This window comes from Dipodomys merriami, unplaced genomic scaffold, assembly GCF_024711535.1.
Source record: "Dipodomys merriami isolate MVZ:Mamm:240054 unplaced genomic scaffold, mDipMer1.0.p SCAF_1, whole genome shotgun sequence".
NCBI lineage: Eukaryota > Metazoa > Chordata > Mammalia > Rodentia > Heteromyidae > Dipodomys > Dipodomys merriami.
Window position 1 is genome coordinate 38,745,846 of NW_027202270.1, and position 211,027 is coordinate 38,956,872.

The 211,027-nt window shown below is 38.1% G+C and overlaps 1 protein-coding gene across 10 annotated transcripts; it reads right to left on the reverse strand.

The window, feature by feature from the left end:
- Nucleotides 1-20,416: 20,416 nt before the first annotated feature.
- Osbpl6 (oxysterol binding protein like 6) lies at nucleotides 20,417-210,559 on the reverse strand. 10 transcript variants are annotated; one of them, XM_070020162.1, is made up of 28 exons: nucleotides 133,407-133,498; nucleotides 129,042-129,238; nucleotides 126,408-126,460; nucleotides 103,586-103,849; nucleotides 88,096-88,188; nucleotides 83,278-83,400; nucleotides 80,258-80,311; nucleotides 79,082-79,195; nucleotides 78,805-78,975; nucleotides 74,509-74,641; nucleotides 70,899-71,002; nucleotides 70,275-70,367; nucleotides 65,600-65,674; nucleotides 59,263-59,428; nucleotides 55,128-55,261; nucleotides 54,369-54,392; nucleotides 43,904-44,011; nucleotides 40,832-40,969; nucleotides 33,688-33,775; nucleotides 33,006-33,259; nucleotides 32,150-32,287; nucleotides 31,749-31,812; nucleotides 29,555-29,633; nucleotides 27,799-27,943; nucleotides 25,940-26,084; nucleotides 24,240-24,366; nucleotides 21,631-21,753; nucleotides 20,417-20,588 (listed from the first exon to the last, which is right to left on the reverse strand). In XM_070020162.1, exons 4-28 carry the CDS (start codon nucleotides 103,685-103,687, stop codon nucleotides 20,480-20,482), a joined length of 2,904 nt encoding a protein of 967 aa, XP_069876263.1. In that variant the 5' UTR covers nucleotides 103,688-103,849; nucleotides 126,408-126,460; nucleotides 129,042-129,238; nucleotides 133,407-133,498; the 3' UTR covers nucleotides 20,417-20,479. The 10 variants fall into 10 exon arrangements, with proteins under 10 accessions (XP_069876263.1, XP_069876262.1, XP_069876260.1 ...); XM_070020161.1 differs by lacking the exons at nucleotides 126,408-126,460; nucleotides 133,407-133,498 and adding an exon at nucleotides 210,543-210,559; XM_070020159.1 differs by lacking the exon at nucleotides 126,408-126,460.
- Between the last annotated feature and the right edge of the window lie 468 nt (nucleotides 210,560-211,027).

Sequence of the window (211,027 nt, forward strand, 5' to 3'; positions counted from 1 at the left end):
TATCACAGCCTCCTGAGTAGCTGGGATTATAGATGTGAGGCACCAGCCCCTGGCTTCTAAGGTCTTTTATGTTTATGGTTTTCCTGTTTTTATTTTCAATCACATTTATATGTAAGTTTTAAATTCTGGTTTTCGTCACTACTACTCATATTTGTTTTCTGTTGAAATTTTCTACTCTCACCTTGGGCAAGTTATTGAATTCTGAACCTATAGTTTCTATAACTTGAGGTTAATATATTATTTCTGTTTGCATATTGATTGGGGAGCGCTTCTTGGAAGATGGAAAGAGAACTCATTACTGTAGTTGGTCCTAAAAAGGCATCAACAGAATTTCATAATTTTAACTTTTAAACACTCAAGAATTATGCTTTTTTATTTATTTTGGTCAGTAAGGGGGCTTGAATTCAGGACCTGGGCGCTGTCCCTGAGCTCCTCAAGGCTAGTGCTCTATTACATTGAGTCATAGCTCCATTTCCAGTTTTTGAGTGTTAATTGAAGATCACAGTCTCATGGGGTCTTTTCTGCCTGGGCCGGCTTTGAAGCTCAATCTTCAGATCTCAGTAGTAGCTTCAGGAGATCTACAGATCTCCTGAGTAGCTAGGATTATAGGCATGAGCACTAGTGCCTGGTGCTTTTTGATTTCTTTTTTTTTTTTTTTTAATGTTTTTTATTGTGAAAATACTGTACAGAAGAGTTACAGTTACATTAGCAAGGTAATGAGTACATTTCTTATCCAGCATTGTTGCCTCCTCCTTTGTTTTTCCTTTATCATCCCATCCTTGATTAGAGTCTAGACATCACAGTTTGCTGATCATGAACTCACTTTGTACTCAAGACTCACCGTCCTCCTGCTTCTGACTCCCAAGTGCTAGGATTACCTGTTTATCACTATGCCAAGGTTTTTAAAATTTCAAATATATACTACGAAACTATGCAAGACAGGAAACCTACTCTATCTTTTATAAGCCTGAATATTGGGTCCTTTATTAGGGGTATTTGTCATGATGAATGTGGAAATATTTCTCTTTGTAGGTTGCATCCCAACCCTTGGTTGAAAGAAGATATATCCCATTAGAAAAGAAGAGACCTTCCTTAGCAGAGCTCTTTATATCTAATCTTAAGTGATAGCCATTTTCAGAAATAAGCAACCAGGAGTTCCAGAAGTACTCACTGCAGTGGAGATTTTTGGATTTGAATCACAGATTATAGAATCACACCAAATCATATCATCACCTCCAACTCCTTCATTTAAGAATTGGGGGCAACTACTGAGGTTTGAACTCAGGGCCTGGTACTTGCTAGGCAGGCATTCTACCACTTAAGCCATATTTCTGCTCTATTTTGCATTAATTATGTTTTTACCCAGGGATGTCCTTGGACTGAAGTCTTCATATCTGTGCTTCTTGTGTAGCCTGGACTAACAAGTATGTATGTCACCTGGCCTTTGCAAAAGACCTATCTGTTAGTCAGTTTTTTGTCAGTATAATACCTTAGACAAATGAAGAGAGTTAGTAATGAGACAGACTGGTATCCAAAACTTTTAGATTTTTGTAGGCTCTAGGTATTAGAAGCAGTTCTAAAGATTAATTTTTTTCTAAGGAATAGAGTAGGCATTGTGTCTGAATTTAAAAGGAAAGTCTGTCACTTTAAAGCTGATATTGAATGATATGCATGGAATGAATGAGGACTGTATTTTAGGAGGCATTTTTCAGATAGGAAAACTATTATTTGGACTGTTCAGTAGTAAGCCACTGGTAAAGCACCATGCCAAAGGGAAATCTCATTAATTCAACCTCCCTTGAAGGGTAATAATTTGCAATAATCATTACATGGATTAGTTGGTCCTGCTGGGTCCCAGCTTGTGAGAGTCTTTCTGATCAAAGTTATCCTCTTGAGTAGGCTGTGGTTAATCACTTTAATCTCTGTGTTCATAAAGTTCTGTTGTCCTGGTCCAAGAAATTGAACTAAATTGACTTGCTGGTCTGTAGTTTCCTTCTTCTCTTCTTGTTCTTATGTTGTTGTTGCTGCTGCTGTTCCCTCCTCCTTCTCCTCCTCCTCTTCCTCCTCCTCCACTTCCTCCTCCTCCTCCTTCTCTTCTTCTTCTTCTTCTCCTTCTCCTTCTTCTTCTTCCTCCTCCTCCTTTTCTTCTTCCTCCTTCTTTCTCCTCCTCCTTTCTCCTCCTCCTCCTCCTCCTCCTCCTCCTCCTCCTCCTCCTCCTCCTCCTCCTCCTCCTCCTCCTCCTCCTCCTTCTTCTTCTTCTTCTTCCTCCTCCTCCTCCTCCTCCTCCTCCTCCTCCTCCTCCTCCTCTTCTTCCTCTTCCTCCTTTTCTTCTCTCTTCTTCCTCTTCCTCCTTCTCCTCCTTTTCCTCTTCTCCTCCTTCATCTTCCTCTTCCTCTTCTTCCGCCTCTTCTTCTTCCTCCTCTTCCCCCTCCTCATCATCCACTTCCTTCTCCTCCTCCTCCTCCTTTTCGTTTTCCTCCTCTTGCTTCTCCTCCTTTCAATACAGGCATAAGATTTATTGCTGCAAAGATTGAGTGGTCCCCTGTATCTTTAACAAGTGGTCCTCAGGGTTACATCTTATATGAATATAGTATAACATTTAAACAAGGAAGTTAACAGTGATATAGTATGTGAATAATATTTGTATAGATCTATATTATTACTTTTTTTTTGTCAGTCATGGGTTTGAACTCAGGCCATGGGTGCTGTCCCTGAGTTCTTTTTGCTCACTTTACCATTTGAGTCAGCTCCACTTCCAGTTTTCTGATGGTTAATTGGTGACTTTTCTATGCCAGCTGGCTCTGAATTGTGATCCTCAAATCTCAGCCTCCTGAGAAGCTAGGATGATAGGCATCTACCACCAGCATTATTTTTTTTAATTAAACATGTTAATCATGGTAAAATGCACATATATCTATATACATAAAATTTTACCCTCTTTGCCATTTTTTCCTAAAGCATTATGGATCAAACACCTTAACCAGTCAGTAGTGGTTGGTATATGACATGCAAGCAAATTCCAGAATTATTTTCTTATGTAACTTCCACCCCACTATCTTCTCCTCCAGTCACTGAAACATTCCTCCTTCTGCTTACTATGTCTGTGAAGTTAGTCTCTGCCTCTGTGTCTTTGTGTCTCTGTCTCTCTCTGTCTCTCTCTCTCTCTTTCTGTCTCTCCCTGTGCTGATACTGAGGCTTGAAATCAGGACCTTGCATTCTTGCTTAGCTTTTTTGCATAGGTCTAGTGCTCTACCACTTGAGCTATGCCTCAACTTCTAACTTTTTTTTTTTGTCGGTTGTGGGGCTTGAACACTGGGCCTGGGCACTTTCCCTCAGCTCTTCAGCTCAAGGCTAGCACTCATATATTTTCTGTTGTAAGTGGGAATTAAAAACAAAGAGTGGCACAGTGATTGGAAAGGTGCTGGGTGGGTGGTAAGGATGGAGGAAAGGTGAATGGATAGGAACCATGTATGAGAATATCACACTGAATCCCATTAACTTGTAAATTTGTATGTGATCTTTTGGGGGCACTACTGGGATTTGAACTCCTGTACTCATATGCTTTGCAGGTATTCTACTACTTGAGTAATGGCTTCAACCCTTACTTTTGCTGATAGGGTCTTGTATTTTTGTCTCAAACTCCCCTTAGTTCATGATCCTTCCTGAGTTTACCCACTCCTTATAAGTGTGAGCTTGTCCTTTCATATGTTATTTTAAAAAACCCAACAGAGTGAGCAGGCCCTATATAACTTTGGTAGAACAGCTTAGTCTCTATCAAGTATCTTTCCACAGTTGTTGTTGACCCTGCTTCATTTACCTTGCAAGTCAAGGCCACAGCACAATGAGCGGTTACATTTAGTAACTAGCAAGAGCAGTAGCATTAGGAGCTGCTTCCAACAACACAAGACAGGAAGGAGGAGCAGGCTGTTCCTTGCCCAAAAGCCAGAACAGTTTGTTTTATTAGTAAAGCTCTGGTCTGTTCTCCATGCAAAGGAGGTAGTTATATTGAACCTTACAAGGATCTAGAAAAAAGAGGTAGGATATAATTAAGGTTTTCACAGGCAGTTTTCTCAAGTGTAACCACGTACTAAGTGAGAATCTTGAACACTGTAAATAATTACTTGTATACTGCTAAGACCATGATGCTAAGCTGGAATTACAAAGTAGAGCTCTAATAAACCTATTTTAATACAACTAACAGTAGTAAGAATTGATTAATAAAAAACTAGGCAAATAAAAAACTAGACAAATGTTATATCTAGAAAAATTCTGGCTGACAGGCATAAACCAAGATGATTCTGGTTACACTAACATCTAAACTGATGGCTACTTTCTCAACAGGAAATTCATACTGTTGTCAGAGTTCAAAGATGTCACCTGCTGCTCCTGTATCAATGTGGTTTCCATGGGCTTAAAATTGATATACCCAAGGACAGCACCCAGGAGAGCACACCTGTTTTCACCTAAAATACAAATAAACAAATCTGCACATGTGTATGTGCATGTGTCCTGATAATGGATTTGAAGAACTATATAGTTCTTCAAAGGACATAACAGACATAAAATAAATGAGATTAGGTAAGGAGCCTCTATGTTTCTGATTTAAACTTGGAATATCGATTTAATAAACTCATAACATATCTTTGTCACTTAAAAATATTATCCAGCTTTCAAATCTCTCAAAGGAACAGTGCCATTTCAATAGCAATAAAATTTTACCTGGCCAGATTTTGTGTCTGCATGCCATTTTTTTGGGGGGGGGGGTGGTCATGGGGCTTGAACTCTGGGCATGGGTGCTGTCCCTTAGCTCTTCAGCTCAAGGTGAGTGCTCTACCACTTGAGCCACAGTGCCACTTCTGGTTTTGTGGTGGTTAATTGGAGATAAGAGTCTCACGGACTTTCCTGCCCAGACTGGCTTTGGACTGCGATCCTCAGAGCTCTGCCTCCTGAGTAGCTAGGATTACAGGTGTGAGCCACCAGTGCCTGGCTTACATGCTATTTTTAATGCCAGGAAATATGGCTTTTTGGAAGAAGTGATAAGTCCAAGTCAGGGAAAGAAATATATATTTGCAAGATGAGTCATGTAAAAAAGCAAAGAAGCTATAAAGACCATGGAGACAGAGTCAAGAGGTTTAGGAATCAAACTCCCACTGGCCAAAGAGAAGAAAATTTGAGCACAAATATAATAAAAATTAATAATAAATTAAAATACATCTAATGAATTAAAACACATTTAAAGTATCATTCCAACATGTTAACTAACGGGTTGATGAGGGGGGTGATTTGCCTGTGACTGAGTATTCCACAAATGACTCAAAAATGAATGGTAATTAAAATATCAACTTTTAGCAACCCTTAACAGATTTAGCCAATGACCATGAATATATCAACAGCTCTTTTATTTACTTCTGTATTTGCTTTGTGCAACCTGATTCTTCGTGCTTTATGAATGCTGCCATGATAGGCTGAATAATGGAACCCAAAGATAGCCTCATCCTGATCCATAGGACGTGTAACTGTTAACTTACAATGCAAAAAAAAAAAAAATCCCTTTGAGCTGGGCACCGGTGGCTCACACCTATAATCCTCGAAGCTCAGGAGACTGAGGTGTGAGGATCATGGTTCAAAGCCAGCCTGGGCAGGAAAGTTCATGAGACTCTTATCTCCAATTAACCACCACAAAACCAGATGTGGTGCTGTGGTAGAGCGCTTGCCTTGAGCTGAAGAGCTCAGGGACAGTGCCCCGGCCCAAAATTCAGGCCCCAGAACTGGCCAAAAAAAAAAAAAATCCCCTTGTAGATGTTATTAAGAATCTTGAGGGGCTGGAAATGTGGCTTAGTGGTAGAGTGCTTGCCTAGCATGCATGAAGCCCTGCATTTGATTTCTCAGTACCACATAAACAGAAAAAGCCAGAAGTTGTGCTCTGGCTCAAGTGGTAGAGTGTTAGCCTTGAGCAAAAGCAGCTCAGGGACAGTACCCAGGCCCTGAGTTCAGGCCCCACGTAGAGCACATGGGCAGCAAAGATGGCGCTGAGAGGGAATTGAGTGGGCAGAGCCTGATTTACTGTAGAGCACATGGGCAGCAAAGATGGCGCTGAGAGGGAATTGAGTGGGCAGAGCCCGATTTACTGTAGAGCACATGGGCAGCAAAGATGGTGCTGAGAGGGAGTTGAGTGGGCAGAGCCTGATTTACTGTAGAGCACATGGGCAGCAAAGATGGCGCTGAGAGGGAGTAGAATGGGCAGAGCCCAATTTGCTTTCCGTTCAGTGCTTAACCAGCCCATGGAAGCTTAGGTGCATGATAGGGTATGATCTTGACAGTGATTGGTTCCTCTTCCTCCCCTGCCATGCCACCCGCTCTTTTTTGCTTTAAAAAGGACTTGCTCTGTGTTTATAAACGAGTTTTTTTCCTGCTTGACTTGATTCCCTGCTGTGTCTGATTGTCTCGGGCTGAGGGAGGCTGGGGAATGGCAAGCAGCCGGACTTACCTTTCCTTGGACCCTGTCGACTTACCTTTCCTCGGACCCTGTCCGTCTGTCCTGGTACGAAGACCCAACAGCCCCAGAACTGGCCAAAATAATCTTAAGATGGAGAGATGATCCTGGATTATGTAGCTGGGCCCTAAATTTCATCACAAGAACTCTTATAATAAAAGGAAGGCAGAAGAGAATTCAGAACAGAAGGAGAGAAGACAATGTAAGCCAGAAACAGAAAGATGCAAAAGACATGTTTTTCTTGAGCTGCCAAAAGAAATGAACTCCTCTTAGTTTTAGTCATGAAAGACTCACTTTGGACTGCTAGCTTTCAGACCTCTAACAAAAGAGGTATGTGCTGTCTTTATCCATTAAATTTGATTACAGCATTAATTGAAAACTAATACAACTATAAACCTGGGTTTATTTACTACAATTATAATTTGTAAAAGTGGACTGCAGAATCTCTAAAATCACATATGTCATTTATCACCTCTGTCCAGTAAAAATATTGAAGGATTCTCTCTTACGGTTTTCCAAAGCTACTGAAAAGACTATATGTGTGATGGCTCTTTGGAGGCAGCCTAGGTTCAAGTTCTGGCACCTGCTGAGTTTGTTAAACGGCATTAGCCAAGATTTGTTTCAGATGTTAACAATGAAAGGTAAAGCACCTAGGGATAGGGATGTAGGTCACGAGTAGGAGTGCTTGTCCAGTATATACAAAAGGTGCTGGGCTCACCCTCCAGGAGTGCAAGTCCCTTTCTCTCCCAAAAGCTGAAGTGAATAACCTAAAAGGTTTTAATATAGTATTAGCTATTTTGGCACATTTTGTGTTACTATAACAAAATATTTAAGACTGGTAATTGTTTTTGTGATCAGGGCCTACCATCTGCCAGTCAAGAGCTCTACTACTGAGCTATACCCCTTCAGTCCTACGTCTGGGTAATTTAAAGAAAATAAATTTATTTCTCACAGTTCTAGAGGCTGAGAAGTCTAGAAGTATGGTCCGTACACTGCCATCTGGCAAGGGCTTTCATGCTGGCTACCATGGCAAACAGCAAATGAGCTCACGAGAGACTCAAGCAAATGAGCTCACAGGAGTCAGTCAGGCCAATAGTTGGCCAACTTCTTAGTAACAATCCATTCCCAAATCACTAATCAATCCCAGGATAACCAGGGCATCTGTTCACAGAGGCAGAGCTATGAATCACTAGCTGCTTCCTAAAGCTCCTATTTCTTTCTATTGTCACAATGGCAAATACACTTCAACTTTAGGCATGTCCATCCATTCAGCTAAATTGTCTGTGGAAAATCATCTTTGCATCAAATAAGATAAAAAGCTTAATATGTTCCATTAAATATCATGACCTATGTTTGATAAAAGTTAGAAAAGTTTGAAGAAGTTAGAAAATGGCATTGAATTTGTAGGACTGATACTGTGATCTTGAACATGATTGACTATTAAAGCCATGCTGGGAGGATTCTCAGTCCTTTCACCTGTGCAATCAAGCTACAAGGAATTCTATACAGATGCCCATTTAGGTCCTATCCAAGTGCCACTGAGAAATAAATGTGCAAAATCTATTCTGAGGCAGACCTATTCTAGGAACATAGGTGTTACTTACAAGCTTTGTATAGAACCAGTTTTAGTTGAACAATACCATTTCTTCAGAATACAGGGATTAAGGAAGAGATCTATTTTTTTTTTCTGTGTACTTAAGAATATTTTGGAAAATTGTTCTAAAAAACACACAAAATGGGACATTTGATAATGGAAATATTAATGACATAAATACAAAGGTACTTTATTCTACAGAACAGAGGAGGAATAATTGAGATTATTTAAAATACAACTTCAAAGTACATGTGAAGCTTAAAAATAACTCAATATGTAATAAAAATGTGAAAAATACTTTTAATTCATAAAAATAAGCACAATGAGAGCATGCAGAAAATTCTGAGATAGTTAAGCAAGCATTTGGGGAAAGAACCTTAGTGAAGAATGATTGAATGTGGAGGACTTTGATTTTCTTGGCGAGAAAATCCAATTTTCTTATTTCTCTTAAAAAAAAATTTTTTTTTTGTCAGTCATGGGGCTTGAACTCTGGGTCTGCATGCTGTCCCTAAGCTCTTCATTCAGGTCAAGGTGAGCACTCTACCACTTGGACCAAAGCACCACTACCATTTTTCTGGTGGTTAATTGGAGGTTAAGAGTCTCCAGGACTTTCCTTCCTGCCTGAGGTGGATACGAGCTGCAATCCTCAGCCTCCTGAGTAGCTAGGCTTGCAGGAGTGAGCCACCGGTGCCTGGCTTCTGATTTAATTCCTTAGATAATAGCCTGAGTTTAAAGAGCAATTTAAACTATTACAGACTTATTGAGATTATCCTTAGTAAACTTTAAAACTAATGAAGGATTTCAGGAAAAAAATGGGGGTGTCATTGTTTTTTGTCCATGATCTGTGGATAACTTACTTGGGCCAGTCACTTCAGAGCTTTTTGGAAAATTATATAATACAAATATATAATTATATATTATACAACTATATAAGTATATATATATATTATAGTTGTATATTTGCATTGTATATTTATGTTATATGTAATATGTATAATACATGTTAACACATTATATAATATACACATATATATATGCGTACACACACACACTCACTGTTCCGCCCAGATCCCGGGTCCCCAGCGGCCGCCGCGGAGCCGATGCCGATGCACGCACGCACGCAAGCGTCATTTATTCGAGCCTGGACTCGAACTGCCAGCGGCGCAGCGGGGCAGAGCGCAGAGCCGCCACCCTTCAGGGAACAGGGTCCTGTCGGGTTTTCGGGGACATTCTAGGCGTCCTGGCGTCACACAGCAAATCCCATCACACGGCGGGAAAGTCAATTCTGAAGGCTGGGTAGTGTCACCGGCGGCGGGGCCGACCCGCTAAGGAGATCGGCTGAGCTTCCCAAGATGGCTGGCTGCAGCCACGGCCGTGTCCGCCCAGCGGTCTCGAGCCGCAACCATCGGGATTTCCTGCAGCTGCCGACTAGCTGTTAGGGGGCTTCCCCCACAGGGGGCTCTTGTGGCCTGGGAGAGGAGACAGCCCCGGGGCAGGCAGTGACAGGTGGACCAGAGAGGGTCATTTACACTACCTACACAGCAAGCGTCCCGGCTAGATCCCAGCACCCAGACAGCCTCCAGACCTCGGACCCCCAGGCCCCCAAGCGGCGGCTTTTCGCTCTGCTCCTCCGCAGGCCTCTCTCGAGGGAGGCCCGCAACGGCCCTGCCCCGCTCCGGCCGGCGTTCCCCTCGCCGTCTCCCCCTCCACTCCCACGGTCCTCCCTCCGCAGTAACTAACTCCTCACTCCCCTCTGCTCAGGACCGCCGGCCTCCTCCAGACTGTTCTCCTCAGGACGGCTCGGGTTTCCTCCGGACTCCCCACTCCTCAGGACCCCGGTTTTTCTCCCTCCCTCCCCCCCCCTCTGGGCCTTAGAGCACGCCGCCTGTGCACACCCCGAGAGGCTGTGTCCCTCCCCCACGAACGGTTTCGAGCCGCCATTCAGGCTCCTCCCCGAAGCCGCCCTCTCTCCAATCCCAACACGAAGCTCACCCTGTGGGGCTCGATGCCCCACCCCCTCCCACAACACACCCGCCCCCTTTCGGCAGCGTGTCCCGCCCCTCTCAGTGGCATGCCCCACCCCTTTCCGAGGGATGGCACGCCCCTCCCGCAGCGCCCCTTGGGGGGCGGTGACGTCAGCCTCTCTATACCCTGCTCTGTCGGGTGGGTGGCCGGGTCTGCGGAGCTACGAGGCTCACCTCTTGATGCCCCGCCCCCTCCAGCAGGCCGGGACACCGAGCCATGCTCACTATTGGGCCCTGCTGATTATCGAGGGCCCCACCTGGAATTCAGTTATAGTGCCTTAACAGGATGGAATCTAAACCTAAATTTTGTTCAGGCTTCACAACACAAAATTGTGCCACTCTTTGGGCTTAAACTCAGCATCTGAGTGCTGTCCTTGAATTCTTTTTTTTTTCTCAAGGCTAGGACTTTACCACTTAAGTCACACCTCTATTTCTGGCTTTTGGTAATTGGAGATAAGTGTCAGGGACTTTCCTGTCTGGGCTGGCTGTGAACAGTGACCCTAGGATCGGGATTAGTGTGAGCTACCAGCACCAGCAGAGATTTATTTAATCATTTTTGAATATTTTATCTTTTAAATAGCTGTACAAAGGAGTTACCATTCAAGACAGCATTTTATGAATATAGTGCATCTTGATCAATGTAGCCCCCTCACAGCATTTTTACACAGCCCTCCCAACGTCTCCTTCCCTCGCTTTTCTTAAATTTTTTTTTACCATTTCACAAAGCAGTTTATGTACATAATGCACCTTGATCTATTTCATCCCTTTAACATCTTCACCCCTCCCCCTTTGAACCCTCATTTCCCTTATTTTTCCCAAGTCTGTGATATACATAATGAATTCTTGACTTCATTCCCCCTGCTTCTTCCCGTCATTCTTCCAACTCTTTCCCACCCTTCCCTCTTGAAAGTACCCATTTACTGGTGCTTACTTTGTTGGGCATTGACTTAGTCTTTCTAAAGAAGTATATTCTATTTGAGCTTTCCATAGTCTATTGCACTACACTTATTTGCCTGCATACCTCCTGGTGTGTTTACTTACAGGCACATTTTAACTACCACAAATGAGGAAAACCATGCAACCTGTTTCTCTGGGTCTGGCTTATTTCACTTAATATAATTTTTCCAAGTCTTTCCATTTCCTTACAAATTACACAAAATCATTCTTTCTAAGGGATACACACACACATACTATATTTTTCTTGATCCTTTTATTCACTGAGGGGCATCTGGACTGATTCTATATCTTGGCTATGGTGAATAATGCTGCACCAAACATGGTTATGCTGGTGGTTTTAATGTAGCCTGTTGTTTTCACTTTTTCCCCATCTAAATTCAAGGAAGCATCAAATCCACTGTTTAAAGGAGAGAAAAAATCTGTTAGGTCCTACAGGAAAATAGTTGTCCACATCATACAACTGCTTGGTGAAGTAGCTGCCAGAGAGATAGCTACAGTCATAAATCAGTTCAACCTATACCTGTTAATATTCAATCTTGGGTTATCTGGTGACTTTCCTTCTGAGCAGATTAACTGTTGTGTTTATCCTGGTGTGTCAATTAACATTTATATCCAGTAAACTAAACTGAAACTAAGAAACCATTTTGAACAATAGTTCAATATCACTGGGTCTTTATGCACACATTACAAATTAGTTCTGGAAAACTTTAAACTTAGACAAGGGAACTGACTTATGTTAATCATGGCTCTAGAATCATAAACTATGCAAATTAAAATTTCATGCATTTTGTCCTTATTTTCAATGTGCTTCCAAGGTACTTTGTTACAACAATGAAGTGGTAAGGTATATATCTTGTCATTTCAAATTCTTTTTCCCTTTGCATCACTCTAAGCTAAAAAATTTCTGGTACTTACCAGGAAAAGGACACAGGAAAAAAAATGTGTGTACTCTAGCTACTCATGTCCCATTTCTTGTTCAGTGTAATCCTAGAAACTTACCCATGGGAAAAGATATTACAAGGTCCTTATATCTCTGTGAATGCACAATATCCAGATGACTGGGTACCATCGCATAAATGCACCATAAAGTGGACCAGGCTGTGAAAAGGCCCCAGAACATCATCTAGTGGACTGACAACCAATATTTGTTTTAGAAGAAACTGACTTGAGAATTCTAGTGACCTAAAGGTTGACATGTTTTCTTTGATACTAATAGTATGTTTTCTTGAAGGACAAATCGTAAATATTTACTTTTCATGAATGTACCAACTAAAATCAATCAATTGCCACTTTCACTGGAAATGGCTTTTTCCAGTGACAAGAAATGACAACTCATTTTTCAAAAGAATGGTGCTGTCTAGGGTAGGGTCCTGTTTATCTGTTGCTTAAACAATTAAAAAACAGAAAAGTATTAAAGCAGACAGAAAAAGTTTATTTGAAAGCAAAAGAAAGGCAGTGAAACAGACTATGTAGAGAGTGCTCCAGAGCTGAGTCATCCCAGAGGATGGTTTAGTATGGGGAGTCATCTCGTACCTTCTCCCATGGGCTTTGTATCTGTACAGCCTTGGGTGTTTTTGTTGTTGTTTTTACTGGTTGAGTGGGAACCCAGAGCATTATGGGAAGTAGTGACATGATAGTCCATGTTATCTGTCCCATGCTGTGTCTGTTATTTTTTATTCCCATGTACCTAACTGAGGAGGCCTAGTTCTCCTTCAAGAGAACTACTGGATAAAAGTAAAATGAATTCCTAAGGTTTTTCCCAGGTCCCAAAGATTGAAAACAACGCATCTGAAATTATTTTGAGTGTCTGTCTTCATAAATTACAGCTTCACTTTCATATTCCAGAAACATAAAAAAACTGAAGACGGCTTTCTTAGTCTTTTAAAGTTCAAAATTAAGGGAAAAGTCTCTATTGTCTAGTATCTGCCTTAAAAGCAGTAACTACATCCTGGAAATACTGTCAGAATAAGTACTCGATGTTGTATCTGAAGTCTCTTACTAGAGATATGAATATTTAGTAAACTTGGTGATTTCAGTAAACAGTAATTTTATGAAAAGTCATTAGAGCATAAATAATATACACAAAACCAAAGTCTCTTTATGTAATTTATTTAAAATTTATTGAATTTCCTGTGCTGTTACAAATGTAGTATTCTTATATGCAACATTCATTGAAGAGGCACAATTTTTATTTTGAGGTGGCACATATTTTGACTTTTTTTGGTGAATAATTACTGTTCATTAGGAAATTTAACTACAAGCTATTTTCTGTGGAATGTGCCACTTGACATTCTATTCACAACACAAAATCTTTTTCCATCTCAAGATGACCATATGTGAAGTAACAGTACAGGAGCTCTGTCTTTATATCTTCAATTATAAGCAGAGTAATTTCACATTGGTATCCTTTCAAACAGAAAAATTTGAAATATATCCTTTTGAGGGAAAAAGTTGACCTGGGTAAAGAAGCTGATGCTAACGCTTGTTATGTGGCTGTTAGTCAAGAGATAAAGAGTGGGCTTGGGGAACCAATTTCATTTTGGGCCTCTCTACCAGCTGCGGCCTGGTCAGCCAACTGAAAACTCCCTTTAGAGACAGATATGGCCCCGACTTGGGAGGGAGTGAAGGGGAGCAGCAGGGATTAATCTATGCAATGAAGGATAAATGTCTGCTATCTGATTGGTTACAGTGACTCCTGGAATACAATTGATCTTCTTTGGCATGAGACGAATCTGGTCTTTTAGGCTACAGTTCTGTCTTCCCTTAGTATAGCACTGGCATTTGGACAGAAGTAAAAAAAAAAAGTAGTGACAAGAGTAGCAAAGTGAGCTCTCTTGCACTTGCTAGACAAGTCCTCTACCATTGAGTGATATCTTCAGACTTCCTTTTCTGGTTCTTGAATTGGACTTTCTTACTGATACCTGAGCGTCACTATCAGAACAAAAAGGCTGAGGTAGAGCAGGGATGATGGAATGGGCAGCCAGCAGGTGTGTTCCCATCTTACTTCCCATCTACCTTAAAATTCTCTGGGGACAAAGGGTGCTGTTAACAGTGTATATGTTGTTCCAGGTTCTAGATCTACTCAGAAACTTTGGAGGGAAATTCAGGAATGAGGAAGGAACGATCTCTGCTCCACTCAGAGAACATGTTTCTTTCCTAGTTTCCATTTCTCTTTCACTTATTCTTGCTTTTTCTCTTCATCCACACCGAACATTAATCATGCAGTATTAGCTTATCCCTGAAAAGGGTTCTAATTTACTGTAATAGGGTTTAGAGTATGCTTTTTCTTTGCACAGGGATAAGTTCACTGGGCTTTAACATTTCCTTTCCATTGATTTTCCAAAATCAAGCTTAGCAATTTTTTGCCTAGATGAGGAATCAAAGTACTAGAAGAAAGAAAAGCCATGGGAGTTTCAAATGTTTGTTACCACAGTAGGGTGACTAGATTATAGTAATGTGTTTTGCATTTCAGAAAACTAGAAGCAAAAGATTTGGAAAGTTTTCACCATAAATGATTAATGTTTGAAGAGACAAATATTTTGGATCTGATTTAAACACTGCACAATGTACACATGTACTTAAAAACCACAAAAGGTACCTTTAATTTGTATGTTTTTTTAATATATCAAGTAAAAGTAAGTTTGAGTTTTAAAATGCTGTGGTATAAAAAGTAGGGTGGAGGAAGCAAATAATAAGAAATCTACCATAAACACCTCTGACATTTTCAAAATACCATCTCAGGAGTCATTCTGGATTCCTGTGGCCATGTTATGATATTTCATTATACACCTGAGGAAACACTTTCCAGGGCTTCCTCAGTATCCCTAGCTATTTAACATTCGCATTAGTTTGAACTCCTGAAACGCAAAAATTACTTCGTTAATTTACATGGCCATGTCAATAAGAAAAGTAGCTAGAACTTAATGGATTCCTCTTCCTCTTGTAACATGTTACTACATGGTCCACATGTGGGAGGTGACTGAATGAGTTTGCAGACATGTGTCTACCCACATGTACATAGCCTCCTAGGAAAATAACCTATCTGATAAATATAAGAAAATACAGAGTAATACATTTTTTTAAAAAAAGCAGAGGCTGGGAAGGTGGCTCAGTGGTAGAGTGCTTGCCTTGCATGCTTGAGGCCCTGGGTTTGATTCCTCAGCACCACATAAGCAGAAAAAGCCAGAAGTGGCGCTGTGGCTCAAGTGGTAGAGCACTAGCCTTGAGCTGAGGAGCTGAGGGACAGCGCCCAGGCCCGGAGTTCAGGCCCCACAACTGAAACAAAACAAACAAAACAAAACAAAACAGATCAACAATTGGCTCTGGTTAATTGGTAACTATTATGTAAGTCTGGGGAGACATACATATGCCAACATGTTTCAAGCAGTGTGGTCAAATATGTGAAATCCATCATATGTCAGTTATATCTTGGGTTGTTTTTTTTTTAAGCGTCACAGCCTCTTTAATTCCTAAGGAACTGATAGATTAAAAATAATCAAGGGCCGGATAAAGAAGCAGTAGTTTTACATTGTTCTCTCACTTTATGAAGAGTTCAGTTGTTTAGCCTAGTAAGTAACAGTGTTAGACAAAACAGGTGATCCCAGATAGGATAACATATTCCTTTACAACAACTTAATATTCTTCTCTCTACAACTACCATATTTAGAAGGTAGGTTTGTGCTAGAAACAAAACTTGCAAACAAAACAACAACATTTTTGCATCACAGTTTTTCCTATCCATACGAAAATACAAAAGTAACACATCATATATTGAGGTAAATTTTAATCTATGAACAATCAATAGTGTCCCAAGAGAGGAAATAAAGTTTCTAATATTGAATGACTTCAAATTATACACAAGTACTATGTATGTCTCTAATGTTAACGCGTTGGTGCAAAGAAACAGACATGTATACTTATACCCTTCACAATGTTAGGACAAGAGGAAAGAAGTCAGATACTGTTTTGGAAATGAAAGGCTTTGTATGACAGGTAAGTGTGCCACCTGTAAGCTGCCTTAATCCTGAAGCATCATTTGTTTAATATGTTGGCCACATGGGTTCTTCACAAAAATGTTTTTAAAGAAGTCATTTAACTAAATCTTTCTAACACAAATTGCCATTTTGTCTAAAAGAATAAGGTCTTATAACTCTACAACATATGTATGTTCTTTGGAATACATTTTAAAGTTAAAATTAAACAATGGCAGGTTCTATTTAAGAGAAAGTTGCATGCAATGTACAGTTTAAAAGTACCAAATTTACAAAATAACTTCAATTAAGAATTAAGAGGATCTAACCCTATCTCCATATAGAGTAGTTTTCAGTAACTGGGAAGCTTTTTGAAAAAGAAAACCATAAATACAAACAACAAAACTACCATTAAAGAAAAACAACAAAAATTCCCACATTTTAATTTTAACTTCATTGACACATTTTTCTATAGTTTCCCCCAAAGAACATTTCTAAAGCACAAAGAAGATTCATAATAATTTAATTAGATCCATTTTATATATCCTGAACATGTCTCTCATAGAAATAAACTAATACTTTGTACACAAACTTTATTTACTGTGCCACATTCATACTGTACTGAGCACTGAGCCAAGTGCAAACATTTACTACACTCCCTGATGTGTGTGGAGCTCTGCTCCTATAAACACTTCATTATCTAGATGACAGAGAACAAGATTAGACAAGATGGTAATTAAAATCCACAAGCTAATACACAAATGGACTTTAGATTATGATTCCAAACTCTTCTCCAGTCTCAGCTATAATCACTATTAAGCAAAACAGTTTAAGCAGATCTGCCTCCTTAGCCCCTACCTGTCCCCATGGATAGGCACTAATGACTGATTAGTGGGAGGTTGAAAGGCATGGAGCCAGAATAACCCAAAGGAACAAAAGGTTTGGAGAGTTGACAGCTTGGCATCCTTTGTATTGAAAAAAATCCTTTCTCTTACAAAATTGTATTTGGTCCCCCACCTTTACATATAATTAACATGGACCATTGAGAGGTATTCTAAGAGGGAGGTGCAATTTTTATAACTGCTTGGAAATTATAAAAAAAAAGGTATTTCAAAGTAATTCATGATAAGGAATGATGTAATAAGAAAAACAATAAAGAAATAGCAAAACTAGAAAGCAAATTTGCACCTTAGGTAGCTGCATTCAAAATCAAAACAATTAGTTTTTGGTGGGTCTGTCCAAGTGCTGGCTTGTGTCATCAAGCTGTTCAGTCTAGCAAAGTCCACACCATCATTTTCACTTAGTACTGCTTTCCTTAATGGCCATTTCTAACAAGAGAAAGGAGATGGCAAACAAACCACAGGAGAGGTAAACAGACATGTCAAGTCTTAATCTATCCTAGATCACTTTAGGGAAAACCAAAAAAAGTGTTCCTGACATAACAATGGTTTATATAAAATTCCAAGGGCTACATAGGTTTTATGAAAAAATTGAGTAATACTTTTTTTTTGTGCCAGTCTTGGGGCTTGAACTCAGGGCCTGGGCACTGTTCCTGAGCTGCTTTTGCTCGAGGCTAGTACTCTACCACTTGAGCCCCAGTGCCACTTCCAGCCTTTTCTGTTTATGTGGTGCTGAGAAATGGAATCCAGGGCTTCATGCATGCTAGGCAAACACTCTACCCTTAAGCCATATTCCCAGCCCAATACTCTACCTTTTTGCTGTTTAGTTTCTAAGGCCCAAATAAGGTATAGATGAAATTCCCATGGGGTAACACTTAGAATTTCTATAACCACTATGTGGTTACAGAAAAGGTATTGCGGCCAGTAACTACAGTAATGTAAATGCCTGATCAGGAGAGACTACTGAATAAGGTATTATAGAGCATTATCTAAAATTTAGTCATTCACTTGAATGGAAATAATTAGGGTATTCAACTCCCAAAAGAGGTTTATAACATGACATTATAAAATGTAGTGATTTAAATTAATTTGACATTTTTCTCATTCTCATCTTGCAATTTGAATCAGTATTTCAGGTTACCCATTTGATTTGGAGTCTGCAACAGCTCTTTAGTTAAGGTCTTATCTACTATTTTTCTTTTTTCTCAAGAAGAATCCAAATGCTATATACAGTAATGCTTCCTGATAGGTCTTGGGTTCTCTTCCACTTTTCTGACTGATACCACATCTTCTGGTCACCAGAGACTTTGCCTTCTTTTTCTAATTGTAGAAACTTTATGCTGCAGGATTCTTTTCTTATATTTAGCCTATCTTAGGACTGTCCTGGGAAATTTTATTAAGTATGGGCCCAAACCACAGCACATAGTACTTAAGCTTTACCAATCATAGAAAACTCTGTAAGGAAGCCAACAGGATTCTGATTAAATTCTAATTAAAACTAAAGACCCGCATCTTGAAGCCTCAAGTATTTTGAAAATAAAGGGAGTTAAAAGAATGAACAGGAAAACAAAATCAATGAAAAGAGGAAGATTTTATAACCATAGGGCAAGTCACCTACAGATTAAAAATGGTATTTCAAGTACTTGAGAAAAGTGTTTAAGAGGAATGTGTAGATCTGGTGATGAATTAAGGAATTTATTTGAGAATAAAATTCCATTCTAACAAATGCAAATTGTAACATAGTGTATGGACTTAGATGAAAGGCGGAATGAGTTTCAGGATAACTCAAATATTGCTCCATCTAGTGGAAATTTTAGAGTTTCTTCTTATATGTGCATCAGTGGGTTTTTAGATTATGATGATAAACTCTTCTCTTTTGTTTGATAGTGAGTTAGCCATTATTAGGAATGCTTTGCTGAGGAGATATAACACTTAAAATCAACATCTCATAGCAAAATACAAAATTTCAGTAACATTGTTATCAGAGTTTAAAATAACACTTAAATTCTGATGGTAAGAATCTAAGAATAAAAATCTAACAATAAAATATATGTAATTTTATAATTTGCTAGGAAAATCTCTAGAGATTTTTTTAAACATACAAGTATTTATGTAGTCATCTATCTACGTGCAGAAACTTAGGAATACTGATGCAAGTTTCCTACAAAAGCTTCTGTATATTATAGTGAAGGAAAAAAAGAAATCCTAAAGTATGCAAAATACATTTCTGCCTGCCCTCTCCCCTTTGGGATGAATGAATTCTTTAGCTTAAGATTTATATTTCTGCCCCTATCAAGGTAAGTGCTTAATATGTAGTCATGTATCATACAGACTTGAAAAAAAATAGGAAATAGGATTTTGCATAGGATTCACTTAATAAAGCAAATAAGCTAGTAGCATCCTTGTTTCTGTTCTCAGCGGTATTTGAATAGTGTCATGGGTTAGAGATGTGCCTTACATTGTGCTTCACTCAAAAACAGTAATTTTTATATACTACAAAGTCCATACATACATTCCATAGGCTTTTTTGTTATTTCCTTCCAAAGTTTTAACACTGATGACAAATGTCCAAATGACACAGATTTTACTAAATAATGGGGCACACTGAAGTTGGAAGGAAGAGGGATGGTTTATTATTGACAGATAGGAACTTAATGAGCATCCTGAACATAGAGTTCTACTAAGGACATCTTTTCTTTCTTACCCTTTAAGATATACCATATAGTAACTGACTTATCAAAGTAAAGCACATGTTATTCACTTATTCAATCCAATTAGGCGAGGTGAATCATTGTTCTGATCAAGGAAGTGAATCATGCCACGATTCAAAAGATCTGTCCTTCACATAAACCTATGAGATCACCTTAAAAATGATTTATTGTACATCTTTGCATTTCTTAAGGCATGAACAATGGCGTACAGATGGAACAGGTGCTGGGAAGCATCAAGTCTGTTTCAACAAGGCTGGCATGAGCATACCACATCCAGAACACACTTGACATTTGAGCCACCCTACGGCAGTGGCCCAGGAGCTCCTATGGGAAGGGGATGGTGCTTCCAGACAAGAGACCAAACATGTAGTTTCTATGTTTTTTTTTTTTTTTTAACACTTTTCATCATCTTTAAGCACCAATTTTTCCTTTTTCATTTTTCCTTACAAATGCTTCAGGCTTTGGATTTTTATCTTCTGTTCCTTTTATTCTGCTTTCTGAGGGCGTGAAATATATATGTATATATATATATATATATACATATATGTGTGTGTATACATATACATATATATATATATATATATATATACATAATGGGTTTTTTAAGTTTTTTTTTTTAAGGAATATGGTTGCAGCAAAACAGAAAGGATCCAAAAGTGGTTAGGAACCTGGTCTAATGCACTTTTGAAAATCCATTATAAAGATGAATAGAAAAGCAAATGGTAGGTTTTCAGTCGACCCAGAAACCACGCGTAGCTATACGAAACATAATTGTGCATAGTTATTTATTCATTCAGAGTGTGATATGTTTGCTAGCTTAATGTCTCCAGTTTACCAAAGAACAGGGCTGTCTACTTTGCTAAACCCAGGGTCCTTTCGAAGCTCCCAGTAGGTGTCGTTAGAAACCCAGGCTTCTCTTTGATTTGCATCAATAACTTTTCTGTGGAAATATAAAACTCAGCATTAGCTACAAACCACATCAAGGTCACTTGATAATTGTACCCTTATTCATACAGAAGCAGTAATTTTCAAGCTGGTTCATGTCATATCTAGCAATAATGGATAATTTCCATATTTTTGGCCAGAAATGAATTAATTTTTATTGTTACAGGCTTGAAATGGAAGCAGGTAAAAGAAAGACTGAGGACAGAAGCAAATTACCTCCAAAGAGACAGAAAGCAAAGGACCCCAAACATAGCTTATAAAAATACTATAATCAAGTGCTCCTACCGCCAGGCTCAAGCATAGTTTTTACTTTCTGTTCAGGGGAGAGCATGCAGCATCAGTTCCTCAGAGAGCTTTTGTGAGGTGCAGGTATACAGGGGTCCTCTTCAGATACTTGAAGGGCAAGGCTGCATTTCTACCCATGGCAGTCACGAATGGCAACTCTAAGGGATGTGAGGCTACTCAGAGTTGGATTGGCCCTGGAATTGTCCACAGATGGATCTAGAAACTACAGGTTCATCTGTGTGAAGTACCAGAGGGCCCAAATCTGAGAAGATGTAAACTCTCTGTGATGAAAGCAAAAGGAAATCCTTATGAACTCAAGAGTGACCCAGGCCCTTAATGAGGTGCTGGGACACGTTTCTACCAATCTAAATGGTGCAGCTGATGGACAAAGCCTTTTGGGGTGAGATCCTCATTCTCTTCTATCATCAACAGAAAGAAAAGATCTACAGAGAAGCATTCCTTTCTATAGTTACTAACTTTTCCCATGTAAAATCTGGTTCAGTATTTTCACTGTCAAAACTAAAGTTAACAAAGTTGAAGTTAATGTTTATCAGAGTTCCCTGGACACTACATTATCCCTCACTTAATTTTCATCTCTGGTTTCTCATGGCTTGTCACATCCATTTATAAAGCATTTGGCGGTCATGGAATGGAAACTCTGAAGGATCTGATGCTACCCAGAGTTGGTTTGTTTAGTCAACAGATGGATCTAGAAACTACAGAAGGACTACTTACTTAAAAATGCTACTTACTTAAAAAATTTTGGTATATGTTCAAGGTTGTTTTCTTCCATGTATCGTCTTCGAGATCTTTGGAGTTCTTCTACTCTTAGCTTCTCTGCTGCTGCAGCTTCTAAATTTCCTTCTTCCAAAAATCTGATCAGAAAGCAGTTGATATTTCAAACGTTATTCTCCCTTTAGAAAAGTAAGTCTCACTGGCATAAGATTACACTCTGGGTGCTGTGAATGAACAGGGGACAGTACACAGTAGCAGTGCATGGTGGTCCTGTGGAACTGACCTTTACCTCTGTCCCTCTCTCAATTATTAGGCTCTTCATTCACATGGAATGAATTGTTGCACTTTGAAAGAAGGGAGAGGTGATGTATTTGGCCTTGAAGACTGCTAGGCTGTCTGGGTTCTATAACTTGAGATTTTTGGGGACTATGGCAGAGTCTAAGGTGAGATCAGCATGAAGTCACAGTTGCACTTCTTTCCCACAATACCAAAAGGCACTTGCTAAAGGCTTGGATGGAGGGTGGTAACTGGCTATTCTCTATCTATTTTGAGAACACACTGAGAGGCAAGGGAGCTTTCCTGTTTGGTTGGAGAGAATACGAGTGATCAAAAAAGAAGGTAACAATTGGGGAAATTTTACAAAAAGCTGGTTAATAAAAATAAATAGGATAGAAATTCAGATAAGGAACTTTGAAACAGAATTGTGAAGGAAACAAACAAACCAGACCCAAAGGTGATTTGCAAATGTTTACATCTCAACATGAGACTGATGATCAAGATAAATTTGAAAGCCGGGCACTGGTGGCTCACGCCTGTAATCCTAGCTACTCAGGAGGCTGAGATCTGAGGATCGCGGTTCAAAGCCAGCCCGGGCAGGAGAGACCGTGAGACTCCTATCTCCAATAAACCACCAGAAAACCGGAAGTGGCGCTGTAGCTCAAGTAGTAGAGCGCTTGCCTTGAGCTGAAGAGCTGAGGGACAGCACCCAGGCCCAGAGTTCAAGCCCCATGACCGACAAAAAAAAAAAAAAAAAAAGATAAATTTGAATGTCAAATAGACTGCAATTCTGGGTGGTGGGTAATAAAGTAGAATAAAATGACATTCAACGGTAGGAGATATTGAAAAATATATCGGACAGCAGAACATTCAATACCAAGAACATTTTAGCAGAAGACAGTTAATGCACAAATACTTAAAAAACGTAAAAGTGGTCATGAATGGAACTTGGATGGCATATAGAATTTTTGAAAAAAGTAGAATGAATTGTGTAAGAGAAGTCATCATGACTATTAGAAACAAATAATAAAAAGAAAGCATCGACCAGGTATGGGTGGCTCATGCATGTAATCCTAGCTACTCTAGAGGTTGAATTCTGAGGATTGTGGTTTGAAACCAGCCCAGGCAGGAAGGTCTGTGAGACTCTTATCTTCAATTGACGATCAAAAAAGTCAGTAGTAGAGCTGTTGCTCAAGTGGAAGAACACTATCCTTGAGTAAAAAAGCTCAGAAACAGTGCCTAGGCCCTGAGTTTAAACCCAAAGGCTGCTCCCCACCCCTCCAAAAAAAATCCCATAAGAATCAGAAAGCATTAAAGACAGTATATTTGGTAAGTCTCATATACTGAGGGACCCAAACATGTTGGGCAAACTCAATATTTAAAAAAAAAATCATAACTGGGTGCCCCTCTAACTTATTCTCTTATTTATAATCAGTTTAAAAGATACTCCATATTAAAGAATAATAGCCTTTAGGGGTTAAAAACACTGGGAAAGGAGTGAATTTCCATTTAGTGCAGAGCTCTTGTATCTGTAGACCTTTCGTAAATGTGAGGATGGAGAAACTTCATGTAGAACACAGCTGTTAAGGCTCATTGGAGGTTTGTGTTGAAAGAAGTCTCTGTTATTATCATCTCTGTTATTATCATCATACTTTACCTAGATTAGAAAACATGTATTTCACTTAACATACTTTTTTCCAGATCCTTCCACTTCTTTGCAAATGATACAATATCATTCTTTCTAAAGGATGAATAAAATTTCATTGTGTAAATACACTGGAGAGACAAAGGTTACATGCTTTCGCTCATATATGGAAGCCAGAAATAGTTTATAAACATATAAGTAAATATCTTGGATTGTATACAAGTGTATATAAATGTATTAGCTGAAATACAGGAGATTCAAGGGAGAACTCAAATAGTATAATTCCTTAGAAAGACAAAGTTTAAAAAATAAACACCAGGAAGTGAGTACTTTAAAGGGGTAGAGTAGGTTCAAGGGGAGAGGGGTAGATGAAGAGAAGTGGGGGAGATTGCACTCAAGAATTCAGTTTATTCTACAAAATTAAGAAAATGAGGGAAGGGGTAAGTTGGGAGGCATGGGGGAGACTGTTGAAAGGGGTGATATTGATCAAGACATATTCTATTCATAACTGCTTTGTTATAAGGCAACTCCTTTGTACACCTACTTAAAGATAAGTTAAAAAAAGACTCAAGTATTAATGAGTGATGTCTATCAGAAGGAATGATGAAATGAATAAGCACATGATGGTGATGAAGTTACATCTTAGTGATCTTTAACACCGTGCTGTGGTCTAAGATGCACCTGAAATACTGCTTCTGTCCTTACCTTTGATCTGGCCTGAATCGGGCATCTGTTGGTGGAAGGAGGTCTTTTAGTACAGGATCTAACTCATTGAGCTCAATGGCAAACCTCGTGAAACCATAGTAGAGCTCATAGTTGGTTGGCATGGAACCTGGAATGAGGCCAATAAATGTGAAAGGTGAACCACTTATAGAAAAGGAAGAAGGCAACTTTTCCTGATGCTTAATTAGTAGTGCCCTTGCTCATAGCAAAATCTGTAATCATGAGCACTAGATTGTTCATGTAATAGATTTTCAAGTAAATTAAATTGCTTGTATTTTGTTAGGTGAGGAAGTTTATGTTGATGGATAAAACTAATAAATTCATGTACTTAATAAAATATAGTATTTTAAAATAAAACTTTGTATTACAGTAGCAGTCTTCACTGGTTAAACTCCACAATTTCATTTCACATACTCAATTGTGGAACCAAATGTTAGGGTGATTAACATTAAAATTTCACCAGAAACACTGTTACTTTACTCCCTTTAAGAAAAGAAAAAGATGTAGATTTAATTAATATTTATTGGTACTTAGTTTATCTTTTTTTCTCTTTTGAGATGGGAGAGGGCTCTCTCATAGCCAGGTTCTTTTCAAACTTCTGGACTCAAACAATCCTCCTACCTCAACCTCCCAGCTGCTGAGACTATAGGCTTGTGCCACCATATCCGGCAGTGAAATCACGTGCATGATACCCAGGTATCACATGTAGTAAGTAGACAAGAGCTCTATATCCCCAGTGCTTACTGGTACTTCTTACTGAACTCAACTTTTACAACAAGCCTGACATATAGTCAGCATTCAGTAGTTACTTATGAATGAATTAGGGCTCGTTCCTCACTGGCAAAAAATTTAATACACATCAGTGTCTTTTAGGAAACAAGTCCATAATTTTAAAGTTAGAAATGAACTGACAAATTCCAATGAAAATAAATGTCATGTGGAGACTTGTTCCACATTTACTTGATAATCATGCTAACACATTACCAGGACTCTCCTGTCTTTTATTAAATGTCAATATATTGCAGTTTATGTGAATGAAAAGATCACTTACTGTGGCAAGTTTCTGAATCTATGGTGGTAGATAGTTGCATTTCCTTTGTTTTATTAGAATAGAAAATAACATGAATAAAGATCGAATTTTACATATGCCAATTCTTTAAACTTAATAAAATGCCTAGTTTTTGAAATGTTTGTATTACATTTACAATGAGCAATGTCAGATTATGTGTGTGTGTGTGTGTGGTGTGCACTGGTACTGGGGCATGAATTCAGGGCCTGGACATTGTTCCTTAGCATTTTTGCCCATGGCTGGCACTATATCACTTGGGCCACACTTAGGCCAGCTTTTTGCTGGTTAATCAATTGGAGATAAGAGTCTCCTGGACTTTCCTGCTTGGGTTGGCTTGGGACCTTAATCCTCAGACATCAGCCTCTAAGGAGTCAGAATAATAGGCCTGAACTACATGTCTGGCTCTAAGTCAGGTTTTAATACATCATGTCACAGATTTGGCTTACATTTTTAATCACATACTAAATATTGGCTCTTACAGATAGCTCTATGTTAATTATAAATACAACTGTAACCGCTATAAGCATCCACATTTTAGATCTTCCTGCTAAAGGAAACATGAAGCAAATTGCATTGCCTTGGTCCTAAGGCAGGACCCTGAGGCTGACCTTACCTGGTCTCCAGATACACTTAGCAGAGGGGGCCACGCCACAGTAGAGCCCTTCATGCCATTTCCCAAACAGCCGGTGTACTACCTTCCCTTCCTGATCCATCACGACCCCCTGGACTTCATTCACATTGGAATTCCAATAGTTCACCTAGAAAAGCCAAACCCCAATCCCTTTAATAACATCAACCTACACGAATGTTTTCTTTACCTGAAGTCCCTCATTCAAGTAATTTCCAGAAATCTGGCTCAAAATATTTTACATATATGCAAGGTTGGCCTTTTGAGTGCAAGTTATATATATATATATATATATATATATATATATATATATATATATATATATATATATATATGGAGAGAGGGGGGAAAGGAGGGAGAGGGAAAAAGGGAAGAGAGGGGAAGAGGGGACAGAGAGACAGAGAGAGAGAGAGAGAGACAGAGACAGAGACAGAGACAGAGACAAAGAGAGAATACTACTATGTGGCCTAGGCTGCTTTACTTATGATCCTGCTTTACTTATGATCCTCCACGCAGTCTTCTGAATGCTACAGTGATAGCATGGTCATACAACGTAGAGAAAGCTAATAAGGTTTCTATCCTAAGAACCTAATATTAATTTACAAATTACTATTTTTTCTCTTAGATCTTTTTGTCTGAATTCTCCCATTACTCATGGATTTTAGTGAACTTCAATTGACCATGCTATAGAAATAGTTGGTGAATTCTATAACACACATAAGTGAACATGGAGGTAATGTTCTATGTTCTAATTCAGATGAGAGTAGCTGAGGGAAAATCATTGTATAGGCATTTCTGTTTATTTTCTTTATTGATTGATTGATTATGATTTATATACTTATTTTTTGTACTGGTCTTGGGGCTTGAACTCAGGGACTGCACACTGTCTCCGAGATTTTTGCTCAAGGTTAGCACTCTTACCACTGGAGCTATAGCTCCATTTCCAGCTTTTTTTTTTTTTTTTAAGCAATTAATTGAAGATAAGTGTGTCACAGTCTTTCCTGCCTGGGCTGCCTTCAAACCACAATTCTCAGGTCTCAGGCTTCTGAGTAGCTATGATTACAGGTGTGGGCCATTGGCACCTGGGTCTATAGACATTTCTTTTCTTTTTTGGGGGGGGAGGGGTCCAGTCGTGGGGCCTGAACTCTGGGCCTGGGCGCTGTCCCTCAGCTCTTCAGCTCAAGGCTAGCGCTCTACCACTTAAGCCACAATGCCACTTCCAGCTTTTTTTTTTTCTGCTTATATAGTGCTGAGGAATTGAACCCAGGGCCTCAAGCATGCAAGGCAAGCGCTCTACCACTGAGCCACCTCCCCAGCCCTCTATAGACATTTCTATCCAAACATATTTTCTGTTCAAAGTAATGCTTTTTGTTGAATTTTTCTGGCTTACCATAGTGGTGGGTTGGGTAAGCTCATACTGATGAGTCAGTAGCTGTCATCCTTATGCCTACTTTATTCAAGTATTCAGAAAGTGACAACTGCATTATCTCCCTAAAATCATTTTCTGGGTAATAGTCTCTCTAAAATATAATCACTTAAATACTATATTATAATCAAAATGCATTAGGGATAGATACAGAAGCCAGAAACTTGATACTGATGAGAAGAGTTATATGGAATCTTACTCAATGAACTACTGACTTGCTACTAAGAAGATTATTTAAGAAAATATTCATTATTTTCTGCTATAAAATAGCTTTTTTTATTTCTACATACCTTCTTATCATAAATGTCCTTAGGACTAAGGATGACACAGGACAGACTTACTTGATACTACTAAAGATAATGTTTTGTTTTTTTCCTTGGGACACATTTTACCTTCTTTATTCTATGATATTATTTACCTTGACAAATGTAAGTTTGCAAATGCAAACACTGCTTTTGGTATTTCTAATGGTTATTTCTCCATAATGTTCTATCCATCTTCTCCCACTGAGGATGTTGTGTATACACGTGGTGACTTTATTCCATACATAGTAATCTCCATACCTAGTAAAGAATAGCACATTGATTAAAAGCAATAAAGGTCACAAATATTATTGAATATGATGTTCCTACCAATGAAAATAATCATTGGGGAAAGTTTCCTTTTTCCTCATTTTTCTGTTCATTTCTTGACAGTTTCTATGTGGCCATAAATATATATGACATGATTTATTCACTTAAGGGACACTGAAGTGCTCTCTATATGTCTAAAGACAGAAAGTTGGCCAGGGCCTGTTTCTTATTCCTTTAAGGCTATCTGTATGGTACAGAAATATTAATACATAAACAAATATTCAAACATTTATATAGAGAGATCTACAAAGGAACACAGGAACACAGAGGGGAGATTTCTTAGGCCTCAGCACTGTCTGGAATGTTAATTGGTTGTCAGGGGAATGGCTTCAAACTCATGTTTGGAGATGGTAGAAAGGGCATGTGTAAGTCATAGGGGCCAGAAGAACACCAATTTCTGGGGGCCGGTGAATTGTGTGCTCTGGGTCAGTGGCTGTGTTGGGAGCTAGAGATGGAAAGGAGATGACTCAGAGCAGAGAGGCTTTGAGTGACCTACAAAAAGTCTACTTTTACTAGCAGACAATAGGTCATTGTGTAAGGATTGAAGAAGGTAAAGGCTTAATAAAGTCTCCTTTGAGAACACTGTTTCCTATACCACATATGAATAATTCTTTGGGAAAATAAATGACAAGCTTAACTAAGAAGACATAATTATAACCCAAATTCTGGAGAGTAAAGTTATAGAAATTTTCAAAGAACAAAATGATATAACTTCAAATCATATAGCTTTCTACATTATATATATATAAATAAATATTATTCAGAATAATGTAGGCATTGTTGGTATAATTAATGTAGGTACTGTTCAACAGTTGAACAAGAATTGAACAACAACAAAAATTGGTCTCAGTAAGAACATCAATTAATTTAAAAAGATTTATGAGAAATATCCCCCAGAACACTACCATAAAGTAATCCATCATTCATCATTGCGAAAATAACTTCAAAATGTAAAACAGATCCTGGACTTAAAGTTAAATTAAAAGTGTGGGTAAAAGAAATGGTTAGAGGAGAACCTTTTTGTTGTTGTTGTTGTTCAGTTATGGGGCTTAAACACAGGGCCTGGGCACTGTTCTTGTGCTTTTTTGCTCAAGGCTAACACTCTAACACTTTGAGCCACAGCACCAATTTTAGTTTTCTGGTGGTTAATTGCCAATAAGAGTCTCATGGACTTTCCTGCCCAGACTGGCTTTGAACCATGATCCTCAGATCTTATCTTCTTGAGGAACTAGGATTATATGTGTGAGCCACCAGCACCTGTCTGAGAATCTTTAATATAAAATGCAAATTAGCATGATAACTGGTACATGGTAGGCACCTGAGTTTTACTGATGAATGAAGGATGAAGGATATGAAGATATAAATGGAAGCTTTAGTAATATGTTGTCATTTAGTTTTGTGGGGTTCATATGCAAAACCTTTGGTGAAGGTAACAAGCTTTAGACATCTTAAAAAATAGAACCCTTACTATCTTCTAGTCAAAAATACCCATTTCTCATTTAGAAAGCCATCAAGAGTCCAAAAGGGAGAAGTTCTACCTACTTTGGAAGCATGACATTCAGTGTTCCCACAGGCAGGATTTCCATTGACTTTCCCCAGAACTTGTTTTTCCATCTGATATCTAAATGATACAGGCAGAAGACAAAAATATATACATCATATCTAATCATTTGTAGGTAAAAACTAACTTTTGTGTGATACTTTACAAAAGCTTTATTTATTTTTTTACGAAAAGCTTTTTTTTTTTTTGTCGGCCATGGGGCCTGAATTCTGGGCCTGGCTGATGTCCTTCAGCTCTTCAGCTCAAGGCTAGCGCGCTACCACTTGAGCCACAGCGCCACTTACGGCTTTTTCTGCTTATGTGGTGCTGAGGAATTGAACCCAGGGCCTCGTGCATGCAAGTCAAGCACTCTACCACTGAGCTACCCTCCCAGCCTCTTTTACAAAAAGCTTTTTATAATTAAAATTTGTTTTATACTTGGATTTACTTTATTTTATGTATTTATTTTTGGCCAGTCCTGGGGCTTGAACTCAGGGCCTGGGCACTGTCCCTGAGCTGCTTTTGCTTAAGGCTAGTACTCTACCACTTGAGCCACAGTGCCACTTCCATTTTTTTCTGTGTATGTGGTACTGAGGAATTGAACCCAGGACTTCATGCATGCTAGGCAAGCACTCTACCACTAAGCCACATTCCCAGTCCTATACTGTGGATTTGGCATGAGAATCTGAAGATGGCCCAAAGTGATGTGATCAGAAATAAACTTTACTGTCTGTCGGTGTCTCTATAATCATACTCCATATTTGTTTTCAACAAACAAAGCTAGGAGAATCCTGGAATAAGACATGAGTGTGTGCACATGTATTGTGCATTTGTAAATACACACAAACACAGACTCTACAATATTTAATGTTCAGAGAGTAATACATGCTAAGTTCTGCCTAAATGGTAAAAATAGCAAACATACGTATCAAGCCTGAGGTGTATGTAAAAATAATTGCAATATGGCAAGACCACTGATTTATGTATACATTTACCCCTGCACAGAATAGTTATATGACTTGAGAGAACAGTAGAGAAATGAAATATCTAAATACAGGTGGGAAGATACAGCCTGAGGCCTAGCAGTTCATCTCACATGATGGCTTACTGCTTTACTCAGATTTACTGGCACATTTATTAACAACCATCTCATCTCATTTTGGTGAATCAAGGGAGTTTAGTCCCATCTCTACAAAATTTCTGACTCTTGGTTATGGCCAATAATTATTTATTGTTCTATTTAACAATACAATGGTAGTTGTGATGCTTTATCATTTTGTGCATTTTTCAGCTAAGGAAATGCTTTTGAGAGGAGTTGTGCTGTGAACAATAAAAATCAGCCTTCTAAATGTAGAGAACTACTTAATGGTCAAGTTTATATACACACTCTTTTCTTTCTAATCATTTCAAATTTTATTTTACTTCGGAAAGGACAATGAACGTTTAGTAAATAGACTTCAATCCAAACCCCAGAACCCTAATGGAATTGGGTATAAATCACTTCCTTTGGTATCCATGGTAATAGTTCCATAATCTCCTTGGACACCAACATCTGCAGATAAAGGAGTCCTTTATATAATATGCAAATCATTTGCATATAATTTATATATACCCTCCTGTATACAAAGTCATCTCTAGAGCTTATATGCTTAGTATGATTTAAATGCTATATAAACAGTTGCTATACTACACTGCTTTGGTAATAAAAAAGCTGAGAAAAAAGTCTGTATGTTCAAAACAGATATAATTGCTTTCCAAATATTTTCCATCTGAAGTTGGTTAAGTTTGCAGATGGGGAGCTCATGGACATGTGGACTGACTGTGTGTCTAAACATACTTCCTCCTTCAAGAGGAAAATCTCTGCACACTTCAAGAGAAAGAAGGTTGGGCTATCACCTCTACATTACAGATGCAGACAAGTCACAGTAAGAGAAGGTAATGGCTGGCAGTCAGCACTGTACTCTGCTGTTCCACAGATCTAGGCTTTGCTTCCTAGATCAAGGATCTCATCCCTAATACAACATGGTTATATATTAAACCAGGACATTTAATTTCCAAAACTAAGCTCTACATGAATTACCAACATTTTTTGAGTTTCAAAGTCAGAAATCTAATTTGAGTAAATGTATTATCAGAAGACAGAAACTTTCCTATAGGGATATAAAACTGACTTTAAATTATTATTGAAATACAGACCTTGCCAAAACACAAAATTCTTTGATTCACAGTGACAGGCAGAAATGGGTGGATGATGGCTAACCTGGTAGATAAAAACAAAAAAAAGGCAATGAGAGCAGGGTTAAAATTTCTACAAATAATACTGTTTAAAAAAATTGAAATGGTTGTCTCTAATGAAAACTACAATTCTTCCATTTAGTATAGTTGTGAATTAATGCTTGTGAATTAGTCTCAAAGTGCAGAAGTAAATCTTAACTTTTAAGACTTAGTGCTTAAACACAGGGAATTTATGAACATTTGGTAGGGCTGAGATATCTTTTAACTGGTGTTATAACTCATCCCAAATGATAGTTATCAAAACTGTTTCATCACCAAACTGCCTTTGAAGACTGTTTTACCTACATAGAAACTTCACTTACTTGTTCTGAGAAAAATCGGAATCCTTTGTCTTCTCTAATGCATTCATAAGTCTCTCCAAGGACTGGGTTGAATGGCTTACTTCCTGCTCTGAAATAGGTGGAGCAATATCCTGAAACTGCAAATGCAGCAACAAGAACCTGTTAAAATATTCAAAAGAGGGACACAATATAGAGGAGTCTATTGCCAGCTGGGTCTGTTTGTCTCTATTCCTCTACATCTTCTTCAGTCCATGTTGATTTCATGCCATTTTCATTTTCAGTTAGTTGCCCCAAATCTTCTTCATCAGTGCACAAGGGGAAAGTAAGCTATCATGAGGTTAAATTATTCCTAAGGGAAGCTGCAGGTCAGAGGTCACATACTCTTCATTCATATGTGTACCCACTATCATGAGAGTTCAGAGGTAATAAAACCAGCTTACAGATTATGCCACATGTACCATCTTAACATTGTGTGTGGGTGTGGCTGCTGGTGCCTGTCCAAGAACAGGGTAAGTTCTCCACAGTCATGTGGAGTAAAGGGTAAAGTACCAACAGTAAGTTACTTTCTGAACAGATGGACTCCTTTGGCATTTAGAAAAGATGGTAAAACAAGGTCCAACAGGCTTTCAGCCTCTAAAAACTAATACATCTTTGCATCTTAACTTTACAGCATACACTTTAGGCTACTAAAAAGTAAAAAGACGTGGATATTCTAGTAAGAGTATCTGGCACCGTTTGGCCCTATTTGATGATGCAAACAGACTATTTTCTCCTTTATCTATGCAGTGAGAATGTTATAGGAAACATAAAATGTGTTATCATAATGGCTTGTAGCTTAGGCGTGGTCCCTGCAGGGCACTGCCCTGTCCTTTATTACCATGCGCTCATATGGATCATCTGTCTCCGATGCCTTGTCCAGTAGCTCACTGTACTCGATCTCCTCACAGAGATGCTGCAGGGTGTTGAGTGGCTCATTGAGTTCCACAGGCATAGAGACTTTTGACAGGTCTTTGCCAATGTTGTTCCTCAAGATATTCCACAAGTTAATGTTACTGGTGTCAGGGCAAGGGGCAGGCAGGCAAGTACGACGGCCATTCCGGAAGGCGCCTCCTGTAAGCTCCCCATTCAGGACTGGGGAGGGAGAATCACAGTGAGAGATACTTTGCTTTTCTAATTTTATAAAACTAGAGAGACAATAACTCAAATAATTCTGATTATAATGCATTTCTTTTTATTACACTCTCTCAAGAACCAAGTTATTTCTGTATGAGGTTGCCAACAAATGCACAAAGCATCAGTTTTTTAAAAAAGTAAACTACTGAATTTACTCAAATATTAAGACAAGTCAAATGGAAAATTAAATGTACATAATAAGTGAGGTAATTTTTTTTACTTCACCACATACCTAGTGGATGTCATGAGTACCTCAATGGACTATACATTATACAATTTATAGAACAATCAGTTGAAAAAAGAACAATTAAAGGTGATAAGGTGGATGACTGTTTATTAATTCACCAGTTTTATAATTAGAATAACCAAGACCAAATGATGCATACTTTGCCGAGAGATGTTGTCCGCAACACTAGTATTGTCTTCAGATATGTTATCACTCACATCACTGATGTAAGACTCATCATCTGATGCCTAAGAAAGGGAAGAACACAGAAGGAATCAGAATTCTTATGATTCTTGCCTGGACAGCTCAACTCATTAAAGGTCTAATAAAACTACAAAATACTAGCCATGCACCAGTGGCTTACATCTATACTCAATAGCTACTCAGGAGGCTGAGATCTTAGAATCACAGTCTGGAGCCAGTCCAAGCAGACAAATCCACAAGATTCTTATTTTCAACTAACCAGCAAAAAGCCAGAACTAAAGGTGTGGCTCAAGCAGTAAAGTGCCAGCAATGAGTGAAAAAGTCCAGCAAGAATGAGAAGCCCTGAATCAAAGCTCCAGGACTAATAAACAAAAACCAAGAAAAACCAAAATACTGCTGAAATGAGAAACAGATATAATAGTGGAAAATATATCTGGCTTATGTGTAAAGAACACTTAAGTCTTCTATGAACTGGTCACTGGTTATTTGAAAGGAGCCTGGTCTTTAGCACCTTGAACTAGTTATGGCAGAAGACTAGGGAATGCCAGTATACAGCTAGAGATATTTAAGGATAAAGCAGCAAGAATATACAGAAAGAAGTCCCCATGACTCTACCTAGATCTAGAAAAGGCTGCCCAGAGCAAGTGACATGTAAACTCTGGGTTGGAAAATGAAAATGGGGAGATGCACAGGAAGAAGGGAAAGTATGCAAAAGCAAGGACCATGAGAGAAGCATCTACCCTAAGAATGGCAGGAAGTTGAGAGTGGCAAGAAAGAGGGTGGGGGGAACAGAAAAAAAAAAAAAAAGGAACTGACAGTGATGGGCTTTTCAAGCCAATGTTTACATATAATCCCATGGGTTATTAAAAACCAACAAAAAGCGTCAGATTTAGTTTTCAGGAAGACTCTTGAAAGCTTTACTTTGAATACACACAGATCCAGGTAAAATAAATACATCCTAGAATCAGATCACTTCAGTGGGGATAGATAAGAAGAGATCAAGAATTAAGCTACTCTCCACGTGTCTGAAGGGATGTAAGTCTGTTTTCTGCAGTTTATATATGCACACCCATGCTTATAGTAGGTCTATTCACAAAAGATAATCTATGGAATCAGCCTATGTGCCCATTCATGGACTGATGAACTGAAATAGAAAATATGGAACAGGGCTGGGGCACGGCTCAGTGGTAAGAGCTCCTGCCTAGAATATGTGGAATATATCCACAATTGAGTATTATTTACCCATAAAAAACAATATAATTTAGTTTGCAGACAAATATATGGAACTTGACATTATCATGCTGATCAAAATGAGTTAGTCTCAGGCAAATAAATGACATAAATGTAAAAGGGGGACTTGACTGTGTGTGGAGAAAATTAACAGCAACGAGTAGGGTGGAAAGATAAGGTGAAAATGAGGGAACTGAATATGATTAAAGTACTTCATTTGAATTTACAAAAAAATAAAATCTAGGATAAACTTTATCCTGGAGGATAAAGGAGGGTAGGAGAGATAAGAAAGTGATAGATGATTAAAGTACATTCATTACCTGCACATACAGAACTATCACAATAACATCCCTATGTATAATTAATATAAACTAGTATGTAATATATAATTAACATATAGTATATGTAATAACGATAATATATTTTAATATAGCATAATAATTGTTATAATTACATAATATATACAATGATATAATTATAATAATAAATTACAATTACTATAAGCTAGTAAAAAGAGAATTGAGACACTAACATTATGAGGAAAACATGGATTAGTTCCACCTTAAAATAAAACAAAAAATAACATAAAAATAAAATTAAGGAAAAATATATCCCCTAAGAACAGATGAGAGAGGAGAGTTGGGGGTCTCCATTTATAACCAACCCATCCTGAACCAGCATCTTTCTACTCAATGGCTGACAGGTATGAACTACTGGGCTCAGTCACTGAGTGAGAAGTCTTGTGAACTTCAATGCCTGGTTGGCATCGAACCATTGATGCCCTAATCTCTGCCTCTTAAATCACTAGAATTACAGGCTTGAGTCACCAAACACAGCTACATCATCTTTTGTAAACTATCTAATATGTATAAGATATCTCTATAACATCTGAATTTCATCTTTTGTGAATTTATTTTCTAATCTTTCACATATTTTTCTGCCATCATACAAACTGTGTATTTTTTTCTGGCTTGCAATTTAGTTTGTAACTGTTTATTCCAAAGATTTTTGCCCTTAAAAGTTCTAAATTTGTGTGTAATGAAAACAATTAGTCTTTATTTGGAAGGTTTCTGGGATTATTGCTAATGTTTTTAAAATTAGGGTTGAAAAGAACTCATATATTGAGAGTGAAGCTCCAGGACAATGAGTGCATGCATGGATGATTAATAGGTGTTTTGCTTTTGCACACAGAGGAAATCTACAAAGATAGAAAAATAATAGTATTTTTTTTCTGATTCATATCTGCACTACACCTCACTCCCATTCTTTCCATTGACTGCAACACTGCTGAAGGGTAAACTACCAGGCCAACTAGAAAAACTAACTTTGTTAGCTTGACAGAGAAAACAGGTACATCAAACTTTCCCACACAATGTCTCTGAAAATAGCTAATTATATATTATATTCAATTATATCTGAGGGAACAAAAACTTGAATTCCTACTACATGAATATATATTTTTTGAACCTTTGTGAAGGAAACTCTTGTATTTCTGCTACAGAAAGCTAAAAACAAGAATACCTCTTCAATTTCTGTCTGTCCCATTAATCTATGTCATCAAAATGATTCAATATTATTGGCATAGAAGAATTCTGCAATGATGGCAGGATGTGTGCATGTCATATATGTTTGTGCAGTAGCTGAGTCTGGGCTGTTCTGACAAGTCCTCCTGTAGGGAGGCCAAGGATTTGTGAGATTATACTAAAAGTCAAGAAATCCTAGAGGCAAATACTCTTTTTATGAACTTCAGGACTGAATGAGTTCAAGAACTATTATTTCCTAAATTTCAGGCATGTAGCATTACACAAACAAGTTTTTTAAGAGCAGAGACAAGTCAAGTAGATCATTCGAGAAATTAAGAGACCATTTGAAAAGTGTCAACCGGATTTATTTCATGCACTTATGTTTTGAAATTAATTTATTATTATTATTATTTTTGTTGTTGTTGTTGGTTGTGGGGCTTGAACTCTGGGCTTGTGCCCTGTCCCTGCACTCTTCAGCTCAAGGCAAGTATGCTCTGCCACTTAAGCCACAGCGCCACTTCCAAAATTTATTTATTTTTAAACAATATCTTTAAGCAGTTGTACAATGGATTTTTAATTTAAAAAGTCTAGTTTTGTACACAAATGCATCTTGATCAGTGTCACACCTTAAGGAGATTCCTACCTGCCCCCCTTTTTTCTTCTTCTTTTTTTTATTGTGAAAATACTGTACAGAGGGGTTACAATTACATGGGCAAGATAATGAGTACATTTCTTATCAAGCATTGTAGCTTCCTCCTTTGTTTCCCCTTCCCATCCTCCTCCCACCCCCCCCTACCAAATCCTCCCCCTCCCCCCTTTTTTGTGTATTCCAGTCCTGGGACTTGGGCCTGAGCACTGTCCCTGAGTTTTTAGGTTCAAGGCTAGTATCCTACTACTTGAGCCACATCCTACTTTCTACTTCGATGATTAATTGGAAATAGGAGTCTCACAGACTTTTCTGCCCAGGCTGGCTTTGAACCATGATCCTCCAATCTCAGCCTCCTAAGAAGCTAGGATTACATGTATGAGCTCCTGGTGCTTGGCAAGGAGACCATTTGTTTTTAAAGGAGAAGGAAACTCATCAGGTAAAGTGCATTAATAAATGGTCCCAAAATAGAGTGTTTCCCTAGTGATGGAAAATGTCAATGTGAATCAAGTAATACCCAGATGCTCTTTAGAATAATGATAGGTCATGGTACTAAAAGCTTTCCTTCCATTATTCCATTCATAAATATTTATTGAATACTAGCTCTGGGCTCAGCAGACTGTCACTGTGCTGGAGATAAGAGTGGTGAGGTCTTTGCCCTCGTGAAACTTATACTCTAATGGGAGAGGCACAGGAGACAAGTGAAATACAAGAAATATTTGTGTGTTAAGCAGTATATCTTGTGAAATAAAAGGCTCAAGCCATAGGAATGGCATTCATTCCTTTATGGTGTGGGTTGTAGGATTCTCTCTTTTCTACAGCAAGGGATACCAGTGTCTTCAGCAGATCAATAATTGCAGGAACCATTCTGTTGGCTGTTGGAAGGTTCAGAATAACAGAAGTAGCACAAGGTTACACCTGAGAACTAGGATCATATTTGAAAGGGTCTCTGAGTGATAGCTATGCATGTAGATTGTCACCCTAAGAAACTTGGGGGGTAGGGGATAGAGTGGCCTTTTAGAAGTGTCAATCAGATGGTGGCTCACACCTGTAATCCTGGCTACTCAGGAGGCTAATCTGAGGATCATGGTTTAAAGCTAGCTGAGGCAAGAAAGTCCATGAAACTCTTATCACCACTAAACTACTCAGAAAAAGCCAGAAGTGGTGCTGTGGCTCAAGTGGTAGAGTGTTAGCCTCGAGCACAATGAGGCTCAGGGACAGCTCCCAGCCTTGAGTTCAAATCCGAGGAATGGCAAAAAAAAAAAAAAAAAATGTGAATCAGGTTTCAATTTAAAAAGTACAGGTTTGTATACAAATGCATCTTGATCAGTTTTCACCCCTTCAGGAGACATTTTTTCCTTTTTCTTTTGTGTGTATGTGTGTGATTGTGTGTGTGCCATTCCTGGGGCTTGAACTCAGGGTCTGAGTTTTTGTGCTCAAATAGAACCAGTTATGGGACTAACTGGGTACCAGGGAAGAAAATGATCAGTTATTGGGTTGGAGCAGTGGCAGTGAAGCTTCAAGGAAACAATGGATCTGAGAAGTTGCAGGATTTGATGAAAGGATTGGTATGCATGGTAGGAAGAGATAAAAGGGGTGAACAAAAGTAGCCAAGTATTTGATGTTAACACCTGAGTAGAGCCTTAAGATAGTAAACCAGTTGTAGGGGTGGGTTATTTTTAGTCTTTGGAGGTAGACAGTGACTATGAAAAGGGTTTGTTGAGTACATTTTTTTGGAATGCTGAATTAAAGATTCTGTGAACACCAAAGTAGTAAAGTCTAACAGGTAGCTGGCTATGTGGATTTTGAAGTGACTCTCTCCAAATCTACTCTGTCCTTGAGTTTTAGACTTGGCTATCCAAATACCTGAGAGATCACCCCAAGAGGTCCAACAAACTCATGATGCCTAAAAGTAAATGTATTATTTTCACGTTGAATACTACTTCCTCATTTCTCTGTCATTAGACTCACTCTTCCCCTTTGGACTGATGCAATAATTTGTTCCAAATCTTCATTTCTATATCCATAGTGACTAATGAAACTGATACCTGGACACCCAGCTAGATATACACCAAGAACTTGGGCCCAGGAGATAGCTTATTGGATGATGGGTCTGAGCTCATATACTATGCAATCACACTTGACTGCAACCTGACTGAAGAAGGGTAGGGGGTTGATTAGTAATGGAGGCTCAGAAGAAGTCAGCCCCCAAAATTCTACTACCCAGGAGGCTTAGAAAGGAGGGTTGCAAATTTAGGGCTAGCTTGTGCAACAAAATGAGACCTTGTCTCAAGACAAAAAAAGAAAATTCTGGTAGCATGTCTCTGGCATGATATACTAAACACCTGTCCACATGACAAGGTAGAGATTCTGATCTCCTCAACAAAGGGAAGGGAGTTAAAATTCCTGATCCTCTTATCCTGTGGTTCACTCAACTCACTTTTCCTTTTCATTGCTCCCCAAGTAACCTTCCTGACAGCAAGATTAAGCTTGTCATGCAGATTTGTCTATAGGGAATATAGAAAGCAGGATTATCCTTTCCCTCTATAATACTAATTATCATTACAATAATTAAATTACTCCTCTGGCTTCTAATGGAAGTATCCGTGAATATGTTTAATGCATGCCTGGAGATCTGAGAGACAGGTGTATGTCTTGGATACTAAAAGATTCAGCATCTGATACAAGATTCTATTTTACGAAGTGATACTTGTTCATTATTTCCTTTTCTTTTCCACTTCTTTCACTTAAAACATCCTCAAAATTTCCAACACCCCAAATTAACTACTAGTATTTGTTAGTATGTTTCCTCTGATTTTCTATATATATAGAAATAACGTTTAGCAACTATCATTTTTTTTTGTAAAAATGCAATGCAGATTTTCAAATTGCAAAATATCTAATAGTTCATGTGGGAGTTTTGTTTTCTGTGCAAGAAACCAAATGACAAGAAAATAAGCAAAAAAATTAAAATATATCTGAATATGTTTTAGTAACAGAACTAATTTCTGCAACCTGGTCAAGACAGTGATTCTTCATTTCCAAAACATTTTCAAAACTCATGAAAATGAACAACAATCTAATGAAGCTTTTGTGGTGGCCAATGGCTAACCTTCACAAACTGTAATTCTCCAAATAGATATGCGCAAACCATCATCTTTCTAAACTCAAATTTGTGTCAATGCCTAGATACATGATATGTATGCTTCTGCATGCACTAATGTTGATTTTCTAATTCTCCCATTTTTTTTAAGGAATGTTTATTCTCTTGTTTTTTTTTCTCTTTATTTTGCTTATGTGGTGCTGAGGAATCGAACCCAGGGCCTCATGCGTGCAAGGCAAGCACTCTACCACTGAGCCACCTTCCCAGCCCCTCTAATTCTCCCATTTTTATCCTACATTTAATTAGCTAGTTTACCTCTACTCAGCCATCAACTATTTGGTTAATTTGAAATATGATTCGTGGAAAAAAATGAGAATGAATGTTTTATTCTCTCCCTTTATGCATCAAATCTAAGAAAAATAATTTGAAGCTCAGAAGTGTTGTCAAGAACTCAGTAAACAGCAACTGATGCACTTTGCATGTTTTTGGCTGTCCTGCAATTGGAGCACCTATGATGGAAACAAATATAACCATAGCTTTTGTTTAACACAAACTCACATTCACAAGCAGTAGAGGTTGACATATCCAGGAATCTTACCTCATTCTCTGATGAGCTTGCGGACAGAAGCACCTCTTGAGCATCAAAAAACTCAGATACGGACTCTGACATGGATAGGCGGCTCTCATTGGCTACTTGTTGTGACAGGGGGAGACTGACATGGATTTGCTCACCAGGCTATTACAGAAAGGAAAGACATATGGTTTAATGTGTGTGTGTGTGTGTGTGTGTGTGTGTGTGTGTGTGTGTGTGTGTGTGTGTGTCTGTGTGTGTGTGTGTGTGTGTGTGTGTGTGTGTTTCTGCCTTCTGGCAGAGAAGATACTTTTTTTGTGACCATGGAGTTGGACCTTGTACTTGCTCTGTGTGCTTGCTTTGCAAGTGCTCTACTTTGAGCCATGCCTCCAGCCTTGCTTTGTGTTGGTTATTTTAGAAATGGAGTCTCATGGACTTTTCTGCAGGAGTTGGCTTTAAGCTTGGATCCTCTAAATCTCAGCCTCCTGAGTAGCTAGGATTCCATGCCTGAGCCAAACTGGTATGTAGCAAGAATAGCTATTTCTTCACTTTAGTTGGATCTCTATAGTAAGAATAGTGACACTTTCTACTACATACAATTCATTCTATGTCTAATGACTCCAAAAGGTGTAGTTGAGAGATGTTGGATGTTGACTTGATTTAAAATCCCTGCTCAATTGACAGTAAATGAAACTTAACAGGGTAAGCCTCTATTAACAGAACTGGTGCTTAAAAGCTGCTTTTCCTGGGCTTACAAATTAAATTAAAAGCAGGAGAAATGCTTTGCACCTCTGCCTTCATTTCGTATGTGCTTCTGCTCTAAGCCATTTCTCTGTAGTCACTTTGCAATCACTTTCCAATCATCTTAGCTGCCAGGAAATAGAGTATTGACTGATAATATCTACGACAAGGGAACAAACTACTGCTGTGAAGCCTCAGAACCTCCTCAGAACAGACCACTGACTATGGGAGGAGGATGTTTATTTTGACTGCCATAACAACTTCCCCAGAACCCTCCCCAAACAAGGACTGAAATAATAGTCAGCCAGGCCACACTTTGACCACTGTTTAATAATTATGCATACATATCTCATTCTCCCCCTAGTTTTTGTCTATGAAGCCTAAAATTCATGTCTGTACCCTAAACACAGCTAAAGATACATTGAATTGCTATTTGTTCATTCTCTGTCTTTTACCATAAACATTTGGCATAAAGAGGTGAGCGACCAAACCTGACACATAGAACTTCTGGAGTTTGGGTCTGAGATCTATAAATTCTGATTTCTATTAACAATCTGAATTGATTATACAAATTCACTCTTTTATTCTTAAGCTTGTCATTACTAGTCATGTTCTAGTTAGGTATATCAAACCTCAAGAAGTACCTATAAAAACTGATAGAGACATTCTAAGAAAATGACAGCTAAGACAATTTTTGAGATAGAATATAAAAAATCATTTTCCAATTAGGTGATAAATTTTGGCCAATAAAACATGACCATATTTCAAATAAAATATTAGATTTTGTTCAATAAGTGATAAATGATTGTTATCAAGGAAGCTATTTGTTTTAATCACAAAATATGCAAGAATATATACTATACATATATTCTACTGCACACTTTAGGTTGAAAGAAGATTCCCATTGAGGATTATTAAATAAGTTTTTTTTACTGTATTTTTTATTGAAAAGGTGATGAGCAGGGTGGTTTTACAGTTAAATAAGCACATTTGTGTACATAAGTACATTTGTTTTATTAAATAAGTTTTTACCGATAAATTTTAGAAAGACTTCCAGATTGTGCATAGTGGTGAATACAAAAGTCAGCAGAGATGAAGGCTATCGGGGCACATGGAAGCAGCTGCAGGCAACTTAATCAAAGATAGGCTACTTTGGGATAGTATATCCTAAGCAGTTAGGTAGTAGAACCAACTCTCAAACTTGTAGATTTCTAACAAACTATAGGTCTTTTTGTTTGTTTGTTTGTTTTGGGTCGGTGGTAGGGCTTGAACTCTGGGCCTGGGCGCTGTCCCTCAGCTCTTCAGCTAAAGGCTAGTGCTCTACTACTTAAGCCACAGCACCTCTTCTGGTTTTCTGGTGGTTTATTGGAGATAAGAGTCTCACAGACTTTCCTGCCAGGGCTGGTTTGAACTGCGATTCTCAGATCTCAGCCTCCTGAGTAGCTAGGATTACAGGCATGAGCCACTGACGCCTGGCTACTACAGGTCTTTAATGCAAAGAAGATGCTAGTATTAGTTAAAACTCTCATCATCACTGTGTTGAAAAGTATGAGTTCTAAGGGCCATAACAGCAGTTTTATAAAAGGTTCAGACAGAATTACATGTTGTTCAGCCAAAATTTGAATTATTCTTTTTTCCCCCTTTTTTATTGTCAAGATGATACACACAGGAGTTTCAGTTATATAAGTAAGGTGATAAGTACATTTTTTAAAATCAAATTTGTTACCTCTTTCCTCATTTTTCTCCTACTTTCCCTCCCTCCCCACCCCCCCATCTACTATTATTTCTTGAAATGGAATAATAATTGGAACATTTACCTTAGAGTGTTGCTGTCAGTACCAAATTGGACAATACATGAAAGATTAGTACAATTCCTAGTACACAGTGAATATTCACTTGACAACTGTTAACTATTAATTATAATAATAGAAGCTGCAGTAGCATAATTAGTGTTGTTGTAGCAATTTTACATGACTTCTGTCTTTAGATAGTTCTTTCTAACCAAACTTTAAGAAAATTTTTATGTAACAACATTTTTACAACAGTTAGAATATGCCTGTTCCTAACACTGGCCATTTGATCCTATTGAATGAGAGAGATATAAGAAAATTAGGCTGGAGTAGATAAATAAATATCTGGTGACATCATATGAACAGAGGAATAAAAATAGACACTGACACCAGGAACCAATTATGTCATGTGTGTACATCCATTACTCAAAAGAACAGTGAACCGTCAGTGATACTAATATTTATGGGGAGAATCCCATTACAGTGAATTAACTGTATTGAAATAAAACATGCACTAATTCTATATCTATGAAATAGGTATTTTATGTCCATTGAAAACAAATCTTACCTCATCTGGGCTAGGAATAATATTTACACTGACAACCTGATCACAAATAATAGACTCTGAATGTATTCTGTTCAGCCGACTCCTTAGTTCAGCATTCTGGTTTAGTGCCTTAAAAGAACAAAAACTGAAATTGTAATTGCCCATTAACAAACATAAAACAGAACAAGAATACAGGTACAGCTTTAACAGCAAAGTCTCTCATGTTCTTAGCCAACTTTTGGAGTCATCACGAGCCAGATCCTATCAGTAAGTAAAAAATAAATAGCTCAGAAGTCAGTTAATAATTTTTTGACAATTATTATTACTACCTAGTAGATTATTGAACTGAAAGAATTTATGCTCATAATCAAAATGACACAGAGGAATTTTCTCTCCCTTAGAGGCAGGCCTATTACATATCAACCCAGTCTACCACCACATATATATTACCTTTTATAGTTGTGGATGAAAACTAATGACATTTTGGGTCTTTTGGTCTCTCTTTTACTTGATCTAAAGTTTAGGAATCATTTCAAAGTTAAGCAATTAGCTTAAAAATTATTTGGAAATGGAATGAATAAAAATGTGCTGAATATAAAGAATTGTATTTTATCTGGTTAAAGAAAATAGCTGCATTTTTATATTCTAGGACTGCTTAGTAAATACATGAGAACACTGCAGCAGAACAAATGCTTACAGACCAAATGCTGCCTCCACTGAACAGAGAAGACACTGATGATTATGATAAAAGAACAAAACACCAATAGGAAGCCAACTCTAAGATGGCTACATCACACTATGTTTCCCACACCATAAACAAGCAGTAAAACACCACTTGCTCTAACACAGTGTGTGCAGTAACTACATTGATTGCAAGAACAGAATAGCTTTATATAAGCACGACTCCCATGGAAAAAAGTACAATGAACTATCTGGGGATGCACATGATATTGATCTGATGCATAAGAATACACTGAATTTCTTTTTTCTTTTTTCAAGATATGGTCTCTCTCTCTCTCTCTCTCTCTCTCTCTCTCTCTCTCTCTCTCTATATATATATATATATGTATATATATTTTTATATGTACCTCAGATGGTCCTTGAACTCACTACACACACACACACATACACACACAAATACACACACACACACACACACACACACACACATATCCAGGCTGTCTTTCTTTTTTTCTCCCCTTTGCAGTACTAGGGTTTGAACCAAGGGCTGTGTGTATGCTAGGCAAGCACTCTAACCACTGAGTTATATCCCCAACCTAGTATGTTCCATTTTTGACACAGATGTGGTTCAGCATATTTCTATCAGGCCTCAAGTACAAGACTGTGGGAGAGCACGCCCCAGTAAAAAGATTTGCAATTCTTTTCCTTTCTATTAAAACTGCAAGTAGAAGATAGAAGTGATGATTTAGGGTGGAGGATAAATGTAAGGACCCACTGAAGAGGTTATTAGCTATAGTGAATGGGCATTTGCTTTATTTAGACTAATATGATAAACTAGTATGTGTACAATATAATACCTTAATTATAGCTGCACCTATCAAACTCACTCAGGATAAACACAAAAGAGCAAAACTCTACACTTGTGCTGAGTAGGACAAACTCCTGCACGTGGGTAAGAACTTCTGCGTCCCTTCTCTCTCCAGGCTGGTTCCTACTGTTTTCTCTCTTTTTTGTTTTTTTTTTTTTGAGGACAGATTTGTTTCCTTGCAGCTTTTGGCTTTTGTTTAAAGCTCTTGGAGCCAGTTTGGAAAATATGTCAAGTAACACAGGATCTGATGTGTCAAATATTGAGAGATTAACTGTGGGTACAGATTCAACATGTTTGAATCTAAGAAGAAACATGTGCCTGGTTACCTGAGAAATCAGGGATATATTCGAAAAGGTGATTATGTTCTGAAAGCAAGAAAGCAAGAAAGCAAGAAAGCAAGAAAGCAAGAAAGCAAGAAAGCAAGAAAGCAAGAAAGAAAGAAAGAAAGAAAGAAAGAAAGAAAGAAAGAAAGAAAGAAAGAAAGAGAAAGAAAGAAAGAAAGAGAAAGAAAGAAAGAAAGAAAGAAAGAAAGAGAAAGAAAGAAAGAAAGAAAGAAGGAAGGAAGGGGGGAGGAAGGAAGGAAGGAAGGAAGGAAAGAAAGAAGGAAAGAAAGAAAGAAAACCAAACAACAGAAAATATGCACAAAAAAAATTATGTGCCTCAAAAGAAGAACCTTAATATCTTTTCATACTACAAATGTGCTGTGTTGCTTTTCTTAGAATAAAATCTCAAACACTTAGAATATGGGGGAAATACCCAAATATATTCACCTTATTAATTGTGGCTACTATAGACACACTTATTTGTTCTTTTATTGTCTCTGTTTTCAAGTATATGCAATCTTTTTAATTATTGGAATATGAGGAACTAGAATACTTTTCCTGCTAAGTGGGAAGGCTCATGGTAAGTTGTCTGAAGGATTTAATTACTGGCTCACAATATTGACCTGAAGGCTGTGTACAAACCTCAACAATAGCTCCTTCAAAGTGAGTACAACTTATGTTGTCACTGAAAAATGTTAATCAAATAACCCACATAAATCTGAAGTGCAAAGGTAAGTAATGCTTTGCTTGAAGGTAGAAATGTTTTTTGTTTTTGTTTTGTTTTTGTTTTTGTCAGTCGTGGGGCTTGAACTCTGGATTTGGGCGCTATCTCTGCGCTCTAAGGCAAGTGCTCTACCGCTTGAGCCACAGCACCACTTCTGGTTTTCTAGTGGTTTTACTGGAGATAGAGTGTCAAGGACTTTCCTGCCTGGGCTGGCTTTGAACCAGGATCCTCAGATCTCAGCCTCCTGAGTAGCTAGGATTACAGGCGTGAGCCACCGGTGCCCAGCTTTAAGGTACAAATGTTAAATACAGGTTTTCTCGTAGTAATTATGTAGACTTGTTTTCTCTGGATATTTAAAAATATTAAATTCTAGCTGGGAATTGGTGGCTCTTGCCTGTAAACCTAACTACTCTGGAAGTTGAGATCTGAGGATCAAGTGTGAAGCCATCCCAAGCAGAAAGTCTGTGAGACTCTTACCTCCAATTAACCACCAAAAAGATGCACATGGAGCTTTGGCTTAAGTTGCAGAGCTCTAGCCCTGAGCAAAAAAGCTCAGGGACAGTGCCCAGGCTCTGAGTTTAAGACCTAGGACTGTGATACACACTCTCTCTCTCTCTCTCTCTCTCTCTCTCTCTCTCTCTCTCTCTCTCTCTCTCTCTCTCTCTCTCTCTCTCTCTCACTCTCTCTCTCTCTCTCTCTCTCTCTCTCTCCCTCTCTCTCTCTCTCATTTAAGCTCCACCTTACCCAATCTTCATTAAATATGAGCTTGCATAACAGCTGTGTTTGAAGAGCAAACACGATAGCCAGCAAACAGTAATATTAATAAGAAATAAGACAGTGTTTGTTTTAAATCTGAAAATAATGGTTTCTTTTTCTTAGATGTCATGTCAAAAAATTTAAAAATCTCTGCTTCCCCCTTCTCAATTTATTTATTTTTGTTTCTCTCAGTTTCTCTGTGACTCTCTCTTGCTCTTATTTTGAGACAGAGTTTGCTATGTTGCTAAACTGACCTACAACTTGTGATACTGCTGACTCTGCCCTCTAAGAAGCTGAGATTATAGCCATGGGCCTCATATCTTCAAGTTAAAAAACAAGACAGTCATATTGAATAACCATTAAAGTCTTTCAAATTTAACAAAAATACTGTCAGCCTTTTGCACAATACTTTTTGGTTATCATGATGATGGGCCAGTACATTCCAGATAGTGTAAAAACAATTCTGGCTCTTGAGGTTTTTCTGATACTTACATTATGGTTAGGAGTTTTTTGATCCTAAGTATTTGGCTTTCAACTAGAAAAATAATAAAGATGTACTCACATTATACACCAAGTGTATTTGACATTCACTAGGATAGTCTGGAGAAATACTTCTATAAACCATATCCTTAACTGTTTCTCCTACTGTTGATAGGGCTATTCTCTTCTCACTTTGGTAGTAAGTGGGTAGCAAAGAAAAATTAAATCTTGGTAAAAGTGTTCTCATTGATAGGAAGAATGAAAATTTTCCATTCTTTAACTTTTTTACATTTTAACTTTTTCAGACTTCAAAAGTTTATCTTATTTTACTTTTTGATGGTACCAGGACTTGAACTCAGGACCTTGCCCTGTCCTAGTTGGTGATCTACTACTTGAATCATACCTCGATCATAGTGTTTTACTGGGAGATGATGTCTTATGGATTTTTTTTTATGCCCAGGCTGACTCTAAATCTTGATTCTCCAGGTCTCAGCCTTTTGAGTAGTTAGGATTACAGGCCACTGATACTTGGCAAGTAAGTAACAAAAATATTGTTAATACTTAAAACCAAGGTTATATTATAGTTTACCATTACTAGTAAAGAAAAAAATAATAATTTGTTGTCAAAATATTAGTACTGTGTCAAAAAGGTGTGTGTGTGTGTGTGTGTGTGTGTGTGTGTGTGTGTGTGTGTGTGTGTGTGTGTGTGTGTGTGTGTGTGTGTGTGTGTGTGTGTTTTGCCGGTCCTGGGGCTTGAACTCTAGGCTTGAGCACTGTCCTTGAGCTTCTTTTGCTCAAAGTGAGTGCTTGCTCTACCACCTGAGCCACAGCACCACTTCTGGATTTTTTAAGTAGTTTATTTAAGATAAGAGTCTCATGGACTTTCCTGCCCAGGCTATCTTCAAACTGCAATCCTTGGATCTCAGCCTTCTGAGTAGCTAGGATTATAGCTGTGAGCCACCAGTTACTGGCTAGTTCTGGTTGTTGTTTTTTTTTAAGTATATGGAATTGCATGTTATTAATTCTTATTTTACTCATTTTCACATTTACAATTTAAACAGATGTTATACATGGAACTCAAGAATTTTAAAATAAGCTTATAGTATATAATAATCTTATTAATGATAATACTTGTATTAATAATATATATGCAGTGGTAGAAAGAGTGTTATTATATAGCAGAAAAAAGCATGGCAATAAATAACACCAAGTCTGGCAACTTTAGTAGTGTGACATGTAAGCCGAAAACCCAGCATGCAGCAGCCACTTCTGAGCATCTCACAGGGGTAGCTCCTCCTTTTGCCTTGATTATACACACTGGTTTTCAAGTCTGGCATAGTCAAGTGCCCTGACCTTCACAGTGGCACATTCTCTGGTAGTGTTCAGGACCACATTTACTATTTCCCTCCCTGAAACTCAACCATTTTCCCTTCAAAGATATCACTGGAATCTTGAGGGATCCAGGCATTAAGGAAAAGGACATTATGAGTGATAACTGTTATGTGGATCCAGAAGACGACAGAAATCATATAGAGAATGAACCCAATGAGGCAAAGCAAGGAAAAAGGAGGCAGTTCACCAGCCAGTCTCCAGCCAATGAGCAAGAAAAGTTACCAAGACCCGTCCGTAACAGCATTGCTCTGTTAGTGCTGCACAGGACTACAATCTAACAGGGAGAAAGCACTCTGAAGCTAAGAACTCTGCTTAGTCCTCCTTATGGGGTTTTACACATCATCACATTACTTAGTGAGATTAAACACTCCACCCAGTATGTTCCTTTCCCCGAGTCACATTTCCCCATACACATCCAAGTCTAATATATCCAAGAAACATACACTTCCTACTTAATCTATAAAACTAAATAATCTGAACCCCTACTTCTTTAGCTATTAGCGTTGGGAGACAATGGGTGAGAATTTACCTTAGACTAGATGACATATTGGTCTAAACATTTTGCTAAATAAAATTTAAATTCTGGAGGAAAAAAAATCCAAGGCTACTTCACAGCTAGAGAAGGATTTGAAACACATGGCAAAACTGGATCATCATTAAAGCAAACTCACTGAAATGAAAGTAAAACTGGTTCAAAAGGCAAGAATATTAATACAGAAACTATCCAAACTAGATGTATCAAAAACCAAATCCTGGCAACCTTAATAAACACCTTGCTTTTTTTTTCATTTGAAAAATGCAAAAAGTATAAAACATTAAAAAATAAATACCTTACTAATCAACTCTTGGTAATTTGGCTTATTTATCTATAACGTTTTTCCTATGTACTTATATCTGCCCCTTATTCTTTGCACACAAGCATTTGTTTTATATGATAAACTCTTCACAAACATGATTTTTGACCGTAACATAATAAGCAATGACTTCCTATGATTAGACACGTACATGGTTACTGATTTTTGCCAGAATAAATAATGCTATAGTGAACACTGCTGTGCATAATTATTTTCTAAATTCAGTATTACTTCCTTAGATTATTTCTCTGTGCATAGACTTTCAAGGAAGATGGATTGAACACTTCATAAGGTTTTTTAGATGTTGCTAAATTATGTATAAAATCATAGCAATTTAAACTTGGTACCTAAGAAGATGACAAAAATTATATGGAAAAATTTCATATACAACAAAATTTGCCAAATCCTAGGGAACTATGGAATTCAGGCACAAATAAATATACCTGAAACTTTTATCCCATCACACAATATTTATTTTGGGTATGTGAAATGTTGTGGCTAGGAAGGATGACAGATACTTCAGTTAGGACTTTAAATTATGCTACTGTGTGCTTTAAGCCAATTTTGGCTTATGTTTGAGTAGATATCATATTTTGCTGGTTCTAAGATGGGTATTTCCCCCCAACTAGGAGCACCTCTGAAGCACTGTGTCAACTCAATTGACAGAAATATTTTTCCCTACTCAGAAATTCATGAATAATGATGCATCTAACAATTGCTGAGGTGTTGATTTTTGAAATAGAGCAATTCTAGCTGGAGTACATTCTGCTGCTCACATTTATACAGTCTCAATCCACAGTATATTCAATACAAGCTGTGCACAAGTTCTAAGGCCAGAAATCAAACTAATACCAGCGATATACTGAAGGCAGACTCTACTAGTCTTGAATCTCTCATTATTATGGTAATTGGGATTATTGACATTGCCTTAGCCCTATTATACATCATTTGATTTTTCTGGTGTTCATAGTAATACACAAAACAAGATAAGAAATTATATCTGATGTGAAGTAAAGTCATCTATAATGGACAGATGCCACAAAAATTGTATATTGTATAAGCATACGGTTAACATGTATGCTCTTGGATGTGAACACTAATTTAAGTTTCATAGAGTAAAACAACAGAATTATGTTTTATTTGTGTACATATAGATCAGGGAAATAACATTACTTTAGAAGAAAAATTCATTTGACTGTCCAGCCTTGCAAGATGTTACTTGCTCAGGAAGGCTAACAATGCTGCTCATGTAGTGAAGAATGCTAACTTTATGTATTTTATATACTACATGTCTTCAAAAAAGAATGATACGGTTTGCTGAGCTGATACAGAACATAAAAGCCTCATTGAAAAGTAGCATTTTTAATCAGTGTGTGTGTGTGTGTGTGTGTGTGTGTGTGTGCGTGTGTGTGTGTGTGTGTGTGTGTGTGTAACAGAACATAAGCCTTAAAACTGTTAGGTTATTTAAGTACCACATGAATCCTTTCTTCTCTCCATGGAGAGATGTGGTCATGAGAAAGATACCTGGGAGGGGGGTTAACTGATAACACTTGATTACAGATCGAAGGTGCCTTCAGGCTACCTAAAATCACACTCAATCATGCAGTTATTGTAATAGAAAATATCCTTAGAGCAAGGAGAACAAGTCCTCAATGTACTCCATCTACTTAGCACCTGTTCAATCTTAAGTGATGTATTACATGAGGTTCTGCAAATAGAGTTGGCCAACCAGAAAAAGCTGTATCACTCAATTGTCTCCCTCCTTCAACAACTCATCTGCTGGCTCATTTCCTAAGGTGAAATGCCTGCCAAATTCCAAGGTCAACATTCAGGTCATACAACATTTGCTACTAAATTGGATGCTTTTTAAAATTTCAACTTTATACTTAATCTCAATGGTCACCACTGACAAATTCTTTGTCTGCTTCCTCTAGCTCTCCATCAAAGGATTCTCTTTGTTAGCTTGTCTTTAACATATTATTATTCTTTACAGTAGCGTCAGTACCATTGTAACCCTTTTATTCTGTGTGAAAACACAATTCATCAGCATTTATACTTCATTAAGCTATTGAGATTTCCACATCTTTCTCTCTGTCTCCTGAACTCTAAATCTGGTATCCAACTGTCTGCTGGATATCCCACAGACATTCAGTTGCTATACAAATCAATCATCATAAACCTCTGACAAACCAGTTCCTCTTTTGTTTTCTCTCTTGATGGGGAAAGAACTATTACATATATCCAGTTCTCTAAATTAGATCCTGGGTGGATAATTTTTCTTTCGTTGTCTCTTTCACTTCCCTTTTCTGTCTTATTTCCTTTTTCTCTTTCTCTTTCTTGCATCTTCCTTTTCTTTGGGGTACTGGGGGTTGAACTCAGGGCCTTATGTTTGGTAGTTACCACTTGAGCCACATCCCCAGTCCTTGACTCTATCTTCCTGGTGTTCTCTAACATTCAGCAGATCTCCAACTTTCTCTGCTTCATTTTTCTCTTGCCCCAGGTCTACTGCCTCCAAAACCTACTCCCTCCTATTCATGCTGACATTTCCTTAGTCCAGAAATCTTGAGTATCATAATGCACTCTCAAATGTTTGCCCACCTGCTTTTACTTTAATTTTATCTGCCATGTATAACGTATCAGACTAATCCTTCTAAAATACTGAAATGTGGAATAACATATTTAATTCATCAGTACCAAAATCTTTAATCCTTCCCAACCTGATAGGGATAAATCGGTAGGGTAAATCTAAATTCTTCTGTGTGATTCCTCAATATGCTTAATCCCAGATACTTGACTAGCTACTTGTAGAGTGAATTTTCTCTCCCCTCTCTTCTTCAGGCCTCTTTGGAAAGGGTCTAAGCATTGACAGTGATTCATTTGAAAGATGTAAACTGCCAGTAAATTTAAATGCCTGAGCAAAGGCTATGATGATTTCTAAAACAGAGTCTAGCCTCAGAAGTGATAAGAAAAGACAACTGCAAGCACTAGGTTATTTATTAGGTACGTTACAACTCTTTTTTGGTGTTGGGATTTGAACTCAGGGCTAGGCAGAAGCTCTGCTACTTGAGCTATGACCTCATAGTTCTGTGTGTGTGTGTGTGTGTGTGTGTGTGTGTGTGTGTGTGTGTGTGTGTGAGTACTAGGGGTAAGCCTCAGGGCCTCATGCTCTTATTTGATGGGAACTCTGTCACTTAAGCCACACCTTCCACACCTTCCCTTTTGGCTTCTATTGGTTAAAGAGTCTCACAGATTAATCTGCCTCAGTTGACTTTCAACACAATCATCTACTCAGCCTTCTGAGTAGCTAGGATTATAGTCATGCACTACAAGTGCCTGGATTTAACCCTTTTTGTTTTGGTTTTACATCATGTAATAGTCTTTATAGTCCCAAATTGTTTTCACATATTTTCGTTCTTTGGTTAGAAAAATATCTTAATGCAACAAACAGAAATCAACGGAGGCTGTGACTTTAGGTACAAATATTCTTTAACAAGAAAGGGAAATAATTGAACCCAAAGGATGTTTCATTTTTACTTCATCATGTTAGTTAGCATCCTTTCCTTCTTTGTCTACAAAGGACATTTGTGCTTAATTCAGGGAACTCTCATTTTTTTGTTACCTAGGAAACAACTGTTTTTCTGGGTAAATACTGCTCATCTCTAATCAGATCATGAGCTTCCCGGAAACCAAGCACATGGTGTTACATGCACAATACATAGTCTACAGCCATCTGAGTGGCCTAATGAACACATAAAAGAATAGCTACTTTTAAAATTCTTTTCCTAGTCATTTCTAGTTTGACCTTACGCTCATATCCAGATTTCTAGACCATTCCTAACAAGAAGTGAATTAAAGAAATGAGGTGGAAAGCAAGAGAAAAAATGTCCCTATTTTTCTTAGTCAAGCTTGATTTGTACCACAAAGCTTCCATCATTAAATATCTCCTGAGAAGACACTGCAACATTTAAGGGGCTAAGAGTGTGTATTTTTGTGTGCTTGTAAGGGGATACTGACATGCCAATTTGACTATTATTTTGATCTTTCTGACTGATACTTTCAGAATGATTTGAAAGTTTAATTAGTATCAACTGCCCATTCAATGGATACATGTCGTGAGAAGTCTAGGCAGATGATTTCTTACACAGCGCCCTCTGCAGGCCAGCAGACAGGATGCTGCAGTGATGCTCATGCTACTGAGGCCTGAAGCAGTATATGCACCTCATCTAACCTCAGGTGTTTCACAGTAAGTGCAGGAAGTATGGCCCTGACAGTGGCACGCCATAACATGGAATTTAACACTGTACGCTGACATTGGGAACATAAAACACAGTGATACAGTTTACATCCCATTGTTAAGCACTAAAGGAAACCATTCAGGCAAGATCGGATCCACATGAAAACCACTTACCCAGGCTTTGCTGGCTCCTTCACTCTGATCCAAGGCATCAGGAAGTGAACAACATTTTATGTAAACACTGAGTTCTCACACAATATCAAAGAAATTAAAGTAAGTGCATTTAAGGACTAACTGAAGAGAATATTTACTTCAGGGGAGATAGTGCAACAAGGATAAAGTAATTTTAAAGGATTTATATTAGAAACCCTGACTTTGATATAGATTGAGATTGGACTAATAAGGGCCAATCTATAATACATATTGACACAGAGAAATGCATATTGAAATATGCTTTAGAAAGCATAACTTAGAAAGGAAGGAAATCCCCAGAGTGCAAGCCAGAAAGTAACTGAATTTCTAGTAACTAGTAATTTTCAATAGACTAAAATCTCAGTGGAAAAAAATTACATATGGAAGATCTAACAGATCTTGTTTTATTTACCATCAAATTTAATATGTCATGACTATATTTCAGATGTGTAAATCATGTATACCTGTTTAGTTCTAGAGCTACATTATCAGTATCTCTAGGCTTTAAGTATTCCGTTAGTCAAAACAGCAAATTATATGTGTGCAGGAAGTTTGGCTTATTTTTACCCTTGCTTTGACATTTTTGGGGAAGAAAAGTAAAATTCAATACTGACACTGCAAGGTCTTGGGAGAATTTCAGAGGGAGGGGCCCTCCCACAGACTGACTGTCAGCTCCCATTCCATTCTTTTGCCTGCCATCTTCTGCCTGTCATGCATCTGAAAACAGATCTTCTCATTTACCTGAGACAGTGACTGCCGGAGCCGGGCCATCTGCGTGCTATGGCCTTTGTTATGATCCTGTTCAGAAACCATCTGCTTCAGCTTCTCTTTCTCTATAGCTATGCTGTTAAATGCAGACTTCAAGAGAGAATGCACTGTATGGGGAGTAAAGTGAGGAATGATATTAAATATAACCAGAAAGAATACACAAAATGATAACTTCTTAAGACTTGAACTCATATCTAGACATTTTCAGGAAAGGCTATGTTATAGTCTAATTAAAATCAGTATTAAATGGAGTCTACCAAAATACCCACACTCAAAACAAATATGGCAATTGTAATTAATTAGGATGAAAAATTTAGCACATCATATCAGATGAGGCAGCTAAAAGTTGAAAGCAGCATATTAAGTATCAGTATCAATTTTAAGTATCAATATTGAACAATTAACTTATAATTCCTACAAGAAAATATTTCACTTGTTATATTTGGTGGTTTGAGCAACTCTGACTAGCCTAAGTGTCATGCAAATAACTTGAGAGTTATTAAAAATATATTTCCCAAAGTACATTGCAAAACCAAACAGCATTTTATGATTCCTGTCAGCATAAAACAGACAGCTGATCTAGAAGTTCTGAGTAGTTCTTTGGAGGCAAGAAATGACTTGGCTTTCCGAATAGTACTTGCACTGTTTTCTCAGAGAGGATTTTTTTTTGTGATAGTTCTGAGGCTTGAACTCAGGTCTGGGTGCTGTCCTTAAGTTCAAGGCTAGTACTATACCACTTCATCCACTTCCAGCTTTTTAATTGGAGAGAAGAGTCTCATGGACCTTCCTGCTCAGGCTTTGAGCCACTGTCCTCAGATCTCAGCCTCCTGAGTAGCTAGGGTTTACAGGTGTCAGCCACCTACCTGAGAAGAACGTTTTAATGTAAAAAACACTGTGGCTTTCAATCAACAACACCACCTCTCTGATAATTTCCTATGTATCTAACATCTTATGCAGCATTTTGAACTTCAAAAAGTTATATTTCCACTTGTTATTTTTACAGTAGTGGTTTCTGTAATATGTCAAGTCTTCTAAACCAGGTATTTCTTTGTGAGGAAGTCTATTTATTTATTTATTTTTGGTCATGGGGCTTGAACTCTGGGCCTGGGCATTGTCTCTCAGCTCTTCAGCTCAAGACTAGGGCTCTACCACTTGAGCCACAGAGCCACTTCCAGTTTTCTGGTGGTTTATTGGAGATAAGAGTCTCATGGACTTTCCTGCATGGGCTGGCTTTGAACCGTGATCCTCAAATCTCAGCCTCCTGAGTAGCTAGGATTACGGGTGTGAGCTACCCGCACCAAGCTTTTTTTTTAAAGTGGAAAATGTTAGCACAAAATATGGTAAAGTGGGGAAAATGATCACATGCATGGGATACACATTTCACTGATTTTTATGCTACATTCCATGTTCAATTTAAAGGTAATAACTTGATGGTTTTAAAAGCAGACTCTCCACTCATTTCAAAACTCGTAATGCTTTCCAAAGAGTTCACTTCAACAGTCCTGAAAAGTCCTCTCTCTTCCCATCCCCCCCCCCCCAGCTTAGAGGATTGATATGTCTGTTGAAAAGAAAACACAGATTTTTTTTGAACAGAGGCTTTAAAAGATTGTTGAAACTTGGATTTCCTGAAAGGTTCAGGATTTTAACCTAATACACAAAGCTTTCCTGGGCTGCCTTCAAACTAAGCCATCTCTCTTTAGCAGCTCTGCTAAAGGGATTCTCAACTATGTTATTGTGCTATTCTGCTTTGACTTTACCTGCTTTGACTCTAGCCAAGAAGCAACAGACACTGGCTATTAATCTATGGTGTCTTATGAACAAGACATTATCATGCTAATTTAATAGCATAATTAGTATCCAGTTAAAAATTCAGTGAAGATGCATTTACTAGGAGCAAAAAGAAAGAGTTGCCCTTATAGAATCTCAATTGCCAAATCTGTAGAATAAGATGGGTAAAATAGTTAACCGTTGTACGGTCACAGAACTAAGGCAGCATCTGATACCTGAAGTTTCGAGTGCTAGAGTAGAAGTTAATTTGAATGCCAAGGCTCTTGTTAAACACTATAGCACATCTTTGTGATGTTTTGAGATTATAGGAGTATATCTCCTATTCCTGAGCCACCAAGCTCTTGAGAATTGGCAGATAATGAATGTGTTAGTACCTATTTTCAAGAATATATTGTAACTTATTACTAGCAGTCCCAGAGAAACAAATGATTAGTTTGTAAAAAGGTTTTGATAACTGAAAACATTACATTTACCTCTAAGAAGATTTAAAAAGACTACATTGAAGGAAGTATTATCTTAAGTCAAAAGATTAGCAGTTAAATACCACAGCAAGTAAGAGAGGAGCTAATCTGAGATCCAAGACTCCTTTTGTCAATGACAGACAGGACTGCTCAATCACCTACATCTTGCTATCCTGCTTCTTATTTATTAAATGTTATTCTCTGTAGCTCATGACAGGAATTTAACTCCCACAAAAAGCTTTACTGCAAATTTGATGTAAAAAACAGACTCAAGGGTTCAGCTGATTTTCCATCCCCTCATATCTGAACTGGCCTGTGATGCTTGGGCCTTACAGAGTTCAATGGAAATGAAGCTACACCAGTTCTAGAGCTGGCCTAGAGAGAACCAGCAACTTCCGAGTCTGTTGGAGGTCTAAACAGTCATGGACAGGAACAGGATCACAGCCTTAGGAAGACTTCCAGCTGTCTTGGCAATATGTCAGGAACACCAGGGAAGCCATTTGGGATTTTTCATTCCCAACCTAAACTCTGGCTAAATTCCATTGAATGAACCTAGTCAGTAAGACAATGCTGAGGCTTGGCTTATAGCTGAACCTAGCCTCATAGTTGAACCTAGTCTCAATTCCTGACCCATCAGCTCTAAATATAATCAACAGAACGTTGTTTTAAAAACATAGCAAGGGGGCTGGGGCACCTGAGTCTCATACCTGCAATCCTAGCTACTCTGGAGGCTGAGATCTGATGATTGAAGCTTGTAGCCAGCTCAAGCAGGAAAGTCCTTGAGACTCTTACCTTCAATTAACCACCAGAAAACAAGAAGTGGAGCTATGGCTCAAAGTGGTAGATTGCTAGCCTTAAGCAAAATAGCTCAAGGACAGTGACCAGACACTGAGTTCAAGTCATGACCAACAAAATAAATAACATTACTCATCATATAACACCTACTTAGGAAGTAGAAATCTTGAGATGTGGTTCGATATCAGTCTAGCAAAAAGTTATTGAACCAGATGTGATCATATAAACCTCTGTGCCCAGCTTGTGGGAGACTATAAGGAAGAGGATTATGGACTGTGGCTGACCTCAGGCAAAATTATGAGATAGAATCTAAAATATAACCTAAAAAAGCAGTTGGAGGTTTGGCTCAAGTGGCAGAGTATTTGCCTAGCAAGCCAAGGACCTGAGTCCAAATCCCAGGACAGAGAGGGGTGGGGGGAGACAGAGAGAGAGAGACAGAGACCGAGACAGACAGATGGACAGAGAGAGACCGAGACAGACAGACAGATACATACACACAGAAGAAAGAAGAGAAGTGGGGAGAGGAATGAGGGGACAGGGAAGGAGGAGAAAGAAGAAGAGGAGAAGGAGAGGAGGAGGAGAGAGAAGATAGACTCTAATTTTCCTTGTTAAAAATAACTAAATATTACAAGATAACTAAAAGCCATTTAAAAAAAAGATGGAACATAGCATTACCTTGTTGGACTGCCTCTTTCTGTCTTTCTTCCTTTCTCAATCCCAGTAACACCTTAATCAAAACTGACACTGGGGATATGTGTCCTGCATGCAGGCAGACAGGAACCACATCTGCTGTATTTTGTATATAAAACCATTTAATCTTTTTGCCATTACTACCTAGACAAAGACTTAAAAAAATCTTTTTATCAAACAAGTCTCTCGTTGAAGAAGAGACCTTTAAAGGACATGTTATTTTTTTTAAATATTTTTTTTATTGTAAAAATACTGCACAGAGGGGTTACAGTTACATGAGCAAGGGAATGCGTACATTTCTATCAAGCATTGTTACCTCCTCCTTTGTTTTCCCCCTTTCCCCCCCTTCCCTCCCATGTTATTTTTATTGATACCTTTCTGTGCAATTAGACAAAATTCTTCTTGTAGCTTTGTATAATCTGTTGAACTTTCCAGAGGGTCAGGGAGATGACTAGGGGGAGTCTGAAATTCAATATCTGCACAGAGGTTGGGGTTGGAGGAGTGCAGGCGAACCGGTGACATGGTAGCACTGAATGGAACCTGAAAAAGGAAGACATAAATTATTCAAGAGCAATTGTGCCCTGTTCCACCTTTCCCTACACAGAAAAGATCCCTCCTATTCTTTAAAATAATAGCGGCTGCTCTGATGTCTGGCTTAGAGACACTCAGTACTCATTTATTTTGCAGGTAGCTGGGCTGGGAAGGAATCTTGTTTCCCATAGTTGATTTAGAATTGACAGGACTCATTGGGTTTTCATGGTCAGAGAGAGATGGCTACAGAATGACAGGAAGAAGAAGACATAATCTTAGATTTATTTGAACTCTGAACTCCCACTTGTACCTGAAAAGTTACTGGCAGAAAATTGCAGGCTGAACTGGGATTTAGCTGCCCTTCTCTTATCAAAGTCAGGATACAGTTATATTCATTGTTCTCTAAGCCCGAAAAGGATCTTACTAAAAATGTAGCAATTCTGGACATGCATATAGAGAAAGTCTCCCTTTCTTCACGGCCATTAGAGAAAACAAAAATCAAGTTTAACAGCAAATATACAAATTTACTAAAATGTGTATTAGTAAATGGAATATATTATACAAATCACCGTAGTTTACCTTTGTGTGTTACATACAACTGATGTTCATATACATATATATATACGTATATGTATGTGTGTGTGTGTATATATATATATATATATATATATATATATATATATATATGGCTTATGAACTGGCCAATAATGAACAGCATTAGGTAGAAAAAGTCATATTACTATAGATTTTGCCAAATGGCTATTGGTGCCTTCCTTTGAAGGCTGACTCTGCACTAGGTTTGTTAGCTAGACACAAACACCTTTTTATCTCCTTTAAGAAGGTTCAACCTGACATTACAAATGATGTTGGACAACTATTCTCCTTGTGAGTGGAAATACCAATGCCTTTTGCAAGTCATGTCACTAATAACTTCTCCCTAAATCACTACATAGATGTTTATTCAGTTTCCTCAGGAACAATACGTTAGCTCCCACTAAAGCTGAGTTTTGAAATGTTTGAAATGATAATTCCTGCTCTCTATATAGTACACTGTACGGAGAAGAAACCAATACCTCTTCTGATGTGTGTATGTATGAGAGAAACACTTCATTTAATTTTTTGGCACTAAACCTGGTAATGGATTTGGTGAGTGGATTAAGAAGAGTCCCCTTCCTCTCCCTGACTCATTCCCTTTCTATGTCTGAAAGAAGTGGAGAGAAACAAAATATGTGGCCTAACAGGCAATTGAAGGGCAGTTGAGACTTAGTTTGAGAACCTTTTTTTGCTGTGGTTTTGCCTGGTGTAGAGTTATTTCTCTCAAAAGATATCTCTGGAACAAAGTAGGCATGAAGCTTTTCCAAAAGTTCACCTAAGTTAGGCATAAGAACAGGTGCTCTCCAAAGAATTTGGTATCTAGAGAGATCAAAGTCTGTATCGCATTTTCCGTGAGAGCCTCACTACTCTAGGGTGGGAGATGTCAACAGCTTCATTTTATCGGGCTCAAAACGTGTGCCTCTTCTAAATTTGGAATCCAGAACAGCAAGTAAGCCATCTAAGAACATGAAGCATCAGGATTCAGTAATTTGCTGGCATCCTGTTTAGGTTATTCTCATGATAACGATGAACTGAAGTCTTTTGGGGATACCTGGAAAGAAGTGGAACTTATGTGGAAGAACATCTGAAAATAAATGATGCCAATCTGGGAAAAGCAAGCAGTCTATATCCATCCCTATGGGAGGGACCTGGAGAATCCCTGGAAAGGTTAGTGGATATAAGGAAGTTGTGGGTAAAGACTTTGAATTAGAGATCTAGGTAGACCAGGAAGTATCCAGATTTAAGGATATGCTTCCTGATATAAGACACTAGAGGAATAGTAAGACAAAGAAACATGGGTGTTTGTTGAGGGAGACATAACGTGTTACTGGTCAGGGAAAAGGTTTTATGTGTACCCAGGAGACCTCAACACTCCTAGGACACACCTGGCTTGGGAGTCTCTTCTGAGTGTGTGGGAGGGGGGACAAGAGCTGAGAGAGGCTGCATAGGAGACTGTTAGGCACAACACACACACACACACACACACACACACACCTCTGTCCCTGAAACAATGGTACACACACACACACACACACACACCCCTCTGTCCCTGAAACAATGGTACACACACACACACATACACACACACACCTCTGTCCCTGAAACAATGGCACACACACACACACACACATACACACACACACCTCTGTCCCTGAAACAATGGCACACACACACACACACACACACACCTCTGTCCCTGAAACAATGGTACACACACACACATATACACACACACACACACACCTCTGTCCCTGAAACAATGGTACACACACACACACGCACACACACACACACACACCCCTCTGTCCCTGAAACAATGGTACACACACACACACACACACACACACACACCTCTGTCCCTGAAACAATGGTACACACACACACACACACACACACACCTCTGTCCCTGAAACAATGGTACACACACACACATACACATACACACACACCTCTGTCCCTGAAACAATGGTACACACACACACACACACACACACACACCTCTGTCCCTGAAACAATGGTACACACACACACACACACACACACACACACACCTCTGTCCCTGAAACAATGGTACACACACACACACACACCTCTGTCCCTGAAACAATGGTACACACACACACACACACACACACACACAGAACCCAGTAAGGGACCCACACCTGTCCCTGAAACAATGGTTCCTCTGCTCAATAGTGGGATCAGATGCTAAGAAAACTGTAAGCTACAAATGTACATTTTGAATATAATGGAATTTTAAATGAGCTATTAATACATAGATTGATTTTTTTTTATAGTCTACATGGAAAGGGACTTGGAACTTTCCATTCAAATTAAGGTCAGGCAGTTCCAGAATTTCTGACTGAAAATGTTTATATTGATACCTGTTTTGTTAAAAGAAAAAAGTGTGTCAAACAGATTATTTTGAGGAAATAACAAAATAAAATTGTGAATATGCATTGGGATGTATTAATTTGAGTATCTCTTCAGCCTAAGGGACTTATTTATTCATGTTTTATTCCTCAACTTGAGTATTATAGGATTTAAAATTTTAAGTCAGTGCTGGTTATAGTGGGAGCTGCCCACAGCCCTTTGTTGCTTTCTACCTGAGAATCCTAGTTGCTGGATTTGGGATTTTCTACTGTACTCAGGAAGGAAATACTTGAAGTCTGGTACTAATAACTGCAGTTTGGAATGGGGATGTTAGGAGATGCTCTTACCTTTTGTCTAAGAAGAAGTAAAGGGGGAAACCAAACCAAACCTGAATTGTGAATGGTACTGCTGGCTCTGCATTTTGCAGCATAAACATGGAAGGAAATGCACACAATGGGTCTCAGATAAATACTAACCTTACAGGATTTATTGAATCAAAGCAAAAAGTTCCTTGCTGTTAGTGTTTGTGTTATGTGTACAGGGACACTTTGGGAATACAGACTGCTTTGGGAGTCTCATAATTCTCCGCATGGGAGGGGTCAGTATATCCTTGATTCCAAACTCTTGTTCTGGGAGGTCTGTGTGAAGGGGCAGGCTGGCCACTCAGCTAGTGTTGAGGGTGTCAAAAATACATTTTTAAAAACACTTTGGTACACTTTCCTTTGGTGCAATTTCAGTTGCCTTATCACCTGAGGATCTGAAGAAAGCAAGTGACTAGGAATCATTTTTAAAACTCTTAAGTAAAAGACATCTAAGCAGGACAGGGCAGACTGGAACCTGGGTAACTTTAGTGTTAGGAGGGGGAAGGACTGGGAATAAAGAGGAACCACTGCAATAAAGAAACAGGAGCTGAGTTATTAGCACCAGGTCACTGGGGACAGGGGGTAGAACCTAGAAAACCAGCCATAGGTCCTGGTTATTGTTTTGCTTTGGAACAAAATCAAAGCTAGAGAGCTTAGAGGGTATAGAATAGTCATAGTTATTCCTGAAATATTAGCTTTCCTCATTGTATACCTCTAGGTTATTTTTATAACTTATTGTAACAGCTATGTTGGAATGTGACCATTAATGCTTTCATGTTTGAAAGCTTTTCTCTTTTGCCTTTAATTTAAAAATACAAAGCCATTGTATTCAGATAGGTGCTAGTTCTTCTTTATTATATTCAGTTTGTATTTACAATCTAAAATATGAAAATAGAAGAAACACAATTATTTCCCTTAATGTTGTCTTAGAAATTAATTATCTAAAAAGAAGTACTAGTATTTTCATAAGGTTATTCACCTTCCCTTTCCAGACTACTAATAAACATTTGGATGTCATAATTCTATAAATAAGTTTAAGAAGTATTTAACTGATTATGCAGGTCTATATTGTCAAATTTGTTATCACCTCTATGTCATGGACTTCATTCATCTGCCCTTGAATACATGCGTAAGGTATTCTTTCACTCTGAATGTTTACTGATTTGTTTGTTCAAAAGTTTACCAAACTGTAAATTTAAGAGTAGGTTCCCTAATAAACTCCAAGTCACTTATTATTTTAATAATCAAAAGCATTTCTGATCCTCAACCCAGCTTAACATTCATATGAAGCCAGAGTTGATTACTAATCACGAAGTAAGTAACCAATATCTCTGCACAAATAGCTAGTTTTCTACATTGCAACCCAAATCTCTGTTTTTAAGTAATGTCAGTCTTGAAATACACCTCAACTTTAAGAAGAGCTTGTTAATTCAATAAACATATGATAAACAAAAACACCCTGATTGCTATGAACACAAGAATGTGCATATTTTAAAGCTCACAGGATCTCATGATTAACTAAATGTTATGATTTACTTTTATTAAGCAAAAGTTTTTTGTTTTTTGGGTTTTTTTGTTGGTCATGGGGCTTGAACTCTGGGCTTGGGCACTGTCCTCAGCTCTTCAGCTCAAGGCAAGCACTCTACCACTTGACACACAGCACCACTTCTGGTTTTCTGGTGGTTAACTGGAGATAAGAGTCTCATGGACTTGCCTGCCCTGGCTGGCTTTGAATCATGATCCCCAGATCTCAGCCTCCTGAATAAGTAGGATTACAGGTGTGAGCCACCAGTACTTGGCAAAGCAAAACATTTTTATGTTCAAATACTCTGCCTAATCTTCTGTATGGACACTCACTGTTCTTTGTGTTACCTATACCAATATGTTCTCTATGTTCCTTATATTTACTCTATTTCCTTTCAGAGGAAAAACGACAACAAATCTTTCCAAATATGAATTAAACACCATGTGACTCTGGTTTTTTTTTAACATTCCCATTTGCACACTATTATTTTCTGATTTTCATATAAATATTCTTTCCAGAAAACAGTTTTCCTTTGCTAAGTATACCTTGGGCAGCCATTTTAAAATGGCATCAAAATTCATCTTCCCTTACCCTCAGTAGTTTCTTACATCCTACATAAGCAGTCAGACTGCTACAAAAAAAAAAAAACCCACAATTTTTTGTCTGTAGTAACATGACTTTTCTTACAAAGGCAAAAATCAGTAGATTCCAACATCAGTATGGCAAAAAAGAAAGAAAAAAACAGAGAGAGAGGGAAAGAAAGAGAGAGAGGAAGGAAGGAAGGAAGGAAGGAAGGAAGGAAGGAAGGAAGGAAGGAAGGAAGGAAGGAAGGAAGGAAAGAAGGAAGGAAGGAAGGAAGGAAAGAAAGAAGGAAGGAAGAAAGGGAGGAAGGAAAGAAGGAAGGAAGGAAGGGAGGAAGGAAGGAAGGAAGGGAGGGAGGGAAGAAAAGATAGAGAGAAAGAGAGAAAAAGAAAGAAAGAAAGACAGAAAGAGAGAGAGAGAGAGAGAGAGAGAGAGAGAGAGAGAGAGAGAGAGAAACTCCAACCACAGAGCACTATACTCAGTTTAGCAAACCTGTGTTGAGTTTAAACCATTTCTTACACTGACAAAAGTAAAGATCTGCACTGTGTATTTGTTCTCCAATATAAAAATGAATACCCGAGTCCAACTCCTGCCATTCAAAGACAGCCAGGTGGAAGCTGTTCCGACATAAGGGGGCTACAGCTGATGCCATCCCTCACGAGTGGCACTGTCAGAAGAGGGAGGTGACCTGTACACAGTTTCTCACTCTTATTAAACTTCCACTTGAGATTGAAATCCACTCACTGTTGTAGCCACTGCTGCCGCTAGCCTCTGCCGGCGCCGAGTTGTGCTGAACTGGCCCTTCGCAGGTGGCCCTTCCTGACAGTGAATGGGAGAAGAGAAGGGGGTAAAAACACAGGGTCAGGGGAGGGACAGGATGGGATATGGGAGGATGGAAGATAGTCAGACAAGGGAGAGTTTTTAACTGAAGTTGACTTGGTTTTCAAAAAATTCTTAGCATTGAAAAGAGCTCACAGGGGGGTATTCATGCCATGAGAAAGGTTCATTGTTCTCATGGCTGGCCGATCAAACACTGCAAGACTATTTATTGAGTACAATCTCTACCCCAAAAGGCTAAGAGTTGTGAATGTATGAATGGCCTGAGATTCTAAGGTAATGTGCACACTGTTTTTTTCAGTGATAACATGTTATATGAAGTAACAAGGCAAATACTAAAATTAACTAGTCATAATGGGAGGCCCCTGTGGGCCAAGCAGACTCTTCTCATTTCTTAATGCCCTACCCAAGAAAGCATGCTGGCTAGAACTCAGCATTAGACAGAGTGCTGGAATCTTCAAATTGAAGAATTTTCTAAGGAGGAAGCCAGCTCCCAAAAGGTGGCAGAGGACCCTCAAGTTCCTCGATGTGTGGAGAAAATGCCTGTACATTTAGCTACAAGAAATTCAAAGTACAGATTCATTTAGTGACTTGAACATATGCATTAGTTTTAGGGGAGTAATTCCAGAAATTTCTTTTATTCATTCCTTTCTCTCTCTGTCAGATGGAATTAAAGGGCATTTCCTTCTAACTACCCATATCTGATGGGGTTTGAAGCTTCCACATTGTAAGTGGTAGTTTTATTTTCAATTAACAGATGTATACTTTCTCACAATAATTCTAACAGTTTAGATTGAAAATGTTAGATGACTGCTTTTACCTGTCATTATGATAGAAAAATATTTAAATTGTTTTATCTCTAATTTTCCAAATTATATTCATATTTCTACTTCATTTTCACAAATCTTCTGCATGCAGAAGATTTGTTTTCCAGGAAGTTTTCTATAAAACTGTTTTCTAGGAAGTTTTCTATAAAAATCTCTTTATACTAAAACAAAGAACTCATTTTTACCATTCAGTATAATTTGAGGATGATGAAATTTGGGGTAGCTACATATGACTGGCAGATCACTTATCATTAATACATAGCTCTTACTATTTCTCATGCCCCCAACATCTAGTGGTCTAATATTTAATTTAACCTATTAATAACACAGGAAAGCTCTTTCTCTACAGCACACCTATAAAATCATTCCTTCCTTGGCCTCTTCTGCCTTATTGAAAACTCTAACTGTCAATGCATAATGTTATTGAGATTAACAGTACTCAAAAACTTGAAGTCTCTTTTCTGAGAGATAATCCCACGGACCCTTCTATCACTGTGTAAGTTATACTTGGATTCCTGAGGTCAACCACTCATATGTATGGTCACAAGTATGTCCATTTAGGTCTAGCACTTACCTTCGTATTCAGATCAAGAGCACAAGCTAACCAACCTATCCCAAAATAAGCATTTTGCATCCAGCATGACACATTCTTCACTTTCCTGAGGTCATTTTTTAAAAGACAGATTTATAGTGTAATTACTTTTAAACGACAACTTTAGTGACACAAGATCAATGACAATGGCAGTGACCACCACACAGTTTAGCTTTCATCATAGACAGCAGGTAACTAAGAGAGCACATAACCGAAGATGGGAAATGAGCTGTCACAACCGAAAAGCCTCTCAAGCTGGCTGTAGCAGTGATCACCAGGGAAAAGCAGATGAGAACAGATTCAAAACAGACAGCAGCCTCATTAGATGAAATTCCCAGAGTAAAAAGACAATTGCAGATAGGAAGGAAAAAGCAGTTATTAGGGTTTGGAGGGAGTAGTAGTGCTGTGTTCGATCTACTCGATTAAAAATGAATGCTATGATTATCTGCAGGCAAATTGCTACTAAGAAAGATAATGATGAGGGCCTTAGTTATTTCCACATAAGCTTATGGTTCTTTAGTAGGTTTGTGATGTTTGGAGTAATCTTTCTGTCACAGAGAATGAGCATCCCGAAGGCTTGTGAAAGCACAGAAGGTCCATGGATGATTCCAAATTCTATAGCATTTCAGGTCAGGCAGGGAAAAAAACTTAGGAGACTACCTCAACTAATGACTGGGTGTGGTGCCATAATCTGTTATGCCAGCTATGGGAGAAACAATAACTAGTAGCAATTGCCTAGGCCTGTCATCCCTAGAGATATGGGTAAAGTATAATTAGGATAAAAACCTAGCCTGTCCCAGACATAGAATGAGACCCTACCTCAAAAAATAATAAAAGGAAATAGAATGTAAGTGGCTTACACCTGTAATCCTAACTATTCAGGAGGCTGAGATCTGAGGATCAAGGTTTGAAGCCAGCCTGGGAGGGATAGTCCATGAGACTCTTATTTTCTATTAACCAGTAAAAAGCCAGAAGAGGTATGGAAGTGGGAGATCACTAGCCTTGAGGGAAAAAAAAAGCTCAGGGACAGTGCCTAAGCCCTGAGTTCCTGAATTCAAGCCCCAGGAAAAATCATGGCTCAAGTCACTAGCTTAGCAAGTCTAAGTTTCAGGTTAAGTCCTCAATACCACCAAATAAGCAGGAATAAATATATGCATATATATGCATATATGTATATGAATTACACAGGCCATTTTTGCCACCTCTAAGTAATACCAAAATGAAGCAAAATAGCATAAATAAAAATTTAAAAACAAACCACTCAAACATGTGGGAGGAATATAAATGGACAATATTCTCCTGCATTTTCAATGATTTATTATGATGACTCAGAAACATCTTCCTAACTTCTCTGCACATTTAGAAGTGCAGACTGTGTCTAGAAAGCATATTAACAGTTGTGTGGTTTCTTCCAGAAAGAAAATGGAACAATGTGAATTGTGATGGGCTTCCTAGCCACAGGAGTCAGCCGAAAGGCTCTGTGCTCAGACTTGCAGAGAGCCAATCTACCCATGAGAGCAACCAAGAGCAGGAATCTGTTCTGTGCCAAGCCTCACAAAAACAGACTGAGATAATACCTATTTGCAAATATTTATGTTCCTCTGAGGTTGCTTTCCTCTATTATTTAAAGGATCTGGCTTTTTTATTTATAAAAATGGTTCTTTTTTCCTGGCTATAAAAACCATATCATTATCGTTAAAACACATAAACAAACAACAAACAAACCAGGGCAATCATAAGCTCACAACAAATCAAACTTTTGCCAAAGGCTAATTTTAGCTAATTTTCTTGTAAAATTATTTGGCACTTTTGTCCTACAGAACTAATTTTATGAACAGGAGGGAAAGCAAGAAAATATAAACAAAAGAACACACAAAATTGTATTTGTAGGATATAGGTATTCTAAGTAAAAAATGTGGATTGTTAGTACTTAGGAAAATTTATTTTTAAATACATCAAATTAGCAAGCAAAGTAATAGTTTGTTATTTACACATTCAGAATTACAATGCAAAGACTTACTAAAGTAGTCAGAATTTGAGAATTATTTTGTTAACTATTCAGGAAAAAAACTGAAGCATTCTGAAAAGCAGTTCCTTTTACCTTTGTGTTATGATAAAACTTATTTATAGTAAAAAATGTTTAAGACCATTATAAGTATTATTTTGATTATTCAGGGAAAGAATCATTTATAATACACAACTAAGTTTACTAGTAGAGATTTTAGCTTAAGAAGATGATTTATCATATAAGAGGTTTTAGGCATTTACCATATTTTGGATCATTGCAATGTAATCACATTAAGAGGATCTTTAAAAATCCAGAACTACCTATTTCAAATAAAGAATTCATTTCAAGCAAATTTCAAGTAAATTCATCACAAGCCATTAAGACTTCAGATTTAAAATGATTGTTGCAGCTCAAATACTACTTATATTTGTTTGTAGAATCATAGAATTTCAAACTTGAAAGGGAATTAAGGGATCATTAAATTAACTCAATCACTTTACCCTGGAGCAAACAGAACTCCAGAAAATTGAGCAGAAGTACACGAAATTATACAGCCAGACAATCACAGCGAGTATGCTAGAACTTAGGGTTTATGGATTTCTTAATTTTTACCTATCAAGAAACAGAAAAAAAAACTCTGCATGAAATTCATCCATAAAAGTCTACTTTAATGTCTTGTATATGAGTGTTCATCAAAATCCACTAGATTTTTAGTTTAGACATAATATAACTTTATTTTATTTTATTTTAGTTTTTTTCTGGTCGTGGGGCCTGAACTCTGGGCCTGGACACTGTCCCTCAGCTCTTCAGCTCAAGGCTAGCACTCTACCACTTGAGCCTCAGTCCCACTTCCGGCTTTTTCTGCTTATGTGGTGCTGAGGAATGGAACCCAGGGCCTCATGCATGCAAGGCAAGCACTCTACCACTGAGCCACCTTCTCAGTCCCTAGACATAATATAACTTTAACTTTTATTTCAAAGTCTTTTCACTTATGTCCAAGTAAGTAAAATAGGATTTCCCATTATTTTAAATAATACAACTCTGTTTAAAAAAGCACAGGCTACTTACTCAATCTAACATCTCTGAACTGTTATATTAAAACTAATACTTTAAAAGTAATTGAAAACACAAAGGAAGGAAAAGTAAAAGCTGTACCTGCAGTTGTATTTTTGTATCTTTGCTGACACTTTTTGTTCTCCAGCGTCTTGTGACTCGCTTGTCTTTCTTTGAAATATCTACACAGTTAGCCTACGTTACACAAATAGTTAAAAGCAACAAAGGATTATTAAGTTCACACAGGTGATATACATACAAACAGCATAAGCAAGTTAGTAAGGAATCACTGTTAGAACCTTAAAGCAAATCAGCCAGGAGAGAAAGGCATCACATTAAAAGCCAAGACTATTACAACTTAGTTGTAAAAGATTTCTGATAGGCAAAATGCAAACAGGATTAGAGATTGTGAGCATCTTTACTACATGAAAAGGTAGCCAATTCTGAGAATGTCTGAATTTATATCTTCAAAGCAAACAGGGAAGAATAATCCAATATACCTCCAAAGCAGTTTGTACTGTATTTAAATGTTAAACATTTTTAAAAAGCATTGTAATTAATAGTGACACTGATTCAAAAATGCTAAGAATGGCTCCAGATTATAAATTAACCTATAAATTATGTTTCTTTTTAAGCATCATTTTGAATGTTCATAGAACAATCCAATGCAGATTAAAAATTATTTTCTTAAGTCTTTTTTAAAACCAGCAACAGTTATATGATTACCTGCATATCAGTAAAGTTAGGTGCTGACTGAGTTCTCTGAAGAATCTCCAAATTTTGCAGTAGTTTGCTAAGTTCCACAAGGTTTGACTGACAGTGTGCAAGATCTAATAAAAATCAGAAATTAAAACGTGAGAATTGGTCAAGAATGGAGGTGATGGTAATAAAAGTACTCCACATTATGGTAAACATAATTAGGCAGTCTCATGTTTATACTATGGTGATATTAGCAAGAGAAACAAAACAGACCCTTCTCTGGTTTATAACCATAAAAATTGTTCATTAGATGATCTCAAAGGTAATTCTTATAATTTATAACTCTTAGCACAGAACCATTAAAATCCCCAAATTATACATGATGGCCTTCCTTCCCTGAAGGTTTTGTCACCTGGGAAAAACACTCAAAGGGACTTAATAGTCTGTGGTTTTATTCTTAGAGGTTTGTCTACCTTTTCTTCTAGAACAGTTTAGAAGGTAGTTGTACAAAATTTGGATGGAGCCAAATTCAAGTTCAGAAAAACAGAAAGGAATACAGAATCAGTTACAATTTAGCTTACTAATAGTATTGCAATAAATGATTTATTAAAAAAAAGATGAAACATTGTATTATTCAATATTTTATCTCCTTAAAAAATGTGCTCCAAGGGCTGGGAAGGTGGCTCAGTGGTAGAGTGCTTGTCTTGCATGCCTGAGGCCCTGGGTTTGATTCCTCAGCACCACATAAGCAAAAAGAAAAAAGCCAGAAGTGGTGCTGTGGCTCAAGTGGTAGAGCGCTAGCCTTGAGCTGAAGAGGTGAGGGAAAGCGCCCAGGCCGAGTTCAGGCCCCACGACTGGACCAAAAAAAAAAAAAAAAAAAAGTGCTCCAAGAGCTAAGCAATTTTCCTGTAGTGTTGTAAGCTACATATGAACAGCCAAAATCTTAAAGCTTTAGAGTTATAAATCGGATACCTAATGGCTTCAATAAGATGATATGATATATCTTAGGAAATACAACCAATGAAAATAGTCTTACTTTTGAAATTAACAGATCTCAATATTAGGCGCTTTTCATGACAAATGACCAGTATATATTTCTTTTTTAAAGTGCTATAGGAGATTTAAGAGGTTCTTATGTCTTGAGTTCATCAGAACAGACTTAAAAGAGTGGACCTTTTTTTTTTCTTTCTGTGCCTGGAAACTTGAGAGAAAGTTTTCAGCAAAATGGGAAAGTCTGGAAGGGTAGAGAGGGCCCTGCAGGCCAGGAAGCACAGTCTGTCCAAAGGTATACACATTGTTCATGAAAGAGCAGTTCGGGTGAGTCTACAGAAGGCAAGGTTGAAAGGTGTGTAGAGTTAAAATGCCAGATTATGGGTTATTAAAGGCTGGGATATGCAGTTTGAATTAATGCTGCAGAGCCAATGGATAATAACTAAAGGGCTTTTTGTTTGCTTTCTTTTTGCACTGATAGTGGGCTTGAACTTAGGAATGCACTCTCCCTTGCTTTCTTGCTCATGGGTGACACTCTACCAGTTGAAACATGCCTTCCATCTAACTGAATGCTTTTGCATCAAAGCTATTTTTAATAACTAATAGTCTTAAGATAGCACTATGTAGTGGACAAAGAATTGGCTTTGGGGTTAGACAAATATGGGTTGGCTAGAATCCCAACCTCTCTATCAAGACAACTGTATAATTTTGGACAAATTTCTGAACCTTTATACATTTTACCTGGCTCATCCACAAAGTGGAGAAAGTAGTAATATCTACGTCTCATGGCTGAATATAACAGAATAATAAGGCTGCTAAGTATGTGTCCAGGGCTTACATACAATCTCAAGTACGGTAATTTCCCAATGAGCCTCTGAGAAAGATGAAGCAGGAAGAGCAAGAGACTGAAGCTGATAAACCAGTCAGGAGACTGGATGACCATCAGAGACAAGGAGAATGGCTGGCCTAAGACAGGAATCAATTGAGGACAAAGTCAGACAAGTGGAAGGTTCACAGAGGATGTTTTCAAAGAAATAACAGAGGTTGATCTTGACTGGATGACAGGAAGGAGGGTCAAAGACCTGAAAAGCAGCATGACATCTTTAAACACAAACATTCACTGTGCTGTTAAAATACTAAAGTTTGAAACATAGCTCTACTTTAGCAACCATAAAAACTAAGCCAACAGAGCAACATTCTCTGGACCTAAGTTTCCCAGAGGTCTAGACCAGAAGTTGACTTAAAACTGCTGAAGGTTTAAAATTGCTGCAAAAAACTGTAGAATCCTCAGAAAGTGACCTAAGTTTCCCAGAGGTCTAGACCAGAAGTTGACTTAAAACTGCTGAAGGTTTAAAATTGCTGCAAAAAACTGTAGAATCCTCAGAAAGTTAAGGTCTAGCTTCATTATCCAACCTCAAGTTACTATATCATCTGAGTATTTGGTGACTACTCCCAAGGAAAACCTGTTATTGAAATGTAAGCTGGTCATGATTATGAATATAAAATCCCTCCTAAATTATAGTTTCACAGAAACTTTGAGTTTGGGATGTGGCTGTCTCAGAGGTTTGATAAAAAAGCTGTAGCTTCACATATAACTAGAATGAAAGGACATATTGGGGGTAGGTTTGAGAGACTAACACAGATTGACAAGTTTTAATTTCTTTTCTAAGTGAGAATATTAAGAACAGCTATCTATTATAATTTCATATAAGAAAAACTTAAAAATTAATCCTGATATTACTTCAAGATGATTTGAACAAACTAAGTCGGGCTGGGAAGGTGACCCAGTGGTAGAGTTCTTGCCTTGCATGCATGAGGTCCTGGGTTCGATTCCTCAGCATTACATAAGCAGAAAAAGCCGGAAGTGGAATTGTGGCTCAAGCAGCAGGGCATTAGCCTTGAGCTGAAGAGCTGAGGGACAATGCCGAGGCCCAAAGTTCAGGCCCCATGACAGGCAAAAAAATAAAAAGAAAAGAAAAAATTAAGTCAACTGAATCCTATATTCCCTACATTGCCCTTGTTTTTCTCAACTTTGAAGATCAAATGAAAACCATCTGATTGACTAGAAATGGCCTACAGATCAAGTGTGGACCGATGTGCTCTGGCTGATCAAGGAGATGGTAGGAGACTAAGCAACTCAGATTGGGCAGAATAAGGGACTCCTGTGTTAGTTTAGATGATTTAAGATTAGATCAATAGCAAACACCCCATAAACAAGTAACTATAGATAGAGGATGCAGTGAATTGGAATTTTGCTGGATCTGGTTTGGAAACAGATACTTGTTTTACAGGAAAGAAAAGCAATAGAGAATCCTAGAGTGGAAGACAGTGCAGAGTACAGGAGCATGGGCTTCCAGGGTTGGGGTGCTGTGAAGAAGCCACAGGGAACCAGTAAAGAAAGCAGAAGAGAAGGCTGAAGTCAAGGCATGGGCAAAAACTTAAAGATTCTTGACAGTGTGGGAAAAATGGAAGGTAAGAAACCTGGGTCATGACATGGAGAATCATCTAGTACATAAAAATAAGGAAAAGGAAAACCCAGGGACAATCACAGAGGCTAGGATTAAAACTGCAGCACTCTCATCATGAGTTTCTGATTTGGTTTTGTTTTGGTCCGGACTTACGATAGGCTACAGCAACGAGAACGAACCTTCTGCACATCTGTCCATTTCTTCTGAGTCCTGCAGCCAGGCCGCCACTTTGCTCTGGCCAGTTGTGCAGGTTGCAGGGAGACTACTGCTGCTTGGTAAAGGGGACTGCCAGGGAAAGCTGTTTGATTGCACCTAAAACAAACAAGAGCAGAGAAAGCATATGATTACATAAAGCAGAAACAGTACAAATGTCAGGCATTATAGGTGCCCTGAAAATGACATGAAGGAAAGAATGTAAGAAAGATTGCATTCAAGAGGTAGAAGAAAAAAAAGATGTAGAAGAAATTTCTGGCTAAACATGATATGCACTCAGTGAGTGGGAAATTCATAGCAGTAACAGAACTCTCATTAAGTAGGGAGCTCCACCATTCAGGAAAGGGGATAATGTTCAAGTTTGTCATGTGTTATACCCATTAGATCTGGCAGCTCAGGTCCCAAGCATTTAAAAATTACTCAGCAGATTGTATTTTATAGTATTTTCATTGAAATACTCGTGTTTCATTTTTGTTGTTGTTTTGTTCTTTGGTGCCAGTCCTGGGGCTTGAAGTCAAGGCCTGGGAGTTGTCCCTGAAGTTTTCATTGTTGTTGTTTTTGCTCATGTATCTACCTATTGAGTCACACAGTTCCACGTCTATCTTTTTGGTAGTTAATTGAAGATCAGAGCCTCATGAACTTTCCTTTCCAGGCTGGATTTGAACCACAGTCCTCAAATCTCAGCCTTCTGAGAAACTAGGATTACAGGCTTGAGCCATCAGCACCAGGTACCATTGAAACACTCTTAGTTCCTGACGTTAGGCTTTTCCACTTCCAGAGCCTTCTGTGTCCTACGGTCAGCCACACGTGACTCCCAAATCCATTACCCACCAGCAAGAAGCCTTCCATGCTGAAAACTGTATAAAACGGCAATCTTGCCATTTAATGCCTATTGCTATAGACTTTCCATCTACATGAAATATGTAGAAACCAGTGTGAGTGCAATCAATACTCAGTGAAATAAACAGAAACTTATTTTCCAAGAAGCTGAAATAATTTTCAAAGTCCATATATGTCTTTAATATTCAATTACAACTGATTGGGTCTCTTCTAAATCATTATAAAGTGAATGATGCCCATACTTAGCAAATCTAGACATATTTATTAACCACACAGAGCCACAAACCAATTAACATTCAGGAGCCTCCTAACTTGATAGACAGAAGGGATAAAACATACAAAAAATGACTTCTCTTCAGTCTTCATTGCATTTGGAAAAATGTAATGGAAACCTTTCACTGACTTAGTCATAGAGGTATACGATTTGCAATTAGAGAAACAGATCTTTGTGAAACCAAAGTAAAGAGCTTTCTTATTGCCAGACTAATGGTGGAGAGGATTGGGTTTCAGTCACCATTCTCAGATATCACCTAAGTTATTTAATAAATACGATAGGGGACAAAAATAATGCATCTTTTAAACCAACACTTTGTGCCAAAGATGTAGGTAGAAGCTGAAAAAAACAAACAAATTAAAAATTCATGTTTTCCAAGAAATATGTAGTATATATTTTTCATTTAACTTGGACAAATAGTGAGATTTATCCTATCCTGTGTTAAGAGCACAGCAGATCCAGAGAAACTAGAGGAATATAAAGGGAATCTATAGGACCCCAAACTTCCTGGTCCTCTAACATTCTGGCATGTTCTTTTTTAATTTCAGGATTTGTTGGTATTAGAGCTAACGAACGTAACACTCTATTCCTAGAGAAAGATAATTCAGTTCTTCAGAAAGCTGCAACCAATCATGTAAGCAATGTCATTGTTAGAATACAATTAATGGGATTTATCAAACTTTATTTAAGTAATTTCTACTGAAATAAAAAAAAAACTGGCTAGTGAAGATCTTCTCCCAATCCACAGGCTTTCTATTGATCTTGCTAGCTATGTCCTTTGCCATGCAGAAGCTCTGCAGCTTCATGCAATCCCATTTGTCCAACCTTTCATTTGTTGTGTTTTGGGGGCTTTATTAAGAAAAATTTGACTTGTGCCAAGGAGCCCTAGAGTTTCTCCTATTCCTTCCTGTAAAGTTTTCAGGGTGTCTGCTTTGACTTTGAGGTCTTTGATCCACTTGGAGTTGATTCTGGTGCAGGGTATTTTGCCAGCATCATTTACCGAAGAGGCTGTCTTTCTTCCATTCTATTTTTTAGCTCCCTTGTTGAAGATTAGGTTGGCTATAGGTCTGTGGGTTCATTTCTGGGGTTTTCAGTTCTATTCCATTGGTCTTCAGGTCTGTTCTTGTGCCAGTACCAAGCTGTTTTGATTACTATGGCTTTGTAGTAGAGTTTGAAGTTTGGTATTGATATTTCTCCAGCACTGTTATTTCTGCTAAGAATTGTTTTTGCTATTCAACCTATGACCCAGCAATCCCACTTTTGGGCATTTACCCAAACGATCACAAACGAGGCCACACTAAAGCTACCAGCACAAATAAGTTTATCACAGCATTACTCACCATAGCTAAGATATGGAACCAACCCAGATGCCCCTCAGTAGATGGATGCATCAAGAAAATGTGGTATATATACACAATGGGAATTCTATGCCTCCATCAGAAAGAATGACATTGCCCCATTTGTTAGGAAACAGAAAGACTTTGAAAAAAATCATATTAAGTGAAGTAAGCCAGGCCCAAAGAAACATAGGTCCCATGGTTTCCCTTATTTGCAATAACTAGTATATGTCTAGGACAAGCAGAAAAGGTAAAAAGCTATGTACATATGGCCATATAAGATGATGCTAAATGAAATGAGCCCCAGGACAGGGACACAAGAGGTTTTATCTTGCTGTTGTTTTTAATGTACTTATAATGTACTCTGTGATTTTTTTGTTTCTTTTGTATGTTCTTCCCCCATAGTATAACCCCTGTTTTCACTGGATTTGATTCCAGTGCCCTGCATCTTGTATATACATTTTTCTAATTTGAGGAGGAGAAGGGAAATAACAAAATGCTAAAACAAGGATACAGGTTGACCCATTGTAACAATGAGACTTACAAGACACTATGTTGAAAATAAACTTTACAACTGAATAGAGTAATGTTTCATTGAATCTGTTTGAACTCTTGCTGTTTTTTCAATAAGGGGTGTCTAAGTGCTTTACAAAGGAAACTTAGACCAAGAAAAAAGAATCTCTACTGAATTGTTTGTGAATCCAGTCCTTGTGGCAGGTGTCTGTCCTCAACTTCAGGCGTCAAGTGTGAAACTGGAGTAGCCCTGGGCAGTTTAATGCTGCTGTGTTTCAGGAAACGTAATTATTGAAGCAAAGGCAGAACAGCTGCCTTCCCGCCTGTTGTCCTGACCATGACTTTTAATCAGGAAATCACACTAACTTCTATAACACAGAAAATGAACTCTTTACTACAACCCAAACAACAACTTCAGCCTCACTTGCCCAGCACCTGGTATAATAGAAGTGGTGCCAAGTTTAGGAACAGATTTAGAATCCCATGATGGAATGGCTATACTACTTATGAACAGATTATTTAGTGGCTCTGATTTTTGGCTATAGGGAAAATAAAAGATGAGTGAATAACAAATGCTTAGCACAGAATTGGTCACTAAAATAGGCTCTACATTCTCCAGCCAACCATCATTAACTCTGTGACAGACTTACTAGCCTTTCTGAGTCATGTATACATTATAGCTCAGGGCAAGAAATCATGTTTCACTTTCAAAACTTGGGGATCATTTTTTTTTGTCGTTTGTGGGATTTGAACTCTGGGCCTGGGCACTGTCCCTCAGCTCTTTAGCTCAAGGCAAGTGCTCTACCACTTAAGCCACAGCATCACTTCCAGTTTTCTGGTGGTTTATTGGAGAGAAAAGTCTCACAGACTTTGCTGCCCAGGCTGGCTTTGAACTGTGATCCTCAGATCTCAGCCTCCTGAGTAGCTAGGATTTCCGGCGTGAGCCACCAGCACCCGGCGGGACCATCTTATTATTATCCCAGAATGTATCTGATTACTGCATGCTGACTGAACCACTGCTTGTTCTACTTCCCCAGGTTTTTACAAAGTCACATGAAAATAGAAGGTAGTCCATGTATTAGAATGGAAAAATAACTGAAAATGCTTTTGGTAATCCACATTTCTGCCCAGTTTATACTTGTATAGCTTTAATGCCACTGCCACTACCATCTGTCCTCTGAGAGTCAGTTGCAAAGCAAGCTTTCTCTTTTGGGTGTTTTCAAGTAAGACACAGTATTGGGTTTGCATCATTTTTTAAACAATTTGCAAGCTGATTTTTTTATAGCGCAAAGCCCTACCTTTCCATCTACAACAGAAACATTTGCAGCTGGGGAGGACTCAGCTGTAGAGGTTGCGGGAAATATGTGAAAACTAGCATCTCTTGGTGATCTCACAATTTCATTCTGACGATACAATCGGTGATGGCGGAGTTTGGAGACCCAAGCATCAAACCAGTCCTGGGATTTCACCTGAAACAGTGAGAAAGAGGTGAAGGTCACTGGGAAACCAATCTCCTGTGTACCACGGCAGCATTCCTCTGCTCGTATCGGAGAAGCTGTTGAAAAGTGATTTCACCTTCAAATGATAGATGTGCTCCTCCGTGTCGAGGTCTATTCGCCGAGCTTTCTTTTTAATTGACATGACGGACAGTCCAACATCTATGCTCCCATGAACTTTCCCTTTTTGAATCTGAAATTAAAAGACTAATAAGTATGCCAGAAGGATATATAGTTTCCTGTGTTTCTATACTGAACTGTAGTGGGCAAAAGTAATTTTTAACTTATCTATGGAAAGTGGGTAACTATGCCTCTTTAATAAAAAGAAAATGGTTAAGATCCTTACAATGAGGACAGTTAAAGTGCTGTGACTTTACACCCACTTCAGTACACAAGCCTAACCAATTTACCTCTACTTTGGGCAACCCCACTAATGTCAGTTCTCAAAATTCTAGATTACATATCTTATATCTTCCTAAAATACAACTTCAGTGTTTTCTAAATTACAGTGGTCAACTTTTGACCTGTGATTCAGAACAGCCACAAATAGTCATCTGGACGACGGCGGTCAGGGAAGAACTGGGCAGGTGGGAGCAGCTGGCTCTTCTTCCGGCTGCCCACTTCTGATCAAGAAGACAGCTCACTATGGCAGAGATGGGGATAAAACTAAAATCTGAGCTTTTGCTGACTTCTCCCACACCATAACCATAAATTTTCTAGTTTTGCATGTACCCTGCTTTGTGAGTCAAACAAAAATAGATCATTAGTTTGGAATAATATTAGTGAGTTGTTATTCCCAAGACAAAAGGATGTATGAAATAGATATAAAATTCAAAGAGAGTTTTTAAAAGGACACGGACAAGAATAAAGGTTGTTTTAAATCTCAAAAAAACACATTAAGCAGAGTTTGCTGGGAAGTATAGAAAAAAATGGAGGTTATTTGCATTTTGTCTCCAAGAGAGAAAGGATGATTTTGTTAATGTGTCAGTTTTAGGTTTAAGCTTGTTTTTAAAAATATACATCAAGGTAATTATGGCAAATCTTCTTGTACTAGTTTGATTCTATGCTACTCTGATTATAAAAATAAAACCCCACTTTCTTTAGAACATGCAGTTTGGTGGCTCATTAAACATTATAGGCATAGACATGCACAAAGCTGGTAAGTGGGGCACAGGGCTTGTACAATTACTGTGTTTACTCACTTCAAGTAGAATTCTAAATCAATCCTGAAACATGTCCTGTGTGTGCTACTTACATCAAGTGGTGCCTTTGAATACTTTAACATTCCATTATCCAGGACAAAAAATCTCTGCAAGAACCAAACACACTTACTTACTCTCTGTATGCGAATTATATAAAACATTTGCAAATATGAGTCTAACGTTGCTTGACATTTCACAGTTAGTACATTTGATTACTTTAATATATGAACTCAATGCATCTGGCCACTGTCAGTCATGTTAAATGGTAAGGATGTTGGAGCTCTAGCTCTGGGCTATGAGTATTCTACAAGGGTTCTTTTACACATAACTCAATACAGATGGGGTCTTTCCACCATGGTTTTTCTTAGCAAGAGGAAATCTGAGTCTGCAGCTAAGACTTACTGAATGAATCAACCCTGGATATTCCTGAAAGTGAAAAAGAGTAGGAAGAATTCCTCAAAATTTGACAGGAATTTTTTTTCACTCTGTAGATAAATTCCTGAATTTCCTCTGGATACCTGGATATTTCCTAAAAATTCTACTTGCATTACAGAAGCCAATAGACCAAATCTAATCATAATTAATTACCTGGAATGTGTAAGTGCCTTAGTAGTATGTTTGCATTTCCCAGTTCACAAAGTGTTTGCACTCCACACTAAGAGATTAAAAACTAAGAGATTATTTTAAAAGGGATTAAAAATTATTTCCAAATTACATTAAGGATAAAAGAGAGAGAGAGAAAAGGTTTTTTGGGCAACTGATTTCTGCTCCAAGGCCATCCTGGACCAGTCTTGAATGGACTTAGCTATTCTGTTCCACAAACACTCAGGAATTCTCTGCTGGTGGTCTCCCTTCTATGGGCAATTCAAAGAGAACACACAACTCTCAGGACTCAAGCAGACACTGGGTCCTGTGCCCTCCTCTAGGTCTACATATGGAAGAAGAGTCTCTCTGTTGCTGAGAAATTACTCTTGTGGGAAGTTTTTATGTGATTTAGGAGCTCATAGCTGCTGAGGTAGCTCTGGGGTCAACCTACAAGCCTTTTGTTTCAGATTTTGGAGTTCAACCAGAAGAAGGAATCTCCACATGGAAAAATGTTCAATTATTCAATTAACTATAATTTGGGCAGTCAACTAGGCTGATACTTGTATAAATATATGGTGGTATTATCGGTTTCAAAATAAGATCAGAAGAAAGGAAAGGTGAGAGAAACACCCATATCACTTATGCAGTATTATGTTCAAAGGCAGAAAGTTGTAGAACCACAGCCAGTTTGCTAAAACATAAATGGAGGGTCTTAACAGCTAAGAATTTATCAAATGTGTTTCTTTTACTTTTTTTCCTATTAAAAATATTTCTATCCAAGAAGGTTAGTCAGAGTAACATAGTGTGTTTCAGAGAAAAGAACTGAGCAGGGCCACAGACTTGAGGAAGCACAAAGTCAGAATAAAGGCAAAGGAGGTCCTAGGAAGGATCACCAAACAGTCAAGACTCAAGGAAGAAGATGCCTGGCAACAGGGTTATGGATTCAGAGGTAGAGTTTCTGACATGGAAAGGGTCTGTCAGTGACCCTTTGATGGCAAAAATCCACTTTTGGAGACAGAAGGCTGGGGTAACATTTTCCAACTTGTCATTTCCAAGTCTTTCCTTTAAAACGAAAAGAAAAACCCCTTACTTCAAGAAAGGATAAATCCATACCTTCCCTGTTTTGAGGGAGTGGGAAGTCACTACTCAGCTATTTGGAATGACAAATCCATCTGCTTGAGATGAAAGTCATCTGTAGAGGTAGTAAGGAGGTGAACTTGCCCTTGAAATGATGCAGATGACAGTAAAAATGTCCTACAAAGGGTTTATACTTAGAAGAAAACTTCCTCCTCTTTAGCACCCAGAATTTTTTTCCCTTTTTCTCTGTTTTCTGCTTCAAAGAAGTTGTGGCATGAGCTCAAGTGATCTTCCCACTCTAACCATTCAAATAGGTTGGTACTACAGGCATGTGCAACCATGCTAAGCAAGCACCAAGAATTCTTGCTATTTAGATAGCTATAACAATGTATTAAAAATGTTCCCCCTAATTAAAACTGGGAGATGGGAATAGGGATGTTGGGAGGGAATAAAAGAATATGCTACATTTTAAAGTGCAGAAAACAAACTTCCTGGATCAGCAATTTTCCAAATTAAGTTTGTTCTAGTAACAATTGTAGTAATTTATATCAAGGAACTAAATGGTATTCAATTAAAAAGATATCCACCATAATAGCTAGCAGTGAAAAGTTAGGATGTATCTTAAAGATTCAAGCAATAAGAAATTGGTTTAAGGCTGTGTGCCAGTGGCTCATCTCATGCCTATAATCCTAGCTACTCAGGACACTGAGATCTGAGGATCACAGTACAGAGCCAAAAGTAGAGCTGTGGTTCAAGTGGTAAAGAGCTAGCCTTGAGCAAAAAAAGCTCAGGGACAGTGCTCAGGCCCTATGTTCAAGCCTCAGGACCAGCACAAAAGAAGAAGGAGAAGAAGAAGACGAAGAAGAGGAGGAGGAGGAGGAGGAGGAGGGGAAGGAGGGGGAGGAGGAAGAGGAGAAGGAGGAGGGGTAGGAGGGGGAGGAGGAAGAAAGAAAAAGAAAAAGAAAAAGGGTTAAAATGGTGAGATACAAGTGCCTGGAATATATGCATGCATTTAGAAACCTTTATATTTAGAAAAATATTTAGTGAGAACATATCCATAATAATTTAAGTGAAAAAAGCAGATTAGATAATAATATGTATAATCTGGATTATATACATAATTTATTTATATAATTTATATTATATAATTTGGATTATATTTTATATAATTCTATATTATATATGATAAAATATACATTTGTAATATATGTTATATAATATATATAATATGTATATATTGCAATATTGTATTAGAGATCCAAGCAGGTATAACAGATTGCAACTGGTATGGTTAAAATAAAGCCTTAGAAATTAGTTTTACATAAATAACAATAATCTTGATTTCCCATGTAATAAAAACAAAATCTTCTCTAAGAAGATGATGTGAACTTGAATATGATAAAAATGTTACCTTGTGCCAGCCTTTTAAAGGCCATTTTCTTTTCTTCAGCATAAATCCCTCATGTTTGTCTGGTTTCTGGACATTAGTTTGGCCTATTTTCAGTCCTTCTATAATTTCCCAGCTGTCAGCTTCCTGAGAGAAAAGAAAAACAAAATCACATATTTTCTGTGGTTAATGACACACTTAAAGCAGCTTCTTAAGGAGAAAGTCATTTCTGAAGCAACACTCAATCTCCCAGAAATATGAAAGATATTCTGAAGCAAACTATGAGACCAGATGCAGCCATGTACTTTTAAGTGGAGGTAAAAGGAATTTCCCAGGTAGACCTGCAGGCATTTGGAATCCATCAGGCTCACTAGGGCTACCTTGTTGTCTACTTGAGGTGAAAAAAGAATTTCGATTGCTTGTCCTCAAAATGTGTAAGAGAAATTTTCCTTTCCTGGCAGTAACCTGAGCACAGAGTAACTTTTAAGTTTCAAAATAAGGCTGTTTTGATGACAAATGTTTGATTAGTATGGATTAGTATGATTAGTATGGCTTTTTGTATAAAAATGGAAAGGCCATAATGATCTAAAGTGGCTCATAACTTGCTATTAACAGAGAAGAGAAGTGCTGTTTTCCTCTCCTGGTGTAGTTCTGAGCAACTCAGAGTGGACATCAAAGTACTTAGTCAACCAAACACCTACAACCCAGAGAGCTATTTTTGATGGATATAATCAAGAAATTCAAAGGAAAAACTCCATGTATATGCAAATAGATTCGCCAGACCTCTCTGTTCTTAGACTGAAGTCAGCTGTATGTAAGACATTTCTATTTTTAGTGGTCTCATCCATAGATAGTATCTCCCAATGAATAACAATTTTATTTCTGACTACATCCTATTTAAAGGCTAGTGTGTTCAACTGTATATGTGTGTGTGGTGTGCGTGCGTGTGTGCATTTATGTGTGATGAAAAATATTCTTTATAACTCATGAATGAAAACATTTAATAATAAGTCCAAGTACTTTTTTTAGTAATTAATCTCAGAATATAATAAAAATATATTCTCTTGGAGTTTAACTGGAAAGGGGAAGAAGAGGGATAAGACAGAAATAAAAAAGTTAAAATGTATTTTTCTTCACAAATGCTGTAGCTCTGAAAAAATAATTCCATTTTCTTTGATACAGTATTCCTAAGCTGAGCAAAAGAAAGAGAAAATAATCCTAACATAGTTCTTAAAGTAAATAAGCTGTCAGTTGATGAACAAAGGATAAAACCAGAACAAATAAGACAGGTGCCAGTGGCTCACGCCTATAATCCTAGCTACTCAGGAGGCTAAGATCTAAGAATCGAGGTTCAAATCCAGGCCGGGCAGGAAACTCCGTGAGACTCTTATCTCCAATAAACCACCAGAAAACCAGAAGTGGCGCTGTAACTCAAGTGGTAGAGCACTTGCCTTGAGCTGAAGAGCTGAGGGACAGAGCTGATGCCCAGAGTTCAAGCCCCACGACCGACAAAAAAACAAACAAACAAACACACAAACAAAAAGAACAAATAATGTTCAAACTATTTTAATTATAAATGCAGCTGATATTACAAATAAAATATGTAAGAAATAAAACAGCTTGTCAGTACAAAGAATCTGCATTCTGTTTTCCATTATGCTGAAATTCCTCCCTCTATGCTAGTAGACTACATTAGAAAAACTAAGATAACTTTCTAAAAATTAAATACTTTTTTGAAATTTTAATTGATATTCCTTTCTTTCTTTTTCTTTTCTTTTCCTTATTTCTTTTTTTGGCCTGTCATGGGGTTTGAACTCTGGGCCAGGCACTGTCCCTCAGCTCTTCAGCTCCAGGCTGGTACTCTACACTTGGGCCACAGTGCCACTTCCAGTTTTCTGGTGGTTTATTGGAGATAAGAATCTCAAGCCAGGCGCTGGTAGCTCACGCTTGTAATCCTAGCTACTCAGGAGGCTGAGATCTGAGGATTACAGTTCAAAGCCAGCCTGGGTAGGAAAGTCCGTGAGACTCTTATCTCCAAAAAACCACTAGAAAACCGTAAGTGGTGCTGTGGCTCAAGTGGTACAGCACTCAGGATAGCTCCCAGGCCCAGTTCAAGCTCCAGGACCAACTAAAAAAAAAAAAAAAGAATCTCATGGACTTTCCTGCCCAGGCTGGCTTTGAACCACCATCTTCAGATCTCAGCCTCCTGAGTTCAGCTAGGATTACAGGCATGAGCCACTGGTACCTGTCTCCTTTCTGCTTTAAACAGTACAATTTTCTAGTTCTACTTACAATAGAGACAAAAGTCCTGATGTGATCACACCTGTACTTGACTAAATATTCTTGTGAGATTATATAAAGTTTAAATTTTTTTATCTAATTATAAATTAGTAAAGCCAGAAAGTAATGTGGCCTGAGCTTCTTCACTGAAAGAGACATTTCTTTTCTCAAGGATATCTTGTGTATGTGTATACATGTGTGTGTTTAAGTGTATGTATTTATATGTGTGTTTGTGTGTATATGAGAGCGAGAGAGAGAGGGAGAAAAAGAGAGAGAGAAAGAGAGAGGGGGGAAGGAGAGAAAGAGTGAGAGAGAAAGGGTATGTAGCTGGGCTGGTGGAGTTAAAAAACATCAAAGAATCTGAACAAATCCTTAGCCAGAACAATGTGTACTTCAAAACTCTTCTACTACCAAACAATGCCCAGGAAGCCTATCTTCTCTTTAAGGGCCAACAGATGGTGAGATGCACCTTGTACCTGATTGGTTGTTTCCTCTAATTCCATAGGATCCCAAGATACACTAATACACAACCGAAGAAGGGGTTATAGCAAGATCCAAATGGGAAACAATATGGAGAATTAATGGACAGTGGATAGTGTTGGTGCCTCACCAAGATCAATTGGTCAGGTACTGGGAATAGGGATAACTATGGGAAATTAACGTTTGACTAAGTTAAAGCCTTAGGTCTGAGAAATTATTCTGTAATTATAAGTCAAATGTGAATGAATTTGGGGAGCTATTGTGAAAAAAAGCTTTAATCCAATGCTTGGCACAAAACTGGTGTTCGATAAATACTATCAGCCTTTTCCAAAGCCCATATTTATTTATTGTCGGTTTCTCATTTTAACTATAAGAAAAACTGGATGTTTGCAAGAGATATGAGAGTTCTATTTACCAAGTATGCATCCTTTATTTGTTGTTTAAATGGAAGTCAGTCACTTTTTATTCCTCTACAAATTATTTTTACAGTTTAATAATTCTCTCCTTTCCATGGCTTACCCCTCTATTCCTGTCTGACAGAATACACTTTGCAGCTTCTCATGGCTTTAAAGATGTACAAGTGCACACATTCCATACTACTAAAGTAGTTATCTGTTCTTAAAAGATGATGCTTAACACAGGAAAGGCAAATGAAAGCATCAGCACTACATATTTAGAAGCTCATCATCTTTTGAAACAAAGTGCTATTTTTATATGAGAATTCAGAATGCATAGTATTTCCACAGTTTCCCAATTTGAGTCAGCCCACTGAACATCCCAGGGAAGAATGGAGATGAGTGGGGCACTGTCTCCTCAACTGACTTTTGCATTTTAGACATAAATGACTCTAGATGTTTCCCAGCCTGACGAAGAACAGCTAAAGGGGAAGAAAAGGCATCTAGGAAATAGAAAAGGTCTTAATAATCTATAGTATTCTCTCCAGAGCTCACTGGGAAGTAGGCCGAATGTGAACAGACAGGACCTGAATGCATGCTGGCCTCTCTGTATAGCTGCTATTGACCTTGCAGGCCATACGGAAAGCATCCCTTATCAAGTTGGGAAACATCTAAGATTAAATTCATGATCTGTTACTTATTTGCTTTATTTTTTAAAAACTTGGGTTATTTTCAGTTGCTACACTTGTAAAGATCTATATCTATATCTTTATCTATCTATCTATCTATATATATATATATATACATGTAAAGTGTTATAAACATCTACCCTGCATGCAGTATGTGAACAACGGTGGTGGCTGTAGTTATTGCTATACCCAGTGGTATTGTTTTTCATTAGCTCAGAATAGAAATATTTGCTTATCATTCCAACAGGGAAAAGCAATAGTTACCCTTTCTTTCTTCACTTAAAGTAAGGACAATTTTATACCTGTTTGTGAGAACCCGAAAATTCAAGCTGTGAGACCCTGAAAGGATTGGGAGTCTGAAATGCCTTCTTCCAATACACTCTCAGAACACTGAGAGTTTTCCTGGAAAGGTAAATCAGTCCTGGCTTAACGAGAACTCAGATTTTACCCTAAACTGTGTGGGAGCCTAAGGGTAGACTTAGGTTTATGCAAATTGTAAGCTGTTTACTGTTTAGCTCTCCTTCCCAATATAAGAAGGTTACCTACCACTTGTATACAAAATATTGTCACATGTTGAAGTCTGTAGCTTACTTCCTTGCACAAGACCAATAAAAATCTTGGTTTCATGGAACCTTGGGATCTGTTGCCTGCAGAAGGTTACAGGTCCCCTGGGACCCAAACCTCAGTTGCATGGTCCAGTCTCCCTTATTGCATTGCTCCTGATTGCGGCAGATTAAGAAGCACGTGGCCGGTTGTGACACCTTTCTATGAAACCTTACAAATCTAAGAAAAATGTAGTTTCAGCTACTCTCTTCTTACATGAAGTAGAAAACCCTCCCCCAAAACTCTGTACTTATGGGAAGCAAAAAGAAATAGAAGAGATGCCCTAGAGTTAGCATCCCTTAAGAAAGCCAGGATAAAAGTTATTCACAGTTTCACAGTTCATTTGACCCCACAGTAAAGACATCATGCCAAAGCAATCACATTCTATCACTGACCTTGGAGAGGGGGACCGGCTCTGGTTCTAGCAATTGCCGACTTACAGAAGGCTCTGTGCTGGAGGAAGCAGTCCTCTCCAGTATGTGGATACTCTGCAAATGAACAAATCATAGCCAGGATTAGAACACCAACTTCTCATATCAGTGGGCAATGACGGGCACAGACAGAGTTAAAAATGGCAAGTGCTCCAGAGGCAAAGACAACAGCAGCAGGAGAGTTCATCAGCACAGGAACTCAATGCTTCTCTTTCAGGTTCATTACCAAATTCCTGCTAAACCTTAGGACACACAAACTCATTAAGCATGTTTGACATTTCTATACCTTTACAGAAATGGCTCATCTACTTCTCACACTTACCAGCTTTCCATACAAATATCTATACATCTCTCCAACAGAAAATGGCAATGCAGAGAAAGATCCGTGTTATAAAGAGTCTTAACATTCTTTCATTTCTTTTTTTTAATTTCATTTTTAAAAATTTTATTTTATTGTAAAGAGGCTGTACGGAGGGGTTGCAGTTACATGAGTAAGGCACTGAGTACAATACTTGTCAAGCATTGTTACCCCTTCCCTTGTTTTCCCACTATCCCTTCCCGCCCCCACCTCTCACCCTCTCTAACCTCTCACCCCCAAAGTTGTAAAGTTAATTTCCAATATACTGTCTTGTGGGTATCATTATTGAAATCCCTAGAATTTCTTGTAAATGCAAAAGAAAATAGCTCAATGAATGCAAGAAAAAGTTTCTTTTAATATAACTTATGTGATAATTTCCTTGGTCTTAATATGACAGTTAATTTCATGTTCTTTCAGTGACATGGAAACTTATGTCACTTCACTGAAGTTGTTATACCTGTTATATAAGTTATATAACATATATTGTATTCATGATTATTTTTATAAATTTATTTATTTTCTTATATAAGCAATTATATTATATATGATTATATAACATATATTTATATAATATCTAATATAATCTAATATGTTATATAATTAATACTATTATATTATATATTAATATATGTTATGTTAATATATAATATATAAATCTAATATATTATGTGTTGTTTATTATATTTATATATTTATATTTATTATATAAATTATATAACATATATCTTATTCATGATTTTTTTTAAATTTTATTTTATTGTAAAGATGCTGTACAGAAGGGTTACCATTGCATGAGTAAGGTAATGAGTACATTTCTTGTCAAACATTGCCCCTTCCCTTATTTTTCTCCCACTATCCCTTCCTACCCCTACTTACTCACTCCTCCCCCTCCCCGTCAAAGTTGTAAAGTTCATTTCCAATATACTGTCTTGTGCGTATCATTGTTGCAATGGGTCATCCTGTGTCCTTGTTTCAGCATTTTGTTGTTCCTCTTCTCCTCCCCAAATTACACAAATTTATATACATGATGCAGGGTACCAAAATCAAATACAGTGACAACAGGGGAAAGAACATACAAAGGAAACAAAAAATATCACATAGTAAATTAAAAACAACAACAACAAAAAAGATCTCTTGTGTCCATATCTTGAGGTTCATTTCAATTACTATCATCTTATGGGCAGTTACCCAAATGATCACAAACAAAGCCATACTAAAGCTACCAGCACAACTATGTTTATCACAGCATTATTAACCATAGTTAAGATATGGAACCAACCCAGATGCCCTTCAGTAGATGAATGGATCAAGAAAATGTAGTGTGTGTATATATACATATATATATGTATATATATAATGGAATTTTATGCTTCCATCACAATGAATGGCATTGCCCCATTTGTTAGGAAATGGAAAGACTTGGAAAAAATCATATTAAGTGAAGTAAGCCAGACCCAAAGAAATATAGGTCCCATGGTTTCCCTCATTTGCAATAATTAGTATATGTCTAGGATAATTTTATCAGATGAACAGAAAAGCTCATGATTTTTAAAATCAAATTTCCTCTCAAATCCTAAAGTTACTACCTAATTTCCAGGTCAACTTTGTAAGGCATCGTGAGCCCACAGAGATGGCAGATGTACTTACCCAACCAAGGGTCTCCCTAGAGTGAGGGCATTGATGCATACTGAATGCAATTTAGCAGTCTAGAGTACAATTCCATGTGGCTCTCCAGCTTGGCAAAAGTATGCTCTCTGGGTTAGTGATCACTTTCTCAGTACCTCCTGGGTAGCAAGAGGAAATCTGACAACACCCCTGTGATCTAGTTTCTTCAATAGAAAGATAGACAATGAGACCCTTAATAATAGCTGAATGGTTCAGTGTCACTTGCGCAGGGAAGCCGGACTCCAGATGATTGGCCGAGTGGGCTACATGTTATTTACTACTTTAAATTCATTTCAAAGGTAGAAAACAATTGTTGGGAAAGTTTCAGGCTACATCTACAGATTTCTGTAACTGACTCAGTTTTCATGCAAGTTTAGGCAGTAGTGTCAACTTCCTTGAAGTGGTTCATCTATCTTATTATCTAACCTGTTTTCATATTCACAAATTACACAAATATTTTCCAAGAAAAGCATGCAAAATAATTCAGAAATTTCTAAAGTATTTTTTAAGCCTTTGAGTTATTAGCCCTGTCTCTTCATTGTAGACAATTTTAATCTAGGAACACAATTTTAGGGCTAATAATAACTTTCATGCGTTGGTGGTAGTGGCATTGCTGCTGGCAATGAGCATGTATTGACTGCTTTCAGTCTCTGATCTCTATGTTTTCCATGAATTATTTCACCACATCTCCACAAGAAGCTATTAAATTTACTTTATGGCTGATTACACAGTGAGACACAGAGTTGGTAAGTACTAGAGTTGGGATGTCAATCAAAATTTTATTTTAGAGTCCAACCTTTTAAACAATAACTTCAATTGAAGTTAAGGCTAATGTTAAAGGAAAAGAATTACAGCAATTTCAAACAGCACTGTCTCTCAACAACAACAAAATGATTACAGAACTCTTAAATATCATGCAACCTTAAGGTTAATTTCTTTGTCACCCTTTGAGCTACCTCAAGGTTAATTTATAGTTTGTAATGTACAAGAACCAAGAAAAATCAGTAAGTTTTACTTGGGATACAGTGCATGATGTAACTAACAGAACCTAAGCTTGGCAGTCACACAGACTAGCATACCAAACACTGTTCTGGTTACCATGTGACTCAGACAAGTGACTAACCTCTACTCTATCTGTAAAATGGGGACAATAATACATAATTCACAAGTCACTGCAGGTCACAGAGTTTACCCAGTATATGAATTGTGCAGCTCAGAGACTTGCAACAGTATGCACTTACCATCCAGCTGTAAATACTATAAGCAACACAAACAAATGCCTAGGAAGCTTGCAAAATTCCTTTGGCCACAAAAATGTCTACAAAACTCTTCAGGGAGCCATTTGAGAATAATAAATTCTTCCTTATATGGCCACCATCCTACTCCTTCAACTGCTATCAGCACCACCTTGTAATATAGTTTGGAGGCTATGGATGTGAATGGAGGCAATGCCCTAGATACAATGGGAAGCTAACAGGAACTCTGGCAACTTGGACTCTGCCCACCAAACGCCTGCCGAACAAGTGTGGGCTTGCCTTCTGCCATCTTAATAATTTCCTTTAAGGAGTTTTTTTTCTTTTGATAACATGAGATATTTAAATCATGAAAGGCAAAAGGCCACGGCTGAAGACGCAGTAATCCTACTTACTTCATGTCACAATTATCTGTCCTTCACTGAAAGACAGCAGCATGAATTTAATAGTAAGCCGCCATGAAAGCTCAGCTAAAGTCAAAGCAGAAAATTTTAGAAACAGTAGCTGAAAATAGGCTCTGCAGCATACATGGGAGACCCCGGAGGGAGAAACCACCACCACAGCCAGTTCTTCCTGTACTGAAATGGAGTCATTCTGAATGACCAGCTAGTGATCACACGTATCTATTCTGCTTGTGGAAACACTTCTCATAAAAAGCACTATTTCTTAGCTATTAATGGACCCACTGAGTGCTCCATTGATAGATGAGAAATAGTTTAATGATCTTGACTTAAGTGACAAAAGGCATAGGAATAAATAGATTTGTAATTTCCATGGCTGCCTTTAAGTAGAAATGAAAAACCTAGACCTTATTCAATAGTGAAGTCACTCCTTACCCTACTGTTCTGGAACATTCCGCAATGTAGCACAATTATTGGTGGCCAAAGCCACTGTAGTGAGAGTGGGGTTGGGAAAGATGGGGGAGAATGATGGAAGGGATGACATTACTCAAGATGCATTGTACTCAAAATGACATGTTGAATTGAAACATCTTTGTAAAACCACTTAAAGATAATATATAAAAATATTTTCAGAGTGGATACTATCATGCTTTCTATAACAGGTACAAATGAAAAGATAATGCAAAGAAGCACTAGGCCATTTCACAAGCCAAGGTCTAGAACACATAGGTTCACCTAAAAGAAAGGAGAACAGAAAAGAATACTAATCTATCTTCAGTCTCCTACAAGGCTTCCACAACTACCAGAAACAAAAACAGAGTTTTGGTATATAATCTTTCACATAGTTTACTAATAATGTAAGCAACAATAGAAAGGTGATAAAGCACTACCAACAACAAAATATAATAATCCCATATGTTCCTTTTAGAATTTAAGTATGCAAAGTCAGGCAATGTGATTACCCTTGTAAACTCAGCAGGTTTATCCATGATTATGTCTATTTGTACTCATATATACTTGCTGAGTGAAAGAATGAATAAATATTTGTTGTAATATACAGTGCCTACTAAGGTATGAGATTAAATGTAGATAATGAAAAAGATATAAAGTGGCCCAGCCCATACCTCAGAACCTTAAGGAAAATTTAGGAAATTCCTTCAAGTTTCCCATGTAGCAGGTTCACCTTCATTTAACTTACACTCTTATACTCATAGAGTGAGGGCTTGCAATTTTAATAAAGCAGTTGACAATGTTATCATTTTTATTATATTCTAATTACTATTTTAAAACTACACACACACACACACACACACACACACACACACACACACACACACACACACACACACACACACACATACACACACACACACCCTTCATTGCAAACATGCAAACATTTGAGGGTAAATACATAAACTGAAAAATAGCTCAATACCACCCAGAGCAAGAATACATTCTTCCAATATCTTTGTATACTTTCTTTTAGCTTTTTTCACTGCATATACATACTTACTTTAAATTTTTGTGGTTTATTAATTTTATTTAGTTTTGAGATAGGGTCTCACTAATATAGTTCAAGTTGGCCCTGACCTCACAATCCTCCTACCTCCACCTTTCAAGCGCTAGGATGACAGGCATGAGTTACTATGACCACTTTCACACTCAATTATTAAGATTAAAATTGGAATTATACTATTTTTCAATTTAAACAATCTGCTTTTAAGTTACAACACTTATTTTTCCCATCACATTAAACACTCTTCAAAACATTTCAAGCAGCTTATAATATTTCACTGCATGGCTATGACAGAGTTTATTTAAATAGTTTACTCTCATTGAATACCATTTTGAATTTTTTACTACTATAAAATACTTTGATAAATATTTTACACAGAAGTATTTAAACCTATCTTTGGTTATTCTTGAATCCATTTTTCAAAAGCTAGATTATCTATAGTCTGATCTTATCAAAGACTTTAGATACATACTGCTACCTCTTTCTAAAAAAGAGCAATCCCTCAACCTAGTTGACAGGCGTAAAGCTTCTATCTCCTTGAGACTTCACTAATGCTGGCTATTCAACATTTCACAAAATCATTTCTTACTATGGATTCTAGGCAAAGAAATCTGACACCTGAAATATAAAATATATACACATATGCATATGTTTTTCCTTTACTGTTCTGAGGATAGTTAACCTACAGTCTAGGAGAATTACAGTGGATACTGGGCAGATTTTCTATTTTTCCCAGTTTAAAAAAAAACAAATAAAGCAGTTTTATAGACTTACAGTCCTTTGGGATGATGTTTTTATAGTCCTAATGAAACACCTAAAAGTGTATTCTGTAAGGGCAATGATTCCTAAATTCCCATAAATAAGGGATTCCTGGGGATTATTCCTTAATGACAGTCCCATCCTTCTCAATAATCTATACAGTTCGAGACCCTCTGGCTATTACATTGTGGTTCTATCTGTTTAGTGTTATGCCCCCAAAATCTAACAGGCAGTGTTAATCTTTAATCCCTCAAATAAACTTGCTGCTGTAAAAATGATTCCTAAAAACCTATCACCTCAGGATAGAGAAACCTGCAGTGTGAAAATGGATAAAGGCACACCTGAAGAGGCAAAGGGCTCCAGCAAGCACCCTAGGGACAGCAGCAACAGACGCTTATGCTGAGTGCTGAACCATTTGTGGGTAATGAGCGTCTGAGTGCAGGTGGCAGATTTCCTTCCAGTGTCTCAATTTCAGTTCATCTCACTAGCACCGAATCTACAACATAAACACTGAACAACAGTGACAGGGATCTCCGAATGGAAACAGCAAGAAAGCAGTGGGGCTGCTTTTAATGAAAAAGGCTAATATCAGTTTCTAATAAACAAATGATCAAATTTTCTCATTCCAAAAGCAATGCATATAATAAAAGCAGACAATTCAGAAAAAAGTATTGATAACATGAAATTCACACTCATGATACTGGTATTACATGATAACTATGAATATTCTGGCCTAGGTAGCATTTTCTTTATAGTTTCCCAAGCCAATAAAGATATGAACATCGTTTTTATTCCTGAGGAAAGAAATGAGGCAGTAGACAATTGAAGTCAGGTACTGGTGGTTCACACCTGTAATCCTAGCTACTCAGGAGGCTGAGATCTGAGGATTGTGGTTCAAAGCCAGCCTGGGCAGGAAAGTCCATGGGCCTTTTATCCCTCGTTAACCACCAGAAAACCAAAGTGCCACTGCGAAAAAGCTCTCGGACAGCACTTAGGTCCTGAGTTCAAGCTCCATGACCAAAAAAAAAAAAAAAAAGTGATTGTCAGGTTCTGCCTTACGAAGTTTACTTATTAATATACAGTCAGTTTGACCAACTTTCCAGCAGACCAAATAGTAAAGTGGCTAGAATAGAGATTCCAGGAACAGTGCTCTAGGGAGCAAAACCTGTCTTCCTTCACTGTTCCTTAGCTGTGGGAAAGCTATTTCATGGTTAACACCTTAATTCTAGCTATTCAAGCAGCTGAGATCTGAGTATCATGGTTCAAAGACTTGTCCCCTGTGTCAGGAAAGTCTCTGAGACTTACTTCCAATTAACCACCAAAAAAAAAAAAAAAAAAAAAAGACCCAGAAGTGAAGAGTTTTTGCTCAAATGGAAGAGTGCTAGCTTTAAGCAAAAAAGCTCAGGGACAGTGCCCAGGCCCTGAATTAAACCCCTAGACTGGCCCATACATACAAAAACCAAACATAGTTGAGTTCTTTCCTGTAGTAAGAGCTCATGATATATGAGCTGCTGCTGGTAGCATACTAGTAATATGTCCATGAACTGCACCTAATACTTGAAACTTTTCAGAAAACCAAATTTGAAAATGCATCTGAATTACAAAAAAGGCATAAATTTTCAGAAAGCATAGTATAGTATTTTTCCCACTGACACTGGTCCTACACAATGTAGGTGAATTCCATGGGGCAGGTAGAATCCCCAAAAGGCTGAATTACATTGGAAGCAAGCTCTTAATACTACAGATATATTCTCCAGCTCTAATGAAGACACTGTAGATTTTTCAGAGGTTTTCTCTGACTTGGTCCTGGGTCCCACGGTCAACCTGCAAATTGGAATTCTCCAGACAGCTAACAATTCAAGTTGATAAGCCTGAAGGTGACTTAAAAGTGACTTAAGTTGGAGGTTAAATATTAAATCATAGATGCTTGATTTTTTCCAAAAATTAGAACACAATTCAAGCTGCAGGGTACAACTACAAAATCCTAAGTTTATACCTCAATATTGCTTTAAAAATTAATCATTTTATTTGATATAATGTTATATTTAACACAATTCAAAGATAGATTTCATATTTACAAGATGAAAGGACTGTGTTTCAAAGTAGCAATTTGCTTATTTCATTGTGAACAAAGCTATTTGGAGAAGGTGCTGAGTCCGAAGAGACATATTCTAATTAAGTTCACCTATATGCTAGGAAATATTTTTATCAGCTTGTTTGTTGAAGCAGGAACTTGTTATAAAAAAACTTCATATAATATATATAGACACTGATGAGGAACATTTTTACTTCTGTTTTTCTAGGTGCCTTTCCCATATAATAAAAGTTGTGACTATGGCAGATAATACTGTTATCAGATGAGGGGTCATATACCCAGCCTGGTGACAGTACCTCACAATCTACTGAATCACTGCTGAAACTGAACTACACATGTCATCAGGGGTGTTAACTTAGGATATTAACTTAATGGGCCACTGTTGGTATTGAAATGCACTACTTTTTTTTTAATATTATTTTATTTTATTTGAGAACATACTGTACAGAGGGGCTACAATTACATGGGCAGGATAATGCATACTGAAATGCACTACTTTTGATAATACACAAGAAAAAAATTGGGGTACTCATGTAATTGAATTCTACAGTTGTTAAGGACTGATCCTGATACTGAAAATAGATTTTATAAAAAATGGCAAGATGGACTATCAGTTCCTCATGCCTTATTTAAAACTTTTCCTTATTTATAATCTCTAGGCTTCAACAAACTTTGATTCGTAAGAAATTGCTAATATTTTCTTCTTCTTCTTTTTTTTTTTTTTTTGTGTCGGTCATAAGGACTGAACTCTGGGCCTGGGCGCTGTCCCTCAGCTCCTCAGCTCAAGGCTAGCGCTCTACCACTTGAGCCACAGCGCCACTTCCAGCTTTTTTTTCTGCTTATGTGGTGCTGAGGAATTGAACCCAGGGTCTCGTGCATGCAAGGCAAGCACTCTACCACTGAGCCACTCTCCCAGCCCCTCTTCTTGAATTTTTAAAAATCAAATACAAAAGAATGACTCACTTAAAGACCAACACTATATAATCTAGAATCTGGTAGGGTAAACAGACTCAGTACTAGTAGATGTCACTACTTGGATATTATTTATTTTGATTCTTGTGTTTTTGGAATCACCATGTCTTATATTCTGATATGTCTTAGCAACAATACAAATAATAATAAGTATCACTACAAAAAGGGACTTTGCTTTAAGCTGTGCAGACTCTTAGGCTGGGGGTGGGACAGAAGGTCTGCCTAGTAGGGATGAGGCCTTGCATTCAAACCTCCCAAATCGCCTCCCTCAAGAACAGTACATTCCTGGGCCTGATCCCAGAAATGCCTGAACTATGTTTACATGGCAACCTGACCTGCATATTTTAAAATTCTCAAAATTAAGGTAACATAAAGTAAGACAGTTATAAAAAAATCAAAATGCAACCAGTATACCACAAACTTAGTCTACTATATGAAGCTACCATAAAATACATACTATGATTGCCTTGGAAACAGTAACTGTTTTTAAAATAAAGAGAGTTCCCCCACTCTCACTAATATTTTAAATTTCTTACTATCAGAATTCTCCTGACACTTGGCATTGGTGTGGTAGTATTTCCTTCATACGTCTTAACCATCTACTCTCAGATGGGAATTCCTGTGCTCTCTCCTCCTATCTCCATCTTCGAGACTATCGAGACCATCTCTCTTTACTCCCAGATTCTATTCCTGTGAGACTCAGAATTTAGCTATGTCACTTTCTCTCTTTACTGTCATCTCTACCTCATGATTACTTCTCTACAAAATCTCTAGACCAATCTTCTCTCTATCCCAATTCCTCATTCACTTATTCATTCAAATACACCCAGAGTATACCCTATGCATATTACTATACAAGGTGTTAAAAGACACATCTTTGGACAAATAAAGCTCTTGCTTTAAAGGAACTTACATTCCAGTGGCAGGGAAAAGGAAAAGAATATAGACGTAAATTTCTGAGAAAAATGAAATGAGCCAAGAAGATAGTGAATAATGGTGGCATTCAAGAAGGGCAGACCGGTACCATGAGGGCACACTTGGAAATAGAGTCAAATATGTGAGCAAGCCTGAGATGGCGCGAAGAAAACATAGGTAGGCTGAGGGCAACAAAAAGGTAAAGGTCCTGAGGTAGGAACATACTTGACATATCTGAAGAATATGCTAGAGAGAACCAAATGAAGGAGAATATAGTAGGAGAGGTGACCTGAGAGTTAGGAAGAACTAGAGTACGAATGGCCTCACAGAAAATGGCCAGCAAATCAATTTGAGTTGCAAAGAAGGCACTCGATCTGACTTTGGCTTTGAAGGGAATGCTGATAGGCTTGTAAAGAATAACCTATATGCTGGGTGAGGGCAGAAGCAGTGAGACAAGACAGAAATCGATAGAAACAGTTCAGGTGAAGAGCAGCAGTGGCTCTGACCAGGATGGAGGAGAGGAAGGCCATTAGCAGTGGTCAGATTCCAGGAGCATCCTGGAAAGTAAGACCAACAAAGATCCTTGATCATTTAGAAACAGGGTGTAAGAGAAAGAGAGGAATTAAGGATTATTTCTGGGATTTTGAAACACACCAATTGAAAGGATACAGTGATCATTTCCTAAGATCCAAGTTAGTGGAACTAATTTGTGAGAGGAACTAGCAGTTCGATTTTAGACACAGGAAGTTTCAGATGCCATCCTAACATTCAAGTAGCAATCTCTCTGGGTAAGGTAAATACTACTGTGAATAATCTACCAACATCCGGGATCAAAGTTCACAAATTCTACTGCTTTAAGGAGTCATGTAGTCAATATAATAAACACTGAAATCAGCAAGGCAGAGGAAGACTGTGGCCTATTAGAAGGCAAATGTCTCATTTAAACTGGAAGCCACTATTGAGACCAGACAATTGTTTTTAAGGATATTGGCTCAGTGTCCCTCTGTTTCCAGTTTTAGTATCAAGAAGGATTAGGATTTTTAAACCACCACTTTTCTACCATCTACTAAATTAAGGGTTAAAGCACTTCAGTACTTTTCATTGTTCTTAATATATTAATGTATCATTAAAGAAATTTCATTTGGCTTTTTTCTTAGGTTGCTTGACAGGGAAAAATATAATTTCATACACCTCAAGAGACAAGCCTTAATACCGACTTTTGGTTTATGAATAAGTCCTAGAAGTCTAACTCACTGTTACCTTTTTGAAAGTTTTATGGTGCAGTTTATGAGTCATAGTTGATCTTATACACACAGAGGCAATTTTGGTAGTGTTCTAACATTGAGTATTAGACCTGAGTAGAATATAAGTGGAACGATTACTAAAGTCATCTAATGCATTAACATGTGACATCTTAGCCCTCCACTGGTGAACAAAGAATAAAATCATGGGACACTGAATCACTTCATGTCCCAATCCCTTTCCCTCTTTCATCTATTATTGTACTATCTAACCTAATGACAGGAAGGATAGCTAATTGCTGTTATGCACAGATGTTCTGTTTTATTTATCCACAAGGAAGAAATAAGAGAGGAAAAATAAATTGGAATGAAAGTTTGTAATAAAATGACAAAAATATTATTGGCTTAAAAAAATAGCTCTGTCTAAAAGAGCTCACAAATAAGCCGGGTGCAGTGGCTGATGACTATAATCTCAGCTAGGGAGGGGGAGATAGGGAGAACAGCAGTTTCAGGACAGCCAGAGCAAAAAGTTCATGGGACTCCCCTCTCAACCAATTAAAAAGCAGAGTGGGTGGTTCATGGGACTCCCATCTCAACCAATTAAAAAGCGCAGTGGGGTGGTTCATGGGACTCCCCATCTCAACCAATTAAAAAGGGGAGTGGGGTGGTTCACGTTTGTCATCCAGGCTATGTGGGAAACATACCTAGGAATACGATCTATGTTAGCCTTGATAGAAAGCAAGAGCCTATCTGAAATATCATGAAAGCAAAATGAGGTGGGCATAGCTCAAGTAGTAGAGTACCCACTTAGCAAATATACAGCTCTGAGTTCAAATCCAATATCAATGGCAACAATAAAAAATACATCTCAGAATACATTGTAGAGATTGATATATAAAGAAGACAATATGTCAAATACTATATAAAAGGCCTATGAAAGTTCAGAGAAAAGAGAGAGGGCCATGCAGATTAAGTGACTATGAGTGTCACAGAAGCTGCTCCTTGACACCCAGACAGGCAGCAAGATTGAGGGGAGGTGGGTGTGAATTCCATGCAAGAAAGACAAGGCATAGATGGAGAGGGGGGTGAAGTTAAGAATTACTGGTAGACAAGAATGTACAGGTTGGACAATGGGCTATGAGGCTGGACATTATTTTTTTTTTGGGGGGGGGTCCGGTTGTAGGGCCTAAGCTCTGGGCCTGGGCGCTGTCCCTCAGCTCTTCAGCTCAAGGCTAGCGCTCTACCACTTGAGCCACAGCGCCATTTCCGGCTTTTTTCTTTCTTTCTTTCTTTTTTTTTTGCTTATGTGGTGCTGAGGAATCGAACCCAGGGCCTCATGCATGCAAGGCAAGTGCTGTACCACTGAGCCACCTTCCCAGCCCTGGACTACATTCTTATCTTCCCAAGATCCAAATAAGGAAATCTGTTTTTTGTTTTTTTTGTTTTTTTTTTTTTGTGGGGGGGAGAGGAAAAGGAGATAATGGAAAAATCTTTGAAGGATTTTGAGCATGAATCAGCCATATTCAGGGAATCTGAAATTGTTGAGGTGGTGAGGAGACAGTGAGTCAAGAGCAAGCTACAGGGCTCTGGGAAGAGGTGATGAGAGTCTGGCAGAGAAGCGGACAGTGGGACTAGAAGGAAATGATGGTTATTACTGAGGAGGAAATGAAGGAAGCAAAGGAGGGAGGTGTGCTATTGACCCCGAGTCCCAGCAAGAGTGACTGTTCTAATATTAAACCAGTTTATATACTGTGGTTGACTCTGCAATGTAGCAACAGATTACATAGATGACAGAGGAATCCCAAGAAGGGACAGAATTCTGTGAAAAATTTATTATACTTTCTCCAGGTCCTTTTTTTTAACTACTAAAATAGCTATTGCACAAAAATAGATGCTTATAAAAAGCACTGCATCATATCATTGCACATCACAGGATTACTCAAGATTTCTGAGTTCCATGAGTTCATTCTGAGTTTTAAGCAGTGATCAAGACAGAGAAAAAAATCAGAATTGTAACCATTAAAACAAAAATTCTTTTCTCCTTTGAGGGGGATGAACATGTACAAAACAGGAGTCAGGAAGGAACCGAGGAACAAGTACCTGGTAGAGTTTCCACTGCTGATATAAACAGGAATCAAAGCAAATCCCTTCCTTAAAAATAATAACTGTTTGCACAATGTCTCTTGCCTAGTATTTACAATCAATTTACAGACACGCTGTTCTCATTCCCATCATCAGACTTTCCACTCACACAGCCACTAGGAGTCACACAGTCTACACTCACACTTGTTCTGCAGCCTGGGGTCTTGTTTTTCCCTGTTGTTTTGCATGCTGGCCCCAGAGCTCAGGTGCAACAAGCAGATCAACAAGGCAGGACAGATGTTTCTAAAGCAATCACCAGTCTTTCCTATTTGCCACAAATCTCCAGAGTGGGCTTGGTCCCTCCCTTCCTTCCCTCCAGCAGTTAGGAAGGTCACCACTGCTTAAAACGTCTCTCAATTTAAATCCAGGAGCAAAAGAAAAACAGAGACACCATAACAAGAGAGAAAAGAAGGGTAGGTGAAAGGTAGACTGGATTGGCAAACATAGAAAGCATCTTGGTATGCAGTAGTTATTTAATATATACAAGTGTTGTCATTCACGGTGCTCTAAGTTTCTCAGACTCTACAAAGGCAGTATTACAGCTCCAATCAACCAGATTTAATTAATGGCAGACCTGCTTCTAAGTAACAGAATACAAGTATCTTTCTGAACTCCATAACAAAGTAGAGCAGTGTCAAGATTTTCAAAACCCACAGTGAAAATATCTGTGTTAGGACCTGTGAAAGATAAGAAATCCAGGATTCTTACATACTACTCTGGATTATCTTGCTAGGCATGATGAGGAGTGCTGAGAGGCTTGAAATGGAAGGTTCCCTAAAAAAGCATCCCCAGCAATACACTGCCACCAAGTAAATTCACATCTCAATGTGTTAAGAACCTCACATATGAATGGACCCTCAATAATTAATGCATACATTGCTAGAAATTGATCAATGTGCTTTGAATATATAATGATGGAAGGATGGTGAGAAGGGGAAGAATTCTGCAATTAATGTTCACTAACTGAAACTAGCCCAAACAGAAAGTTCTCATAAAAAGAGCCTACTTTTGGAATTCCAATTATACAACTAAAATACTATTGGAAGACAATATTAAAATGGAAGAGTTATTCTCATCTCTGTAATGCTGAACATCACTGTTTTGACAATGAAAACCATTCATACGTTGAATCCCCAAATAACTTTGGAAAGAGAACACTCACTAAAATAGGACTCTAAACAGAAATAGCTTACAGAATTGGTTCAAATAGGACGATCGATGTTTTCCACTATAATCAACCAAGGACAATTTATTTCTTCTATTGCCTTTAACAACTGTTGACTTTTCAAGCCAGGAGCTGGGGCTTATGCCACTTAACTATTGAGGGGGCTGGGATCTGAGAAACACGATTCAAAGCCAGCTTGGGCAGGAAAGTCCATAAGAATCGCCAATTAACCACCAAAAATCAGATGTTGGAGCTGTGGCTCAAATGGTAGTGTAACAGATTTGAGTGAAAAAGCTAAGGGACAGCACTCAGACCTCGAGTTCAAGCCCCAGTATCAATACACATACACACAATTATTGGGTTCCCATTGTTTACAATTCCTTAATGTCACAACTTTATTTGTAATTTAATTTCTGCATCTGTTACTGAGTTCCATGGAAAACTACACAGGGGCTCATGCTTGGCAGATCAGTGACATACTTATAGAAAGAAGTTCATGGATCCTTTTTTTTTTTTTCATGGATCCTTTTACATCTTCACAAAGGAAAAAAAGGCCAGCACAACAATTTTCTGATGCTGGATTTCACTCCACCATCAGAGGGAAGCGAGAAGAGCTCAGGTTCCTTAAGGCCCTTTGTCCCCTTCCTTATGTCTGCATTCTTTTTTTTGTTTTGTTTTGTTTTGCTTATGTGGTGCTGAGGAATCGAACCCAGGGCCTCAGGCACACAAGGCAAGCACTCTACCACTGAGCCACCTTCCCAGCCCTGTCTGCATTCTTAAAAGGGTCCTAAATAAGAGAAAAGCACATCTAACAGCTTCATGACATCATCTGTGTATCCACAGAAACAAAGTAGCTTTCCTGTGAAACAAATGACATCCCAACAAAATTTTAGAATTGGTTAGCAACCCCCACCTCTCCTAATGGTACTGTACTTGCATAAGAACAAAATTCATTTCATCCTTTTCTCTTACCTGCCGACTTTCTCTCTGAGAGGACGTGGATGATGAGGTACTTCTATGGGTAGGGGTGGATGTTTTATGAGCAGGGGATATGCCCTTCTCGTCTGAACTCATTGCTGCAGTAAGGGTTCTAGTTATGCACACGTGAAATCATCCCAATGTTCTCTAAGAGTCACATGCAAGGAAGGACAAAAGGACAAAGAAGGACTGTTCAACTTCATTCCATTTCATGAAGCAGGTTTGCACAGCAAAATGCAGGCAGAGGGCCGAGTATACCTACAAACAAAAAACAAAAACTTTAATGTAATTTAACAAATTAAAATCATTATATTTAAGACAGAACTAATTTCTGTTACCAAGAGGAAGAAGAATTCTGACACAACAGGAAATATTTTTTCCTCTAGATTTTAAGATAATGGATAAAAGGGTTAATATGTTTCTTTACCAAGAAGGAAAATGAGAAGAAACTATATGATAAAGTCCTATTCCTCCCTTATATTCTCTTCAATTTTCAAAGACTTTTTATTTACATGTACTAAGTGTACAAGGGATATTTATTGTGACATTTCCATATATTTATACAATGTGGCTCAATCAAACTCACCCATCCATTATTCTCTTGAACAACTCCTCTCCTTAAAACAATTTCAACAGGTTTCATTGTTGTATTTTCCAACGTGCACCCTCATTTACTCTCTCTGGGCAGTCTTCTCTCCCTTTGATGCACATCCTCCAAAAAAGCCTGTTTTCTTTCTCTATCATTCTTTTTTTCTTTCACATTTTTCGTGTATAGTAATCATACAAAGGCGTTTCACCATGGCATTTCACATTTGCATGCATTACAATTTAGTCAAGATTTAACCCCCTTTATTGTTCTTTTACCCCACCCCCTTCTCAATACCTCCTAGTTTTTGTACAAGTAGAAATGTAAAGAGTTAGCTATAGAACCTGTTTGCTGGCTAGTAATAAAGTTACAGTTAGGATTGGAGGTGTGGCTCAAGTTTTAGAGCAACAGTAAAATAAGCCAGCACTTGATAGATGATCATCTTGTCTTTTCATTTTATGAAGGCAATCTAATACGTGTGAATAAAGTTTCTGAAGCCAAGTTCTAGCGCCAGGAATGGAAAGCAAGAACATTATTGAGACTCTTGATTTGAAGTGCTTTGCTTTCTGATCCAAGATGTTTTATAAGCAAATGTTAACACTTGAGCCAAAAGCATGGCAGCAATTCTGTGATGTGTTCAAGTGGCCCCAAGGGATGAAATGAAACAATCCAACTCAGTAAACTACTAGCTATTGGGAAGAAAATTCAATCCAAGCTTCATTTCCTCTGCTGGACACTGTCCCTCTCCCTCCTCTCTTCCCTCTCCCTATTCTCTCTTTTCTCTTCCTTTTCCCTCTGCTCTCTTATTCCCTTTCCCCCCATCTCCTACTCTCCCTTCTCCTTTCTTCTCTCTTTGTAATCTACACCTAACTGATTTTCCTCATTACTACAATTAAGACAATAATTTATGTTTTAATTTAGCAGGACGATTTCAGGGTAACCTGTTTATAACGAAAAGATAACCCTTGAGTTTTGGGGGTTATTATTGCTCCTATTCATTTTTGCTCTTTTTTAAATAACAAAAGGATTTTAAGTATCTAAGATAAATTTGAATGAACTTTAAAGATCAGTCCAACCAATTATCAATCAAGTATTTGATTACCTGCTCTATTTCAAAATGCATTCCAAAAGTACACTTAAATTCTGTTAAAAGGATGGACCATGTATTATTTCTAGAGTGAAAGAATTACTCTGACATTAAAAAAATACTTATTTCATCTCTATCAAAGCACATTTTCAGAAACCGCCTAAATAATCTTCTAAACCCAAGACCATCATTTTAAAGCCAACCCCAACATAATTACTATACTCAATGAGAAAAATACTGTGGTTGAAAATAACAGCAATATGAGAGCTGAACATCTAATTTTTCTGTCTCACTTTTTCCTTGTATCAGTTGAACATTGCAAACATTCATAAGTGCTATAACATTTGCGTTTACATCAAATGACACAAAATTCAGATTTCTGATTCAGGGATCTAATTTTAAAGCAAAAGGTGGTAGGGAAAACTTGTAGATTTGATGTTCATAGGCAAAATAAATTATATGAGTCCAGAAAAAAAAGCATTTGGGAATTACTTAGCATAGGCTAAGTAGTCACAAACAAACAATCACAAACATACAGTCACAAACTCTCCTTTTTCCACCCCAAACTCAGGGAGTTTTATTGTCACATGTCCTGGCCAGGTACAGTTAGTGAGAATCTCCTTAATCCCAGGTTAAGGGAGAGCAGCCCAGCCCGACCATACAAGGGAGGAAAAGGAGTTGTGGTAGAATCATGGGGTCAGTTCCTAAAGCATTTGTTTGTAGTAGCACATATGATCTTTGGCCAATTTATTTATTTATTTTTTTTTTTAAATTGTATTTTATTTTATTTGAGAACATACTGTACAAAGGGGCTACAATTACATGGGCAGGATAATGGATACATTTCTTACCAAGCATTGCAGCCTCCTCCTTTGTTTACCCTTCACTTCCCTTCCCCGCCTCCCCCCTCCCCCCACCCAATTTTACCCCCCTCCCCCCACCCAATTATACCCCCCTCCCCCCCCCACACCGGCATTGTAAAGCTGGTTTTGACATGACATTTTGTACTTCTCATTGTTGCAACAGGTCCACCTGAATCCTTAAACGACTTGTTTGTCCCCATCTACTCCACATGTTATACTGACATCAAATATAGTGAAAACGGGGGTTACACTGTGGGGGAGGGACATACAAAGCAACAAAGAAATAATCTTATAAATGCATTAGAAATACATGCATGAAAGAAACGAAAACATTAAAATACACATTTAAGGGTTCATTTTCCTAGCATCACATTATCTGACCTTTTCCGCTTGACTCATACCTATACTAGATATTGCAAATAAGGGAAACCATGGGACCTATGCTTCTTTGGGCCTGGCTTACTTCACTTAATATAATTTTTTCCAAACCTTTCCATTTCCTAACAAATGGGGAAATATCATTCTTTCTGATGGAGGCATAGAATTCCATTGTGTATATATACCACATTTTCTTGATCCATTCATCTACTGAGGGGCATCTGGGTTGGTTCCATATCTTAGCTATGGTAAATAATGCTGCAATAAACATAGTTGTGCTGGTAGCTTTAGTGTGGTCTTGTTTGTAAACATTTGGGTAAATGCCCAAAAGTGGGATTGCTGGATCATAGGGGAGATCTATGTGAAGTCTTTTGAGGAACCTCCATACTGCTTTCCAAAGTGGTTGAACAAGTTTACATTCCCACCAACAATGAAGTAGGGTTCCTTTCTGTCCACATCCCCTCCAGCATCTGTTGTTATTGGAGTTCTTGATTTTTGCTGTTCTAACTGGAGTGAGGTGATATCTCAATGTTGTTTTGATTTGCATTTCTTTTATGGCTAGGGATGTTGAACATTTCTTCATGTGTCTATTGGCCATCCTTCTTTCTTCTTCAGAGAAGCTTCTCTTTAAGTCTTTCGCCCACTTATTTATTGGGCAGTTGTTTCTTTGAGGATTTGTTGTTGGGTGGTTTAATTTTTTGAGTTCCAAGTATATTTTAGATATGAGACCCTTGTCCGTTGTATGGCTAGTAAAGATCTTCTCCCAATCGGTGGGCTTTCTATTGATCTTGCCAGCTATGTCATTTGCCCTGCAGAAGCTCTGCAATCTTATGCAATCCCATTTGTCCAACCTTTCTTTGATTTGTTGTGCTTCCGGGTCTCTATTCAGAAAATTTCGACCTGAGCCAAGGAGACCTAGGGTTTCTCCTATTCCATCCTGTAATGTTTTCAGAGTGTCTGCTTTGACTTCAAGGTCTTTGATCCATTTGGAGTTGATTCTGGTGCAGGGTGATATATAAGGATCTAGCTTTAGTTTTCTACTTGTAGTTAACCAATTTTGCCAGCACCATTTACTGAAGAGGCTGTCTTTCTTCCATTCTATTGTTTTAGCTTCCTTATCGAAGATTAGGTGGCTATAGGTCTGTAGGTTCATTTCTGGGTTTTCAATTCTATTCCATTGGTCCTGAGGTCTGTTCTTATGCCAATACCAAGCTGTTTTGATTACTATGGCTTTATAGTAGAGTTTGAAATTTGGTATTGATATTCCTCCAGCAGTGTTCTTTCCGTTGAGGAGCGTTTTTGCTATTCGGGGTCTTTTATTGTTCCATATGAATTTTTGGATTGCCTCCTCTATTTCCTTGAAGAATGAGGGTGGAATTTTGATAGGTATCGCGTTGAATTTGTAGATAGCCTTGGGAAGTATTGCCATTTTCACGATGTTAATCTTGCCAATCCAGGAGCATGGGAGGTTTTGCCATTTTTTAAGTTCTGTGTTGATTTCCTTTTTCAAGATTTTAAAGTTTTCATCATAGAGGTCCTTCACTTCTTTGGTTAAGTTAATTCCTAGGTATTTTATTTTTTGTGGGGCTATTACAAATGGAGTTGCTTTCCTAATTTCAGCCACACTTTTCTCATTGTTGGCATATAGAAAAGCCGTTGATTTTTGGGGGTTAATTTTATAACCTGCTACTTTGCCAAAGTTTTGAATCAGCTTGAGTAATTTGGGAGTGGAGTCTATGGGATTCTTTAAATACAAGATCATGTCATCTGCAAAGAGGGAGAGTTTTATTTCTTCTTTCCCTATTTGGATCCCCTTTATGTCTGCATCTTGTCTTATTGCTGTAGCTAGGCATTCTAATACTAGATTGAAGAGAAGTGGAGAGAGTGGTTTTGGCCAATTTATTAACTGAAGCTGGCCCACCTGATATCAGCAATGCATGAAACTATCAGCAAGACAGACAGAATATTGGGGCAGAATGACACAAATTGCTCTATAAACTATAAGAAATTTAAAAGAAGCAAAATTTAAATGTTTGACAAATAATAGTGTCTTTAAGAGACAGACAATTTAGATGAGATGTCACTGACCTAGTTAAGAAATTAAGGAAACAAACAATAACACCAGAATCAAAATTCATTAAAAAATGACACTCATGAAACAGAATGACTCTGCAGAAAAAAATGTAACTAGAAAGATAAGGAAATTATTTTGCAAATAAAATAAGGGCCAAGAAACTTTAAAGACTGAAAAACAAAACTGAGTAGATGTAATAATAAAACCACATAAAAATAATGGTCCTAAACAATAACTAAAAAAGAAAAAATATTCAAAAATATTACAGAACATAGGAATTCAACGAGGAAATTAAAAAGGTTACATTATAGCAGGGAAAATTCATAAGAAGCAAAATAACACAAATCCTAAAGAAATTGCTCATTTACACTGCATTTTCTAAAGCAAATCAATTCATTAAAAATTAATGATAAACACTGGTTCCAATGTTTCATGCTAATAATCCTAGCTACACAGAAGGCTGAGATTTGAGGATTACAGCTCAAGGCCAGCTTGAATGGGAACAAAGTCCATGAGACTCTTACCTCTAATAAACCATCAAAAGGTCAAAAGTGGAGTTATGGCTTAAATGGTAGAATGTTAGCTTTCTGCAAAAAAAGCTCAAGGACAACACCAAGGCCCTGAGGTCATGCCCCAGGACCAGCATGAACACACAAACACATACACATGAAGAAGAAGAAGGGGTTAATCTTAGAAAGTTTATGACAAAATACTTTTCTAAGTATCCTAGGTTAAAGGAAAATAAAAATGATAATATTTGAAAATGGAGAAAAGTAAAAACCAAAAGCATTCACTGCTGTTACTATCTTCTATGTCTCTTTTTATGATACAGTGGAAGAACAAAGATGAAAGCAACCAAGAAATACATGAAATAGTGCAATGATGATACATATTTTTTTAATGCAGAGCATAGCTAAAGCAGTAATAAATAGAAAACATAGGATCTTAATCACTTGCATTATTTAGCATGAAAAATGAAAACCAGTATACTAAATAACTTAAAAATTAGAAATGATAGTATAAGTAAATAAAGTAGTGCAGGGCTATTTATTTTGAATTAATACAACTGTGTTGACTAGACCAATGCACAAATGAAGAAATCATAAATACACAAATACAGTTATATGAGTACATGAAGGCAAAGAATAGGAGACATTTAATTATGAAAATTGTTGAAATTTATTATTAATAACTAAGCATAAGTCAAATGAAAACTATTATACAATCACCTTGCTATATTTGAAAAGTTTTCATTCATTTAACATTTATTTCCCATTTTAAAAAATCCTAGAAAATATCAGAATATGTCTCTATTGTTGTGTTTCTGTGAAAACAAATAAGCATACCCCCTCCCCAAACACACACGTCATCTTAGCATCAGGCTAAATGGTAGAACATTAAAAAACTAGTTTTTCTCAACATCAATAAGTTAGTGATGCTGCCTATTGCCCTTAACACTGTCCTGACGGTGCTCACCGAAGAATAATGTAAGTGTCCATCTGAAATGCCTAGGGAAACAAATGAAAATCAACACACACATACACACAGCTTTCAGTTAGGTGGCTTGTTACAAATCTGATAGATGAAAATAGCTTATATCTCAAAATGTAGTTGTAGAATATGTGAGAATAAAAGAACATAGAAACATGATACACTCAACCTGAAAATTAAGAAGTATTTTCTAGATAGAAGAATTTATAAAGCTATAAGAATTAACATTACTAATTTATATAAGACCTATATAGAGAATGTTGACTACTGTAACCAGTAACTGTTATTAGTGAGCACTTACTATATGCCTGGTATGCTTCATTTATTTAATCATCTCAATATTAATACAAAGTAATCTTTCAGGGTCCCCTTTTTATGAATGAGAAAACGAGGTACAGAAGGCAGTCACCTAACTAGTCATGGGTTTAGACAGGAAGGCAAGTTGCCTGCTGCAATCTGTGAATTTAACCACTCTGTAGAAAGTACTGGTCTCCTCACTGCCACACAGCATGATGCAGAAACAGGACTAAATGTGCTCATAAGGCAGGTGGGAGATGCATTAGGTACACCTAGACAACATTCTGTGAGCAGCCTTCAAACTTGATGGGTGGGGAATGGATGGAGGAGTGGGAGGAGTATGGAGGTTCCTCAAAGACTCCACATAGAGCTTCCCTATGACCCAGCAATCCCACTTTTGGGCATTTACCCGACCACAAACAAGACCATATTGAAGCAACCCAGTACGACTCTGTTTATTGCAGCATTATTTACCATAGCTAAGATATGGAACCGACCCAGATGCCCCTCAATAGATGAATGGATCAAGAAAATGTGATATATATACACAATGAGATTCTATGCCTCCATCAGAAAGAATGACATTGTCCCATTTGTTAGGAAATGGAAAGACTTGAAAAAATTATATTAAGTGAAGTAAGCCAGGCCCAAAGAAACATAGGTCCCATGGTTTCCCTTATTGGCAATAACTAGCATATGTCTGAGACAATCAGAAAAGGTCAGATAAGATGATGTTAGGCAAGATAAGGACTCAAATGGTTTTTCTTTCTTGCTATTGTTTTTAATATATTTATAAGATGATTTCTTTGTTGTTTTGTATGTCCCTCCCCCACGGTATAACCCCTGTTTTCACTGTATTTGATGTTGGTATAATTTGTGGAGGGGAAGGGAAAAAACAAATTGTTTAAATAGGGATACTGGTGGACCCATTGCAACAATGAGATGTACAAGACATCATGTCGAAAAACAAACTTTACAACTTTGGTATGGGGGAAGTGTAGTCGTGGAGATGGGAAGGCAGGGATGGTAGGGGAAAAACAAAGGAGGCAACAATGCTTGATTAGAAATGTACTTATTTCCTTGCTTACATAATTGTAACTCCTATGTACGGTATTTTCACAATAAAAAACATTAATAAAATAAATAGCATTCAATATTACAAAATATTTGCTAATCATAATATTGACACAATTGCTGCCAAAATCATGTGAGATTATTGAGAACTTGATAATGTTAATATAAAGTTCATCTGGAAGAGTTTACATGTGAGATTAACAAAGGACTTAGGAAAAAGAATATCTCACTCTATCATTTACTGAGGTTATTTAAAAGCAGTATGAGAGCTGATCACAGGGAGCTTTATGCCTATAATCCTAGCTACTCAGGAGGCTAAGATCTGAGGATCATGGCTGTAAGTCAGCCCAGACAGACAAATCCAAGAGACTCTTAACAACAAATAAATAGTATCAGTAACAATACTTTGGGCACACATATAGAAAGGAAATGAACTGAGCCATGAAAAACCATTGGATTCCTTTCTTCATATTCTAGAACAAATGTATTTCAAAGTGTTTACATTTTAAATGTAAAGCAAAAACATAAAAGCAATAGAAAAACCTTTTTTTAAAGAAAAAACTGAGAAATAAAGTTTAATCCCTATGGAATGGAGAATAACTTAGTAATCATGTTATCAAAACCAGTATTCATAAAGGAAAAAAAGACCTGAGAAAAATATCAACCTGAGACAAAGGTTTAGTATTTTTAATTCATAAAAAGCTCTCACAAATAAATGAGATGAATACAAATGCTAACAAAAAGAATACATGCCCTGGTAATTCACACAAAAAAGGCAGAAATGTCAAATACATTGCTTGTTAATAAACTATGTTAGCTTTTCTGGGAGAATTTAATTTTAGCAATTCTATAAATCTATCCTAAGAAAACAAATAGTTATATAAAGACAGTCAGACAAACAGACTAAAGTAATGAAGTCTAAAGTCAATTTAAGTCCTAAAATTGGTAAAAAAAAAAAAAATTATGATACAAATACCAATTTAGATGAGATCTGAGATAATTTTCCCTATACTTAAAAAAACTTTTTTTTGGGGGGGGGGTCGGTCTTGTGGCTTGAACTCTGGGTCGGGGCCCTGTCCTTCAGCTCTTCAGCCCAAGGCTAGTGCTGTACCACTTGAACCACAGAGCCATGTCTGGTTTTCTGAATGGTTTATTGGAGCTAAAAGTCTCACGGACTTTCCCGCCTGTGCTGGCTTTGAACCACAATCCTCAGATCTCAGCCTCATGAGTAGCTAGGATTGCAGGTGTGAGTCAATGGCACCTGGCTAAATGGTTCTTCTTTTACAAACAAGAGTCTTATAATGAGATACAATAAAGGGGAAAAATTCTTCTAAAATATACAATCCAATCTCTACAAGTTGCTCTATGATTGTTTATACAATTTGAATATGTGACAAAAATCAGAAGTAAATGCTCCCAATCCAATTACTATATGTTCACTGGAAAAACAAAACAAATTGTTTAACTAGGGATACAGGTGGACCCATTGCAACAATGAGATGTACAAGATGTTTTGCTGAAAAATGAACTTTACAACTTTGGTGGGGGGTGGGGGAAAGGAGATGGGAGGGCAGGGATGGGAAGGGGAAACAAAGGAGGCAACAATGCTTGATAAGAAGTGTACTCATTACCTTGCTCATGTAATTGTAACCCCTCTGTACAGTATTTCACAATAAAATACTTATTAAATAAAAAAAGATAATTTTAAAATGAAGACATAAGTTATATAAATCAACATAAATAAAACACATTGATCCAGGCATCAGTGGCTCAATCCCACAATCCTAAGTACTCAGGAGGCTGAGATCTGAGGATTGAGGTTTAAAGCCAGTGGGGAAGAAATGTCCTTAAGACTCTTAGCTACAATTAACATTAAAAAAAAAAAAGTAGAGCTGTGGCTGAAGTGGGAGAGTGCTAGCCTTGAGCAAGAAAAAGCTCAGCTACAGCATCCAGGACCTGAGTTCAAATCCCAGAACTGGCACAAACGAACAAAAAAACACAAACATACTGATACGTATTCAATGAGTTCTATAGAAGAGAGTCTTAAGGAATGCACTCATTACCTTACTCAAGTAACTGTAACCCCTCTGTACAGCACCTTTAGAATAAAATAAAATTTAATAAAGAGAGTCATGAGAGAAGACGAAAAGGTTGACATAATCTTTAGAAAGTAGACAATGTCCCTCTCTTACACAAACATAACCAAGTACAGATACTGGACTAACGTAGTGAAGTTTAAAACACCCACACATATTTCAAATTTGAATATAAGGGCATGTGATAAGGGCTTTCCTTATCTATCAACCCGTCTAAGTAACGAGGCCTTTAAAATCACAGTAAAAAGACATCATGGTTATATGTTTTCACAACTTGAATCATATGTTGAAAAAAATCACTTATAGTCCAGGTTATATGAAAATTATGTCACAGGCCTGATTTAATCCAACTGTATTTTAAACATTTGTAGCTCAGACACATAGAAAGTCTTATATAATGAAGACTGTTACTTCCCTGATCTCAGAATAACTCTAGTTTTTCTTGACCCATTCTAAATTTTCAATGATTTAGTAACATTAACCTAAAAGTCTCTGAGAACCAGCTTAAACCAGTTATTTTCTAATAATATAATAATCTCTGTGATATCACTGTCATTTAAGCTGATATAGTAAAAAAGGTAAATGGGACATATGCCCCCAACATTTAATAATTACTTATTCTTTCAAGCTAGTTTTTATTTTCAAGCTGATATGAAATTTTTATCCTAGGAATATGGAACAGCAGTCTCCACATGTATCAGGTTTTGTTGGTTCTTGGACATTGTACACTGAATTGTTTTCAGAACTGTCTTCAAAGAACTATTTTCAGAAAGAAAGTAAGGAATGCTTCTTATTCTCAACAGCAAGCTATTCTCATACTGTTTCCTGAGGCAATCTCTCTCTGGACATCTGTTAATTTTATAATTAACAAAATATAAATGGCCTTTCAAAAATTTGTCAATGAGTAAAAATATAGTATATAAAAAAATTTACTTGAAGCCGGGCACCGGTGGCACACGCCTGTAATCCTAGCTACTCAGGAAGCTGAGATGTGAGGATCACAGTTCAAAGCCAGCCAGGGCAGGAAAGTCCATGAGACACTTTTTTTTTTGGGGGGGGGGGGTCCAGTCGTGGGGTCTGAACTCTGGGCCTGGGCGCTATCCCTCAGCTCTTCAGCTCAAGGCTAGCGTTCTACCACTTGAGCCACAGCGCCACTTGCGGCTTTTTTATTTTTGGCTTATGTGGTGCTGAGGAATCGAACCCAGGGTCTCAGGCATGCAAGGCAAGCACTCTACCACCGAGCCACCTTCCCAGCCCCTCCATGAGACTCTTATCTCCAATAAACCATTAGAAAACTTGAAGCGGAGCTGTGGCTCAACTGGTAGAGTGCTCCCTTTGAGCTGAAGAGCACAGGGACAGTGCCAAAGCCCAAAGTTCAAGCTCCATGACCAACAATAAATAAATAAATAATTTTTACTTGAGTTTTATAAAAAAAAAAAACCTTCTTTGAATGTATTTCTTTTTTCTGGCTCCTGGAAGCAATAGAAATAACAGGCTGACTCCTTACTCTGCCTAAAACTTTCCATTCATTTTCAGGATGAATAAATGAGGAAAGCAGAGCTTAAGAAATTTATGAAATAGACTTGTTTGGGTTTCCAAGCCAAATTAAAGCCCATGTGACTAATACTTCCATCACTCCTTGCCCATGATTTACTAATACATCAACCAAAAAAAGCGATATATTGTTTTCTAAAGCATAGTACATTTCTAATGGAAGGAAATTCAAATTTATAGAGGTTCTTAACCTGAAACTCATGAATGGATACAGCATATTTCTCAAAACTCAGAAATAATATGAAGAGTGTTGGGTAGATAAGCATTCTATCTCCCTATGTAGAGATATTCTGCAGCTCTCACCAAATTATCAAAGGTCTAAAAGAAAAAAGAAAGACAGCCTTGGGTGTTTGGTTCTTAAAGGATTGTTATCAGTGCAGGTTAAATTTATCTGATTTGGAGAAGGGAAAGGGAAACACAGAAACCCTGGGACAAAGGGTGAACCAAATCTACAGCAACTCTACTAGACACTACGTTGGAAATGAGCTTTACAACTTGGGGGACAGTGAAAAGTAGAGGAAGGGAAGGAAAGCAGGAAAAAAAAGAGGGAAGGGATAAAACTATTGGAAAAGAAATATAGTCATTATCTTACTGTAAACCATCTGCACATCAACTTTACAATAAAATTAAGTTGAAAAAATCCCTGAGTTCAGTAGCTGTCTAACATTTAATGTAATGAGATCACAGAGCCTTAGATCTCAATGGGCGTAATACTGTGCACTTTTACCACACCATTTTGCTTTCACTTGATTTTGTGTGTATGTGTGTGTGTGTGTATGCACACACGCATGTGCACGCCAGCCCTGAGGTTTGAACTCAGGGCCTGGGTATTGTTTTGCTCAAGGCTAGCATTCTACTTCTTGAGCCACAGCTTCACTTCTGGCCTTTTGGTGGCTAGTTAGAGATAAGAATCTCACAGACTTTCCTGTCCAGACTGGCTTCAAACTGTGATCCTCAGATCTCAGCCTCCAGAGTAGCTAGGATTTCAGGCCTGAGCCACCAATACCTTGTTATCATTTGGTAACTTTACCAATACATAATTCCCCAAGACTTTTCAGCCACTTCTTCAACTCATCATTTTGATTCTGACCTTTGTTGACATATTGAGAAGAAAGATGAGGCAAGGTTATAATTTACATTTTATCAAGAAAAATAATGTTGAGAAGTATGGTACAAAGGTATTCGGCAATAATGGAAAGTACAATTTTGTCACTTTTGCTTTGCAACTTTAACAATTCATAAATCTATGTCAAGTTTGTTCAAATTCTAAGGCAACAGTGACTATGAATAGCACATGTCCTGTTCTTTGGAGGAGTTTTCTGTCACAACAACCAAACTCCCATGAAGTTTAGTTACGTTATAGGTTGGCTTAAGTTAAAAATGTTCTATGCTAGGTACCATAGTTCAAACCTGTAATCTTAGATACTCAGGAGGCTGAGATCTGAGGATAGCCATATGAAGCCCATCCATTAACTACCAAAAAGCCAGAACTAGAGTTGTGTGATTCAAGTAGTAGAGTGCCAGCCTAGAATGAAAAAACCCAGGGACAGTGCCCAGGCCCCAAGTTCAAGGCCTAGTACCTGAACAAAAAATATTCCTGATTTAACCATCTAATAATTCTTTGATAGTTTCTCAAAAAAATTAAAAGTAGAACTGTGATATGAGAAGGTAATTCTACTTTTAGGTATATAACCCCACCCCCACCCTGGCAAAAAAATAAAAATAAAAAGAAACTTGATGCAGAGGCTGTAACATTGTACACTCATATTTGGAGCAGTGAACAACATCACCAATCCTGATGGACTAAGCAAGTGTTTATAGTCATATAATGGAGTATTATCTAACCTTTAAAAGAAAGAAAATTATGCAGGCAGAGCGATCACACTTGTAACCCCAGCACTTGGGAGAGTACTGCAGCAGGGCTGTCAGTTTGAAGCCATCCTGGACTACATAAGGAAATCCTATCTAAAAAGAAAAAAAGGTAATAAAAAGAAAATTATGGCACACAAGACAACGTGGACAAACCCTGAAGACATAATTGTTAAGTGAAATAAGCCAGACACAAAAGGACAAATACTAAATGATATCACTTATCTCAGTACACAGAGTAGTGAAATCTGTACAAAAAGTAGAATAGGGGTTACCAGAATCTGTGTGATGGAGAAAGCAGAGTTTGTAGTTAATGGACATAGAGTTTCAACTTAGAAGATGAGAAAGTCCTGCATGGTGGATGTAAATTCACTTAACATCACAGTATTGTAATACTTTTATAAAAGTTATAATGATACAACACACACTCACATATCTAAAATGACAATAAATATTTCAGAACTGTGATCTCTAATGAATATATTATATATATAATATTTAAGTAGTTGTACAAAAGAGTTGACATTTAACAAAACAGTTTATGAATATAAGATTTTATGATCAAGGTCTCTCTTTCAACATTCCTCCCAACCACTCCTTCCCTCACTTTTCTTAATATTCTAGGACATACATTGAATTCTTGAAGGCATCCTCCTCACTTTCTCCTCTTCATTCATCTACCCCTCTCTCCTTGGCCCTACACCACCCATTTCAAGTACATGTTTATTTTGCTGAACTTGGATTTTTCCAAACTCAGTTATCCCCTGAATCTATTGTATTTCAGATAAAACATTTGTATATACTTGTATACCACCCAACATACTTCTTTTTTTTTAACTTTTAGGTATATTTTATTTAACTACAAATATCCAAAACGTCATTTTACTGTATTCAATATGAACATTCATTTTGTGCTCTTCTTCATATTTCTTGAGTGCATTTTTGTGCATATGAAACATCTGAATTTGGATTAACAGTATTTTCAGTATGCACAGATCATATGATGTCAGTAACAGATAAGTATCTCTGTAGTTTGACAACATACCACAAACTGAATGGCATTTGTCACTGAAAGCTAGAAGTCCAAAAACAAAATGTCTGCAAGTTGACAACATACCACAAACTGAATGGCATTTGTCACTGAAAGCTAGAAGTCCAAAAACAAAATGTCTGCAAGTTTGGTGTCTCCTGAGGTCTCTCTCCTTCGTTTATAGATGGATTGTAATTTTTCCCCTGTGCAGATAACTGATATCTCTTTGTAGGTCCAATTTTCTTCTTTCTTAAGTTAATCTTTAATTGACAAATATCTTTAATTGGGTCATGCATGACCCAATAGCATATATACATTATGGAATGGCTAAATTGGGATACTTAACATAGGAATTGTCCCCACTATCTTTGGAGTAAGGACACTTAAAAGTCTACTCTCAGTAATTTTCAAGAATATAATACACTGTTAATAACTTTTAGCCATCACCCTGCTACTTAATAGTTCTCTTGAACTTAATTCTCCCATGTAACAAATTTTATATCATTCCAACATACTTCTTATATGTTTATAAATTAATTCTAGTTTGGAATGACATCTATAACATGCAGGCACTGATGTTATATGGCTTTGTGGTCAGGCTTAATCTTCTGTATGCCATCTTCCCTAGTCTATTATAACTGTCACTCTAGTTTGAAGTCTTCCCATGCTTTCACATAAACGGTTATTGAACATGCAATACACTTTATTTGGCTTGATTCTACAATATACTTTCTGGTGGGGACTATATCCTTTTGTCATTGTAGTCATTATGTTATGAGACACACACACACACACACACACACACACACACACACATACACACACACACATCACTCAATGTTTGCTGAGCTTGTCACTTTAGTTAGACTTCAGTCCCTCCATTACACCCATTAAGCACAGCTGATTGTGCTCACTGGCTGCCCGCAGATAACTACTCTCAGGTCACTTCTTTGAATTTACTGTATTCTGTTCAAGATAACTCAAAATAATAGAAAGGATTTGTCATTACAGTTTCTTATCTACTCAGAAGCCACTGGAGAGAAGACTGTACAAAGTTCAACACTCCCAAGAGAAAACTTCTTGGTCTTTCTAAAAAAGACTTACCAGACTGCTAATGGTACTCTAGGGGCCTGGGATCTTATTAAGTTCTGTTCTCTTTGGGGCCTGGTTGTGCATTAAGAATATTCTTTCAAAACATGGGTGATAGGTTGGCCTGGTCACACAGAAACTATGGCACCTGCTAGCTATTCATTTATCACCATGTAATCTAATTACAGACATTTTACAGTCATAATTTTGAAAGACTGCTGGACCTATAGATCAGCAAGTTTATACACTGTTATGCACATATCAAGATACCCACAATTCTAGTCGTGCTGAGCATTCAGAATGAGGGTGGGTTTCAATTGTTGCTCATCTGTTATTAAAGGAGGGAAGGAAGAGTGGCATAATTGTGAATTGACTGCCAGACTCCAACTTCTCCAGCTTTGTGAACCCATTTAACTGGAGGGTGCCTACATGTAGTGAAAAGCTGGAGCCACTTACATGAGTTCACCACCCAACTATGTTTATCTCTCTTAGGCTCAGACTTCTGATGTATTTATCCCTTTGAGAATTTGAAATCTCCATAAGTGTGCTACCAAAAGTCTGCCATACACCACTCTATATATCTTCTTACTTTCATACTAAAACAAAAAAACAAACAAAACCTCATGATGATGGGTGCTGGTGGCGCATGCCTGTAATCTTAAATACTCAGGAGGCTGAGATCTGAGGTTCAAAGCCAGACTGAGCAGAAAAGTCCATGAGACTCTTATCTCCAACTCCCCACTCATGGAAGCCAGAAGTGGGGGTATGGCTGAAGTGGGACAGGGCCAGCCTTGAGTGCAAAAAATAGCCAAATAAGAGTTCAAGCCCTAGTTCTGGCCCCCAAAACATCTCATAGCTTTTGAAACCCATCTCAAATCTTTTCCCAAGTATGAAACTGGAAGCAATTTACTTAATCTCTTTATATCAGTTTCCTCATCTATAAAATAGGAAAAACTCTGCTTCAGGGAGTTTTGAGAAATAAGTGAAACAATCTGTGAAAATGCTTATTACTACTCTGTACCCTCTTGTAAGTCCATCTTTCAAACTGTTCAGTGAGGGGCCCAGTCTCAAGGACATGGTGTGTATTTTTCTTCCCCGTCCCTTGCCCCTTCCTTTTCTTCTTCCTCTTCTTTCTCATCCTCTTATTCTCTTTGAATAGTCGTACAAAGGTATATACAGTCCCTCTTGATCAGAGTCACCACATCCACCACAATCTTTTTTTTTTTTTAGCACTGACTTCCTGTGTAAGCACTTAGGATATTGTCTTTAAAAAATCAAACTTTGAGACTGATCTAATCTATAATGTTATTTCATACAAATCTACTATGAGAATGTATGCTAATTTTCTATAGAAGCATAATGAGCACTGGAGTCGATACGCCATTTTTAAAAACCTACAAAAGTAGAAACAAATGTATACGTTTAAATATTGTTAAACAACTTTTGTCACATATTTTAATTAAAAATAAAGTCCATACATCAACACAAGTAAGGCAATTATTGCTGGACACTGATGGCTCTGCATGTCATCCTATCAGGAGGCTCAGATCTGAGGATTGCAATTTGAAAACAGAAGTGTGAGAAAAGTCTGTGAGATTCTTATCTCTAATTAACCAATGAAAAGCTGGAAGTGAGCTGTGGCTCACGTGGTAGAGCATCAGCCTTGAATGAAAAAGGCAAAGGAGAGTGTGAGGCCCTGAGTTCAAGACCCAGTAATGGTACACACATGCGCGTTCACACTCAGATAAGAGATTTATTAAATATCATACTTAAAAATGCTTGAGATATTGATATATCTCAAATTATACTTAGATCCAAATAGTGTCAGACCTGTAGTATATTACAATCCATAAAGAAATAAACTTTAAAAACTGGGCACCAGTGCCTCACACCTATAATCCTAGCTACTTAGGAAGCTGAGAATAGGAGGATCAATGGGTTCAAGGCCCAGGCAAGGCACAAAAATTATTGAGACTCCTTTATCAACCCATCTGGGTACAATTACCCACATATGTCATCCACACTAAACCAAAGGGTAAGATTACAATGATTTGTTGTTGGGGGATTTAATTTTTTGAGTTCCAGGTATATTTTAGATATGAGACGCTTGTCCATTGTTTAGCTAGTAAAGATCTTCTCCCAATCCATGGGCTTTCTATTGATCTTGCTAGCTATGTCCTTTGCCATGCAGAAGCTCTGCAATTTCATGCAATCCCATTTTGTCCAACCTTTCTTTGATTTGTTGTGTTTCTGGGTCTCTATTAAGAAAATTTTGGCCTGTGCCAAGGAGACCTAGGGTTTCTCCTATTCCATCCTGTAATGTTTTCAGAGTGTCTACTTTGACTCTGAGGTCTTTGATCCATTTGGAGTTGATTCTGGTGCAGGGTGATATATAAGGATTTAGCTTTAGTTTTCTACAAGTGATTAACCAATTTTGCCAGCACCATTTACTGAAGAGGCTGTCTTTCTTCCATTCTATTTTTCTAGCTCCCTTTTCGAAGATTAGATGGCTATATGTCTGTAGGTTCATTTCTGGGTTTTCAATTCTATTCCATTGGTCCTGAGGTCTGCTCTTGTGCCACTACAAAGCTGTCTTGATTACTATGGCTTTGTAGTAGAGTTTGAAATTTGGTATTGATATTCCTCCAGCACTGTTCTTTCTGTTAAGGATCGTTTTTGCTATTCAGGGTCTTTTATTGTTCCATATGAATTTTTGGATTCCCTCTTCTATTTCCTTGAAGAATGAGGTTGACTGTCCAATAAATAAGTGGGCTAAAGACTTAAAGAGAAACTTCTCTGAAGAGGAAAGAAGGATGGCCAATAGACACATGAAGAAATGCTCAACCTCTCTAGCCCATAAAAGAAATGCAAATCAAAACAACATTAAGATACTACCTCACCCCAGCTAGAATGGCTATAATCAAGAACTCTAATAACAACAGATGCTGGAGGGGATGTGGACAAAAGGGAACCCTACTGCATTGTTGGTGGGAATGTAAACTTGCTCAACCACTTTGGAAAGTAGTATGGAGGTTCCTCAAAAGACTCCACATAGAGCTCCCCTATAACCCAGCAATCCCACTTTTGGGCATTTACCCAAATGATCACAAACAAGACCATACTAGAGTTACCAGCACAACTATGTTTACTGAAGCATTATTTACCATAGCTAAGATATGGAACCAACCCAGATGCCTCTCAGTAGATGAATGGATCAAGAAAATGTGGTATATATACACAATGGAATTCTATGCCTCCATTAGAAAGAATGACATTGCCCCATTTGTTAGGAAATGGGAAGACCTGGAAAAAAATTATATTAAGTGAAGTAAACCAGGCCCAAAGAAATATAGGTCCCATGGTTTCCCTTATTTGCAATAACTATTATATGTCTGAGACAAGCAGAAAAGATCAGATAAGTTGATGTTAGGTGAAATGAACCCCAAGATAAGTATTCAAATGTTTTTTTCTTTCTTGCAATTGTTTCTAACATATTTATAAGATGATTTCTTTGTTGCTTTGTATGTCCCTCCCCCTCGGTATAACCCCTGCTTTCATTGTATTTGATGTTGGTATAATTTGTGGAAGGGAAGGGCAAAAACAAACCATTTAAATAGGAATACAGATGGACCCAGTGCAACAATGAGATGTACAAGTCGTAATGTTGACAAACTAACTTTACAACTTTGGCTGGGTAGGGCGGGGGCAGGGTAGGGATGGGAAGGGGAAACAAAGGAGGAGGCAATAATGCTTGATAGGAAATGTACTCATTATCTTGCTCATGTAACTGTAACACCTCTGTACAATTAAAAACTTAGTTAAAAAAAGATTGTGATGATTGTAGTTTGAGGCCAGCCCAGGCAGAGGAGTTATCAAAAAATCTTCTCAACCAATAGCTGAGTATAGTGGAATATGCCTGTGATCCTAGTCAATGATGGGAAGCCTAATGTAGACAAATTGTGGCTCAGGCACAAGACCTTCTCCTGAAAATAACCAATGACAAACAAGGTTGAGGCATGCCTCTATAGTAGTGCCATCACTATCTAGCAATGCTTACCAATGCTCAGAGAATAAAGCAATGCACTTACCCTATGTGTGAGATATTGTGTGACATACCTGAAATAAAAATTGAATCCAAAGTCTAGTTCATGATGTCAATGCACATATGGTGAATAATAATAATTCTATGTTTTTCTGAAATATAGCTTGAATAAAGTGCTCAAAAAGATAAAGTGCTCAAAAAGAACAAGAACTTCTTGCATAGTCATGTATCTGGAAGGTTTTTTCCTACCTTTTTCCTGTATTTTCCTATAATTTCTATCTGAAATCCATTTTTAGTTTCTTTTGGATATTTTGTTTTGTCCATGGATGTCCAATTGTTCAAGCATCAACTGTTGAAAAGACCATCTTCCTTTCACTGACTTGCTTTGGAACTTTTATCAAAAATTAGTTGAGCATTAAATAAAAAGGGACAAAGGAAAACAAATTCTATGTGAGTTTTGTTAGACTGTCAAAATTTAATTGTAACATGAAACCCTTGGGAAAAAAAACAGGATTTGTCTAGACCAAAAGCAAGCAATGGGACCAAGGTCTAGAATGAATGAGGTATTGCTCTCAAGCCCTGCCATTCTCCCTGCGGCCCATTCCCATGTTAGTATGGCTTCTTTGCAAATCTAAGCACCATTGTGGTTCTGTATCCATTTTGGCATATTTCTCTTTTAAAGGTTTTGTTGTGGCATAATTTTAGATTTGTGGGAGAATTTCACAGTTACAAAGCCAATTTCCCATATACCCATCACCTTATCCATGCTTCAGTTTTCACTGGCTTTCTAGAAGCTGTCAAAACAAGGGATTTTAATCTGAAGGTTACAATACTTAGAGTGCCAGTTGGACATAAAAGACATTTGGAAAAAGCTTCAAATGCCAAATCTGTAGTTATTGTTTAAGTGAACTCTAAAAGTACCTTCACATTTAGTATTTGGCATAAGAAAGTCCAGCTCTCAGCTCCATGTGTGTCATGTGAGTATCATGTGAGAATATGCACAGTATTCTATCACTGCCTACCGCAGAGTTTGCATTTCCTCCCCAGCGCTTCTTCCAATGTCAAATCATTTGTGCACTGGCTTTCTGTTTACCTCCAGGGTCCTCACTGTCTTATCGCTGCTCTCACCTATGTAACCCTAAACCAAGAATTGGTGGATACTGAGTACATAGCCTATGGTCTTTACTGGGAATATAAATGAATAAATGCATGCATGCATACTTATATAAAGGAGTAAACGCTATATATAGAAGGGATGATGTAAGAGACATAGTACCAACTTAGACTCTTAGTTCTAAAGTTTCAAAACTTTAAATATCTCAATCTACCAACAGCCATACACAGTTGAATTTGGGAGAGCTGGTACATTACTCTATCACCTTTATAGTCAGTTATTGAAACAATGTTTAGAATTGTTACTTTGAAAGCCAAATCTTTCAAAGATATGTGTTGTTGGTTCACTGTCCATAGTAGTTCCCTGCATTATTCATTTGATGGACAAAATCAATGAAGTAAAAATTTAAATTACCCTCAAAGTTGGGCTAATTTATATAGGGCTTATTCTTCTCTATATTAAAGACTATTTGAAGAAAATCACAAATATTAGACTTTAATGGTCTGGAATGAGATGCTATAAGAAGAAAGGCTAAAAGTTAAAAGGCTATAAGGGAATACATGGTGTCCTTCCCTCCCACTGGCCACCTCTGAGATTCAGGTTCAAGAAATTGTCTAGTTGGAGGGAAGAAGAAGGAATGGAGGAAGAGAAAGAAGAAGGGAGAGCAAAGATACCTATTCCACATCTTATACGAACAGTTATATTCTCCTACAGTCAAACAGTATAAAATGTTGTCCAGAAATCAAAGCACTTGATTACTTGATCCACCAAAAGAAAAGAAAGTCATTCAGGGTAAGTGCCCATAAAGTATCCATTTATCAAATGAAAAGTAAGGATTTAGATGCTGGGGTACATTCAGGCTGGGTGCTTGACTTGAAGCATTAATCTTTTTCTTTGTGGGCCTGCACCACAACAAAGGATGGACACTAAGAAATGCATTCGATGTGGTACAAACTGATCTACCATCCAGCAAGCACACAAATTCCACTGTCATTCCTGGAACAGCTCCTACCTATGATGTAGTGAGTTGCAAATACCTTAAATTACTTGGCAAACTACAGATTTAACAGGCTGACTCTCACCGCCAAGAAACACATCAATATTAATACCAAAAATGGAGTTAAAGGAAAATTCATCTTCTGACTTTATGCATAAATTTTGAAGGACTGAAAGATGGCAATATCACGCCTGTAATCCTAGCTATTCAGGAGGCTGAAATCTGAGGATGGTGGTTCAAAGCCAGCCCGGGCAGGAAAAGTCTGTGAAACTCTTATCTCCAATAAACCACCAGAAAATCAGAAGTGGCACTGTAGCTCAAGTGGTAGAGTGCTTGCCCTGAGCTGAAGAGCTGAGGGACAGCGCCCAGGCCCAGAGTTCAAACCCCACAACCAACAAAAAATAAAAAATTCTTCATTAACTCCATTCTTTATATAAAGATATAATAATAACGAATGGTTTCAGGCTAAAAATATTTATTTAAGTCTATTTTATATACTTGAAGGATAAAGTAATTTTATAAGGTTAATTTGAACTAAGGTTCTCAATTAAGAGAATACAAACATGAAAATAAATATATAATCAAGTAATATTAAGACTCCAAAAATCAATGTGGAAAAATCCACATGAATTCCTATCCTGTTTTTTTTTAAACGCCTAAATCAATGAAAATCCATGGGGATAAGCACCCCTAATGATCAACAGCAGTTCTTTGTTTTTTGTTTTTTTTGGGTCCGGTCATGGGGCCTGAACTCTGGGCCTGGGCGCTATTCCTCAGCTCTTAGCTCAAGGCTAGTGCTCTACCACTTGAGCCACAGCACCACTTCTGGCTTTTTTCTTTTTGCTTATGTGGTGCTGAGAAATCGAACCCAGGGCCTCAGGCATGCAAGGCAAGCGCTCTACCACTGAGCCACCTTCCCAGCCCCAACAGCAGTTCTTAAAACCCATTTCCTACTAAAAGAAACCAAGGATCCTAGAAATATTAAGTATGAACTACCTGAAAGAAGTGTAAGTCAATCTATTATCATATCATAAATGGGATCCAAGAGACTAATAAAACAAGCGTGCTTCTGGGATATTCTGTGTCTTGATCTGAAACTGGTTATATGAATGTGTTTAATATGTCAAAGTTCACTGTGATTACAGTATAATACATTCTCTTTACTATATACATACCCAAAAGCCATCTTAAAGTGGTTTTCCAAGGTCAAAGAAGGTTTTATCTAAGCCTAGAAACATTGACAAAAACTGAAATTAATTAAAACATAACAAATATTAAATTCCATGAAGTTTCAATGATAGACATGAAAAAAGGGAACTCTTCCTAAAGATGTAAAGAAACATCCTCAAGTAAATAACTTGAAAAAAAAAGTGTGTGTGGGGGGGGGGGAGGGAATATTCCAGATAAGAGACTCAATAACTGAGGAGATTAAGAGTTTGAGCAAATCCTGGGCTACATAATGAGAGCCTGTCTCAAACAAGCAAATGACTCTGAGGCCTAAACTGTTAAAGAAATAGGCACTCTCAGTGAGAGTCTAAATGGGTTGTTTGGAACTTCGGTAAATCATGTGTTTTAGTCGAACACATACACACACACACACAGAGTAAAAGAATGAAGTAAATCATGTGTTTTAGTCGAACACACACACACACACAGAGTAAAAGAATGAAGTAAATAGCCACGTGTTTTGTGGTGAGCATGTGAGTTTCCTACATTTAAGTTTAGCTAATACACATAGAGAAGTGCTGTGTCCATGAGGATGCGGAGATTTGAAATTCTTCCATGTTAAAGTACATTACTCACATATAAAAATTTGGTTGATAACAAATTATCAAGCACATTACCAAATACATTTCAATTCAAAAGATAGAGTGATAGAAAACAGAGAAAGAATTGTAGTGAAAACCCACTGTGAAGTTTTATTGAAGGTTCATCTAAATCTGAGGAAAGTTCTGTACATGGGACAGTGAGGGGCTAGAAAATGGACTTTAAATATCTACAGCGTGCACTCCAAAAGAAGTCAATCTGATGATAATCAGTTTTACCTCCCCCAAACCAAAACAGCCAATTGGGTTACTACCCCTCAGGTAGATGTTGTGATGATAATGGGCCTAAGAACTATCCCTAAGCTTTTTCACTCAAGTCTAGCCACTTGAGTCACAGCTCAGTTAATTGGAGATAGGAGTCTCACTGACTTTCCTGCCTGGACTGGCTTTGAATGTGATCCTTAGATCTCAGCCTCCTAAGTAGCTAGGATCACAAGCATGTGCCACCAGTGCACAGCTCAGTACTTTTCTTTGTGTACACATGTGCATATAGTTTGTTGGTTGTAAGCAGGCCTGCTCTTGTGCCAGTACCAATTACAAGGTGAACATCCTTTTTAAAAAAAATATCTTTTTTTTAAAAAAAATCTTTTTTTTGTTAATTGAAAAGGTAGTGAGCTGGGGCGTTACAGTAATATAGGTAAGGCAATACTACATTTGTTTTTATTCACTGTTACCCCATCCTTCTTTATCTTCTACCTACCTCTCCCTACCCCCCTCCCAAGTTGTAATGTTCATATCCATCATAGTGTCAAGTGAGTATCAACGTTGCTGTGGTTCATCAATTGTTCTGCTGAAAAAAGAATGAACTATATACAAGGTCTATTGAGAACCTCTTGTTTCAATACTGCACCTCAAACTCTATTACAAAGCCATACTACTCAAACATCTTGGTACTGGCACAAGAGCAGGCCTGCTCACAACCAAGAAACTATATACATATGTGTACACAAAGAAAAGCACCGAGTTGGGCACTGGTGGCACATGCTTGATCCTAGCTACTTAGGAGGCTGAGATCTAAGGATCACATTCGAATCCAGTCCAGGCAGGAAAGTCTGTGAGACTCCTATCTCCAATTAACTGAGCTGTGACTCAAGTGGCTAGACTTGAGTGAAAAAGCTTAGGGATAGTTCTTAGGCCCTTAGTTCAAGCCACAGTACAGGCACCAAACGAGAAATACATTAAAACAATTTAAAAAGGTGTAAAGTTTTGGATAACTAGGAGGAGTGTGAAGCTGTGAAGACCAAACAGAATAACAGGTACACCATAGTACCGCCAGTACTACACATTTCAGTTGCATAGGCAAAGAGAATATTGATTTATTATAATTGATTATAAAGCCAAATGCATTTTCAAAGTATGTTTTTATGCCTGCTCATGTGGGGGACATATGTATAAAGAAACAAAGTAAAACCAGTTAGCCATTTTTAGGTTTAGGTTTTTGTTACTCAAAACAGGAAGTGTAAAGCTTTATTTTCATATACCACTAGACTGCAGACATGTAATTTTAAAAAGTTAGATATTCTAATTCCTATACTTAAAAAACACAAGAGAACTTTTTTTTTTTTTTTTTTGTCGGTTGTGGGCCTTGAACTCTGGGTGCCGTCCCTGGGCTTTTCAGCTCAAGGCTAGTGATCTACCACTTGAGCCACAGCACCACTTCTGGTTTTCTGGTGGTTAACTGGAGATAAGAGTCTCATGGACTTTCCTGCCCCGGCTGGCTTTGAAATGTGATCCTCAGACTTCAGCCTCCTGAGTAGTGAGTATTATAGGCATAAGCCACCAGCGCCTGGCAAGTGAACTTTTTACTGGAAAACTAACAAGCAACCTGGATTATGGTACATTCTTTTAATATCTGGTACACAAATAGAAGATAGAAGCATACCTTCCCGTGACCTGTTAATATGTCACTAATCTTCTGCTATCATTGGGCACTGCCTAATCTAATTCTGCTTTTGATTGTAAGCTTGTGATGTTCAAACTCACCTTGTACCTCAGAGTCAAAGTCTTTTGTGTTAGCTGTCAGGTCAGAGCTGTTTTATACTGGTTTACGCTCAGGTGTCTGCAGTTTTTCTCCTTGGGACAGTCTACCTGGTCTGCTGCCGCTGCTAGGCAATCTGGGTAAATTACACAATAGCTCATTAACTTCTTTCTTTTGCTGTTTTCCCAGAAAGATGCAAAACCTGAAAATAAAAGAGAGATTACAGTCATATAATACAACTCCATAGAACTGTCCATGGCCAAACAAATTCTTGCCAATCCAGTTTTGGAAGAGAAAGCTCATGCCGGAAGGTGGCTCAGCTGTTTATTTCGTTGGCTCAATCTTATATAACTGTAAAGAGGGGACCACTGAATTCTTCAGTAGTCCAGTACCACTACTGATTATTTTATCAAGAGTCTGGAATGAGAAACTTTCAAATGATACAGCAAATATTTTCCAAGGGAGGTCAAAAAACATTTTCTAGCACTAAGTTTAGCCCTCCAGTGAAATGTAAATCTCAAACAGGGCTTTTAGTAGCAGTACGCAAGAAGTGATCTCATCATGTGTGCACATTTTGTGTCACATAAATATGTTATTCTGACTGCTCTGCAGACTATTATAGGCTTTTTTCTACAAGAGTAGAAGTGTTACAAACTCCTAGAGAAAACTCCTTAGCCCAGAAAACTGGCTGTTTTCAATGTGACATTATTTCTTAGAAATCAAAGTAATAATACAAGAAAATAAGCATGTGCACTTAAGAAAAAAAAAAAAACATAAGAAATTACCCAAACTAGAGGCAATATTAGCTTCTAGTTTAGTTCTACAACTCAAGCAATTTATCAAGCTCACTCATTCACAAGGTAACTTTAAAAATTACTCTCACATTTGATGTTTTTTTCAGATGACCCCCTACCCCAGCACACACTGGGAAAGATTAGGCCTTACTGAAATAGCAAAATGTGTGTGTTCCTAGCACTCTGAGCCTCGACTGCTCTTTCCACTAAAAAGTATTTCTTCCAGGCCCATTAACATATTAAACTTAAAAAATTCTATTGGCATGAGATAATCCCATGCATTTTTGGTTACTCTCTTTATTACTTTAAATATTTGTACAAAAGGTTACAATTCAACACACCAAATTATGTGTACACAGAAGTTAATAAAGTTGAATTGGTAATTATGGTGATGGCACAGAATAACTAAAGTTAGTTTCCATCAAGATTATTTGTAATTTTTGTGCTGTTCCTGGGGCTTGAACTCAGAGCTTGGGCACTGTTTTTAAGGTTTACACTCTATCACCTGAGCCAAAGTTCCACTTCCAGCTTTTTTGGTGATTAATTGGAAATCAGAGTCTCCTGGATGGCTTTGAACCACAATTCTTAGACTTCAACCTCCTAAGTAGCTAGGATTACAGGTGTGAGCCACCTATGTCTGGCAAAGATTATTTTTGTAAGCTCAGTATTATATCTTTTTATTCTTTGTACACGATTCAATCTATGACTTTTAATCTCATATAATTAAAAACAAAAGGAACTAATTGTCTCCTAACCACCTCTCATGCTCCTCAGAGGAGAGAGCACTGAAGAAAAGGAAAAAGTGTGGCTAGAGTCCCTAATCTGAACTGCAGTTCTTTTTGCACATTTCCACCCCCTTTCCTTTATGTGAGTCATTCTCTACAACTTCCTACCACTGAAAACAAGAAGTAGAAACGTAAAGGAGAATAGAGAATCATGGGAGGCCACTAGGGTTCCCTCTCCTCCCTTCTACTCTTCATACTAGAAGCCCAGGGGAAGAGAAGGCTGCCCACACCTGAGGAATGTTCCTTGTCCACATCCTACCCATCACACATACTTTGTGTCTTCATAGACCATGTAAGTCAGACCTGTGCCCAAGAAGCACTTTTCCACTTCCCTTTTCTCAATCTTATTTCATTAGAAAACTACACAAAGTAAAACATGGTGGTGCACATACTTGTAATCCCAATACTCAGGAGGCAGAGGCTGAAGATGGGAGTTCAAGACCAGCCCAGGTGACATAGCAAGACTCTGTCTCAAAAAAGAAGGAACTAGACAGGGCCCTTGTTTTATCTTACACACAAACTGCAGTCAAGGCAGAAGTCCAAAGGTGATCAGCTTATAAAGTTCAAGCCAGATTACTCTTTGTGACAACACGTGTTGAAGATTAATTCTGAAAGCTCAAGTTAAGAAATGAATTTACAGAAGAGAAGAGGTTGTTTTGTTCTTACAGTATGAACAATGCTGATGCTGTTTTTTTTAACAGTATATCTGGTTTTGATCATGACACACTGACAAAAGAAACTACAATCTGATTTCACTCTACCCTCTGAAAAGCAAAAAAGATGGGGGGGCTCATTTAAGACAACAATAAACTAGAAGCTGAAAAGGCAGAAAAGATTGATTTCAATAGTCTCCCACACCAAACAACACTCAAGCAGGAATCTCTGGAAAGTTTCAATAAGTAGAGTTTAGTGACTTGGCAATGGTTCCTCTAAAATGTCTCATTCAGGAAGCAAATGATCCATTATCACTGCAATAGAATTTTCCCTCTAAGTCCTATGACTAATCCTCCCACAGCTTGAATTTTGCCCACCATACAGCATGTTCTTATTTTGTATATTCTCCCCATGTTCCCCTCCTCTCCTATTCCAGCCCATCAGACACTGGGATGAATTCTATCCCAGGCTGTGCCTCATCGTTATTAACTAAATGCATAGAATGCAAAATAAAGACAAGACAAAGCCAGCTCTACTGCTCTATAAAATGAAGTCTCTTAAAACAATAAAGACAACTAAAATAACCAAAGAGAATTTGCACAAAGTTAGTCATCTACTTAGCAAAGCCTATTTCACAATAAAAAAACAAGAAAGGAAAACATGCCAAACTGTTCTCTGTGTGTGTGTTTGTATACAATGATTTTATTTCCATTCAGAAGGAATGATCTCAATGCTTTAGGCTACAATTAAATATCTTGTCATGCTTTTTTAGTGAACAGTAGTCCAAGACACAACTTTTTCACTATTATGCTCATTTTGCATATTGTTACACTAAAAATTATAGGATGAACAAAATCACTGTGTTCTTTCATTGGTAACAGTGGTTTTTGTTAGGTTTATTTTTTTTATGATAATGGAGTTTAATTTTGGGGCCTTAAACTTGCCAGGCAAGTAAGTGCTACCACTAGAACCATGCCTTCAGCCCTTTCTGTTTTAGTTTATTGTTCAGGTAAGATCTTCTATTTTGCAAAGGGTCAGCCTCAGACTGTGATCCTCCTAGTTCTGTCTTCCAAGTAGTTTTGTTTTTTATTTGTTCACTCACACACACACACACACACACACACACACACACACACACACACACACACACACACACACACACATACACACACACACACATTTTTTTGCCTCAAACTACAATCTTCCTGTCTCCGCCTCTCACTTACCTGGGATTACATGACTGTACCACTATGCCCAGACTAGCAGCAGTATCTTGACCAGAAATTTATTACTCCCTATCCTGTGAGAATCCTAAGTATGCTGAGGATTTCTTCTACACTGTCTCTAAATCCTTAGAGGATATATTTTAGTGCTACAGCACAGTAAATTTTATGGAAGCAGGCTGTATTGGCATAATTGTCTGAAGATAACAAATGCAAGCTCCAGTCAGGGCTACCTAACAATTGCTGTGACTTTCTTGAAATCTAACTGATCTTATCAGAAAAGTTAAGATTCACCATCTAAAATAACACATCAAAGTTTTCATATCTGCCATTAAATGCTACTTGATTGATACAAATGCATAATTATTACAATAAACATCAAAAGCTCAGAATAAAGCAGACCTTTAAGTGTAATAAAGCTTCTTCCATTAGCCACAGATAAAAGGGTAAAAAAAAACAGTGAATAGTATTTTTAAGTTACAAAACTAGGAAATATGCTGTGGATATCCCCAGCATGAAATATGAGTTCTAGCTTAGAATTTGTAGCTTAGTAAGAAAGTAGATCAGAAGTTGTTCACAAAGTAGGCAGAGTGAGAAAGGTATGAATATCAAGAGCTGGGAAAGGATAGTCTGTAGGTATACTACTCAGCACTTAAAGTACAAAAAAAGGTGGGGATGATGAAGGAGATTCCACAGAGGTATTTTGGAACTATAGAATGTCTTAAGTGCATTTCGCCATGTGAGCTTTTCAGAACAGGTGTCCCATGATCACACATTAGGGAGGCAGAGAACCAACTGCAGAGTAAAGGAGGGAATTAACAAGAGACAGCTTCTAAAGACCACATAAGAAGCCTGAGGGGAGGGGGTAGCTACCTGGGAACTTGGGCATCTGGAGGGAGAAAGGAAGAACTTACATTTGACAGGTAGATTGGAGCTGTACAGCCTCACTGATTTCTTCTCTTGTCAAAATAATCAGTGGATAATGGAACACATTCTTCTTTATTTTCTGAAACATGATCCGGGGAAAATAAGAGAGAATTGTCCCTCAGTATCTATTTTATTTATTTATTCCAGACACACACCCTCCAATACCAAACTCCAAAAGTGCTCAAGTCCCTCCTATAAATTAACATAGTAATTACATATAATCTAGGTACTCCCTCTCATATAGTTTCAATTATGTCTAGATGATTTTTAATACTCAATACAATGAAAAGACTATGCGAATAACATACTGAATTATTTATGGAATGATGACAAGAAAAAAAATCTTTCAGTTTGTTTTTTTCTCCCACTCCTTGGCTGGTTGAATCTGCAGATCTGGAATTCAAGGACAAATCCAGGTGGGCTGACTATAGAAACCACACTAGTATACTTAAAATAACTTACTGAACACAAAACATATGTTTTTCAAGCTGTTATATTTCCACAATCTAGCCAATTTTCTCAGATTTTTTTGTTTGCATCTAACTTAGCTCGAGCTGATGCATATTCTCTGATGGTGGGAAAATATTTCTCCAAAGGCCAAGCACAGGAAAGACCTGGCAACTACTAAGCATTACAATGATTTTTTTCTTCTTTTCACATTACTCTTCAAAACATTCACATAACTGATTCTGCAGGTAAGAATTCTGCTGATAGACTACTTAAACGAGCCTACAGTTTCATAATTTCATCATTCTCTTTGCAACTCTTAGATCCCAAGAAGCAGCATTACCAAAGCTATTCTTAGTTCTATTTCTTAGTTGAATGAAATAAAAACAGAGAACCCTATTAACTCTAAAACACTAAACATACTTAGGATATAGCCTAATCTTCTAAAAGTAGTAAACTCCAGTGCTACTCAGCAAAAAAAAAAAAATCTCTGTAAAGTTCCAAACAGTAAATATTTTAGGTTGTGTTTCATGTAACTATGCAACTTTGCTTTTGTAGAGACAGCAGCCACAGATACCAAGTAACTGTAAAAGCATGGCTGGCAGGGTGCCATTTAACTTTTGTTTACAAAATGTGGCTCAACCAAATGGGCATGGTGGTATATACTTGTAATCCCAGTGGCTCAGGAGGCTGAGACAGGAGAAGCACATAAGTTTGAGGTCTACCTGGGCTACACAGTGTCTCAGAATATGTGGATAAACTGTAGTTTGCTGATCCCACCATCTAGTAGATAGCTTGGGCAACTTGGAGGTGATTTTCATTGTTCTTTACCCCACCTCTCTAAGTGAAAAAAATGCAAAGGAGGGGCTGGGAAGGTAGCTCCGTGGTAGAATGCCTGCCTTGCATGCATGAGGCCCTGGGGTCGATTTCTCAGCACCACAAAAGCAGAAAAAGCCGGGAGTGGTGCTGTGGCTCAAGTGGTTGAGTGCTAGCCTTAAGCTGAAGAGCTGAGGGACAGCACCTTGTCCCAGAATTCAGGTTCATCACTGACCAAAAAAAAAAAGGTGATGCTAAGTGAAATGAACCCCAAGATAGGGCCATAACTCGTTTTTAAAAAATGCAACTGAGAAAAAAATGGGCTCTAAAGAAAATTTCTATTGCTAGTGAAGTGATAAAGGCACAAACAAAATGAAAATGCTCTAAAGAAGTGACTTAGTGTGCAAGGAGAATAGAGAATGCAGTATTTGGTGTCTAAGATAATCATGGAGTGAAGTAGCATATATTCTATGTGAAAGCATTAAAAAGTGACTCAGGAAACCAATTCAGGAAGCATTTTAATGAATGCGCAAATGTTCACTAGTTGGGACAATACTCTGGGAAAGCTTAACCTATTACATAAAATGTTTAAGAAATGGATGAACTGTAACTGAATATTTGTGCAAGAGAGAGCCAGGGAATTTCAAAATTTATGAAAGACTCAGATCCTATTTCCTTCATAAATTCTAAAGAACATCCTGTATTTACTTAGTATAGCAGAGGAAAAAGTCAGGAATAGGATCATCAAAGCTATATTTAAATAGAGTTGTGACTTAAACAGTATCTTAACTAAATCTTCATAATGATGCTGCACCTGATTTATTACTGCAGATGACTGACTAGCACAGTGACCTCTCTGTGTGTCAGGTTCCTCATCCATACAATGTAGCTTTAGGCTGGACACTAGTGACTTACACCTGTAATCCTTGCTACTTAGGAGGCTGAGATCTGGGAATCAAGTTAAAAGCCAGCCCAAGCAAACAAATCCATGAGACTCTTGTCTCCAATTTACCAGCAAAAAGCCAGAAGTGAAGATGTGCCTCCAGTGGTAGAGCATGAAAAAGCCACACGAGAGCATGAGGCCTTGAATTCCACCCCTAGTACCAACACACACAGTGTTTCCTTCATGGAGTTGTTTGAGGATTAATGTGTTAAATGAGTTCAGGATGGTCAGGCATACCAGAGTAATGCTAGGATGTTGCTATTTGAGACTCTTCTCCCCAAATCGAATTTATCAGTCCTCTTCCTTTGCCTATTTCTTCTTCTTCTTGGCCCCTTGTCAGAGGCCTTGTCTTACATACAGGTTATCAACCTACCATTTGCAGAAGACAATGGAATCACTCCATCTTTACCAGGCTGCATTTCCAACCATGGCCATGGGCAAAATGAAGCCCATTTTCTTTTTATCATCATAATTTCCTCTTTTGTACTTCCTAATGAATGATATCACCAACCTTGCATCAAACTGAAAACTACTGCTCCTTTTTCACAATTTCCTCTTTCCCTATCATTCTCTCCTCCAACATGCCATCAAGCTTCAGGTAACTGAGTGATTTAGCTAGAGAATCCAACTATAAAAGCCTCTCTTCACTAAGATTTCTATCAAATGAAAAGTGTTTTATCTGATAAAAATCTTCTAAAACCCTTGAATAGCTGAAAATGTCAACTCAGAATATTCCCAAGGCACACCACAGGTACCCTCACACAAATCCTTCAAATAGAGAAAAGCCAGGCTGCTCTTCCTAGGCAGTAAATCAGTACCCTCCTTATTGCTGACAATGTGCCCAATCCAAAGGAAAAACACTGAGAAGGACTAGGAAGAAAGATTTCAGCCAACCCTCACTACCTCAGCATTCAAACTGCATGGTATTCTGTTTGCCAAAGAAATGCAATTGTAGGCAATAGCATCAGCGTCATCACCTGGCTAAAGCAATGCCTGTCAAATGTAGAGCCTAACATCGTCAAAACAAGTGTGCACTATACAATGTAACTGATTTTCCTGACTGGTAAGGTCACATGTACTTGGGGTGACCTCTGTTGAGAATTTTTGGCCTAAAAATCTAATTCTGACTCATATCTTAAATGCTGCAGTTGTATCAACAGAATGTTTCATTCCCCAACATATTGCCAAAAAGATCACTTTGTTCTTTATTAATGGTATCGTAATCAGACTTCAGCTTAAATGCCTAAGATAATCATGAAACTAGGAAAACAGGAAAATCCCAGTTTCTTGTCCTAACATTTTAGGGCCTCCATTATATAACCCTAACTCCAGCCGGTTTTCCAACTTTATTTTCCATGATACCCTTGAAATCTTTAATCAAATGGAGCTTCTTACAATTCTATTCTATATGTCTCCTCTCATCCCCAAAGTCTAAATCTCTCCTATCCTTCTGACTTTCCCATTTCTTTTGTCTAACCTGATCAAATTTGACACGTTTTCTCCTTCCAAGACTGGATGCCCTTTGAGGGCAGTGTCCACATCTGCTCCATCTTGTAACAGTACCTGCTCTATAGACACATAACAGGTGCTCATATGTGACTACTGAAATACGCAAGAAAAAATGCCAAAGTACGCTAAGATCCATTGTGACTAATCATTTATATCAAGGGACAAGTATGTATATGTACTCAGATGAACTTTGTTGAACAAAGACTTTCACTCAAAAATATTCACAACAAGACTTATCTTCTCATGAAACACTACTGTCAGGGCAAATAAGTCTATTTTTATATTTGCCAACAATGATTTGCCAACAACCATTAGCAGTGATACATTAAAAGCCTCCCTCCTATTAATGTAACTGATATACTTCCAAGTCAGATAAATCATAAGACACTTGGTCCTGTCTTCCTATTAGTATAGACTCAAACCACTGCTTGCCTCTGGGCTCTGGATAAAGGGTTCTCAAGATCTGCATATTAGTCATAATTTCATTATCTGTGTCTATCATACCTTAAACTTCAAGTAGCAAAAATGGAAATATCAGAGAATCTGATATATTACAGATCTCCCAAATGCTAAGACAAAGAAAGATCAAAAAGTCTCTACACTTTGGCAATGATACTACTGGGGCTGAAATCCACCTTGGTGCTAACTGAAGTACTTGCTGGATCATAAAGCAGAAGCTGCCTTCACTGTTACATGAAGATCCAGAGCAACATATATCAATAGGCTCTGGGAAGACCACTGTCCCACTGCCCACTTTCTTGGCTCTGTGTTCATACATAACATTTCACTGCCTACTCCATTCACAGACACTACATAATGAATTTAATATGCATTCTCACACACTGAAAGTTTTTCTGAGCTCCAAATCATCCCAGAACAGACAACCTAAGTCCTAAATCCAAGTGAAAGAACTGACCCTTACAGGGATGTGTTAAGGTAAATTGTACAAATGGGAAGTTTCTGGTGGATGATCTACCTGGCTTGGCTTTCATGTCAATGGCATCTGGAACATTCCATCTCTGGTATCAAGTTCCTTTTATCTCTTAGATTATTGGAACAGCAACTGAATCCTTGGCTAGGTGGCAGGAGACTCTACTTTCAGTGAGTCTTTAAAACAACTACTGGATATATATTCTTTAAAGTATAAACATGCTTATCGCAAATTTATATTAAAAAGTTGAAAATCAGGCTAACAATGCTAGTTGTACCACCATAAACTCTACAAATTATACAAGAGAACCCTAAGAAATATAAAATTTATATAATCTGTGTCAGCTGTCATATATTTCTTCATTGAAAAGTCCTGGCCAAATTCCTCTTCCAGTTTACCTTCTAGGTTATTAGGCAGAATTATTGCAAACTTCCCCATTTCTTAGGCTTACTGTTTCTCTCTTCATCTAGATTTCCATTTGGCATCCTCAATGTCTGACTTATTTGCTTATTAGATTAGCAAAAAAAGTAAAAGCAAATCAGGCATATCATCATTTCTACAAATAAAGCTTCCTGAATTTAAATGTGAAATACTGGCCATAAAAGTGGAATGAATGTTATGATGCTGAGACAGTGAACAATGCTATTCATAGTTCAAGGTTGTTCTTCTAGAAATTTGATATCATAAGCTTCTGAGAAAAGTAGGATGGGGCAAACAAGGCAGCCTATGTTATCACATAACAGTGACTTCCTGGAAATTGTAAGCTTTTCTTGAGCCTAAGTAGAAATCTGCAGTACTATAGATTGAGTTCCTGAACCCTGGAGGTAAACAGCTATGGTTCAAATCCCATTATTGAAGCTTTCCAGATATTAGGTCCAGGGCTTCATAGGATCCTTCCATTCCTTCAAGTGAAAAATGGAGATTTAATAATAATAAAACCTAGTTCACACTGCTTTAGAGATTATGGTCAAGGATGGATGTCATATGATGGTGGTTCCATGGGGCAGTGACACATAATGAACAAAAGCCACAAGAAGCAGTAAGGGTCAGTTCAAAAAGGATTTCCTCAGTGAAAGCATGAGCTGGAGACCGGAGGCCACTAGGACATAGATGAGAAGAACTGAGATGAATGCAAACTTCAAGATGATAGAGGACAAAAAGTGGACAGATATGTCCGTTTGTTGCTGTCTCTGAGCCAGTATACTAATTAAGGTGTGGATTTATCTCATAGTCCTATGAGCCCTTATGGACCTATGTATGAGGTCTAATAAGTGTACTTATTAAAAAGGAATGAACAGAGTATTGTAAAAATTATGGATTATTTAATACCAGAAAACTGAAAAAGAGTGAACGACTAATATGGGTAACACAAGCAGTACTGTGTATGACTCTCAATATCAAGAGACTGTTGTATAATTATGTAAAGTTCTAAAAATGAATGAGTGCTGACAGCCAACAGAACAGCTGTTTCTGTTGGGGAATTTCAGCTAGGAGGAGCACAAGAGAACCTTCCACTGTGTTAGAAATAACTTAGATCTTCATCTGGAGGTAGTTCTCTGTGTTGACACAAATAGTAAAAATTAAATTTGTACTTTGTTTTCATTAAATTATTTCTTTTAGACAATTGAAACAAGTTAAAACCATTATATTTACTTTAAAACCTTCAGTTTCCCTAACCTTGGGTCCTCCTTCCTTCCTTCCCTTCATCCTTCCCTCCCTCCCCCTCTCCCTTCCTTTCCTCCTTTCTTCCCTCTCTCTCTCTATCTCACTCCCTTCCCTTCTTTCTTCCCCCTGTTTCCTTCCCTTCTCTCCTTTCCTTCTTCCTCCCTTTTCTTATTTTTTTCTAACATGTACTCAATGCATACCACTATGTTAAGCACTGAGAGAATATTGCACAATCCTTGTCCTTTAGGGGTTTGGATGCTGGTAGAGAAAGATCACAGTGCATGTTTTGAACTCTTCTATACCCTTACATGCCCAGCACAGTGTCCTATAGTATACAGCAAACACTCACAATTTTGTTTACTTAACCTATCTTGTCTCAGTACTTTTCCTGGCCAATAGTCTTCTCCAAGGCATCATTTTTCTCTGCTCCCTATGAATCCTACAGATACACAAATTACATACAAAGATATTACATGACTTATACTTAAAAATACTATATTAAGTAATAGAGTACAGAAGCCGGCTTACATTATGCCAAGATTTCTTTCATTAACCATTTTATCCAATAGTAAGGCTTAAAAATAGGAAAGATGTGAAGTAGAGAAAAGCATATATAGCTTGTCTTTGGAGAGAAAATGCTAAGCCTTGCTTTTCTAACTTACAATGTAGGGGAAAAAAAAAACAAAAGCAGCCAAGCTCATATCCTAGAAGGGCTTACATACTGGAGAATAAGATGGAGCACGCCATGCATCTCCATCTCCCAGGAACCATTTTTAAGTAAGGTTTTTCAAAGGTCCACTAACTGAGTAAAGATCGAAATGCCTGAGCCTCACTATCAAATGTATTTAACAACATCTACAATTGTTCTTACACACAGAGGCAATACCTGAGAACTGTTTCGGTGTCACAGTGTCCTGCTTATATTCTGGTTGCATACGGCAGGTGTCACCTGATTTCTGAAACCACCTGTTACTATCTGGAGTCACAAGACAATGAAGGCTGTACTCTGACCTCCTTTCTTCTTCCCATATGTTAAGGTTCATGTTTATGTTCCTTCTGACCCCAGTCTGTGAGTCATTGAATAACACTTGGTCCCTTACAGATCCAAGCTCACTTTGCAGATAGAGCAAGGAAATCAACCACAACCTGGGCCTTCTGAGACAGGAGTGCTGAAAACAGAAATGGTTTCTGTTTGGTTCTGCAACTGATGCTCAAAGGGAGCTCCCTAGATGCCACAGGACTTCTCTGCCTGCTCCCTTTGGGATTCCTGTCCACTGTTAATCATAAGGCATTGTTTTGAGGATGGTCCTTGAGGCCATGCTCCAGGTTGGGATAGTCAGTAAAGGCCTGTATGCTTGACGCCCCTATCACCCCCATGAAAAATCAGAAAAAAAAATCTATGGGGCCATGAGAGTTCACTAGTCTCAATGTAGTCCTCCAGGTATTCACAACGCTGCCCCTTGAAAACCTTGGTACGTCTTAGCCCTGCCTCCTTTTTTGTCTCATCTCACATACTACATTCTTTTTAGTTCCTTAAACCATTCATTCTGTTTCCTGTGTTTGGAACATACTTCCTTTCCTTTACTCATTATATATTTAATCCCCATTCTGTGAATTCCCCAAGGAAGTGACCTTTGATCTTGCAAGCTGGGTCAGATCTCTTTCTTAGTACTGCTAAGAGAGAGAACATCAGCATTTTAGCATATATCATAGATTGCAATTAGCGATTTCTGCATAGAGCTTATACACTAATGTTAAGCTTCTCAAAGCTACATGGTACTCAGTAAATTATCTGTAGAACAAAGTAAAAAAGGAGAGAAAAAGTGAAGAGGGAGAAGATAGGAGAAAAAGGAAAAAGTGAGAAAGAAAAGTAGCAGCAAGGCTTAAGAATATGGCAGTCTTTCCAGATTTAGGCCTGTAGTACGGAAAGCATCCCAACCCAGTCCATGTCAAGGATAGCCTATACACAAGGACTGGGTATATACCCATTGACTAGACAATGACCTCAAATATGGATGGCTAAGTGACAATAATTCTATCTTAGAACTGGAAGATGAAAAGACTACAAAAATTGTCCCATGCAAACTCTTGGGGATGTGTTCATTAATTTTATAGAAATATATGGGCATTTTAATGGAAAAATAATTAGTAAACACTTAAAAATGTAAAATTTAAGAAATCACTGTGCCACACAAATAGTCTTCTTTGAGTTTTCTCATTCTGTATCACTGATTCCCAATTGAAGGACCTGGGATATCTCGGAAGTTACACAACTATTGTAAAGGCCCTCAAATACGCATATAGAACAAGAACTACCTGATAAAACTCAGCTATTACCAAGTTAGAAATCTTTCACGTTGGAAAAAGTGCACATCCTCCAAATAGTTCAAAGTAATGAAGTTTGGAAAGTAATTATCACTGGCCATGTCCCATCACACTGACAAAAGAGGCCTACTTATAAAATGAGTCCCTATTTCTCTGTCAAGAGTTGGAACTGTTCCTAGCCATATTGGTGAACTCCTGAGACATGCAAGGTACTGCTGATCTACTGCTTGGAGTAATATGGTCAGTATTCATGAATCAACATTTAGGAACCGCTAAAAAGGTAGCTTTAAAGGAGATGATGTCATATAAACCAATAATATTGGTGTCATGATGATCAATTTGGATATTTATATGAAAAAATGATGCTTCAATTCAGGTAATTTCAAGTGACATGGTTTACTTTTTTTCATTTTCATGGGTTTTATATTTCCTTAACTTCCAGGGCTAAAAGATCTTATTGTACCCAGGAACTGGCATTCACCAAGGAAGTGAGGACAGTGTCCATCCCATATCATGGCCAGATTATAGGTAACAATGCAGGGAACCCCACACTAAACAGTTCTCTGAGAACTTTTGTTAGAAATATAGGCAGAGAGTGACCAAAACTGCAGGCCAAACAGGCACAAATAGTTGAAGCTTCAAGGATCAAGTTAAAATTTATCATCCTTTTGGGCCAGGAAACAGTGATTCATGCCTGTAATCTTACCTACTCAGGAGGCTGAGATTTGAGGATTCAAAGCCAGCCCAGGAAGTAAAGTCTATGAGACTCTTCTCTCCAATTAATCACATTATGTGCACACACAGACATACACACACAAATTATCAACATTTTAGAAAAGATCAAGAACATTTTGTCTCACATATGTGCATATACAAACACATCTACACTGCAATATCTCTGTAAGCCCTTAGGCATCCTAACCAAGAAAGAAAATCAAGGATTTTCAGAGCCTGCCATGTCCTTGAGTACAAGTTCACAGTCAGAGAGATTGAGAGGAGGTCACTGGCATCCTAGTAAAGCCGGCAAATATATTTACTGTGAGTGAGAGGGTTAGAGGTCTGTGTTTTCACTGCTCTGCTGCTTCAAAGTGTGACACATTGTGTAAGTCATTTACCACCTCTGGGGCTTGTTCTCTTTATTTATAAACCAAGGATGCTAGGTTGTTAAATGATTCCAAAGTTCCGTTCCACTCTGACAGCCTATTCTATACGTAACTTTTGTCCAAGATCATTTAAACACATTTTGTTCTTCAAAATATCTATAATAGAATTAATTCTCATTCCAGAAGGAATAAAACACAGTTTAAAATTTTTAAATGAAAATCTATTTTTCCATCCATTTTCTTTATGTTTGGAATAACCATCAAAAGATTGTGCCAAAAGCTACTGATAAGGATTGTGCCTAAAGCTACTGATAAGGATTGTGCCTAAAGCCACTAGGGTTTTGGTTAGTAGATGGAACTTAGACACGTATCCCCAACTTTCACAATGACTTTGACAGTACAAAGTTTTAACCTCTGCATTTAATATGAATTTTCTATGAAGCAAGTAAAACAAAACAGGTCTGTATCTCAAATTGTATTAAATAGAGAAGGTTTTGTCAAAGATATCAATGATGCAGAACACATATTTCCCCCATCCTGTTAAATACAAAACACAAATTCAAAATGCCTTACATATTACATCTTAAAAAAAACTAACAGCAATATTAGAGTTGGAAGCAGGAGAAATCAGATAAAATGACAACAAAGATCTCTCCTGAGTACAAAATAAACCTAACAACACCATAGGCACAAGGGACTCATAGTCAATTAAATGTTTCATATTCACAGAGTAAATATTCTGAGCAATAAAACTCTTTCTCTAAAAAAATGCCTATAGTAAGAAAAAAAAGAGTTGAAGAAAGGTCAAAGTTGAAATTTGCTCAGTACACAATTCTTCATTTGAACTTCAGTAATATCTTCTGATTTCCTTACTGCATATAAATTATTTCATAGCATTGCTCCAGGCATACTTCTTCACTGTGGAAGTATGTGACTAGTATTTGAGTTTCACCTTGTTCAACATCTTCTCTACTCAGACATGTCCAGACATGGCTTCTGTGAAAGAACAGAGCAGAAAAATAGGCCATGTGGGTGGGGATGGGAGAGAAAAACTGGGAGAGAGTGAGGAAAGGGGTAACACTGTCCAAAAAGAAAATGTACCCTTTACCTGAGTTATATAACTGTAATCAGAAAAGGCGGTAAGTCTTATGCAAAAAGGATAGTTTTTAACCAACAATGTAACTATCACCTAGATTAAGTTATAAAACACTAGTATCCCAATCAAGAACTTCTGAAAGACTACTATTCAAACACCAAAGATTAGTTCTTCTCATTTTAAAACTTCATCTAGATAAGCAAGTCATTCACCTGAAATCGTTTCATAGCTATCCACAGAGCAGAGAATTATACTGGCTTCATTAAGAAACAGGATTTTTAATATAGGAGAAAAGAGGTAAAGATAGTTTAAGTTAAAAAGATAGGTTTAAGATTTTTTTTAAATGCCTTATTAATCGGTTTGAACTGGAAGCATCACAATGAACTAATGAAGCAGTCTGCTTAACTGTGAAAAGTCTAACTTTATCTTCCGAAAAGACTTAGAAACAAGTTTAATTCAACCCCCGTCCCCCGTCCTTGAAATATCCTTTCCATCAAAAGGAAGCAGACCTCCTTGAGGAAGTGGCAATTTCAAATCTCAGAACTAAAAGTACAATGAGATTAAAACAAGTTGTCTATCAAATAGTAGCAGGAATATGATAGAAAATGAACCAAATATGCTAGCTAGACAGACATATGAATACATTTCTTTTTTTGGGGGGGAGGAGGGGTTGGTCGTGGGGCCTGAACTCTGGGCTTAGGCGCTGTCCCTCAGCTCTTCAGCTCAAGGCTAGTGCTCTACCACTTGAGCCACAGCGCCACTTCTAGCTTTTTTCTTTTTTCTTATGTGGTGCTGAGGAATCGAACCCAGGGCCTCATCCATGCAAGGCAAGCACTCTACCACTGAGCCACCTTCCCTGCTGAGCAGACATATGAATACAAACACACGTATATGGCTTGACGGCCTATTATAAGAGGCTGCTCTAGGTAAAAATGGAACAATTAGATAATTATCAGTATTGATAATTATGGCAGCTACATGGTAGTTGACTGAAGTTCCCTAGATTTTTTTTTTTTCTTTGGCAGTCATGGGGCCGGAACTCTGGGCCTGGGCGCTGTCCCTCATCTCCTCAGCTCAAGGCTAGCACTCTATCACTTGAGCCACAGTGCCACTCCTGGCTTTTTCTGCTTTTATGGTGCTGAGGAATGCTGAGTCCAGGGCCTCATGCATGAAAGGTAAGCGCTCTACCACTGAGCCACTTCCCAGCCCCCCTAGATTATTTAAATCCACAATTTTTTATGATCTTAAAAAAAAAACAATGATCAACTATATAGGAGGCCACTCAATGTATTTTGAAATTGGTAAATAAAGAAAAGAATCAAACATTTCTCTTGACTTTCAATTGTAAACCACACCTCTAGGTAATCAAAACCTTGATACACAACAGTTTTCATAGAAATATTTCAACTGAAAGCTAAAGATGAACACTATAACTAGCACATTCCTATTCTGCATCTCTTAACAAGCTTGGCACTGATCAACGGTTGTTAGGATTTCCAGAAACCAAACACATCATCCAGAAGTTTCATATAAAGAACTAGACCATTCAATGGGAACAGCAAAGGGAAAAAAAAGTTAATTTTACCTTTTGGACTTTTTTTTCTAATTAGTTAAAAAAAATTATAAGAATGTGAATGTATAACTCTCCTTGGAAAAGAAATGTTGCCTGTCAAAGGAGCTAGAAGCATCTATAAATCAGTTTATCTTTGGGTTCACTGCTCTGTTTATGACTATTTTCTCTATAAGCTCTTAAATATTTCTCCCTTTAAAACTAAAAGTAATGATTATTCTGCCTTCTCCAACCTAAAAAGAGGGATAATTAAGTTAAAGAATCCAAACAAAATTCCCTACAGAAGAAAAACACATTTGGATCTAATTCTACTGTTGAATCCTTACTGATTTATTTTAAATTAAATGAAATTAAATTAAATGCAAGCTCTGGATACAGTAATTTAACCATTATTTGATCATTTCTCTTCTGCTTAATTAGCAAAATTGAACCATTAAGTAATCCCATTAAAAATAAGGAGACAGGTAAATGGCTTTCTGGATCTTACAATGATCAGTATTTGACCTTAAAAAAACTGGCATAATCTCCAAAGGAATTTAACCAAGACAACTCCAAAAGCATGTAGACAGGTACATTAGGGGAAATCATTAGGGACATGAGAGTGTTGATGACCCCCTTCCAAGCCTCTGACTCAGCTCATTTCATGGTATGACATTTCTTCTAGCCAAGAACTTTCCCAGCAAAGTCAGCTACCACTGAACAGAATAATGTTGATCTCTCTATGTGAGCTCAAGCAAGGATGAGACGACCCTGTTTTCTCCACCATGAAAGGCATTGTCTTACTGTAACTATGAGATGGGGATGTAACTTCAGACAACAGCCACAAACCAGAGCCTCATAGACATGATGCTGAACAAAAAAAGCCACATACAAAGGAACATACACCATTCATATGAAGTTTATGAACAAGCAAAGAGATAGTCCTAAGAGAAAGGAAGCAGAACAGTACTTGTGTAAGACCAGCAACAAAAACAAAACAACAAAAAAATCCCTAAAAAATAGGCATGGTTATCATCATGTAGTGAGAACTGGTGAACAGTCACATGATATAAGGATGGCAGAGTACTGATAATTATGGTAGCAAGTGTTATGTAACTGGGACTCACTATATTATTCCATTCTTTTGGGCATGTTTGAAGTTTTCCACCATGGAAGTTCTTTTTAAAAGACTAAAGGACTAGGGATGATACAGTGTTCCTGGGATTCAGTCCCCAATGCTGAAAAAAAAAGAAAGAAAGAAAAAGAAAGGAAAAATCTCAGTCCCCTCTTCACCACTTAATAGTTATCAATTCCCTAGGCAAATCACTACCTTTCTGCATACTTTGTTCAAAACAATGCTAGCAAGCTGCTTAGTATCAAGGGAAATGATATAAAAGTAAATTCTAAACTCTGAAGCAACAGCAAATTCGTAATAAGATTTTTTAATTACCCAGGGACTACATTCTATGTTTAAAGAGATCATTAATATATTTTTTTCAGACACACAAAGCATATTCTCTTCATCTGTCAGTAATTCCTGCTGGAAAACATAGTAACAGATCTTCTATGTCAGAAGTAAGGATAACACAAATTATATTTACATACAATTACAAAGTATATTATGTGGCTCATCTGGTGTGACTTCCTAATAGTGCAAAAACTTAGACCTTTAGCCAAATTTATACACTTGTTTGTACATACACCAAATTAAAGGCCAAGAGAAAATGCCTAAAAGTGCATTCTAGTAGAAAGGTGGTTTAGGATTTTAAGTGAACTGGACAAAGTGCATGTTCATAATTGAGAATCAACTATCATAAAGCGCATTGGAGCATGACCAGCCAAAATAATGTTCATGAGTTTATATAAAATCATATTAGGGATGAGACATAAAATTCTTAATGGATCTCATTAGACACAGAAATGAGAAAGCTAGACATTTGGCCCATTTGGCCAATGTCAAAGTATACATATATTCAACTGAAGGAAGCTTGGCTACAAGTGAGCATGTTGAGTCATTCCTTTATTTTACATTAAAAAAATTTCCCTTTAGAATAACCCTCAGTCAGGTACAATTACCAAAATACACAATTATAAAGATGGAGGAGGAAGAGAGGAGATGGAGGAGGCAGAGGAGGAGGAGGAAGAGGAAGAGGAGGAAAGGGAGGAAAAAAGGAAGAGGAAGAGAAGGAAGGGAGGGAAAGGAAGGGGAGAGTGAGAAGAGGAAAAGAGAAGGGAGAGGAGGGAATGAATGTAAGTTGCATGTGTAATGCTGCTTTGACCTTGAGCTTGCTCAAGAGATGGAAACCACTAGGTTGGCCTGGTATGATGTTGGCCCAAGTTACAAGTCAGAATGTATGCCAGAGCAATGTCTTCAATAAGAATATTCTGGCACAAAACTGTACTGACAAGATCAATTGGATAAATACTTTTGCATTAATGTCATCATCAAATAATAGGCCTGTGTACCATGTGCTTACTTGAAATGCTCTAATAGCTCTTAAGATCCAGTTTTGGAGAGAAAGTTCCTTTTATCTCAGCTCTGGGCTACAGCTTTTTAGCTCTCTATGAAATGACTTGGTGTATTCTACTCTTAGAGCTTCAGAAGCCCATCTGATTTGTTTGACATGCCTTCCCTAAGTGGCAAAGGCTCAACCTACCAACTGTTGGGTTTCAGAGGAATTGCCTGAGGAAGGTCATCTGAGCTATTATTTATTAAATTACCAAACAGAAATACATTTGAAATTGCTCACTTCTTGCTCCTTTGTTGAGGTAGTGATTTTACTACACTATAGTGAAAGGGCAGGGTACCTCAAGAAAAACTAAAGCTTGCAGCTAAATCCTTCACTCCAGCTGTCATCCTGTTTATGAACTTTTACAATCTAATTCTACAGGCACCAAAGCTATGTACACTAAGCTATATTTTTCCTAAGTCTGCCATGTGCCATCCAAATGTGCTTTCTTGAAATAGCACCTCTTCTCTTCCTCCAATATTTTACAGAATTGTATAGCTTTCCTGCCATCAAAAGCTCGCCTGTGAGCCATCAAGCACACATTCCTGCCCATATAGGCTCCCAAGTAGAGAGAGTAAATGCTCAAGAGGTGCAGAGCATCTAAACCATTTATCCCACAGTCTGATTTTCCCCCTTCGCATGGCACAAAAATCACAGACATCAGGGCCACACCATGACATGAATACCAAGATATGAATGGACTCCAAGAACTTCGGACCAAACGATTTCTTTCAAGGTCATTTTAAATTGTAAGCTTCTACCATCCATAAAGTAAAAACAAGAGAACTGAGGGCTTGCGCTAGAAAAGGAAGTTTGAATGAAAACCAGATTTTTGAATGACTCATTCCTCGTTATTACTTCATTTTATTCATTTTGTTCCCAACATTATTTAAACTTGGGCATTGATGTCATGCCTAAGACATACTAAAGATACCAAGGTGAGGGCAGAAAAATTGGTAAGAACTGAAGACAACCTCTGCAGCATCTAACCACTGAACCAATGGATGCTAACTTTCAATTCAAGAACTAGCAGCCTTCTATTTGGCCCACGCGCTCTCCAAGTACTCAGACTGTATTTTTAGTAGTCTCCTAAGTACAAATATAGTTTGAAAAACACGCTGTTCTTTACTAAGAGATAGTAAGATTTCCAAAACACATGATCAATATGATAGATAAATAATAAAAACATGATCAATAAAATTTCTTTCTGGGAGGAGTCCAATCTTTGAAAAGGCAAAATTACACATTGACAAACACACACACAGGATGGCTGCCAGCACTACTGTTGGTAGTCTGACAAAGGAAGTACAGTAGAGAGGCAATAAGGAAATTGTCTTCATTTGATGCCAGTGCCTGTGAGGGAACCATCATGGTTGCAGGAGCTAAGAATTTAAACCAACTAATTTCCAGCGGCCTGCTTTAGGCAAGAAGAGGTTATGATCAGAAAGAACTACCTTCAAAACTGAAGTCACTGCCAATACTGGAAAAGTTCTCTGACAGGTGCCTTGGAGGACAGCTTAGATGGCCAGAGTAACAGGCAATACTTTCAGAGAGGCTCTTGGTAAATCTGCCTCCTTTATAGTAACCAGGCATAAAGGATCCCTTGCAAGTTCCTTTCTGCTCCCATGGACAGCCTTGCAAACAGAAATAGCACGCTCATAGTTAAAGACATTTCATGCCACAAGGAACTAAGCACAAAGATTACACCAGTTGAAAGAAGCAAGATGAAAAAGATACTATAGTAACTGTTGCTGAGTTGAAAATACTGACAGAGTAAATGGCTTATTAAATAACTTTAAGAACTGAATCGAATTCAATTTTTCAACTCCTACTGGGGATCATAAAGGTTCTTCTACTAGGAGACTTGGCTCTTCCTATCCTCTTTGATTCTTGTTTATTTATTCGTTTGTTTATTTTTGTGGTGGTGGTTCTGATACTTATACTCAGGGCTTCATAGTTGCTAGTCAAGCATTCTACTACCGAGTCTTCTCATTTTTTAAAATTCATTTTGCTTTTAGCCTATTTTTGCCCAAGCTGGTCATGGACCATATTCCTCTCCTATTTCTGCCTCCCAAGGAGCAGAACTCTTCTGAGAAGCTGGTATTACAGGCATACATTCTCATGCCCAACCTCCTCTTCTGATTCTTACTCCTTCAGTCTGCATTCTTATTCCTTTTACTTTCTAAGTCTATCACTTCTATTGTTGAGCTAACAGTGGGCTCCACCACTGAAGGGCTTGTTATAAAAAGACAGAGAATCAAATATATACCCACCTTCTTGGAAGGGAGGAAGGGGGGGAAGGGAAAAAGGGAGGAAGGGCAGAAGGAAGGAAAGGAGGAAGGGCAGAAGGAAGGAGGGGGCACTCCAGTTCATCTCACATCCGGGTGCAACTAGAGTTCAATATGTTTATATTTTATTTCTTGTTTTATCAAATATTTAATAAATGTTTACCAAGTGCTTGGAGTTAAGGTTCAAGGATGAACACGTCAGACATGGCTCCGGCCTTCTAAAGGCAATGACAGATTAGAGAGTGGCAGACATAAGATAAAAAAAATACCACCAACGAATCTAAGCCTATAAACCATGTTCAATGCTATAAAGGTGAATAACAAGAGTCTGTGAATATAATATAAAGAAAGTCCTTACTTATGTCTTATTTATTCTGCTCTGTGAAAATGATACTTATAATGACTCCAGAAGTAAGTTACTCAGGTGAAGAGGGGGAGCTAGGAGTATCCCTGGAAGAATGAACAGGATGAAGAGAGCCCTAAGTATGGCCTAGTAAACCTAGGGAAGTTAGAGTCAGTCTAGGAAGACAGCTAGCAGAACTTCCAAGGCAAAGGAGGTATCTTTATTTCATTGTGGATACAATGGGCAGTCACTAAGGTTTTTAACAGGGAACTGAAGCAATAAAGCCTGCATTTTTAAAGGCGATTTATGAAAACTAGATCCGAAAAGCAAAAGCAGAAACACAAAATAGGAGCTGCTGAGGCAGGAGATGGAGTGCCCAGCCTTGGAGTGGCTTAGTCAGTTGGGAGAAATGTGACATTATCCACAATATTTTGAGGTATAACCAAAATGCAATATGGACAAATGAGAGAGTAAAAGTAGCAAGGGTGTCTTCCAGTTTTCTGAAGCTCCTGGAGAACTACCATTTACCAAGGTAAAACAATCCTAACGAAGATACTATGGGATGAAGGACCATAAGTTATTCTTGGAAACTACACAGTATAGTTGTTAAGAGCACAATCAGATTTGCTAGCTTCTCCGAAGAGGTCAGCCCCAAAGTGTTATCATCTAAGATGTCTATTATACTAGAACCTATACTGCTATGATACAATAAAAAGTAAAAGTAAATAATAGTAAAAGTGTAAATAAAAGTAAAAATAATTCCTGATACAGAAGAATCTCAACAAAGTATTAGGACACCTGAAGTATTGAATGCCTGCTAGTGATCTTAGTAAACAAAGACATTCAGTAAGGCATTTAGATGACTTGGTTGTATAGCTCACAACTCTGGCTGAAAGGAGGAACCTTAAGGTTTAAGTATGCTGATGTGAGCTTCTAAATAACAAAACATCCAGTTAGGAGTTTTTTTTAATTTTTTTTATTTTTGGGGGGGTCCGGTCATGGGGCCTGAACTCTGGGCCTGGGCGCTGTCCTTCAGCTCTTCATCTCAAGGGTAGCACTCTACCGTTTGAGCCACAGCACCACTTCCAGCTTTTTTCTTTTTTGCTTATGTGGTGCTGAGGAATCGAGCCCAGGGCCTCATGCATGCAAGGCAAGCGCTCTATCACTGAGCCACCTTCCCAGCCTAGGAGTTTTATACCAAAGATTTACCTATAGGTTGAATAAAAGGTATCAATAACATACAGAGAAGAATCAAGGTTATGAAAAAATAGAAGTATGGTGCAAAAGTGAGCCCCTCCCAAAAAACTGCCTGTGTACTTTGAATTTGAGTGCTTTAAACACAAACTCAAGACAAAGATGGAAAATGAAAGTAAACAGACTTGAAAGGGGCTCTATACACTTTATTTTTAAAAGATAAATAATAATTTTAAAAGAAAAAGATCAGTCATTTCCTTTCCTAAGTATTTATAAAGATACATTTGCAGGAACATACACCACATAATATTCACTACATATTCACTACATAATCATGAAAATGACATAAAATGACTAGATCAACAGTAGGAGACTGATTAGGAAAACATGGTACATACATGTAAACGAATAAATGTAAATGCCAAAGATGATCTATTTAAAACTGAAAACATACATGCACATTTTAATATTTTGTTTTTAAAAATTTAACACACAATTGAATTTTTTCAAAATATTATTCAGTAGATGCTTACACAAATACAAAATGAAGCAAACTAGAGCATCTATACAACTTCCTCTGGAATATCTGTCATTCTTAGACCGCAAATCTCTAAACTAAAAGCTCAGGAAAAACAGAAACTAAAACCTTAACACAAACATCTCCATCTTCAACCTAGCAGCAATACCAACTTGATGCTTGATATACAAAGAAGAGTATTTCCTGCACAAAACAAGATCCCCAGTGGTTGTTCTTTCCCAACACTAAAAATGGCTAATGGCAGGGCTGTACACTTTGTATTATAGGGCCTTTTCTAATTCCTTTTTGTGCTGGTCCTGGGGCTTGGCTTGGGTACTGTCTCTGAGGTGTTTTATTTTATTTTATTGTCAAGGTAATATAGAGGGGCTACAGTTACATACATAAGGTAGAGAGTACATTTCTTGTCTAACTTATTACCCCTTCTTTCATTTTTCCCTACTTTCCTACCCCCTAATGCCCCCCCCAAGTTGTACAGATCATTTCCAACATACTGTCTTGTGAACATACTGTCTGTTCCATAGGTTCCCCCTTTGTCCTTTGTCTCACCATTTTGTTGTTCCTCTTCTCTTCCCAAGTTCAGATAAATGTATATACCATACCCAGCGTACCAAAATTGAACACAGTGACAACAGGGGTTATACCATAGGAGGAAAAACACAAAAGAAAAAAGAAATCACATAGTACATTGAGAACACCAACAAAGAAAATCCTCTTATGTCCATGTCTTGGAGTTCATTTCACTTAACATCATCTTATATGATCATATGTACATAGCTGTTGAGCTATTCTGCTCATCTGCTAAATTATCCTAGATGTATACTAATTATTACAAATAAGGAAGACCATGGGACCTGTTTCTTTGGGTCTGACTTACTTCACTTAATATGACTTTTTCCAAGTCTTTCCATTTCCTAACAAATGGGGTGGTGTCATTCTTTCTGATGGAAGCATAGAATTCCATTATATATATATATATCACATTTTCTTGATCCATTCATCTACTGAAGGGCATCTGGGTTGGTTCCATATCTTAGCTATGGTGAATAATGCTGTGATAAACATAGTTGTGCTGATAACTTTAGTATGGCCTTGTTTGTGATTGTTTGGGTAAATGACAGAAGTGGGATTGATGGGTCATAGGTGTAGTCTTTTGAGGAACCTCCATATTGCTTTCCAGAGTGGTTAAACAAGTTTACACTCCTGCCACAGTGTAGTAGCATTCCCTTTTGGCCACATCCCCTCCAGCATTTGTTATTAGTTTTCTTGACTATAGCCATTGGGATCTCAATATTGCCTTAATTTGCATTTCTTTTATGGCCATTGATATTGATCATTTCTTCATGTGTCTATTGGCCATTCTTATTTCGAGTTTTTTGTTGTTGTTGTTATTGTTTATTTGTTTTGCTAAAGTCTTCTGTTCAAACACTGGAGACACAGCTCTACTTCTTGCTTTTTGGTAGTTACTTGGAGATAAGTGTCTCATGGACTTGCCTGCCCAGGCTGTCTTTGAACTGCAATCCTTAGATCTTAGCATTCTGAGTAGCTAGGATTATAAGCATGAGTGCCTGACAGAGGACTTTTATTTTACTCCATCTTCAACAAGCTGCATCAAGATAAAAATCATGCAAAGGCTGGGAAGGTGGCTCAGTGGTAGAATGCTTGCCTTGCATGCATGAGGCCCTGGGTTTGATTCCTCAGCACCACATAAGAAAAAAGAAAAAAGCCAGAAGTGGTGCTGTGGCTCAAGTAGTAGAGCACTAGCCTTGAGCTGAAGAGCTGAGGGATCACATCCAGGCCCAGAGTTCAGGCCCCACAACTAGAACCCCCCAAAAAAATCATGCAAAAAATTCATTTCATAGCAGAAAAATAAAGTCTCACAAACTTAAAGTGTGTTGTACCAACATAGCACAATCAACATTTTCCAACAGTACTCTTAAAAATTACCAAAAGCTGGGCACCGGTGGCTCATGCCTGTAATCCTAGCTGCTCAGAAGGCTGAGATCTGAGGATTGCAGTTCAAAGCCAGCCTAGGCAAGGAAAGTCCATGAGACACTTATCTCCAATTAACCACCAGAAAACTGGAAGTAGTGCTATGTCTCAAGTGGTCTCAGAGCACTTGCCTTGAGCTGAAGAGCTCAGGGACAGCGCCCATGCCCAGAGTTCAAACCCAACGACCAACCAAAAAAAAAAAAAAATTACCACTATGTTAGCAAAATGCTATTACTATGATACAAGATGCTCCATAATGAGATATCCATCTGCATACAACACACACACACACACACACACACACACACACTCTCTCTCTCTCTGTCTCTGTCTCTGTCTCTGTCTCTGTCTCTGTCTCTGTCTCTCTCTCTCTCTCTCTCTCTCTCTTTCATAATGTCTCCTTTTGGCCTGGTACTTTTTGTCTGTAAAAACTTGGCTAAAATATTTAGACTTTCTAAGTCTTAAGTTTTCTTATCTAAGTGCAGAAAGAATTCAACTTCTTTTTTTTTTTTTTTTTGGATTTTTCAGGTAGAATCTTGGAGCACCACTGCCACTTCATAGGTCCAAACCTCTATGTGTTTTCCTCAAAGCCTCATAAAATATGTACGAGGGCAGATATCAATCACAAGACCCAAGCCACTTATCATTATTAGAGATTAGTAGACTACTACAATTAGTAGACTACTACAATTACACATAAGTAATTATACCAGTGGGTACAAAGAGTGGGGGATCTTTGAAAATGCGATATGGAGAGGACTTTGATTTCCAAAAGTATTCCAAACTGACAAAATCCCGAACAACCTATGAAGCACAGTTTAGAAGCTAGTAATTCCTACAAGTAGTGAGCAAACTTGAATTTTGGAGCATCTACTGCATGCAGGACACCATCGCCAGTGATTATAAAGGGAGTGGTTCCCTCCCCCAACAAAGGATCTCATCAGCTCTGATCAGGTGAGTGATAGAATCAAACTAAATTATGAGGAAGGTAACAATAGAAGTGGAATGGAGACTTTCCCTAGAATGGGGCATGATGGGAAGGAAAACTAATTAGAAGGCCACAATAAATAATTCTAAGATAAAAGCATCAAGGTTTCCAGATGACCTCAAATAAAGAAGACATGAAAGCTTTTACTTTGTAAAACTGAGAATGCCTCTATTAATAGATGGAGAGAATTTCAGCTTCATTTGGGGCATAGTGGGATAAACTGGAGTTCTCACTCATGAGAAAGTGGGAACAGAAGACCTTGAGAGTAGTCACCTTTTTAATGTAGAGGTGCCAGTGAACATAAAGTGATGTCAGTTCTTATGCCTCAGGATGGAACAAGTTGGAGAGAATCAGTACCAATGGACTGGGAATGGAGGAAAGGCACTTCTAGCCAAAAGGAAAGTGTCCAAAAACCACAAGAGGAGACACGTGAGAAGGCAGATACTGTACAGAATAGAATGAAGGCCAAAAATGGGAATCTCAATGCCCCCAGTGATGTTGCTAATAAGCAATGTTCAGCATTTACAAAGGAGAAATAGTGTACACCCTTACAGTGGGGAGAGGAAAGGACTTAGGGGAAAATAAAACACAGTAACATGAAAAGGAAACAGGAGAGAGTCAGTGATGTCAAGGCTTTAGGAATATTGAGAAGAAGATTTAATTGATAGATTGAGGAGGAAGAGGCCAGGGTCTGGATGGAGATTCAAGGCCAACTTTCAGGACCTTTTCTAAAACTATGAGAGCAGGGAATGCAGAGGCTTATGTGTGGGATGCCTTGGGCCAACACCCCAGAGACATACGAATCTATACAGTGTACAGGGTGTTCAGGTCTAGGAGCTTAAGGTTTAAGACACTGATTTGCATGCCAATCTCATCAGCTGTCAATTATAGACTTTTAAAGAAACATAACTCCTGTGAAGCTTAGTTCTCCCACTAGCAAATGAGGTGTCGTAATACCAGTCCTCCACCTCTCATACCTATTCCATAAGGATGTGGTAAAGATCAAATGACTGTGTCTGCAGATGTGCTTGGAAGGCAGAAAAGCCCTATGTTTAAATTATCAGATTAGTATGAAATTGTCCATATGGATGGCAACTATTTCCCACTAGTGGTAGTATTTTTTCAATCTGTGGCACACTCCACACCTGGTGTAACACATATCTTTGCCCCAACACATTTAAACACACATTGATTTGGAATAAGCACTAGCCTCCTCTTCATGAAGGACATGTGAGGATTGTTTTTTATGTCCCATCCCACTACACAATGAAAACAGCATTCTTCTGGAGTAGGTTCCCAAGCTGAGAAGCCTTGAGCAAAACGAAAGAATTCAATTATATGCACTCTGTAACTACATTTTCAAGTCATCAGAAATGGAATTTGAAAAGGCTGCAGTGTGTACTATCTGGCTTTCCAACAAAATAACAGAAATAATCGACTTTTAAGGGGAAAATTTTTATTTTTGTTTCCAGTTACCCAGGTTTCAGTCTGTGGTGGTACAGAAGATCATGGTGGAAAGCATGGTCAAGGACGACTCTCTGTCTCCTGGCAGACAGGAGGCGAAAAGAGAAAGCAAGTATCTAGGTCCCTATATCCTCCTTAAGGACATGCCCCAATGGAATAATTTCCTCCCACTGGGATCCACCTACTTTAGGTTTTACCACTTTTCAATAGTACCAAGTTGAGGACCAAGCCATTAACACACAGGCCTTCAGCAATGCCAGATCCAAACTATAGCAATATGTTGTGGTAATTTCTTTTTAATTAAGGAGGAAACAGCAAGATCATGTTCTAGGAACACTTAGTATATCAAGAGAAAACATCTGAAATAATCAGTTAGCACATCCAAGTGGAGCTGGGAGGCTAGCATCCTCTAAACTACTTTCAAGCACTGGGAACCTAGTAGCAATGGAACCTGTGCTAAAACTCTGAAAAATTTTACAAAAGATGTTATTGCAATCAGATCCATTGTGAATTTTCACATTTGCATCCCTATCACTCCTGAGACAGAGCAAATGCGGCAAAAGCACATCTTAATACAGCTGCTACAGTTTTACCCACCATCCAATCAAATTTTTTCATTACAGTGATAATGTAACATCTGTAACTTAGCACATTTGTTGGGGAGAAATAATATATGTGGAGGAAAAGAAAGGTGCTTTTTTTTCTACTCCCAAAGCACCAAATTAGTTTTTCTATTTTACACAGTACAGTAAGGCTCATATATTTTTAGAAACCTAGATAAGTTCTTTTTTCCATTTGAGGCAAGTCTCTGTGGTGATTTAAAATTAAATTGTCAACCAAGTGTCAGAAACCATGAAAAAAGCATTACGGGCAGTCTCCCTCTGAATGGCAAATGCCAGAATGTTTGGAATCATAGTTATAAAAGCATATGGAATTGGATGCTGGTGGCTCAGGCCTATAATCCTGGTTACTCTGGAGGCTGAGATCTGAGAATTTTGGTTCAAAGCCAGCCCAGGAAGAAAAGTCTTGTGACTTTTATCTCTAATTAACAAGCAAAGAGCTGGAAGTGGAGGTGTGGCTCAGGTGGCTGAGGACCAACCTTAAGAGGAAAAAGTGAAATCAAAGCTTCAAGCCTGAGTACTAGGCACAATAAACAAACAAACAAACAAATTAATAAATAAAATAACAAGCATTTGGTAACAGCTTTATTTAACCCTTTTAGTAAAGAAAGCTACCTACTACTTTACATACCTCAAGCAAGGAATAAACATTAGAAATGCAATGCTTTTATTCTCTTTTTATCAAAGGCATTCCTTTACCTATTCATGCAAATGAATACTGAGTCCCTAATATTGTGACAGATACAGTGCTAGCAACTGAGGATATGGTGACACATCAAACAGATCTTCCCTTGATCTCACAGACTTATGATCTACTAGGAAAGAAAGATTAAAAAAAACTATTAAATGTCGAAGAACGTTGTGTTAAGCTAAAATTTAAAGCAAGTGGTAGTGGAGTTTGCAATGGATGGGTAATGGGGAAGAGGGTGGTAGTTGGAAGCAGGAGACAGACAGCTTAGAGGATTTGAGTTGTATGTATTTTTTTTTCTAATTGCAGTGGAAAGTGATTAATAAGCAGGGTAGATATGGGGTCAGATTTGTTCTAAAAAGCATGGATGAGGAGCAAGAAATGGGAACATGTTGACTATGGAGATGGAAAGAAATGAAGATGGGCTTGTGATATACTTTTGGAGATGAATGGATAGTGAGATCAAAAATGACTCTGGTGGCTGGAGCAACTGACAGAGTAAGGTGCGATAATATAGGGACAAGAGCAGCTGGAGGCATAGGCTTAGCAGACAAGTAGAAGAGCAAAAGAGTGATTTTGAAGAAAAGGTAAACAGTTAAAAGATGCTTCTAAGACCTCCATAGGGAAATGTCATGAAAGCAGTGGGATTAAGTGAAACAGTAATGTGATCTACATGCCACTTTGCCCTTAAAATCTATTGTATTAGCTCAAGGCTGTCTGGCTTCCTTTGAAGGAATTGCTGCTAGTGTTTCTCTGACCTGTGGACCCGGCCCATCCTCATGCCAAGGAGCAGGACATGGGATGGGAATACAGATTGTCTCTAAGACCCATAGGTGGTACTCCTTCTCAACTACAACAAATTAATAAATACTGTATGTATTATGAATTTCATATATCTTACAAATGATATAAATATAGGTATATTAAAATACATATAATGAATATAGTTTTAATATGTTTTATTATTTTTACAGTAAAAAGGCAAACACAGTTTCTAAAAGTCTTTTTGATTCTCTTCTATGTTGCAGGTTGAGCCCAGGGTTTCATGCATGTTATATGCATTCTACCACAGAGGCTTATTCCCTGTCCCATTTTCTAAGGTTTTACATGTCAATATTTTGTCATTTCATACATGTCTTGTTAGGAAAAAAAATCTTAAATATACTAGTTTTTTTTCTTTTTAGGATAGAGCCTAGATTATTAAGTGTGTTCAAACTACGATTCCTTTGAGAGAAAACTTAAATCATTAATATTCAAATAATATTTTGACCAACTATTGGTATTTTGAAAATTACCACAATATGGTTAAAAAATCATTGCCTCAATCATGAAGTTGCAAAAGCCCCAAATCCAATAATCCCTAAGCTGATTTGGTTTCACTTTTGGCTTTTTTTTTTTTTTTAAATACTGGGGTTTGAACTCATGGCCTTGTACTTGCTAGGCAGATGTTCTACCTTTTGAGCCACACTATCACAAACCCCTGCCCCTTTTAGTCAAATTACCATAATTCCAAATCTTTTGTTTAGTGAAACATTCCACTGATATAAATAAGAGCAAAACTTGCAGAAGCAGGCTTGTTACACTTGATTTCTGGCAGGGTGACATTTAACACCAGGGTGTCTGCCAAATTAAAAGATGACATCATCCATATCTGCTGATTCATAGGGAAGAGGGGAAGTAGGAGGAAGCTGGGAGAGATGTGGGAGTTGTGACTACATTTTGCTGGAAAGTAGACTGCTGAGTAGACAACTGCATTACAACTGCATGAAAAACACTGGTAGCCAGTGAAAAATGGAGAAGATGGGCTCTGCCAGTCAATCCATGTCAGAGGAGACACTGCACTTGTCAGATGGAAAGATCAAAGGCAAGGTTTGAACCGAGAGAGACTGAGAACATGGTCCCTTTCTTAGTTCTGAGCACATATTTTTTCATATCTAACTCACTTGTAAACATTAATTTCTCAATCACACTTTCTCAAAATACACTAAAAACATTCTAAAGCCATTTTAAAAAGCAATGCCTAGTATTACAGATGTAGGATAGCACTGTATCACCTCTGTGAATGTAAAATACCTTGTACCTGCTTTATGATACATTGTAGTGACCGTGCTTTATCAGAGCTGCTCTTAATGACATTATTCAAGAATGTTTTCTTTTCAGGTAATGATTGAGAAGCTAATTTTTTTAATGGCATTAGATACTACAACAGTAACAGAACTTCTCATTTTTCTGGTGTTTTTATTTCCTTAACCTTTTTTTTCTTTTTATTAATCGCATGCACTGGAGGTCTCTAATTTTGTCCAGGTGACTGCAAGACCTGGAAAAGCTGTTGCTGCTATTGATGCATAACATACTGCTACCATTGGTCTTTTACTATAAATATAAATACATATATATATAATTTGAAATTTTGGAAATTTTAGGTGTGCTGTCAACTTCGGAAAAAGTACCCCAGTTTACCATGTTGAGTTGGTATTGTACAGAAATTAATAGCCATATTGGTCTAGAAATGTTCAATTTAATTTTTCTCATTTGTACAGGGGTAAACTCACTATATTAAACATGTAAGGTCTTATTTACAGGGACTTGATTACAGAAACTAATCAAGTATTCTCTAAATAATGGGGGCAAAAGCTATCCCTTAAGCTTGATACAACTTGGAATACTTTTAAAGCAAGAAATGGGGGGGAAAAGCTATCCCTTAAGCTTGATACAACTTGACATACTTTTTAAAACAACAAAACATTTTAAGCAGCCAATATAAGTATTTGAGCATAATTTATATGTGTGTGTTATGTGTGCCTAATAGAATTACCTCTAAGTTTTGATCATGAACAAAAATACAAGTATCAAGAGTATGCCTAGGGTATCAAGTTAAAACAAATTATTTAGTCATGAGCCATGCCCACTATTACAGATATGTCTCTAAAGAAAAGAATGAAAACAACAAAAAGTGTTTTCAGCTACTGCAAATGAAACATTTATCCAGTAATAATCTATTCAGTACTTTCTATATGTAAGCAAACATGTCAGACATAGTAAGTAAGGTAATCAACTGCTGAGGCAAAATTCAGACAGTCTGAGAACATGAATGGGCCCATAGAGACAACTACTAGTGATAGTGCTAAAAACAGTTAATAACATTAACTTTTATTGTGATTACTATGTGAATGGTTCTCAACTAAATACTTAACATTTTTAATTGAAGTAAAATGTATATAAAATTAACTTCTTAACTGACTTTTTTGTGCACAAATCAGTTAAGCACATGCACTGTTACACAACCATTCCTATCAGCCATGATCTTCCCAAACTCACACTCTGCAGCTATTAGACAATAACTCTCCAGATAACCACCACTCTATTAGAAGATTATGATTTTGTAAGGCTAACCAATAATACATTTCTTCTATTTGAATGTAAGGCTTCTTTTTCAGCTAAGACATTAAAATCAAAAGCCAAAGTAAACTTTAAAATGAAGTACGCTATCTACATTTTTTTAATGAAGAATGTAAAACTGTTAATAACAAGAACAGGGGACAAAACTCGATGACAAAGCACTTACTTCCCAAGAAGGAACTAGGTTTGATCCAATGTACCACTAAAAAAAAAGTATCTTAAAGAAAAAATAGGGGGGGAGGAGTATTGGGTGGGGTACAAAGGCAGGATGGGAAGCGATGGGAAGGGGAAACAAAGGAGGAGGCTACAATGCTTAATAAGAAATGTACTCATTATCTTGCCCATGTAATTGTAACCCCTCTGTACATTATTTTCACAATAAAAAAAAGAAAAATTTAAACACAAAAAAGAAAAAATAGGTTTTGTTTTACTGATACTTTAAATATTAATTTTACCTACCTTTATTTTCATAAAATACTAATTGTCTATACTATATAATGATGTTACCTGCATCATTATAGATTTCTTGCATGATGTACATGCATGAAATTTATTAATAAACACATATTTTAATATCATAGGTATAAAAACTTTTCATTGATATATTCTGCAACAAAAAAAATGCTTAAGAGAACCAGTGATAAAGAAGACTGCTGTCTCATCCATGGGCATCAAAGAAAGTGTGGAAGGAGATGAGGTTAATTTTGAATATGATGAGATATAGTGAGTTTGAATGAGCCTTAGATATTATCAAGATAAAAAGATATGGAAGCCTGCAGTTCAGCTGAGTGGCAGAATCTGAATTTAGGGATTATCCACATAGAAGGGACCATAACAGACAGGAAAAGCAATGAGAAATGTGAAAAAGGAAGATGGTAGCCTACTGAAAGGGGCAAACCCACATTTGGGAAGTACAGAAGGAAACAGATTTAAGGAAGACAGTGAGGGAGATAGGAGGTGCCTGAAAATAATGCATAAGACAGATACCATGAACAGAAGTCACTGTGCCAAATGGCCGCTGTATTTGGCTGTCAGTACACTTCAGGTATCTGAAAGCATTTTGGATAATTAGTAGTGTCAGAAGCCTGATTCAGGACTGATTCAGTGGGGATTCAGTGGAGGTGAAGAGTGTGAGTGATGCACAAACTTGGCAGTGGTGGGAATGAATACTCTTTGGTTCACGAGGATTTCTAAACACGGGTGACTGTGTTCATTGAGGGGCATTTAGCTACTGGCATCTAGTGGGTAGAAGCCACAGTTGCTGCTAAACATCCTATAATGTGCAAGACAGCTCCTGCCAACAGTACCAGGAGTAGTTCTACTCTAAAGATCAGAAAAATCTGAGCATTGTCATGTGGCAACGTGTCACCAAGTTTAAGTTTTAAGAAAGCAACAGTGTAAATGATAAATCAGCAGCTCACAAGAGTGGGAAGGTATATGATTAAGACCACAAGCAGGTGGGTGTTTCAGAAATTAAAGACCTTTGCAAGTTATTTGAAACAAGAAGAATCTAAGTGGAGACAGTAAGGACATACAGAAGTAAGTATTCTTTTTTAAGAAAATGGAATGAATTCCTGTCTGAAAGCTTTTACTTTATTAAGAAAATAAGCAACAAGAATTCTGCAGAGATGTAAGGGTAAAGTAGGGTCTTGGGAAAGAAAAACACTTTGAATAGCCCCTGTGGAAGTAGAATCAATTACAGGGACATAAAGTATTATTAACTACCTGTGAGGGCTCAGCAGGGGGAAGAAATCAACTCAGTGTTCTGAATATCTTCAGCAAAAAAAAAAAAGGTTACTTATTCTTGGAGTAAAAGGTAGGAGAATGACACTAACATTTTCTCAAGGTCAGAAATTAGCCAGATGGCTCTGGAAAAATGAGAGAAAATGAGACAATCCTGCTGTTTTGGCTATAGGTCCAAGCTAAGGCCAGGAAACCAAAATCAAAACTGAGAAGACAGCCTTAAATCCAAGGCAAAATCAGCTTTTCTTCTCTGCTATGGGCCAAAGTCAGGCGGGATACCAAGATGGGTAAAGGAAAAAACTGAAAGAGAAAGTGTTAGTAAACTACAGTCAAAGTTGATTATTTTGGTCTATCTTTTTTTTTTTTTTTTTTGCCAATCCTGAGGCTTGAATTAAAGGCCTGAGCACTGTCCCTGAGCTTCTTTTTACCTAAAGCTAGCATTCTACCACTTGATCCACACAATACCACTTCTGAGTTTTGTTTTGTTTTGTTTTCTGAGTAGTTTATTGGCAATAAGAGTCTCATGGACTTTCCTGCCTGGGCTGGCTTGGAACCTTGATCCTCAGATCTCAGCCTCCTGAGCAGTTAGCATTACAGGCGTGAGCCACTGGCACCCAGGTTTGGGCAATCAGATCTGAAGAAAATAAATTCTTTCAAATTATGATAGCCCCTAACACGAGCTATACCTGTAAATGACTACAGACAAATTCTGACATCCAAAAGGAACAGGGAAGACTCAAGTATCCTGAATTACTTCATATTTAATACATTCCTATTGGCATTGGTGTTTGGAGCCCTCTTACTTATCAACGTTTCAGTTAGGTAAGCCAATCACACTGTCTTAGAGTCACGTTATAGCCCCCACTGCTCACACTAGTGGCATGGCTATCAGAAGTCAGGGTATAGATAACCAAACCTCCCTGTCACCAGGAGCAGGTACACAAAAGTCAACCCTTTCTAAAAGCTCCCTCCTTGCAGGGTTACAAGAACAGAGGAACATCACTTAATATTCAACATCATGAGATAGACATCCCAACCCCAATCTATTGCTGTTCTTTGACCACTCTATTGTGGTAATAAGTGAAATCTAACCTAAAACCAAGGCAAAATCAGCTTTTCTTTCCTGCTATGGAGATTCTAGCCGATTGAACGATCTAAAGACACAAATGTACACCACTAACATTTTGCACACACACATAATACCACCATTTGGGAGACCAAAAGAAACACAGAAGTTGGAAGGAAGGAAGGAAGGAAGGAAGGAAGGAAGGAAGGAAGGAAGGAAGGAAGGAAGGAAGGAAGGAAGGAAAGAAGGAAGGAAGAGGATGAGAAGGCAACTTATAGACTAAAAGAAAATATTTTCAAATCTGAACAACTATGATTTCCTGGATTTGATGTCATACAGTCCTGTGGTTAGGATGCTACCTTCAGAGAAAATTGAATGATGGCTACATACAACCTTTCTGTGCAATTTCCTACAAATTTATATTTCAAATAAGAAGTGTTTTAACACACATATAATGATAACATGCTAGTAGATTAAACTACAATCTAAAATAAGCGAGATTTTAAAGGGTTGAAGACTAACACAGGTTGACACATTCCAACCTGTAAATTTTTTAAATGCTAACCTGAATTGGATAGTCTCTCTACATCTATCTTGTAGGTGTGTGTATACCTGTACTGAAGCTTGAACTCAGGGCCTAGGCACTGTCTTTTAGCTTTTTCTGCTCAAATCTGGCATTCTACAATTTGAGCCACACTTCCATTTTCAGCTTTTTTGAGGTGGTTATTTGGTGGAAGGGGGGGGAGGAGTCTCATGAACTTTCTTACCCTGGCTGGCTTTGAACTTCAGTCTTTAGATCTCAGCCTCCTAAGTAGCTAGGATTACAGTCTACCAGTGTCTGGCTTCCAAATCTATCATAATTCAAAAGCAAGTACAAAAATTGTCTATTTAATTTTCAAACTATTATTATGACAGGTATCAGAGAAGTGAATAAAATGATATGACTTCAGATATACATAATAATGATCTTTCAGAAATATTGTAAAACACTTGTATTTTCCTATTAATGTAATACTGAGTGAACATCCTATTTTAAGACTATATGCTTAGTATTATAAAGCTGAATAAAGTAAATTACTCAGCTCTTTATAGTAAAGGGAAAAAACTGCTACTAGAGAACTATTACTATCTCAATACATAAACTGTGGCAAGAAGAATATGATCTTTGTCTCTAGAATTGTGCCTACTGTGAATAGTAAGATTAATGATAATTGCTATCTAGACTGTATAAAAGAATTGCCTTGTGCCAGACACTGAGCTAGGCTCACTTCCTAAGTGGATCAGCTTAATACTCACAGCAACCCAAGAGGTAGGTATTGTTACTGAAGATAGAGACAATAGAGAGATTATGGCTCATCCATGGCTAGATCTCTTAAAAATGCCAAAGCTCAGGCTTTACCTTTGACATCCTTGGGAATGCCTCCAAATGCTCTAAAAGTGTAAAGGAAATTAACAGTCCTGGCTTCTGTGGCTTTTAATCTGACACTAAATATTTTAATAACTAACTAAAGTAAACAAATCCATGGTAATTCCAGGAATTAAGGATGAATTAACATTAAAAACAGAACTACCAGAAATAAATGAGTCCTATGCTCAGTCTACTGAGAAGTCTCAACAAATTCAAAGGAAACAGCCATGATAAAAATAAGGTAGGTCAAGGAAAACCCCTGAACACAGCTACAGGTTCCAAAAGAACAAAGCCATTTTATAGGAAATGGAAATTCATCACTGAATACTGGTGGTTATCTAAATACTACTTTTTAATTGTGTATTACTGTGTACTCTGTGTATTCTGAAGCCAAATTGAGAAAAAAACATTTTAGTCATTTTATATATTATTTTAAAACTATCCAAATGCTTTTGCAAAAAGCTCCTCTTCCCCTTTCAACACAAGTACTGAACATGTTTCTGGAACCAGCTGTTTTGAATTATAAAGAGTGGAAAATAGTAATTTACAGCTTCCAAAATCATGAAAATAAATTTATGCCAGGCAGTACATGATGGATTGTTTCTTTTCAGGCCATTAGGAAATATCTTTATAGAACTACAATTAGAAAGTTCTGTCAGTTAACCGCCCCCCCCCCCCCCCGCCCTACACACACACCAGGTTCTCTGAGTCCTTTGGTAGTGCTCCTCAGAGGAAGCAGTTAAGAGGTTCCAGGAAACTAGGCATTGTAATCCTACTCAGGAGGCTGAGATTTGAGGATCATAGTTGAAACTCAGCTTAGGCAGAAAAATCCATGAGATTCTTAGCTCCAATTGATCACCAAAAGGCTGGACGTTAGAGCTCAAGTAGTACAGCAAAAAAGCTCAGGGACAGCGCCCAGCCCCTAAGTTCAAGCCCCATGAGAGGTACAATTAAAAAAAAAAGCTTTAGGAGAGAAGGGCTGAGCCCAAGATCAGTTCGCCCTCACTATAGGCACTAAAAAGGAGCATTTTGGGGTGCCGCTTTATTTTTTATTTTTGGCAATCGTGAAGCTTGAACTCTGGGCCTGGGTGCTGTCCCTGAGCTCTTCAGCTCAAGACGAACACTCTACCAATTGAGCCACAGCGCCACTTCAGTTTTCTGGTGATTAATTGGAGAGAAGAGTCTCACAGACTTTCTTTGTCCAGGCTGGCTCTGAACCATGATCCTCAGATCTCAGCCTCCTGAGTGGCTAGGATTACAGGCGTGAGCCACAGACACCTGGTGGGGTGCTACTTTTGAAACATCAATTCAGAGATATCAATTTAGAATAAAGTACTAGACTATTGGGAAACTTCAATATTCTAGCAATAAAGCATATCACTATAAGATTTCAAAACAGCAGAGATAATATGCAAAGTATGTTATTTAACCCTTTAGAGCAAGAAGCTAGGTAATTCAGTTTCTTTCTCCATAAAGAAATAATACTAGTAACTAGTAATTATCTGGTGAATTCTGACAAATGTGCTACTAGCCTTTTAACTTAGCTATCAAGCTACTTTATGAGATAGGAACTATTTATCCTGTTTTACATCTGAGGAAACTAGAACTTGGGCATCTTCAATAATATATCCAGTATCATTCAGCTGGTAAATCCAAAGCTAGTATTCAAATCTAAGTTTTCTGAGTCTGGAGTTTTCAGCTCTCTCTACCCGTGGTGCCTGATGTCTCTCAGCTTAGGGATTTCCAAATTTGTTTATGTCCTTGCAATTAAGATACATATTTGAAAGCAGAATAAATTATGAGTATATTAATTTCCAGGCCAAAAAATCTCTAAGAAGTTTCTCAGGTTAACAGTAAATTATGGTAAATGTGTAAAAAAAAAATCACAGGAAATCTTCAAGTACAAGAAAATCACACTAATAGTATGTGAAGTGAGAAGAGATACTGCTTGAGTTGCTTTAAGCATTTTTTAGTAGTAAAACCCCTGTGCCCAGGTCCTAAGGTATAGGTGACATTTAAGAACCCGTAAGATGAATTTCAGAGACATGGAAATTTGAAAAAGGATTAATCACAGTTGTTTAAACTGATGAATTTGCTTATTAGCATTGCAGTGATAAGAGATGATTCTGAAGGAGGTGAGGATATGTGGAAAGGGCTACTTGGGTACTGTTCTAAGTAGATGTGTATGGTCATTATGATACTAACACTACAATAGTCACTGGAAACTACTGAAATACCCAACACAGAAATTTGTTAATTTACAATAATCTATTCAAAATACCAGTCTGTAATTTATTCATATATAAGGTATTCCTTACTGGCAGTCTAGAGGAAAGCTAGACTGCAAAGAATAATACAAAAGCATAATACATTTCTTTTAAATATTTATGGCCAAGGTAGGTAAACATATTTAAAGTGTTAATAATTACCTCTGGGGAGTAGAGTTGGAATAGACAAACTTGCGCTTTAGGTAGTTATACCTAAGGCTAAATTCTTCAATAAAATATCCACAATAAAGTATCATTTAAAGGAGAATGAATGGAGGCTGGTCTTGGTGACTCAAAGTTCTGCATGACAAATTGCAAATGACATATTTCTTGGTGCTTTTAAAGCCTTCCTTAGGTATATATTCTGTATCTGATCATTCCCACCATGCTCAATCCTTACCCAGTTGTAGACTGCTCTCCAAATATGCCCCATGGGCACTGGGCCCACAGTTAGTGTAAACATCTGGTACAAAGGAGATGCTCAAGGAAACTGTGATCTTTATTATGGAGGACACAAGTATCCCTACTGTGGCCACTAACAGTACTAGAGCTGTAGCTGGCAGGAAATTGGGATTTGTGATTCTTCCTCACTTTGCACTGAAACATAATAATGCAGAAGACTCAGCACTGGAAAGATACACTATAGAAGCCAAATTTGTCCTAGCAAAGTTATTTCATCATTTACTCAAGACATTAGTTCTTAATATATGCCAGGTATCCAGTGAGATGATGGAAATACTGAGACAAATAAAAGGAATTTTATAACCTAAAGGACCCAAAGTCCAGAAGGTAGTGTCTGTCTCTGTCTGTCTGTCTGTATCTTTCTCTCTCTTTCTCTGTCTCTGTCTCTCTCTTTCTGTCTGTCTCTCTCTCACACACAAACACACACACACTATTAACAGCAATTGTAGGATACATACTAGACTACTGACACTACTAGACTCACTAGGACACAAAAAGATATAATCAACTTAGAACACAAGAAGACTAGTCAACATCCCTGTTTGCTACCCAGTTGCTATTAAAAAGAAGTCATCATTTTATAAGTAACTTTTCTTCTAAGTGAGTATGCCTCCAAAAAATGAGATGATCCTTCCAGATTACAAGGATATTGGCACACTGTGGCACAGTTCTCTGTATGCCCACTTCATATCCGTTGTAGTGCTTTCTCTCCCCTTCTCTGGCCCCAAGAAGATGACACTTCAACTTCCATCATCCCTTTCCTTCTAGCTTCCTGGTGACCTTGGCTCACTGAAGAGACTGTGGGAAACTGAAGTGCAGAGAAGTCAAGAGTATTTACCCCCCACCTCCATCACCATGCCTGCTCTGGGTATCTACACATAACTAACTCCCTAGGGTCAGAGCTCTTACCGGGCCCCAAGAAAACAGCATCATTCTTTGTTCCTTCTAATTCAAAGAGAGTAACAGTCTTTCTATGGCTAGCTCTGGGTGCTCTGTGTCTCTGTATCATGTCAGAGTTCCCTGAACTCTGCCCTCATCTCTAAATCATCTATACCTTCAGGGTATGCTCTGTATGGTTTTCTAGAACAACAAAATTAATCCCTAAGAGTACCTGAGCAATCTTAGAGACTTGAAATCTAACTATATCAACACTGTCTGATATTTATTGAGGACTTCACTTTATCAATGGTTAGTGGGAAAGTCGCAACTACAGCAAAATTTTTATTTTATTTTATTGTAAAGGTCATGTATTATAGAGAGGTTACAAAAGTAAGGTAATGAGTATGTTTCATAAATACATTACATAAGTAAAGTAATGAGTACATTTCTTTTTGAACACCCCTCCTTCACTTTTTTCCCACTTCCACTCCCCCAACTCCCCTCCCCAAGTTGTAAAGTTCATTTCCAAGATAATGTCTAGTGACTGTCACTGTTGCTTTGGTTTGCCCTTTGTCCCACCGTTTCTGTGGTTCCCTTTCCCTTCCCTGAATTAGATAAACTTATATACAAGACAAAGGGTACAGAAATTAAAAAACAAAACAAAACCAGTGACAACAAGGAATAAACCAAAGGGAAAAGAAAAAAAAAGAAAGAAAAGAAAGAACCATAAACTTAAAAAAAAACACATTTCTTGGAGATCATTTTGATAAGCATTATTTTATATGGTCATATGCACATAGCTATTGAGCTTTTGTGATCCTCTGCTAAGAATATCCTAGACATATTCTAGTTATTACAAATGAGGGAAACCATGCAGCTTATGTTTCTTTGAGCTTGGCTTACTTCACTTAATATAATTTTTTCCAAGTCTTTCCATTTCCTTACGAATGGGGCAATGTCATTCTTTCTGATGGAAGCATAGAATTCCATTGTGTATATATACCACATTTTCTTGATCCATTCATGTACTGAGGGGCATCTGGATTGTTCCATATCTTAGCTATGGTAAATAATGCTACAGCAAAATTTGCCTGTCACTTGTCCCCAGTTTGAGATCTGCAAAAAGTGGGTCTTCAAGGAAGTTCTGCAAATTTCAGGCACCAATCACAGGCTTGTTTTCCTTCCTTCCTTCCTTCCTTCCTTCCTTCCTTCCTTCCTTCCTTCCTTCCTTCCTTCCTTCCTTCCTTCCTTTATTCCCTCCCTCTTTCCCTCCCTTCCTCCCTTTCTCTTTTTCTTTCTTATATAATGGACTGTGGGGTCCTAAGCACAGAGAATGGTCAGCTCACTTCTATCCATAGACACACTTACATCCAAGGCTACATAATGCCTTTCTGCCCATCCACATGACTGCCATCCTGACTGACATCAGCCATTATAACTATCTTAGTATAGCTGTAACTACATTTAAACACACAACTGACTTTACTTTTTTTTTCAAATTTGGAATAAAATACGTCCTATGATTCTGAATGATGTAATGCTGATTCTGGAAAAGATCACTCATGATTCATTCTGAATATAGTGCAGACTACAGGAAGAAAACAGCACAGCTTCCTTCAAGCAGATGTAATCAAACACATTACATTTACAAGTCTGCTTCAGTGAAAGAAAAATTGTATTACATACAGTCTCCACTATTCTTATTTACTCCATAGATATTTATGGGCTATGGAATTTTTTCTAAGTATAACTTTACATCTTCATTCTTATTCCCTTCCATTCACACTGTATTACAGGGTTTTCTTGGTACAAACCACTTGCTTTTATTTGTTATTTTGGTTTCTACCATTTGCTTCAATGCACAACTCTTTTCCTTCCTGCCTCTTTTCTATCCCTGTTCTCAATTCCTTTTTCCTTCATTCTCCCCATTCTTGAGTTCATCATTAGACCAAGGCATAACTGACCCTCCCCCAGAAGTACCCTGAAATGCACAAATGTACTTCCGCTGCTACTCTGAAGATAGGGATCCTCCCTTCAAATGTGGTGTTCTCACTGGGACTTGGGTTATCCTTGGGGCATTTGATTAAAGGCAAGTGAGGTTGCCCAGGCAACCATTTCATATTGTCCTAGGATGCCTGGAAAGTGTTTTCCACAGTCTGATGTGAAGGTCACACTAGCCAGCACTGTGACAGTTAAAGGCAAAGTGTCTGCAGTCAGCCAAGGGCTCTGAGAGCATCCATCAAGATGAGCTCAATAACATTTGCATAATCATAAAATTGTCAGATTCCCAAGGCCTTAAGGACCTAGCGAAGGACTATTTCAAAGAGCCAAAGATATCAGATTTGAGAATGAGTAACAATAGGTGAGTGTGCTCAAATAATTAAAAAGAACACTTGAAAAAATAACCAGATGGAATCCAATCACTTAGCTGGTGAAAACATGTTAGCTGCTCAGTTTTCTCGGATGATTTAAGAACCATTCTACCCAGAGGCAAGGCAATAAACCAAAGGGTCTGGAAAAAGTCACAGTATGCCCTTTTACTATCTTGTAATTTTCTTAGATTGGAAGTGGTTCAAATCCTGTTTCCAAGTAGCAAGACCCAGTATTAAAGAATATACCCATATTCACTAATGTGATGTTATATATGACTAAATCTCAATCAAAATTCAAATCCAGTGGTAGAAAATACTAACAACACAGCAGAGAAGAAACCTATGCTTCTGATACATTATATGCGCTCATCAAACAATACATTGAAAAGCAGAGTATAGAAGATATAAAAACAAGTGAAAATAATGCGAAGGAGCAAGCTGACCACAAAATTCAAATGAACCACACAATACAGGAAAAAGTGCTTAGTTTGAATAACAAAGATGCAGCTTAAATAAACACCATGGAATTGCTTTTCCTACAACAGATTGATTTAAAAAATCAGAATATCCTTTTGAGACAGTAATCTTGAAATGAATCTCACAAGCTTTCTACAGATCTGGATCTGTAATGCTTTAGGAAGTTAGTTCAAGCAGAGAGTCAAGCAAGCACACAACCAGGCATATAGATGTTCATCACAGCACTACTCATTGTAGAAAAAAATAAGAAACGACTGTGTGCCCAGCAAATCACTGTAGACATTCTAAATCATGATAATCACTAATGGCAATCCTGGGAAAATAGAGGTGTATATGTACATACTCCATTTGTTTATCAGTGGTGATGTATATATGTGTGTTTGTATATGGAGGGGGTGTAATGATTTTTAGGAATGTAAATCCTATGAGAGGAAAATCTAAATAGTAAGCATAAACTGTTACCTACTTCTGTATGAAAAATCATGGATTATTCTCCCTCCCTCCTCTTCCCTCCCTCCCTTCTCCCCCACTTCTCTATTCAGTCCTAGTAAGCTGTCCCTGAGCTCCTTTTGCTTAAGGCTAGCACTCTACCTCTTGAGCCACAGCTTCACTTCTGGCTTTTTCTGTGTTTAAATGGAGATATGAGTCTCACAGGGTTTCCTTACAGGGCTGGCTCCATGTAAGCCATCAGTACCCAACTTATTTTCCTTCCTTTTTAAATAGATATTTTTATTGTAAAGATACTGTACAAAGGAGTTATAGTTATAGGAGTACATTTACTATGGTGCATTGTTACCCCCTCCTTTGTTTTTCTCCTACTACTCCTCCCTCCCTACCTACCCAACTTCCCCCCCACAAGCTGTAAAGTTCATTTTCAACATAGTCTCTTAAAGGAGAGTCTAACTGATTTTTTTCTACCATGAGAAAAGATTACTTCTTATAATAAGTTGTATCTTACACGCTAAAAGAAATAATTTTCATACACACCAAGATTGGTTTTTTCAACAAACTTTTGCTTTAAGCTAAGATTATGAAATCTCTTTACAGTATCTGAGTCTCCAAGAATTCTAATATTAGAAGTTTAAGGATATCTATGCATTTTAAATAGATGGATGGATAAAGATGAAAATAACATCATCAGCATCAATTCCTGAAAGCCATTCTTGAGTGGAAATGCTGAAGCCTAAAGTTATTCCCTGCCATAACCATAGAGTAAGAACTTTCTGAGGTTGGATGAGAACATGCGGAAAGCCATCACTGGTTACAGCCTCTGTAAAGGTGGCTCCTGAGCAAATGGCTGCCCTCCTTTCTCTACATTTCCAATGCACAATACAGAAAAGGAGAAAGAAAACTTAGCAGTGTGTCATGGGATCTGAGAGTACTGCATGATTGCAAATGCAGTATGCCATGGTGGCTCCCCCAATGGGAACAATATAAATGCTGTGCCTGGGAGGAGAGGAGCCCAATCAACAGTACAGATTTGAGCTCAGGAAGCTAAGGCATTCATTCCTTAATACCTGCTTTGCCAAGTAAAGTGTGTAAAACCTGCTACTTTCGTATAGCAATCGCTACAAGGCTGCTTGACTGGGTCAGTTTTCCCAAATATCTCACACATAGCTATGTATTTTCTAACTCAACTGACATTTCAGTAGGAAACATTTTGTATTTGGCTGATGAACAAATGCTAACTTTTCACTTCAAGCTGACCATCAGCTGAAATCATTGTGGGTATGTTGTAAGTTTACTGCTTAATTTATGATCTACACCTAACCAATGAAAATTTAAAAAGAAATGCTTTTTATTTTTAAATTTAACTTACAGTATCAATAAATTGTGCTCGTGGCTTCTCCCATTTTGGGTGCTATCACTCTGCTTCCTCAAATTGTCATAATTTGTTATTATAAGGCTGTATTTTTACTTTATAATATATTCCTATAAGTAGTATTACATGCTTATTTTAGATGTCTAGTGATTATTCTATCCTATGCTAGAATAATTGGCAATATTTTGTGCCTACCCCAAATCAATTCTTCTTTGTGCTCTCCTCCTCTGTGGTCTGTCTATCTGTCTGTTTCATGGTATTTGCCAAAAAGTCATCTTCGAACTGCACACAACAGGGATTTCCAGAGCCTGTTTTGCAGCAGTCAGAATTTCCATTCTGCATGAACAGTTTGGCTGCAATAGCCAATCCACAGAATGGAAGGGAAACAAAGGTTCCTTGTCCCAGAGTCCTTGAGTGGCATTGGTGCGCTGAGCAGTCAATTACCTCTGTGCTAAGCCCATCATAAAGCCGGGTGTTGGACGATGGCCCCTGGCTTAATGGACACAACCCAATTCTCCCATGAGGGCATTTTTTTTTTCAGATGCTTTCACTGCTCAGCCAGCCAAACTCCAGCAATGGTCTGTTACTGCATTTTCTCCAGGCAGTGTCTCAGTCACATTCTAAAAACCCCAAATCAACAGCAATAGCCCCCCTCCTGGAGATAATCCTGATATCAGCAATATAAGTGGAACTACCCATCACACTGCATGACTATGCCAACAACTAAACCCGCAATACTCGGCAACCTTACACTGCACTTCCAAAAGAAAAGTATGTATTCAATTCTACATAGTACTTCTCTATAAAATTGGATGGAGTCAAGTATATATCTTACCCACTGTGTTTACCTTCATCTTTTTTTTTTCTATAATACCTAAGAGATAAACAAACCATGTCCAATTTCAACTTAGAAGTCTGATCTTTTAAAAGTCAGGAATAGGGGCTGGGAAGGTGGCTCAGTGGTAGAGTACTTGCCTTGCATGCATGAGGCTCTGGGTTTGATTCCCCAGCACCACATAAGCAAAAAGAAAAAAAAAAGCCGGAAGTGGCGCTGTGGCTCAAGTGGTAGAGCACTAGCCTTGAGCTGAAAAGCTGAGGGACAGCGCCCAGGCCCAGAGTTCAGGCCCCACAACCGGACACAAAACAAAAAATAAAAGTCAGGAATATACTTCTAATTAATGCAAGGTGGCCAATTCACACAACAGAACTTGTTTTCTCAAGCTCCAACCAAAGCAGAGTTCACATCCCAGCATGCTGTTTTGTGCCCTATTGCAACAACATAGTAGTCATTATATTGGAACTACATGGAAACACAGACATTCTCCTGACAGTTTGCAGGCTGGGTGGCACAACCTCATCTGCTGTCAATCTCTCCAGCCTCTTTCCTAGACACTCAATATCTCTAATGCTGAGAATTCACTGTACTCTCATGTTTCTGATATATTCAGATCGCAGTTAGTCACCAGAAATAGCACAGCTCAGTTGTTAGGGGGCTAATGGTGAGCATGGTTATTTCAACCTATCTATCTACTGTGCTAAGATTTGTTGCCCACAATTCAGCACATTGAAGACAACATGCCACAATGTCACTAATTGCTCCTGACATGTGAGGTTTACCACTGGAACTTCTGAATATGAAATGGGTCTTGGATTTAACAGCATGTAATTAGTTCCTGTTTCACTCCAAAAGGACATTCTTGCGGGAAAGGAGTCCGATGGGAGGGCTTTCAGCAGCAATATGCACTGATTATAAATAATTACTTGCCAAAGATCTGCCATTCCAAGACCAGCATATATTTCACCTTCCCTCCCCCACAACATGAATGTAATAAGCAGTACAGGATGCACTGTTTTTCCTGACACCTATTTAAATTCCACTCTATAATGGCGTTCTACAGCCGCTACTAGCTGTAGAACCAATGTATTCTGAAAGTAATATCCTTTGGCTATGCCAAGGAATTGGAGCGCCACAAGTTTTGACAGTCACCTTGTGGTATTAAAACTTGGCTTTGCCAGTTACCATTTTTATTTTGACTAAGCTGTTTGACTTCTGTGCTTTATTTCCTATTCCATGAAAGAAGAAAAAAAAGTACAAACTCCAGCCTATACCAGTGGCTCACACCTGTAATCCTAGCTACTTGGAATGCTGAGAACCGGAGGATCAGTTCCCAGGTAGTCCAGGCAGAAAAATTAGAGAGACCTCTATTTGATGGTGAGCTGGACACAGTGGCAGATGACTGCTACCTTGTTACCACAGGAAGCCTCATCTAGGTGCATTACTCATAGGCCTGGGGCCAGCTAAAAATCAAGACCCTATCTCATAAGTAACCAAAAATAACTAGGCTGGAAGTATGGCTCAGTGGTAAGAGCAACTACCACCACGCAAGCACAAAGATCACAGCTCAAACCCCACTACTGCTACCCCAAAAGAACACTCACTACAAAATGTTGTGAGGATTACATGTGAATATAGATAATGCAGTAACACAAGTCTTGGTGCATAGTAAGTACCTGGATTATTGACAAATTGTCTACTGATAATTCTACCTCTGAATTGAAATTCAAAATCCAAATTGGCCTATATCTTGAATAAAGACAAACTGGAAAAGATGCATTATACTTTGAAACCCCCCCCCGCCCCCAACCCTGCAGAAAATGAAAATCAAATCCATGGCTGAGGCAGGATGATTATTAGTTCAAGGCTACCCTTGGCTGCACAGCAAGACCCGGTTATAAAAAACCCACACCAACAAATAACAAAAATATGTTAACAGAGAGAAAAATAAGGGTCTGATTAAAAAACAAAAAAAGAGGCAGGCTAGGGCATGATTCAAGTAATAGGAAGCCTGACTAACAAGTGAAAAGCCCTGATTTCACCAAGGGGGTTGGGGGTAAAAAAGCATAAAGGAGGAAAGAAAAGTCAGTAATAGAGGAAGCTGAAAAAGAAACATGGAAAAAGAGACACCATGAATGGTTAGAGATAGATGAGAAACAAGGAACTAGAAGGTGAAAATCCTCTTCTATTACCAAACCAAACTTCCTGTCTTAATAGACCACAGTTCCCTACACAGTATTTTGTCAACAATAACTCACATTTCCATATCATTCTCATTTTAAAAGGTAATATTAACATATATATTTCATGTTATCCTAAGAAAGCCTCAACAAGACAGACATTGATCAGACATCCCAATGCACGACGCCATTTAGTCTGAATTAAAGGCTCTAAACCAAGATCTAAGGATCAGATCTAGGACCACCCATTACACTTAGTCAAATGTTAGCTATCTAAAGCAATTCCTTAGTGAATCCTCTTTCTTATCTTTGTTAGTTCTGAAGAGAACTATCTCAGATTATCTTGGATAACCTATTATCATCTTGTCTTTGGATCCCTCTGGTGTTTCCTCATGTCCAGGCTCAGGCCCTGTATTCCTGGCACACAGACATCCAAAGTGCAGCTGTATTCTTTTTAGTGCAGCACATCAGGTGGCACAGGTGCTAGTTCATTCTACCCTCACGATATTCACCAAAGTCACCCGGACATGTGTGTGTCTGCCAATCTTCATCCCTATAAAGTCACTATTTCCTTCGCCACTACTGGTAAGTACTTTGTGGAAAAACACTGTAAGATTAATGTCAATTACCCCCCCCCTTGCTGGGCTCCAGTGGCCAATGCCTGTAATTCTAGCTATTCAAGAGTCTGAGATCTAGGTTCAAAGCCAGCCATGGCAGAAAAGTCTATGAGACTCTGGTCTCCAATTAGCCACCAAAAAGCTGGAATGGAGCTGTGGCTTAAATGGCAGAGCACTAGTCTTGAGCAAGAAAGCCCAGAAACATCACCTAGGCTCTTAGTTCAAGCACTAGGACCTATGTGCATGCACACACATGCATTCATGTGTACAAACAACAACAACAATCCCCTACCTAACTCAGCATTCACTGACAGTTCCTACCTTAATCAGCCATCACTGGGATGTGTGCCAAGTAGTGATTTTTCTGTTTCCTACACTCTGTCTCCGTTTATTGGTTGATATACCCAAGTAATGAAGAGCTTTTCCTTCCCCACACCATTTACAGACTCAATACAGATTCATTGACCCTATTTCATTTAATGCTTGTAATCACTTATTATAATTATTTATTCATATGCTCTCATTTCTCCAGAATTGATCAATGAGAGTCTTTCTCATTTAGCTTTTTTTTTAGACAGGGTCTATCTCTGTAGCCCAAATTGGCCTCAAATTCGCTATGTTGCTCAGGCTAGCCTTAAACTCAAGATCCGCCTGCCTCTGCTCCTTGAATGCTGGGGTCATAGGCATTCTTGCACCTCCCATTTTAAAAGGCAGATGTAGTTAATGTGATTTCTTGTACTAAGAAGTATAGTCAGGAGCTAGGTCTAAAATATCACTGGACATGATAACCTATACAGGACTCCAGGCATTCACACACAATCAGACTAAAGGAGGATACCCTTAGGTGAGTAACTCAAAGGTGTAACTTCTCTGAACATTTAAAAATACCATTTGTGAAAATGAACTCCAGGAATTGGAAACATGGTTTTTGTTTGTTTGTTTGTTATTGTTGTAGCTGGTGGCAGGTATTTGTTTTTGCTTTGGGCTTTTCTTTTCTTCTGGAGGGACAAAGGGTAGGGGAAGGGAGGGAGGAAGGAGGAACAAATGCAAACATGCTGTTCAGTACATACTATGTGGAAAATTACCTATATAACTTATGGGCCGGGATGTGTGGGGAAAACTGGGGAAAAGTAAAGGAAGGGGTTACACTGTCCAAGAAAAATGTACTCATTATCTGACTTATGAAATGGTAGACCCTCTGCACAACACCTTAATAATAACAATAAAAGTATTTTTTAAATCATCAGGGAAAAAGAAGTATAGTCAGAGTCAAAAATTGCTTTACCAATTCACTTTGGGAATTGTAATACAACAAAAGAGAAACATTCTATCCTTCCCTCACTTCACCCATCCCACCAGATTGCTCTTCCAAATAGCAGGAACAGCACATACCAACAAAAAGACTTCTTTTCTCCCAGCAGAAAAGAAAGGTGTCCCAAATTAAGGTTCATCATTCTTCATACTTTGGCATTAAACCACTCCTCACTTATAATCCATATATCAGACCAACTGAACTCTAGGCCTGCAAGTATTTGTTTACTTATTTCTTTACCCTAATATACCTCAAGACCTTGAAATATGAAGTGGTATTATGTCTCACATTGGGTTTCTATTTCTATTTCTATTTACTGTGCTCAGTAAATGCTTACTGTTCTAAAATATGAAAAGGCACTCCAGGAAGATACAGTTGTCTGCTTATTAGAGTCAAATTTTCTAAAATTTTATTACTGATTCAACTTTCAAGTTCTCACACATTGTTTCAAGTAGTACAGAAATGAGGTTATTTGGTATGCTTCAGCAAAACAGCACAAATCTCCTTTACATGGTTATTATTTCCATTGTTAATAAGCACATGGTATAAAGCATGTCAATGCTATTTGCAATCCAAGAAGTAACAACATTTTTTGTTTGTTTACTGTTAGTTTTTCATTCAAATTGGTATTTTGCAATGGAAGGCCTATTTGCTAATCAATTTTTGACACCAATTTGGCTACAGGCTAGTTATTCAATCGAACACTGATCCAGGTGTTACTGTGAGGGTGTTTTATAGATATAATTTAAGCCCATAATCAGTTGACTTTCAGGAGACTAATCATTTGTGATATGGGAGAGCCTGATTCAATCAATTGAAAGGTCTTAGGAGCTAAGCTATAGCATCACTGAAGAAGAAACTCTTAACTGTGAACAGCAGTTCCTCCTTCTCCCCACGAATTCCAGCTTTTCCTTCCTCACAGCCTTTCCAACAGACTGGTCTCATACTTGTCTAGTAAGCCCCCCTCAGTCACTGTGTTGGTCAGGTTCCATTACTGTGACAAAAACCTGAGAGAAATAATTTAAGATGAAGAAGCATATATTTTGGCATATGGTTTTCCTGGTCAGTTGGGTCCACAGCTTTTATGCCCTGGGAAAGGAAGAAACATTATGGAAGAAGGGAATGGTAGAGAGCTTTTCACCTCATGACAGCCAGAAAGCAAGAAAGAAAGGGCTTATCTTCCCAGGGCACACTTCCTGTAAACCACCTCTTCCATAAGGTCCAACTCCCAGCATTCCCATTAGACGCTGAATCCATCCAGAAACTAGTCCACTGATGTCAGAGCTCTCATGATCCAATCACCTCAATGATTCAGTCCACCAACTGAGGACCAAGCCTTGGGGGAAACTTCATATGCAAATCACAGCAATCATATTAAGTGGTTCCAGCCTTAGACCTTTTATCTTGTACTGGTTATCTTCTAATAGTTCCACTAGAACCGTGATCAACACAATCTACCTCCAGAATGGAAGGGAAAGAATATGCAAGAACTGAACAGTTACAAGATCTAAATAAGGCCTTCGCAGTCTTTCTTCACTGTAGAGTGGGAAGCATTCAAGTTCTTAGAACATCAGATACTCCATCTTCAAACATAAGCACAAATACACATAACATATGCCATAGCTTCTGTCCAACCACATTCATTATACATTCAGTTAGCAAATATTTGTTATGTAAGGCACTAGGGGCAGAATGGTGAGCCAGACAGGCATGATCTCTGATCTCAGGGAGTTTACAAGCCAGTAAGAGAATCCAGCAACAAACCAGTAATTATACAAATACTCAATTATAATTATAATGAGTGCTAGGAAATACAGAATGCTCTTGGCATATTTAGTAGGGGAATCTAACCAACTGGAGAGTGCTTTTGGAAATATCCCTGAACAACCCTAATGAAGCTAACACTAGAAGGGAAAGTAGGCAGCAAGCAACCAGGCAGAGCATAGGAGGAAAAGCTCCCAGGCACAAGGAACCATGTATGTTTGAATATTTTTCTAGCAGTTGTATACAGATTGGAAGGAGACAAAGTGGCTTTAAGAAGTTTCTGCCACAATCCATTAAGGAGACATCAGGCACACAGAAAGAGGATGGAGAAATGCACAGCCTTGTTAGACAACCTCCGAAGCTGAGGAGCCAGGACAGAGCAGAGTAGGGGCAGATCTGAGAGAAGATCATAGTTCTATTTGGGGCATACACATTTGCAGTTACTGTAATGTTTCCACATGTAAATATGCATCTGGAATGCAGAAGAGAATTGGTACTGATAAATAAATTTTCTGTTACCACCAACTCAGATCTTGATGAGCTCAAGCACAGAAGAACACGGAAAGAGAAGACTTAGACCAGAACCCTGGGGATTTTAAGTCAGTGGAAGAACTCCCAAAAGAGCCTGAACAGGAATGATGGAAAAAGATCATGTTCAGACAGTAGACTCATTTCTACAAGATACTTCTCCATGAACTTTTATAGTGCATCCCTCTATAGAGGGCACAGGTTTTCAAAGAAAAAGAAACAAGCAAGTACAAGGGTAAAAGCGTGAGGAAAATCCAATGGAAGAGATATGAATAAGCACTTGCTGAGGTGTTTTATACAATGGATACTATACCACACTGATTACTGTGTGCAATAGATATTCAGTCTCTGGGCAAAACTGTACTTTCTCAAGTCACTTCTTATTAACACTAATGGCCTGGCCCTTTATGTACAATTAGTTTAGGCAATTAGTTGTAAGTCTTATATTAGAACATGTTTCTTTAATCTTTGGAAAATCGCTGGGTGTCACATTATCCTTAAGAGTGCCTCACTTGAAAGAAAATACTGAAGCAATAGGAAGTACCAATTTAAGAAAAGTGTCCTGGCCAAAGAATCACACAAATTAGTGCAAGCTGATGATTAAAAGAACTTGGGCCTCAAGAAGGAATATGTAAATTAAAATTGCACTTCTCCAGACTAGGAAACCCATCTTGCCTTCATCCTTCCAGTTAGTATGACACAAGATCTATCAGGGAAAGTTCTAGTCTGCTGCAGTTCAAAGGGCAACTTGTAAGCTAGCCTTATTATCATTGATAAAAATAGGCCCAACAGAGGCCCCACAGATCCTGCAGTCACCACAGCACAATGTACAAGTAGGAGCCTAATGAATATTTGATGAAGACATTTTTCTTCTCTTGCATGCTGTTGCAAGGCAGTCCCCAACTTACCAGTGGGACTTGTACCAAAAAAAGTTTTTCAAATTTATTACCTGGAACCTAATACTTACTTTTTCCTCTTGAAAATGGTGGAGTCGTGGTCATTTGCTAAGCTATAAAAGAGTTTAATTCGAGTTCCTGTCTACCATTTATAACAATGCTGTTAGAAGCAAACTGCATTGAATTATAATTTGGGGTCCCAAGGCCACAGTTCAGGCAGAAGCTTAGAGACTGTTTGACAGTGTTTGAAGCACTCAAGTCAGGTTTAGGGAACTGACTACTGAATAAAAGTAGACAACTAAGGATCATTAGGTATCTGAGGGGAAAAACTAACATGAAACAGATGGGAAAGAGGACGATATGAACTAAAGGAAGCTACAGATCCAACACACTGCTAAAGAGAGAAGGTGAAGGATAGATATTCAGGAGGCACAGAAAGCAACCTACCCAAGAAGTACAAGCCCAGAAGCTGTGATAGGATCGAGTTATCTTTAGAGGAAGTTAGGATCTTTAGAGGCTGTTTCTTCTTTAGGGTGCAGGTGAATGACTTGTGCACTCTTTAAAATGTAGGTGGTCAGTCTGAGGTCTAAGTTTTTAAATTTCTTACTTGTTCTTGGGTGATACCAAAACCACAAGGGCCAAGAAATAAATATTACTTGAGTGGCATAGATGCTGACAACCAGTGGGGATAAAATTATGATAAATGCTCCATGAAAAATCATAGGCTACTTCTTCATAGAGACTTCTTACATTGTCCAAATAACAAATATCAATTTCCATGGTTGGGCTCTCCTCACCAAACCTCATGCTGAAACTTAATCCTCCTTGTGAGGCAGTAAGCAGGGGGAGATGAGACTCTGATAAGATGGTTAGGTGGGCTGGAGGCATGGCTTCAAGTGGGGAGCAAGAAGTTCTGAATTCAAATCCCAGTACTACCAGAAAAGAAGAGAAGTTCTGAATTCAAATCCCAATACTACTAGAAAAGAAAAGATGGTTAGGTCACAAGGGCTTTGCCCTCATGAATAGATCAACCTACTCATAGACTAATGAATTGATGAGTTATTTTGTATGTGTCCCTCTTACACTGTGATACCTGTACAGAAGAATTCTCACCAGCAGGAAGCCCTCACCTGATGCAGGCCCTAAGACTTGGACTTCCCAACCTGCAGAAGAGAGATCTGAATAAACATTCATCCTATTTAAGTCACCCAGTCTGTGATATTCAGTTATAACAAAAGTAAAGAAATTAAGGTGTGACCTAAAAAACATAAAGGTAGGAAGGGTAAGCTTAAAGTGCGGTAGGGAAGAGATCACTAGGAAGGAAGTTAAATCTAATAGTGAAAAATCAGTATGTAATTTGTACAAGTAAACGTAATAATCATTTAACTTAAACCCGCAGGGATAAATATAAGTATCTAAAGATACTATGTTTGTAAGAAGGAAGCAATCGGTATAGGTAGTTGCAAAGCTTAAAGATGTTGTTTGGGGTTAAATACAAGAAAGTGCGCAAAAATAGAAGCAGCTTCTGGTAGGACAAAGCTTCAACAATCTGAGCAACAAAATAAATGTCAGATTTAAATTATAACCTGAAAAACGAAGTAATTATCCATTAGTCTACACACACACACACACACACACACACACACACACACACACACACACACACACACACACACACACACACACACACACACACACACACACACACACACACACGAGACAGCACCTCCTCCCAGAGGGATCCTAGTTAATAAATACAGAGGGAAGCTACAACATATTGCCATTAGACAAACACCTCAAAATAATTATTTCAGTCACAACCTACTGATGGATAATAAATTAATGGGAGAAAGGTTAAGGAGTAATAGGACATAGGCATCCTTTCAGCATGTCTCTCAAGCTGTTTATTAATTACAAGTGAAAAAGTAGTAACTGCACAGTAGAGCAGTTCATTATACACCAAGTCATCAAGATCCGCACCACCAAGAACAAAACATAGTGACAGCATGAAACAACTGATAACTGTCACAATACCACTTTTGGTGTTCTACCAAACGTTCTCACCTTCATCAACACTCTCAGAAAATACAAAACAGCCTAAATTGGAGTATATTATACAAACTAAAGTGACCACAGAACAAACCAAAATAACACCTTGCTTTATAAAGAGAGTTCTCCAGGAACACTGTCATGCTTGTCCATTGCATCTTGTTTGTGGTTGATCTAATACTGAAACTCCAGAACTGAGGAGCTGCAACAGAGGTTATGGCCCACAAGGTCTACAACAATTATTATCTGGCTCTTCACAGGAAAGGGTTTGCCAAACTCTGGCACAGAAAATAAGGCTGCAGACACTAAGTTCTAGTCCTGACAATCCATTTATTACGTGTGTAATTTTGAACAAGTTATGAGTATTCCCAGTGTCTGAGTTTCTTTATAGTCTATAGAGCAGGAGCAATAGTTCTTAGTTCCATAGTCACAATTTGTAAATGTAAAGAAAATTTAAAATAAAATAAGCATAAAATTTATTAAGTGTAAAAATTACTTAGAACAAAGCTTTACGGTTTTTGAAGTGTATTACTTTTTTCCATGTTTTATGACAAGCCAAGAACAACAACACTGAAAATGTTCTATTGGTTGGCATTTTGTTTCTAATAAAGCAACTAATCCTCACATTGGCACACATCTTCTCTAAACTCAATTGTCATAATTTGGTTAATATTTGCTTATTATCAAATATTTGAGAAGGAAAAAATAAACTTTCAATATTAATTCAAAGTCACTACCTCTTAAACTAGACTTTCTCAAACCAGTTACTATCTAGCTTCAAAAATATCTGTTACATGTGATACCCTTCTTCAATATTCTTCCATATCCATGTTCTACCCTTCCCAGATGCTCAGTCTCCAGCCAAGCATGCCATGGGATCATACAGGTGACTTTTGTGTACTCACCGCTGTTAGAGGTTTCCAGGCAGGTGGACCCATAACATGATTAACCAGAATGTTCAGTATGCTTGACTGGTTGACAGCTACCTACTATGACAACCGGGACTAAATTTTTAGCAGTTTGAAATGTGAATGTGAAAGATGGCAAAACAATACTTTGTTACTCAGCCTTTGGTACTTCCATAGCCAAGAGCCAAATGATTCTAAAGTGTGACAAATGATCATTCTAATTAAACTGATCAAACACTTTGCTGTGCTGCTTAGTGGTATAATGCCCTTAAAGAGGATTAGACAAACAATTCTAGAAATATATAAATCCATCCTGTTCATTAATTAGTGTTTCAATACATGACTACATGTAACTTCTCATTTGTCAAGTCACTGATCCAAAAGTAATCTGAATGTATATAAACTGAAAACATTGTTTCATATTCTTTGTTACTTTCTTTGCACTATGCATAGTGTTTGTGATGGAAAGAATTTTAAATATATCCAATTTGTCCATTTTTCCTTTATGAAGAAGAATCTACATAACCTTTGTAAGAAATATAGTTTTAGAGTTTTAGCTTTTTATAGTTTTAGCTTTGCAAGGTTTTCTTGAGTCTACAATCTATTTGAACTATTATTAGAAATATAAGCTTTAAGATCAGGAAGATTCTATGGCTTCCTTCCACACACCACATGACTTTTTACTGTTGTTTCTTTAAGGTCCTTATAGCCGCTGAACAGCTATCTCACTCAACTCAATCTAGACAATGCTGAGAAACTCCCCATCTCATCTGGCTCTCAAGGGCCCATCTTGGCCAGATGCTTCATTGGCTATAGAAATTTTACCACTATTACCCACCATCTACATATAACACACATACCCTCCAGGCCTCTACTTCATTCCCCTGTCTCCTCACTTTCAACAAATGTTTGGGGAACTTCTGCTTCAGATCAGGATAAAGTAACAAGAACCAAATTTACTTTTCTGTTGAAGATGACAAAAAAGTAGTCAAAACACACAACAAAGGAGTTTTCTACATACATCAAGCAATGAAAGACAGTGGTCCCAGAGAACTGTGACATGAGTATAATGAGTTCTAAGAACCAGCTTAGAGAGTTGCCAACCAGTGCACAGGGAGGTAGAACCAAGCCAGAGGCTAGCAGATCTGCTGAACCAAGTCTAGGGAAATGAGCTACAGTTTGAAGGCAAGAAGAGCTTCTAGAGATTTCTAGAGATCTAAAGACACATCTCCCCAAAATTCACTTGAGTCTGCTCATCTGTGTAAGAGAACCAAAGAGTCTAGATAAAGAAATGCCAAAGATGAGGACATTGCAGATATGCTCATTAGAAATAATGCAAGCAGGAGACAATATCTTTAAAGAACTAAGATAATATGGTCTACTCAGATTATACCCAGTAAAAATATTTTCTTTGGAAAAAAAGGCAAAATAAAGGCATTTATAGACACACAAAAGCTGAAGTAATCCATCACCATCAGACACAAAAATGTGAAAGAAGTCCTTCAAGCAGAAAGAAAATTATTCCAATGGATGTATGAGTCTATAAAAAGAAGTGGACACTATAGATAGATATAAGGATGTAAAACCTTATATCTATTATATAAAACCTTATATCTATCTTTCATTTATATGTATCTTTTAATCTATAATCTTTTTACTTATATCATTTATTATTTAAATCTTTTAAAAAGGTTTCTGTTTAAACAAAAGTGGTATAAATGTATTTATAACATGAGTAAATATACACATGCAAAAAGCTAAAGGTCAGGAGAGGATAGATGAAAATATACTACTGTAAGGTTCCAATCCTGTAAGCACTCACTGCAGTGTCACATTGAAACAGATGATTGGTAATTATGCCCCAAACATACTTGAGTTCTTCTCTGCCCAAAGGATCCATATGTACTAATATGTGACTTGTATTTAAAGCTGATATCCAACCTGAAGTACCATAACTGCAGTAATAAGCATGTAGAAGAGCAGCCATGAGCCCTGATCCTCTAATGCATATCTCAGAATGGAAAATATTATTGATCTCTAACACTACTTTTTCTAAATCTTTACATATGTTTATACATCCATCCTAATGTACTCTGTATATCTGCCAAGATGGTCTCAAAGGCAGGCATGTCATGGTCAGTACAACAATGGTCTAGCATTAGAAACTTCAACCAACTATCAGAACCACAGTTTGCTCCTTACAAAATAACAAAGCTGGACTAGATACTACTACGGTTCCTTCAGGGGGTTAGGTAATGCTGAAAAGCCTAATATACTTGTTAAGTCTTAAGTATTGAAATATTAAGAAATGATAGCTGGTGGTGGCGCTTACTGTTATGGCATTTGCCTAGCATGCATAAGCTCTTGTATAAAGAATAGTGAGGGAGAGAGAAGGAGAGGGCATAGAGGGGGAGGAGAAGAAAGAGGAGGAAGAGAAGGGAAACAAAGACGGGAGTGGGAGGAGGGGGGAGGGGAGAAGACAGTACAGGAAGGAGGGACAGGGAGGAAAGAAAGGAGGGAGGAAAAAATAAGATGACAGATACTTTGGGCATCTCCTTGTCACAAAGTAATCCACAAAGACCCATTATTTTAAAGGATGCCATTCTTTCCTTCCGAAGTTGTCACTCCAAGCTAATCTTAGGAAAAATCAGTCATCTATTCTCAGTACTCTTCACCAGCATTATCTTTGGAAAAGAAAGAGTACTAGCCATGATTCCTTTTTTCTTTTTAATTTAATTTTATTGTAAAGATGCTGTACAGAGGGGTTACAGTTGTGTGGGTAAGGTAATAAGTACATTTCTTGTTGAGCATTCTTACCCCCTCCTTTGTTTTTTCCTACTATCCTTCCTCTCCACCACCAAAGTTGTAACAATCATTTCCAACAAAGTATATTTGAGTATCATTGCAGCAATAGGTCATCCTGTGTCCTTGTTTCAGCATTTTGTTATTGCCCTTCCCCTCCCAAATGTGTGTACAAGATGCAGGGCACCAAAATCAAATACAATGACAACAGGGGATATACCACAGATGGAAGAACATACAAAAGAATAAAAAAATCCTTGTGTCCATATCTTGAGGTTCATTTCGCTTAGCATCAACTTATATGGTCATAAGTACATAGCTTTTGAGCTTTTCTGTGCATGGATAAGATTATCCAAGACATATACTAGTTATTGAAAATAAGGGAAACCATGGGACCTATATTTCTTTGGGTCTGCAAGCCAAGATTCTTAATCATTATTCTTAATGAAACATTAAGATGAATTTGTAGAACATGAAATTTTAGGATCATATCTCTGGAATTAAGTTTTAGGATATCTCTGAAATTCCCCAGAATTCTATGGAAAGCTTATAAGAATTATTTCAAGAAAATAGCACAGGATTATCAAAGAACATCGTTGGACAACATTCCATCACCACCAAAATTAAATTAGTAAATTACTGTTGATACATTAGCCCTAAGCCAGCTGAGATGGGGAATATGGTAAATTCCATCATTATTATTTTTGAAGAAGCACAAACTTGCTTGCATCTACATGGTAAGTTATTGATTTGCAAAGATATGTCAAATGGCCTATTTTAACCAGAAAGGAAAAACAAAATAGTTCCAGCACTTCCAGCTGAAAAAACTTATTTAATGTTTGTTAAATTCATGGCTGATCTTGAAAAAAAAATGTATTTCTAAACCTTGTCATTTTACATTACTTGGCCAGCTCAGAAGGAATAATTAAATGTTCTTCTCAAAGAGTTTTAAAAAAATATTTCTTACAGAGAGGAACAGAAATAATTGTCAGTTATCTACCCTGGAATGAACATTTTGAGAATAAATGTACAGCATTGCTTTATCCAAATATATGTTTTCCATTAAAGTTTAAAGGGAAAGGGAAAATGCTCCAAGACTTTTTTTTCAATGTTCCTAAAGACTAAAGCGTAAATACAAACTAAACAAACCTATCATTAGCACTTATAATGGCAAACAAAATACAGGGTAATTTTATTTGAACTAATTAACAAAAATTATATATTTAAGAACACTTACTGAATGCCTAATGAGCACATCACAATGTGACATGAAGTTGAAAAAGATGAATAGATATTGCTAGTTCTACCAAAAAAAAAAAAAAAAAGCTCTTTAACAGCAATAGTTTGGGGGATTTAACAAATGAAAAAAAAAATTCTGAATGGTAATCAGTCCCCGCAGGCTCCCTCTGACATTTGAGCAGTCACTCACAAGGGAATGGAAGGTTGGAGCCTATGTCTCTCAGACAGCCAGGGAGCCACAGGACCAGAACCAAACTGAGGTAATACAATCAGTCTGCTTTCTTTTTTAAAAAGATATATAGACATGTATATATATATGTATATATATATATGTATATATATATATATATATATATATATATTCCACAATGGAATTTACTTATCCACTAGAAAGAAGAATATTGTACCATTTGTAAACATGTGGAAAGGCTTGGAAAAAATTAAGTGAAGTAAGGTAAGTTAGACCCAGAGAGACAAGAATTCATGTCTTCCCTTATATTCGGAAGCTAGATTTAGCTTACAAACTCCTAAGTACATAATTTTGGTGATATGCAAGTGTATACAAATGTATTAATGCATCTATCCAAATGATTCAAGGGAGATCTCAAATAGCACAATTCCTTAAAAAGCCAAAATCAAAATTCAGCAAAATAAAACACCAGGAAGCAGGTACTCTAAAGGGACACCATTTCAGTGGGGTCAAGGGGAAGGAGGAGACAAATGAAGATGAGAAGGTGGGGGTGGGCACGCAGAATCCAAAGGATAGCCTACAAAATTAAGAGTGAAGGAAGGGGTGGTTTTGGAAGTCAAACTCAGGGCCTACCACTGAGCAAAACTATAACTCACACTGGCCTTGAATTCATTATTTAGCACCATTTGGTCTCCAACCCTCAATCCTCCCACCTCAGTCTCTGAAGTGCTGTAATGATTGGGAACCCCTATGCAAAGCTTCTGTTCCACTTTTATACATCTGGAGTTGAATAGCTGGTTGGCATCAGCATCATTATAAACACAGATGTAATGCATTATGCTAATTAGAATGGCTACATGTCACTAGGATGGAACAATTTCTTAGTTTTATTATAATCTCATGAGACACATGTGTCATATATAAGATCTACTGTTGATAAAAGTGTCATTGTGTGGTGAATGGCTTCAAGTGAATTACACAGATAAAAGAAGACTATATACCACCTGACTTAAAGAAACTCCTTTTCAAATTACCTTGTCAAATAAACGAATAGCTAAGTGCTGATGGCTCATACCTATAACCTTAGCTACTCAGAAGTCTGACAGGAGGATCAAGCTTCAAAAGCCAGCCCAGGAAGGAAAATCTGTGAGACTCTTAACTCTGATTCACCAGCAAAAGTCAAGAAATGAAGCTGTAGCTCAAGTGGTAGAGTGCTAGTTTTGAGCAAAATAAAAACTCAGGGGCAGTGCTCAAACACTGAGTTCAAGCTCCAGGACTGGCACAATACATATACATAGACATGCATACATACATACATACTTACATACATACAAATCGCAAATTAACAGATGTACAAAGAATATGAGGGGACAATGTCTCATGTTACATAGAGAAAGAAGTCCCAAAGTAGGGTGTCTTCAATCCCTAGACCCCAGGATGCTGACAGTATCTCAACCTAAGCTTAAAGGCCTCAGGATGGTAGAAGATGATGGTGGAACTCTGTCTGAAGGCAAAGATCTGAGATTCCTGGGGACATTGGTTTGTGTCCAACGGTCCAAAGCCCAGAGATTCTGGAAGATGAATATCCCAAAAGAGAACAAAAATTCTATGTTCCAGCTCAGCAGGAAATACACAGACACACTTACCCTTCCTAATTTTGTTCCTCTGATCCTGGAATGACTGCATGGCTTAGCCTACTCATCTTGAGAGGGAGTTATCTTCCTTACCCAGTGCATAAAAAATCCCAACAACAGATGCTGGACAGGATGTGGACAGAAGGGAACCTTACTGCATTGCTGGTGGGAGTGTAAACTTGTTTAACCACTTTGGAAAGTAGTATGGAGGTTCCTCAAAAGATTCCACATAGAGCTCCCCTATGACCCAGCAATCGCACTTTTGGGCATTTATCCAAATGATCACAAACAAGACCATACTAAAGCTACCAGCACAGCTATGTTTATTGCAGCATTATATGCCATAGCTAAGATATGGAACCAACCCAGATGCCCCTCAGTAGATGAATGGATCAAGAAAATGTGGTATATATACACAATGGAATTCTGTGCCTCCATCAGAAAGAATGACATTGCTCCATTTGTTAGGAAATGGAAAGACTTGGAAAAAATTATATTAAGTGAAGTAAGCTAGGCCCAAACAAACATAGGTTCCATGGTTCCCCTTATTTGCAATAACTAGTATATGTCTGAGACAAGCAGAAAAGGTCAGATAAGTTGATGTTAGGTGAAATGAACCCCAAGGTAAGTATTCATATGTTTTTTCTTTCTTGCAATTGTTTCTAACATATTTATAAGATGATGTATAAGATGATGTTGCTTTTTATGTCCCTCCCCCACGGTATAACCCCTGCTTTCACTGTATTTGATGTTGGTATAATTTGTGGAGGGGAAGGGAAAAAACAAATCGTTTAAATAGGGATAAAGGTGGATCCATTGCAACAATGAGATACAGGTGGACCCATTGCAACAATGAGATGTACAAGTCGTTATGTCAAAAAACAAACTTTACAACTTGGGTAGGGAGGTGGGAGGTGGAAAGGGATGGGAAGGGGAAACAAAGGAGGAGGCAACAATGTTTGATAAGAAAAGTACTCATTATCTTGCCCATGGAATTGTAACCCCTCTATATGGTATTTTCACAACAACAACAAAAAAATCCCACACGGGCTAGGCACAGGTGACTCATGCCTGTAATCCTAGCTTCTCAGGAGCCTGAGATCTGAGGATTGAGGATCGAGGTTCGAAACCAACCCAGGCAGGAAAGTCCCCATGAGACTCATCTCCATTTACCATCAGAAAACCGGAAATGGTGCTGTGGCTCAAGTGGTAGAGTGCTCACCTTGAGCTGAAGAGATGAGGGACAGTGCAGGCCCAGAGTTCAAGCCCCACGACCCACCAAAAACAAAAAAAGTCCCCATGGTAATTCCATCTGGAAACACACTCAGAATTCCCACAGACAATGCTGCCATATTTCCAAGTATTTTGTACTCCAGCTGGTTTGACACCCAATATTAACTGTAACTATCTCCAAGCGAAGCTCCTTAGTACCAGGTGCAGAGACACACCATAGTCTTCCTCCAGTCTTCATTCTCCTTGACATTTTTTAACACCCATAAAGGTCCATTGTTCTGTTCATAGAAATTCTTTCCTTAATTGAAGACATAACGCTCTGTCTTTTGTCTATTACACAACTTGTTTTTTTCTTTCCCTCAGATTTCTCCTCCTGTTCTTTCCTAAAAAATGTCATGAATTGCTAAATTTCTATCCCTGGCCTTCATAGCCAAAAAACCTCCTTGGATTCTTGCAGCTCAAGAGATGTTCACAGCACTAAATCACATGCTTTATGCAACATTTACACTATCATACTTGGTATTATATTAGATTGTGTCTTGTCTCTACCCACACCCCAATACAATGGGCAGGTTCCTGAGAACAGGGTCAACAGTTTTATCATCTTTCTCCCTTATGCTATAACAATTTCATGAACATTGTCATGGCCATGAGTAAGCAGTGGATACTCCTATAAAATACTTCTAACAGGCTGGTAGCATTAGAACAGAGCCTTGGTAATATTGCTGACAACTTCCTTTCATTCTTAAATTAGCATTTGATTTGTAACAAGGCTTAAGAAACACGATGACTGTATTCCCAGGTTACATAAGTATTCCAATTAATAGATATTAATACATCTCATTTTCAATTGGCATGCTAAAAATAACAGCTAGTACTTATTATAGCATTTACTATGTACCCTGTGCTAAGAAATATACAGGAAACAAACTCTCTACATCCTTCCAGCAACCCCATCTGATAGGTTCCATGACTCATTGAAGGTCATAAAGCTAGACATGGCTAGGATTTGGACTATGCAGCCTTGGCCTCAGTCTGTGCCTGAAACCCAAAGCCATAACTACATAACATCCACTAAAAAAGCCTAATTTTACATAAACATTCTGAACTCATATTTGAAACTCATTACACATTTATGATTTATAAGCAAGACTTTTCTGTAACATAAAGTCTATGCCATACCCTGAACATGTCCAGTTTCATCTGTAATATACACAAATATATGTACATTAGCTACATCAACATTCTGGTTATAACAAATGCAATGTGCTGATGAGTATTTCATACTGTCAATACTTCACTATTACAGTATAATCAGATACCTTCTCCCTCTTCTAAATTCTAAGAGGTTAACAGTTCAACATAAAATTGTTCTGGCTTTAACAACCCCAGGAATGGTTGGTTAATTAGTTAATGTGATGCCAAGGTTTGAACTCAGGGCCTCACACTCTGCTTGCTCATTCAACTGGTACTTGAGCCATGCCTCTGGACCTCTTTTGCCATTTACTTTGAAGATGGAATCTAGTGGACATGTTTTCCCAGGATGGCTTTAAACTTCAATCCTCTAGATCTCAGTAGCTAGGATTACAGGTGTGAGTCACTAATGCCCAGCAGATTTTTGTTTCATTTTGTGACTTTACAAAAAAATTAAAAAATTTTCATAAATATTTACATATATCACACTAATTCTACTTAGCATTAAATCTCAACAGAGGACAATTACAATAATGAATCTTATTTTTAAAATCTCAATTTAATATATGATCTTGACTTTACAACTTTGGTGCAGGGGGAGGATCAGGTTGGGGGAGGTGGGAGGAATATGGGAAGGGATAGAAAAGGGAAACAAAGAGGAGGCAACGATGCTTGATAAGAAATGTACTCGTGGGGCTGGGAAGGTGGCTCAGTGGTAGAGCGCTTGCCTTGCTTGCATGAGGCCCTGGGTTCGATTCCTCAGCACCACATAAGCAGGGGGAAAAAAAGCCGGAAGTGGTGCTGTGGCTCAAGTGGTAGAGTTCTAGCCTTGAGCTGAAGAGCTGAAGGCCAGGCCCAGGCCCAGAGTTCAGGCCCACAACCAGACCCCCCCCCCCAAAAAAAAAGAAATGTACTCGTTATCTTGCCCATGTAATTGTAACTCCTTTGTACAGTATTCTCACAATAAATATATATATATATATATGTATATATATATGAATATATATGTATATATATGTATATATATATGAATATATATATATATATACACACACATATATATGATCTTGGGTTTTTCAAGGATATGGTTAGTTTTAACCTCTTACTACTAAAAAATAGTGTACTATTCTAAGGCCTGCCCAAATGTTACAATTCTTAAAGTAATGGAGAATTCTATTATTAAAATGCAAAACTGACTGTTAAAGAATAGAGTTCTTTAAATGTGATTAGCAGCTTCACTCTTTGCCAAAACAAAAGTCGAAGTAATCAAGAATAAGAAGTAGGAAATGTACTCATTACTTCATTCATGTAACTGTAACCTCTCTGTGCAGTATTTTTACAATAAAAAATATATAGAAAGCAAAGAATAAAAAGTAGAAGTGTTCAAGGATGAAATCATATGGTTTTCTACCATAAAAGTGACTTGTCCAAGCCAGGGGCCAGTGGCTCACGCTTATAATCCTAGCTACTCAGAAGGCTGAGATCTGAGGATCTCAGTTCAAAGCCAGCCTGAGCAGTAAAGTACGTGAGACTCTTCTTTCCAATTAACCCAGAAAGAGGAAAGTGAAGCTGTGAATTACTTGTAGAGCACTTGAGCGCAAAGGCTCAAAGACACTGCCTAGGCCCTGAGGTCAAGCCACAAGACCAGAAAAAAAAAGTAATTTGTCTGAATCAGATGCTGCTGCTGAGTATACTTTTCTCTTCTTCTTCATCCTTCTGATGGATAGGAACAGAACCCAGACCTTCCCATCCTTTAGGCTCCGCTCAAATGTCTCCACTAAGCAGACCTTGCCTGGCCAGTCCACCCAAGAAATTCATGCTTATGGGTTCAATGTGTTCCCCAAAAGAGACACGAAGTCCTAACTCCAGAATGTGACCTTATTTGAAAACAGACTTGTCACAAAGAAATTCATAAAAAATGAGGACATTCTGGAGTAGGATGCGCCCTGAATCCACAGGAAAGAGAGACATTTAAGTGAAGAAGGAGGCAGAGATCAGCATTATGGTACAATAGGCCAAAGAATATCTGGGGCTAAATTAGACTTTGCATGTTTAGACTCTAGAGCTATCCAGAACTGTGACAAAACACATTTCTGTTGTTTTCTGGATAATATGTAATACATAATATAGAATCTGGTAACAAAGTGCAAGCCCAGTCTTACTTAGCACCAAGTGAGACCATGTCATCCTAATTATCTGGACCTATCTGGAAAATGAACCTCAGAGCTTAAAAGAAAAACAGCCCAAGGGAAAGGAGAACCAGGAAGCTCTCTGCCACTACTATAAACATGTGTGAGAAATCAAATTACTTTCTGCACTAGTGTTTGCATGTGTCAGAACAGAAGCCTCATGGCAGGCAAGGGCAGTGTTGAACTAGTGTTAGAGGCCTCATGGCTATAGAGGGAAAAAGCTAAAGACGTTCAAGAAAAGAAAAATCAGTTGACTCCACAGCCCAACTCGTCTGTTTAGGCGAGACTACTTAGCATCACTGGTTGGAGGCTCTGTATTGATGTCTCTGAATGATTTCTCATACTAGTTGTTTGTGGTACTAGGATTTGAACACAGAACCTTGTACTTGAGAGGTAGGAACTATACCTCTTGAGCTACAACCTGGCCCTTTTTTCCTTCAGGTATCTTTCAGATAGCATCTCAAGCTCTTGGCCTGAGGCCTACCTAAAACTGTTATCTTACTATCTATGTCTCCTTCATATCTGAGATTAAAGATATGCTCATCATGTGCTGCTTTTTTGTGGAAATAGGGTCTCATAAACTTTTGGTCTGGTTTGGAGCCCCTTCCTCCATATTTATGCCTCCCAAGGAGCTAGAACTACAGGCACATGCCATGGTACCCATGTACAATTTCTTAAAGCAAACTATAATTCTCAAGAAATTCCCTAATAAAAGATATAAAATTAAGATTTGGAAACAATTTGTGTTTCATAGGGTGCCAATTACAGGCAACACTTCTTTCTTTAAGGATGCCAGAAAAATGGGGAGTAGGGCCGGGTATGTGGAGTAAACACCCAGGATCTGGGCATTTAAAAAGGCACTCCCACTCTGCTTAGGAAGACAAAATGTACAAGACCATTAAAAATGACCACAGGAGAGCTAAGAATCTCTGCGTTTCCTGAAGAATGAGAGGAGATGGGCTAGACATAAAGGGAGACAGAGACGAGTGTGAACAGGCAAGGCAATGCTGGGTGAAGAAAGGGAGCAAGTAGAACCAGGCAGAGGGGAGCCAGCATCCTCAAAGACAAACAACCTCAAATGGGCTGACCTGAGGCCTGTTTTACCCCATACTGGCCAGCAATTGGGGCTTTCTACTTCCATGTGGAACAAATTACCTTTCAAAGACCCACGAGGCCAACTGACAAGTCAGGAAAAACTTTATAATTAACTTGTCATTTGCATTCTATCTCCACCTTGTTTCAGGTGTGTGTGCTCACATGAAAAGAAACAAGGTGGAGATAGAATGCAAATGACTAGGACTAGAACTCAGGCCTCTTACGCTTGCTTGGCTTTTTTTACTCAAGGCTAGTGCTCTACCGTTTGAGCCACACCTCTATTTCTGTCTCTTTTTTTTGCTGGTTAACTGGAGGTAAGAATGTCATGAACTTTTCTGCCCACATGGGCTTCAAACCATGATCCTCAGATTTCAGCCTATTAGCTAAGAGTATAGGCAGGAGCCACCAGGGCCTGGCTTTGTTTCTTATTGTTTTAACACCCCTTGGGAGAAGTTCAGTATCAAATGTACATCACTAAATCAAACTACAGGAAAAAAAATATGCAGTCGTTTTAATTCTCTGCTTCTATAGATCCTAGGGAAATGGGAATTTAATATAATGATAATTTCACTTTATCTTAAAAGACTTAAAGGACCACTGTTTCCTGCTCACTTATCACATAAAGAAAAGCTCTACGGTTACTTACTGATCTAAGGTCAGCTGTTTGGTAAATAGGAAGCTATGAGGAGCTTGACTATCTATGATAGCCAATCCAGGGCTCTGCCAATCATTTGATGCACACCCTTTCTCTGACTAAAAAGAGTTAAAAACATGAGGCTTTTCACAGAGGATTAAGTTGTAAAAAGCTGAATTTGTGGCAAGGAGAAAGAAGCAGTCTATCCCAATACTATGTCCACATGTATTTAATCTCTACTCTCTTAAATGTAGTTAAATGTTCACTCATGTAAGATTAAACCTGCACTCATTCCATTAGGAATAAGGTGTATTAGACACACCAATTAAAGACCTTAAGCATTCTGAAATTTCCACAGTCCTGGAAAGGGTTTAGGAATGTATTTCAGACTTTCCTAAAGCCCAGCCTTCAGAGATCATCAAAAAGGCTTTTTCTGTGACGTGAGTACTGTGACCTTCCCATTCACCTTTCTACCCTTCGTCCTTCAGCACCCTGCTTGACACCTACAGCTCCCTGTAGCATGCTATTACAAGTCTAGTGATGATTCCTTCTAATTACCAAATGCTTGTTGGAAAAAGGACATAAACACACTCACACACACACACACACACACACACACACACACACACACACACACACACACAAATCCAACCTTTCATAGAGAAGAGATATACACTCAGTTCATGTATTAGAACATATATTTGATTCTAGCTGCATGCCTAGAGGCTAAAAGAAGATGATGTAACATTCTTCACCCCAAATCAGTGTCATTTCTGATCTCCAACGACCAGTTCTAAATAAAAGATTGTATATATTAACTTTGAATAAATATATATTTATGACTTTTTAGGAAATTTAGATTTTGCACCATGATAGTATTTTCTTTTCTTTAGTCTAAGTATTTTCTTTTCTTCAGTCTCACTACTATATATATTATTCAAAGCAATGATTCTACCGACCACTCAGTTGTGCTACCTCTGCTTCCTCTCATTATCCCAGGAGGCTCTAGGAGGACAAAGGCAAGGTTTAATAATCACTTTTAAAAGGATGTGTCTAAGGTGGATGTGGGCATGTTGTAATACCAGCACTAGAGAAGCTGAGGTGGAGGAAAGTAAGGAGGAGGGCAAGGGAGAAGAGAAAATGAAGGACCAAGAAGAGAATGAGGAGGAACAGTAGGAGCTGCATGCAAGTAAGGGAGAACCCATAAATGGTTCTAGAGTTACTTATTAAAACATTCCAGAGAACGGAGGGCTGAAGGAGATGCTCTATCTTTAAAATGAGGTTTGGAGAGATAGGCAATTGCCAGTACTGGCTCCCCAAACCAAAGGCACTGTTTTTTAAGCATTTAAAATTACAATTTATTTTACTTCTATTCTTTATTATCTTTATGTAGTTGTTCAAAGGAGTTACAAAGGCACCTTTAAAAACTACAGATTCCCAGACACTACACCAAATCTCATGGTAGCAACAACCTCAAGACTGTGACCTACAGAATTACATTCTCCTCTCTGCACCACTATAGGTGCCCTTGATGCCCCTGGACTAGCAATGAATCTCCCAGCCTGATTGTGCCTTCGCTGTCTTCTATTTCCACCTGCATTCCCCTCATACTCTGGTCCAACTTAGTGTTCCTTGGGTCTCCCTCCCAGTGTGACCAATTAGCTGGGGCACAGTTGAAGAGAACCAGGCAATGATGGGCAATGAAGATGCTCCGATTCCTTCCCAAAGGGCAACTACTTTGAATGTCTTTCCTCTTTTAACTTGAGCCTGTTAGGGTTGTATTAAGGGTGACTGTTTATGCCAGCTGGTATGTTCTTATATCAACACAGTCTACTGGTTACAATACATACCTGATCAGCACAAATGATCCTCACTAAATTAGAAAACTAGGTTTGATGAGACAATATGATCTCGTGTGTTTAAAAATGCAAACAACAGTTTAAGGCACACAGTAAAAAAAATAATAATGTACCTCTTGCATGTCTACCCTAAACTTCCAGTTTTCCTTCCCAGAAGCAATCATGGTCACCATTTTTTAGGGGGTTGGGAGGATGGGTCAGTCATAGGGCTTGAATTTAGGGCCTGGGTGCTGTCCCTGAGCTTTTTTGCTCAAGAATAGCACTGTACCACTTTGAGCCATACTGTCACTTTCAGTTTTCTGGTGATTGATTCAAGATAGGAGTCTCATGAACTTTCCTGCCTGGGCTGGCTTTGAACTGTGATCCTCAGATCTCAATTTCTTGAGTAGCTAGGATTACAAGCCTGAGCCACTGGCACCTGGCTATGGTCACCAATTTTTGTGGGACCTTCCAGAGGCAGCCTTTTAGTTTCAAGTGAAAGAAAGATATATTCATAGTTAATAAAATGGCCATTGCTTTTGTCTCTATCTTGATTTGTTCTCTCATTCCATCTTAGGTATGCTTCCACAATAGGAAATACCAAGTAGTCTTATAGTTTTTTAACAGCTACCTAATTTTGATTTTTTTTCCTCCTAATTTATTTAACCCATTGCCTAGAAATGAGTATCAGTGCTTTTAAAGTTCATACTATTAACATGCTGCAATAAATGTCTTCATGTAAATTCATACTGCGAAGTCGAAGTATATCTACAGAGAAATTCCTGGGGGTCTCTGGGGTGGGAAGCTAGGTAATTCTTTATTTGTCTGGGTAGTGGCAATCTGCTCTCCACAGATATTGCATCATTGTGTTTCCCTACCAACAACTCACAAGTTCCCTGGTCTCCCTGAAGCCTTGCCATTGAAAGATATTCACAAACATGATTTCTGCCAATCCAATGGGTTTAAATAACTTTTAAATTGCGTTTCTCTCATCATGAGGTAAAGATAATTTTGTATTTTGTAATTCCTTTTCTGTGGACTCTTTTTCATTTGCCCCTTTCCGCTTGGTTATCAGTCATTTTTTATTCTTGATATATAGGCACTCGTTGGATGTCAGTGATGCAGAAAATAGTCTCTAGTGTGAAGATGTTTATCTTTTGCATATGGAGATTGCATATCCTGAATCTGAAATGCTTTCAATTTATCAGAATTTTTATCTCAGATCTTCTACTTTCTTCAAGGTGTTTAAACCTTTTAAAAATTTTAATGTATAGACAGGTTCCCAAAATCACTGATTTGCATGTATTTCCTCTGTTGGCACTTTTTGAAATAAGACAAAGTCAGGCAGGGCACAATAGCCACCCACTTCCTTCTCTTACCTTTGCCTCTATTACCTGAGTGAATTGTAGATTTTGCTCTGTATTCTGCTTTGTACAGTGCATGGAGTTTCACACCAACCCTATATTTTCTTGGCCTATCTTGTATATCACGCTCTATAGTTCTTGCTTAAATTTGAATATCACGCTCTATAGTTCTTGCTTAAATTTGAAGTTTATTGGAATTTCATTAATGTCTGCTTATAATCAACATGCCATTCAAATTGGGCTACTTTTTCTATTCTAGGAAAATTACACACCAAAAACCATTCAGATGTGTTTCCTGATGGGGTGAGAATATGCAAAAGCCTGTCTAGCTGCTACAGAGAAACATAAAAACAAATATAATCATAGTTAAAATAAAATCAGACTTTCAACTTTGCCTCTAAACAAATATATTTGAATGCTCTTTTCCATACTTTATTGTTCAAAGTTTGAACAACATTTTAGGCTAAATAATATAATGCCACCACTGTATTATGTATTAAAAAAATCAAAGTAACTTCTTCAAATGTTTAAGAAGGTGAAAGTTTAGCTCAGTGGTACAGTGCTTGCGAAGTATACACAAAGCCTTGGGCTCCATTCTTAGAGCCATCAACATAAGTAAGTAAACAAAGCTTAGACTTTTAGTACATGTGAGGTGACACTACTGGTAGAAACTGAGGCCAGGTTTAAGTTGGATTTTTGAAAATCTAAAAATATATAGTCATTGTTCTTCTTTAACTTCAATACCCTTTAAAAGGGTAAGTAGGTTTGTCTCAAGAGTTATAGTGAGGGCTGGGAAGGTGGCTCAGTGGTAGAGTGCTTGCCTTGCATGCATGAGGCCCTGGGTTCAATTCCTCAGAACCACATAGGCAGAAAAAGCCAGAAGTGGCGCTGTAGCTCAAGTGGCAGAGTGCTAGCCTTGAGCTGAAGAGCTGAGGGACAGTGCCCAGGCCCAGATTTCAGGCCCCACAACTGACCAAAAAAAAAAAAGACTTATAGTGAGAACTGCTGATAAGATGCAAGATAAAGCTGGGCGCCAGTGGCTAATGCCTATAATCCCTAGCTACTCAGGAGACTGAGATCTGAGGATGGCAGTTCAAAGCCAGCCCAGGCAGAAAAGGCTGTGAGACTCTTATCTCCGAAAAACCACCAGAAAACTGGTACTGGTGCTGTGGCTCCAGAGGTAGAGGGCTAGTCTTGAGCTGAGGAGCTGAGGGGCAGTGCCCAAGCCCAGAGTTCAAGTCCCATGACTAACCAAAAAAAAAAAAAGATGCAAGATAAAAAATAAAAATTAATGTGATATGCTTGACCTAAATAACCCTAATCTTTAATTTTCTCTTATGTTAATGCATAAAAAGTGAATGGCAAAGAAAAAGTGATAGAGAAGTATCTAATTCAGAATAATTTAATTGTTCTCTATTCTTGCCTATCTACTGAATTAAAAAGACCAAGCTAAAGGTTGTCAAATACACACATACAGAGAGAAAAAGAGAGAAAGAGAAAGAGACTCATGAACTTCACCTTCTATGCCAATCAGAAGAATACGCAAGAAAAGTACTGCAGAGAAAATTTAAAATCCCACTGCAGATGATGACGTTGGCTTTCTCAGGCTCCTACCCTTAATTCCTTAATTTAGGAAAGAACATAATTATATATCACCATCATTTCCTCTTATCCATAATGGCATAAAGTACTGAGTCTTACTGGACAGGTCTCTAGGCCTCGTTTTCCCACATAGAAATAGAAGGTTTTGGAATACTTGTCAGCCACAACATCTTAGGAGTCAAATAAAAAGATTATTCAAGCATCATGCCACTTCTAGTGTCTGGGTATTTTCTTCATACTTTTTATAAAATGTTATACAGTTTTCTTTGAGCAGAATAGATAATGTAAACTAGGTGCTAGTGGCTCAGATAATCCTAGTTACTCAGAAGGCTGATATCTGGAGAATCATAGTTCAAAGCCATCCAGGGCAATTAGCAAAAAGTGGGGCCAGAAGTATGGCTCAAGTGGTGAGCACCAGTTAAGTACTCAAGAGGACTTGAGTTCAAAATCTAATACCAGAAAAAAATGTTTAAAGATAATCTTTAAAGAACATACTTTTGTGCATTAAACATGAATTGTTTGAGCTGTTGGTATTCAATCTCATATATGAGTGAAAAAATATCAAATGACAAGCTTCAAAAAAAAAATTTTTTTTTTGTCTTTTCTTTTTTGGTACTGGGGATCGAACCCAGGACGTTGCACTTGCTAGGCAAGCGCTTTGCCACTGAGCTACATCCCAGCCCAAGCTTCAAAATTTTTTAACTATTGTTTTTACTATTGTTTTAACTATTGAAGTTGATTTACTTATTTAAACTTATTTTATGCTTAATAGTTAAATGTCCTCTATAATGCACGCTGTCTCTTTCTCTCTCTCTCTAAGCCAATTATCTCTTAAATACTCCTGGATATTAGAATACTTAGTTTGGCCTCCTTTCTTTGCTTGGCATTTTGTCCAATTCTATAGATTTTCTGAGATACTAGCTCTGTCAGCTGGAATTTCCTCGAGTAAACTGTTGTCAGACAAAATCATTGGGCTTTTCTATTTCCTATAATTTATCATCTCACTTTCATAACACTTATAACTTACAGATATTTAACACTTACAACATTGTGATTTATTTTAATATCAGAACTACATTCATTCAGGGCTGGAAGCATGGCTCAGGTAGTAGAGCATCAGATGAACACGCAAGATGAACAAGCTCAACACCCTGAGTTCAAACTTTAAGACTGTTGAAAACAAACCAAAAAATAAAAATAAAAACTATATTCACCCACAGAGTAGTGAACACAAACTGAGGAGAGAATGAATTCTTCAAATCCACTAGGAATTTAGACCCTCACCTCTTATCATCACTCAGTATACTCAATTTTCTGGTAAGACTTAACTTGGATCTTTAATGACCACTTATCTGTATCTACTTTGTTTCCCATTAAAACAACAACAACAACAACAATGGGGCTGGGAAGGTGGCTCAATGGTAGAGCACTTGCCTTGCATGCATGAGGCCCTGGGTTCAATTCCTCAGCACCACATAAGCAGAAAAAAAAAAAAAAGCTGGAAGTGGCACTGTGGTTCAAGTGGTAGAGCTCTAGCCTTGAGCTGAAGAGCTGAGGGCCAGTGCCCAGGCCCAGAGTTCAGGCCCATGACCGGACCCCATCCCCAAAACAAAACAAAACAAAAAAACACAACTAACCCAACATTATTCCATTCCTACTGGCTCTGAATTCACCCATCCAATTATCTCTTTCCTAACCTGTTTTTTCCTGTTGATAACATTTAAATACTTTTTATGAAGAAAGGACTTATGTTGAGCTAACCTAAAACAAACTAATATAGAATTACAGTTAAAATAACTTCTTTGCAATGACTGCATATATTCTTTCTAGAGCACTCTCAACATAAGTCTAGAAAAAGTTGGGGGAACAAAAGAAGAAAATAGATATTGCATGCTAATTCTAAATTCAAAGCCAGATCCACCCACACCTCTGTATACATATTCAACGGTGACTTTAACTAGTAGATTCTATCATAGGTCAACCCTATGATCCAGCACTTTATCCAACATCTGGCACTCCAGCTGTACAAAGAAAGACACTTTCACATGACAGCCATAGACCCGGTCACCTCCCTGAGAAAGGGATCAGCCTGAGATTGGTAATCAAATGACTACATGCAAAAAGAACTGTATCAAAAGTTTATGAAAGTCAGATCTATGTCAAAATGGCAGACTACCAACTTCAGTAACAGAGATGTATTTCATGCTCACCCTAGATTTAGTTAGCCCTAAAATTAACTTTATTCCATTGCCTTAATCAAAACTCCTAAATCAAATCTGGATTTCAAATCATTAAGTGTATCCACTTAAGGAATGTAAAGTATGTACAGCTGAATGCAAGAATGTCAAAATTAGCCTTGGAAACCAAGGCTATAGACTCCTTTACTTTTAGGGCCTTTTGGTAACTTCTGACTTTACTAAACAACAAGCTTTGTTCCCTTGGGAGGTCAGTCTTTTTTTTTTTTTTTTTTTTTTAAATCAAACATGCTGCCACATTTCTACTTAACTGCTGTTGGAACTATCAGCAAGATGTTTTCCAAATTACTATGTCATGGAAAGACAATTGGGGACTAGATTTTGTCAGACAAAATAATATAACCTTCAATTGTTACAACAGTTGATGCAAAATTAGCAAGGAAAAAAATGTAGGGATAATGAAAAATGTCAAGAAACATGCAGAAAACCATATAAAAACTAGAATATAAGAAAATGTTGAAAACCTATCACAGTATTTATCAAATAAATAACGATTTGAAAAGACATTCAGCCTGTATCCTTCTCTCTACAGGATGGCATAAGTAACCCTTACTACAGTGAACAATATTTAAAGATGACAGAATACCCATGCATAAATCATTGCCTGGCAACATCAATAGGAAACCACAGGAGAGCAAAGATTATCCCTAAAGATTCTAGTCCCTCCATCTAATCACATTACCTGCACCATATAAGGTGACTATTAATAGCTTCCTTTTAGATGTGTGTAGTAACTTAGGAACATAGCTCCTGACACGCCAAATCACCTCCTCCAGTAAACTGTTCCCTGAGCTAATCCTTCAAAATTGATCCCAGAACCTGTATCATTGTCAGTATGGACAATCTCCATACTTTAAAAGCTGGTGACTCATGCTTGTAATCCTAGTTACTCAGGATGCTGAGACCTGAGGATTGCAGTTCGAAGTCAGCCCAGGCAGAAAAGTCCATGAGACTCTTACCTCCAATAAACCACTACAACTTGTTGGGGGTGGGGTGGGGATAGAGAGGGGTAAGTGGGAGATAAAGAGGGATGGGGTAACCATGATTAAAGACAAATGTACTTATTGCCTTACCTATGTAAGTGTAACCCCCATCACCTTTTCAATTAAAAAATAAAAATTAGGGAGGATTGGTGGGGGGGGAGACTGGGAAGGGATGCGAAGGGTAAACAAAGGAGGAGGCTGCAATGCTTAATAAGAAATGTACACATTATCCTGCCCATGTAATTGTAACCCCTCTGTACAGTATGTTCACAAAATAAAATAAAAGAAAATAAAAAAGAGAAAAAAATAAATAAAAATTAAATTAACAAATAAACTACTAAAAACTAAAACTAAAACCTGCAAGTAGAGCAGGCTCCAGTGGTAGTCTTGAGCAAAGAGAAGCTCAAGGGCAGTGCCCAAGCCTTGAGTTCAAGCTCCAGGATCCCCCTCCCGCTTCCCCCCACACATACAGTAAAGAATAATACTAATGAGTTTTATGTAGTCTTCACTCTCATTGACTTTTCCACACTCCAGTGACATTATTAGAGGGCCATATTCTTCAGTATGAGGGTCTTAGTTACTCACCCAGAGCCAAGCACATGTATTCAGACATGAGTTTAATATTAAGTTAGTACTTAATATGTGCAAACTACATTATAAGAGTCTCCATGGCCTTCCCTAGTTCCTTTAATTACAGTCAAAAATCTTTCATTCTCCTTTCTTCTCATTTAGGATCTATAAGCCTTCAATTCTCTTCTAGAGAATTCTCTTTTGTTTTTCTTTTCTCCTTGAGAACTCTCAGCCAAATCAATCCCCAGCCTCCTGACTATCTGTAATCCATCAGTTCTCCACCCTATCATACTTTGAGTGGCTCACTGTTGGAAAATTTCCCAAGACTCTCTTCCCATTCCTTGGAATCAGTTATTCAGTGAGATGGCCTACCTCTTCTCAGCATGGCCACTTCCTGCCTGAAAATCTCCTTTGGGAACTTTTGGCAATTCCTGGGTCCACACAGGACTGCTTCTCTCCCTTCATCAGACATCTTGGGATTTTGGGGTCCAGAAGTTTGTGGTCCTTTGACAACTCTATTGTGCTTCCCCCCACTCCCCTTTGGTACTTTAAAATTGTATCACTGGTTCAGGTGACATCCTTATTTTCTTTTTTTTTGGGGGGGGGTTCTAGTCATGGGGCCTGAACTCTGGGCCTGGGCGCTGTCCCTCAGCTTTTCAGTTCAAGGCTAGCGTTCTACCACTTGAGCCACAGCGCCACTTCTGGTTTTTTCTTTTTGCTTATGTGGTGCTGAGGAATCGAACCCAGGCCTCAGGCATGCAAGACAAGTGCTCTACCACTGAGCCACCTTCCCAGCCCCAACATCCTTATTTTCTTTTTTAACATAATGACCAACCATGAGCTCATCACCAAACCCAAATACTAGATCATCACGAATAATTTACATCTACCTATGTGCTCCTCCCCAAGCCACCTCTTGATCCTCTAAAAAAAAAAAAAAAAAAGAATGTTGGGCTGGGAAGGTGGCTCAGTGGTAGAGCGCTTGCCTTGCATGCATGAGGCCCTGGGTTCGATTCCTCAGCACCACATAAGCAAAAAGAAAAAAGCTGAAAGTGGCGTTGTGGCTCAAGTGGTAGAGCTCTAGCCTTGAGCTGAAGAGCTGAGGGACAATGCCCAGGCCCAGAGTTCAGACCCCACAACCGGACCCCCCCCTAAAAAAGTTTTTGTTGTACTAGTGATTAAACTCAGGGTGCTCTATAACTTGAGCCACTACACCAGTCCTGGTTTTTGCTGGTTATTTGGAGACAGCATTTAGCAAATTTCAGGCTGGCCTTGAACCATAATTTTCCAGATGTCTCTTGAGTATCTAGGATTACCAGAATGAACCACTAGCATCTGACAACAGGAGTCCAACATTTTATGTTCACTGTTTTCTCGCTAAACACTGTTTTCTCGCTAAAACAAACAAAAAACAAAAACAAAACAGGTGGCCAGCCATCAGTGGCTCATGCCTGTAATTCTAGCTACTCAGGAAGCTGAGATCTGAGGATCTCAGTTCCAAGCCAGCCTAGGCAGGGACGTCCATGAGACTCTTATCTCCAACTACCTACCACCAAAAAAAAAAGCCAGAAGTAAAGGTGCAGAGTGCCATCCTTGAGCAAAAAAACCTCTGGGACAGTGCCCAAGTCCTGAGGTCAAGCCCCAGAACTAACACACCAAAAAAGTGTACTTCAACATGTATACTATGCATAATAAATGCTGTTTCTATCTCATTATTTGTATTTCCTTGTTCTCTGACTTTCATAAATCACTATACCCATCTGGACTATAATGATGGGACACAGGAAAGAAACATGAATGATCACTGATAATATTTTGAAATAAAAATGGCCACTGGCAGGAGAACAGAGCAACATATTATATTACAATATGTTATATGTTATACATTACATATTACATAGTTATATATGTATAAGATGGAATACTTCACAGTAGTGAAAGTTAACTATAGCTATATACAACATGACTGAATCTTACACAATGTTGAATAACCAGGTGGAAAGTACCAAAAGGGAATAGATAGCACAAAAATACTTTTTTCAGGAGTAAAAAAAGTATTATAATTATTACTTAACATGAAAGAAAAATCCCTCTTTTGAGAATCCATATTTTATCTTTTCAAAGTCGGCTTCAACCCCATGAAGGTAAGGACACTATTCTATTACTATTTTTCTCTCCTACAGTGCCTAAACAGGAGGCTTGAACAGTGGATATTCAATAAGTAATTATCAATTGATCAGCAAATGCTACTTACGATTGTTTTAATAAAACTGAAATCTTTCTGGCCCAACATGAAACTTTGATCTACTTACAGTTTTACCTAATTTGATATCCACAGACCTACTCCAGCCACAAGCAATTCATTTTGGATGAACATGAACAAAGTTAAAATAAAGTTAGATCAATGCAGGGATATGAAATGTATTATGTGACCCTGCAAATGTTGCACAGAACAGCATCAGATGAAAGGCAGGGATATCTGACAAGTCATGGTAAGGAGAAACTGACCTCACCCAGACATTCTCCACCTACTGAATGTATGCTATTCACATCACAACTGAAAATAGGAGCCAAGATTTTTAGGTTTCCTAAAAGCATGTGTGTAAATTTCAAATATTTTTTTAGTGAGGGGGGGAACTATTTGTAGGGGAAAATACATTGAATCTAGCTGGGGAAAAAAAATGAAAAGAACAGTATTACACCAATCATGGCTTTTCTTACAGCCCAATGAGGGCTACGCATATTCTCTGTCCATGATTAGAGCTGAGTTACACTGCAGCTTTCCCTTCGACCTTGGGAACCCTATTCACTCCTGGAGTTACGGCCAGGTCTTCTGCTTCATTTGTTATTAGTGTTGTATCTGCAATGCTGTGACACTGCACAGGAATATCAACCTTGTGGACTTCCACTACCCAAACTGTAGAAATGCTTCCGAAGGGGAGGGGGCGAGGAAGGGGTTAGCAAAAACGGGAAAAGGGAAGGTAAAGAAACTAAACTAGGGGGAAACAAAGTTTAATCGTTTACGATGGGAAATTTCCTAATTTTACCTTGGGAGACCACATTTATTCATCAGCCCTGAGACACACAACTATCCACTAGCATGCATTTAAAAAAAAAATTAAGAACAGATGCTTACGGAAAAGTATTAGGGGAGGAATCAAAATCGAATTTAAATACAATTTGCCAAATCTAGCCCAACGATTTAAAATGGAAGTTCTCATAGAGAAAAGGGGCTTAGGGGACCCAAAAATGTCCGGAAGAGAGAAATAATCTGGCAGACAAGCAGATTCACTTAGTTTCCTGTCATTTGCTTCATGCCCATTATGTAATGCTTTCCCCGGCTTTAGATCTCTAGTTTAAGCAACCGATCAGGTGTATCACAGAAATGCCACAAAATCAGTATGTGGTCATAACTTTCAGAAACAGCTTAAAAGCGTGGCTGGCGGCTGTGTCTGTATACAGCAGAGGCTTAAAAAGAAAAAAATCTGCTGGTGTCATTAGTTCTTGCGGGCTTCCTTCCCAGGCAGGCTTCCCAGGCTCCCTGCATCCCCGGCGCCGCGATCTGCGGGCAGCTCGGGCTGGACGCACCGAGGCACGTCTTGACTGCAGTGCAAACCCTGTCCCGATCTGAACCGGGGACGACAGACTGGGCCCTGGCCTGGAGCGTGGACCGCGGCTGCGGGGAGGGCCGGGGCGGGCAGGGGGTGCCCGCGAGGGCAGTCCGCAGTGCACGCGCACGGCGAAGCCCAATGCACAACTTCCCCAGCCGTCCCCCCCGCCCCACCCCGCCGCCCCGGGAGCCCGGATTCCCTGAAAGGTGCGGCGTAGGCGTCAGCTCGCGCGGGCGCGGGTTCGCTTCTCCGCTGACATTACATCAGTCCTTCCCCCGGCCCCAGCTTCCATCCCCAGCCAGCCCGGGGGCGGGGGCTCCGGGGGGAGGGGAGGGGGCTGGGCGGAGCGGGGAGGTGCGGGCGCGAGTGCCTGGCGGCCGCGATTCCCCGCAACCTGGGGAGGGCAGCGATCCGGCAGCGAGACCCAGACGCCCCCCTCCTACCTGGCCGCGCCAAGGGCTGACACAGCCAGGCGCCCTCCCTCCGCCCCCCCCCCCACTTCCCGGCCTCCGGTGGTAACCCCGCTGGGGAGGGGAGAGGTGATGCACCGGAAGGGGGGTGGGGGGGACCGAAGCTGCGGCTGCCCTCCCGTGCGCCTCGCGGGGTCCTCGGCCCTCCGGACGCGCACAATGCCCCCGGGCCGCGGGTGGACGCGGCGGTGTCTGCCCGCAGGCACCAGCTCTGCAGCTCCGACACCTACCTGGAGGGTGAGCGGCGGCGCGGCGGGGCCGCGGGGAGGCGGGCGGGCGGGCGGCCGGGGCAGGCGGCCGGGCGCGCGGGCCAGCGGACGAGCGGAGGCTCGGGCGCCGCCTGCGTGCCGAGCCGCGGTCTCCGGCACCGACGGCGGCGGCGGCGCTGCGCCTCCAGTGGTCCTCCGCGCCGCAGCCCCTCCTCTCCCACGGGCGGGGCGCGCCGGCGGGGCGGCGCTCCGGGCTCCCCGCCCCCGGCTCCCGCTCGCGGGCCAGGCTGGAGTGGAGCCACGGGTGGCGGGTGACCGCTGCGCCCCGCGTCGTCCCGCTGCGCTTCGGGATGGTCAACGAGTCCCCCTTCTCGGGTGCGCACGGGGTCCCAGAATGTGCCCCCCCCCCGGGCTGAGCCTCGATGGGAATCCCTGCTGTTCAGAAGCTGCCCACGGTGGACACCCTGACTGGGCCGTAGAGGGCTCCGTGCGTCCATCCCAGCGGA

Excerpts from the sequence above, each read along its gene's own strand:
- Osbpl6 (XM_070020161.1), bottom strand. The coding sequence starts at position 103,687 with ATGAGTTCAGACGAGAAGGGCATATCCCCTGCTCATAAAACATCCACC. Across the intron at positions 31,813-32,149 it reads TCCGATTTTTCTCAGAACAA|GTTAGCCATCATCCACCCAT; the intron begins GTAAGTGAAGTT and ends TTTATCTACCAG. Across the intron at positions 24,367-25,939 it reads TAAGTGTATCTGGAGACCAG|GTTCCATGCCAACCAACTAT; the intron begins GTAAGGTCAGCC and ends GCCTCATTCCAG.